Source organism: Ochotona princeps, chromosome 5 (genome assembly GCF_030435755.1).
Source record: "Ochotona princeps isolate mOchPri1 chromosome 5, mOchPri1.hap1, whole genome shotgun sequence".
NCBI lineage: Eukaryota > Metazoa > Chordata > Mammalia > Lagomorpha > Ochotonidae > Ochotona > Ochotona princeps.
The window spans coordinates 88,555,938-88,844,295 of NC_080836.1; positions in this window are offsets into that span (position 1 = coordinate 88,555,938).

Consider the following 288,358-nt stretch of genomic DNA (forward strand, 5'->3'; position numbering starts at 1 on the left):
ATAATGAAAAGGGGACAAAAGGTTTTGTGAAATTAATCATTCTTAAGAGTTTAGATTTGAAAACCAGTTTCTTTATTATTATTATTATTTCATTATATGACATAGTTCCATAGACTCTGGGATTACCCCTAACCCCTCCCCCCATATTGATTTCCTCCATATTACGGGACCATGCAGAGTCCAGCATCTTATTGTCAAGATAAATTCAGCAGTTTCATTGGGAGATCATCTTTGATTTGAAAGTAATGGCAGAATATCTTCTCAAATGAAAAGTCACAACAGAAACTCAACAACATGAAGAAAAATGGAAATTTACAACATCATGAAGTTAACATGCTGCTGAATGACCAATGTGTTAGAGAATACAAGTTTTTAACCACATCCTGTAACTACTTCATTGACATCTCAATTTTAGTTTATACATAACAGACTGCTGTAAACTTTAAATTGGTTGTAGGGTACTATTCAGCTGTCTCATGTATTTTTTTTCATATTTATATTTAGCAGTTTATAGTATTCAAGTGAGATTTTACTGAACTTTGTGAATTTTATGATAATCCAAACAGGCTTATAACTCTAACAAGCCATATATTAACAATTGAGGAGCAGAACAGTTTTAGGAGCGGTGTGCAGAGAAATGTTGACTAACTTAGTGAGGAGTAACTGACATTTGTGTCCTACCTAGTGAGGTATATGAGAGTCCAAGCTGACTTTTTCTTGTCTGGAAAATCAGTTTCTTAATTCTGACTTAATTCTTAATTCTGACTGATTTTACAATGCTTTGTGATATGTGGATGTGGCACTTGCCTCTTTCTGTCTCTCTCATTTCTATATGCATACCCTCTGTGTTCAATTTATTCTGTTATTTCTGTGTTTATCAAAAGTGTAACAAAAGGGAAGTATTTTCACCACTTACATTTTAAAAATGCTTTTTCCTGATAGCTCCAAAAGCATGTAGGTGGAGAATTTGGCTTCATCTTGAATGATTCACATCTCTAGAATCAACATCAGTGGGGAGTGAAGATGATTATGGGGCACCATTCTCATTTTTATGTGTTGAACTTGATATTCCAAAAGCTCTGGGCTGATTCCCAACTTACACTCTGAGTCATGTAACCCTATTTCCCCCACAGGATGTGAGGAAGTGGGATGTCTGAGGGCTGTGAATATTCCTAAGGCATTACTCCCAAACACAGAGAAAAGATTGGCTTTTGTATTTCTGCTGTTGTCCCCAGAGACAGAGACAAGAAATAGGAGAGAGAGGTATAATCTGTTTTCCACAAAGTTGTGTTGTCCACTGTGAACGAGTCTATATTCTGCTTGTACACAATCATTTATTGATTCTACGAGAAATGCACGAAGTGCATGTCTAAACTTTCTGTAAAAAAGAACTATTTATTTGTTTTGAAAATCAGCCTTACAGAGAGAGAGAAAGAAAGAAACCCTTTAAACAATAGTTTTCTCTTTTGTACACTAGGGATAATAATAGCAACACTTCCATGATTTCTTTAAGGTTAGATGAATCTATGTAAATAATATCTGGCCTAAGTAGGTACTCAAGAAATATTTGAATAAGATAGCTATCTGTTGAGGAGAAATATGAACATTTTTAAGGAACAATTTTCTCAATGAAGTTTTGTCACTAGGAGACATTGGCCATATTGCTCGTAATTTCCAACCCTCAGATACCACATGTAAAACACCTTGAATATATTACCTGTTCAGTACATGCTAGCTCTCCTTGGAGATTCCAGGTACAGTTATAGCACCAGTTCTTTTTGATTATCAAAGTCATTTATCAACGTTGCATTTGTTAGAGAAGCATGAGAGGTAGGGAGTCTAGCTGGAAGGAAGAGGTTGTATTGCAGTATTTATTTTGATCCCTTGTTCTCACTCCCCACACAATGAATAAAGGCAATGGCCTTCGAAAAGTGGAGCAACCAGAACGAGTCATAAAAGAACCTTCATCCCTGAGACCGACCTGGTGACAGGAAGCATCCTGTGCTAGAGTGGCTCTGTAAACTAACATGAGCACACTGTTGACTTCCAGATGCAGAGCTGAAATACATCAAAATTCATGAACATAGTTTAGATGTACGGCTTCCTCTCCAAAAAGGATAAAAATCATCAGTTATTATATCACTAAGCAGTGATATAATAGGCCAGTGTTGTGGCCTATTGGGGAGAGTCACTGGGTGGAATGCCAGGATATCATATGGACACCAATTCGTGTCCAGACTGCTCTGCTTCCATGGCTTGGAAAAAGCAGCAGAAGATGGCTCAGGTGTTTGGGTACCTGCTGCCACCATGGGAGGCCTGGACGAAGTTCCTGGTTCCTAGGTTTGATTTGGTCTATCACTGATCACTGATCATTGTCAATCTCTGGGGATTGAACCCGTAGATGGAAAACTTCTCCCTGTCTCTTCCTCTGAATTTCAAAGTAAAGAAATAACTTCAAAAATAATTGCCTTTAATTTAGCATAATGTGCCAATTACCTATTTTTTATGTTCATGTTTGTATTTATATGAATTTTTACGTATTTGGACACTGACGTTTCCCCTCTTGACAATACCTATTCTCATGTCATTAACTGCACCGGTGGAACTTGTTTTTTTTTTTTTTTTTTTTAACTCGAGTGTCAGAGAGACAGAACACAGGCATACTTTACATAGAGAGTACTCATACCCCACAGCTCATTGTGAATGTCTGTAAGGAATAGGACCAAACCAGACTAATGTGTAAAGCTAGGAATTTGTTCCTGTTTTCCCATAAGCATGGCAGGGCCCCCAAAGACTTGAGACATTACCACTGTGCCTCACAGATTCCATTAACAAAGAATTTGAGTAAAGGATTTGAACCTAGATACTGCAATGTGGATACTGCAATATACTAAATTAGTGATTACTCCTCAACATTATTTAAATGACTGAAAGATCCACTGTGATTGTTGTTAGACTGTACAATGGTTTTTAGAGCAATTCCTTTTGCTGGAGGTGGTATTTACAGCCCCCAAATTAGATTTTGGTCCCAGCACAGTAGCCTAATGGCTAAAGTCCTTGCCTTGTATGTGCTGGGATCCCATATGGGTGCCGATTCGTGTCCTGGCAGCCCCACTTCCCATCCAGCTCCCTGCTTGTGGCCTGGAAAAGCAGTTGAGGATGGCCCAAAGCCTTGGGACCCTGCACCTGCATGGGAGACCTGGAAGAAGCTCCTGGCTCCTGGCTTTGGATTGGCTCCGCTCCAACCATTGCGGCTACTTAAAGAATGAACCAGAGCATGGAAGATATTTTTCTCTGTCATTCTTTCTCTCTGTAAATCTAAATTTCCAATTAAATAAATAAATACAAATTAGATTTTGACATCATCAGATTGATGTCCTAGAGATGTGTAAAGCGATTTTAAATAAACTGTGTTCGTGAAAATGAGTGTCTGGGAGTCGGTGCAGATATGTCTGCTGTGGTTTTGAGTGTAATACAAATGTAAGTACACCTTAAATTTGCTTAAGATGTTTTTAAGGCCTAGTACAGTATTACTTATTGATGTAAGTGTTTCACTCAGAGTTACCGTGTTTTCTGCAAGAATGAAATATTATTATCTCAGACTGCAGTTCAGGAGAAATGGAGCGACATCTCAAGAGAAGCCCTCACAGCCTTGGCAGTTGGAGAGATGCTTTGTGTAAGACCCTTTATGGATGACGGTATGAAGTTCAAGTGTTAAAAAAAAAAGATTATGATTGTAAGATTTTGTTTTTGATTGGCATCATTTTCTTGAAGAGATCTAAATCTGAAATATAATAATAGTTATCATTCTGTTTATTGGCGATAAAATTTCATTCTCTCTTTTCACTGTCTCTGAGAAAACAAATGTATTTTTCCTGGAATCAACTGCCCACCTAGGAAAACGCGTCAAATTTACCAATTCAGCTTAAAAATATGAAAAAAGGTAAGGTCTGTTTAGCATCTCACAATTTTTTCCTTTTTCTTATTTCCAGATCTCTGAGTCATCCTTCTGTGTGGAAAATATTAGGAGTGAGAATTATTCCTTGGCAAGTCATGTTAGTACACTGGCTTTCCTATCGTCCACAGAGATGACCCTTATCTCAGCCTTTGCTGGGAGAATGTCTCGTAGCGGCTGTGCATCTAGTCCCGGATTCCTTGTGCTTGACACTGACTACACAGCTTTTAAGCGATTGTGCAAACATCAGTACCTCATTTCAAGGTAAAGGTGCTGGTGCCTTTTTTCCTTGCTGGTTGGTGTTGCTAAATCAACGAGTTTGATTTTATAAGGAGAAGCCTCACTATTTTAAAGGGTACTCATTTAATTGGATGATTCATGGAGAAAAATGCTTAGGTTAGAATATAATAAATAATGAAATGACTCAATAATATGTGATTTTGGCAAGATGTGTAGGCACAGAATATTACAATAATGTCTTTTCAACTCATAAAGGACATTCAGATGGCATTGTGTCATAGCAATGAGAACCTCTGCCTGTGACATCAGCATCCTGTATGGGTACCAGCTCATGTCCTGTCTGCTCCACTTCTGATTTGGCTCCCTGCTAATGTGCCTAGGAAAGCAGCAGCAAATGACCCAAGTCTTGGGGTTTCTGCCAGCCATTTGGGAGACCTGGAGGAAGCTCCAGGATCCTGGCTTTGGCCTCGCTTTGCATTGCCCATTGCCGACATCTGGGGATGTCTCTCCTTTTCTATGGAAATCTGCCTTTCCAATAAAAAAAATTTTAAACAACAACAACAAAGACTTCTGTCTCTCTTGTTTGTGTAACTCTAACTTTCAAACAGAAATTCATTTTTCTAAAAAGAGGCTTTTTCACATTTAGGGGTGAAAACACAATCAGTCTAAGCACTTCATAGTTTTTTTGACCATATTAAATGGGTTTTATAGGGACTGGTGTGGTGATCCTTGGGCCCCTGCACCTATGTGGGAGATCTGGAAGCTTCTGGCCCCCAGCTTTGGCATGAGCCCAGTGCTGGCCGTTGTGGTCATTTGGGCAATGAACCAGCAGATGATGAAAGATTTCTATTTGCCTCTCTTCCTCTCTAATATTTCAAGTAAAATAAGTAAATTTTTTTAAATTTTGTTTTTAGAAAAAGTATTTTAATGAATATGTCTTTTAAATATTCATTTACATCTCCCTTCCCTTTCCCTCTGGTAAGCTCATATGTCTCAACTTGCATCAGAGAAGAACAAAACATAGTGGCTATTTGACAGTAAAAATTATTCTCTCTCTTGCTGCATGATTTGTTGTTTTCATTCTCAGCATTAGCTTGGCAAGTGAGGAAATTTCCTCACATATCTGTGAATCTACTAATATCTGGAACATATAGAGAACTCTTAAACTCAACAGTAAGCAGAACAATTCATTTCAGAAATGGGATAAGAATTTGAGTGGGCATTTCTCCAAAGAAGATTGTATAAATGACAAGGTGCATACTAAAAGATGCTCAACATCACTAGTCATTAGAGAAATGCAAATCAAGACTGCAATGAGATGTCAGCTCACACTTATTAGGATAACTAAGAACAAAGAAAAGAAAGTAATAGATATTTGTGAGAATTGCAAGATGTTAGAACCCTTGTGTACTGTCGGTGGGAAGTTAAAACAGTACTGTCATTGTGGGAAAAAAAAAGGTAGTGCTCTTCAAAAAATTGAAAGCAAAGCTACTATTTGAACCCTAAATTTTGCTTGTGTGTGTGTACTTCAAAGACCCAACCAAAAACAGTGTCTCAAAGAGATCCTTGTACGTTATATATACAGCATCATTAGTGGACATGGCAAAATGATGGGTGTAACTTAGATTCCTCTAGGATGAACAGATAAGCAAAATGAGATCTATCCAAACCACAGGATATCATGGAGCCTTAAGAGGAATGGAGCTAGTGACCAATGCTGCAACACAGATGTACCTTGACCACATAACCTTAAATAAAATATGTCAAGTCGAAGGCTGTTTGAAACTACTTTATGCTATGTGCCTGTAGTAGTCAAAATCAGTAAGACAGAAGGTAGCTGTCTGGGGCTGGGAGGCAGAGGGGCAAGGGGAGAAGGAATGGCAATCATTTAATGCCAGTTTTGCAAGATGAAGAGTCTGGACCTGGATGTTGGTGATGGCTGTGTAACAGTATGATTGTACTTTATGTCCCTTTATTGTAAATGAATAGAAAACTAAAAAGGCTAAAATATTAAGCATTATGTTATGCCATTTTTACCTTAGGTTCAAAAGAGGGGGACTTTTTTATTTTTTCATGAATCGTTTTTCTTCCCATTCTTTTTAATATTTCTTTTTTCTTCTTCTGTTTTTATGAATATTTCTTAATGTTGGTGATCAGTGTTATTTCTGTTTGGCCTTGTTTATTTATCAGATATCATTCATAGTTGGTTTGCAGTGTGTAACATTTCAGTAACAATTCTCTGAAGGAAAAACCTTCCTTTTCATGATGCTTCTATATGCTGGAATGATAATCAAATAATCACATGCTCAAGGCATCTCTTCGTGCCTTTCATAGACATGTTTGGGCAAAGGAGACCTAAAATTCTCTTATTCACTGTAGTGGCTAGTTAACAAGCAGACAGGGCAGGGCAAAGAATTTTTATGTCCACATGCTTGCATGAGGAAGTGGCTAAAGGGTGGAGTGTATATTTTGGTCAAGAGAATGCTTTAGTGATGTTTTCTTTTCCATGTTGATTATAATTCAACCATTCTAGAAATCCAAATATATTAAAATTTTGTTGGCTTTGAAGCAACTGTTTTTTTTTCTTTTCCTTTTTTGCTCTTATATCTAACAAACAGTACACACAGTCCACAAACTGACTTTCCTAAAGGGGAAAACAGTCATGCTTTATACCTCAAGAGCCACATTCAGAATATTTTGCAGGTATTTAATTTTAGAAATTTTATTCATTTATTTAAGGTAGTAAAGTAATTTTGTGTTTCAAGAATCATTTTTAAGAATCCGAATTTTCAGGCTCAGAGTGGTAGCTATTGGGTGAAGTCCTCACTTTGCACGTCCAGGATCCCATGTGGGCACCAGCCTGGATCCCAGGCCTGTTTGTCACCTGGGAAAGCAGTCGAGCATGCCCTAAAAAGATGCTGCACCCATTTGGGAAACTCAGAAGCTCTAAGTTCTTGCCTTCAGATTGGCCCAGCTCCAGCCATCAGCAGATGGCAGATCCTTCTCTCTGTCTCTCCTTCTCTCTGTATATGTGCCTCTCTAATAAAAATAAATAAATCTTAAAAAAAAAATTCTAATTTTCTAAACATGTTGCCAAAAATACTAGTACTATGTTATTGAGATAGCTATTACTATGTTTCTATGTTTGATAAGTAGAAAGAAAACCAATCTATAGAAACTTCTAGTGAAACTTGAAATTTTAGAACAATCATTGTAATTAAATTCATTTCAAGCATAGCAATAGTAATAACTATGTCCCTCACTGAGTTCTATAGGATGACCTAATGTGAGCTGACTGACATTACTTGGTTGATGATCTTTTCCTCATGTCCACAGCAATTTTAGTATTTTCTGGTGTACAGGTGTCTCCACATGCCATAGAACAATTTGTAGAATTCTCAGATGTATGACTGAAAAAAAAACCCTCAATTTAGATGATGCATAAATAAATAGTGCCAATCTGGGTGCTGTAGAAGTGTTGGTGGCTGATCCAGTGTCAGGAGTGAAGATCAGATGGTTATTAGTTTGGGAACTGGATGTGTGAGTGTTTCCCATTGCTCTGGACTGAACTTTGCCTTTCTGAAATGCATGTGTTGAAGGCCCACCTCCAATGTCAATATATCTGCAGAAAGGGTCCTTAGAAGCCAATTCAAGTTAAAGGAGGTTGAAAGGGTGGATCCCTCATTAAGTAACGTTGTGGACTTACCACAAGAGGAAGAGGGAAAAACCAGGCTCATGCTCCCTCTGTCTCTTGTTCTTTCTTGCATGTGACAAAAACGAGGAAGCAGTCATTCAGCACACTTAGTAAGAATCCTCTTCGGAACTCAACCTCTGAGCACCCTGATCTCAGACATCTAGCCTCTAGTGCTATCAAAATAATTTTTTGTTCAAATCATCTAATTTACAGTATATTTCCACAATGGCCTGAAGTTATTAGGATACCCATGGACCAGAGATAGATAATTCATAGGAAAAAATCAGCCTAGACATATTTTAGATCCAGAAAATTATGTGTGAAGGTGGTCTGCGAGATGATTAAGGGGCTGCAAAAGAAAGAACTGATAACCCAGGGATGGGGAGTTTTCAGTAATAGGTCTCCTGTAGGATTCACAAAAGTGTTCAGGGAAGAGACCATTTCAAATATTCTCTAGGTCTGGGAAGTCACAAGGATGTGTTGCAATGGTACTGGCCCAAATTTTTAATCATGGTCAGGAAGACCTTCTTTCAGTGGATGTATTTTTAAAAAATTATTATTTTTTTATTTTTGATGATTTTTACATAGTTGATTAGAGTGATAAGCTACAAGAAGGTTGGTGAGATCACCATTTCCACATGCTCTTTTTTTCCTTCCTATATCTGGGGGAAGGAAGGATATAAGGGGAGAAGCCACATCCAGCCTCCCAACTAGCCCAGGATCCCTGAGGTGTACATGCTCTGAGGGTCCTGCCCAAGAGGTTTTGATAGTTCAACAGTTCTGAATTACTGCCAATCTCACTACTCCAATCAAGATGAAATCTCTCCAGACTCTACTGGTTGGCATAGCTACCTTAGAGTCTCCATTTGCCCAGGTATTCACTGCCAACACTTGGCTGGGATAGTAGATTGATTTGTTCTGTCTGCTCTCCTCTTTTGTGGTACCAGGTGTCCTCTGCAGAGTCCAACGTACTGCATATCCTCCGTGTGCACCTGGACATGCTATCCACTACTCCAACTAAGCTACTGAGGAGGCTCATCTCTCCATGATCAGCCCATGGAACCTGAAATTTTTTCCATGTTTGGGGTTCTAAATCCAGCAATTCAGAGGCAGAGATCCCCATAGAAACTTCATCTGAAGTAATCCCAGACCTGATTCTTGTGTGTGCTTGCCAATACAGGGTCTGGCACAGTCTATCACCCCAGTCAGCTTATGTATCTGCTGTTAGTTGCAATTACTGGGTCAGTTCTGCCTCAGGCCCTGTCTTCTCCACAGACTAATGGGTGTTGCAACCCAGCCCGATCATGCCCAACACATACTCGGTCTTCACGTACACCAGTGGGAGCTACAGCCTAGTCAGAGCGACCCACAATAACCCCGAACAGGCCCAACCCCTGCCTTGGTTCCCATACTTGCCGTATGTACAGCAGACTAGTCCAGTCCATCTCATATTGAATTTGGCTCTTATACATGTCAATGGGCTTTGAAACTTAGTTCAACCCAACTCCCGCTATCCAGTCCACACATGTGCCATCGGGTACCACTCTTTGTCTATCCATGCATGTGCCAGTCCTGGTTCTCATGGAAACCCAAGAGGGAGGTGCCCACTGTTTTCCTAATGGTTCACTTCTACTGCTGGATCTTGTACTCTCTAGGTGGTTCTGCAGTTTGGCTCAACAGAATTTGCATCCTGTGCCAACATCTGCCAGCAGTTGCTGCAGCAAAGCCTACCCAACCCAATCTCACTCTGGTTTGTGCATGCACCAGCATGAACAGTCAACTGAGCTTGGCTTGTCTCCAATTCAGCTCACTTGAGACCAATGGGTATTGTAGCCCAGCCTGGTCTATCCCCATCCCAGCTTTCATGCTCACCAGTGGGAGTGGTGACCCAGCAGGAGAGCCCCACTTGTTTTCATATGTGCTGGTTGGGCACTGTGGCCCAGTCTGGTATGGCCAGCCTCACCTCGGCATTTGTGAATAGGTGCTGTAGCCTGGCTGGGCCTGCCCCACCCTTAATTCCAGCTCACGCTTGTGGGGGCTTTAGCCTAGTCTAGCCCAGCCAGCCCCCAGTCCATACCCTCATGTGAACTGACATGTATTGTGATGCAAACTGGCCTGACCCACACTTCATTCTGGTACTCAGATTCACCAGCAGGTGATGTGAACTGGCCTGACCCCAATCTGAGCCAAATATGCACTGGTAGGTACCGTTCCCTGGCCTGGTTTGGGCTGATCCCTATTGTGGTTCTTGTGCTTACCAGCAGGGACTGTGTCCCAATAGAAGAGTTCCCCAAGCTCCTCCATCAGAACCTCTCCCAGTGCCAGATGTTGAGCCCATTGTTGAGTCCCTGGGCCAACCCTGCTTAGCCCATCTCCTGTCCGAGCAGGAACAATGGCCTTTCCTGACTGGCCTTCCACCCATTCCGGTTCTTACTATTGGGTGTTACAGCCCAACCAACCCTGGTCCATATCCAGACACAGCTCATGCGTAGCTCAGGAGGGGCATAGACCCAACCCAGGCCCATCCTACATCTACCCCTCTCTTCATGAGCACCTCAGACTCAGTCCACACTTGTGCCAGGGGAGACTGCAACCATGTCCAGACCAGGTAGAATTCTGCTCTCTCAACTTGGCACTCACCAGTGGGAACCATAACACAGCCAAGGCATCCTCTAAGCTCCCCTTTCAGGTCTGTTCCCAGCCACAGATTTTGCCTGTGCCAGTGGTTGCTCTAACCCAGCTTGACATAGTCCCTCACCTTTGCTTATGGTGCTGTAGCCTGGCCTGACCTGGTCTGCTCTTAGTCCCAACTCTCTTTGGCAGGTGCTGGAAACTGACCCTGCTCGGTCTGCTCCTATCCATGGCTTATGCAGATCGGTAGGTGTGACAGCCTAGCCCAGCATGACCTGTGCTCCAGTTTGGTTTCTGCATTTGCTGGTGAGCTAAGGTTTCCTTGACCCTGCCCAGTCCGCCCCCTGCTAAAACTAACCCACACATTTGCCAACGGTTGAAGCTACTTTGCTCTGCTTGCACAACCCCCAGGCCTGGACCATGTGCTCATCAGTGGGACCTATGACTCACTAGGTTGTTTCCCATATTCCCCCACTTGGCCCACTCCAAGACCTAGATTTCACACATGCCAGCAGGTCGTAGGCCCTTATCCGGTATATCCTGACCCTCCACGTTGGTCTTGTATGTGCTGGTAAATGTTCTGGCCCAGCCCACCTCACACTTAGGATGCACATGTGGATGCTTCAACCTGGACCTGCCCACTGCCCAGACTATTCTTAGTCTGTACCAGTGAGTGTGGCAGGTTCCATGGTAACACTAGTTCAGCCCATCATCACCCCAATTCCCAAGCTAACCAATGGGACATGTATTTTCACAGGGTTGGGCCAAATATCCCCCACAGAGTCTACCCCTGGACCTGGTTTTCTTGTGTGCTGGTTAGTGTCATTGCCCTGCCTAATGTGACCCATCCCCTGTTCCAACATTCAGTCAGGTACTGGGATCTAGCCCTGCTGTACAGGTCCTCAGCCCTACCTTTCATATGGACTGGCATGTGGTGGCCAGCAATGTTCCATGCTAACAAGCCCTACTCAAGACTCCTATGTGGGCTGGTACATCAGTTTAACCCATACAGATCTTACAGACTCTTACCTCCAAACCACCAGGTCTCAATCTCCTCACTTACCTGCAAGTACAGTAACCTTATTATTGGAAGTCCCTCGGGATTCATTCCTCACTTAAATGTACAGTGGACTTACGCATGGATGTTCCTAGGCAGTAATTCCAAACCCCCAAAACCCAGGGTTCAATGCCAGGTGGCCAGCATATAAAGCCCAGCATCATTGGTGCTCTGGCCACTCGCAAGCCTAGGATTCGCTCACCACATGGCAATGGTGCTTGGGATTAGGGCCTCAAGTATTGTGCCAACCTGACTCAGGTACCCCCAGCAGCCGCCACATTTCTGGGAGCTCCATCCACTCCAGTGAATGTATTTTGGAGGGACAATGTGAAAAAAAAACCATTTTAATTATATGTCATGAACCTAACATGTTGAGTGTCTTTCATAGGCGATTCTAGCCCAGACCTTTAAATTACTAGTCCATATGTTTTATTCCCAGTCTTCCTACCTGAAGTATCTTCTCTTGATCTAAGATGTGATTGAAACAGCCAATGTCCAACTTTCTTCATTCCCTCCATTAATAATGCCCCTATAAAAGATCAAAATAAAGGACATCGCTGCCTTCCTGTGACTCCTCAGAAAATCAGCTTCATTTTGAGCCCATGTTTCTGTCCTACACCGACAAGTCACATGTTAATGGAGCATCCCTATTGCTAGAATTATTTCCATTTTTAATACAATACAAGCTAGGAAATACCCATTTTCATTTAAGGTTCTGTGGAGAAATTGGGTCACTTCTGCTGAGATCATCAATTAACAATAGGCAGGAACATAAGAACTAGCACATAGGTTTGTATTTTATTTTTCAAATATATATGTATTATGTATTTAAAAGAGCATCAGAAAGAGAGACAGACAGAATGAGACAGACAGGCAAAAACAGGGAAGAGAGAGATCATCCATCCTAGTTCACTTCCCAAAAGGATACATAAGTGAGGTGTGGGACAGGCCAAAGCCCAGAGCTGAGAACGCCATACAGGTCTCCCAAGTGAGTGGCAGGGGATCAAGTACTTGGGCCAACATTTGCTTCTTTCCAAGGGCATTAGCAATGTACGAATTGAAAGTGCAGCACCTGGAACTGAAGCCAGCCCTCCCATGTGAAATACAGCAGCTTAAGCACTCTACCACAACCTGGGCTGTCAACATACAAATTTTAAAATCATCAACTTAAATGTTTCCTTGGCCACGTTTATTACTATGTTAAAGGTAACTTGCTCATTTCATGAATCCTTTCCATAGTGTGGTGATCTAACTTCATGTAAACAGAAAGAAAATATTAGCTTTTACATAGTGTAGACTCAGACTGTGCGTTACAATCGCTTCATTCCTTGCCCAAATATGGTGACATAACACTTTAGATGGAGGGAATTGGCTTCAATTTACAGTTTAAGATCCAGACTGCTTGAAATAAGACCCTGGTGAGTCCAGATGTGTGACTGTTCCAAAACTTTGGATGAATGCCAATCTTTCATAGCTTGGCATTGCCAATGAGATTTGAATGCATGAATAATTTTACAATTATCAGTAAATAACAGCAATCAAAATTTAAAACAGCAGCAAACTATAGCTGAATTATGATAAACATATATTCTAATTGAATTTAAAACGTCCTGCTTCTATCACTTACATCTACTATCTAAAGTCCTCATATTATAAAATCTGACAAGATAAACACTTTTTATTATTTCAGATTTTAATTATGAGCATTGATAATTATCATTTACATTTTTAAATAGAAGAAAATAAACATTTTAATGTACATTTCTTTTTACTGTATTTAGGTTCTGGTGTTTCTCCAAGATAAGCACTTTAAGCAAAATATTAATTGTTCTATATAGGATATAGAAGGCTAGTCAAAAAACTTGTCAATGCATTCAAAATTAGGAGAAACACTGTACATGTATGTAGTATGTATATACATAGTTTGTATGTGTGGAGTTAGCACTAATTTTGGATATGTTTTCAAGTTGCAGGCCAATGTTTATGGATCCTGAGGGGCTGAACTGAGTGGCAGCCAGAGCCATGTGGCCTGTGGCTACATCAGACAGTGTTTCCTGGATGGCTGCCACCACACTCCCTTGCTCCCAGCCAGCAGTATCCTTCCTACTGGCTTAAAGAGTGTGGCATTACCGTTGGGCTTCAAGACCTTTAGGTTCCTAAGAACCTGAGGATCCTCACTTCTGTGAAAATCCAGACACTTAGGAGAAAGGTCAGAACAAATGGCTTGTTCTCCATCATTGCTATTTATCTGGAAATAAAAGACTAGAGGGTACGTTATCGATACAACAATTCGTTCTTCCCTCCTCAAGTGAAATCTTCTGTTATTTAAAAGTAGACAGCCCTTGCTGCAGCCTAGTTTTGGGCAATATGGAATACAAAAGTCCTTCAGAAGTGACTTGCAGTTTGAAAAGCACTTGCACAAGAGAACGAAGGAATGTGCTGAGTGAGGAAACTGGCCCCCAAGGCGGGGTTTGCATATCCTTGTTGGCTTGAAAGAAGTCAAAGTGGTTTTGAAGGCCTACAGGAAGAATCCAAATCAAGGAAAAAGTGAAATGTTCAGCAACTGATTAAAAGGCCTGAACTGTATTTTTAAAATAAAATATTTTTTTCCTGGTTTGCATGTTTCAATTGATAAAAGTAATGTGCTCTCACATTCAATATACTCAGCTTTAGTCCTAAAGCCTTAGAACCTAACTTGCTTTTCAAGGATTTGTATCATTTCACAGAGTGTATAAAAATTTCACACCAAAGCACATATTAGATACTGGCCAGTTTAATCATCTCTCAGTTGGCTTACATTCCCCTTAGCAACAACTAATGGTATTTTCATTTTGAATTATTCTTGCAGAAAATAAAATACTGTAGCTTTATCTCACAGTAATTTAAAAAATTATAGCTGACAACCCTCTCAAGTTTCTGCTTTTAAACTTTCATGTAGTAGATCTGAAAAACCTTTTGCAATGATGTCATGGCATATGCCTGGCTGAGCAATGCACTGTCAGATGTGTTGCTGTGTTTGATAAGCCTCACCACATAGAGCCAGCTCATAGCATAGTGGATGTGAAGACATTCTCATCTTGAAGCTGACACCAGGATTCCTTAGTAAACTTGAGAAAATTTCATATGTGATAAAAAAAGAATCCTTAATGCAATGAACAATAGTTCAGGCTATGGAACTAAGAACATCAAGATTTATGCAGTGGGATGGATGCTAGGCACAGTGGTTAAGCGTCTGCTTGGGATTTTTGCCTTCCATATTGACAAAGCTGATTGGAATCCAGGCTGTACCACTTCTGGTGCAGCTTTTTCCTAGAGCTCACCCTGCGATGCAGGAGTCGATGGCTCTGGTCCTTGAGTCCCTGCTAGCCAAATGGGGGACCTGGCTGGAGTTCCTGGCTCCCAGTTTCAGCGTGCCCCAGTTCTGAATCTGGTGAACGTTTAGAGTAGTTAATCAACAGATGGAAAAGCTCCCTCTCTATGTCTCTTTGCCTTACAAATAAAATGAAAACAACCAAGAAAAATCCCAACATACTAATTAAAATTTATATGCATAACCCCAATTTTATTTAAATTTTCAAATATATAATAATTGACCAAGTGCTCATTTGTTTCAACTAATTTGATGGCAAATGTGATTTTCAGCCTTGTAATGCAACTTTTAAATGTGAGAAGAAAGAGTTAATAATGATTTACTGCAGTCATTTGTCAAGCGTTTTTGGTCAATATTATTTTTTTTTCTTTTTTTTTCAATCTCCACTTTGTTTACCCTGTATTTTCCCAAAAGCTCTCATTTTGTGGTTTGTAGACCAGGGTTTTTCTATTTTGAAAAATTTACAGTGTTTTTTTTTTATCATGAATGAATTCCAGAGTAAATGAACAGTATCACCTCTGGACAGGCATTTGATTTAGTAGTTACAATGCCAGTAAAGGACATCTGTGTCCTATTTTGTAGTATGTGGGTTTAATTCCATGGTCTGGTTTCTTATACCAGTCCTGCTAATACAGATCCTGGGTCACAGCAACTGATAGCTCAGGTGATTGGGTTCTTGCCACACATGTGGGAGACCTGCGTTGAAATCATGGCTCCTGGCTTCCGATCAGCTCAACCTTGCGCATTGTCGGTCATTTGAGGGCTGACTCATCAGATGGGATCACTCAAATAAACACATAGATAAATGAGCAATTGCTCATTTAAAAGTTCTGTCACATCACTGAATATACTTTGCTTCTTCCCTTTTGTACCCAGCACCATGTTTCTGTTATCTCTCCATGGTTTGTACAGAGCTGCAGTTCATGGCTATTGATGGTGCACAGCAGCCAGTAGCATTGGCTACATTTAACTTAGTGCTGAACAGCATATAGATTGCCTGTAATTCTCAGCCTGGGTGGATGACTGTGCCATTCTCTACACGGGAAGCCCACAATAAGAAGGAGCAGGTATCATGAAAAAGAATGGTTTTAATGCTGAGTTTCAGTTCCTGTGAAACATCTCAGCAAATATATAAAGCCAGTTGCTCTATGAGCCAGCTTCCAAACAAACAGCAATGCTCAGGGAGGACCGGATGGAGATTGAGTTTAAACTTATCACCGTAAAAATCATATTGAAAGAAGATGAATGGGTGCATGAGCAAATGACTAATGGCTCATAAGAGAACACCCAGGCCACACCAAGGGACAGGCAAGAGGTTTCAAGGCCAGTGGTTGCAGTGGTTGTGCATGGAAATAATTCCCAGAGCAGAACGACCAGCACCAGGATACTCCCAGGAACTGAATAAGCCCAGTATCTATTTGTTTTGTGTTCTTAAAGAAGTGTCTTTGAAATGTTTTCTTAGAACACAATTGTGCATTTTCATTTATGGAGAATCTGTGGCTGCCTTCATGGACTAACAACAGAGTGGTGTATATTAGTGGAGTTTGTACATTCTGCAAAGCAGAAAGTATTCACTGTTACCCTTTCTCCAGAATTTCCACAGAAAATGCTTCTAGCGAATGAAATTACAGAGTACAGAAGAATGCCTTTGGATTCTTAATATTTTGCTTTTCTATCACAAGCAAGTGATATAATCATAAGAATATCCTGTGTGCTCAGTAAATGTATGCTTTGCAATTCTACAAAAAAAAATGTTTTGTGATCCTTCATTCCTTTTGAATGTATCAGTTTCTTAATTTAAGCCCACTGGAGTCAGATTTACTTTTCTAAGGAAAACATGACTGCGTCTGTTCGCTTGTTCTTCCCTGTGTGGTATGAGCAAGGTTGAAGAATTTCTGCATTTCATATATTTGAGCTCCTCTGGGCATGATTATCCATGATTTTATGCAGTACAAATGCATTGGTAAGAACAAAGCTTATTTTTCATTATATATTTTTAAATGCATATGAAAAGGGAATGAAGCCTTAACAGAAGTGGTGGAAGTAGTTATCTGTGTATTCTTACATAAGCAGATGGTGTTTACTACTGCACGCTTAGTATTCTATCTGTACGTGGATTACCCCTGTTTTCCTTTACATTTTCTGCAGCAAGCTTTCTCATTGTGGCACTCAACTGTCTGAAATCTTTCTTTGAAGCTAATCTGTAGCAGAAACAGGTCAAATGACTGGGCCTGTGGTCCAGATGTCTACTTGGGACACATCTGTCCCATGCTGAACTACCTGGATTCAAGTCTTGGCACTGCTTCCAATGCCAGCTTTCTGTTCATGTTCACCCTGGGAGGCAGTGGATGGCTCAAATAACTGAATCCCAGCTGCAAATGTGGGAGACTCAGATTGAGTTCTGGGTTCCAGGCCTAGCTGGACCCTGTTTGTTACAGGCATTTGAGAAGGAGACCAGCAGATGGAAGATTTTTTTCCTCTCTTACTGAGTACACTATATGATATCAAAATGGAAGATAATGGATGCCAAAAGTGATTTAGTGGAATCTATGGAAATTGTGATGGAGGAAAGTTTAGAAATTATGATACAAACACCAATCCATGAATTTTTACTCAAAAGCGGCTGATGGAATATAAGTGGAGTGAAATCATCAGGGCTAGTTATAAAATACATGCACCTATGAAATTAGAAGAGCACATGTACTATATGAAAATCTTGTGGAGAAACAGAGAAGGAGACACAGGCAGATGTCTGCATTGCAAGCCTTATGATCCCCTTCATGGCTTGTGCTTCTCTCTTTCTGACCTGGGTGGTAAGCTCCTTCTATTGCTTCTTATGGAGTTAGAAAACCCTGAAGGTGAAGAAAGCAAATTGCAGTCAAGGTGAGACTGACCTGAATCAATATGAACATTGTGATTCTTAAACTTAGAGAACATCAGAATCACTTGAGCAGCTCATGGAAATATATGTTCAGCAGGCCTGGAGTGGAAACTGAAATCTGTGTAAGTCTTCTGAGTTTTCACTGGACAATGGTGCTGACACAGGCTTTGCTTCCTGAGAACTTGGTTTAGCAATGGAAGGCTTCAGTTGGAAACTAAGAGAGAATTTTGGGAAGTGAAGTGATAATTACATCTTTGGGGTTGTCCTATGGTGAAAGAGCTGCTTGACTTTGGGTCTGTGTATAGTTGGGAATGCAGTTTGAGTCCATTATCTTCTGTTTTTTTAATACCTGTCCTTACCTGTGAATATGAAGTCACAGGGAAAGGATACTAACTTATTTAAATATCCACATAGGCCTTTTCTATGTCATATTGCTAGCACAACTTTTAAATACTCTTCCCCTTGTTCTATGAGAAAACAGGGGGAAACTTGACTCAATCATTTCATTTCTCTCTAAGCTAGTTTAGCTATCTACCTGCAAAGGTTTCCTTGGATTTAGGCAGTGACTACTGCCTGGCACTTAGTAATCTCAACATATAGGTTTCCTTTAATTTAACCACGCTTGACACTATCTTTTAATTCAGTTGAAGCTTTGTTTGCCAGGTTTGACACCTGACTGGGAAGAAGAGATGTGGTAATATAATTCAAGTTATGTCCACACTTTCAGCAAAGTGTTAGTCAAGGTTGGCAGGTATTTTAGACAAGGAAAATTTCTCATTTCAAGTATTCATGGGGCTCAAAAACTAGGCAATTTCATTAAAACTGTGTCTCTTATAAGGAAAACTCTTGCTAGTATTTTCAGAATAGTTAATTCAGAAGAGACTTAGATATCATTTTTTTCTTTGCAGTAAAAATGATGGAATTGGAGAACATCAATTAGAGGCAAAAAAGCCCAACACAGAAAGACAAATATCACATCTTTTTCCCTTACTGTTATGAGCTAAAATTAAGAAAAATTTACTCAGTCTGAATACAATAAGTTGACAGAAGAGGATGAAAGGATTTTGTATTAAAAAAAACATACAGAACTGGGTGCAGTTCATTAATTGTGATATACTGATATGATATATTAATAGTGGAAATGGGTGCTTGTATTACTACCTGACAATTTTCTATTTATATATTCTGATATAAAATGTTCAGAAAAGTTCACTAGAGTAATGAAGACTTAGAAGATTCAAATGAGTCTAACGGAGTGCTGAGACATAGTTTAGAATTACACATTTTACTAAAGGTTACACTGGAGACTTCAGTATGGAGAATAACGTGGAGCAAACCCTAAGAGCAGCAGATTCTGGATGCATTTGACTTTAAAGATCTTTTTTTCCTTTTTAACCCCCTGCTTTTGAAATATAAAATACAGCATGTTGCTCTAAGATAAAGACTTCATTAAAATGTAAAGAATTCTTCCATGCACTGGGAATCAATTGTTTCATTTAAGATCTGAGAAAAAGGAACACAACTTGTTTTAGTTTTTCAATAAGGCAGAATCTGATGTAATGAAAACTTTTTTTCAAAGAATCAGACATGTTCTTGCAATATAGTAAACAGGAAAATGAAAATGGAAGGTTGCATTGGATTTACCTTCTATTAAGCCCTCTCTACTGGAAATTCACTGCTAGCAAGTGGGAACAAGGTGTTACTTGACTTGGTTTGGCTATTAATCAGCATTTCTGGGAGCAAAATTATAAGCAGCGTAGTTATTTTTCTTTTTCGAAACACCCCTACCTTTCATAATCCAAATTCAAGCAACAAAGCACTTCTCCTCCCTCTCCAGATGTCTAACAAAATGAGTCAACGTTTTCTCATTACAGCCACCGAATTATGAAGTGCCTAGTTCACAGTCTGACACAAATAAACAAATGCACCAAATTAGCAAAAGAAGCCCAGAGACAAAATTAGTAAGCCATTTATATAATGCCTATGTTCCTGGGAAACAGGTGAGAACAGCCCTTCAGTCATGCTTGCAGTGGTTCTGGAGAAAGTGCCCCAGCCGGGCACATGATGATTAATTAGAGGTGTGCTTTTCACATCAAACACACCACTTGGTTGGAAATAAACTGTCCTAGGTGCTGCCTGAATGACAGGAAGACTTGTATGTCTATCCCCAAAGACTGAGAATTCTAGAATCTCAAATTTTTCATTAGACCACATACAATCTTAATATAAAATAAAGGCATAAAACTAACCTGCTGTGAACCAAGTCCACAATGCAGCCCAACCATCCTTGAGTGAAGTCTTTCCTTTCTCTGATGTTATTTGCCTTTGATATGTAATCCCCCAGTCGCCCCAGTGATATTTTGGGCTCAAAGTACTGGTTTAAAATGGAAAACATTCCTTTGAAGTACACAATGCTACCAAATAAAAGAACTACCAGCAGTGGGTTTTCCAACTGCAGGGTGCTTAAGAATTCCCCTTGAATCTGTGCTGAAGGGTGGATGGCTAGCTGATCCTGATTCAGAGCCTGAGACTTTTCTTTTGAGAATCCCAAGTGATTTGTTTCTGTTTCTTTGGGACTGTGTTTGGAGCAAAGTTTAAAACTGTCTTACGTGCTTCTTCCAGGAAAGAGATCTTGTACACTTACAATGTAGAATGATTTATTTTTGCTTTCCTGATGGTTTTATTGACTTCTTAAGCCTTGTGCTAATCTACAAGCATAGCGTAGTGAACAAAACAGGCAGCTGGAGGTAATGACAGCCTAGAGTCTGACAACTGGCAGTCCTGGTGGGGGCATAGCCTTTCATCATGGTATCACACAAATAATTGGGAAATTATGAATGTAGAAGAATTGATATGATAGGATACATCTCATTGACTCTACAAGGGTAAACAGAACTGATTTAGAAGTTTAAATCCTACAGGATAGCATTTCATGTCTTGCTCTGATGTGAGTGTGCTATTTTATCAACATGTTGTTTTGTCAGCATGCTGTGCACGCCATGCTGTGCCGCACCATACTGGAAATACATGCCCTTAAAACTCTACATGTCCACACAGAGAGGACATGTTGTGCTCCAAATCACAGGCTGAAACCTTAACCCTTCTTCAAAATGAATCAAACACAGAAAGAAGAAAGAGCTAAGTGTTAGTATCCATAGGAGACGTCCAGCGAAGAAACGGGGAATCGACACAGAACTAATGTCTTCTAAAAAAAGATTTATTATTGTTATTATTATTATTATTGAAAAGCAGATCAGATTTACGGAGAGAGGAAGAGACAGAGAGAAAGGTCTTCCATCTGCTGATTCATGCTCCAAATGGTCGCAAAAGCAGGGGCTGAGCCAATCTGAAGCCAGGAACCAGGAAGCTTGAGTTTCCTCTGGGTCTCCTGTGTGGGTGCAGGGTCTCAAGGCTTTGGACCATTCTCTACTGCTTTCCCAGTGGGAGCTGGATGGGAAGTGGGGCAGCCAGTACATGAACAGGTATCCATATGGGATCCTGGCACATGCAAAATGAGATTTAGCTACTGAGCCATTGCACTGGACCCAAAGAGCTAGATTCTGAGGACTTCAAACATATATTGCTAAATTTTTCCATCTGCAAATGCCCCAGATTGCTGGATATGCCGAAGAAGCGCTATCACTGTGAGCTCCAGATAGTCATTGCCTCTGCTGTGAGATGCAAATTGCAAAAATAGAGAGATTGCAATTGAAAGGAATGTTCAATCTAAGCATAACTGTGTTAAAAATCTAAGAAATTACTGTTAAACAAGTCCATAAGAAAACTGCTGTCTTAGAGCTGGTACTGTGGCATAGTAGATTAAAACCACTGCCTGCAGTGTTAGCATCCCATACAGCCCCAGAAAAACCGCTTCTGATCTAGCTCCCTGCTAATGTGACTGGGAAAGCAGTAGCCCAAGAACTTTGGTCAGAGCACCCATATGAGAACCCTGAATGAAGTTTCTCACTCCTATCTTTGGATCTGCTCAGCTCTGGCCATTGCAGCCATCTGGGAGTGAACCAGTGCTTGGAAGACCTCTCTGCCTCTGTATCTCTAACTCTACCTTTCCAATAAATGAGTCTTGAATATGGACCATCACAAAATGATTGAAAGTGAAAATGTTAACTAAATCTTGGTCCTTGACCCTGGCACCGATTCAAAGTAATAAGGGTAAGATTTGGGGCCAAAGAAAAAAACAGTTTAATCTGTTCATAGATAAGGAGGCAATCACTTTCTGCCCTGCTAAACAGAACCATCTTACTGAGTATGAATGCTTTGGGGTTGGTTTTTGTTTTTGTTTTTTTAAGATTTATTCACTTATTTTATTTGAAAGATTCACAGATGAGAAACAGAACGCTTCCATCTCCTGACTCACTCCCCAGATGGCTACAATGGCCAAAGCTGAGCTAAATCAAAGTCAGGAACCAGGAACTTCTTCCAGGTCTCCCAGGTGGGTGCAGGGGTCCAAGCACTCGAATGATCCATTGCTTTTTCCCAGGCCATAAGCAGAGAGCTTGATCATAAGTGGAGAGACTAGCACAGGAACTGATGCCCACATAGGATGCCAGTGCAGCAGGCAGAACGTTAGACTGCCAGGCTACCATGCTGGCACCATGCATTCTGGTTTCTAAGGAGATTATTTTGTTCAATTATATGTTTAGTTTATATTCAAGTTGTTAGTAAGAATGCTATAATAGTGTGAAAAGGCAGGACAAGGACACTTTTAGCTGAAGGAGGGATGCTGGGGAAGGCTTGGTTTCCAATAGATCTTTTGAATTGGAAGCTGTTGATCTAACAGCTCATTGCTTCAACATTTCGCTTTGCATTTCCTCTGTGTTCAGTCCTGAAATAGGTGCTGGGAAGGTGGTAGAAACCAGAGGACTAGGAAGCTTGGCCTCAGGGCACTCCCAGTCTAACACATCCATAATCAGGGAATCTGTCACCAGTGACAAATACGTAACTCAACACTAGTTCTATGCTGGACATGATTAGGATTTGGGAGCAGAAGACAAATTAGTCTTAAGAAGTCCTTCACAAGGACAGTAATCTTTCAATGCTTAGGAAATAATCAGCAATGGGAACATGGATCATTGTTGAATTTAACAAGCATACCTTATTTTAGATACTAAATCTGGACCCAGCTCAGTAGCCTAGTGGGTAAAGTTCTCGGCTTGCAACATGCTGGGATCCCATAGGGGCGTCAGTTCTAATCCTGGCAGCCTCACTTCCCATCCAGCTCCCCGTTTGTAGCCTGGGAAAGCAGTTGAGGATGGCCCAAAGCTTTGGGACGCTGCACCTTCATGAGAGACCCAGAAGTTCCTGGTTTCCAGCTCCTGGCTTCACATCAGCTTAGCTCTAGCCGTTACAGCCACTTGGGGGTGAATCATCAGACGGAAGATTTTCCTCTCTGTATCTTCTCCTCTCTGTACATCTGACTTTCCAATAATACAGTTTTAAACAAACAAACAAAGAAACAAACAAACAAACCAAATAAAAAAACCCAGATACTAAATCTGCTATTTGACCAGTAGCAGAGGGAGTAACAGACCCTCCCTCTCTGATAACACATCAGTTTGTAGCTTCAGGGGTGTTGTCATGGAGATCATGCAGAGAAACCCCTCCGTGCATTATCTGTTTTGGCCCCGGGTGCCAACTCATGACTTCTCCATGCTCACTGTGAAGATCTTACTGTGACTGAGATGTTTCAGAATGGGAAATGAGTGGACAAGCTTCCATTGTACTCTACACTGCATTTTATGCCCAATCCGCCCTTTTCCAAAATCATCTTTCTAGTGTCTCATTTGCCAATATGACATATAAATCTCTGCAGTCTTTCACCATAGCTCTGTGCCCTCTCTTTAAAATTTTTTTTTTATTAATTATGTGCAGGAAAAAGAAAGAGAAAACTTCCAAATTTCCATAGTGACTCCAAGTTTGGAGCAGGCAGTTCAATTCATATCTCCCATAAGTGTTACCAGGATACGATTACTTGAACTGTCATCATTGCTCTCCAGGGTCTGCACTGGCAGGAAGCTGGAATCAGGCGCTAGGGCTGCTATCAAATCCAGGTACTCTGATATGAGATGCAGGTATCCAATCAGCATCCCAACCACCCAGCCAAAGGCCTATGCCTCCTTAATTTTAATGTATATTTATTTAATTTGGTCTGAATTCCTCTGAACTTGACCACCCACAATTTTCTACCGTATCCAAGAAACCTTAGAAATGATAAAAATTTAAGTATTAATGTGAATATGCAAACACATTAGGAAATATGCTACACATGCTACTGGAGCCCTGGAATGATGTTGAGTCAGTGGTCCAAAGACATGCCTGGGACACTGGTTGTGACCCTCCATGTTCTAAAATTCTATGAAATTAATTCAAAGTAAATTCAAAGCAATTGTAACTATCACTGTTTATGATGCGGAAGAGGGAACAGATACCACTGTTCTATGGGTGAAAAGATTGTGGCACAGAAATACCAAATGCTCCAAGTCTGGTCATCAGCCAGTCTTAGGATGAGGACTGGAACACAGATGTGGCTCTGAAGAGGGTCATGCATGAGGCAGGATGTGTTTCTAAATGAGAAATCCATGTTAATTTTCAAGGTATTTCATAGACATGATGCTAAGTATGCAGGTATTTGACTTCCTGAATTCATAGCCCAGCTCTTTAATTTAAACAGTTATTAAAGTGATTTAATAGTTTGAGTAGGCAATTATCTTCTTTGCACCTGAAAAACACATTTTAAATTGATTACTATACAGCATTCTATTTATAAAAGTTTCAACAGCATAATACTTATATCCAGTACATTTAACATCAAATCCACTTTGAAATACTCATTATAGCACAGTTTTCTGTAGAAACGATCTGTGATGAAGGCGAACAAACTGTTCAATCATTTTTTTTTATTTGATGTGTTTGAATGGCTCCAAATGCATATACTTGGTAACGAAAATGCTTAAAGAGAGAGAAAGGAAGAAGTTATTAAAGTTGAACTTTCAATCCTGTGAATGTTTTTAAAGTCGGCTGATTTGCAACAAACTCTGGAATATTATTTAATAAAAACAAGTCCTCTTTGATTTGATTCCTCCAGGGATAGACTTCAAAATAATAAATATGCAGAGTGTGGTTTCTCCAATTTTATGAATCAGGATCTTTCCCGAAAGGTTGGTGTTTTATTCAACAGCCTCAGCAGTAAATAGTCTCTCCATGGAAGTTCCTTGCAGTCACTGGCTACATGAAGTCTGTATTTGAAAAGTCTACTCTGCCCTAGAACCAGCAGATGGACGGTTTGAAGTCACATGCAAATAGAACTCAGGAGACGGTGGGCAGCTTCTAACAAACGTTGCTTCATTTCTTTATTTGTCTTGAATCTACCTTGTTTCAGCCAAGTCTGCAAGTGCCTGATCTCAAATGACACTCCACATAGTGTTTGTAACTTGGTTTTAATTTATTTATATCACTAGGAAGGTCAGGTGAACATATTAGCACATTATACACTGCATTAATCCATGAATTAATTTGCATTTATGGGAAGATAATTTGTAGTCTGTATCATTAATTTCATGCACATAGTAAGAGAATCACAAGATAGTAATCTTACCACTGATTCAAACTCTGGGAATTTTCTATCCATGACGAAGAATGTGGCTGATGAGCAAGCAGATGAGGTGACAACTGACAAAGAATTTTACTGGAAAGGGCAAAGAGATGAACTACTGAGGCCAGGAGGGGAAAGAGTTCTACTGAACTTAGTACGGAAGAGTGTGCGCGTGTGTGTGTGTGTGTGTGTGTAACAAGATTAGACAACTGATAGAGTACCTTACCTTAGGGCCTGTCAGGGGAGTGGATTATCTTCATCGGAGTCCCCAGACTGGTTCTAGACACATGGTCACCTGACCACTTTATTGCCAGAAATTTTCTCCTAATTGCTGCAATCCAAGGCTGTCAATGACAGGGACCTTTTGCCATTTCTGTCTACACCTGACTTCTTCATTCTCAGTTCGCTTTGTCAGTAGAGCTCAATTGTACACCATCCATCAGATTACTTACCTTAGTTTTGTTCATATACAGATGCACTTCAACTATGGATGGAATTGTGTTCCAATAAATCCATCACAAGTTGAAACACGCATTGCCTCAGTCCAAAACGCATTTCACACACCTCATTCAGTGCTATCATACTTAGTTATTTAGTGCATCAGAGGGTTGATGTTTAGCTCTGTGATCACATAGCCAACTAAGAACTGAGGTTTGTTTCTGCTGCCTGGTGTCATGAGAGAGTATTGACTTATTTTTCACTAGCCAGGCAAAGAAATTAGAATTTGAAATTCCAAGTATGGTCTGTTGAGTGTGTATTGCTGTCCTACTATCGTCAAATTATGCTAAGTTGTGGGTGGGAGGGTGCTTACCATACAGTAGGTAATACTCTAAGCACCCCCATATGCATTATCTCAGTCAATCTTCAGACCAACACAAAAGAATGTCGGTATTATTTCCATTTTCCAGGTGAAAAAATTCAGAAATAGAGAAGTTAGGTCAGCAAATTAGCAGCAGCACTCCCCGAGGTGGTTTACCTCCAAAGACCACAGTCTTGAACACAGGATATCACCTCCAGCCAGACTTGATGATTTGAAAGGAAACGATAACAGGCATTTGATAGTCTTTAGAAAAATTTTCAGAAGAATGAATCCTAATAGATGATTCAGGCTCGTTTTATGTTCCATTTTAAAATATTCAAGTTTTATAAATTTAGTTTCTTTGAAGGATAGAGAGACAGGGAAATAGAGAGATCTTTCATCAGCTGGTTCATTCCCCAAATGCCCACAACAGCCAGGGTTGGGTCAGGCCAAAACCAGGAGGTCCGAGGGGTGATATGATGTGAAAGGAGCATGGGGGTCTTTTTTTCCAGAAGATTTATTTTATTTATTTGAATGGAATATTAACAGAGAGGGCGAGACAGAGATGAAAAGGTCTTCCACCTACCTGGAACTCCCTTCAGGTCTCCCATGTGGCTGTAGGGATCCAAATAGTTGTGCCATCATCCACTGGATTTCTAGGCACTTAGCATGGAGTTGGGTTAGAAGCAGAGCAGCTAGGAACCAAAGCAGCATTTTAATATTCTATATTTTCAAATTCTATGAAGCTGTTAAATGATCAGGAGTACATGTTTCTCATTTTCTTCTTTGGTCTTTATAAACGCAGCTACCTTTGACAAATATCATCAAAGCAAATCTTTGTTCTTCAACTCTTGTCTGTTTTAATGAGGTGTCTGCTTTGTCTAGTGCAGAAGGGGTAAGAACTATGGTCAACTGTGATTCTATTTATAGGACCAGAACCACCAGCATGTAATCATTACCATACTGGAAACCTTTGTGGTCAACTTGATGGACTGCTGAATAAGAGATGAAGATTGCATCAAACATCTGGACAACAGTGTCCCCACTGATGAGGTGACTCAAAGATTTGCCTACAGATTTTTGTTAAGGATTGAATTAGCCTTCACTCAACCCAAATGCACAGGTTAAAGTTTTAGGATCCAGAATCTCAGAATGAGATAGGGTCTTTCAAACAAGTGATTTTTTTTCTTTTTCTCTTTCTTTTCTTTCCTCCTCCTCCTTCTTAGCATTGTCCTACTCTTTCTTCAAGAAAAATGGCTCTCTCAGAGGGAAAGTGAGAGCAGGAGAGAGAGAGAGAGAGAGAGAGAGAGAGAGAGAGAGAGAGAGAGAGAGAGAGAGAGTCTTCAATCAGTGGATTCACTCACCAGAAAACCAGAACATATGGGGCTAGGTCAGGCCAAAGCCAGGAACTATAACTTCAGTTTGGATTTCCACCATGGGTGGCAGGGGCCCAAATTCTTGAGCCACCACCAGCTGACTCACAAGGTTCTCTTTAACAGGAAGATAGAATCAGAAGCAGAGCCAGACTTGAACTCAGACTCTCAGACATGAAAGGCAGGTTTCCCAAGTGGTGTCTTACCTGTTCTACCAAATGTCATACAGAGATAGGCTCTTTGAAGCGGTAATTAGGGTTATATGAACACGTGGGTCATAATCCAGTATGACTGCTCTCCTTGTCCGAAGCAGAGATTAAGATGCACACATGCAATGAAAGAAGACCGTGTGAGACTATAGCAACCAGGTGGCCATCTGTGAACCCAGAAGAGGCCTCAGAAGAGACCGGATCATAGACTTCCTATCTCCAGAACTGTGAAGAAAGTACATTTTTGTTGTCTATGTCACCTAGCTAGGGTATTTTTATAATGGCAGCCTGAGTTGACCAATATAATGTCCAAATAATTGTCACAACTGAAAGTACATTAATCTTTTATGTCTCCATAGTATCTAGTGACACTATGAAGTAGAAATATTTTATTCCTGGTCTAATGTATTTAGAAACAAAATGTAAAATATTGGCAGTTAACAGGATTATTTTTCAATTGCATTGAGTTTTGGGGTGCCATGTGTCCTTTGATGCTTGGAAATGTTGATGGAAAAATTAGATAGGTGAAGTAGATATGCCTGTCATGGATATTGAAGGAATGTCACCTTGCTGATGTGTTACTGTGACAAACATCTGGTTGAATTAATTTGCTTTCTTCTCTGGTGAGTGTGAGGATTAGAAACAGACCCCTTTAATCAAGCCATCACAGGCTGGAGGGGGTCACACTCAGGCTTTGTTCCCCCAAAAGGAGCATGCTACCAAGGCAGAGACCAAGACCCGAGGAGGGACCATTCTCTTCTCCTGAATAGGTTCCTGAGAGCAGTTAGAGGGGACTGCATGTTGGCAACAGTGGTTCGCTAGAGATACAGGGGGCAAGCGGCTCTTGTATTCCTTGTGACTTACCCAGATTATGGCAGAGTATTGAAACTGCATGGGCAGTTGGATTTAAATTTCATTTAAAAATATTTTCATTGCTTACTTGAGAGATAGAGAGACACAAAGAGACATCCAAAGAAGTAGAACTCCCACCCGCTGGTTCTTTCTCCAAATGCCTGCAATGACTGATGCTGGGAACTGGGAAAACAACCCTGGCTTTCCCTGGATGTGGCCAGAAACCAAGTACTGAAGTCATCACTGAGACCTTAAGTTTTACATTGATGGGAAGTTGAAATTAGGAGTCAGAGCTAGCAAACAAAATCCAGCATCTGGTATGGGATGTGGGGATGTGGGCATCCTAACCTGGGTTCTCAATTGCTAGACCCAAAGCTCTACCCTAATGCAGATGTGAGTGTGGAAATATACAGAGAAGTATATTCTAGATGTCTTGAAATTCCCCTTAAATATGTTCTTAAGATAAACTTCTTCTTTATGAATAGCATGGACATTAGGAGACAGGAGATTCAGGGAATACACTTGTGAAACTCAGTCATGTGACAAAGTAAAATTAGAATTCAGAAATGGCTGCTCTAAAGCCTTTATTACAAGAGCTCACCAGTAATTCCCTCCCTTCCAGGGTGGCTAAATAATGATGCATTCCCATTAACTACATTCAAGCGTCTGGAGAATTAGGGCTACATCATTGCCCTGGAATACAAATGAATGTTCTTTCACCAAAGGACACCATAGACAGATGTTCCTCCTCCCTGTTCTTTAACTATAAAATACTTTTGTTGTTATTGTTGTTGCTAAAAAAGGACTCTGTAGTCATATTTTAAAGAAGCCATCATTCTCTTAAGGGCAAAGTGATTAATATTTATTATGTGGCTCTATTGGCCATGAACCTTGCATATGCGATCCCATTTAATTCTCAAAATACCCTTTGAGGAAGGAAAGAGTAAGTCAAACTCAAGATGAGAGAAGCTCAGGAGGAATTCCAAACTTCCCCAAGGCCACTCAGCGTGTACACATGCCGCTCCTTTCAACATTCTGGATTAACCACCTTGCACAATTCTTGCTCCTTCTGCCTCATTTCACTGCTTCCCAGAGTCCTATCTTGGTTCAGGCTACAGCAGAGTACTGCAGTCTGGGTGCCTGTAGACAATGGAAGTTGCATCCTCATAGTTCCGGAGACTGAAACCCAACACAAAGGTAGTGGCTGATTCAGAGTTTGGTGAGGACAATGCTTCCTGCTCACATACATTTGTCTTCTTGCCATGTCCTCGTATGTGGAAATCTCTAGAGTCTGTCTGAGAAGGGGATTAATTCCATCTATAAGGACTCCATTCTCATGACATCGTCATCTCTCAAAGATTCCACTTCCAAATACTGTCACATTATGGAGGAGGTTCCACCAAGGGAAGGTGGGAAAGCACATGAACATGCAACAGAGCAACCCAAAGACTGACTACTCACGTCCATGGAAAATAAACGACTTCCTGTTCATTTATCAGTGCATCATGAAGTATTAGGAGACTTTCAGCAAATGAATATTTCACAATGAATGCAACTGAGTGAATAAAATTAAACAATTACCTTCAGCAGTAACTTTTTTGTTTCTATTACAAAGCATAAGAAGGATATAGCAGAAATCACACAGTACTGCACTCTATTAAGGAGTTTGGAAGGCAGTCTTGCCTTTGTCCCAGCCGTGTGGGTGGCCTTGAGCAAACAGCCCAGCATCTGGTGCCTTCAGCTGTGTCATCTCTTAACAGAAGTTGTTCTACTATCTCCTTTAGCTGCTTTCATCAGCGGAATTTACTGAGGGATTGAAGTTGACTTGTGTGAGAGTAACTTGTGTTACGAGAAAAACATGTTGTTTTCCTCTCATTCATTGCACTCACAACACACAGGAGAGAATCAGAGTGCTAAAGTAAAATGTGTGAATCTGTCAGTAGTTAAGCACCTGCAGGCCCTCATATACCCAAGTCAACAACAGATCAGCCCCATGTCAGGGCAGTCTCTGTCCAAGAGAATCAAATTGTTTCCTTCCCTCACCTACCCTCTTGTGTCTAGCTGGAAAGCAGCCCCCTCTGGGATGTCCCCATAGTTGGGTGGAGCTTCCCAAGTTCTGAGATTCATTGCTCATGAGATGATTTATGATGCTTTTCACTCTCATGCTTTACTTATCCAATAGGAGCTTTTATATTAAGATGAGTGGTCATTTGTTTTTCACTTTTATGCCTTTGATTCTACCTAACTTATTGACATTTGAAACATCCTTTATTTTATGACTAAAATTGCAATATTGCATGTATTTTATTCAAAATACTTAGACTTGCAAGATAACACAAGAAGCAATCTTTTATAATCTTGCTACATAGAAATAAATATTTTCATCACTCTCATTACACTTTTTTCCCCAAGACGAACTTCCCATGGTATGTGTATGTGGGAATTCTGACTAGTCAACAGTTTTGTCTTGAGCAGTTGAACGTGGCTAAGTATTGTTGGGAAATGGTTTTGTACATGTAAATTAAAGTCGAATTAATTTCAAGTACAAGAGATTACTCTGGATTACATGGGTTGTCTGACTTGATTGGTTGGGAAGTCTTTAAAACAACAGTGAGGGGCCCGGCGGCGTGGCCTAGTAGCTAAAGTCCTCGCCTTGAACGCCCTGGGATCCCATATGGGCGCCGGTTCTAATCCTGGCCGACCTGCTTCCCATCCAGCTCCCTGCTTGTGGCCTGGGAAAGCAGTCGAGAACGGCCCAATGCATTGAGACCCTGCACCCGCGTGGGAGACCTGTAAGAGGTTCCTGGTTCCCGGCTTTGGATCGGCGCACACCGGCCCGTTGTGGCTCACTTGGGGAGTGAATCATTGGACGGAAGATATTCTTCTCTGTCTCTCCTCCTCTGTGTATATCTGACTGTAATAAAATGAATAAATCTTTAAAAAAAAAAAAAACAAGAGTGAGGTTCCTGGGAGAAAGAGAGGAAAAGAAACAGACGGAGAGAACCCCACCCCATCATCCTCTCCTCACACTCTATCCTGTGGATTTCAGGTTTATAAGTACGTAATCAAATTTTTGCAGTAAATTTCTCAATACATATACCTGCTTTTTTGGTTGGACTCTCGCTGATAAAATATACGATTTTATAATCCTTTCACTGAATGTCAAATTTTGTATATTTCTCAAGTCTCCAAATTTCTTTCCAGACTATATCAATATCTGCAAAAACAGCCTGCATATCATTAGAAAGAGGAAGCTATATCTTTATCATTTGTCAGGTAACTGACTCGGCAATATTTTTGTCTTACTGATAACACCAAGCAGCAGATACATGCACACAAATCATTGTGTGTAGCAGAAACTCTTAGGTATAAGAGCTTGCGATTTTGAGGCAAATGACTCTTCAGAAAGGCTGCATGAATTCCCATTGCAGTTATGTAAGATATCTCTCTAAGCACTCTCAGAAATATTGAACATTGTCATGATGTTTAAAGTTGCATATTAAACAAAAGGCATCTTTTGATCATTTTATGTAAAATTTATATATGTATGTATATACACATATATGGGTATATGCATATTTTCCTGATGAAGAAAAAAGTACCCAGAGACAACGCTAGCCTAAGTAGACATTGGCTTAGTGTGCTGGTGAGGACCAGATGATGTAATATTTGCACCACAAGAGGCATGTTATGAAGAAAACTGGTTACAAATAGGAGTGGGAGAGGCTGAAGTTTGAATTCAGCAGTGAAGGCAGCCTTCACACAACACCACCTTGATCGATTTTATCTCCCAGTTATCACGAGGTTCTGGGATTAACGCCTTAAGAGGATGACTGAAACAGCAAGCACTTGCCATTTGTGACAAAGATAGGATGTATTTGTGTTGATCAGCACATGAGCTTTGCTTACACGCCCCACAGTGGAAGAGCTAAGGGGCTGGTAGGAAATGAGAGAGTCTCCAAAAGTTCACGGAAGAAGTATATTATGAAAAAAAATATGCATGGATTTCAAAGCCTTTTTCACCAAAATTAATTTGCTTTTTAATTTCTCAAACTTCTCGAAAAAACCTTGTATACAGCTGCATATTATACACATAAATATAGACATCAATATGCATATATTCATGCAACCATTGCTTATCCTTTTAAATTTGGAGAGTGTAAATTTTCATAATGGTTGTCAGTTATGATATGAAAGATTTGTTGTAGATAATTGGCTTTATATAATTATGGACACTAGCCAATCGAGTTGAAACTTTAAGGGGCAGCCTGTGAGCGAGGTCAAGCAGGATGGCTTATGCCTGAGCTGCAGCTGAAGGACAACACGGGTGGAATTTCTTCCTTACGAAAGCCTCAGTTCTGCTTTCAGATCTTCCAACTGGTTGAATAAGGACTGAGTAGACTGATTGAACAGGAGAACCTCCCCCACTTCTCAGCTGGTTACGCATGCGAGTCACGTTTACAACACACCTCCAAGGCAATGAGAACACTAGGCTTTGATTGAATAGCAGATCCAGCTATAATTGATTAATCAGCTCATTGACATTAATTTGGCCAAGTTTATACATAAAGCCAACTATCAGAATGGCTAATGGTAAGAGAAGAATTCAGTTCACACAGCATTTTTTAATCTTTGTGGTAGTTTTCAGTTTGATTTACAGTTATAATAAAACTATTTTTTTTCCAAATGCCAGTAATCAAAAAGGAATTACCACATTAGGTAAGTTTAAAAACATTGCAGACACAGAACACTGCAATTGCTGTGGGCTTGACTTACAGTGTTTGTTCTACCAAGTTGGAAGAAGAATCTACCACGTAGAGTAGCCCCTAAGGGAACTGCCAGGCATAAGAGAGACACATGAGTATACTAAAGAGAAGAATGAGAAAAACATTTTCAGCGAGACCTCCAAAGAGGGATTGGACACTTTCAGACCTTGGGATGAAGTCAGCATTCATGAAAGAGTGTGCATTTGAAAACGAATACACTAAAAATATTTGGAGTTAGCACTGAGCTGGAGAAAATTCTAAAATTCAGAGCATGACACTGATTTTAAAAAAAGCATGCAAAGAGTTGGAACAGAAATTGTGAGAAAATACTAGAAAAGTTATGTAGAGGTCAGAGGACAGATTTCAGGTCTTAAGGAAGATTAAAGGATATAGATCTCTAAAGAATTTTGAGAATGGAAATCATGCTTAAGCGTCATAACAGTGACTTTCGTTGCAGCGTTCATGGTCAACGGATTCTGGCAGAGTTGGATTGGAGGCAACGATGTCTCAGAACTTCGACAGCATTTCAGGAAAAAAGCAATGGGATGCTGAGGTTGGGGTAGTGGGAACTGAGAAATCAATATAGTCAAAACATACTTTGGAGGAAGAACAGGATATCCTGGACTAGAAAAGAAATCAGAAACAAAGGAGAAACAAAAATGAACTGTAGACCAAATGTTCGAAGCCTGGTGACTGGTGGAGATCAGCCACCACTGAGTATTTCCTGGGACAGCATTTAGCTTTGCCCTTGACCTGTGATCTCAGATCTGCAACCTGCTCTTGAATCTATGAGGACTTGAAAGCATAGCCAATGTCCAAGAATCTACTGGAGGGTGGACACAAACTTGTCTCTTGGCCTTTTCTAGGGAAGAACCTCTGCTGAAGTCCAGGCTTCTGGAAAAGATCTGCCCAGAACTGCGGTTCTCTAACCTACCTCACAGGTTCTGTTCTTGGAAGTTGTGATGCACTAGGTTTGTGGTCACGCCTGATCAGTGCATGTACCATCAGCATGGAAAAGTACCACCCAGCATCAGTCTAGTCTTGCAGTGTAAACGTTCTGAAATAGACCAGAATAGGTTTCTGGGTTCTGGCCCACTGAAGGATGCAACCTTGAAATATCTTTAGTGACTCAGTGAAATCTCTGTGGAATTATAGGAGTCTGGAGTGAGGTCAAAGTATATTTAGTTTGGGGCTTTTGACATATACCTATCTGGGGAAAAAGGATAATGTAGACTTGTACTTGGACAGTCTGCATGTACTTAGAGTTCACATTCTTTTTTTTTTAATTTTTAACATCAACAGCAATTTGCAATATTATGGAATTGACATGGTTTTGAGTAACCAGTATGTTAAAAAAAACAAAAAAGCAAGTTCTTAACCACAACCTATGATTAGCTCATTGACATTTTAATTTTAGTTTATATACAGGACCGGCTGCTATATACCTTAAAATGGCTATAAGATACCATTCAGCTGTCTCGTGTCTATTTCATTTTAGTATTTAGCCATTTGTTGTGTTAAAGTATAATTTTGCTGATCTTGGCAGATTTTAGGATAATCTAGACTGGCTTGTAACTCAAACAAGACATCTGTCAAGAGTTCATATTCTTAATCTGTCTATTCTTCATATCTTGAATAAACCATTTTATGTTATTTGCTATATATTTTCCTGGATGCCAGAAATCCTGGACTCTAGAATGGTCTCTTTGAGCATAATAAAAATTCACTGTAAATGATTTAACAGTCTATTCACTAAACACAAAGGAACTGTTAGTGTTGGAAGAAAGGATTCAGAATCTTAAAACCCAGGGATTTACATAGACTATGAGTAAATAAGTATGTCAGCAACAGCAGCCAACGATGTGGCATTGTGGGTAAACTTACTGCCAGTGGTACTGGCCTACCATATGGTGCTGGTTCCTCGTCCAGCAACTCTATTTCTAATCCAACTCCTGGAGAAAGATCTAGAAGAAGCAAAAGAAACTATCCACATGGGAAACTCAAACGAAGCTTCCGGTTCCCAGCTTCAGCAAGGTTCAGCCCTGGCGTTGTGACCATCTGGGTATGAACTAGTGAATGCAAGATTTTCTTTTTCTTTCTTGCTCTCTCTGACTTTAAAATAAATAAATAAATAAATAAATAACACCTAAAAAAGCCATCTAGGTGACTACTATTTACTTATTTGCGGCATTATTACTTTTTAGAAGAGTTAAAGATGTATATTGCATTGTAAAAACTATTGTGACTACGTGAGCACAATAGAAACTGGGACATTCTGATTGCTCTTGTTCTAAGGAGAGTTTCTCAGTGACAGCAATATTGACCCTTGAGTCTGGAAAATTCTTTAATGGGAGACTTTCTGTGCACTGTAGGATATTGGGTAACATCCATCCCTTTTGCCCACAAAATGTCAGCACCACACCTGTGGCCTTATTGTGACATTGTCAAATGTCTCTTGATGGAAATAATTCACCCCCAGCTGAGCATCACTGCTGTGGACTGTGCCTTTCCAGGCCATGGCTATTTGTTTGACTAAACCATAAATCTGTTAAGCAGGAAGTTAAGGTAACCTGTCTTGTACATATTGCATATCACTCCATATAGAGATCGCCACTTTCGGTTCTTACAAAGAGTTAAGTTTCAGATGATCAAAAAAGCTAGGAGATGAACCAAAAGAGCTAGGAGAGTCTTGGGGGAATATGGGAAAGACAGAACTTAGAGGTGAAGTTCAAAATTCATAAAGATATTTTGCTTTCAAAAAATATACTTCATGTTGATGACCACTGAGTATGAAAAAAGAAGTACTGGCTAAAAAAAAACCATAAAATGTAAAAATTATTTTCATCTTGTGCAGAAAGACATTCTCTCTTTTACAAGTAGGATATAATAAAGCAACTTATTCAAATTTTTGTATAAAATGGAGCCAATATTGTGGCACAGCATGCTAAACCATCATTTGTGATGCTGGCATCCTCTGTCAGAGCACTGGTTTGATCCTGACTGCTGTTTCCCATCTTTTTTTCCTGACAACGTGTTTGGGAAAGTAGCGATGATGGTCCAAGCCTTTGGGTTCCTCCTACCCACATGGAAGACCTGATAGAGCTCCTGGTTTTGACCTGACCCAATTTCAGGCCACTGCGGCCATCTAGGGGGTGAGACAATGTGTAGATGACCTCTTTCTTTGACTAAACCCCACAACTTCAACCCATCACTCTGCTTTTCAAATAAATCAATATTTAACACCTTTTTGTTTATTTTATGTTGTCCTGTTACATAATTCAGTATTACTTAATGAAAGCCAACCCACTCTAGATACTTAAAGTGGAATTTAACAGGAAATGTATTACATAAGTGATGAGAGACTAGCAAAATAGTTTTGATGAAGCAGATCACAGATCAGCAATAGCAGAAAAGTGTTCTGTTTCTTGGAGCTGGTGGGACAATGAAAGAGAGTGGGTATTGCCAGAAGTAGCGGGTATCTGGTTAAATCCATGCTTGGAGCTAACAGGCATGATCTGGAAATTCCATCCAGGCCCCAATATTGGTAGCAAAAGCCCAAGGACTTAGCCATCTTCTGCTGCTTTCCCAGGTCATTAGCATGGAGCTGGCGTGAAAGTGGAGCAACTGACTTTCGTCAGGGTAAGTGCGCCATGAGGGAACTTGGGAACTGGGTTAACATTCCTAGCTCTGCCCAGCTACTACTATCTTGTGGCTGGGTGAGTTTGGGAGGGGTTCGGGCCTTGGGTTTGGGGGCAAGTGCCGCTCCTCACAGTGTGGCGGCTGTGGGGGTTGCCCCTGCCGGGTCGGACCCAATGCTGGGGGCTCACGCCAAAGACACTCCCGCAAGGCAGTGAACGAGTCCTTGGCCTTCGGGGCTACCACTCTCATTGGACAGCACGAACACCAGGACAGGGGCAGGGGTGGCTGTACAGAAGGGCACCTGCCAGTAGGTGTGTGGGCTGGATAGTAGGTTGGTTGGGTTGAGCTGGGCTTCAATGCCCATCGACACGTGCGAGAGCTAAACAGGATGTGGGACAGACTTGACAAGCCTGCAGTGGGTACTGGCAAGCATGGGAACCAGGGTAGGGGGCAGAACTGGTGGGGGTTAGGGGGAATCGCCCCAACTAGGCTGCATCTCCAACCGGTTTGCATGAGGACCAAGTATGAAGTGGGCAGGATCGAACTGGACTACAACACCCGTTGGTTCACGAGGAAGACAGGGCTGGAAACAGAACGAACCCAGCAATCCCGATGACCAGCATGAGCATAAGCTAATTGGTGTGACAGACGGTGTCGGACTCTGTACTAGCAAACTCGCACAAGAATCAGGCCTGGGATCATCTCAGATGAAGTTTCTTTGTAGATCCCTCCAATTGAACTGCTGATCTTAGAACCCCAACCATGAAGAGACTGTCAGCCAGTGGATTCTGAATAGGATTCATTGCGATTGGAACTGAGAGATTGGCAGCAATCCAGAACTGATGAACTATCAAAACTGTATGAGCAGGACCCTCAGAGCGCGCCTCCAGCTGGGGATCTGGGATGGGTGGGAGGTTGGGTGGGGCTTTTCCCTTTGTTTTTTTTCCCTGACCCCAGATACAGGGTAAAATGATATTGATATGGAAACAATGGTATTACCCACTTTCACCCTGTAGCCCTTGACACTTTGTCCCCTAATCAACTAAGTAAGATTATTAAAAAATAATTTAAAGAAAAAGTAAAAAAAAAAAAAAAAAAAAGTGGAGCAACTGAGACTCAACTCAGTGTTCGTATGGAATGCTGGGACAACAAGCAGCAGTGTAACCTGAAGTGCCACAATGCCAACCCCAAGCTGAACACAATATCTATAAAAGGCAGGCTAAAGGAGGCTCATTGAAATATAATTTCAGGCTTCTTAGAGATCGGTGAGAGGCTTGTTTCAAGGTCTTCCTGAAGAGCTGCTCTTTGAGATGGATCCGAAAGGATAGAGACTGTTGCAAAGCAGAGCTGAGGGTGGAGGGGGCAAGAGACAAGAACCACAATTTGCTGCTGAGCAAAGGGATACAGAGAGCAAATTTAGATTTTTTGCTCTTTGTTTTTGCTTTTTGTGGAACAAGAGGTTGACTAGATTAAAAAAAAAAACAAACAAACAAACTAATGAGGCTCTGTTGAAATAAATGATAAGAAGAAGGTCCTTGGGTAAGAAGTAAGTCTTAGATGTTGAATAAAAAATAAACTCTTTGGGTTCCATCGGCACTTTTTAGTCAACTATTATCTCCCTCTTCACTGATAGTGCTTGGGGTAGTCATGATCTGGAACACGTGTTGAACAATGAGAAGATAACAGTTGCTCCCAGAGCTCGCATTCCAGTGGGTTTGTTCAAGACATGTGAATACTTATGATAACACAGGTTTTAGGAATGATATTAGGGGAGGGTGATGGCAGGGGAGGAAGTCACGCTTGTCAGACAAAACTTACCATATGATTAACCATGTATTTAAAACCTACCCTGAAGTAATTACTAGCCCAAATCAGACTACAGTGTTTTAAATTTCAGATGTTGTCGCCTGTAATTTTCAAAGCCTCTTGTGAAAGAAATGATTCTGACAGGAGTCAGATAAAAGAGAAGACTAAAATCAAATGAAAAGTTGTTCAATCAAAATAAATTCAATTTTCTTTAATCAAAAATGCTGCTTGCCATTTTTGTCAGGATATCAAGGGTGGTAGCAACAGTGCCGGCTTCAACCAAAAAGGAAAAATTGCCAAGATTTCCCAATCACACTCCAGTTCCAAGACTTGTGACTTTGTCAGTGGGTAGTTCTGCATCCTCAAGGTCTTCAGGATCCTGAACTTCCAATTTATTTCAGAGGGGAAAAAAGCAAGCCTTTCTTTGTGCCTTGAGATGGGATTTTATGCCTCTAGCCCAACGCACAGCATCTCTTATTAAGACACCTACGGCAGCCACATCACTCTTTCACCATTTCTAATCAACTTCATTCTCCTCCAGAGCATTCTCCTACTGTGTGATCTTTAAATAAATAAGTATGTGTCATCATTCCTCCTCCTATCTCCCCTTAAGTCCCTTTCATATGGTCACAGAGCATCTGTTTCGGGAAGTAGTCTGCATTCTCTTTCTGTTCCCTTTAATTTAAACTTCAGCCTTCTAAGGAAAAGAGTCTTTTCCTTTTATTAAAAAAAAAAGATTTATTTTATTTTCATTACAAAGTCAGATATACAGAGAGGAGGAGAGACAGAGAGGAAGATCTTCGGTCCAATGATTCACTTCCCCAGTGAGCGCAACGGCTGGTGCTGTGCTGATCCAGAGCCAGCAGCCAGGAACTTCCTCCAGGTCTCCCATGCTGGTGCAGGGTCCCAGTACTCTGGGCCGTCCTCTACTGCTTTCCCAGGCCACAAGCAGGGAGCTGGATGGGAAGCAGGTCGGCCAGGATTAGAACCGGCAACCATATGGGATCCCGGCGCGTTCAAGGCGAGGACTTAAGCCATTAGGCCACGCTGCCGGGCCCAAAAAGAGTCTTTTCGTTAGGAAAGCTGTGGAAGGCATCCATTCTTACCAGTCCTTTAGTGGGTAGGTCTCCCGGCCCACTACACTTTCCCTTACTGCTCCCTGCATGTCTCCATCTTCACACATAACACACTAGCAGTTAATCGGTTATTCTGTGTCATTCCCCCACTAAACTCTCAACTATGACAGGTGTGAGTACATTTGTCTGATTCATATTTTTTTTGAATGCTTAGCAGAATTCATGGCATGTAAGTATCCAGCAAATATGGATTTAATTAATAATTTCTATTTACTAATTTAAAAATTGATCTTGATTTTGGAATGGGTTTGTGGGCTTCTTAATATCTTGTACAATTTTCCCAGGGAGAGGTCTTCCACTAGGTTAGAATACAAGCTGAGGCAATAAAGATAAGAACAGTAAACTATTAGAGAATTTAATGTCTCTGGGACCTTCTGAAACTGATTTAGGATTCCAATCTTTCCAAGGCAAGCATTTACTGTTTGGAAAAGCAAATGTGTGAGACACATTTGCAAATGGAAAGATCTTCTTTAAACCAGAGATTAATAAAGTTTTCTGCAGTTTTCTTTTTCCTTTTAAAAGACCGCATACATGCCAAATAAAAGATAATGTTTTATTATCAAGTCCATAATCCCAGCCTGTGATGGTTAGCAAGAGATTTCTGCTGTGTTATCATTACCAAAAAGGGTACAGCTGACTTCTAAGAGCTTTCAGGGTCTGAGAAGGTCTCCTACCTCCTTTGACGCATCTGGAAGGCACCAACAGAGGCACCATAACAGTAACAATCACTGCCCTGAGAGCTCAGCATTCTCACAACCTGCCTTCTCTAAGGAGGTCTAAATGGTACTCTATCTCATGAAAAACAAGCCAAATGCTTTAGCAAGCCAAGAGTAAAATAAGGTGATAATAAGCTTTCTTCTTTTGATCACATAGCCCTCGGGTACTGAAGTCAGAACAAAATCTTCTAGAACACATACATTAAAAATGCCTTTCTTCAGAGATGGAGTTGGGCAATGGGTCTAGGTGCTCAAAATTGCTACCAGGTCTCCTTTTCCCACATATTCCAAGGGTCCATCACGTCACAGAGGGACTTTTCAAGTCAAAATTAAGTCAAAGTACTTTTCTGAGTTTTGAAATCTTGCGACAGAGGAAATTTACAGGTTGAATGTGGTCAAGGGTAGACTTTGGGATTAAAACCCCAGGAATCTATTTGGTTTTTGATGCCTTTCCCTCTAAGGAGATCAGCTTTGGGGGAAAAAAATCTAACAAGAAGGCTAGTGTGGCAGCTCACTGTGGCTTTTTGAAGGATCCTCTTAAGTGGCATTTACAAAAGTGGCATTCATTTAAAGGTTTCATGCTTAAGTGAATAGATCTGCTACAGAGGCATTCTGTGATTTAATAGTCAACAAAAGTTTTAGACTTATGGTCAAATATGTCAGAGTTTGAGCTGATTAGAACAATCCCTGCTGATTGAACTGTATTATCTGTGATTTTCTATGGTTTTCACAGAGAGAAATTCACACTAAAAATACTTTAGAGGTTGAATTTCACAGCTATTATTGTTTTAATTATGGGTCATCTGCTCTCTACATTAAATCTTTTTGGAATTCACACCAAAAGGATATAAAAGTAGCGTATTGGAAATATTTTGGCTGAGTAGAGGATAAATTTGAAATTTAAGACTTAATTTATTTACTCTATTGTTTTATTCCCATTTATTACTTAAAGTATTCAACTAAAATTTTTGGTATGTTTAAATGTCTACCAAAAATTGATTTTTCACTCTTTGTTTATACTTTGAATACTTTTTTTATATCAAGATTTTTTCCTTCTCTATCTTTACATCATTGTCAGTTTATAATAATTTTAGTGTTAAGAAAATTTACTCTAAAGACATAATGACCTAATCTCTAAAATTGGATTTGATCTCACCATAGAAGCATTAATACCAGAGTGAAAGTAAGAACAAAATTTGTAATTGTATTACTTCATTTTAAGCTTTGTACATGATTTAAGATACATGTGTTAGAGCGAGGCAACATGCTCACTGACGTGGATAAAACCATGTTCACTGTGATGAAAACAAACCTACTATGATTATTATTATTAAGTTTTATGGATCCTTGATAATAAAATGCTGATTTAAAATATTGATTTAAATATCTATTTTAGTGTTACATAGCTGATATACTAAATTCAACTGAAATTTTAGAGCATATGAAGGGCCTCCAAATGGCTCACAGGAAATACGCATTGTCTTTAAATTCTAATTTCCTTGAACTTTTTGAAATGTTCTTATACATGGATGTGTGTGTTAATGTGTATTATTTTCTCAGCTTGGACAGCTAACTTCAAATTTCAAGAAAAGGAAAGAGATAATCTGATTGTTGCCAAAAGTACTTCTTTGTGCAGTTTCACGAAATTCTCCTCAAACCTGGAGAAGCACTTGATGTATTTATTGAGCATCAGCACAAACTCGACAGTAATGAGCTCATTTGCATAGAATGAAGCTTATTATAATTTCAGCTGTTGAAAGCCGCACAGCTGCATACTGACAACAACACAGACCTCTGATTTGTTCATAGGGGAAAAAAATCCCAGTTTACTTGTAACAAAAGTCTCTTTCTGCAGCTTTTACAAAACCATTTCCCACTGAAATAAGTGTGTGACTTGAAACAAAGTTAAAATATGACCACACCCTATTTTGATACACTTGCATCTGTTTATTTTAAGAAAATCAAGATAGAAGCAGCATGATAACACATCTTATTCTTATTGGGATGTAGGAACATCCAGAAGAAACTACTACTCAAAGCCAAATACTGAAGTTTGGTAAACCAGGTAAGAAGTATATTGGAGATTTATGCACCATGCTTTGGGGAGAGGCGATTTGGCAGCTACTTGAAGAACCCGAGGATATACAATGCTCAGAAAACTTGAGGCAGAGAAAGGAAGGTTCTTTGGCTCTTGATAAATAAAGACTTGTGGACTTTTATTCATTTGTTCATGCAGCGTTATGAGAGGCATAACCCTCCAACTGAGGTAAAATTAGAAATCAGCACAGAGCTCTCATTCATTCATTCATGTACTTTGTCACTCAATAGCTACCAATGAAAACAGTAAGTTTTTCATGCCACTTCCTGGTCTTCTTCACACAGTACCCAATACCAATGACATTTGGTCCCTTGTAAGGTCATGCTTGTCTCCTCTTTCTTTCTCACAGTACACATCTACTGCATTACCAGTTACTAACTGCTAGGTCCTTTTACAACTTCCAACAACACAGCATTCTCCAACCTATTGACTACCATGTGCCACCTGGATTATTGCAATATCCCTGCCCATCCTGCCTATAGTCAATTCCCTCAAAGCAGCAACAGTGATGCTTCTTAAAGTCACAATCCATTGACTGGAACCCGCAATGGCTTTTTAAAACAAGAGATGTTTGATGTCCAAGAGGCTAATATGGAAGCCTAGATGATCCTAAACACTATGTCCCTGGTTATCTCTCTGTTAGCTTCTCCTGACTACCCCTCTCCCAGTCCTCTTCATTCTCACTAGTACAATCACACAGCACGCTTTTGTGATCTCATACTATATTGATGTCCGAGCCCCAAAGCACTTGGCACTTGGTGTTCTTTTTGCCTGGAATGTTCTTTGTCCATATCCCTAAGGACACACTGTCATTTGTTCTGTTGTCTTTTGGCTAAACTCTGTTCATCCTTTTGTAATATCATTTTTCCCATCACAATGGCCTTTGTTATATCATCCAATCTATCCTCTCTTCGACAGTGATGTATCTAAAGCACAAATCTTACTGAGCTCTCTTCTGCTGTAGTATTTGCATGACTACCACTGTTTAACAATTGGAATTATAAACCTTTGGGTTTAATAATCTGAACCTAATGGTTTTTTTTGGCCTGTTTCTCCTTCATTTCTAAGCTGTCTCTTAATATTCTATCTATGAATCACTTGTTCTTCTGGTAATTGCAAAATCTTCCTATACACTAAGCTTTCCATGACTCAGGCTGTTTACCCTACCTGTTCTATGTTCACTTCTCTTTTAGAGAAATTTCTACAAAGGAAATTCATAGTAAGAAGTACAAAAAATCCCGATTAAAGAGGAAAGGCTTAAAGTGATGTTGGAGAAGAAATATACATTGAATAAATAACAGAAAGGAAAGCAAGTCTTACATATTCAGGGTGAGAAAACCCAGCAAGATGGAATGTAGATCTTTAAGGTATCATTTCTTTTTTTTTTTCAAGATTTATTCATTTTATTACAGCCAGATATACACAGAGGAGGAGAGACAGAGAGGAAGATCTTCCGTGCGATGATTCACTCCCCAAGTGAGCCGCAACGGCCGGTGCGCGCCGATCCAAAGCCAGGAACCAGGAACCTCTTCCAGGCCTCCCACGTGGGTGCAGGGTCTCAATGCATTGGGCTGTTCTCGACTGCTTTCCCAGGCCACAAGCAGGGACCTGGATGGGAAGCAGGTCGGCCAGGATTAGAACCAGCGCCCATATGGGATCCCGAGGCTTTCAAGGCGAGGACTTTAGTTGCTAGGCCACGCCACTGGGCCCAAAGGTATCATTTCTTGAAATTTGTTGGGGTGAGTTGGAAAATGGACAGTAAGAACTGAGGAAGGGCATAGATAAAGCTCAATAACAGAAGCAAGACAGAGACGAGACACAGGCTTGAACTCAACAGTGTTCTACAGAGTAAAAAATAAACATAAAGTGGTGAAGACAAAGTCCTGGTATAGCGTTGGTTACACAAGGATCCCTCAATTTGTAGGAGTTGTGACTAGCAATGAAGATCCAAAGTAAGACATGTCTATGGATTGGATAAAATTATTCTTAAAATCTTTTAAAAATGTATCTGGTCCCTATTTTAACTAACCTAATATAATTTTAGGAATCATCTTATGGATTTTCTTCTTTCTTGAGTAGTTTTAGGCTTGCAAATAAATCAGATAAAAGATGATTTAAGCATTATTTTATAATCTGAAATATGTTCATGACCTAATCAGTGAGTTGCTGCTTTGTGCTCTTTCAAAATAATTATTCCAAACTTACACCTTGTGATGGAAGAGTAAATACGTGTATTTAGCTCCAATCTATTGCACTATGAATGTCTGTAAGATTGAAAGGTAAGATGTGGTAATATTTCTTTGTCAGTAAAATCTGAACTGGAAAGAACTTAAGTCATGGCACGTGGCATGTCTTCATGGATTTAGGGAAGTTTTTTGTGAATGTAGGAAATATAATGAAAGTACAATACAGGTGCTGGCAATGTGGCTGGAATATGTGAATTGCCTTGAATACCGCCACAATTCACAGACTACAAGCACTTATAAATCCCTAGTTCTGGGGACTTTCCTATTTTAAAAGAAGCTGTCTTTCCAGTCCTTTGGAGTACTATGAGTTTTGCATTACACAGTGACCTACCAAGTAAATGTAGGATTTTTCAAGAATGTTTAATTGGGTTGGTGAATGCTTCTTGAGATGTGCAAAAATAAAAGGTATCTTGCTTAAGGAAGCACAGAAACTTTAACATTTTAATTGTAAACATAGGAGCTTGAAAGTCAATGGTAATAATGGGCCCGGCGGCGTGGCCTAGCGGCTAAAGTCCTCGCCTTGAAAGCCCCGGGATCCCATATGGGCGCTGGTTCTAATCCCGGAAGCTCCACTTCCCATCCAGCTCCCTGCTTGTGGCCTGGGAAAGCAGTCGAGGACGGCCCAATGCATTGGGATCCTGCACCCGCGCGGGAGACCTGGAAGAGGTTCCAGGTTCCCGGCTTTGGATCGGATTGGCGCGCACCGGCCCGTTGCGGCTCACTTGGGGAGTGAATCATCGGAGGGAAGATCTTCCTCTCTGTCTCTCCTCCTCTGTGTATATCTGGCTGTAATAAAATGAATAAATCTTTAAAAAAAAAAAAGAAAGTCAATGGTAATAGAGGCGGGGAGGGCAGCTCTGTCTTCTACTGGGTGCAGGGATGGTGTGGGTGGGGAAAGACAATGGAAATCTAAACCACACGCAGACTGATACTGTTTGGTTTTCTTTTATGCAGCTATTTGAATCATATAGACTTTTTTTGCTAGTATACATTGTATCATTGACCTGTCACACAACACTCTTCCTTGAACTACTTACAGAACACTCTTCTTTGGCTGAATCAACAATCGTGAAGATGTCAGCAGGACTAGGACAATACAGGAGTGCAAGACCTCTTGTTCATAAGCAAGGAATTCAAAATTGCGACTACGGAGCATCAGATAAACAGGGTCCTCCTAAGCAGAGAGGCGCCTGTACAAGAGCCCGTACATATCAGCTATTCCTAATCTACAAACAGCCTCTCCTTATTTCACACGGTGTCTGCCAAAGCATATGTAGAGGTTGTATTGAGCTACAAGATGTTCCTGAACCAACATCACTCTTACATTTCTTGAACTTCATTCCAATTTCTGCCAGTCGATAAAAACGGTTTCTTAGGAATTATAAAGCTTAATACAGTAACATTTGCAGCAAAGTAAATCACTTCATTATTTATTCTGTGCACAGAAATAATGCAATAAATGCTTTAGCTTTGTTTTTGCTCTATTAGGAAGAGTGAGAGAAATCTGCCAGTCACCGATGCACTTTCCAAATGTGCACAATGCAGCCAAGTCGGGCTACTCTGAATCAGGAGTCCAACTCAACCTGGGTGTCCCACGTGGACGGCAGAGACGTGAATACTTGACACACCACTGCTGCCTCCCAGGGCACACATAAGCAGGAGCCAGATTGGAATCAGAACCAAGCCATCTGATTTTGGATAGTGCATCCCAAGAGGTGTCTTAAAGGCTGTACCGAATGCCTACCCCACCTTTCTATTTACTGAGTACTTCTCTATATGTTAGTAATATAGCCGTAAACAAAATACTACCTTTGCTTTGTGAAGTCTATAAGCTAATGGCATGTCATACTTAAAGAACTCTGCAAGTTATTTTAGTTAATTTGAGAAGCAGAAAGAGAAAGAGAGAGACACAGAGAGAAAACTATTCACAGATTCATTCTTCAAATGTGCACAAAGACAAGGGCTGGCTTGCAGCCAAGCCAGGAGCCAGGAATCAAACAAGTTCTTCCACATGGCTTATAGGAACCCAATTACTAGACCCATTACTGCTGCGTTCAGGGTCTGTACTAGTGGAAACTTGCAGTTAGAAGACAGAGTCATGGGACTTAGTGTGGCAGCTTAGTGGCTAATGTTTCCACCTCGATTGTGCCAGGAAGCCATGTGGGTGCTGGTTCATATCCTGGCTGCTCCATTTCTCATCCAGCTCCCTGCTTGTGGCCGAGGGAAGCTGTTAAGGATGTCCCAAAGCCTTGGGACCCTGCACCCACATGGGAGACTGGGAATAAGCTCCTGGCTCCTAGCTTCAGATCTGCTTAGTTCAGACCATGAACCAGTGGATGGAAGGTCTTTGGCTCTCCTTCTCTCTGTAAATCTGACTTTCCAATGAAAGTTTTAAAAATCATAAGAAAAAAGACAGGGCCAGAAATTGAACCTTGGCACTCCAATGTGGGATGCAGAGAGCTGAATTGCTGGGCTACAAGCCTGCTCCAGCAACTTTTAAAAAGTTACGTGCCAGGAAGACCTTATTTTTAAAATAACTATTCCTGTAATTTTGTTGAAATTAATTTTTGTTGAACAAAAATAAAAAATCATTTTCTTTGGAAAAACATGATGATTTAAGGCATCGTGATTAATAAATACCCTTTATGTTACATCATTTAATGAACTTAATTATTGCAAAAGGAGAAAATTTTTGTTCAGAAAAATATATGAGGAGCAGGTCAATTCTTCATCTGTTCTATTTAAATATGTCAACAATTTCCTTTTCAATATTATTAACTGGTAGTTTACTTCTTATTATTTGTATCTAAATATTGGAAATGTTTTCCAAAGTCATTTCTTATCCGTTTCTGTATTAATGGACTCTACTCAAAGTGACAAAAGTCAGGCCACAAAGGGATAACAATACAACTTTTATGATATGATCAGATATTTCTCTTCACTCTCTCTTCATTGTTTTTTCCTTTTTACAGGAAACTGTCTCACTGTTTTCTGCTTAATTTGACAGCATGCCCACCTGTAATTTTACACAGAATTCTCTATGTGTGCAACATAGTTCCCTGAGTTCAAAGGCTTTGTGAGCTTAACCTACACAGAAAGCCTTTCGAGGTGGCAAGTGAGATTCCATGTCTGGTTCTGTATCTTCCGCTTGTGGAAACCTCTTTGATCTCCAGCCAGTAGAAACGTTAAGCTAACGATTTTTATTTCCGATATTATAGCCAAATGTAAATTTAACTCTTTGGGAAGTGTGGTATGTTTTTGTTTGTTTGTTTTGCTGAATACCAATCTTAATGAGTGTTGCTTTAATATGAGAATGTATAGAAATATCAGAATTTTACTTTATTTTTCAATGTGATTTGGAGTCTGAAAGCATGTAAAAGTCAAAGAAGTGCCTTCCTGAGCATGTTTATCCATAATTTAATTGTTAATATGCAGAAAATCTTATCAGGAGAATACATCCTCTATTTCTGTGACATTTTATTTCAGAAGTGACCTTGTTGCTTTTAGCCATCTTGCTTCCTGCAAGCATGGCCCAAGAATTCATTTTTAATAAAGAACCCACGTAACTTTCAGCTAAGGAATTGCAAGTAATTTCCAAAAAGTCTTCTGACCACAGCCTGAAAATATGAAATGTGCTTTAGAGGGTTTTGGGTGTGGATTGAGAGACACATTTTCAAAATATTTAGTATGTCATCATCAAGCAATGTTTACAAACCCCCAACACTCTGGGGATGTGTGCAGGGTTTAGCAAGCAGATGTTCGCAGTCAAGGAAAAATTATGACTGCTGCCTGAAAATATTCCCTCTTGCCTATCAGTTACATGCAAGATTGTCAGTATCCCATCTTCCTGGTGTGGGTAATGTGCCTGGTTTATAGGACAGCTAATCCAAAAACAAATTTGAAAATGGTAGAGAGAAATCCTCTATAAATGGTCATCCAAGAGCCTCATTTACTTTTATGAGTTTTTTTTTCTGTTAAAAATTACATCTAACTGTGAGCATACTGACAATACTGCTTAAAATGACTATCTTAAACTCAGCCTCCCAGAATGCTTTTGAAAAGTTCATACTCTTTTACCCTCTCTATCACCCTCCCCCAATCCCCGCCACTTTGCTTCTCTGAGTACAAAGTTATTGAAAACAGTACCATGGATCACTTAGCAACTCCGAAAAAATATTAACTTCAAATTTTTAAAACTGACAAATCTCTTTAGTGGAACCAGACAAAACAAAGTGAGTGCTGGCCTTGAAATATTGATTTTTTTTTTTTTAGAGAGTGAAACTTCCCCTCTAGATAAACATTTTTGAAGAGAGTTGAAACAGTTTTCCCTAGTTGAATTTCTTAGAACTATTGAACCGATTTTATGCAGTAAAGCAAAGTTCAAGAAAAAAAAAAACTTCAGTCTGAATAACAGGTCAGATTGATTAGAGAACTATGGAGATAATCAATGGTACTTTTACTTTTTGAAAAGATTTGTTATAAACATTTTTTACTGGATATTAATTTATTTTCATAGGCCCTTATGTATGAGCAAATCTCATTAGAAGCATAATTTAGTGATAATTTTAGCTTTTGATTGAGGATCATTTTCTGCTGAAAACTCACTCTTGCTTTCTGTGGGAAGATTTGTTTTGTTGCAGAAATTAACATGGGTGGATTATGGTCTCTTTTTCTATGTGTATTCTTCTCTCAAAATAATGTGAATCTTTAGCCACTACCCCAGAAAAGGAACTTGGGGAAGAAAGAAATTGTATTCAAGTTAGCCAGATCAAGCACTGAAACAGGATGGAGATACCTAGATTTATGCCTGAATGCGTTATTTGAAAAATTTTTATTACAATATTTAGTGCATAGAACTAAATGATAAGTGTGGCTTTTTAAGTAAAATGTTTATTAAGGCACCTGTCCTTACTATAGCTAAAATGTCTGCAATGAGCTACTTATGAAAGAGAAAGATCTGCTGTGGTTCACAGAGGCCCCAGGGATGTGGTGTCTGATGGGGGTAAAATGGTGGAACACATGAGGAAGGAGGACCACGTGCTAAGTCAGGAGGCAGCATGCCTGTCCTTTAGAGCATCTCCTTTTATTAAAACCACCATGATTGCATCATGGGCTGCACCCGAGCACCTCAATCCAGTCTGAAAATCTTTCACGGTCCCATCTTCAGATACCATAAATGGATTAGGTTTCATGGTTAATACATGAACATAGGATAATGGGAACCAAGGCCTTAACATGTGGGCCTTTAGGAGATACAAAAACTGGAATGCCAACCACAGGAAGAGTTTTCCAGAAGATAAAACTGGACTCATTCTTCACACCATACGTAAGAATAAATTTCAAATATGTAAAAAATGGTAAAATAAATAAAATCATACAGAATTCAAAAGAAGGCTTGGATGTTTAGTGATAGTTTAGTGACAGTTACATAAAAACACCAACAGTAAGAAATTACTGGTAAATTGGATTACCTGCAGATGTTGTGGCACAGCTACAGTTACCACTTCAGATGATCATTTCCTGCTGAGAGGGTCACTTGAAATGGTGGTTACTCTTACTCTTCTTTGCATCCAGATTCCTGTCATTCTGCACAAGAAGGCAGAGAAAAATGACCCAAGTACCTAGCTGTTGGCAGATGCATTTCCAGGCTTCAGGCTTTAGCTTGGCTCAGTCCCAATCATTACAGACATTTGGGAAATGAAGCAAGAAATTAAAACACTTCCTGTTGATCTGACTTTAAAATCAATAAACAATAAAAGGAATTCTTACTAAAAATAATAAAGAAAGCAAATTGCAAAAATTTATGCAGCATCTTTTACTTACTGAAGTTATACAAATTTTAAGATAAAAGAGGTTCAACTAGTTAATTGAAAAATGAATAGACTATATTAACAGATTTCACAGACCAGTAAATGCAAATGACACTTAAATGTCTAAAGGATGCTCAACTACGCTATGGCAAGAGAGATAAAACTAATACTATGCATCAATTCTCATCTAGCCAATTGAGTAAAAAGTCAATATTTGGGTCAAGTACTCTATATGACAGCAGGGTGCAGAACACCATATCGAGTATTCTGCAGGTTGTGCTAAAGTGAACTATTCCTCATAGTTGTGAAGGTAGAAAAATCAAAGATTAACTTTCTGGTAGATTTGATATCTTGTGAGGGCCCTTATAACAGATGGTGCTTTCTCCCCACATCCTCACAAGTTTGAAAGAGCAAACAATAGCTCCTGGGCAGGCCTATGTTGATGGACACAAATCACACTCATGAAGGAGTTCTTATGATGTCATTGGCCTCCAAAGGTCTCACGTCTGAATTCCATCACATTGGAGATTTGGTTTCAAATTATGAAATTTGAGGGGACACAAAGGTTCAGATCATAGCACTTAACAAAGTTTAAAAAGAGCATAAAAGAGGCCTGGGGCATAGTTGGTTAAAATATCACTGGGATGCCGTATTAGAATTCTTGGTCTCATGTCTCAACTTCATGTCTAATTCTGACTTTCTCCAAGGCAGCATGGGAACCCTGGGTTGAGCTCCAACTCTGCACTCTGGCCCGACTGCCTAGAGGCATTGGAAAGTAAACGTGTAGTTGAAAGATCTCTGTATGTCTTTTCCTGTTTACTCAAAAAATAAAAAAAGTAAATATATATGCTTTGCAAAAAGATGTACTTCAAAAATAAACCACAAACTAGTAAAATGATCATCAGAAAGGAAGAAATTGGGGCCTGGATATCTCCAAATGTGTAGTCTAGTCTAAGAGTAATTTGATGAAATACAAAATCTGATGGTTTTCATTTTGAAATTTGCATTTGGTGAAACTAAACAAAAAAAAAAGTGAATTTTTCTATAAAAACACAAAGAAAAGAGATACACTTAAGTTCATGTCAAGTTGGTGACATAACCATAAAGTAAAGAAATATTTCAAATGCGTTTGAAGTTGCAGCCTTTGGCCATTCCCCTTCTGGAGGATAGATGCAAGAAAAAGAGCTGTAACCGGTGGTGCTAGTATTAGTATTAACATTGCTATGTTGTTTTCAGTTACAACTGACACATACGTTAAAGCGTGTGAACAAACAAGTCAGCGTCATTTATCATCGGTGAAGGAGCGCATGAATAGAAAACAAAATTTTGTTGAAGGACAAATTTTGTGATGTCCATTTGAATCTGAAATACCTCTGCTAAATTACGTTTTGTCCCTACAAATATGTCTTTCCTTACTCCAGACAGTTGAAAGTTCTAGAAAGAGCAATAATACAGCAGCAATGGATGCCTCCTATATACTCTTTTTCACTTAAATGTTCAAGTTCCTTAGAGACATGGTTTAATCTAAATGTGAACTAGAAAAAAATATTCCCAACCTGGATCACGTGATAAGAGCTCAGACACCAGCTACCGGGTCAGTCAAAAACCAGAGAATTCTTCCCCAAACCAAAAAATATTTTATTTTATTTGAAAAAGATTTTACAGAGAGAGAGAGAGAGAGAAAGAGAGAGAGATAAGTGGAGGTTTTCTATCTGTTGGTTCACTCCTCAGATGATCTCAATGACTGGAACTGAGACAATCTGATGCCAGGAACCAGGGGTTTCTTTCTGGGTTTCCCACATGGATGTGTGGTCTAAACTCTTGAAACATCCTCCACTGTTTTACCAAGCACATTTTCAGGGATCTGTATCAGAAATGGAGCAGCTGGGACTTGAATTGGTGACCACATGAAATGCGGGCACTGCAGGTGGAGGATTAGCTTGCTGTGCCACAAAGCCAAATCCTAGAAGATCCACTTTGAAGGATGTCCACAGGCTAAAGTTGTGGCAATTTGAACTTCTTTGAGATAATCACAGAAATATTTCAAATAGTTTTAAACTCACCAAGTCTTTATTATACGAACAAAGCAAAAACCTTGTTCTGAAGGATTCTAAAACACAAATTCATCTTGAAAATTGCTGAAGTGGAAAAATTCAGACTTTGAACTACCAATCCTTCTTGTACACACTGTATTTCAAGATAACTAAGTAGTTGATGAGAAAAAATATATTTTTAGGGGCATTCCAGGCAACAAATGCAGAAAATAGGTAATCATTATTATTGCAATATCTAAGCCAATAATTCATTTAAATAATATTTATTCAGGATTCTTAGAAAGTTTATGGGATGTTGAGGGAAAATATTTTAGAGATAGTTTGGATTGACAGCTGGACTGATGGGTCTGCATCGTTAAGAGCAATGTTCTCAGACATTCTGTCCCTTCTGATGTAATATAATAGGAAATGAACAAATACCAACAAAATTGTATATACATCTGATTAAGTCACTGGAAGTAAAGGAGATATGAGAAATATTTAATGACACATTTAGATGGAATCTTCAAAATACTATAGAATATCCTACAGGAAATCTTATAGACTAATAGTCTTACTCTTTAAAAGGAAAAACAATGAATCATGTTGTTAAGGTGAATTAAAATAGAAACTAAGTTTGAAGAATCTCCAAGTAACAGAGCCAGTAATTAGACCTTATTAGTGACCTAATCTCACTTGATAGGCAGACATAAGCTAAATGTATCTTGAGCTACTTCTTCTAACTATCTGAAGGAAAATGACATTTAAACCTATGCAGCCACCAACAGTGTGTATCCAGGAATTGCAAATCCAGCAGAATAGATCAAATAAGGCAGCCATGTAACTACAACCAAACATCTTTGTTGCTTTGCTTCTGTGTTTGCCCTATGGAACTATCTCCAGTGTATCGTTTCCTGGGAATACCCAACCATACCTCGTTAGGAGATGTCCAATTCATTGTATTTGCTCAGCTCAACTCTTTTTTCATTTATCTATTAATAACATGGACAACACAAAGTAAAGGAAGATACAGCAATGAAATGAGTTCAAGCTGTTTGTGGCATGTGTGTGTGTGTTTGTTAGCATGATTACAAGTGAGGGAGGTGAGATGTGCTTTTAATTTTTTTTAAAAGATCCATTTATTATTGAAAGTCAGGGGTGGAGAGAAAGAGAGAGAGAGAGAGAATCTTCCATCTGCTGGTTTACTGCCCAGAGAGCCACAATGGCTGAAGCGGGGCCAAGTTGAAACCAGGAGCCAGGAACTTCATCTGGGTCTCCCCATGAAGTCTTACTTCTTTCTATACTAAAGTTTTAAGGATTCAACACCTTTGTTACAACTTAATCTAAGCCTAAAAATGTGTACTTTGTTTCTTTGATGTTGCAATTCCTACCAGGTGTTGTCTTGATGCATTGAGAGCTGTGAATCTAATTGAATGCAAAGTAGATAGATGGGCAGTGCCCATTAAATACATTCTTTGTGAGTAAAGAACCAGTGGCTAAATAAAATGTTTTACCTTTCAGGTGTTTGGGGGCAAAAACAAAACCAAAATGCTTGTGAATATGAATTGCATGGAGAAGGTTATAGAATCTGAAATATTTTTCAGAACTGAAATCAGTACAAAAGACAATTATTTTCTATTGGGTAATGCTAAGGGAAATGAGCCAATCACAAAAGGTTAAATACTACATGTTTGCCTTAATTTAAGATGATATGATGTTATGTATAACATGTTATGTTTTGAATGTTATATGTTGTGTATAAACTAAAATTGAAGTATAGGTGAGGTGGTCACAGAAGGTGGCTGGGAACTTGCATTTACTTTTAACATATTGGTTACTCATTACTATGTCAATTAATTCCATATTGATGTAAATTTTTTGCTGATGGTATGTTGGAGCTTTCAATTGACTGGGATGATACTCTGCTAGCTCTGTCTTCAGACCAGAGAGGGTATACCTAAGAAGCCGTTGAACTTGACTGGACAATAAGATGCTGGACTCTATGTTTGGTATACGCTTGCAATGGGGGAATCTCAACTGAACTTGAGCTGTGGTTATGCAACAAGGTGGAGGAATCCACCATGATGGGAGGGTTTGGGGAGGGGTGGGAGAACCCAAGTATCTATGTAACTGTGTCACATAATACAATGTAATTAATGAAGTTAAATAATAAATAATTTAAAAAAAAAGAAAAAAAATAACTGGATTTCAAAAGAAAAATGATTCTGATGAGCAAGGTGAATAGTTCCAGAAAGGCAGCATGTGCTCATCAACTTCACCCCGACACCGAGAGGTGTCAGCCACAAGACTGTGTCTGTGTGGTTGCCAAGGGGATCTGCATCTCCGAGGTCTGTGAGGAGCACCAAACCTCAGCAGCATGGTGGGCTGGCAGCAGGGCAAAGAGCACAATTACCTTTCTTTTCTTTTTTTTTTAAAGTTCACATTTTCATTGATTTTTTTTTACTTTCTTTTTTTTTATTCATTAATTACACTGTATTAGGTGACACAGTTTCATAGATACTGGGAATTCTCACCACACCCTCCCCGCACCCTCCCCCCATGTTGGATTACTCCCCCTTGTTGCATAACCACAGTTCAAGTTCAGTTGAGAGTCCCTCTTTGCAAGCATTTACTAAACATAGAGTCCAGCATCTTATAGTCCAGTCAAGTTCCTCGGCTTCTTAGGGAGATCCTGTCTGGTCTGAGGGCAGAACCAGCAGAGCATCATCTTGATCAATTAAAAGCTCCAACATACCATCAGCAACAATTAACTTCATTGTGGAATTAATTGATATAGTATTGAGTAACCAATACGTTAAAAACAAATGTGATTTCTTAACCACATTCTGTGGTCACCTCATTGACATTTCAATTTTAGTTTATATACAACATACAACATAAAATATATAAAATAACATGTTTTATATAACATCATATCCTCTTAAATTAAGGCAAACATGTGGTATCTAACCTTTTGGGATTGGCTCATTTCCCTTAGCATTATGGTTTCCAGTTTGGCCAATTTGGCCACAAAGAACTGCATTTTGTTTTTTTTTAATGGCTGAGTAATATTCCATGGAGTAGATGAACCATAGCTTTCTTATCCAATCTTCTGCTGATGGGCATTTTGTTGCTTCCATGTTTTTGCAATTACTGATTGTGCTACTATGAACATAGGGGTGCATGTTGGTTTCTCATAAAACAAGTGTTTTGGATATATTCCTAGGAGTGCTATTGCTGGATCATACAGTATGTCGATTTTCAGTTGTTCGAATGTTCTCCATACTGATTTCCATAGAGGCTGTACCAATCTGCAGCCCTACCAGCAGTGGAGTAGGGTTTCCTTTTCCCCACAGCCTCGCCAACAAGTGTTGTTGGTGCTTTTTTTCATGTGGGCCACTCTTACTGGCGTTAGATGGTACCTCATTGATGTTTTAATTTGGATTTCCCTTATTGCCAGGGAACTTGAGCATTTTTTCATATGTTTATTTGCCATCTGGGATTGTTCTTTTGTGAAATGTCTGCCCATTTCTCGTGCCCAGTTCTTGAGTGGCTTGTTTGTTTGGGCATTTTGGTTGTTTTGTAGTTCTTTGTATATTCTGGAGATTAGCCCTCTATCACCTACATAGTGCGCGAAGATCTTCTCCCATTCTGTGGGTTGCTTTTTTACTTTGTTGATTGTTTCCTTCGCTGTACAGAAGCTTCTTAGTTTGATGAGGTCCCAATTGTTTATTCTGGTCTTGATTGCTATTGCTTTTGGTGTCCTTTTTAGGAAGTCGGGACCTACCCCTAGATCTTGCAGAGTGTTTCCTACATTTTCTTCCAAAAGTTTGAAGGTTTCTGGGTGTAGGTTTAGACCTTTTATCCATTTAGATTTGATCTTAGTGTATGGTGAGAGATGTGGGTCTATCTTTTTGTTTCTGTAGGCTATTAATCAGTTGTCCCAACAGCATTTATTGAACAGACCTTCCCATTTGCCTGGGTTGTTGTTTGTCTTTTTTGTCAAAGATTACTTGGCTGTATCTGTGGGGTTCCCTTCTGGTGTTTCTATTCTGCTCCATTGATCTTCCTCTCTATCTTTGTGCCAGTACCACGCTGTTTTGAGAACCACTGCCCTATAGTATGTCCAGAGGTCCGGAACTGTGATTCCCCCTGCTGACTTTCTGTTCTTCAGGATGGTTCTAGCTATTCGTGGTTTTTTGTGTTTCCAGATGAACCTTTGAATCATTGTTTCCAGCTCCATGAAGAATGTTTTGGGCAATTTGATTGGGATTGCGTTGAATGTATATATTGCTTTTGGCAGTATAGACATTTTAATGATATTGATTTTACCTATCCAGGAGCATGAGATGTTACTCCATCTTTCAAGGTCTTGTTCAATTTCTTTTTTAAGTAGTTTGTAGTTTTCTTCAAATTGGTCTCCTACATTTTTGGTTAGGTTTATTCCCAGATACTTCATACTTTTCTCTGTTATTTTGAATGGTATCTTGCTGGTTAGATCTTTTTCCATCTGCACAATTACCTTTCAGCAGACCCTGGGATTCAGGTCCCTTTTGCTATGTTTTGTGACCAAGAAGTACATTCCAGGCCCTTGAAGATATGCAAAGCTGCTCTGTGAGCTGTGGTCACCGTCTTTACATTTGTTGATGTCCTTTGCCAAGAAGTGGATGAATAAATTATCCTGGCTGATATTTTCAGCTACCTGAATGTATGAAAGCTTAATTTTCATCAGAAAATAGGGGTGGGGACAGGGTTCAAGGCAAAATGCTGCTGAATGGGAACAAATCCTGCGATCTAGCATGCATGGTTGTCACATCAGTGTGAGTTCCAGATAGCCAGCAGAAGCTCATCCTGATGGTACCACACTGGGCACAGAAGTCTTAGATTCATTGCCCTTGTTTATAAGATTTTGGCTTTTTTTTTTCATCCTTTTGCTGTAACTGGGATGATATTTTTAACCTGTGCTAAGCTGCATTTCCCTCTGCTTGGCATGAAGATAGAAATCCAGTTCAAAATTAGTTTAATGGAACAAATGGCCTTATGGCTGAAAATGGAAAAGAACTATAAATGTAAGGGAAGCAGGCCTCTAGGGAGCCAGGTTGCCCTGCTTAAATGTACATTGGAAAATAGATTATCCAGATTGTTGCAGGAAAATCAGATCTTGGGTGAGAGGATTGATTTCTGATCAATCAGTTTAGAGGTTAGTCCCAGAAATTCCATGGAAAAGCTGAATATAATCTTCAAAAAGTAATTTAAGTGCCAGACTGCAGCAACAGGACTCTTGATGGCTAACCTCAATTTTCTCTTTCTTTGTGAGAAAAGATAATGCAGTTATCCTGGCCCTGGAGGAGCTAAGGAAGCCTCCAATCTCTGTCAATTCACTATGTATGATAACCTTGTTTTAAAAGTTACCATGTGACTCTTCAGTCTGAAAGTTCAACAAGACCAGCTTTAGCAATATACACAATCACTAATTAACAATGTCATCTGATTCTAAGATTTTTAACAAATATTTTATTTTATTTTTTTATGGGAAAGTCAGACATACAGAGAAGAGACCGAGAAGATCTTTCGTCTGATGATTCACTCCCGAAGCAGCCATGTTGCCAGAGCTGCACCAGTCTGAAGTCAGGAGCCAGGAGCTTCTTCCTGGTCTCCTATGCAGGTGCAGGGTCCCAAGGTTTTTTAGTCTGTCCTCAACTGCTTTCCCAGGCCACAGGCAGAGAGCTGGATAGAAAGCAGGGCCGCTAGGACTAGAATCAGTGCCCATATGGGAACCCGGCACATGCAAGGCGAGGACTTCAGTCACTAGGCTACCATGTGCCGGGCCTGAGCTTGCAACAGTTGAAATAATCAAAAAGCAGCAACACTTAAAGCATATCTGCTAGTGTTTGTCAAAGGCTCACAAATGGGGGCCAGTGTTACGGCATAGTAGGCTAGGCCTCTACCTGCATGGCCTGCATCCCATATGGATGTTGGTTCAAGTCCTGGCTACTCCATTTCTGAGCCAGTTTCCTGCTTGTGTCCTGGGAAAGCAGCAGAAGATGGCTCAAATCTCTAGGGTCCTACACCCTCTTTGGAGACCTGAAAGAATCTCCTGGCTCCTGGCTAAGGATCAGCTCAGCTGCAGCCATTGTGGTTGTTTGGAAAGTGAACCAGCAGGTGGCAGATCATTCTCTCTCTGTAACTCTGTCTCTCAAACAAAAATAAAACAATTTCTTAAAAAGGTTTATAGACCTATGGAAAATCTCATGTATACAAGAGAACCTCAAAAATTCCATGGAGAGACATAGGGTGAAAATTATGCATAAATATTTGAAGTACTTTTAAAAATTCTATTGCCATGAACTTTTTGATGTATCCTCATATTTTTCCTAAGTTTTGGATTTTTGCCTCTACAATACTGTAACATTTCTGTGAGTTACAAGTTAAAAATGTTGTTGCATTGGTCATTGGCAATTGTAAGCTTGTTGAGAAAAGAGTGAGAACTTTTGAAGAGGTTCTTCTGTGTTTCCAGTTTAGAAACACAGAACTCCTTGCCAGTGTAAATGATGGTCTCTTGGATGGTTTTGTCAGGAGGAATATGAAGGGAGAAAGAGAATGGGATAAAGAAGGCAAGGACAGTGAAGAAAATGGCCCTTCTTGGAGTGTGACCCACAGGATAGCTTGGTCAGAGAGACAAGGTTCTGTGGCTGCTGCTGACACCAACAACGCATGCAAAGCTGACCTAAGAATGAAATCAGGAATATAAGTAGTGCCCAGGGTGGGAATGGCGCTGGGAGTGGAGATGTCTTCGATGACTTGGAGTCTGATCCTAGGCTTGTCCTTCAGTGAGAGTGTTTCTCCTGGGACTTCTATATAGCCAATTGAATGGGCCATGGAGCCAAAAAATATGAAAAGAAATCATGAGAGGCTGTGTTGCTTGTCCAAGGTCACCTAAGGAAGGACAGTAACAGCAGAGTCAACCACACGGAGCTGCTCTGGCTTCTTCTTGCCAAGTGTGGCCTCAGATGCTTCATTGTCCCAAGTTCTGTCTCACGCATGTGCTCATGAGGCCAGCCCTAAAAGGAAAGGTTTCTTCCTTTAAGGGTTTTCCTGGTTGCCTTCTACTTGCTTGGGAAATTAGATTGCTCTTGTTTTGTTTAGCTCTCTTACTAAAGGTGGGTGTGTTCCTGTGGGGATGTCAGTGGACCTGAACGTGACGGGACTCACCCTTCCCCCGTCTCCTAACGGGAAGACCTGCCCTGCCCTGTGCCCTTCACTCCTGTCTGCAGAACATCTTTGTCTCTGTGTCAGGGATGCCTTTGCCCATCTAATGCAGTCCTTCTCTTCTCACAATGACGTTTTTGAAATAAGATACACAGGATGCATAAATCAGAGTGAACTAATATTAAAATAACAAAGTGAAACAGTGATAGATTCTTGTATATTGTTTTATTAGTATTGAAATAATAAAGCATAGTAACAAGTTTCTACCCTTTCTTATTAAAATTGAAATAATAAAGCATAGTAACAAGATTAATAACTCCTGTAGTTGAAAAACAGTGATGCAGACAGTTGATACTTGAGACATTTTCAACTACTGCCATGTGATATGAAAATGTCTATGATTTCTATTACTGAGAAATCATTGTGACATCCCAGTGGTTGCTGACTACATTTCTTATTGGAGAAAGTGATAATTTCAGTGTGAAATTAGTAGGAATAAAATGTCCTTTTGTAACCCAAGTTCACAGCCCCTCTGAATTTCATTCAAAAACTTAGATGGAGAACTCCAGGCATAAAAGATTTGATGCCACATTGGATCTGATAACATTTCTTACTGGCTGGTTCTAAGGCCAAATGCTTGTACAGAAGATTCAACTGCTCTTTCAAGCTCTTTCCCCTAATTTCCCCCTCAACTTAAGTTTTTTTACACACAAAGGTACAACTAAACAACCTTTGATATCATGCCAGGAAACTGGCAGGTTTGATTCCAGCCAAAACTTCCTTTCCTTCCATTTTCTTGGTGTGTTAAACATCAGAGAGGCTACAGTTGGTGGCGTGGCCTCAGCAACTGAAAGGCCTCTGTCTTGGGTCTGATTTCCCTGTTTCCTCTGGCAACTCTTTAAGCAGTGTGGTGAATATACCGTGCCACTCCACATATTTTTGTATGTTTTCATCAAGGGCTCCTAAAACAGATGTTGCTTTCCACAGAGATGCTTCTAAATGCTGCTTGTCTTCAGAGGGTAGAACATGGCACTGGTGATTGTGCATTTGAGAGAGCAAAGCCAGTTCTCTGACGTTTCTTTGTCTAATGGAATTGTTGGCCACAGCACATGTAGGTATAAATATGTGCCTATGTAATTCCATTTCCAGTCTTCCCAGCATATCTTTTTATTTTCTTTAAAGATTCTCCTTACGAAATTTTGAAAAGCAGTGCGAAAGAATGACAGAGAGAGAGAGAGAGAGAGAGAGGGGAGATTTTCCATCTGCTGGTTCACTCCCCGAATAATTACTACTGTTGGGGTTAGGCCAGGTTGAATTCAGGAGCCAGGAACTCCATATGGGTTTTCTATGCAGAAGATAGCGGCTCAAGTACTCTGGCCATTTTCCACTGCTTTCCTGAGAGTATTAGCAAGCAACTGGATGATAAGTAGAGCACCAGGACTAAAACCTGTGCTCAGATGAGGATGCCAGTGGCACAGGCAATGGCTTAACCAGCCACTGAATGCATTTCCTTTGTGTTTCTCTGTTAATGATTTCCATTAATACAGATATTTTTTCCCTTATTCATTCAGGATTTGTACTAAAAATTCTCTTATTAACTGGATGCTGTTCTTCCTGCCACTATGTGAGTCAGAAACTAGGGAAAAAACCCAAAGTATAAAATCGAATGAGTTTTTAAAAGTGATGCCATGCTAAGTAATTCCACAGGGAACAAAGAACTCAGAACATATCATAAATGCAATGGGGGCAGCAAAATACACACCTTGTATATAAACTGGCTGTTGCTAATGTTTAACTGAAAGTACTGGCACATTTTTATTCCTTTTTAAAAATATTTTTTCAAAAATATTATTTACATAGTTAGACGGAAGCGCACCCATGTGGGCCTCCAATTAGGGTGGGGAGGGTCAAGGTATAGAGGAAGGTGTGTGGGACAAAAGCTTTATTTTTTTTCTGTGTCTGCAAAGGGGTATGGAAGGGGCTGTCTCCTTGCTGTGAAATTACATCAGTACCCTTGGATGGAAGATGGTCACTTGATAATGCCTTAGAGACCCTGATGTGGGGAATAACAGTCCAAGCATATTACTTGAATGGTTTTGATAGTTTTGAGACATTGTTGGCTTGGTTGCACCAGGGTTGAGAAAATCTAAGATTTATTGGCTGACCAAGTCTACCTCAGTGCCTCTACAGGCCCAAAAATATGTTGCAAAGCTTGGTCATGAGTGTGGTCCAATTTATTCTGCTTTCCATCCTCTGACAACACACTCCACATCCTCTGCTGTCTTAGACGAGCTGGATATCCTGTTCCCCATGTGCATATGGGCATGTTGTCGACTGCACAGACATCAGCAACTGAGACCCAGTCCTGATACATGGATTCTAAGGTCAGATCACATATATTGTAATTTTTCCCTATTGTCAGGATTTGAGTCCAACAGTCTAGTTGGGGAGTCCCTGAAGAAACCTCAAACATGTTGACCTGTGTGTACCAGCCAGAGCAGGGTCAAGTTCAGTCTGTAACTAGCAAGTATTTGTGCATTAAAAAGTTAAACACTAATTCAGTGTTATTCTTTTAAAAATACATATTTATTTTTATTGGAAAGGCAGGTTTACAGAAACAGGAAGATACAGAAAATTGTCTTCCATCTGCTGGTTCACTCCCCAAGTGGCAACAACAGCTAGAGCTGAGCCAATGTGAAGTCAGGAACCGGGAGCTTTTTCCAGTTCTCCCACATAGGTGCAGGGTCCCAAGGCTTTGGGTCACCTTCTACTGTTTTCCCAGGCCACAAGCAGAGAGCTGAATGGGAAGTGGGGCCACTGGGACATGAATTGGTGCCCCTGCGGGATCACGGTGCATGCAATGCAAGGACTTAGCCACTAAGCCATCACACTGGGCCACAGTGTTACTCTTCATAAATGTGAGTTGCATATTGTTTACACTCAGAAATGACACATTATTTGTTGCTCCCTATTACCCCAAATGCCCAACCTTGACAGACTTGCCAGGGACCTGCTGGCAAATATTCAGGGGGAAATAAAGGCCACATTAGTAGCATTTGTCAATTTCCTTGATTAAATCTTCCCACTACGGATAATTTTAAGACATCAAAATGACTGCAATGAACACAAATTTGGAAAAAGTTGAGTACAAATGGCTCCTGCAGGACAAAGCAAGACAACCCAAACACCTTAGTGCTAGCCTCATTCTTTTCTATGACGCAGAACGATAGCTTTCTCCCCTTTTTCTCCCCTTCCACCAGGTTTGTGTTTGTCTTTTGTTCTCTTCTTTCCTTACTTTCTTCCTTTCTCTCTCTCTCTCTCTCTCTCTCTCTCTCTCTCTCTCTCTCACTCCACACCACAGTATTAATGAAAGGAGATAAGATGATAGGGACACATCCAGAAAAAAACATCTCTGAAACTTTCTTTTGGTCCTGTTTTAACATTATGCTTTTAACACCAGTTCACATTATTTGGCCTCATTGTGGGAAAATTTATATTCTGTGTTAGCACTGCCTACTACTACTGATGTTACTTGTTGAGTGACTTCAGAAGCTAAATGTGATGTCTCTTAGCAATTTAGGTCTCACAACTTTATCAGTTGAAGCCTGATACTAGCTTTTTGCATGCCACAAGTATCCTGGCTAACTAAATAAGGCAAAATATTTTCTCCTTATGAAATAGGATCTAGGACACCTTTTCAGTATTCATGAAAATATTATCTCATAATTGATATCCTTCAAGCAGAAAAATTTCATCTTTAAGATAGTTTTAGTACCTAGGATCCTATTAGTTGAAATCAAAATGCATTGTGTCTACATAACTTTCCCAATCTACCAAATTTAAAAAAAATAGGAAATAGTGTTGCTCTAACATGAACCCACAGTGACTGTCATGCTTTCACATCCTTTCCCAAAAGCTTGATAAATTTCCTGTATAATGCCAAAAAGGGAATGGACTGACCACTTCTAGAATCCAACTATTTTTTTAAGCCTTTCTTCCAAGAGTGGTGAAGTCTACCAATTATTCTCTATCTTTTCTGCATCGATGGAACACTGCCTCACAGCCTAAGACATAAATGGTTGCTGCATGTTGAGATACAGCGTAAGTATCATATAATTGACCTATTTAAAGCCTGTGGTTCAATGACTTTTGTTATATTCACAGAGTAGTGCCAGAATTCATATCAAAATGTTATTTACTTTTCAAAGTTGCTTATTTTTATTTATTAATTGTAATAATAATTATAAGAGAGAATGAGCTGGGGAGATTTTTCCATTCATTGGTTCATTCCCCCAAAGACTCACAACAATAAGGGCTGGACCATGAGAAACCCGTGAGCCTGGAACTTAATCCAGGTCTCTCATGAAAGCTGGATTAGAAACAAAGTCAAACTTCGAACCCAAGCATTTGGGTGGATACCCAAATGGCATCCTAAGTGGGGTGCCTAATATCTATCTCTCCACCATTATTTTAAAACATTTTATTACCATAAGGGAAATCCTGTTCCCATTAGTAGTAAATTCCTGTTCTCCCACTCCATGGATTCAAGAAATCACAAATCAACTTCTGTCTATATGAACCAACCTATTCTGAATTTCCTACAATCAAATTACACAGAATGTGTTTGCTTGTCACTAGATCATTTCACTTAGAATTATGTCACCAAAGCTTATCCCAGTAGCATCAAGTAAGGGTGCATGATTTGCAAACACTTTCCCCCGCATTCTCAGGGTTGTCTTTCACTTCCTTGTTTCATTGCAACACATTTTATGTAATGTTGAGGAGGTTAATTTTAAAAAGTTGCTTCACTGCTTGTTCCTGGTGTGAACAAGTTCATTGTCAAACTGAAGCCCATTTTTTCTTCTAAGACCTTTATAGATTTAGCTCTTATATTTAGAGTCTTTTTTCCCTTAAGGTTAAAATGAAGGCCAACTTCAGTTATTGAAGTACCATTACTTGAAAGATTTTTTTTTTCTCTAATGAATTGTATTGGCCCTACTTTTGAAAATCATTTGACCACTACAATAATTCTACATCTCAGTAAGTGAAAGGGCTAAGGACTATAGGCCAAAGAGTTAGCTAACTCAGCTGGAAGCTACCTTCTTGCTAGTTTCCCAGGTATCATTGCAGTTCACTGTAATCTGCACACCACAAAGCAACCAGTAGTGCATTTCCATCACCCTGAAGGAAAGCACCAACCCAGTGCTTCAGAGGATTGCCTGGACGTTGTTACAGTTAGCATTTTGTTACCTTGAGTGGGGTGCATGCTTATTAAACTTGATAGAATTCAAAATTTAAGAGAGGTGCATATAATAGAATTAAAATCATAGACTAGAAAACTAGATTGAAATAAACCAAATGAAGACAACCTGGAATAAATGAGAACATTTAGTTTGGAAAATTAATTACACAAGTATTGGGTTTTAGAGACTTGCCTAGGGGTACATCTAATAGAATTATAGTTCCTAGATTTTGTGATTGATAATCCCAGGGTATTTGGCATCAGTTCCTCCTTAAGTTCTGGGAGATTCTGGGAGGTTCTGGGAGGCCATTACAGAAGTCCAGAAATGCCCTTGATATCACCATGAAACAACTTGGCAAGAAACTTACATAGCTAATAAGATTTTGCTTGTTGTTTCTGGGCAAGATATTTCAAGGCCTAAATGTTCCTAATAAAAATACACACACACACACACACACACACACACACACACACACACTACATATATGTAATTATAGACGCATGAAGACAATTTGTGCAAAAATTTATTTGTCAAAGTTTATTTATGTATTTATTTGAAAGGCAGAGAGAGATCATCTGCTGGGTTTAGTACCCAAATACATGCCAAAGCTAGAGTTGAGACAATCCAACGTGCGAAGCTTGCAACTTCGTCTGGATCTTATGTAGGAGTACAACAGGAACTCATGCACCTGAGCCACCATTTGCTGAATCCTAGTATGTGCACTAGCAGGAATCTGTGTTGGTAGCAAAGAATGTGAAGCTATGAAACATGTTAGATAAACAATGCTTGGGAAAACTGCAAGATAGCTTACCCCGAAGAAAAGCATAAAGGAGATGTATATTGATATTTATAAACATTAGGGGAGCTGTCATCCTTTATAGAGGAATATATAAACTTTTGTTTTGTAGTTCCAGACATGAATACTAGGGATAGGGGATATGATTTACTTATTTATGTGAAAGAAGGCAGGGTTGATGGAGAGAAAGAAGGGGAGGTCTTCTTTATGTGGTTCACACCCCACATGGCCTCAATGGCCAGAGCTGAGCCAATTTAAAGCTAGAAACCAGGAGCTTCTTCTGAATCTCCATGTACGCAGGGGCCCATGAACCTGAACCATTCTCTACTGCTTTCCCAGACCATAAACAGAGAGCTGGAATGGAAGTAGAGCAGAAGGACACAAACTTGAGCCTATATGGCATTCCAGTGCCACAGGTGGAAGATTAGCATGCCACTGCAGTGGCCCTGAGACATACTATATTTCTACTAAAGCTAATGAGTAACATTCTAACAACTGCAACTGTTAAACCAAGCAAGGTCTGCCTTGTGATGAATGAACATGCTCTCTGATTTCTGCAAAAAAAAAATGGGGTGTCTCTATTGGGGTGCCATGTAAAAGATGAGGAAGACGTTAAGACAACAGCCCTGTCAAATCTATAATGTCTGTATTTATCTATACCACTTTTTCCATAAAGCTATCGGCTCCTGCCTTAACCCAGACTTTCTTCTTCCCAATACTTAAAGAGACACAGCAATATCATTACACCTTGCTCTATCCCAGGAGGTAAGTGGAGTGTCCCCTTTCCTTAAATGCAGTCATAACTCAAATTAAACTTGGCCTCTCTCTACACTCATATCAAACTTATCCAGTGTTGCTCAACTATGTTTTTAAAGTCAGCAGAATATCTCATCAGTTTTGCCTTGCCTTCACTGGACAAGCTCTTTCCACGGAGCAGTCATCAGTTGGATTTGCATTCATTGAAGCTTGTTTTCTTTTTTCCTTCTCTGTGCAAGGTCGTTTCCGGCAACCACTTCTTAGAAGTTGGTGGTCACGTAAAGCACTGGTTTTGTCCTTGAGCCCTGAGGATAGATTCTTCACCTGCCTCGTTTAGTGGTTCAGCTGAGTGCACACATGAGAAAATGTGCTCCTAAAAGGAACTGAATGCTGGTGGATGGATACAAGTTGGGTGAACGACATAAATGGTTTTATGAAACTGTATTAATGAATGAGAGCAAAATACTACAACAGACATTTATTTTTCTTTTAAAAGATTGATTTATTATTTTTATTGAAAAGGCAGATTTATAGAGAGAAGGAAAAACAGATCTTCCACCCATTGGTTCATTTCCCACGTGGTCGCAACAGTTGGTGCTGAGCTGATCTGAAGCCAGTAGCCAGGAGTTTCTGACAGGTCTCCGATGTGGGTGCAAGATCCCCAGGATTTGGACCATCCTTTACTGCCCTCCCAGGCCACAAGCAGGTAGCTGAATAGGAAATGGAACAGCCAGGACACAAACTGGCATCCATATGGGATCCTGGCTCATGCAAGGCGAAGATTTAGCCACTGAGCCATAGTGCCTTGCCCAGACATTTATGTTTTAATTATTTCTCAATTGGTCTAGACTAGCAATGCCACATCTGGTGATAATTAATATAATCTCCTAAATATCTTGATTTTAAGCAGAATATAAATGCTGCATCCTTAGATCCTATATTCCTGGCCCTCGGGCTTGCTTTAATTTTTTAAAATTCAAAACCTTTATTTTATTTAATACAGTGACTGCTTTATTTTATTAGAAGTTATTTCTAGTTTCAATTTTTTCTCTTTTTTAAATTATTATTTTCATTTTATGATACAGTTCACTAGGCCCTGGGATTTCCCTTATCCCCTCCCAAAAGTCCCTTCCCCCACCTCCCCACTGAGTTTCCCTATATTATTACTATAGTGTAGTCCTTCATAAATAATCATATGTCCATCAGTGTAGGCATGGACAATGGCAGAGAGTCCAGCATCCTATTGTCGAGACATAATTAACAGTTTCATTGGGAGTCCATCTTTGATCCAGAAGCAAAGATGCACACTGCACTGTATCCTCACATCTGATATGATAGTCTTCATTACACAGTTACTATACATTCCCATTAAATGAAAAGGCACAATACAAAATCAACAATAGGAAGAAAAATAGAAATTTACAATGCCATGAAGTTAAATAAAATGCTACTGGACATGATAATCTCCTTTACACAGTTACTGTACAGCCCCTTAAATGAAAAGCCACAAAACAAAATAAAAAACAACAAGAAGAAAAGAAATTAAAAACGCCATAAATTTAAACAACATGCTACTGAATGACTAATGTGTCACTGAAGAAATGAAAAAGCAGGACCTGGTGCAATAGCCTAGCTGCTGAAGTCCTCGCCTTGAATGCACCAGGATCCCATATGGACGTCTGTTCTAATTCGGCTCCCTGCTGTGGCCTGGGGATGCAGTAGAGACAGCCCTAAGTGTGTGTTGGGACACTAAACCCACATGGGAGACTTAGAAGAGGCTCTGGGCTCCTGGCTTCAGACTGGCTCAGCTCCAGCTGTTGTTGCTGCTTGGGGAGTAAACAATCAGATGGGAGATCTTCCTCTCTGTCTGTCCTCCTCTCTATATATCTGACTTCCCAAAAATAAATAAATAAATAAATAAATAAATAAATAAATAAATAAATAAATAAAATTTCAAAAGAATTTTTAATCCTTTTGTAAATTTAATTGTTTTTTAATCTTTGATGATTTTTAAATAGTTGTTCAGGGTGCAAAGGGACAAAGGCTACAGGAAGGTGCGTGAGACCATTATTTCCATATGCTCTTTTTACCTTGCTGCATCCGGGGGAAAGAGGGAGATAAGGGGAGAAGCCACATCCAGACTCCCAAACGCCTCTGTTCCCTGCAATGGAGGGCAGCCACCAGACACTGCCCCGGGTCCCCAATGTGGTGCGTGATCCAAGGGTCCTGCTCATGAGGTTTTGATAGTTCAACAGCTTTGAATTACTGCCAGTCTCTTCACTCCATGCATGACGAAATTTCTCCAGAATCCAATGGTTGATACAGTCCATCTTAGAGTCTCTGCCAAGAGATTCACTGCCAACATTTGGCTAGAATAGTTGATCATTTTGTTCTGTCCTCCATCTTCTGTCATGGTACCAGAGCTCTGCAGACTCCAATGTACTACCATATCCTGCACTTGGATATGCTGGCCACTGCTCTGTCTAAGCACCAACAAGTCCTAGCTCTGAAATATACACTCTATGGTCAGACCACGGAACCTGACATTTTCTCCACATTTGGGGTTCTGCATCCAGAGATTCAGTCTAGACCAATTGAGAAATAATTAAAACATAAATGTCTGGGCAAGGCACTATGGCTCAGTGGCTAAATCTTCGCCTTGCATGAGCCAGGATCCCATATGGATGCCAGTTTGTGCCCTGGCTGTCCATTTCCTATTCAGCTACCTGCTTGTGGCCTGGGAGGGCAGTAAAGGATGGCCCAAATCCTGGGGATCTTGCACCCACATAGCAGACCTGGCAGAAGTTCCTGGCTCCTGATTTCAGATCAGCTCAGCACCAACTGTTGCTTTGGGGATCCCCAAAGAAACTTCATTTGAGCTGATCTCAGACCTGATTCTTGTATTTGCTTGCCAATACAGGGTCCGGCACAGTCTGTTTCCCCAATCAGCATACACACATGCTGGTGGCTGCAATTTTTGGGTCGGTCTTTTACACAAATCAGTGGATGTTGCAGCCCAGCCCAATCCTGCCTACCACACCACCACACACTCGGCCTTCACGCAAACCAGTAGGAGCTGCAGTCTACTCAGTGTGACCCACAGTAGCCTCCACCAGGCCCTCCCCATGCCATGGTTCTCATGCTTGCCAGAATATACAGCAGATCAGTCCAGCCTGTTTCACATCCCATTCAGCTCTCATACATGTTAATGAAGCCCAGTTCAACCCAATCAAACCCACTCTCCGGCCCACACACATGGCAGCGAGTACCACTCTCTATGTAGCCATCCTGTTCCAGTCCTGGTTCTCATGCTCACCAGTGGGAGTGGCAACCCAAGAAGGAGGTGTCCATTGTTGCCCTAATGGGTCCACTCCCACTCCTGCATCCTTCACTCTCCAGGTGGTTCTGCAGTTTAGCTCGAAAGAATTTGTCCCCCTTGCCAGCATCTACCAATTTATGCTGTGGCAAAGCCCAACCAATCCACACCCACTTGGGCTTATGCATGCACTAGTAGGAACAGTCAGCAGAGCCTGGCTTTCGCCTGATCCAGCTTACATTAGGCAACAGGTATTGTAGCCCTGCCCAGCCCTGACTACCCCTCCACCCCAGCTCTCACTCTCACCAGTGGGAGTGGTAGTCCAGCAGGGGAGCCCCCTACAGCCCACCCACCAGGTTCATGCTCTCCCAACCTGGGTTCTGGTCGGGTGCTGCAGCCCAGTCTGACATGGCCTGCCTCACCTGGGCATTTGCCAGTGGGTGCTGTAGCTTGGCCAGGCCTGGCCCACCCCCAATTCCAACTCATGCTGGTAGGGACTATAACCTAGCCCAGCTCAGCCAGCCCCTAGTCCAAACCCTCATGTGAACTGGGATATGCTGCAGTCCAACCTGGCCTGACCCACACTCCATTCACATTTGCCAGTGGGTATGTGAACTGACCCAGCCTGGTTTGGCCCCCAACCTGAACCAAATGTGCATTGATGGATACCATTACATGGTCTGGTCTGGGCTGCTCCCTATTGTGGTTCTTGTGCTTACCTGCAGGGACTGTGTCCAACAGAAGAGTTTCTCAAGCTCCTCCATCAGAACCTCTCCCAAATGCCAGATATCATGCATATCGGAGGACCCATGAACCAGCCCTACTTACTTAGCCCATCTCCTGTCCTAGCAAGAATAGTGACCTTTCCTTACCAGCCTTCACCCATTTGGTTCTTACTGTTGGGTGTTACATCTTAGCCTAGCCTGGTCCACATTCAGACATAGCTCACATATGGCTCAGCAGGGGTGGAGACCTAGTCCAGCCCATTCTACATTTACCCTGGCTCTCACAAGCACCAATGGGTGTTGGAGTCTAGCCCAATCTGGTACACCCCAAATTCAGTCCATACCCATGTTGAGAGAGACTGCAGCAATGTCCAGATCAGATAGCAGCCCCCACTCCAGCTCTGGCACTCACCAGTGGGAACCACAACCCGACCAGTGTGTCCGTCAACCAAGCTTGTTCCATCACAGATCTCATGCATGCCAGTGGTTGCTCTGGCCCAGTTTGGCACAGTCCCTCACCTGTCTTGACCTTTTCCTTAGGGTGCTGTAGCCTGGCCTGCCCTGGCCTGTCCCAACTGCCACTGGCAGGTGCTGGAACCTGGCCCTGCTCAGTCTGCTCCCATCCCTGGCTCATGCAAACTGGTAGGTGCAATAGCCTAGCTCGGCATGACCTGAGCTCCAGCCTGGTTTTTGCACTTGCTGGTGGGCTGAGATTTGCTCAGCCCTTCCCAGTTTGCCCCTTCCAAAACCAACCCACACACTTGCCAATGGCTGGAACTACCTTGCCTAGCCTGCCGGACCCCAGACCCCAGACCTTGAACACAAAGGAGACCATGTGTTCACCAGAGGAAGCTATGAGCCAGTAGGGAAGTTTCACAAGTTCCCCCACTTGGCGAACTGCCAGACCCAGATTTCACTCGTGCCAGTTGTTGCCTGGTATAGCCAGCCCTTCCATCTTGACCTTGTATGAGCTAGTAAATGTTGTGGCCCAGCCTGCACCACACCCTATTTTAGGATGCACATGTAGATGCTGCAGCCTGAACCTGCCCAGACTATTCTCGGCTCCAGTACCCACGAGTGTGGCAGCTTCCATGGTCACACCTAGCTCAGCTCATCCCCACCCCAACTCTCAAGCAGCGGGACTTATATGTCCACAAGGTTGGGCTCACACATCCCCCTCTGGACCTGGTTCTTCTGCGTGCTGGGTAGTGTCACGCCCTGGCCTAATGTGTCCCATCCCCTATTCCTGAACTCAGTCAGATGCTAGGATCTATCCCTGCTAGACTGGCCCTTAGCCCTAGCTTTCATGTTGGCTGGCATGCTCCATGCTAACATTGGTGGTCAACAATGTTCCATGCTAACGAGCCCTACTCAGGACTCCCATGGGGGCTGGTGCATGGGATTGACCCATACATATCTTCCGGTCTCTTCCTCCAAAGCACCAGGTCTCAGTCTCCTTGCTTATCTGCAAGTGCAGTGGTCTTTTCATTGAGAATCCCTCAGGATTCATTCCTCACCTACATGTACAGTGGCCTTATCCATGGATGTCCCTAGGCAGTGATTCCTTACCCCCAAGTCTCCAGAGCTCACTGCTGGGTGGCCAGCGGGCAAAACCTGGCACCATTGTCCTGAGCCAAGATGGTGCTGGCTGCTTTTCAGCAGTCAGGCTAGGCTTCACCCACTTCCCCCACTAGGCAGAGGTGGCTGGTGGAGTGAGGGGTCCATTTGTGCACCCAGCCCTCCCAGGCCCTGTTTTAATCTTAAGTAAGAAAATTCGTGATCCTGTTTTTCCAGTGGCTGTCTTGTTGGCACATACAAGTTTGTAAATACCCAAATGTTTCTAGAAATTCAGTAATACCATACTTTTCTAAAAATGTAAGCATTTTATTGAAATACAGTATATTGAATATAGTATACCAATGAATGTATATAATTGAACAAAATTGTACATTTTTGCACTATGAACAAACTCACAATAAATACCTGAATTAAGACCCAAAGATTTTCAGAACTCCCAAGACTCCACACTACCCCTCACCTACCACTAGTTCGTTCGTTCGTTCTTTCTTTCTTTCTTTCTTTCTTTCTTTCTTTCTTTCTTTCTTTCTTCATGGACAAAGAAGGGCTATTGTCATTTACCTTATCTGATTCAGTGAGTTAATGTTTATAATTACCAAATGAGATGTCATCCACAATTTTTGTACCTCCCATAAACATCAATTTCTCTGGATAAGAAAAAAAACATGTGATACTTGTCTCTCTGAGTCTGGCTCATTTTGCGTGGCATAATGATTTCCAGTTGCATTCATTTTGTTGTAAATGTCATGATTTCATTCTCTTTTGTGGATGACTAGTATTTCATCATGTGTATACACCACAAATTCTTTATGCAACCATCAGTTGATTATCTAGTTTATTCTATCTTTGTTGTTGTGAGTTGAGATACTATCAACCTGTTGTGCTTATAACATTTGAGATGTCAGATTTCATACAGCGATAGATTGCAGAATAATTCCTCTAGTCTTTGTTCCTTCTAGCACATACTTCTCTGTGTAAACTGCTATACAATTAGTTGCAGGTCAGCAGTGAAAAATAGAAGTCTTTTTTTTTCCCATTACCTGTCCATATGAAACTACAATGAAATATGCTTTGTTTCTGACAACACATTAAAGCCACATATTGATACATTCCTGCCCGTGACTTGGTTGAAAGGGGAAATTTTAGTATGACAACTTTATCTATTTTGCACAAAAATAAATAAATAAAAACATTGAGTAAAAGATATATAATTTTTTGCAGCTTTTATCTGATTTGAGAAGGAACGCTGCTGTGTCATAGATAATTAAAATCAAGGGACTGCTGAAAGTTTAGATAAAAGACCCAGACAATTTCCTCTTCTGATCTAAAAGCAGCCTCTACAGAAATATTTGTGATTCACAAAGCATGAGACAGAGAAGAGGTAATGCTCTAAACTGTGGGAGTAGAGACGTGCATTATCAGTTTAATGATTCTCCTGAAGGAGGAAAGTATTGTTGTAACTCTTGAGGGAAGCAGCAGAGTGAGGCGGAAGAGCCCTGAGTTCTCATGCCGTCCTCACCCTGATTTGAAACAGGTGATATAAACACACTGTATCTTCACTTTTTTTCACCTATAGAAGAGACTGCCTATAGGTTCCCATACAGGATAATTGGGAAGATTTCACAGCTATCACCTTTAAAATGGGTGACATAGTTTATATTCTCTGTAGGTATTTCCACTTACCCAACAGAAGTAGAATCCTGTAAATACAATAAATTGGAATTCAATCATTACTTTTACATTTTAAATTATTTCAGTGTATCATTTTAAAAATAGCACATATATTTATAATTAAAGCTAAAATAATATTGTATGTTTTAGTGTATGTGTATATTTGTGCGTATGTTCATGTGTTCATACACATACAATTAATGTAATAAACAGAAAAGTAATGCCACTCAGAAATTATCAACAGCCTACCCACATATATCTTTCAATTTTCCCAGATTATCACAACACAAAAACTCAATGTGCTTGGACTATGAAGTGCATAATTTTCTTCCATCCCACTGGAAGTAGGCTCACATACTACTCCATAGGGTGGATAGCTTTCCCAGGCAGTTCACCCACAAAGGGGGCTGTCAGCACTTGAATGTTAGGAAGCTTTGTCTGGCTGATTGGAACCACATCTGGGTGTGTTTTACTGTACCCCCAAAGTATGCCATAGAATCTGTATAGTCTCACATAATCTGAAAAGCTGTGATTGGGTATTGATCTGTAGAAAGAATGCTATAATCATCAAGAGCTGTTTTAGGGACCTGGGGATTCTGGCTGGTTCTTCATTTTCTTCATACTTCCCATGGTTAACTTGAGGTGTTATCTTGACTGGTGAAGGGGTACCCAGAAAACCGGTAAAAAAAAAAAAAAACTCATTCTGAGAGTGTCTTGGAGGTTGTTTAAGGAAGAGGTGGACTTCTGGGTTAGTGAATTGGATAGGCAGTTCCACTCTCACTCCGAGTGGGTGAGCCGATTGGGTCAGGACCCAGGAAGAACATAAAGGCAGAGGAAAGATAGATGCACTTCCTCTCTGGGAATCTGGACACCCATCTTATGTCCTTGAAAAGTAAAAGTCAGATTTTCAATCTGCAGCCTCTGGGACTTGGAACAGCCATCCCCTAAGATTCTCTAGCCTGAGTCAGAACTATACTATCAGCTCTTCTGCTCTGTAATTTACCAATAGCCTTTTGTAGTACAGCTTAGTCTACTTATCATGCGAGCTAAATCCCAAAGAGAATTTCTTCCTACATATCTACCTAATTGGTTTTGTTTCTCTAGAGAACCCTAATATTTTAACCTATCAAGCAATTCCAGATTATTTGTAAAAAAAATAATAATCCTCCATTGCTTAACATATCTCTCTTTGCTATTGCTGAACAACTGCATAGGGTTTTTTTTCATGCCCATGATATTTTCCACCTCAGGATTTTTACACCAACTTATCATCAAACAAGGAGGCCTCTTCCCACTAGCTATGTTTCCTGAGTAGTTCCTTGCCTTTTGGATCAGCTAAAATGTACCTTGAAAGAGACCCATTCCTCCTCCCCTACTATTTCTCATACTTGTCATAATTTATGATTAAGTCATGGTTTGGTTTAAACATGATTTGTACACCTATCTCACTGATATATCTAACTCACTGAAATAAAACATCGTTATATACTGAATGTTCAGTGCAGTGCTGGATAAGGTTCTGAGGATGATGAATGTGGAAGCTCACATGTTCAGCATTGATGTGCAGTGGAAGTGAGATAATCTATGACAAACGTAAGTACTCAGTAAAGTAAATCGTTGTCAAGATTGTTTCTAGAGGGAGAAGTAGTAAAAGATGCATGTAATCCAATATGTCACAAAAGTTATGTGTGAGTTGATGCACATTTCCACCCCCATATTTCAAAAGTCATGTATCATAAAATGATAATAATAATAATAATAATAAAATAAAAAAAACCCCAAAAGTTCATTGAAACATGAAAGTAAAAGGTAAGGTTAGAGGTGGATATCAGTATAGTGGTTAAAGCACCACTTCGAAACTTTATATCCCATATCTGGCTTGAGTCCTGGCTCTTCTCTCAACTTCAGTTTCTTGCTGATGAAACACTCTGAGAAGCAGTAGGTGATGCTTTGAGTACTTTGAGTAGTTTCTTTCTTTTCTTTCTTTCTTTCTTTCTTTCTTTCTTTCTTTCTTTCTTTCTTTCTTTCTTTCTTTCTTTCTTTCTTTCTTTCTTTCATCTTTCTTTCTACCTTGGCCCTTGTGGCCATTTGGGGAATCAGTGGATAAAAAATCTCTCTCTCTCTCTCTCTCTCTCTCGCTCTCCTGTGTGTGTTTCAGTCTGCCTTTCACATCAAAATATATAAGTCTTAAAAAAAAAAAAGGAAAGGAGAGCAAGTTCATCACTTATAAGAAGTCAGAATTTTTCCTGGCTCTCTGACAGGCCAATTTATACCAAAAAATTCCTTCAAACAGGAAAAAAAAATGTCCAGCTGGATGATATCCCCAGAATTAGAAACACAATCATCCAATTTCCAAAGGTCTCATTCTCCGAAGATCAACCAGCATGAGGGTTAAGGACTCCAGCCCTTGCTAAAAGGTAATGTTTTCTCTGCTCTACTCAAGTTAGGCCAAAGTTGCAATTGCCAATCTGCTTGTGCTTCACTAACATCAATCTGTCTTCTCCTCCCATTTATTCTTAGAGCAAAAAATAGGCCTTGCCTGATTTTTAAGTAAAAACCATAGTTTTACACTCATTGGAAAAGGGAAGTTAAGCATTAAGAGATACTTCTACTGTATTTTTCCAGTTGATGACTCAGCTTTAGTTCTCTAGATGATTCTAAAAGAAAGGATAGTTCTACACTTGCCTTATTAAAAATGGAAAAAAGTCCAGTAAAAACCGATGATCTAACAACATAGAACTGCCAATTCTGTGTCACTGAGTCACCTTCAATGGGAAAGTGTTTGGATTTCATTAGGTTTTTAAGAACCGCAGACTGATTTAATTCCATTTTTATTTTTCTTAGTAGATTGTTCTGAAACTTCACATCATTAGCACAAAGAGTGAAGTACCAACTAAGCTTTAATTTCCTGGAAGAGTACTGTAATGGTGGTAATAATAATCACTGAAGGCTTTCACATTTATTTATAGCAACTGAACTCCAAGGTGGCACAAAAATCACCCTGCACAACATGCAGTCACCTTCCGTGCTTTGGGCTTTGCTTACAGCCTTTTCCCCCTTGTGATATTCAAACTCCATCTGACATCGAGGCTTGGCTTCTCTCCTGACATTGTTCGAATGCACTGTTTTTAGTTTCTGATAGGATTTACTGATCTTTTTTTTTTTTCTTGTACAATCTTTAAGGAAACCAATATAGAAATCACAAACAATTTCTGAGATTCAATTCAATAAAGATACATTGAGCAAATAAAGCACATTTGCTTTTTTTGAGAATACTGGGCCAGATGAAAACGTCTGAGTACACTTGGGTTTTTGTATATTTCCTTTTAATTAGGAAAGCCATCTTCTATACATCTCCAAATAGCATGTGGTACTGATTCCTCAAATAGCCATGCATTGATATTGGTACCTATCTGCTTTTGCGGTGATGAAAGATGCTAAATTAAACTTTTAGACAATTTTATGGAAATCTTCTGTCAAGCCCTTGCACCCAATGAATGGAAACCCCAGAGGGAAATCTGCTGTGATCATTAATCCAAAGCCTAAGTAATTATATCCTCTTGTCTCAGGAGTTGAATAACATATATGACTGTTTTATTTTCATTATACAACAGTATTATAAGAATTAGGCTACTACAGAGAGTTTTCAATATGTAAATTTAAAAAGGTTTTCAATTCATGAGCAGCAGTAGCAGTTCGACTCAGACAATTGTCCGGGCAAGTGTCTTCAAATATTTTAGAAAAACTATGACCCAAACTTAGAAGTATGTTTTATCTGACTCTAACTCACACAAGCATGTACACTGTAGCTGAAATTAGTAGGTCATGAAATAATACTTCCACTGGATGGCAGACAGGATGGTGCTTGTCATCTTCAAGGTGTCACAAGTGCGAATGTAGCTGAAACAGCGTGAAAGAAGATGACAGGAGGTAAAGTCAGAGGTATGAAATCCTAGGCTGGAAAAGGGCTTGAAGGTCGCTCTAATGCTCACAGCTTCTATTCTCCCGTATGTGGCAGAAAACTTCTGCGTCTTTGCTGAGGAGTGACAAGGTAAAACATGACGTCCATGGGATCTTCCTGGCATCTGTGTCATGAACAGATTTAGGGAGCCAATATGGAAGACATGGACTCTATTCAGAGTTATTCTAGCAAATAATTCAGGTAAAGTCATGCGGATGAATAGCAGTCAGTCTCTTGAAATATTGGGAAATCAGAGACCACTTGAGGGATTGGATATTTGATGTGAGAGAAATATTGGTGTCAATATTGTAGATCTTACCTGAGCAACTTAAAGGATGACATGCTATTTACTGAGGTTAGAAGGAAAATAAAGAAACACATTTACAGGGAGTGTATAGTTTAAGTTTGATTTACCTATTGGATGCACAGCAAAGACACTGGTCAAATTCATGAGCAGACCGGGCTGGGTGTATGTATCGTATCTGGGAGTTGTCCTAACACGGCATTCTTTAAAGACTTGGGACTAGAAATTCCAACTCATCAAAGGAATAAATAATTAACAAAAAGAAAAGTTTTGGCTTCCTTTTGATTCTCCTAAAACCAATTAATTCTAAGATAAGATTTGAGTAGATTTAATTATAAAGTGGCATCCCAGAAGGTACTGGTGAGGAAGGGTAGGAAGTTGATCAGGGAACGAAGATCAATCAATAAAAGCAATGAAAAGTACACTGATAAGCACTTACCACTAACAGGTGTCCAATTCTACTCTGACTCTCTGAGGAACTATGCAGAGCCACTTGGGAATTGTGGTGCCTAAAAATAAGAGTCTTCAGTGTTTATTCTCCAATACTTGGCTTCACTAGTGGAGCAATTCTTCTGAGAGAAAGTCCATGTCACATCTAGGCTCCTAAAAAGTTGGAAAAAATCTCTTAAAATGTGGTAAGAATACTGGAACAGTGTGGTGAATAGAATTTGGCAAGAGTAATCCCAGAGGACGATGGAGCTGACCCTGGGTCATTGAACTTCACATTGCAATTCTGAGAACCTTGCCTGCTGTGATGGCTCAACTGGGTAATCCTCCACTTGCAAGTACCAGCACCTCTTATTGGTGCTGGTTCACGTCCTGGCTGCTCCACTTTTAATCCAGGCCTCTGCTTGTGGCCTAGGAAAGCAGTGGAGGATGGACCAAGCACTTGGGACCCTGCACTCGTTTGGAAGACTCAATAGAATCTTCTGGCTCCTGGCTTCATATTGGCTTAGCTGTAGTCCTTGTGGCCATTTAGGGAGTGAACCAACAGAAGGAAGATCTTTTTCTTTTTCTCTCTTTCTCTCTAAAAATCTCCTCCTCAATAAAAACAAACAAAGCTTCATAAAAAAGAATTTGAAAACTGTTTCATTGCAGTGGACTACTGGTATGAAAATCTAGTAGGAGTGAGTATAAATGGAGACAAATCAGAAACCAAACTTGCTGGAAAAGAGTTGCTATGAGAAAGAATCACACAGTGGTGGGAGTGAAGGATGTTGTTAATGGGAAATGCATACCATGATGGAAAGAAAAAGGAAGATGTAGTAGATGTGTGGGAGTGTGAGTTGTGCATACATTTCACTAATTGCCCTGTGCTCGCCTAAATTCGGACATTCGTTCCTTCTAAACTTAGCCATTGAATAGGATCAAAACAAATTTCAACACTGGAATTAAGGATTACTTTTCCAAAACTCTGTTATGTTAACCTGTAGCCATTCAAGAGTTTGGATAACAGTATTTGGACTCATGAAATTCAGCAGATTTCCTTAAAATACTCTAAATGAACACAAAGCATTTCATATAGACTTAAGCATGAAGAGCGATGGTGCAAGCACATAGTTAAATTATGTGGACATGTGTACAAATAAAACAACTATGACAAACATAGCTACCTAAATCCTGGAAAGTATTTGATTTTAACATTATATATTCTCCACGCTATTCAATGCCTCTGTACTTTTCATGTCAATTCATCAATTTCACAAACTTACGCTCTCTGATGACTCTAAAGCTGCTTAATAGCAATTGACAGACCAGAAGGAAATTCTGTACAGATAGCGATGACCTACGCATGCTTATGTTGCAGGAAAATTCAAAACAGTGACATTACAATCTTGCAGATTTCGATAAAATTCATTATGAGTTTATGAAGAACATCAAAAGAGAAAAGTTATTTAGAATAAAAGTAAAGCAAGGTTACTCTAATCCAAAACCTGAACTCCATGTAGTTTTCCTTTAAAGTAGCACTTATCTTTAATGATGTATTTGAAACAGGACTTTTCCTGATAAGCCTTAGAAGCACTTACATTTTTATGAAAATATGTCAGTATTCATGATAATTTCAAATGTCATTCATGGAGGATTTTGGTGAATGTGCAGGGGTGATATTCAACACCCAGCATACTAGTGCCCTGAGAACATGATTCAAGTTCATCTTTGCAACATAAAGGTTAGTGAAAGAGCAGATTCACTTTTCAGTTACAAATCTAATGGAACTATATAAGCAGAAAAGATAGAAAACCAAATTTCATTTTTAGTTGTATTGCAAAAGAATGCCTTCTGGCATAATGGTTATATTAAAAATTAAACATTAGCCATTATCCAAATGCCAGACATCAGCACTTTGTGTGTGTATACACACGTGTGTCTTTGTAAAACCATTTGCAATCATATATAATAAATAATAGTCATTTCCAGAAAATCACTGCAAGAAGTTTTGTGAAATAGTATATTAATTTAAAATTGAATTCCATATTCTACTTCCCTTTAAAAATATTTGGAGAACATTGAAGCAATTTCTTCCCATTGGGAAGAGTCTGCCTGCCATTTATCATCTTGTGTAGCTGTGGCTGGCCCCAGGACCAAGCAAGCAATGCACCTGCATGAGACCCACAGATGCAAGTGTGTAAGCACACATTGGAGAAACACAGCTCCTTGCCTTGCATGAATGTCAGTGGCAGGCACTCTGTAGCTTTAGGTGATCCATACCTAAGTGAAAAAGGTATGAGTTTTCAAATTTTCCAACAGAAGCATCTCTCCTCTGGATTTGGGTTCTCAAATAAAGTGCCTTCATTTAAAATTTGGGGTTCAATATTTATTGAAAAGACATTTCACAGTCTACATGAGTTATAGGCCCTGAATAGATTTCACTGCAAGCAATATAAAAGCAATACTACCTTGGACCAGAGTTTGCATTTCCCAGTCCTTGTGAGCTACTACAAATGCTTAGGCTAGACAGCATTATTTTTTAGTAAGAAGGGGAAAAAGGACTAGAGGTTAATTATGCTATCTGTTAAAGCCTGGAAAAGGTCATAGGGGAGTCTCCTGGACTCCTAGATGTGTTCCATGTTGCTATGACCTGGACCATGACACTAATGAATCCATTTGTAAAGTCATTAAGCTGAGGCCTTAGGATTCATCTCCACACAGTTGGCTATATATAGGCTATGTACTTCAAACCACATACAATCAACAACCTACCTTAAATCATTAAAATAATTACTTGGCAACTCCAGCATAGGAGTGGTTAGTAAAATGGGGTGTCTAGATGAAATAAAGCATTTTAAAGTAATATCTGTGTTACATTCAGTTGAAAGGAAGACTTCATACTACCAAAACGTAAAAACTTACCCTACCTAGTTTCTCCCAGTGTATTCCTGGGCCTTTTATTGCTGGTCTGTTGCTTCTTCAGAGTGGAGGCTCACCCAAAGCACGTTCTTTTGACGGTTTCTTCCGAGTCAGGGTAGACTACAGATACAATTGAGTGAAAGGTGCACCCAAGGTCAACTCCTCGAATACAGTTAAAGGAGGTGTTTAACCCCAAGCATGTGATTCCCCAGCTCACAAGGGTTGGAAATCCCAGACCCGAGGATCCTTGGGCAGCACTTGTATTACTTCTCTGTTGAGGCTCTGCAGGTTGGGGAAGGGATGGATGGATTCTGTAATCACATATCTGGCACTTACTAAGAGTAAGTAACTGGTTTAAACTCTAGCATATTCTCAAATAAAAGTCTATGGTTGCAACTTCAATTTGCTCAACATTCAAAAGTCTTTGTAGAGCATACAGAAGTAAGTGAGCTGTACTGCTTGTTGTGTTGGTTTTCTAGGGTTACCATTACAAAGTACAGCAAACTGAGTGGCTTAGAACAATAGAAATATATTTCCTCAAAGTTTCAGATGCCAGAAGCCCCAAATCAGAATGTTCTTCTGAAGGTGACATGCAAAGATTTTTCCAGACTTCTCTCTTAGCTTCTTCTGATTCTCCTTTGCCAGTTTAATTCTAATGTTACGTATGTCCAAATTATACCCTCTTCCCTTAAGGATACTAGTCACTTTGGATTAGGTCTATTCCCGCATGACATTTGATTTTATTTTATATTTTATTTTTAAAAGATTCATTTATTTTATTGGAAAGGCAGATTTGCAGAGAGGAGAGACAGAAAGATCTCGCATCCACTGGTTCACTCCCTAAAGGGCCTCAATAACTGATCCAAAGCCAGGAGATAGGAGCTTCTTTTGAGTCTCCCGCATGGGTACACCATCCTGTGGTGTTTTCTCAGGCCACAAGCAGGGATCTGGATGGAAATGGAGCAGCTGGGACATGAAGTTGCACCTGTATGGCATACGGAAACTTGCAGGTAGAAAATAAACTAGTTGAAATATCGTGCCACTTCCCCAACCCCCATGGCATTTTTACCTCAACTAATTACATCTGCAAAGAGCCTATTTCCGTCTAAGTTGTATTCTAAAGTGCGGGAAATCAGGATGCTAATATATGGATTTGGGTGAATCACAATTCCACCCATAACAATTTCCCTCCAAAGGTTTACAATCCAGTTATAAAGACAGGTTTGCATATACATCACTGGAGTCTCTTCACAGTAACTAGAATGAAATCATACTAGAACTTCTATCCTTAGCAAGAATACTTTTTATGTTATTAATCTTCTAATTCTTAGTTTCACTTTTTGTCAGCATATTAGTGAATAAAACTGGTTATTAGACATTCCAGTAAAGTAAAATATTTCAGCTATGACAAAAGTTGAATAACTGTTGTAAAGAAATGTTATCTGATTTTTCATACAAGACAGGAATAAAAAGGTTTAATGATATATTTCATCCAGGTAAAGAAGAGGGAAATAAAAGTGATATTGATGAAAGCATTGCATTTCAATTTATCACAGTCAAGAAGGCAAAACATATAGCTACTTTACGTGAATGGTATTCCCATGACACAGTGGAGTAGAACTCCAGTGACTAATTCGATAAGCTCCAACCTCCATTCAGACAATGAAACACAAAAGAAATAAGGCAGTCTCATTTCTAAGAACTATACAGAACATTTAACAAAATATGGATTTAAAACAAACGGATCTAGGAATTACAGTGGTCAGTGAAATTTTCCTTATAAAGGTTTGTTGTTGTTGATGTTTTCAGGCTAATAATGATTATAAGAAAGCACAGATGCCAAGGGAAGATTTTAGGATAAAATATATGACATGCAAAATTTTTAAATCCAAGTGTGGCAGAAATTTTATATAGGGGTATTAATGGCAAGTGCCAAGCCTGCAGTTGCTAAGTTAGACACTGGGCATATTGCTCCTCTTTCTGATAGCTGTCTGCTAAGATGAATTTCAAGTCATGCAACACGTTAATATCATGGTTTTTTTGTTATATACACCAAGCATATTTGTTGTACATTTTCTTACCACAATGCTCAAGTAATTATAAAAGTATCTGCTTGGGAATGGGTTTTAAGATAGGAGTTAAGATGCTCCTTTTCCAAAGCAGAGTAGGTGGGCTTGATTCCCAGTTCTTCACTCTGCTTTCCTGCAAATGAAGATCCTGGGAGACTACCATGATAGTATAAGTAACTGGATTCCTACCACCCCAGTGGAAGGCCTGCCTTGTGTTCTAGCCCAACCTCAGCCGTGGTGCATTTGGGGGAAGTAGACCAGCTGATGAGAGCATTCATTTTTCTCTGTCAAATAAATAAATTTCCAAAAAAAAAGTCCTAAAAATTATACCACAGGAGGAGTGCACTCTCCGATTTTCCAATCCTACACAAAAATATCCAAGGAAAGATGTTTTTCAAAACTAATTATTTTTTCCACATGATTATTTCCTCTTAAATGTGATACTTTAAAGCACATGTCTTTTGGATGACAAGCTTTTGCTAAAAGCAACAGCTTCTGGTTACTCTTAAGGTCAAGTGCAAACTGACATATGACCTGCAGAGCACTTCAGTGCTTCTCCCCTGTTACCTTGTCTAGTCGTAAGGCATTTTTATCTTCAGTTCCTCTGAACGTTTGTTTCTACTGTTCTCGCCATTCCTGTACATGCTTGTCTGCACGTGGCTAGCCTCAATGACACCCTCCCATTCTCAGTCTGGATGTCACTTGCTCCAGAAGTGACCCCAAGTCCATGGTGTCCACCCTGTCCTCTTGACATCAGGCACTTCCTCATTGTGCAGCATTTACCATGCTGCACCACAAATGCCTGCTTGCATGTCCTTTAATGTTTCCTGAGGACAGACTTTGATTCTTGTTCAATAGCACACTCATAAGGTCTGGTGCTCAACACGGATGCAAGATAATGTTTTGCAGAGCTGAATAAATGAATGAGGGAAAATAAAAATAAAAGAAAAAATAAAAATAAAAATTCTCGCAGATGAATAATTACCAATATTTACATCAAACACTTCAGAAACTCTCTCCCGCTCAAAACTAAGTATAATAATGCTATCTAATGGAGGTCAGAATAGTAGTTATTTTTAGGGATTTCAACCAGCAGAAAGTACAAAGGAATCTCCAGGGAAACAAAAAACTTTGCTTGTCTTGATCTGGGCATTGGTTTTATGAATTTTTCATATCTAAAAGTTTACCGAGTTGTACATTTATAATCTGTACTCATCATTGTGCTAGTTAGCGCAAAAGAAAGGAAAAAAAAAGAAAAAACTAAAACCATTTAAATTCCCTTTGTCTCACTCTAATACCAAGGATGTAGCTTGCCATTTAGTAGCTCAAGAAAGTCTGGGTTCTGGTGTTAGATAATGTTGTTATTCTCTTCAGGAATTCCATCATTTAATAAGATTGTCCCAATCCTCATAGCACAGGTGAAGCTGACTCATGCATGTTCTTTCCTTGCGCTTGTGCAGCTTGGAATAGTACTAAATCAAAATGGAACTACAGTTGGTCTCATAAGGGTGTCCTATGGGAATTGGTTACCTTCCAGGCCTTCAGTAGCTTGAAATTCTCTCCACTTTGGACTCATAAGCACTAATAAGAACACATACACCTGCTCTCCTATAAGTCTTAGCAAACCCAAGAATCGTGCTGATTGGTCACCAACCCAAACTACAGCCAATAGCTGGGGGAGAGCTTCTTTGACCAAAGATGAAACTCCCCTGGTCTCAAACTGACCTCTTCAGGGGGACTTTCAATGAATTAATAATTCTTATGCAATTATGGCATCTATTTAGCATATTAGCATTGAAAAATTAAGAAATTGCTCCTCACTTGTAAGGAAATTATTAACTTTGTTATAGTAAAATGAATTTTTTTTGTGTGTACGCTCACAGAATGTTTTTTTTTCTAGGATTAGTTTCTTTTTTGTTGACTTGTTTTACTCAAAAGTCAGAGAGAGGTAAAGAAAGAGGTGTGACAGAGACAGAGGCTGACAAAAGACAGATGAGCAGAGGTCTTACAGCCACTGGTTCACTCCCCAAGTGCATGCTATAGCCAGGATTGAGTTAGGCAAAAACCAGGAGCTCAGGCTGTCTAAGTCTCCAAGTGGGAAGCAGGAATGCACCTCATTGAACCATCATCACAGCCTCCCAGGAAGTGAATTAGCAGAAAGCTAGAATAGGAAGCAGAGTTGGGAACTGAACCCAGCGATTTTAATATGGGATAAGAGCATCCCAAATGGCAAGTTCACTACGCACCAAACATCCATTCTGCTTACAGAATTCTTGAGATACCTTCAATTGTAGTTGCATTTGCCCTTCACAAAACTTAAAATTTCACCCCTGCTCATTCTCGTACCAGGCTTGACATCACTTGCAATATTTCTAATTTATCTTTCTTCTAAAATAACTTTACTATCAAATCTATTGTCTATTTGCTACACTTCAGCTTCGGAGTGCTCAAAATGCTGTCTTTGCAACCATATGGAGGGTTAAGTAGACTATTCAAATTGACTCCAAATTGTCTTTCAAATTGTCTTTGCATCATCATCCTGGTTTTGTTGTATCCTGTAGTTATTTAATATGGAATAATGGCCAAAATCAATTGCGCACTCGTAGTTGTCTTTGACCGGGGAATATTTATTGTAGTTATTAAATGACACAAGGGAGTGGTGCAGTATTTACGAAGGCAGAGACATGCTTCTGTCTACATTTTATCTTTAGAGGGATATGAAGCTTGACGTGCTTTTCAGCTTCATAAATACACATCTGGATGCATAGAGTTAACATGGTTCATTCATCCTAAGTTTATTCTGATTAAGGCACCAATAGAACTAACCCCCACATTACTTATATAAGTTTGTAAGCTTAAGTCAACTGTAATGGGCAAAACAAAAAGTAAATGGCTGATAACTCAGAATAAGAAAAAACAACCTCAATTTAGCAATATACTCAAAAAGTTACACATGCTCAAAAACATATGTTACAGATTTTTCAGCTCTACATATGTTAAATGTATTAAATGTTTGTAGCATGTTTCTTAAATCTAATTTAAGTCACATTAGTAAAGAACTTACTTCTAACCTTGGGAAATGAGATTGAACAAAATACTGCGCATTATTTTCATATTGTTCATTTTCATTTATTTTTTTAATTGAAAGGCAGTGTAACTGGAGAGGAGGTGACAGAGGATGGGTATCTTCCCATCACTGATCACTCAGCAAATGGCCACAAAATCTAGAGCTGGAAGAGAAAGAAGCCAGCCACCCAGAATGCCATTCATTTCTGCCACAGTGAAGGCAGGGACTCACATACTGAAACCCATTTTTTGTTGCTTCCCAAGTGCATTAGTAGGAAGTTAGTTCTAAGTGGAGGTGCCACGACTAGAACTAGCACTGTAATATGCAAATATGGACATTTCAAGTGATGGCTTAACTCAGTGTGTCATATTGCCTAATCTTGAACATTATGTATTTTTAAAAATATACATTCAAGAATTAAGATGGCAGAATAGGGTAAGGATATATTTAAACAGATAGATGCCCATTAGCCAGGGTGAAGCAGAGAAGACACATTCCAGGAAATAGGAGAGGACAAATTGACAGCAGAGGAGCACTTGGAGACTGATGGACACGGGAAAGAAGTGGAGACATTGGTGTGGTGTTGCAGTGACCAGATACCTCAGCAGCAGTCAGCAAGCAGCAATCTGTTTGCAGTGGCCAGAGCTCCATGAGTAAGCCAGGTGGGGAGGCTTCACCGGGAACTTGGGAGGTAAACCCAGACAAAGAATTGCTCATCCTACTGATTTGTTTGATTTGACCAGGAGCAGAGATAGAGCATAAATCCCAAACATGCAGAGTTGGAACAGGGTGGATTTCATAGCCCAGATCCCCACCAGAACCAAACTGGACACCATTTTGTACAAGGAGGCTAAGGGATGGGATTGCATATGCACTGATCTGCGAGTAAACTTATTTATGGCTCAGTGCATTGTAACAATGTAGCATCTTACAGGTTCCACCAAAAATAGGTACAGGTAACACCTAGACCTAATGGCCTGAAGATCCAGAACTCTACAAGTAGCACACTAGGTGCCATTTTGTACAGGATGGCAAAGGCTTTCAGACAACATGGACAACAGTGAGCTGTGTATATACTGAGCTGGGAACAAACTCATTGAGCTAAGAGCATTGCACTGGTCCTGCATCAAAAATAATACTGACTTTGGCAGCTTAAAACTGAAGATAGGTTCGTGTGGCCCTCAGACTTAACAGCCAGTAGGTTCCAGCTAGATCAGCACCACCAACAACCTTGCTATTTAGGGCATCTGGCATCTCCATAATCCTGGGAACTGCTCCAATTGGAAGTGCAAGAAGGTTTGCACAGAAAATGGTGCAACAACAGCATAGAGGTAGAGTGCAACACAGGAGGTAGAGTGCTGAGCCAGGAGCTGGGGCTACGGAGACCATGGTGGAAGTTTAACACAAGAGCCCAGATCTAAAACTCACTGGAGGGAGTGGCAAAAGTGGCTGCAATCAAAGAGCCATGTACAAACTACAATAAGTAAAATCAAATTGCAGACCTATGGGTGACACAGTTTAGAAAATTGCACTAAGGAAAAGAATCTGCTAACCAGAAGTACAATGACCAAGATCAAAAGAAGAGACAGAGGCACAACCAATATTACCGATGACTCTCCTGCAAAGGAGCAAAAAAGCCCCCGACAAACTCAGAGTTAACTGAGGAATACATTGAGAAAATCAGGGGTATGGAATTCAGGAAGCTCGTTATAAAACTTCTTATCAACAATGAGAAGCAAATAATGCAGGAGTTCAAGGATTTTAAGGAGTATTTAAGGGAATCCCATTTAAGGGAATAGCACCACTGAAACAAAATCAAGCTGAATTATTGGGAATGAAGGGTGCAATAGAACAAATTAAAAATTCAGTGGAAATTTTCAATAATAGAATGAAGAAGGCAGAAGAAAGAATCTCAGAATTGGAAGATATTTCCTGTCACCAGGGGGAAACAAACAAAAAGCTGGAAGCAGAACTAGGTCAAGCTAAAAAAAAGTATTCAGGAATTAAGAGACACTATTAAAAGGCAAAATATAAGAGTTATGGGAGTCCCAGAAAGCACAGAAAAACTGTGTTTAAAAACGTGTATATTTGTAGATGAAACATGCTTATGCTTTATTGCACAAGAAGTCTTACGTTTTTAAAGCAAAAAACAAACAAACAAACAAACAAAAAACCGTGTATAATGAAATAATAAAAGAAAATGTCCCTAATCTAGAGAAAGGATTGGAAAACAACATCCAGGTGGGGCACAGAACTCCCAACAGGCCTGATCAAAAGTAATCTTCACCATGATATATGATAATCAAGCTCTCTTCAATTGAACATAAGGAAATGATTCTTAAATGTGCACGTGAAAAAGTCAATTGACATGTAAAGCAATGGCAATCAGACTCACAGGAGACCTCTGACAGGAAACTCTACAGGCAAGAAGAGAATGGAGTGACATATTCTAGATTCTAAAAGCAAAATATTGTCAGCCCAGAATAAAACACCAGGCAAAGCTGTCCTTTGTCTTTGGAAATGAAATAAAATTATTCCACAGTAAAGAAAAGCTCAAAGAATACACCTCTTCCAAACCTGCCCTACAAATGATACTTAAAAGCGATCTTTTGACAAAGGAAAGGAATAACACCCACAAAATCAAACGCAAATGTGAAGAACATCCCAGTAAAATAACTAAATCAATGAACAACCCATTGCTAAAATGACAAGACCAAATTACCACCCATTCATATTAACCCTGAATGTAAATGACTTAAATCCATCAGTCAAACATAATAGATTCGTAGACTGGATCAAAAAACAACCCATCTATTTGTTGTGTACAGGAGACACATCCAGAAAATAACAATTGAAACTGTATCTCATGGATTTTAATGTTTTTGCTTTTGTTCTTATTTCTTCTAAAGTGTTTTTTTCCTCATTAAACTCTTCACTGGCTTGTGGAGCATACAGTAGCATCACTTTCTTTAACATAATTCTTGATTTTCATTTTTTCAGCATGTTGTTTGACTTCATAGCATTGTAAATTTCTATTATTTTTCTTGCTGTTGATTTTGTTTTGTGGCTTTTCATTTAAGGGAATGTATAATGGCTATGTAGTGGAGACTATCAGATCCAGATGTGAGGATCCCATGCAGTTTCCATTTGTACTTCCAGATCAAAGATGGACTCACAATGAAACTGTTGGATATTTCTTGACAATGGGATGCTGGACTCTGCCATTGTCTATGTTCACAATGACAGACTAATAACTCTTTATGAAGAACTATACTACTGTAGTAGTGTTGGGGAAGTCAGTGCGGGGGGTAGTGGAAGTTCAAGGGCCTATGGAACTTTACAATAAAATGATAGCAATAATAAAAATGAAAGAGTTATATATATATATATATTCAGCATATATATATATATATATATATATATATATACTGAAACACACTCTTACAAATGCACAGTACATAGTGAATATTGGACAATGTAAACATACAGCAAACATCTTTACAATGTGATGGGCTGGTGGGCGAAGTCCAGGTAAGTATGAGCAGTGACGTGGGTGTCTGGATCTCCCAGCCATATGGCTGTGACTGGGGGGCGGGGGGGGCTTGTGCTGGCCCAGGCTTCCTGCTGGGGATTCTAGCCCCCATCTACTGCTGCTAAGTGTTGGGAGAGTCCTGGGCTTGTGGGTGGCCAGAGCACCAATAAGCACCGGGCTCCACCTGCTGCCTGCCTGGCTGCAAGCTCTGGGGTCTTGGAGTTATGGAATTACTGCCTAGGAACATCTGTGGATAAGGCTACTGTACATGTAGGCAAGGAATGAATTCTGAGGGACACCCAACAACAAGGCTTTTGTACTTGCAGCTTAGTGAGGAGACTGAGATCTGGTGGTTTCAAAGGGAGAGACCTGAAGATCTGTATTGGTCAGACTGATGTACCGGCTCATGTGAAAGTCCTAGATTAGGCTTGTTAGTATGGAACATGGCTGAATACCACATGCCAGCACACACACAAGCTATGGCTGGGGGCCAGTCTGGTAGGGCTAGATCCCAGCATCTGACAGTGTCGGATTAGCAGTTGGGTCACATTAGACTGGGCCATGACATCAACCAGCACACAACAGAACCAGGTCTAGAGGGTGGATTCTGTGGGGGAATATGTGAGCCCAAACCTATGGAACTACAAGTCCTACTGTTTAGCTTGAGAGTTGGGATGGTAATGGGCCGAGCTAGGTCTGACCATGGAACATTCCCCTAATGAGTTATACATCCCACTGATGAGCACGTGTTCAGGCCTGGGTGGTGGGCAGGCTGAGAAGGGTAGCTCCATTCCTCAGCAAGTGTGTGAGTTGAATTTAGAAGGGGGCAGGCTGGGCAGGGCCAAGCAAATCACAGCCCACTGGCAAGTGCAGAAACCAGGATTAAGTACAGGTCATGCTGGTCTAGGCTGTCACACCTATTGGTTTAAATGAGCCAGATTTGAAAGCAAACTAAGCAGTGCCAGATTCCAGCACTCGCCAGCGAGAGTTGGGACTGGGGGCTGACCGACCAGGCCAAGCTGCAGCATCCAAAGGCAAAAGTCAAGACAGGGGCAGGGCTACAGCACATACAGGACTGCAGGTAAGCTAGATAGGAGACAAGCCAGGCTGGGCAGACTGTTCCTACTGATACATGCACAAGCCAGAGGGAGTGAGGGTTGTTTGGGTTTGCCACAGCATCAGCTAGCAGATGTTGGGACAGCAGCAAAACTGTCAAGCCAAACTGCAGTACCACCTGGAGAGTGCAAGATTCAGGAGTGGGACTGTGCCAGTAGGGAAACAGTGGGCACCTCTCTCTTGGGTTACCACTCCCACTGGTGAGCATGAGCATGAGAACTAGGTCTGGGGAAGGCATGGCTAGATAGAGAGTAGCACCCACCAGCACATATGGGGCTGAATAGAGGGGCTGGTTGTATTGAACTAGGCACTGATGCCCATTGACATGAATAAGAGCTGAATGAGATGTGGAATAGACTGAACCAGTCTGCTGTACATACTGGCAAGCACAGGAACCAGGGCAGGAGGCAGGCCTGGTGGGGGTTATTGTGGGTCGCTCCGACTAGGCTACAGCTCCCATTGGTTTGTGTAGGGTCCAAGTGCGTGGTTGGCAGAATCGGGTTGGACTGCAACATCCATTAGTTTGCATAGAAGACAGGGCTGGAGACAACAGACCTAGCAATTGCAATTAACAGTGTGCACATAGACCAATTTGGGTAATGAGCTATACCAGACCCTGTACTGGCAAGCACACACAAGAATCAGATCTGGAATCACCTCAGATGAAGTTTTGGGAACCCCTCCAACTGAACTGCTGGACTCAGACTCCAACCATGGAGGAAATTGCAGGTTCTGTGGTCTGACCACGGATTGCATGTATCAGAGCTGGGTGTCCTCAGTGTCTTAGACAGAGCAGTTCATGCCATATCCAGATGCACATGGAGGCTATGGCAGTATACTGGAGCATGCAGAGAACATCTAGTACCATAACAGAGGATGGAGGACAGAACAAACAGATCAACTACCCCAGCCCAGAGTTGGCAGTGAATACCTGGACAGATAGAAACTCTAAGGTGAACTATGTCAGCCAGTGGAGTCTGGAGAGATTTCATCATGATTGGATTGGAAAAATCAGCAGCAATACAAAACTGTTGAATTATCAATCCCACTTGAGTAGGACCCTCAGAGCGTGCCCCACATCAGGCACCCTTGGATAGTTGGGAGGCTGGATGTGTCTTCTCCCCTTATCTCTTCCTTCTCCCTAGATACAGGAAGGAAAAAAGAGAATGTCAAAAGAGAATGTCTCACCCACTTTCCTCTAGCACTTGGCCCTTCACACCCTAATCAAATACGTAAAAATATTCACAACCTTTTTGCAATTAAAAAATGTAATGGCTTAAAACAACATTATTTATGTTGTTCATGAGTTGGCAATTTGAGCAAGACTCAGCAGAAAAGAGGAATAGAGGATGCTTGTGGAAACAGAGAAGTACTATTCATATAAATTACACAGCACTTTTGCAATAATAATGGTTTCACAGTACTTTTCCCCACCTATTTTTCCCTCCATGATTGTCTGCTCTCTCTTACCCATACATGTAGCTCAGTTCTTTGCTGATAATGCCAGGGGAAGAGTAAGTGCATGACCTAGCAGGAAAGACAGATGTTCTGGGAGTCTCTGGCTTTTGGAGTTCCAACTGCTTGAACCCTTTAAAGAGCTGTGCCAGTTGCCTGGATTACAAACCTCGCCAAGACAGGATTCCTTTCAGGGGATAGCATCAAGGTTAAGAGAAAATGAATCCCTGCCCCAGGTACCATGCAGGCTTCATGAGGGAAAGACAAATCTCACTGCCATTCCAGCAGCGTGTTTAAGCTTGGAAATAGTCTCTCCAGGGTCTGGGGGCTGAAACAGTAGAAGGGCACTATGAGGGACTGGAGACAGTAACAGGGACCTCCCAGATGGTTTGCTCATGGGAAGCAAGACAGAGGCAAAAACCAGAGTTAGCAGAAGCTAGAAGTTGCAGGGAAGTGTTTCAGGGAAGAGTTGCTGAGACATTTTGGATAGCCTAGCTAGTGCTGTCTCTTCTGAGGGATTCAGATGAGAGGCTTCGGAGAGTACTGAAAAATGCTGGGCAGAGCCCTGATGACAATGGCTCCCGGTAGCACACAGGCTGGACCACGCTGGTGGGATTGACCCTAAGCAGGAAAGAAGCCATTCACCTTTGCACCTGCGTTGCATCCTCTGCTTCTTCCATTAAAAGGGACAAGCCGAAATTTCAGCCTTGAAACCGAGTTGCTTAACAGTCCCTTGGCTGCAGACACTACATACCATCGGGTCCTGGTCTCCTACATTCTGTCCCTTAGCTTAAAGTAGCCTTGACATGTCTTAAAAAAATAAACAAAATAACTTTCACCTGAAAGGCAGAGTTACAGAGAGAAGAGGCAGAAAGAGACATCTTCTATCCACTGGTTCACTCCTCAAGCAGCCACAATAGAGCCAAGCTGATTTGAAGCTAGGAGCTTCTTCCAGATTTGCCGCTGAGGTGCAGGGCCAGAATCACCCTACCTATGATTGTCAAGACAAAAACAACCCTCATCTCTGGGTTACTGTCAGGGAGATGGTGCCTGAGATTTCAGCTGCTCAGGATGCGAGGAGCAAGTCACTAATCACGTCTTTATGATGTCCATTCTGTCCTGAGCAAAGAGCCAGCCACTGCTGCCCAAGGTGAATGAATTCCTCCCTACACCCCCAATTTTTTTGTCTTTCTTTTCTGCCCTCTGATGATTCATTTTGTTGCGCCTCCCCCAGATGGTGCATAAAAGATACCACTTCCACCATTTCCTCGGGTTTTTCCTCCCTTGGCACCCCCTCTTGTCACTACAGCAGAGACATCTTTCACTCTTAAATAAATTGTGCTTTGCACACTGAAATTGTCTTCATGAAAATTCTTTCCTGTGAGACAAAGACATTTCTTGCAGTAAATTCCCCACAGCAGTAGCATCACAGGTTAAGCCATCAGCTGGAGCGCTAACATTCTGCATGGGTGCTGGTTCAAGTCCTGGCTGCTATACTTCTGATGCAGCTACCTAGTAATGTGCCTGAGAAAGTATCTGAAGATGAGCCCTGTACCCACATGGGAACTCCTGGCTTCTGCCTGGCCTAACTCTGGCTGTTTTGGACCTTCTAGGAATGAACCAGCAAATAAACAACTTCTTTGTCTCTTTTTTTTTTGTATCTATAACTCTGTCTTGCAGGAAAAAAATACATAATTCTTTTTAAAAGGAAAAAAATAGCTCAGTGAACTGAGGGAGTGGTTCATCCAGGCCTCCATGGTTCTGATCACCACACCATGAGGTCATCTGGTACTCTAATACATTGTATCTTGTTGGTCATTCTTGTCTCAAAGGGTTGCTTTTCCAGGAACTCCATTTTCCAACCAGAAAATAGCTACTACATGGCAAAATCAAAGAGATGGTACCTGGTTTTTCAGTCTCTTGCAAGAAAGGGAGGAGAGGCTGCCTGTTGAACCTTGCTGACAAGGAACTAGATAGGATTATTGCCCCCTGGGAATCGTTTCTCTCTCCAGCCTTCGGTTTATTTGTCCCTATCCCTGAGATGGTGCTTACAAAACACACTTCCACCATTCTCTCAGGTCTTTCCTTCCTTGGAGTCTCCTTCTGTCACTATGGCAAGGGACCTCTCTCTCTCTCTTAAATAAATCTCACTTTGCACCCTGATAGTTTCCTGGTGAAAATTCTCCTTGTATGTGAGACAAGATTTGAAGTGACTGTGACCTTCTATGTCAAATTCCCCATACTAGTCAGACTAAGGGACACTTTGAGTATTGGTCTATTCACCTTCATGCTCTAGGTCTAAAAAAGCAAGTGCAAGAATCCCAAGTCAAACTTCTTGAAAATAATATCAGTCCTTTCCTCTTCTTCTTCTTCCTTTTTTTTTTTTATGAAAAAGGTTTTTCTACTTTATGGTGTAAAGGGTATGTGGGCTATGAGGCACCTGACCCTTTCTTCCCCCTTTCTTTCCTTTAATCGTCTTCTCTTCCAGGCTTCATTTCGTGTGAAAGATCCTAATGTCAAGATGAAATCAGACTCAATCTCAGGGGGATCTGGGAGGTCAGATGGGAGGGGATTTCCTGCTTGGAGATAAAGGCTCTCCGCAGGCTTTTGGGCAGGTAGACCTGTTGATAAAACCGTAACAAGAGCTATTATAAGAACAAAAACTTCCCCTCCTTCTTGATTTCAGCACAAAGACAAAGCTGGGATTGAAAACTTTATTTAGGTTTTTTGCCTTGAAAACTACTGTAAATATCCTTTGCTTTCTGTCCAAGAGATATCCAGAGAAAGCAAGATGGTTGGAATTCCAGAAGGAAGAAGTCACAGCCAAAGGTGCATTCCAGTGGCGTCTGTGAACAGGCCAGTGCCTGAAAGCTTAGGAAGACATCAAAGCCACAGGTGAGCAGGAACCAGTGCCAGTCTGCGACCATGATTACAAGCAGACATCAGCATTTTGCATTCCATGAGGTGATTCTCATTCTCCAAGGGGAGTGAAAGCTGGACCTCTCTTGCTGACTTTTGCAATGTCAGGCTTGGCCGTGATCCGGGTGTGAATGAAGCTGTCTGTCTGTTTCACTACTTCACTCCTCCTGACCTGAAACTTACATCAGCTTGGGTTCTGTACAGCATGCTGAATCAAGTGGCTCCAGAGATACTTCATCGACATGTAACTCGAGCAAAAACTAATGCTGTGACTTTGAAAATAATTCACTTTGTTAAATAATTTGATTAATTTATTGGTTCACTTTCCAAATGCCCAAGAGTGGGAGCAAATTCAGATCTTGGATGTGAATGCCAGAGACCCAAGTACTTGAGCCATCACCTGCTGGCTCCTAGGTGTACTATAGCAGGAAGGTGGATGGAATGTGGAGCCAGAACTGAAACACAAACTCTGATTTGGGAGGTGGTATCCCAATGCTCATGCCAGTATTTGTGGTTTAAATCACTAAGATTTCAAAGATGGTGCTATTGTGACATAACATATCCCATCCAGATGCTACTGTCACAGGGAAATCAACAGAAAGGATGGAAACAACCTCACTTCTTATCTTGCATGAAAGAATTTTCACGTGGACAGTTTCAGTGAGCAAAACAAGATTTATTACAGATAGAAACCTCCTGCTGCAGCCTCAAGAGGGGGGCCTGATGAGAGTAAAAACTTGAGAAAATTATTCAAATGCTGTCTTGAAGGTACAATTAGGTTGAGAACAGGAACTAACAATCAACAAGAGGGTGGGGACGAACACCATCCGAAAGCCAGAACTGTAATCCTTTCTAGCTTGTTACACAACAAAGCAAAAAGCTACCAGAGGGTGTGACTGGTAACTTCTTTCCATTCTCAGCTAAAAAGTCAGGAGGGTGGGATCTCTGCTTTTTTATTTATTTTTTTTTTCTTTGCTATTCTTGTAATAAAACCTGAACCTCAGAAGTGGGATTGCATGCTGGCTTGTTAAATGCAGCTTTTGGAAGAAGCAAGCATTTGGCACACTTTTAAAAGAGACTCTCAGTTTTCTCATTTCTACAGGAAGTTGACTCTAATTATTAGCCCATCTAACTCACATTACAATATGATCATCAAAACATGTTAAAATGTACACCTTCAGTGTTCTTTACCAAGTGAGAAAAAATGAATACACAGTATCATTTCAGTGATTTAAGCAGAGAGCTGGCCATCTTGACATCTTTTTCTACAAAAAATACACACTATTATATTATGTCTTCTTTTAGTAAAAATACTTGAGCTGTGCCAAGCTTTTTTTTTAAAAAAAAAAACTTTCACATTTCATGTTCTTATATTTGCAAGAACTCACTCTCAAATTATTTTTAAAAATAGTTTTGATGTATGCACAATGTTCATGAATAGAAATGATACTTCTAAATTTTCAATGATTACATTGTAAAATTTAGGTGTCTCTGTCTGTGTTATAAATCCAAGCACATTTTCTTATTTTGATGCTTAGATGCTTTATCTGGCAACCAGACAATAAAATTACACTCTTCTTCCCTTTAATAAATCCCACAATGAACAGAACCAGTAACAGGAAATTAGTGTCTGAGAAACCAGCTCTTGTGTGGCTGTGAAAAGAAAGCTCTCTAAGGATTGAACTATTGTGACTGTGAACTAATGAAAAAATATGCAACTATTTTGTTTAAGTCAATCTTTCCTCCAAATCTTGTAACACATTCATTCCAGCTGCTAATCACCAGCTTTATTCAAACTTGATAGGCAGACTTCTTAAAAAATCATTTCATCTTTCCAGGTGCTCCCTTAGTAGGTTGAATTAGAATTGTTCTTCCTGGGTGTGGAACTTTCTGAGAGACCTGGCAAAGCAGGCATCTTTGAAGCTGCTGTTTTTTCACCTGCTGGGAGCGTTAACCTAATCCCTCCGCCCTGACTGGGTTGACCCATGTGAACACAGCCCTTCTCTAGCACAGGATAAGATGCGATAAGATCAAGGGAAGAGATGGTTTGCTTTCCCCCAGATGAGAAAAGGGGACAGTGGGCAAGATAAGAACTGAGGTTTCAAATATCCTTAATGGGAATTTGCCACAGTCATTTTTCATCAGGGCTGGGTGCTGTCAGGACTTTGATTACGGCCTCTTCCTATTCCTAGGAAACCTTTTGTTTGGTCTCCCTGATGCTTAGACTCTGACCAGGCTTTTATGTGTACGTGTGTGTATTCTCCAGGTATCTCGAGGTCTCAGTACAACTCTGGGGTGACTCATAGATCTGATACGCACAGACCAATGTCTGATTTTTGCCATCCAAGTTTTCCTTGTATGTCCAAGTCCCAAGAGACAATAGTGACAGTTCTTTTTCTTCTTTTTTTTTTTTTTTTCTGCTTTCCTAGCTGCTATCTTGTTGGCTTAGAAAGTATACAATAAATATAAGAGGTGGCATCAGGTATTTTCCTTAGGATATTTATTAGCTGGCTTTTTTTTTCTGCAGATTTTTTGGGTATGTACACTGAAAGTCAACCAACATGTTAAAAAAAGAAGCAATCAGAAAGAAGGGCACTGTTAGTAGATTCTGATGTATGACTCTGAAGGACCCGTTATATTAAGTTTCAGAATGATTTTTAATTAGCTGCATGACTGAAATACCTTGTCGGTGTGGCACATTAAAAACAGCCCCTGACGAGGGAGCAGGCAGAAAGGACACAGGCTGCGGATGCGGGGAGGGGCCCGCTGCACGTGAGAGCCGCACTGCATCTCCACACTCCCCACCAGAGGGATTCCCGGAGGCACATTTTCCAGCCCCTGGTTTATAAAGCCTGCAGAGAATACAGATGCTCCTTGATTACCATGGGGTTATATCTAATAAGCCAATACGATTGAAACTACAGTAAGTAGAAAATGTATTCATTGCATCTGACCTATACAACACCACTATTGTTTCCCATTACGAGTGGGATCACAGGGCTGAGTGGAAGCGGGGCTTCTTGCTACTGCCCTGCATCGTGAGGAAACATCACACCACAGTCTGCCATCCAGGGGAAAGATCCAGGGACCAAATTCAAAATACCGAACATGCAGCACTTTACAGCATCGTAAAAGTGAAAATCTTAAATTGCACCTTGTTAATTGAATGACCTCTAAGTATGTTTTCCACTAACTTTTTGGCTGTTATTAATCTGGTGTGTGAAGATGAGAAATAATAAAATGAACCATTTTTACAGTCAACAAAGAAGATCATTTTAGGAATCTGAAATCATATGCTAGGGACTCTATAATAGTAGGGTCTTAACACCCATGCATAGTATTCATTCCACTCCTGGTAGCTTGGCTTAGTGGTCTTCAGTGAGCTGGGTATCAGTGCCAGGAGAAGTGATTGAAACTGTCATGGGATGCTGGAATCAGAACCTACATGGGGCTGAGTGCTGACTCCATTTCTTCAGTGACTACCAGCTCTGTTGGAGACTCTAGCAGGACCTTGTACTGTCACCAAAATGGCTAAACTGTTATCAGGCAGGCTACTGCAAACATGACCATGAAGCAGCTAATCCTGTTCCAAATTGAGAGGTCACTCCCCAGGACTGTCTGTTTCCTGAGAATGCAGTCACTTCAGAAATGGGCTGGAAGTGGCAGATGCCCTGGGAATCAATTCAGAAGACCAGAACATTTCAAACAGAGATGAGAACTGAGACAAGCCATGCTGCACAACCCTAAGGGACACCATCTACCACACATGCAAGAAGATGATGACACTGCACTAGCAAGTGCCAGCCGATTTCCAATACCCAAGCAGCCCTCAATTCATCAGAGCTGCCATCTGCTTTTGCCTTTTCTGCATGCTATGCTCACACTGCTATTCCACCCCCTCCTTATTTTTATGTCTATTCTCTGCCTGCAACGCTAACTTCTCACTTGCCAGAAAAGGCCCAGTCCTGTTATCACAGCCAAAAGTAGAATTCCCAGAGCCTCCAGGGTCTGCCTACTGCTTTGACAATCATTGACAGTCAAGAGGTATCCTCAGAGTTGGTGCAGTGGAGTAACAGGCTGATCCACTTCTTGGCAGTGCCAGCATCCCATATGGACGTCAGTTCATATCCTGGTTGCTTCTCTTCTGATCCAGCTCTCTGCTTAATGGCCTGGGAAAGCAGTGCAGGATGGCCAAAGTTCTTGGGCCCCTGCACACACATGGGAGACCTGAAAGAAGATCCTGACTCCTAGCTTTGGATCAGCCCAGCTGTGGCCATTGCAGCCACATTGAGGGTGAACCAGGAGACAGAAGACCTTTTCTCTGTCACTTCCTCTTTCTCTGTATCTCTGACTTTCCAAGGAAATGAACACATCTTTTAAAAATTAAAAGGTGATATTTCTTACTTCACTGCTTTATCTTATTTTTTTTTAAAAGATTTTATTGTTATTAGAAAGCCGGATATACAGAGAGGAGGAGAGACAGAGAGGAAGATCTTCCATCCGATGTTTCACTCCCCAAGTGAGCCGCAATGGGCTGGTGCGCGCCGATCCGAAGCTGGGAACCAGGAACCTCTTCCAGGTCTCCCACGCGGGTGCAGGGTCCCAAAGCTTTGGGCCGTCCTCAACTGCTTTCCCAGGCCACAAGCAGGGAGCTGGATGGGAAGTGGAGCTGCCGGGATTAGAACCGGCGCCCATATGGGATCCCGGGGCATTAGAGGCGAGGACTTTAGCCGCTAGGCCACGCCGCCGGGCCCACTGCTTTAATTTATTATCTGAACATGTATGGATATGCATTTGTAAGTAATAATTTCACAGCTACAATATCACCCAGATATAAGACATTCAAAACAATGGCTGGGAATATGGATTACATGAGTACAGGGATTTCGTGGAGCTAAAAGCTCAAGACAACAGTGGCTTAAACTAGATCATTTTGTCTCTTATGCAACAGCCATTTGGAGGCAGGAAGGGAATATGGGTTGAGTTGAGGGCTCCACTGTCATCATTGATAGACTCCTGTCTTTCTGTTCCACCCTCCTAATGCAGAGATTCTGTCATGAAGGTGACTTAATAAGTGGCAAAAAGACTGCCCATATTTCTGCCACTGTGTCTGCAACCTTGAGAAACAGGAAGAGTAAGTGGCCTCCCACTGGAGTTAGGAATCTGTTAAAATTCCTTCTGGAGGAACAAATAGATCCTTTCCATGTTTATATCTGATTGGTTGACAAATTGTTGCCTTGGCAATAATGGAGGCTCTTATTCTTAGTTGGAGTCAGTGGCACCAAATGAAATACTGTTTCTGATACAATGGGAGAAAGGAAGATAAGGTAATAAGATAAGCTAATAATTTTGGATGATTCCAGGATACATCTAAGTAGGAAGGATATCAAAACACTGGGGATTGCAGGATGTTTAGTGAATTAGGGAGAGCTAATGAACTGGTGGTTAACAGATCCAGTTTTACCTGTAGACACATTTCATCCAGCTTAAAATTTTCTAAAGGCAACATATGAAGTTGGGAAAATTTGTGAAAATTCCAATGTGAAAGAAATATATTAAATGGTTCTTCAAAGTGACTATGATTTTTCTTTAAAATCTCCCAAATCATTGCATTAATTTTTTCCCCATTATCTAGTACCCATTTCCACAGTTCCAGTCCTCAGTGATCATTTAGGAATTTACCGGGAAGCCCCAGTGTAGCAGGGTCAGTCAGTTTTCAGGGTGCTGTATAGGTTCTGAGTGTTTTCCCTCCACATGGAGAGAATTGTGGCCTCTACGCTTCTGCCCGCTGCTTCATCACAGTTATCCTTCAGTAGCACTGCTCACAGTATCTGGAAGTCCTACCTGTTGTTGTGACTCCACCCAGCCCCAGACTTACAAACTGCTAAATTCAGTGAATCCACTTTTGATTTCCATGTACCCCAACATGTCCAAACTCAGTAGAAGATGGCAAAAAAGAAAAATAAAGTGGGAGAGGACTAAGATGATGTGCCCTTTTCCCATTCTTTGCTTCACTATCTCATCAGAGACTAAGTCCTCCCTGCTTCAGGTAAAAAGAACCCAGGCCTATGAAGTTTATGGAAACACACATGACCTGGGAGAGCCACCTTAGCTCAGAAGTCAAACATATGCAACCAATGGAGTCAAGTGTGGGACACAAGATTTCTTTCACAAAAGCTCATGTAGGCCCAGAGGGCTATGTAACTTAATAACATAGAAAAGATATGCAAACTTTTGCTGCCTTGGCTTCTTCCATTCATTTGATAAGCCAGAGCTCACATTCATGTTCAGCTTTGAGAGACCAAGCAGCAGCTCATGGTTGCCATGGGATACCTTCTTAATATGTGGTCTGATGAGATTTCTCCAAATTGTTATGCAATGAAAATGTCATGGATCCTAAGTACAGAGTTTTTCAATTACATATCAGAGAAACATGATATTTCCCCCTAGAATTGTATTATATTGGGCTTGGCTACGTGTCAATGGATTTTAGTAAAAGAGAATTAAAGTCTTTATGGCTACAGGGCTTCAACAACTAGAGAGTGATTAATTTGGGGTTAAGAAGTTGAATGATGCCAGCTTATTTTTCTCAAGAAGTTGAATTCATTTTAAGAAGTGGTCTGCCTAGAAGATGCTTCCGCATAGCAGATGTGTTCGTAACACTTTATGCAGCCATGGAAGGTTTAACCTTCCACATCAGTGGCCATTTGTTGTCTGCTTTTCCTAAACATGAACTCGCTGGGATCGTAGAATGTGTTGTTCATCTTTATATCCTTAATGTCAAGTGTGGTGACTAATGACTTGGAGGTCTGCTAAAAGGAGTGTTTAATGAATTAATGTATGAAGTGATCTACAAAGATCAGTGGTAAATTTATGAAAGATGCCTTGAAGGAAGACAGTGTCCAGAAATACAATTTCTTCTGAATAAGTCTTTCCCTTACCCATAATTTTTGCTCTAGGAAGAGAGTAAGAAAGATGTCACTGAAACTTCATTTCCACACAAACCCAGAAAATAATCATAGGATTTGGAACATGTGGAAATACCCTAATAATTTATAGAAGTGACTGGGCTGTCTTCTTACCTGAAGGTAACTATATTTGCAGTTTATAAATTATGTTTGCCACATTACATTTCTTTGCTATTTCTTTGCATCCACACCTTCCCTCAGCCAGTCTCCTGCATCATCCAGGGCCATTCCAATGACTGTGACTTTTGTGATCATGCTAGTATGAAGGAGAAACTGATTTTTAATACAGGACAATAAGGACTATCTATGTGAAATTTTATGTATATACTTAAAAATATGTTCATCATTTCTCATCTCATTTTTTCCCTTCTACAGCGTGTTTCCTTTGAATCCTTCTTGGTCTAGCAATAGTAGAAAGTCCCTTGCATATGAGTCTCTTTCCCTTGCCTTCTTCTCTATACTCAAATATTCATTTCCATCTAGAGGAAAGCATAGATTCCGAAGCCTGCTGGTTTGCTACAGTTTCAATAGGAAAATCCCATACAGAGTTCAGGTTTGCTTACTGCAGGCAGAGAGGTTGGGGATGGTCTACAAGTGAAGTCTGGGTAGAGAACTCATTCATCATTGATGCTATCTGATCTTCCCAGGTACTTTATGGGCCTGGTCTTGCGAGCTGCGATTGCCACAGCTTCTAACCTCAACCTTCACAAAGTTGCTGCCTGCTTACTGTGTGCCTGTGATTAGGAACTATAGCCATAGCCACAATTCTTAGCTCATCCAACTCCAGCTACATGCAAAATATCTCAACCTGATGCCAACAGAGAATAAGCTAATGAACTCTAACCAATTAGCCAGAGCTGGGCTCAAATACTGACCACACCTCAGTGGCATTGACCAAGTTACTCCCTTGGCCCTTTTGGTATCCCTCCCTGAAAAATGAGGCTATTATTACTTACTTTGATACATTGTCGTGGAAGTAAGCAGCATGTCATAGGAAGAGCTAGGTGCTCTATCAACACTGTGTCTGAATTCTGCTTTTGTTAGTGTCTCTCCTCTCCTGGGAGTTATAGAAGCTAGAAGGTGAAAAGGAAGTGGAAGCGATGTTTTTATGGGAATACCTCGTTTGCTCTTTCTGTTTCACTTCTTCTATTTATTAATCCATAAATTTTACTGTGTAGATTTGAGATTTACATGATGTTATGGGATAAAAAGTTAGCAAATTGGTTACTATAGTGGAGTAGATCTTTTTTCTTATGTCAAGAGCAGATAAAAATCTACTTATTTAACACAAATTCATGATACATTTCCCATGTCTACAATGTCTTCATATAAGAGGCTTGAAAATCTCAAGATGAATGAAAGAAAATTAAAATGAAAATAAACTTCTAAGTGAAAACTTATAGGAGTACTAACAATACATGGCCCAGAAAGTTCTCTTTAAATAAGAATTTTAAATTAACAGGGGCAGGTGATATTGCAAAGCAGGCTAAGCCACTATTTGGGATGCCAGGATCCCATATAAGTGCCTGGGCTGAAGTCCCGGTATGATTCCAATCCAATCTCCTACTAATGCATGCACTAGAGATGTGAGCTGATGGCTCAAGTCCTTGGGTTTCTGCCACCTCCACGGGAGTCCTGGATAGAGTTCCTCGATCCTGAATTCAGCCTGGCATAGCCCCAGCTATTGTAAGCATTTGCAGTATGCCCCATGGATGGAAGATCACTTCCTCTCTGCCTTTGAAATAAATAAACATTAAAAATAAGATTATAAATAAACTTTGCAAATTTTATTGATGCCGAAAAGCAACCTAGATAAAACTTTGAAATTGAGTTCCTATGGACATACACTCTAAGGAAAACAGTAGTGTTTGGAGGTTTGGGGGAGGGAGAAGCTTAGGTCCATTTTCATCCTCATGTTGTTAACACTTGCTTTCTGTGTCACACAATTTACTCTATTTAACCAGCTGCTTGTTTGAGTTCATAGCTTTGCATGGAGAGTGAGAGGATTTGTATAGACATAACACATCCTTCACCTAAGGAGAGCCATTGTCTAGTGAAAGAGAAACACAAGTGAAGTAGCTGTAAAAGCCCTTCAATTAGCAAATATCCGAAGTTGTGTGGAGTGGGAAGGTATCTCAGAATCTCAAGTTCAGCTTTACACAAGTGAATACAATGTGCAGAGAAACTGTCTTTAGCTGCAGCATCAGTTCAGTCATACACATTTTCTGGATCCAGCTGCAGCTCTTAATGCTGAACTCATCATCCGGCTGTTTAAATTCTTGGCACCCAGTGCTGCTATGCATTCCCCAGCACCTAGAGCATGAACAAGGGCAGTAGCTTTCCCTAAAAGGCCTGTAAAACCACGAATAGTTTATATTCCTACAGATCCAAGGTACTTGTTAAAGTACAGATCTGTTGCAACTGACATGGTTCTCAGTTCAATGTGTCACAATACATTCTTAGGAAAGGCAGAGTTCCTTGATTTACTGCCTCCATACTTGTCAAAAACTACTGTGGGCTAAAGGTTAGCAGCAGTGCCTGGTAGCTAGAACAAAGCAAAAACAAGTGATAGGATAGGCCAATGAGCACAGCTTTTGCTACTGGACCTTCTCTCTGCCATTCCTGGGTGAACATTACTCCGGTGTCAAAGTGGGTGGATTACACCAAACGCATAAAAACAAAGTGGGAATGTGGGTGATTCTTTCACTCCAGGATGGGACGGTCCAAGCCTGTTTTCTAACAGTTCTCAGAGAACGTTGTAGAATTTTTTATTTTTAAAGAAAAGTATTTATTTCTGTTTTCTATATTTTTAAGATATAAGACATATACCTAGCTCGGTATAAGATATCCAACATTTTAAGCCTAAAAGCTAGCTATGTACCGAGCTAGGCTCCAGTGCCTATTGATGTGTATGAGAGCCGAATGGGATATGGGGCAGACTGGACCAAGCTGCTGCACATACCAGCATGCACAGGAACCAGGACTGGGGGCGGTTCTGGGAGAGGTTATTGAGGGTTGCTCTGACCAGGTTGCAGTTCCTACTGTTGTGCATGAGGGCCAAGTGTGTGGTGAGAAGATTAGGTTCAGCTGTAGCATCCATTGGTTTGCATATGAGGTAAAGTTGGGGACAGAATCAACCAGCTGACTACAACCACTAACATGTGTGTAGGATTATATAGGTGATAGATTGGGCTGGATACCACACTGACTAGCACACACAGGGGTCAGGTTAGAGTCACCTGTGGTGAAGTTTTTTTGGGGACCCACCTAACTGAAACACTGGACTCAGAGCTTCAACCATAGTGAAAAATCTCAGGATTGTGGAGTACATATTTCAAAACTGGGTCTCCATAGTTTCTGAGGCCTGTGCAGTGGATGGCATGTCTAGCTGTTCATGTGGGACATGACAACCAGTTCACTGAGGCCTGCAGAGAACATCTAGTACCAATGAGGGCAGAACAAAATGGACCACTCTCCCGGTCAAACTTTGACAGCAAGTATGTGGGCAAAATGAGATTCTAAGATTGACTATGCCGGTGAATGGACCTTGAAAGGATTTCTTCAACCTTGGAGCAATGAAATCAACAGCATCTCAGAACTATCCAAACACTTAGCAGTACCTTTGAAACATGTTGCACACTGGGGATTCTAAGATGGCATCAAGTGGCCATCCGCCATCCCCAGGCACTGATGCAGTTAGGCTGCTGGGAGTGGCCCTCTCCCTTTCTCTCACTCACTTTCCCCAGATACAGGGAGGAAAAAAGGAGATTGGAGACAGTTGTCTCATCTATTTTCCCCCATTTCTCATCCCTTTCCATCCAAATCAGTGGTTCACATGGGCATGCATCCCTCTCAACTATGTAAATATCATCAAAAGTAAAATGAATTTATTATTTAAAAAAGAAAAAATATACAATAAATCTGTTTTTATCCCCCCCTCCCCCAAAAGAAATAGAGAGAATCTGGGCCTGTGGTGAAGAAGTTCGTGTCTGATAATGAGTGTTTGGGTTCAATACCTAGCTCTAGCTCCTGTCCCCATGTTCCTGTTCATGAAAACCCTGGGAGGCAGTGGTAATGCCTCAAGTAGTTGGCTTTCTGATATGCTTATGTGAGACCTGGATTGAGTGCTCATTTTCTAGCTTCAGTGAGGTCTAGTCCCAAGTATTGTGAATAGTCACGGCATAGACCAGCAGATAAGAACTTTTTCTCTCTGATCTTCTTTGCGTGTGTCTTCCTACTCCTCAGATAAATAAATGAAACTGTTTCATAAGGACATTCAAAATTTCACAGAAAATCAATAGTAAAAAACTAAGTCTAAGATTGATTATCACAGGAATGCAATGGAGACACTATCTGATAAGAGAGGAAGAAAGGGCCTTGTGGCACACAGAGGTTTTCATGCAGTCCAGAAGCCCAAATCATTCCATAATCTTAGTAACTTAACATCACCCACATGCCTTCTCAATATCTTCATTTTCAGGGACCTCTGTGGTGGCATGGTGGGTTAAGTGGCAACTGGGGAGATTGACATTCCAGTTCAGGGTTCTTTGGATCAAGTCCCACTTTTATTTTTGATTCAAATTTGCTATGTCATCAACAGGTGATTATTCAAGTATGTGGATCCCAGTTACCCAAGTAGGAGAGTCAGATGGAATTTCTGGTATCAGGGTTTGTTGTGGCTCAACCCTGGCTGTTGTAGGCATTTAGGCGAGTGAGCCAATGGATGGAAGCCCTCTATCTCTCTCTCTCTCACTCTGCTTTCACCTAAATAAATAAATAAATAAATAATATCTTAATTTAAATTATTATTTCATTATTATATAGAGAAGCCAAAATATTGGAAAAATAACTTAAGATGAAAATATGTCTTTAAAAACGGACTAACTAGCAGTTTTCCTCGAATACCTGAGGCTTAAATTAAGGTTTAGAATGCAAGCTGAAACACGTGGAAGGATGTCAATCTTATGAAGGCTGGAATGCAGCTTTGATGTGGAGTGGAAGGTTTCTGAGTGTTTGAGTCACATGAGCTATCAAAGCATATAACAGGGCTGAGTGCACCTGTGGCATCCCTCCGACCCTGAACTAACAAGGTAAGGAAATGCTTTATAAACCAACCATGGCACATCAAGGCAAGGCACATTTACCCTTAGTACCTTTGGACATAGCATTTTGATTTAAAGACATTTATTCTAAGTAAGTAGTTGAGAGAGTGCTTACCAAAAAGACTACCCATTTTTATTTTGTTTTGTTTTTAGAAGGCAAAAAAAGCTAGAATCCAGCTATTTGTCCAGCCATAGCATATTGCATGATGCATTCATACAATGAAATACTTTATAGCACTAAACAATGATTGTATAGAAGTATATGGGAAGATGTTCGTAATGTATTGCTCTGTGAAAACTAGAACATTAAAACAGCAATGCTGCAGCTGACACGTCAGTATAATACGATAAGCTGCCTCGTGCAGGTACTGGTTGATGACTTGGCTACTGCTGTGCCAGTCCAGCTCCTTGATAATGTACTTGAGAATGAAGGAGAAGATGACCCAAATGCATGGATCCTTGCATTCGCATGGAGACCTGATTGGGGCTCATGGTTACGGTCCAGCTCTGACTGTTGTGGCAATTTGGGGAGTGAATTAGAAGATGGATGATACCTCCCCGTGCTTCATTCTCTTTCTCTCTAAGTAACTCTGCCTTTCAAATAAATTAAGATAACAGGGTACAAAAACAAAACACTTGGGAATCACATACTGGATAAAAGAACTTGTATCTGAAATATACAGAAAAACTCATAAAACTCAGTAAGAATAAAGCAGATAAAAACAAACAAAAACAACACAAAAGAAAACACACAGAAAATAAGCTTATGAAAAGATGGTAGCCTGCACATTGGCTAATCCTCCACTTCTAAGTGACAGCATCCACATGGGCAGCTGTTCATGTGCTGGCTGCTCCACTTCCAATCCAGTTCCCCATTTGTGGTTTGAAAAAGCAGTAGAGGATAGCCCAAGACCATAGGACCATTCATATGAAACCTGGAGGAGGCTTCTGCCCCCTGGTTTCAGATAGGCTCAGTTCCGGCTGTTGCAGCCACTTGGGGAATGAACCAGTGAATGAAGATCTTTCTCTGTCTCTCCTCTCTGTAAATATGCCTTTCCAATAAAGGTAAATAAACCTTATAATAAAAGAGAGAAAAAAATGTACAACATGACTTGTTGCCAGGAAAACACAAGTTCAAACAAGATGCAATCATGTATCTGTTAGAATAGCTAGTATCCAAGAAATTAGTGATAGAAATTGCTGATAAATATGCTGAATGACAGAAATTCTCATTCATTGCTATTAGAGATGCAAGATAATTTAGCTTACTAGTTGTCACAGTGCTAAATATAGGTGAATTCTATGGTTTCATAATCGGGTTCCTAAGGATTTGCTCAGCTGATCTGGAAATATATATGCACACAAAACCTACATGTGTATATTTGTAGCAGCTTTATTTATAATAACCCCAAACTGAAAGTAATCAATATTCCTTTTTGTAAGTGAATAAATCAATAAATCATGGCATATCCATTCAGTGGAATATTATGTAACAATTAAAAGAAACAAGCTCTCCAGCCATGCAAGCACATGAATAAACCTTAACAGCATTTTTCTAAGTAAAATAAGGCAGTCTGAGACATCTTAATACTATATGATGCCGCTTTTATGAAGTTCTACAAGAAACCAGGCATTAGAGATATCAAACAGATCAACAGTTGTTAGGGACTTGAAGAATGAGGAGGATGTCAAATAGGTGAAGCATAAGGGGGTAGTTTTTAGGGTGAGAAAGCTATTCTGATGGTTCCGTCATAGTGGTTATATGATACCATTCATTTGTCAAAGCTTGCTGTTTTTTATTGGTACAAAGTGTGAAACTTAATGTAAGCAAATTCCGAAACCTATCAAGATCATCTGTCCCTATCACGAAATTCAGATAGTGGCAAAGATAGTGGCATTGAAAACGATGAAGAAAATAACTTTGGAAATGAGTGGACACTAAAACTATCCATAAGCACTGTGTTCTAACTGGTAAGGTTGTTTCCCATGAGGATTGGAGTTAACCATTCTGAAACCACAGCCGAATTGAGCAATCAAATAAATGGATGACAGATGGTGGAAGCTAAGTCTCTCAGTATTGGAGTGGGAGTTTATAGACAAACTAGGAAGAAGTCGAGGATGATTCATGTAGTACTTTCTGGATCAGAGTTGGAGACACCAGCATGAACTCATTTTTAGTTAATATAGATATGAATGAATATACAGGAAGACATCATCATAGTAACATGCGCACATACCAGTTATTACCCACACATAATTCCTGACAGGACCTAACAGCAACAGCATTGCAGCACCAATGAGCACCCCCTCACTCGGATCTTGATTTCTAATTCCATTCCCTAATTAACTTTAGGGCTGGGCTAGGGAAAATGCAAGTTCACTCTGGAGTTTCTCATAGTGCCAAAAAGTAAAGAACTGCACAAAAAAACCACAAAGAGAAATGTATTATTGCCAAATGGACATTTTTCAGCCAGTTGAAGAGATCCCCATAACCAAAACTGGAACAATTTGAATAACAGGTCAATAACATAGTATTAAACATAGTATTAAATAACATTAAATATTTATGAATCCACACTGATACCAATAAATGATTAAGTGAGCTAGACACACACACACAGAATAAGGAAATTACTCATGAAGAATATCTAAACAATGTATGCAGATTCTGTTGCCTTGGAGCAGTGCTGCAGTTCCTCAGCCCTTGCTTGTGGGCCCCTATGGGGTACATTTCGAAGAGCAGAGAGCAAAGAGGGCCAGGAGAGTAACTTCACTACAGAAGAAATGGGTAAACACTCAGCCCGGTGATGAAGGATGATGTGAGAGCTGGCAAGTTGTGTTGACAGTAGCTGTCCTTGTAATGAGATGTTAGGATGGCACTTAATGTCTGTGGCTCTCCTTGTCCAACTGCATAACACTAGAATAACCATGGCATAAACATGTCTAATCTCAGGCAAAGGAGACTCCACAGAACATCCAAGCAATACTTGAAAATACCAAGGTTGTCAAGAATGGAAAGTCTGGAAAATTGCAATGGTCTGAGGAACCTGATACATGTCAACTGTATGTAACATGTTCACTCAGATGGGATCCTAAACATTTAAAGAATATTAGGGAAAAAAAGCCAATCTGATTAAAGCATTTCTTTAATCGTTAGTGTGTATCAACACTGGTTCCTTAGATAGATGCAAGCATAGGAAAAAGAGGAAAGGTTACAAAACGTGATTATTGACAGTGAAAACACTAGAAAACATCATTTTCTTATTTTGATCATCTGCATACATAACTTTATAATACAAAAAAACATAAAGTTATAAACTTCAATTTTGACCAAAATAATACCCTGGCTTAAAATCTGTAAGAATTTTATGTAATAGTTAAAGTTTCTATAGATACTGTTAGGCCCACAATATGAAACAATTGTTTCAAAATAAAAATAGAAAAAAAATATTTCTCATTCACAATTTTCCTCCAGGATTTATTTGGACAGCAGTTAAGCATAAAGGTAAAGAATAAATATTTCTTGAACTAAGCTTGACCCCAAAAAAGTGAACAAAAAGTCTCAAATTAACCATCAAGGGAACTTCCAATCCCCCATTTTAATCCATTTGCTTTCTTAATTTCAGTCTTTCATGTCATTTCAGATGTTTTAAACTCCTAAAGGGAGTTGTCTGAGGAACCGAGAAGGTACTTTCAGATGTCCCTTGAGTTCAGTTCTCAGCACACCTGCTAGAACAACTTCTTACAGTCTGGAAGTTGATGGTCACAGACAATGTCAGAGTACTGATGATGTCACTGCCATATTCTCCAGTGAGAAGCAGTTAGCTCCTTGAAACAGAAATGCGTTCTTTCTCTCGCACAACAGCTTGTGCAGTCTAGTCTACATTGTTAGGTCATTCTTTATGTAGGCTTCTTTGGGGCACATTACTTTTTTTTGCATGCGTTAGTTCATTTACTCATTTTTATTCTATAAATATTCAGCAGACCTTATCATTTGTCAAATACCAAGTAAACAGTCAGGAAATATTAAAGTCTGATAATCATAAATAGCTCCGAATTTTAAGTAGACCCTGGGAAAGAGGAAAGAATTATTATTTCTTCCTTCCCTTACATTTGTTAAAAATTAAAGCTTGGGGTGTATGTTTTTAGAAGCATACTAATGATAGCATGTCAAGATAAGGAAGGATGTACAAATGAGCTAATAGTTGGCAGAAAGTCTCCGCCAGTTTTTGGAGCAGTCATACTTGAAAGCACTTCCATTTTGTGGGGATGGAGAAGTTGATGGTATCATTCAAGAAACAGGGAACTGTCAAGGCAAGAAAATGACGAATTTGCTTATGACCTTGCCAAGTCTGAAGTGGAGATGGAATCAAATAGGTGGAGATTGATGACACAACAGTACGAAATGCAGCTTTCTGCGATAAAAATTCTAGTGCCTGTCCTCCAAAATGTATGGTCTGTTTGTGACTTGTTTCCATCATATGCTGCATGGTTTATCAGAAACTTTTTTTTTCAACATGTTGGTGCTTTTAGCAAAAGAAATATACGCAAACTCTGGGAAATAGGGGGATTTGTAACACAAGAGGTTGTTTGTCCAGCCTTCCATCTGTGAGTAAAGATTCAAGGCCAAAGGCAGTAGTCCTAAGTTGCTGTCCAAAGGTCATCTATTTTGTTCTCCAGACGAGCATCCTGACTTCTGGATACTTATTGGTCAATACTCAACTTACCACCTATTCTTCCTGCTCTACATTTCTGCATGTTGTGGGCTCTGATTCTGTCACTTTGAACCCAGGAAAGTGGCAAGATTCAGTGCCAAACAAGAAGTGAGTTGCTCCGGTTTATACTCCATCTCTCCTCATCTCATCCCCGTGGAATTTATCCAGATGAAAATATCTTTTATATGTGGCTAATAGCACTGGAGTAGCTTGCCTCCTTCTGTCTTGTTGATTTTTATTCCTTAACACTTCTAACTACACAAGATTCAGTTCCACTCTGAACCAAAGTGTGAAACATACGAAGATTTTTCTGTTCTGTCCTGTGCCCCGTTTTCCAACACTTTCACATATTTTTTAATTTATCATCCAGGTGACCAGGACCATTGCACTGCCCGCTCACTTACCAGTGTCCTCTCTGTTGCCCTCAAGATTTTCCAGTGTCCTTCCTTCTGCCTCTTTTATCTGCTTATTTTTCAAACTCTGTGTTTCTTAGTATTTGTAACCTCAGGAATGAGTTGGTGGAAAGGTAGCCTGGTGAACCTCATTCCAATGTGAGTGTGATTATTGAGCTGGGCCTTGGAGAGAACTTTAAAAGCAAAATACAAAAAAAAAAAAAAAAAAACCCAACAACAACAACAACAAACAAAAACAACTTCATGATGCTTCACTAAGTATCTAGCCCTGGAGAAAGGAAAAGGGAAAATTCCAGCCTATATGTTAGTACTACGGCATGACAAAGAAAATAATAATACTAATTTAAAATTTTTACAAAACCTTATGTATAGCGTACAGATACATATACTTAGACATTTCTTACTTTTTGCTAATTTCTTTCCATTTTAATTCCCCATATAAGGAAAAACATTTGTCTTTCTGAGTATGATTATTTAATTCAAATTATGTCCCTCTAATTATGTTCATTTTTCTGCAAGTGATAGAATTTAATTCTTTTCATAGCTGTGTAATATTCCGTTGTTTATGCACACCAAAATTTCTTTATTCAGTCATCGGATGATGGACACCTTGGTTGATTCCAAAATTTGGCTATTGTGAACAGTGTTGATATAAACATGGTGATTCAGGTACCTCTTTGTCCCCTCCCGCCATTTAAGTGAAGGTGCAAAAAGTTCACCCCACTCCTCCTTCTGCACCATTCAGAACAACGGACAGCACGGTATTGACTCAGGAGGTTCTGCGCACCTGGCCCCTCTGGCTGCTATTGTATTGGATTAAGTGAACTATAGGAAAACTGTAGACTCTGGTAACTCCCTGTCTGCCTAAAACTCTATTTGTATTGCGTGGCTCTCAATCTGACTGAAGGATGAGAGCTTTAAAAACCCCTGCCTCTAGCTGCTCGATGTAGTAGCTCCTGGAGTGTAATGGGAGCAGCTGTCACCAAGCTTGGGAAATAGACTCTTCCTAACATCCTACACGTTGGTCCAGTGTGGTTGCTCTCGCACTCCTCAACATGATCAATAGAGTGAAGAGACATCCAGAACATAAAAATAAAACATGCCAAACCACATAGCTGACAAAGGATTGATAGATTAAACATACCAGCCAGCGACATTAAAAACTCAACCAAAAAATAAGCAATCCACTTGAGAAATGAACAAAGGACTTCAATAGATAGTTTTTAAAAGAAGCAAATACAATTGACCAAGGAATATATGTCAGGTAAATGCAATCAAGGTCACGCCTGTCAGAATGCATAAAATGCACAACACGGAGAGCAACAAATACTGGAAACGACATGGAGAAGAGGAACGCTTGATAATCTGTTGATAGGAGTATAAATTAGTGCAGCCACTGTGGAAAACAGAGTGGAGATCCCTTAAAAAACAGCTAGAAATACAGCTGCCACTTTATCTTTTTTAAAGGTTTATTTGTGTTTTTAATTGAAACATTGGTAGAGGGAGACAAAAAGAGGGAGAGATCTTCTGTCTATTGCCTCACTGCCCAAAAAGCTAAAACAACTAGGCCAGGGGCTAGGCCAGGAGCGAGGCAGGAACTCCAGTGAGCAGCTAGGGTTCATGCTTTGAATCTAGCATCTGTGGCTTCCCCAGGCACAGCCAGTAGGGAGATGCCAATATCCCCTTTCTGATCTTTCACAGAGCTTCTTGTCAATATCGCAGTTTATACTGTGCATTCAAGCATGCTCAACTTGCTCTGCATGTGTAAATATTGCTTCTCCAATGAGATCATGAGTTCTCAGAACACTATCTTGTAAATCATAACACATCATGTGGCTGCAAAGCACAGAGTAAACACCGAGAGGCCTGCAGGACTGAATTCCTTTCCTTATCAGTAAGATCCCATGGAGTGCTGAATGCTTCTAGAGTATATTACAGGCTCCCCTTTCTGCTTCCAATTTCCCACACAGTTTTATAAAAAGAAAATTGTAGATATCCACTGAATGGATACAATATTTATATTGCCAAGCCTCAGGGTGGAAAGGATGCCCACATCACATGTATTGGAGTTACTGGGTTCCAGTCCTGGTCACACTCCGTATTCCAGCATTGTGCTATTGTGCACCGCTGGGTTCCCACCTGTGAAACCAGACCAAGTACCAGAATTCTGGCTTTAGCCTGGCCTAGTCCTGGCTGCTGCAGTTATTTGAGTTATTTGCAGTAGACAGGAGCTGTTAGATGGCTTCTCTGTCCTGTTCTAGTCCCCCTCACCTATGATTTCTCCCACTCTGACTCTACCTCTGGCTGCACACCTCGTCTGAAGAATTCTGCATTCTTTCTGTTTCCTTTCTTTCTTGTACTCATGCACCCTGGGCTGGGAGGAAAAGTTCACAGAATATGTGATTTCTGAGATCCAAGAGTGCAAATAAAACACTCAAAGTACAGCACCAAGGGATGACTGGACTCAACTCTTTCAGGAATGAAGCAAACAGTAAATAATAGAAAAAGAACACTGAAAAGGATCTACCTGTTTTATCTTCATCACAATCATCAGTTCATGTTTAATTTGGTGGCTAAAGTATGCAGAAACATTGATATACCACAGTGACTTTAAATATACATAACAGAACTTAGAAAGCACAAACTGTTGTGTGCTTCAACAAAACAAATGAGAATTTAAATTATTAAACACTGAATAGCTGAATGGCACTGATGGATAAGAAAGTGAAGAGTACTGATTTGCAATATCATTTAAGCATCAGTATGACATGTTGAGAGGAAAAGAAATTGCTTTCAGCCCAGACAGATTTCATGTCTGAAAAACGTATTAAGCTGTCCTTATCTTTGAGCGGATTTACTCTATGTGTTTCTGTAAAACAGAGTCCTAACAGGCCACTGGAAACAAAATGAAGCCCGGTGTGTTCTGTTGCTTCTTCTCCCTCGGGAATAAGCTCAGCTTTAAACCTGTGGAGGAAAGCTGTCTGCCCTCACTCCTGTTGAGAACCAGGCAAACAAGTTGACAGATTCTGTAGCATCTGATCCTGAGCTGAGCTTAAAGGTGAAGTTAGGTGACAGCTATCACAGAATTCTAGGTGGAGACCCAAGACTGGCAATACAAATGTCTGCCTATCCCCTCATTTTAGTATGTTTCATTTAATGCATATTTGGGGAGAGGAGAAAAGCTGAGATGTGCTGAAGTTTCAAGACTGCATGATAAGAACATACACGGGGCTACAATGTTCCTTTCCCCCTGGAGGATGGTCCTCTCCCTAATCTATCAGCTCACACACTTCAATCTAGTTTCCTCTCAATGTCCTCTCTTCCAAGTGGAATTCCCATATGACTCTATCCACAATGCCCCATTCTTGCCACTCCTGACTCCTCACTGCGCTTTTACTCAGAAGAACCTGTAGCATGCTGCTCTAATAACACATCCCCAGATCACAGTTGCTTCAGGTGAATTTGTCATTATGACAGTTTCACTGACAGTCTGGATAACTCTCTGTGGCAGTCTTTCTCCATTTGTTCCTTCTTCCTAGAACTCAGTGCTTGTCACAGGAGCAAAAGCGAAGTGAATTGTCAAGGCCAGGAGATAAAAGTTCCCATTCTAGGCAACACAGATCATTGCTTCAGATGTCTCACTAACCAAAGCCACACTGACCTCCAAGTGGCCAAGGAAGTAACTCCCTCCAATGTATCCACGTAGACAGAGAAGACTATCTGACACGCCCTGTTTTATTTTTCCTTATAGCACTTTTACCTAATGTCACATACTTTGCTATTATTTGTCTGTTTCACTACAATATTGCTATCACTTGTTCCTTTTCATCGGGAGAACAATCTATTTGCTGTTCAATGATCAAGTCCTAGAGATTCCTGATGATGTGTTAAATGAACAGTAAGAATGCAATGAGTGTTCTGCTTTGCACAAGGATCTCAGGAGCAAATGTCTAAAGGGCCCAGGCACTAGTGGAAGGAGAAAAGCAAGCCTGGTTCTGACTGTGAGTGAGTGGAAAGCGTTTGCCACCACCTGTAGCTGCCAGCTGTTGCCCTGGTAAACTATGGACACCAGGAGGCCAAACCTTCTGATTTTCACAAAAGTTAAAAATCTGGAATTTTAAAGTTTCGCTTATTTTTGTTCAAGTCCAAAGTTGTCAAAATTACGCAGCTGATATCTCACAAGCATAATCTCTCTGTGCCTTCTGCTTTAGGTGGAAAGATTGAAAGTATCTGAGATTTACAAAACTCACAGGAAGTGGATAAAGAGAAAAGAGAAACCAGCACCTGTCCATCTCCTATTTCATCATGCCCTCCCTTCCCTCTCCTGTCCTCAGAATTGAAGACATTCTCTGTTCTTACAGGATTGTTTTCATTTCTTTATTTTCAGTCTCTGGGAAAAGCAGGGACCGATTCTGTCTTCGTGGATGCCATCATGAAACTTACAAAGCCATATCTATTATGAGTTAGGAACCTATAGTTCCTTTGCCAGATAAGACCTAAAAAAATGACTTAGTATAGTCTTGGCAGGACAGCCACAGGAGGGACTCAGAATTCAAGAAACCAATAACAGGCTGATTTTTAAGTTGATAATTTTGTATGGCCCATACATGCCATATCCAAATGGCCTTTGGCAGGAGAGAGGCTCCCCACTTCTGAATGAGAAACCATGAGAGGAAATTTCTGAAGAAAAAAATACTTACACTGAAGAATTTCTGTGAATAAAATGGCACTGGCAGTACAAAAGTTGGAATATCTATTTAATATAACAGAAGAAATCCAAGCCAGGAACTCTTCTCTATAACCAATAATTTGATCTGATTACATAATGAATGTTTCTTTTTGTTTGCCCTGAAGTTGAACTTTGCATAGAGAGGGGATGCCAAACACGTTTTCATTGTAAAGAAATGTTGTTTTCCAGTTGTATCACCCAAGAGACTTTAATTCAGATGAAAACGCTCAAAAATCAAATTAATGTATTTCTTTGGATTTAGCTTTGGGTGGTTTAGCAAGCTGTGTTCAGTCTAGCTTGGGTCTCCAGAGGGATTATCACCAAGCAAGCCAAAGAAACTTGAAGCTCAGTTGTTCATCCCAGTGGTGGCAAACTCCCGGTCTTTGGGAGTTTCCCAGCTGTGGAATGAATGAAGAGCTCCTCAGGCTCCCTAGTCAGGCACACAGCCCTGGCCTGCATGCAAACTGCTCTTCTAAGGCAGCACTTGAATTTTAAAAAAAGCCACCTCTCCTCTCTTGCCAAGAATTCTACCACCAAGTGCCAGGTACCCAACCAGCCTCACACAATGCTCTGCTCACAGATTGCTTCTGGGGATGTCTGTGGCACAGGGATGTTAATCCTAGAATTCTGGGGAAATAAGGATTGCTCAGCAGCCCTTTGCCTGGCCAGTCTCAACCTCTGGGCAAAATCTCTACATCAGATACAGATCTGGGGGACCTCAGGGACCTGTGCTATTGCTGTCTCACGGCACAAGCCTGAAAATCACTGGAAACCAGGAGGTTTGTTTGTTTGTTTATAAATAAGGCAGATAACCCACGAGTTTTAAGACAGAATAGCCAAAACTGAAATTGGAAATCTTTGTTCCTTGAAACATCTATGAAAATCTCTGGAGCTACCTCATGAGCAGAATAAAATTGCTTTCATAGAATTTTTAAAACTACGTATTTCAAAAATTCTAACATTGAATTGATTTTGAAAATAATCACACCATTATCTCTTCAAAATAGTTCTTTTCAGAGTGATGGATTACTTCACAAAAAGTCTATTTTAATCAATATGATATTTTTAGGTCATTTCTGATATTTAAGGTTATGGTCTGTTATTTCCTTTTGCCCGTGCACACACACACACACACACAAACACACACACACAAATACAGCCTCAGTGGGAAGCCACCCTTTTAGCTGGGTAACTGAATCTTCAATAGTGTCTAAACTGTTTCAGGATAACCATATGAGAAGGAAGCATTAGACTCTTAAAAAGGGAGAAGTTGTAGGATATGAGATGAGAAGAGAGAGAGCTTACAATATGAACAAAAGCCCCAAATCAAAGTTCTCAAATACATGAAGAAATAGAACAATTATTTACTTATTTTCAGCCTTGGGAAACTGAATCAATCCAAGTAAGTTAAAATAGTAGTGGAAAGGGGCAAGTGTTGTGACACAGTGAGTTAAGCCAGTGCTTCAGACACCTGATTCCCATAATGGAATATTGGTTCAAGTTCCAGGATTACTCCACTTCCAATCTGGCTTTCTGTTTTGTGACACCTGTGAGCCAGCGGATGAATTCCCAAATGCTATACTTCCCTCCAAACGGAGTTCTCGGTTCCTGGAGTCAGCCCGACCCATCGGCTGTTGGAAGCATTTGAAAAGTGAACCAACAGAAGGAAGGTGTCTTTTAATCTCTATTTGTCTCTCTCTCTCTATCACCTTATCTTTCAGAAAAATAAATGCATAAACAAATCTTTTGAGAATAATGGTCAAATGATAAAATGGTCTGAAAATGTGTGTTCTTAAGACACTTCAAGTGACAAATTACGGATACATTTCAAAAGTAACAAGAAACAATGAAGTTAAAGATGAGAAATAAAAAACGTTAGGTGGTTAGAAAAAAATCCAATTAAAAATCTTAGAAATAGAAAACATGGATTTTAATATTTAAAAGCAATTCAATAGACTGGAAAAATCAGTCCATGCACAAAAGATGTTGTGCGGTGGCTGGTTATTCTGATGAAATTACCAGGAACAAAACACAGGAAGAAACAAGCCAATTGAAGTCATAAAAGAGAAGTTAACCTCCTGGAAAGTCAACATGATGAACCTCAAAATAGTCATGTTGAATGAAATTAACAAGACAAAAAGAAAACAAGTTTCATGATCCCATTTATGTAATATTCTAATATAATGGAAAGCAGACTAGTGTGCATGGGATGGTGGCAGAGCGTGGGACAGGAAGGAAAGATTACAAAAGAATATGCAACAACTTTTGAGATGGATACATTCATTATGTTGATTATGGGGACAGCCTCACAGATTCACAAATGTAGTAAATGATGCACTTTAAATTGCATAGTTTACTACCACAATAAAACCACCTTAGCAAGTTTCTCCAGAAACAGCAAGAAATGCTAAAAGAAATCTAGACTATATAAACTGAGTCTTGGAGGAGTTAATTGTGTACACTTATGACAAAAACAATAAAAATTAAGAGCAAATAAACTCAAATGTTTGGATTCCAGATTATTTTAGAAGTCACTACTATAAGTTAATCATAACATAAGTGAGAACTCATTTTCAGAAAAATATAAACGATCAAATTGAGTAAAGACAAAGTACAAAGTCAGAAGAAAAATAGTATCCATTTTTTAACGGATTGAATTGTGTTCCCCCAAAAAGATATATTAAAAATCTTAACCCCTCAATATCTGAACATGAAAATGGGGCCTCTATAGAGAAAAAAAATCAAGTTGAAACAAAATTATTAGAATTGTCCCTAATTCTATGCTACTGTCCTTATAAAAAAGAAGAAATTCGTTTTCCAAGGGCAGATGTGCTAAGAGTGAAGACGACGTGAAGATCAGGACAGTGGAGGACAGGCCAAGTGGCTGGCGGGACACGGCTGCACACCACGGAACCCAGGAAAGTGGAAGATGGGCCAAGTGGCTGGCGGGACACGGCTGCACACCCAGCAACAGCCAAGATGGCAGACAGGAACCCCCAGAGTTGGCAGGAACCCGCTGACACCTAGGGATCAGATCCGGGATCTTTGGAACTCTGAGACAATAGACCTGTGTTGTGTTCAGGCGCCGGATTTGCAGTGTTCCGTTTCAACAGTCCTAAGACCCTAATACACCATGAAATGCAATTTGATCAGTCATCAAAACCCTCTTCCTTGGAAGCAAGTTTTACAAAACCTTTAATTAAGAAACAGATAATTTCTACTTTATCAGGAAATAAAAGATGGAGAAATCATTTTATGTACATGTAATCTGCATGGAAAGGCTGGTCAGGGAGGCCAGTGTCAGACGAAGCTACCGTTTACCGTTCTGGCATCATCACATATCAAAGTGCTGGTCTGAGTTCAAGCTGCCCTGCTTCTGACTCACCTCCCTGCTAAGGCACCTGGGAAGGCGATCAAAGATGGCGCAAGTACTTAGGTTGCTGCCATCTGTGTGGGAAACACAGATCTAGTTCCTGACTCCTGATTTTGGCCTGGCCCAGACCTGGCTATTGTAGCTATTTGGGAAGCAAACCAATCAGTGTAAGATTTTTCTTGGCATACTTTTGCTCTTTCTCTGTTATTCTGTCTTTCAAATAAATAATCTAAAAAAAATAGTCACAGTAGCACACACACACAAGATATATTAGTTTCATGTATGGAGCCCAGCACGGTAGCCTAGTGGCTGGGGTCCTCGCCTTGAACACGCCAGGATCCCATATGGGTGCCAGTTCTGAACCCAACAGCCCTGCTTTGCATCCAGCTGCTTGCCTGTGGCCTCGGAAAGCAGTCAAGGATGGCCCAAATCCTTGGGACCCTGCACTCACGTGGGAGACCTGGGAGAAGCTCCTGGCTCCTGACTTCGGATCAGCTCAGCTCTGGCCGTTGCCGCCACTTAGGAAGTGAATCAGTGGATGGAAGATCTTCCTGTCTGTTTCTCCTTCTGTCTGTATATGTGCCTTTCCAATTAAAAAAAAAAAAAACCTTTAAAATAATTTCAAGTATGAATATAGAGTTTTAAGAGCTGTAACTATCATTTCTGCAAAATACTTACAGTAAAATATAAAGTATCCTGATGACAATAGGAACTTAGCTCAACCGGAAAAAGAACACAATATTAGAAAATTCTAGGTATAAACGGACCGCCTTAACAGATCAAAGACAAAAAAATTTTGAATTGAGTTTTTGGATCTCTTACATTACCATGAGAGCTTTTTTAAAAACAAAATGATTTAAGGAGTTTATCATTGTAATTGGATTTGCCCATCTTCTTTAACTAAATTTTCATTGTATCATTTATAGAGATAATTTTTTTTTAAATCTAATGTTCTCAAAATGTATATTAATTTAATTGAAAGGCAGAGTGAGAATGACAAAGAGAGGAAGAGAGAGATTGAAAGAGAGAGAGAGAGAAATTAGCTAAAGTCAATGTCCAGAAGCCCTTCAGGAATTGAAGCTCACCTGCTGCCTCCCAGGGTACCTTCACAGATAGATCAGAGGCAGAGTAGCCAGGACTCCAACCACCACTCCAACATGGGAGGAGCTGCCGTGCGTGCCACAGATATCTAGTTTTATTATAATGAATACACAGATTTCAATTTTGCTTTCATCAAAATTGAATTTTCTGGGTAATATGTGTTATTAACTTGAAAGATAGCCTCTGTATTTAATCAATCCTTCAAAAGAAAAATATTAAGATGAACACTTGGGAGACCAGACAATCACTGGAGGCCACACCTTGAGCAATTCATGATTTTTTTTGTGTGTGTGCAACTAGATTTTGTTTTCTTCTTCAAATTTAGGCATCCTGGAAAAAAAAAAGAACTATTTATATAACATTTAGATTTTTTTTTATCTTTCAGTCCTTTGCTGATAAAAAATTAAGAAATCAAGATCTTCCTTTCTTTGGGATATTTTCCTTCTCTTCCTGCATGAGTTTATTCTACCCTACTATAATGAAGCAGCTGAGGTGGACGGATTTTGTCAGGAAAGGGACTTACCCAGCTTGCTGTCTTGGAGGGGGGTGCGGTTTAGTGACAGCATTGGCTTGGTCCTGGGGAGGACCTTTTCATGGATGGGAGAAGTCCAAGGCTGATGATCAAGCAGAGACCCACGTAACCATTTAGGGGTCAGGTTCAGGATATTTTAACATATTTCTCCCAAGACAAGGATCTCAAGGTCTTGTGAGAACTGTCTCAGTCTAGTCCAAAGACAGGGATCCTTGTGTTCTAAGGACCTTCTGCAATCACATCTAAGTTCCCATCTCCTCCGGTGACACAAACCTGAGGACCCAGCTTTCAGCATATGAACCACTGAGGGCCAGACCACAGTCCAACCAGAGGACCTTACAATCTGTTGGTGACCTTAAGAATAATCTTCCCAAAGTGATGGGCTAACAGGAAACTCTTACCATCCTACCTACTAAAGGGTGAGATTTGGGGTTCACCTTTCTAATGGCTTTCACATTATTGCATTTCCAAAGTTCATCACATTCAGTGATCTGAACAATAAGCAATAAAAATTTTTAAAAATTAATCATCAATTTTAATCCTGTGCTTGTTCATCAAGACCAAGAAAGCAAATCATTTGGATATCAGCCAATTTAGAAATAATGCTTCCCAATTTTCTCCTTTCATCTCAAGATTTGCCAATCTTAAAATTCTCTCTCTCAGTATGCATATCATTTCAGGCTCTCAACTTCCTATGTTTTGGCTATGTCTTCCTCTTAGTTCTTTTTCCTTTAGTAGGAGGTGAGAACCCAGATCAACTTCAGAACTTGCATTGATCTCACTTTATTTCCTTCATTTGTTCTCCCACTATCCTGTAGATAAAATCTTCTTTGCCATTGGCTCTTGGGTTTAAATGTCTCTGTAGCAACCTGATTAAATTCTTTGCTATCCTGGCCATCATTTTAGATCAAGGCATGCCATCATGAATCAACATCAAATCCCTTCTGTATCCCACATGTGGTGTCTTCTCCTCCCCCGGGCACAGTACGCTGCACAGCCTTCACTTAGTTCTAATGGACTCAATCGAGTAAGAACTCTTGGAAAAATCAACAAATGAACCAGACAATTATCTGAGTCCTTCCCCTAACACAAATCAGTTTTCTGTTATAAATTCAAAACACAAAGTCAGAAATCTTACATTTGTATGTATGGAATTCTTAAACACAAAGATATTTTATACATATGAAGTCTAGAAAATTTAAAATACCAGAAAACCAGGGGTCTTCCAAAAGTTCAATGAACTTAAATCTTACAAAAAATGGATTTAGATTTTTGCACCAGTAGACATGCTTTAAATCAATTTGCATAAACTTTTTGAAGTGCCCTCATATAGATATGTAAGAACCATAAAAGCAGCTGTTGTTCCCAAAGGCACCAATTTGCAGCCTGAATTGATGTTCATAAACAAGCTGACTGCCTCACATGTTTATCATCTAAAACCATACTAAGGAAATATTGAATAGTATCATGGGGCCAAGGAATGTGTCTCAGAGTGTCAGCTCACACAATTTGACCATAATTCACATCAATTTTCCTTGAATCTGCTCTAGGCTTTCATGCTGCCTAGGCTATGAGTGAGAATTGCCACCTGCATGCCTCATGTGATCTGCCTGTTGTGTTATCTGGTAAGTGCCTTTGAAACTGTAAGTATTCCGTAATATGAACAAGGGGATGCAGCTGACCTGTCCTGAGTTCTGTGTAGGCTCCACTTGACAATCCATGGCAATGATGTCATCAAAGGCAGCTCATTAATTTCATCCTAAGTCTTCAATTCCAAGTCACAGTAAATCAGATTTAAATGAACAAAGTTAGAAAGCTATTTTTTTGAATGATGTAGAGGACATTTTACTAACTTAAATTTGTTGCAGTGAGCTACAATAAACTCACCCTGCATAAAAAATTAATTGCATAAGCTCTTGCGTGCTCTGCCACAGATCACTTCCGAGTTTCAAACTTAGTTAGAAGGAACTGGAATTTCCTCAAATGCAGGCACAGACTGCTGTTAGTTAAGGTATTCAAAAAATCCCTTAAGTCCCTTAAGTCCATCCCTTAAGCCTTTAGACCAATGCCGTTTAGTAGAATATTCTGCAGTCTCAGGATTGTTCTAATATCTGTGCTCCCCGACACAATGGCTGCTGGATGAATGTAGCTACTTATCTTGAAATGTATCTAACATAACCAGGGAACTTCATTTATTTTGTTTCGTTTCTTTTATTTTGTTATAATTTTACTTGGAATAGATACCTTGGTCGGTGAGTACCCTATGGGACAGAGCAACTTGGGATCATATGTTATTTAACAAGTAAATTATTTATAAGTTATTATTTTATTATTGATACTAGTAATAAGGCAGAGAATGTAAATGACATCATAGCATTTAGAGACAATTTCACTATTACCATTGGCTTCTCTGGGCTGCACTCTGAAGTCATTATTGTCTTGATTACATGGACAGAAATTGATGTTTTAGGACGTTTGAAACGATTTTAAATGACCTATGATCCAAACCACTTGTTCTTTCCACAAATCGCAAGAGATGCCTTCAACAAATCTCATGGAAGTTACCAGTAGAAATAGACTGTGCTTAGATGAACTTACAAGGGAGCTGAGAGAGAGAGAGAGAGAGAGAGAGAGAGAGAAGAAGGCCGAGAGAGAGAGAGTTATAAAACTATAAGCTGACACTGGACATTGTAAACTGAGAGCTAGGCCCAATTTTGAAACAAGATGTTCTTCTGCTGCCAAAACCAAGTCAATGAGTTTCTGACATGGGCAGAGCCCAACATAATGTTCGTGCATTTGTTGCTTTCTTCAGTGTTCTATAAGTTACAGATTTTTGGGTTTTTTTTCTGATTTTTATTTCTTTTATGACCTCTACTTTCCATAGATTTTATACCTTTCTTTCCCATTGATGCATGATCACAAGTCAGAAAATTTCCAGTATTCAAATACCAATTCTTATGCAACAGTCTAATAACGCATTGGTAACAGCTACAGGTTTTCTTTGTGTCTGGAAATTACACTGGAACTCATAATAAGAAAAAAATCATCTTCTATTTAAAATTAGCATAATGAAATATATTAAATTGAATATGGATGTGGGTAGTAGCCTAGAGAAAAATGAATTGCACATCCTCATGTCTGGTCAGCTTGCAGACATATTAACAAAACCCCCCTAACCCTACTTTTATAATATGCTTACACAACAGAAACTCCGCTATAGAGATGGGACCTGTGTCACTGGGAGAGACCCCAGCACTGCTGAGCAGCTTATATTTTATACATTTACATTGGAAAGGCAAACGTTTAAATTGGCCAGTCTAAAACCCACGTCTGTGGTTTTGTGGATTCTAGATAATTGAAAACAGAATTTCATTGCACTAAATCCACCTCTTCCGGGCTCATTGCCATTATATGCTCCGATCTGAAAACACTTGCATGAAAAGAAGGCTCTTACACAAAGGCAGAAGAAAAAGCCAGAGAGGAAGAAAAATGCTCTTCAATATATTATGGCCAACATTCTTGTCACTTGCCAAAACACAGTTTGAGTCAGGTTGCTGTTCTGCTAAGAACATTACAGCTATCCAAATCATGACTGAGGACCATAATCTACCCAGCCTGCCTTTGCAAACAGTAGAGGATTCCTGAAGTGGAAGGACTTGGGCTCATAATTGCCAATTCCCTGAAGTGAGCATAAGTTCATGGTATTGGGGAGCTTGGCTGAAGGAACTTTCCATCGCAGTCACGCCATAAAGATCAGCAAGCATTATTTCTAACACAGAAGCTGGTGCACACCACTACTATAAAGGTTGACAAATCTGGGAAAGTTGTACAGAAAGTAGCGGTAGGCGGAAAGATTTTGTAAAAGAATACTTACAGGTATAAGGACAGAAAGATATGACACTTCTCACCTACCATCAGGGTCATGATCTGACACATAACGAAACACTGGTGAACAAGGGAAAAGAATAACAATGGCGGGAATCAATACACTAGATGACACAGAAGCCTAGCAAGGAAGGCCCCAAGACTCAGGGTAGATTAGTTTTATGTTTAGCTTCAACAAAGGATGGCCAATCATGCGGAAATATGATCAGATGCAAGAGTACAATCTGGTGGTCATAGACTGAGTAGGGGAGTCCACTGGAGCCTGGCTATTTAAATCATTCTTGATCTTTCCATGGGTCAGTCTTAAACAGAACAGAAATGTCTGAAACAAGGGAAAGGAGGAGAGAGTGACCGGTCTAGGTCTTGTGGCTTGCCTTGGGAAAAGGCAGTTCCACCGTCTGTGACTCCTTATAGGGGAAGGATGCTGGTACCGATGACTCACTGGAGGCCAGTGAAATGGTGAAATAAGAGGAAGGGACCTTGCTTCGAGGCCTTTACTGAGAACTCAGGATATCAAAGCATTACGCCTCACACTCTGAGCCACAAATTTGTGGTATCTACAGTTTGATTGGAAATGGCAGTAAACAAAAATGATACGGAATATGTAAATATTATGCCTGCTGTTTTGGAGATGAAGATAAAAACTGACTTAGAAATTACTGAAGTAGTTATATCTTTTCAGTGAAAAATATTATAGCTTCTGAAATGCTGCTATTTTGCAAAGCTTGATTTGGCTCTTTTTGAGTGAAAGAGAGAGACACATTGCAAATATAGCAAGAGTGATTTTTATATCTTTTTCCAACCCCTTTTCCTTCTTTCTACAGATATAACTGCTGTTACTGTTGTTATGAAGTGAGAGATACTCAGTTTATTTTTTTTTTAAGATTTATTTTTATTGGAAAGTCAGACATACATGAAAGAGGAGAGAGAGAGAGGAAGATCTTCCATCTGTTGATTCACTCCCCAAGGACCACAACAGCCGGAGCTGTGCCCATCTGAAACCAGGAACCCAGAGCCCCTTACGGGTCTCCCATGCAGGTACAGGGTCCCAAGGCTTTGGGCCGTCCTATACTGCCTTCCCAGGCCACAAGCCTGGGAAATGGAGCTGCTGGAATTAGAAGCAGCACCCATAGGGATTCTGGGACTTTTAGCCACTAGGCTACAATGCCAGGCCTCTCATTTTAGTTTTTTTTTAAACTAAGTAAGTACATAACCGTAAAATAAATCATATTATTGTGCTGTTATAAATTGACATTGGATTGTAAATATTCTGCAACTTGATTTTTATTGCTACATTTTTATGTTTGAGAAATTTATTCACCTAGATAATATAGCTTTAATTTCTTCCTTTTAATTGCTGGATGGTGTTTCATGGTATGAGTGAGCCATAAATTATTAATTTATTCTCTCACTGCTAGATATTTAAGCTATTTTGATTTCTGTTGGTGCCAAATCAGAAGTACCACAATAAGTATGCCTGCAGATGTACCCGGTGCACAATGAAGTGGTGCTAAGAATTGCAGCATTCTAGGACTTACACATCTTCACCTTTGCACAACTAGATACTCCTGATGCTGTCCAAAATGGCTGACTTACTCTTTATTTGTCCCCTTATAGTCTGATCTCAATACAGCCGACATACTGACCCTGTACGAACATGTCACAGCATACCACACATCACTCAGAACCCTGCAGTGCCTCCCCATAACCCTGCAAACAGCCTAAGCCTTCAACTTACTCCAGCCCACTTCGATCCTTTCCATCTTTATGGTTCTTTTCTCCCTTTCTGCTTTTCCTTCCTCCTCTAACACCAGGAATATCCCCCCGAATAGCCACCATTCCCTGTCTGCTCTGCTCAGTAAGCATCCTTCTTCAAGTCTTTGGGGGAAATCAACAATGAGATTTCCCATCACTCCTCTACTCACTCACCGTTTATCTAGTCTATTACATTTATTGCCTATGTATCTTATCCTCCTTAAAATATCATCTCCTGCTGAACTGTCCGACATTGTCTATACCAGCAATGTCGGGGCACACTTAAATAAGGGACTGGTGGAATTATGACACCTTATGAAGGACTATACTATTGTAGCAACATGGGGGAAATCTGTGGGGGGGGGTGGGAATTTGGGGGGGAATCCCAGTCTATACAAAATTGTACCACAAAATTCAAAAATTCAAAATAAAAATATAACAAAAAATTATCTCCATGAGGGTAGTGGTATCAGATGTGTTGACTGATGTTTCTTAAGCCCCTACAAGAGAATTTAATGCATGGTAGACATTCAACTAATACCTGGAAAGATGAAAGATGTGCATTGTGGGGCCGACTTGGTGATTCACAAGCTAAGCCTCAAGCTTGTAAGCACCAGCATTCCATATGGGTACCTGTTTAAGTCTCAGCTGCTCCACTTCCAATCCAGGTCACTGCTCATGGACTAGGAAAGCAACAGAGAATGACTTAGGTCCCAATGCCCCTGAACCCATGTGGGAGACCTGGCTCTTTGCTTCCGATTGACGCAGCTCAGCCATTCTGACCATTTGGGAGTGGACCAGTGGATGGAAAAATCTTTGTCTCTCCCCCCTCCCTTTCTCTGTCACTCTTTCAAGTAAAATAATAAATATTTTTTCTAATATATGTACATTTCCTATAATGCGTTATGCACTACAAAATAGTATATGAGTATATGATATTTTTTCATTTGTGATATATGACTATAACTTGAAAAGAGACTAATGTTCTATGTTTTACTCAGAATATAAATTCCCATATGGACAAAGGGTAGGTCTGTCTTTTCACTTCTTTATTCTTAGTGCCAGAACACTGGTGTCTGGAATATCCAAACACTGAGTAAATATTTGTTGAACAAATGAATGAGGATGAGTGAATGAATGGAGATTTACTTAATTTAATTACTAACTTAAAATCTAAGTACATTGGGAACTACGCTGGTTCCGAGATTTGTGACTCAGACATGCTCATCAGACAGACAGGCAATTGGTACTTCCCACTTCTAAATTTACCCCCTTAGACCATAAATTGTCCTGTGGAAATATTTCCCTCTTTGCAGCTTCCTATGAAATCTTATTGGGCGTGAAATGGATGGAAATGTGCTCAACCAAACCTACTCTAGTGCAGTGTGCCTCCCACCCACCTAGGTAAGAATCTCTCAGGGAATCTGGTAACAGCACGTATCTGTGGACCTGCTGGATCTCTTCCCCTCTGTCCGATTCTCTTGGAGACAACCTTGGACAAACATCAGCAGTGTTTATAATCAGATGAGTTAGGGGAACGAAGCCTTACTGTATGGAATGCCTTCACAGAGCAAAGAACATCAAAGCACTGAAATGTGAACAGGAGGAAGAAGCAGTACCTGTTGTAAACTGTTTAATGTCAGAATCACTCCCTGTGAGATGATGGTCTTACAATCACTTCTCTGTGCCTGCTTGACATGGCCATCTGATGTTCCAGGAATCTGTAGGTGACTCATAACACCGTTTGTGCATTAGTCACAGCACAACCAGAGGGAGACTGCCTCCAGACCTGTCCTCGGCCCTTCCTAAGATGCCGCTTGTTTTCATCTCAAGGGTTGATGGAGCAAAGTACAGGTTTGGGCCATCCACTTGAAGAAAAGGAAACAAGATACAGAAAAAAAAAAAATATGGCAGTTTGGGTCTGTGAAGTAGATTATTTTCTCGTTCTTCCAACCCACAAGACTATCTTTGTGTGGGAGTTACCTGATAAAAGTGACTCATTCACTAAATGTATTTTAGAACACAGTGACAGGTGAAGCCCTAGGTGAGGAATACAGGTCAGCTTTCCAATGTAATCTGGGCAAAGGGAACCCCTACTTTACCCTACTGAAGTAACTGGTAAAGATGAGTGACTGCAAATTTTGCACTTCAGCTTATAAATGTTTGCAATCCAAGTCATCTTTTCAGATCTTTCTAGCAGAACGCATTTAATTAAAACTTAGAGTAAAGCACAAAAAAAAAAAAAGAAGGAATTTGGTGGGAAGAGACCTATAATTTGATCAAATAAAAACTCCATTTTTAAAATTGGCATACGTTTTAGACATGCACGGGTTTTGGGGTCATTTTGAGTTGTTTCATATTTTTCCCCATGTTGGCAACTGGGTTGACTTTGGTTTACTGGAATGAGAGGGGAAAGGGTACATTAGAGCCCCTGTGGGATTTCACAACTCTCTACTGAAATCAGCACATATTTATTAAGGGGTGGGCATAAAGCTTCCCATCTGTTAGTTTTCTTAAAGTGCTGACAAGAACATTCTGATCTCCAGCTTAAAGACTTTCTTAAAATTTTTTTCTCCATTTACTCTGACCAAAGGGCTGTCTGAGTGTTCAAAGACAGATGGAGAGTGATACTTGGATTTCCTAATTTGGCGTTGTGATGGAACCACCCAAAACTTTAGGCTTATACATACTCTCACAAGCTTGCAAAATATTTGTAAGAACTACACAATATCATCTCCTTCTAGCACTGGTATTGACCTTTTGTTATTCTCATACCCCCTCTGTGGGAAAAAAATTTGAGATACTTCTATAAACATCTAGGGACTGACTTTTCTAGTAAAGGAGATGGCAAGGGGGCCTTTGCAAGTGCTGCCTGCTACCTTTCATTTGGAAAATGCTCACCTGCACTTTTAGATGACAGATCCATCAAGAAAGCAGGTTGGTTCTGAGAGTGATTTCATTTTGGGAAAACATTAGTTGGCCTTTGGTGGGTTTACTCAATCTTACTCTGCCCCTTTGCTTTCTCCACACTCACTGATATTCCCAAATACGTGGCATCCAAACCTTGTTGGCTTTGTTAATGCAAACTCACCTGGCTGGTCTCAAATCTCCCCAGCCTCTCAGAGCGGTACAACCTCTCTCGTACATGCTAAGGCAGCCTGTAATTCTTCACAGAGTTTTGGACAATTCCTAATTTTATAATTTTTCTGGAATAATTCATTTACCATTTGTGGTAAACAGAATTCTATAATATTCTCTAGGATTTTCTCAGCCTGGTATATAAATCCTCTATAACCCTCTTCCTGTAGGCACAGGCATGATGTGGAAGCATGATGGGACATCACTTCTGTGTGTGTGCGCAGTGATACAGTCATGGTAGAAGCATTTTGTAGATGTTCAAGAAGGTTTGCTAATTGCTTCCTGCTGAGTGAATAAAGAAGGCATCATCTCATCTGGGCTGAAGTTAATCAAATGAGGCCTTTGAAACAAGGTGTGGCTGGTCTCTGAAGCCTCAGCCACTCTCCTGCCAGCCTGGAAGAAGCACGCTGACATTCATTTTAGAGCTGTAAAGAAAGAACTTCTCTGCCAACAATCAGGGAGCCTGAAGGAGGATCGAGAGCCCCCAGTGACACAGCAGTACTGGCCAGTGCTTTAATTGCATCCCCTTGAGATCTGGTTAGAGGACCGTGCTAAGCCCTGCCTAGACTTCTCATCCACAGAGCTGTAAGATATTAAATGGGTGTTGGCTTAAGCTACTAAATTAGCGGTAATTTGTGATGCAGCAATCGAAAACAAAAACAGCAGGATCTGTGTCTTTTACTCGCTGTGTGTCCAAGACCTACCACATCATCTGACATTGAAAAAACACACTGAATATTAACCAAAGAGCAAACCACCTGACTAGAATTAATGGAAAGGCTGGGTGGATTGTGAGGTGCCAGGTGTACATCAAATTTTAAAGAGAAATTTCGTGAGCATTATACATAACTCAACCAGCCTGAATCAGCCCAGCTGGTCACTAAGTCACTCCTCAGGGGTCTCCTGGCTTGATATCTGATGAAAGGGACCAGGTACACACAGAAAAAAGTGGCCTTCAATAATAAGTCTCCCTCGATTTTTATCTGCTGTTACAGTCAGATGGATTTTTAATTAGACCTCAAAACCAAATGGAGTCTTTTGGATAGATTACTACCACTCCCCACCACTCTCACCACTACCACCCACCATCTCCCATGGGAGACCACCTGTTCTGTCTTACTGGACTGAGCTGCCTGTTGGGGAAGGCCTGGACCACAAATGCTGGGCGAGTCATCCAAGCAAAGCTCAGCAGAGTTCCAGGATGGGCTCGTGACTCAATGAGAAGCAGTGTTTCTCCCTGAATCAGCCCCAGTCTGGCCACATCTGAGAGGAAGGCAAGGCCAACAGGCTCAGCCACCAGCCGGCTGCCTGTGGACATACGGATCCTTCACTGTCTCAGAGGAGAGACACTGTCTACTGATTCACTTGCACCTGGGCTTTCCTGGCTGCGCATCTGCAACCTGGACCTCTCTTGCTCACTCAGCTTTTATTTACCTAAAGTGAGCTTTTAAAACATCAACTTGCATTTCTTCAACATGTCTGGACATGGCTGGAATGTGGTTTACTTTGTCCACATTGCCACAGACTGTGCATTGTAAATTCCTGAGAGTTGGGTCAGCAAGGGCATTTAGATCGACACCAGCTTCTACTGAGTAGCAAGGTAGTGCTGGGGGCGAGGGGGGAAATGGGAGCCAGACAAAGCTCGCACTTCTTTTTTTTTAATTTATTTTATGTTTATTGGAAAGTCAAATATACAGAGAGAGGTGAGACAGAGAGGAAGATCTTCTGTCCATTGATTCATTCCCCAAGTGGCCACAATGGCCAGAGCTGAGCTAATCCGAAGCCAGGAGCCAGCAGCCTGGTGGGTGCAGGGTGCCAAGGCTTTGGGCTATCCTCAACTACTTTCCCAGGCCACAAGCAGGGAGCTGGATGGGAAGTGGAGCAGCTAGGATTAGACCCAGCACCCAAATGGGATCCCAGCATATGCCAGGCCAGGACCCCAGCTGCTAGGCTACCACACTGGGCCGAAGCTCCCACTTCTTTATGTACGTACCTGGAGCTATAAAAGTCAATATATGAAGGAACAACTGGAGATCCTAGTCACCATTAAACAGATGGTGAAATTTGATTTGAGGTGACCAGAAGCAAATCTGTGTGCTATACTTCAGAGTTCATGAAGTTTCCAACACACACACACTCTCTCTTTCACACACACACACTCTCACACACACTCACACACACCAGTGAGATAGGAAAGACACAGAATCACAGCCAGGTTTATAAATGAAACAGTTGAGATGCCCCTGCATGTAGAAGAGAATGACCTGTACCAAGGTTTGGATGCCATGTATTTGGGAATATCAGCTGTAATGAGCTACTACATACTGACCTGTTTCATGCAACTCACAGCTCCTTCCTGACAATGTCTCTGGGAGGACAGGCAGACTGCACAAGGAAGCGGTAGGATTTCTGACCTGTGATAACTTACTAGAAGGCTCAGAGATTTTAGGAATTGATCTAGAGTACGCAGTTTTTTAGGAATGAGCTGAGACTTGAACCAGATCTTTGGTTCTGTGTTCTTGACATATGAAAGGCTTTAAAAAAAACATTGTCTATGTGCATTTTCATTGCCCTGAAGACCTTAAAGAAGTCTTTGTTTTCCTATTTGTCATTAACTTTCATCAGTCTCTTTGATAATTCAGCTAATACTCTGTCCCTTTCTCCAGGTATCTCTTTCCAAATGTTCAGGATAAGTTATTAAATGAAAGAAACACCTTCAGAAAGCATGGTTAATAGAAATGATGCCATTACTATTAATTATACACTAAAAGATATGCGATATATCTGAACATGTTAATAGAAGTCATGTTTGACTGGTTGGATTAGAAGAAAATACAATTTTTTTAAAGATTTATTTTATTTTTATTGGAAAGTCAGATATACAGAGAGAAAGAGAGACAGAGAGGGAGATCTCCCATCCATTGATCCACCCTGCAAGCAGCCACAATGACTGGAGCTGCACTTATCTGAAGCCAGGAGCCCCAAGCCTCTTGTGGGTCTCCCAGGTGGGTGCAGGGTAGCAAGGACTTGAGCCGTCCTTCACTGCTTTCCCAGGGCACAAGCAGGGAGTTGTATCAGCAGTCGAGCAGCTGGGAGCTGAACTGGAGCCCATATGAAATGCTGGCACTCACAGGGGAAGAGTGAACCACTGAACCATTGTGCTGGTCTCATTTATTCTGTTTTTATTTTCTGAGTTTCCAAGCTTTGTACAGTAAATATTAATGAGTATACATTGCTTTAGAAATAAGAGAAAAAAATCAGGCTTTATAAAAGCCTCTAAATGCTTCTTTAAACAAAATCAGCTCCTCCATCTCCAGGTTGGTTTAAGTTAACTGTACCCTTAACAACTGTATCCTCTCCTCCTCATATACCCTGCTTCCATTTTATTCATCTATATGAATGCGTTGGCTAGATGAACCTAAAGCTTTCAAAGGAGTTCATGCTATGGAAACAGTTGTCAGTCCTCTCACTAAATATGCCAACACCATCCCGCAGCTGAAGTACTAATTCCTGCTCTCACCTCTGAATGTAAAAGCTACAACAAGTGGGGTGCCATTCCTAACCAGTCCCTCAGTATTGGCCAACTATCTTTCACAAATGGCCCACTAAAATTATGCATCATGGTTCTTTCTCCTGTTAGACTGAAAACTTGCTGAAGAAAGGAGTAGTCCCATCTTCCATAAATTTCCTTCTAAGCACTTAAATGTGTTTATGATCTGTGAATGTATTTTGCCAAATTAAAAGATTGAAGGGTTGAATTTTCACATGCCCAAACTTGTGAATTTAGCCACTATCAACTTTTAATAAATGTTTTAAAGTTGTTTTTTTTTTCCTTTTTCAAAACTGGGGGTAGTATTCCTCACTGAAGACTTCTTTGAGCCAAATTTAACATTTACAGCTTCAACTGTTTTGGAAGTCAGACAGCCAGACAGTTAGAACACATTAGAAAGAAGGGTTTTCCAGATTTTTTTTCTTTCCCTTCCATGTCACACATATTCCCCTCAACAACAGTTTAAAGATGTTTGTAAGATTTTGAAAGATGGTCTACCCTGCATGGCACAACTTTGAACTCTAGAAAGAATCTACATTAAAGGAGGAAGAGCCAAAGTTTAGCATGACTGTTTCACCCTAAATCTATCACTTTAGCTGCTGGTGCCGATGTCTTCACTGTGAAACAATGCAGAGGAAGCGTAAGGCAGCTGAGCCAGGATGAGGGGAAAACCAGATGCCGTAAGTGTCTGTGAACGTCACAGTCAGCAACAGCCTCTTGCTGGGGTCGGCCTAGAGTCATGCTCTTTGGAAAATCTCCAGAGTTCTCTATCACAGAGAATCAGTGCGCAAGCAACTCACCTGCCCTAAAACACAATCTAAATCTCCTACTAGAGATCCATGGCAACTAAGTGACCGGAGAGGGTGGCCTATTTGAGACACAGTGGATCAGCCAGATTTAAGGCAGCCAAATCCCATCCACCAGCAGATCTTTGCTATGGCCTTGTCTAATGCAATTTTCGCCACTTAACATGAATCCCTTTGATTAAAAAAAAAATGAGTTTAACTAGCTTGTTAAACTAGGAGCCTCAAAAACACACAGGGACATAACTGTCTTTTGAAATCTCAGACTTATTTATCAAATGTATCCGTTACTCCATTCCTTTGCAAGAATTTGAGACAATGCAGCTGATCAATAACCTTGGCTGGAAGTCAGAAGAATATGGCAGTGGCCAAGGTGAAAATGTCAGTCTGGGTCCTCTGGACCAGAAAGACCAGCTAAGCAGTGAGTAATACTTCACACTTGAGAGAGAGCAGGAAATTACCTACTTGTTTATTATTGGAAGGAGACACTGAAGAATTGTGACAAATTACCACGAAATACTTAAGTCCCAGGAAATGTTGCCTACCCATTTTACCTACATGTTAATGTTAAATTTGGATGTACCTCTGTTCCTAATTGGAGATTGAATATTGCGATTATACTGCACACAAAATTAATTGATGTAACCCCATGGTCACAAGTTATTGGATAAAGGAAACGAGGCCTGAATTTCATTTTGACTTACTTTTTTTTTTCTGTTATAAGTCTAGCCAAATAGTCAAATAACAGGGTTTCCTTTAATTATAGGTAAGTCTTCCCCTGGGGGAAGAAAAGGACAGTGATGTTTTTCAATTTGAATGTATTTCACTGAAATATTTAATGAATGAAGAGTTTGTACTTCTAACAGGGTTATGAGTTATGACACAAAGAGTGTTCTAGACTTTCTTGCATTCTACAGAATACCCATGGTCACTGCTGTCTATAGCACAGTGTCTCCATCACTTCTAACAAAACAAGCAAGTAAACAGAGCTTTCTAGGGTATAGCTTCTCCCTTAACTCCAGATTTTTAAGCAGCTTGTCATGTCCAGGAGTAATGTTGGTTGTCTATTCACTAATGTCAAACTGCCATCCCTTCAATTATCCTTGCTCTTAGAGAAAAAGAAATCACGGTTACATTAAATTTACTTTCTATCCCACATCGCACTTTCGCTGAAATTTTTAGCATTTTTTTTCTCACCAGCTATGACAACCTATGAAAATGTGTTTCTTTTTCATTTTTTCCCTCTCCTTCTTTCAGATCTGCTGTAAACAGTGAAATTGGGAGGAGGGAAGTATTTAGGTTTGATCATCAAATAATGGCAGATACCATCACATGTGGGTTATGTCATTAGCATAATTCTATTAAACAATAACTAATGGCGACAGTTGCTTTGGGTGGCTGCTTACAGCTGCTTACATGCCATGCGGTTTTCTCTCTTCCCAGCAGGGATTCTCTCCAGCATTGCTTTCAGTTCTGAACAGGAAATCCAGTTTGGATTTTTACGTTTACAAACAAATACAGTGGGGAGGACGCATACACAATTCATTGCATAATGAGTCAAAGTGGTCCCTTCTGTCGAACCAGTTTAGCAAAATGAAATTATTTTTGTCTGTTTACTCCTTATTTTAGCTTCCATATAGATAGGAAGTTATTTAAAATGTCCACCCAGAAATTCACTGATGAATTAACACAATGGCAAGAACGGAGTGTTAGCAAAAACTTGAGCAAGCAATAATCTTTCACATACTCTTCCTTCTTTTTTCTCCTCCCAAGTTTCATGCTTAATCTTTCCCATCTTTCCAGAATAACAATCAGCAAAGTGAGCCTGTTGTAAACTAAACCCTGAGCATTCTTCAAAGTTGACCTCTCCTTCATCCCATTTTTCTAGAATTGTGTTAACTAAGTGATACAATCTGACTCCCTACCGTTTCTGAGGGTCCATTGGTATAATATATTACTCTTCTTAGATGTAATGTATTCTGACAGAAGTTTCATTACCTTTAACCAACACTTTTCAAGTCGAATTTTTAAAGAACAAGGAAAACATTATGAAATGTTAATTAAGCAGACTCTGAGGCAGCAACAGGCTGGTAATGGAAATGTGACAAGGTTAGAAGAGTCTTGACAAAATGGACAAAGATGTTGAACTATTTTCCTTTTACTTAAATAAGATGGAAAAGGTCACTCAGTGAGCTGGGGCACATAATCGGATATAATGCAAGACATTTCCTATTTTTGTTCTTATTGAGCTTTACTTCTCTTTAATGTTATAATTGGTCTTTGCTTGAAGTTACTTCTACCACCTCTTCCTTCTGAATGCCTTCTTGATTCAATTAACGGTTAGTTTCCAGAAGAAAACAAAACACTGGGAACCAAACTCTAACTTTTGAATGGTGAAGAAGAGGATAACTGATTGTCCCTATTGATTTTGAAGACACTGTAATTTCCAAGAAAATGACTATATATTTCAATTGAAGTAGTCACACAAAGTAAGATAAACAAAACAGAACAATTGACAAAGGTTATAAGAGAGGAGAGCTTCTCAAGACTTCTAAAGGCTAATTTTTAAAAAGTTCTCAATTTCACAGTTCATAAGGGCAGTCTGACCTCCTATAAGTGGAAAAGTGCTTGTCTCATAAGACCTAAATGATCATCAGACAAAAGCTTTAGTGAGCCTGTGGAGTGGTGCTGGTGATACTTGCACATGGTCCATTTGCCAGTGACTCCAGATCTGTCAATGCCACAGGGAGCCGTCCTTCATTAGGCTCAATGGTCCAGCATTCACAGGTGATTGTAATGTTGAATCTCTAACAGGAAACAGCAGGGCATTTAGTACCACAGTCAGGGTCCCCATTCACCCACAAGTGACATGATTGTAGAAGCCAAAGGTAAAACTGAGCAATCCTACAATGCACAGGAAACCCCTGCCAGTTTCAGTGGCCTGTTACAGAGAAACACATTAAAAGAGTGCTTCAAATGTGCTGCTCTTCATGGAAGCATTCCTGTCACAGATGTAATGCTAATGTCAGGTTATTTCTACATTTTCCTTTAAAATCACATATGGTAACTGAATCTTTGGAAATATGTAAATCTCTCTCTGAGAAGTAACTTTACAAGTTACAATATTAAAGGGAAATTGGGAAAAAGCGATTCTAGGGAACACTCTGCTTCCCTTGCCCGAAAGGTGCTCTTGCTTTAGTATTTTCTCCTCACAGAATGGCTGCTAAGCATCAGATACACAGGGGTGTAAGGGAAGATCAATTCATGCTGAATAACTTAAGGAGAAATGTACTATTTGCTGTGCAAGCTATTTTCCTTATGGTCACAACCCAGGGGAGGAAAGTGAGTTCAACACTGTTTGGGGGCACTGTGTGGGCACTTGATATAGTCCAGTGCACACCCACAGTGAGGTAGCTCAATCTACTGCCTTCAGCGTTCTCTGCCCGGCGTATAAATCATCCCTAGCAGAGGAAAATCAGTTGTTTCTGTACCCCACTGAAGCCCCAGGGAGGCTTTGACTTCAGAAGAGAAAGCTGGAGAGGAGTCCACTATGTCCACTAAAGATCCCCAACTTTCCCAGAGGGTTCTGCTCCTTTTATTTAGCAATAATAAAATCTGGTCTCTGTACAGTTTTCCCTTTGCAACCAGCTGATGCCATAAGCTGTTTCTGACATTGACAAAACACACACTTACACACAGTTGTGGGGGAAGATCCACTGAAGACAATGTCTTTTCTTTTAGATTTCTGTGCAAGCAATGGCAGTTGCTAACCTAAGCAGGTGACATTTTAGATTAATGCCTTAACAGGGAAGCAAAATTTGACAGAGAATTTGTCAGAAAACGTAGAAGGGCCTGAAACAAGTTATTTATTTCTCCAGAACCCAGTCCTAGTCAACCACAAAGGAATAATAGGGTTCAGCCAGGAAGATGGCAGGAGTGAAAAATTAGGAAGAATATTCTCCCCATAACTCTCCAGTTTCTGTTTAACATGAGAGATGAAATGATCAACCTCATTTTCTAGGGTAGAATTATACACAAGGTCAAGGCAGAGGCATAGACTGGCACATTATTGGTAATTCTTGGTTTAGGCTTGGATGTCTCTCTTGGTTCATCTGCTGCTCTTCTTGCTGGGGGGTGGGAAGGAGATGTTTTACAAAGCAAGGAACATTCAGTCTGAGGATAAAACACTTGTTCAAGCTTTACACACACACACACACACACAAGGGATAGGAGTCAGAGAGACAGGTAAGTGGGATATTTGACACAAAAGGGAGTCTATTGTGGATTTCCCACGTATGTTAGTCTTTTTGTTACTATAACTGAGGAACTTCTTAGTAAGGAAGAAATAGGCATATTTCATTTTATGGTTTTTAATATTCACAGTCTAAAAGCAGCCTCATGATGTATGTCACATGATGAGAGTAGAATGTGTGCAGGGGAAAGATCACAGAGTGACCCAAGAAACAGATAAAGACAGGGAATATTATTCTCCTGTTATTGTTACCTTTCTTTACATTGCTATCATGATCCAATCATGGATTTCTTCCTAATGACCAGACCCAATCCAACCACTTCCAACACCCCAACCTCAGATACTATGGTTGGAATAAGACCCATTCCTAATCTACTAATCATTAGCAATCTATTTATTATTAACCTAAGACTTTGGTATAAAGTTCTCAAACATGGGTCTGTAGGGAACACACAAAATATTACGTAAATCATAAAATCGTTTGAATATAATCAGAATGTGATGGTCCCAGACTGACCTCATTAGGATGGTACCTCATTTCTAAACCCTGGTCATTATCATCAAGATGTAGAATTCACATCCCTGTCATCATTTTTGAATCTTTTACTTAAATCTTCCTCTCTCATTTCTGACCTTTTGTTCCACTTAGGGGTTTTGGAGACAGGAAACCAATCTGGCTCCCTAGCAGGGTAAAGGGTTTCTCTAGGTCTGAACATTGCTTACCTGTATCAATCTATGCAGTAGCTATGGCCTGGAATGAATGGAGTTCACCTCCCAAGTTAAGCAGCTCATGTGCCTGGGTTTCCATGGAGACGTTTCATGGGATACCCAATTATTTATCCTCGGGCAGGTGCATTGGCTCAACTGGGTAATCCTATTATTTATCCTTTTAGTTTTTAGAGAAAAAGACCACTCTACAAAAGTCGCAAGGCTCGTCAGTCATCTTCCCCAAACTTTTCTCTCCTGGTCCTTTGCCATCTCCTATTACAAGATGAGCTGTCTCATTTCTGACACACAGGATGGTAACTGGAGCACCATTTAAATAGCTTCAGAGAGGGTTGGCTTCAAGATGTTTAAAACCCCTCTGTTTTAGTTTTTTCACTTTCAAATCATTATGCTTACAATATCACAGCAAGCCATGAAGAGTAAACCACATGGAAATGCTTTCCAGAGCAAAATAAATGGAGCTATTAAAATAAGATAAATGAGGCTACCTTCTACAGCAATTTTAGCTTTGTGGACTCTGCTATCTCCAACTTAACACTACCCCTCACTACCAAAGCTCAAATCCTGGACTTAATTATTGTATAAACATGACTACACCCGAGCTCCATGGTGAAAGCCTGGTCTGCCTGTTGGTCCGGTGAAGGAATGACAAATCGCTCCAAAGTCATTCTAAGATTTCTGTAGGGACTTGGGATTGATTAACAACTGCATTTTCAATTTTGCTGTGAGGTAGTTTCTGCAAACAGTAAAACTTTGGTTTCCAGAAAACAGGCACTTCTGAAAGTGCTGAATGCATAAGGGGTGTTTTTAAAGACTCACCTCCCTGAGGACTCACCTCCTCTGAACAAGTCATCTGTCTCTGCAACCATCATTTGTTCCATCATTGTTTCTGAGAGTTTGGTGACAGGGGAGATACTACCAGATGAATACAGCAGTATTTTACTACCTAACCCCTTGAATTATTAGCATTGGTGATGAACTACTCACAGTACAAACTGTCCTAGGCTCCACTACCAATTCCTGAAATGACTAGAGTCTGATGGGTCCTGACCCTAACCTCTGTCACTAATATAGCACCTTAGATCATTTCAGAGATTTTTACTAGTCATTAATCAGAGGCAGAAAAATCACTCTATTTTCTTACTCTACAAGAGAAATGTAGAACTGATAATGCATATCTTTATGTAGCTCCCTAAAATAATCTATGCACAAAGATGTTCTTTTACCCTTCTGCCCACACCTCTGTCACCAATGAAGAATTCATGTTTTACCCTTTCGTTGAATTTTCAATGTTCAACACAACACAGCCATTCATTGCAGCTTGAGAGTTGCCTAATCTGAACCCTCTCCTCTTTGTGTTGACATCAACTTTGCCCAATTCTGCTTGCTAATCCTACCTCCTCCTGACTAATCTCTCAACTACTCAAAAGAACTTAACACATGAGTCACCTGACAGCTTTTCCTCTTTAGTTCAAGGTGATTTTACCCATCTGGGTTTCTGATTCACAGGCACAGGAAGTGAGCCTGAGAATTTCCATCTCTGAAATCCTACCAGGCTACTTGTTCATTTTGAATAGCACTGATCCAAATCAAGAATCGTCTACTACTCACAAAACTACTCGGGAAGTGGACGATTGAGAGAAATAGAGATAATTATAAGCAAGCAGTAAATATTCAGAGCCAGGAACTAAAAAGAAAAAAGAGGAAGTAAATTTTTCTGCTCTGTGGGCTCACAGTGATGGTGAGCTAAACTGGTGTTCTTTGATTTTCCTAGTGTGGGAATACAGATTGGCATGCATATCTAAGTGTATAATTTGGGAACTACACAGCAATCTCAATCATGATTCTGTCTCTATTGCACATTACTGACTCCAGAATGTCCAAGAATGTTACAACTGAATGCTTTTTTTCCAAACACTACCTGCCTAAAACAGAGGTATATCAGAGAAGTAGAGATTCCAAAATAAAAGTTTTGTCTTAAATGTCATCAAATTCATGATTTAGAAATAGATGGTTTAAAGCAAAGCTCTGAGTGGCTTTAAATACTTCAGAAAGTCAAAGTGAGCACTCAGGGGATGCCTGGAAAAATATAAGTTCACAGCACAAAAGCAGAAACTCTACCAAAGACACTAGTGAACATTTTTGCAATAAATACTCCAAAATCTGTGAAATAAGAATTCACTGTACAGGCTCAAGAGGATAATGGAGTGGTTAGTCATGTAACAGATAAATCTATATACATAATCCAGTTTACCCAAGTTATTTAAGAACACAGATCATCGAGAAAATATCTAACATTCAAGTCACTAGAATATTAGTCAGAAAAGAGAAAGATTGGATGTGAAAAAAAAATTCTATAAATCATGCCCCCAAACTTCCCAGATGCAGTGAAAGACACATATTCATAGATTCTGGAAGCCCAACAAACTCCAAACAGGATGAATTAACAGAAAACTAGCACAGATACAGCGATTCCAAACTTTACAAAATGAAAGATAAAGCAAAATCTGAAGGCAGCCATAGGGGCAGAAAAAGCCACATTCCTATGAGTGAAGAAACAGTGAGAAAGGCAAGGGATAGCTCCATAGATTCCCTGGAAGGCAGAACAGTGCAACTGTGGCTTTAAAGTGCTGAAAGAGAAACATCAATCCTGAAAACATCCTCCAGGAAACAAGGCAATACAGAGCTGTTTCAAATGCAAGAATAACACTTTATAGCTAAAAACAAACAACAAATAAACAAAAACGAAAAAAAGCTGCTAAAGGAAGTTTTTAGGATGGAAGGAATTGACCACAGAGGGAAACTCCTACTTCAGGAGTAATTTAAAGCAGCAAAAAATGGTACGTACATATCTTAGGAAATTATTACAATAGACTAACTTTTTCTGCCCCAAGTTTCTGAAATGTGTGATCATTAGGAGTAAAAATCAGAACATTAATTGATGGAGTTTCTAGTGCATGTAACAGTAATACAAATTTTAAAAACTGTAACACAGAGAGAGGAGCTTAAAGTATGTTATGTGGTTTCAAGTTTGCTACCTTTTGCAGAAAAGGGGAAATATTAATTTTAATTAGATTTTGAGTATACCTGTTGTAATATTTTTGAACAATCACTAAGTTGTAACACAAAGTGATAGAGTCAAATGCCATTAAGCAGGGGTAGACATTTATTTGAGTTAACAGGGGTATCAGTCCCAGCTCTGTTTCTGATCTGGCTTCCTGTTGATTCACAATGGCAGATAGCAGATGATGGTTAAAACAATGGAACTCCTGCCCCACCCTGCCACCAAAACCTTGCAGCAGGACGATCCTGGGAGGGGTCTGGGCCTTGGGGGTTGCAGGCGGCTTGCAGCTCCCTGCAGTGTGGCGGCTGTGGGGGGTACCCCTGCTGGGCCGGATCCAAGGCTGGGGACTCAGGCCAAAGCCACTACTGAAAGGCAGTGACTGAGTCCTTGGTTTTGGGCCCGCTGGCCATCCAGTGGCAAACTCTGGGGTTTTTAGGATATGAAATTGCTGCTTAGGGACATTCATGAATATGGCCAGCTTTAGTGTAGGTGAGAGAAGAATTCTGGGTGATTCCCAGTAACAGGGTCATGAAACATTCAGGCAAGCATGGGGACTGAGACCTGATGGTTTGGAGGGGAGTGTCTATAAGATCTATTTGGGCCAGACTGATTGACCAGCCAAATTAGGAATCCTGAGATGGGCTGTTAGCATAGAGCATCACTGACTTCCATGCACCAGTCCACATGAAAACTATGGATGGGGACCTGTCTCTGGTAGGGCTAGGTACCTGACTTGACTGGGAGGTGGAATAGTGGACTGGTCGCATTTGGCAGGGTCAAGACACTACCCAGCATGCGAGAGAACTTGACCTGGGGGTAAACTCTGTGGGGGAAGTGTGGGCCCAACCATGTGGAAATACAAGTCCCACAGGTTAGCTCGCGAGCTGGGGTGGCGATGAACTAAGCTAGGAGTGACCATGCACCTGCCATCACTTATGGGTAAACAAACCAATGGCAATCTGGGCAGGTCAAGGCAGTACCACCTGAAGGTGCATCCTAAATTACGAAGTGGGGTGGGCCGAGCTGCAACTAGAAGGGGGCAGACTGGGCAGGGCCAAGCAAACTTCAACTCACAGAAAAGAATAGAAATCAGGATGATGCACATGTCATTCCAATCTCGGCTCTTACCCCAACTGGTCTGCGTGAGACAGGGATACTATGTCACAGCATCTAAGGCAAAGGCTGAGACAGGTGAGGGGCTAAGCCAACCGGGTCAGAGGACCCACTGGCATGTGCGCAATCTAGGGATGGGAATAGACTCACTTGGGGAGCTGTTAGAGTACACCCTTGCTGGGTTGAGATTCCCATGGGAGGGCGCGGGGACTGGAGTGGGCGCTGCGTTCTGGTCTGGATATGGCTGCAATCTCCTTAGGCACAATTATGGACTGGGGCTGGGCACACCAAGCTGGGCTAGACACCTTCCCCATCTGGTGCTCTGGAGAACCTGGGTAGATATAGGACAGACTAGGCTGAGTCTCTGCTCCTACTGAGTCATGTGTGAGCAGTGTCTGGGTATGAACAAGCCTTGGCTGGAGTGAAACAGCCAACACCAAGAACTGGAATGGATTGAAGGCCAGCAAGGAGGGCTGGTCCATGGAACCACCAGTAAGCGCAAGACCTGGCATAGGGAGAGGTTCTGAAGGAGGAGCTTGAGAAGCTCCTCTGTCAGAACATAGCCCCTACAGGTGAGCGCAAGTGTCACGATATGGAACAACCCAGACCAGACTGGAGGAAGATACCCATTATCATACATATGGCATAGGTGGGGGGCAGACCAGGCTGAACCCATTCACATCAACCGCTGGCGAATCTGAGCACCAGAACAGAGTGTGGGTCGGGCCAGGTTTGGTTGTGACAAATATCAGTACACATTAAGAAATGCCAAGGTGAGGTGAGCTGTCCCAGATGTGGTTGCAGCGCACGTAAGAACCGGGGGGTGGGGGGGCGGAGGCAAAACCAGCAGGGGAATATGGGCTCCCTTGCTGGACAACCACTCCCACTGGAAAGCATGAGTTGGGATAGGGGCAGACCAGATCAGGCAGGGCTACAACACCTGTGGGCCTCATGTGAGCTAGACTGGGAAAAGGCCAGATTGGGCTGACTGTTCCGACTGGTGCAAGCAGTGGGTGAGGGTTGGCTGGGCTTTGCCATATCATCCACTGGCAGAGGCTGGCACTGGGGGCCAATTCTGTTAAGTTAAACACCAGAACCACCTGGAGAGTGCACAATCCAGAAGTTGGAGTGGCCTAGTAGGGAGATAGTGGGCACTTCCCTCGTGGGTAACCATTCCCACTGGAGAGCTCGAAAACCAAGGTAGGAGCAGGAGAGACTAGACAGAAAGGCACCTACCAGTATGTGTGTGGATAGTAGATTGGTTGGGCTGAACTAGGCTTCAATGCCCATTGACAAGTACCAGAGCTAAATGGGTTATGGGGCAGACTGAACAAGCCTGTGGTACATACTGGCATGCATGGGAAGCAGGGTAGGGAGCAGACCTGGTGGGGGTTGTGGGTAGTTGCCCCAACTAGGCTGCAGCTCCCACTGGTTTGCGTGAGAACCGAGTATGAAGTGGATAGGATTGAGCTGGACTACAACACCCATTGGTTCAAGTGGCTATCCGGGCTGGAAACAGAACTGACACAGCAATTGCAACCACCAGCATGTGCATAAGCTGACTGGGGCAATGGACTGTGCCAGACCCTGTACTGGAAAATTCACACAAAAATCAGGTTTGGGATCATCTCAGATGAAGTTTCTTTGGAGATCCCTCCAACTGAATTGCTGATCTCATAACCCCAACCATGAAGAGACTATGTCAGTCAGTGGATTCTGAATAGGTTTCATCGCGATTGGAATGGCGAGACTGGCAGCAATTCAGACTTGTTGAACTATCAAAACTACTTGAGCGGAACCCTCAGAGTGTGCTTCACATTGGGGACCTGGGATTGGTGGGAGGCTGGGTGGGGCTTTTCCCTTTTATTCTCCCCTGACTCTAGATACAGGGAAAAAATGATTTTAGTGTGGAAACAGTGGTATTACCCACTTTCCTCTAGCCCTTGACCCTTTGTACCCTAATCAACTAAGTAAGATCATTAATAATTAATTAATTAATTAAAAACAAAATAAAAAAGAAGCAAACAAAAAAACAAAACAAAACAAAACAAAAAGCAATGGAGCTCCTGCCACTTACATACAAGACCAGGGTGGAGTTCCTGAATCCTGGAACCGCCCCGGCTGTTGTGGGTGCTTGGTGAGTAAACCAGTGGATGGAAGAGCTCACTGCCTCTTCTACCTTTAAAATAAATGAATAACTAGAAATTAAAAGACATAGATTGTTTCACTGGATCAAAAACAAAAACAAGAAAAGATGGAAAAAAATGCTCCCTATCGGAAGGTGACAATCCATATAAGCTAACAATTAGAGCATGTTTTATATGAGTGATAATCAAAACTGACCGTATTAACATCAAAGTAGATTGTGTATTAAAGGACATTTTCATGGATAAATAGGAACTTGAAACAATGACAAAATGGTCAGTTCCTCAGCAAGATGTAACTACCCTACATATGTAATTGACTAAATGAGATTCAAAACACATCAAGCAAGCAATGACAGAACTGCTACAGGAACAGGTATACCCACAACTGTACCTAGAGACTGCATACTCTGGTTTATGTTCAGACCATACGAATCTTTTGCCTTTTACTTGGAAACTTCAACATTTATCACTCAACAATATACAATCAACAATAATGGGAATATAGTAGACTCATCACTATGTACCAATTTAACCTAAATCAAAGTTAGCAGGCACTCATACCCACAAAAAGATATTCATATTTATACCTGATTATTTATTAAGATAAGCTATATCCTAAGTCTTAAAAATCTGAATATTTAATTTATACTGTGTTCTCTGACCACAACCAAAGCAAGCTAGAAATAACACAGATTTCATTAAAAAAAACTCCCTAAATACTTGGAGTCTAAAGCCCATGAGTTAAAATGGAAGTCTCAGCAGAAATTTGTAAATATTTTAAGCTAACTGAAGTAATAGAGTGTAAAACTAACATGATTAAAAGAAAATATAGGAGATGTTAATTTAGGTAAAAGTTTGTTATCTTTAACCCCAAAAGCACAATTCATCCTGCTTCCCCAGGAATAATTCCTTTTAAACTTTAGTACATTAATCTAAGCTGGTTGCTCCCTCAACTCAGTGTTAAAGGTATTTTGGAGCAGACCATTCTTACTTACAAGAGATTATCCTCTGTGTGGTGGACTATTAGGAAAAGCTTAGCCCTCAGTCCATAATATAGCCTTCTTTGCACCACCAAGTCATGACACCCAAAAATATCTCATAGTTTACCAGCTGTCTTTGGGAGGAGCCAAAATCATTTCTTTCATATTCATGAATTTTTTAAAAATTGCATTAATCATTTCTTTTAATTTACTTTTCTGTGACTTTCATTGTCTCCTTTTTCTTTTTCTTCTTGCTCTTCTCCTCCTCCTCCTTCAGAATTATTTATTTGAAAAGCAGATAGAGAAAAATCCTCCATCCTCTGGTTCACTCCCCAGTTGGCCACTACAGTTGAAGCTGATCCCATCCAGGTCCAGGAAGCAGAAGTCTTCAAGGTCAGCCTCCATATTTTTACCTTTTAGGGGAATCCCCTTACTGGTTTTCACAGTGACCATACTTTATAATTCCACCAACCTTGTATAAGAGTCCTCTTTCTCCCATTTCTCTCAGTAGCAGTAGACATTTCTTGATTTGTTGATAATAGCCATTCTAAAAAGTCAGACGGTATTGATGGCTTTTTGTTGTGGTATTAATTTACATTTCCCTGAGGATTAGTGGCATTGTGGTTTTTATCATATATTTATATTTGTTGATTTAAGAAATGGCAATTCATCATTTGCCAAGTTTTAAATCAGATGATTTATTTTTGTTTGCTCTTAAGTTATTTGTGTTTTGTATTTATTTTTTATGTTAATCCTTTGCTAAATGAAGACTTTGTAAATATTTTCTTCTGTTTTTCAGTTGCTGCTTCCTCTTTTTGCCTCATTGTGCAGGATCTTCTTAACTTGATACAGCCCATTTGTCTATTTTTACTTTTGTTGTCCATGCTTTTGGGATATTATCCCAAAAAACTTTGCCTATAATGATTTCTTGAATTGTCTTCCTTATTTTCTCCTAGTAGATTCAGTTTCAGGCTCTACATTTAAGACTTTGATCCACTTTGAGTTGATTTTTGCATGTGGTGAGTCACTTATTCTCCTGCACATATATATCCAAATCAAATCGTGAAAGCATAGTATTTAAAATTTGACACTTACTATTGACACAAATAACCAGAAAAATTTTAGAAACAGTAATATTTGGGCTTGAATTATGTCAATAAGCCTACAGAACTACATTTTAAAATGAAAAGATTTGTTCATTTATTTGAAAGAATGATGGAAAGAAATACCTTTCGTCTGCTAGTTCATTGCCCAATTGCTTGTAACAGCATATATGTGCTATATATAAGACGTATATATAGCACATATATGTTATATATGCGATAACATGTTATATATATAACATGCATATACTAATATATATTATTCTAATATGTATTTTATTCTAATATACATATATATATATTAGAATAAAATTCTGTTTGGCCTTGCAAAATAAACTTATGTCAAAATGCATAAACTTGGAGGACTAAAAGAAATAGGAAAGGCATACAAAGATAAACGTTGGATGATTTTACATATATATGGATTCTAAAAAAGTGGACTATACAGATGTAGAGACCAGAACATAATAGGGAGTGAGGAGCTGGGTGGAGGGAAAATGAGGAGACATTGGTTAAATCAGATCAACAAGAGGAACTTTCTGCAGATCTGTTGCACAGTAATAACGATGGTTGATAACAAGTTGTATTCTCTGCTTGCAAGTTTTTCAGAGTAGATCTTCAATGTTATTACCACAAACATGATTTGTATGCAACATGATAAATATTACGTTAGTTTTAGATTTACTCATTCTACAATGTAAAATACAACATCAAAACATCATGTAGTACACTCTAAATATATGCAATTTTTTGGTCAATTAAATCATTTAAAAATAAGAAAATGTCTCTTTCCAATTGTTTTCCTAAAATCAGTTTTAAAAAATTAGAAAACCTTTTTATACAGGTATGGCAAAAAAATTTTGAAATTGTATCAACTGAGCTCTAAGTCTGATTCCTTTTATCTTACCAAAGCCCAAAGAAGTCCGTTAATCTTTCCAGAATCAGAGACTCCCACCTTCAACAAGTCATTATCGTGCTAGCTCTCCCACTTGCTCTCGGTCTCTTCCTCTCTCTACAGCATTATGTACTTAAAAATTGTTCTTTAAAAAAATTGCATAAGGGAAATATTAATGCTGTCCTCAGTTGTCACAATGCAGGTAATTGGATTCTTTTTATCACCAACAGCAACTAAATTACAGCAATCTAAATTTCTGGTTCACTTGTATAAAATATGTCAAAACCATTATATACCTAGAATTATAGCATCTGAGAAAATGAAAATAATGTAGTTACTACAAAATCGCTAGTAGAAATTCAGGTACTTTAAATTTGATGGGTTGTAAATATTCAGAAAAAAAACTAGAAATTAGTATTTCTGAAAGAAGTGATGTGCGAAATATTTTTAAAAAACATTTTAACATACTTAAGTACCGTGTTAAGTCAATCAAAGAATTCTATAGAAAATAGTCCAGTGCTCAAAGTGAATACACATCTGAATTGAGTCTAGGCAAATGTTAGTCTTTCCAACAAGAACAGATCGTAAGGAAAGCATAATAAGTACATCAAATCGTTTAAGTGCATTCCTCTTTCATGGTTTACTCACTGAAATACTGTTCATGGATTTCTTACCCAGTTTTAGAGTCTACATATTTCTTTTTAATTCTTTCTTTTTATGTTTCCCAAGTTCATAATTCACATAAACTCTTCATTGAAGCAGACAGAAAAGTGAAACACATTTTTCAGAGCTCTTTGGGGACTGAAGTAGGTTTTTACACTTAAACTTTGATTACTGCAAGAACACAGGCATCCTCAAAGCCTAACAGCAAGAATGCAGAATAAGCTGGTTCAAACGGGGTCGAAGGAGGCTGAATCTTGCAGAATCAACGCAGTAAATCTTTACTCCTGCAACCCAGGCTGAACACTATGCCAGGGAGGGGCACAATATGACAGGACATGGCTAGAGCAGCCAGAAAAGAAAGAACAGGGGAAAAAAGCAGTATATATATATATATATATTAAAAAAAAAAAAAAAGATGTGTAAGATTGTGATCTCCTGATAAGATGGCCTAGGCAGTAGTACCACAGGGCTTGCTTCATTCTGTTATTGTGAAATTTGAAATTCAAGAAGGAGGCCAACCCACAAGTTAAAATGTTTTTAAGTGGTTTGATAATCAGCTTGAAAGGGGAAGAAGACATCTTTTTGGTCAGCACAACTGGAACTTTGGTCATCCAACAATGGAAAGACCCAACTACTCCGGTGTGTTAGGGCACTGCTCCCAAGAAAGACCTTTTCCTTCTTTAGTGATACAATGTTTTTCCGTGAATCTGCAGGGATTTTGCCCCCAGCAAAGGATTTTTTAAAGTTATAGAAGATATGGCAAAACATTTGGTTTCTTTAGAAAAAAATCAAATTTACTAAGTTTTTCCCTATTTTCCCCTTAACATTTCTTCGTTTAGGAATCAGCTGCCAAGAAAACATCAAATTTCACCTGGGCATCCAGCCAGTTAAAATTGATTCTTCTTCTTGATTTCCATCTTGTGGATTTCTTGATGCCCTCATGTCATATCAGTGTATACTCCAGGGACCAAGGTGATTGGCTACAAATTAGTATCTCTCGGAGAAGGGGGTAAGTGACCAAAAGAAGACAGGAAGGGAAAGAGGAAGAGGAGCAGAGAAACCGCAAACCAATTTGTCTTTTCCAAATAGTGAATCTCCAGTGTTTAACAACATGTTCTTGTGTTGTCTGTACATTTTGTTCAGATATAAGCTTACCCTATAGTTTTTCTCTGGACCATTCCATGGACACTTTCATATAGAGTCCAGGCCACACTTGAGAGAGCCATGCTATAATGTCACATCACTTCAGGTGGTTCCTCTAGGTGCACCTGCTATGCTAGGTAACATCTTTAATTTTGAGTTTCCAATTCATTTCTTCAGTAATTATTGCTTCTATCACTTTTCTAACTATTATTCATGCATCTATCATACAGCCAAATTATAAATTTCTTTAGTGCCTGCCGGATTTAAGGCTTTCTTTCGCCACTAACAATATAGTATTGAAAAAGCAAAGACCACTGATTTCTGGTGTTTATGTTGCAAGAGAGGCTATTTTATTTAATAGAAAGACATCTCATAAAGTTGTCACATAGTGAGTGAAAGTGTTTCTCACCCAAAACTATAGCCCACATCCATGAAAATTCTAAGAAATGTACCACAAGGAGCTATTATAAAAAGTAATTTATTTGCAGTGAATAAGGAGATCACTGGGAATTGTTTCCAAAGCTGTGATACCCCAAGTAGAACAAATGGGTATATTTTGATTTAGGAGAACATCAAGAGACAAAAGGGGAATTTGTTGACATCACACAAGTCTGTACCAAAGAAGTTTAGACATACATGCCAATGTATGTGCCATGTCACTGTAAAAAGGCTTAAGTTTCTATTGGGAGTAGAGATTCCAGTATTACATGTAGGTGAAGGGTTACTGCATATCTTTTAATCCATCTGTTTAAGCATTACCCTTGCAGTGGGAGAATAAGTGTAAGGCATCTGGCTACAAGCTTGATAAACAACTTTGGAGAGCATCAGTTGTTTGGGAATTTTAGGTTCCATAATAGATCATGATTAAAAACTATTGAGCTTTACTATTAATTTCTCTGGGTAATAATTGGTGACAAAACTGTCCGTTGATGCTGAAAACACAGAGCCAACCATGACTTCCTCATATTGTGGAGAATTAACATTTATTGAGCACTTAACTCTGTGAGGCATTGTGAAGGGTAGTATGCATTCGCTTGCTGGCTTGATTGAAAGTGGAGCAAAAGACATTCTGAAGTGTTGATGAAGTCCTACATTGTTTGATTGGCCATCTGAACATGTGGAAGGCTTCCTGCTGATTTTTTTTTTTTTTTTTTGCCTAAATATCACCTTATCTATGACAAAGAAAGGCTGCAGACTCAAAGGTGCTCTTGAAATAACTCAGGGGGGATGGGATTTCTAGTAAGTCATATTACACAGCAAGAAGACCTTGCCCTGGATCCAATCCCAGTTCTTCCACTAAACTTTGTGAACTTTCTTACTAAGGTAGATTAAGTCTTACTGTTATTGTAAGGATCGGATTTATTGTATTTGACCAATGGTTCTGATGGGTTTGCTGTGTAGTAGACACTACTCTGTTGCTAACAGGAGGATCTAATAGTCAACAAGATATTTATGGCCCATGAGGTGACCTGGCTACTGGCTTTTGCTTTATCTTCTGTCTTTGGAGAGGAGGGATGTCACTTGGAAAAAGATTGATTCATTTATGGCTGCAAAATTAGAATCTTGTGTGAAACACTCTTTGCTTCTTTAGGAACCTCCTGACAGTCTCAGAACCGATGAAATGGACCCAGATGTGACCAGACCCTATGTGGCCTGGCAAGAGGGGAGCGTGGGGGACTGCTCAGGGGAGCGTGGGGGACTGCTCAGGGGAGCATGGGGGACTGATCAGGGGAGCATGGGGGACTGCTCAGAATGCAGTCAGTCTCCTTCGTGCATCAGCAAACATGCAAAGTTCCCAGGACCTGACTGGCCAAGGCATCACATTCTAAGGACTGTCTGAAAAATACATTCCAACTCTAGTTACAAACCTTGAACAATGTGCCTTTAGGGCAAAAGTCCTAAATATTTTAAACTCAGTAGTTAACCTCTCGTCCTCCCTTTTCCCACTACAGTCACAATAGTGTTGTAACTACTCAATGTTGTTCAGTATTGTAACTACCTTTAAAAGAAGTTGAAGCACAGGGAAAATATGCAAGGGTGAGTTAATAAGAAAAACTTAGGGTACATATAAATCTTGAAAATATTAATGTAAAGGGGCCAGCACAATGGCTCAACTGGCTAATCTTCCACTTGCAAGCTCAGCATCCACGTGGGCACCGGTTCATATCTCAGCTGCTCTACTTCCCATCTGTCTCACTGCTTGTGGTGTGAGAAAGCAAGCAGCAGAGGAAGGCTCATGTCCTTGGGCTCCTGTACCCATGTGGGAGACCCAGAAGAGGCTCTTGGCTTCTAGCTTCAGTTCAGCTCAGCTCTGGCCATTGTGGCCATTTTGGAGTGAATCAGCAGCTTGAGAGTCTTTTTCTTTGTCTCTCTATCTCTCTTCCTCCCTGTAAATCTGCCTCTCCAAAAAAAGGAATATTTTTTTAAAAAAGAAAATATTAATGAATAAAACACAGATACAATTCAGTAGCTTTTATATGAGAAATTTATTCATGCAGTAATCTCTGACACCTGTAGGCAATAATTAATATTATTCAACAGCTTCTTAAATTAGTGAATATCAGAAAATTTTAATGTGTGTGTGTGTGTACATGATTCTCCTCAAATTCCTTACTCACCACTCCACATTTTCCATGTTAGTTGAGTTTGGTGCTGTGAAACTGAATCATCCACAATATTTTAATATGTCCAGAAATATGAATATGTTAACAATTATGGGGGGAGAGAGAGAGAGAGACTAGACTGCATTAAATCCTTTATAATCCATCCAGAAGTTAAACTAGAGTTAATCATCCCTGAGAAAGTCGATTATGTTCATCCTGCAGTCAGGCAAATGGAAACATCTTTCTTGTTCCTTTTAAGGGACTTGCAGCAGGGCAGGGGTCTGGCAATGGATAACAGACAATGTGACTGCATTGTGAATTCTCTACTTTGAATATAAAGAAGTTAAATGGCAGCAGATAATTCCCTAGTTTGGGTTTTTATTGGTTTTTACAGCCATGTTGAAGGTAGGTGTGATTTAGAAATATGATGAAGTTTGAATCCCATTTTTCACCTTTCATTTTAAGAATCTAATACGACAGTACTGAGTTGGCGAGAGCATGAGTTGGGAATTGGCTTTTTTTCCCTCTTAATATAACAGAGAAAGTAAATCAACTGCATTTTTGTATCTGTTCAATTTTCAAAATGCTGATTCAGGAAGAAGGGTCTTTATTTTACATCAAATTCTATGTGTTTGCACCAGAAATGAGTCACAGGGAATCAGAGAAATGGGAGTGGGACTTTTTCAAAGGAGACACATGAGAATGTGGTATCAGATGTTTTTGTCTGGAGTCCCATAAGGATAACTGATGCTACTCTCAGGAAGGGATTGCAACCAAATGTGTGTCATGGTATTCACATCCCAAATCACTTGCTCACAGTTCATCCATTCTTCCAACTTCCCCATCTCTATGGATGTGGTTATGTGCCTCTCCACATCACAGCCACTAAGTACCAACACACAGAGAAAACATGGACCTAACTCCAACGTCACGTCATCACAGCAATATTTCTGAAGGCAGTCTATCCTATTCCTCATACTGAATGCAGATCACATGCTGAGCCAGAACCAATGGCTTGCTGTTCTCAGTGTGGGACCTTGATCTGTGAACTAAGCTGCCCACACCACTGCTGAGTGATAATTTTGATGGGCTCTGAAGGAGATAGGATAAAAACAAGGAACTGTCCTTCCAAGATCTGGGTCTTTTCTTTTCCCCATAGATCTTAGAGTTAATAAGATCAATATGAAAGGTAAGTTCATCCTCGGGGCTTGGACGGATGGACCTCCCAGCAACCTGGCAGCTGCTGGGGACATCTGAGCCAGGTTGGACTCAATGCTTGGGGCCCTAGCTACAGCAACTACTTGACAGCAGTTGGCACATCTGGGGCTTGCCTGGGCCTAACAGCTTACTCCCTTCACAGAAAAATCACTGTGAGGGGATCTCGGCAGATGGGATCCCTGGTTCTGCCCACCTCCGCTACCTATGTGGGAGGGGCCAAGGTGAGTTCAGCCTAGGGGCTGGGTGGTTGGAGTTCCCAGAAGCTTGGCTGCTGTGGTGGGGGAGAGGCACCTGAACCAGGTTGGACTCAATGCTTGGGACCCTGGCTCCAGCCACTGCTACCAAGTGGTGAGTGAATCCTGGGTTTGCCAATGATGCTGAGTTTTGCCCACTGGCCACCTGGTGACAAGCTGGGATCTTGGGGATAAGGAATGACTGCCTAGGGACCTCCATGGATAAGTACACTGTACATGTAGGTGAGGAATGAATCTTGAGACTTCCAATGACAGGGCTACTGTACTTGCAGGTAAGTGAGGAGACTGAGACCTGGTGGTTTGGAGGGGAGAGAATTGGAGATCTGTATGGGTCAGACTGACATACCAGCCCACATGGGAGTCCTGAGCAGGGCTTGTTAGCATGGAACATTGTTGACCACCACACCCCAGTCCACATGAAAGCTAGGACTGGCAACCTGTCTAGCAGGGCTAGATCTTAGTACCTGAATGTTGGAACAGGTGATGGGTCACATTAGGCAGGGTCATGTCACCAACCAGCACATAAGAGAACAGGGTCCAGGGGTAGATTCTGTGGGGGATGTATGGGCCAAACCCTATGGAAATACAAGTGCCACTAGTTAGCTTGAGAGTTAGGGTAACGATGGGCTGAGCTATGTATGACCATGGAACCCGCCACACTCACAGCTACAGGGACCAAGTATAGTCTGAGCAGCTCCAGGTTGAAGCACCCACATGTGCATCCTTAAATAAATTGTGGGGCGGGCTGAGCCACGCATTCACCAGCTGATACAAGGCCAAGATGGAGGGTCAGGATATGCTGGGCAGGGAGTAACACTTGCTGGCATGGGGGAGATCAGGGTCTTGGAGTAGTCCAAGTAGGGGCATGTGGAAAACTCCCCTAATGGGTCATAGTTCCCGCTGGAGAGCACATGATTAAGGACTGGGGTTAGGACAAGCTCGACAAGGTAGCTCCAACTGAGGGCAAATGTGTGGGTTGGTTTGGAAGGGGGCAGACTGGGCAGGGCTGAGCAAATTTTAGCTCATCAGCAAGTGTAGAAACCAAGTTAGAGCACTGGTCATGATGGGCTAGGCTGTCACACCTACCAGTTCGCATGAGCGAGGGATGGAGGCAGATTGAGCAGAGCCAGGTTCTAGCACCCACCAGTGAGAGTTGGGACTGGGGGCAGGCTGGGTCAGGTCAGACTACAGCATCCAAAAGCAAAGGCCAAGATAGGTGAGAGACTATGCCATGCTGGGTCAGAGCCACCACTGACATGCACAAGATCTGTGGCTGGGAATAGGTGGTTGGGAAGCAAAGGAGATGCCCTGGCTGACTTGTTGGTCCCACTGTTGAGTGCGAAGACCAGAGTAGGGGGTTATTGTCTGGTCTGGACATGGCTGCACTGTCCCTCAGCATAGGTGTGGACTGGGTCTGGAATGTATCAAATTAGGCTAGACTCCAGCACCCATTGGTGCTCGTGGCAACCTGGGTAGGTATAGGATGGGCTAGGCTAGGTCTCTGACCTGCTGAGCCATATGTGAGCTACGTCTGACTGTGGACCAGGTTTGGCTGGGTTGTAACATCCAACAGTAAAAACCAGAACAGGTTAGGACCAGTCAGGAAAGGCTACTGTTCCTTCTAGGACAAGAGGTAGTCTAAGTAGGGATAGCTCATGGACCCACTGATGGGTGTGATTTCTGGCATTGGGAGAAGTTCTGTTGTAGGAGCTTGGGAAATTCCTCTTGTCAGGAGACAGTCCTTGCAGGTGAGCACAAGAACCACAATAGGGAGCAGCCCAGACCAAGCCAGAGAATGGTAATCACCAGCATACATTTGGCCCAGGTGGGGGGCAGACCAGGCTGAGGCAGTTTATATCACCCACTGGCAAATTTGAATGCTAGAATGGAGTATGGGTCTGGACAGGTTGGGTCGTAACACAAGCCAGTTTACATGAGGGCCAAGACTGGGGACCAGTTGGGCTAGGCTACGCTGTAGCCCCCAACAGTGTCAGCTGGAATTGGGGGTGGGCCAGGCCCAGCCAGGCTACAGTACACACTCACAAATGCCAAAGTGAAGCTGGCCATGCCAGAGGGGCGAAAGCACCCTACCAGCATATGTGAGACCCAGGGAGCAGGGGGCAAAGCTGGTAGGGGGGCTGCATGGTGCTCCTCTGCTGGACCACTCTCATTTGTGTGATTTGGGATGAAGGCATACCAGGCCAGACAGGGCTACAAAACCTGTTGGACTGCATCTGAGATGGATTAGAGAAATGCCAGGTTGGGTTAATTGTTCCTTCTGGTGCATGCATAAATCAGGTAAGGCTTTGCCACAGTATTGGCCGGCAGATGCTGGCACAGGGGCAAATTCTGTCAAGATAAACTGCAGAATTACCTGGAGAGTAATTCTGCAGAATTACCTGGAGAGTAAAATCCAGAAGTTGGAGTGGGACCAGTAAGGAAACAGTAGGTACCTCCTTTTGGGTTGCCACTCCGACTGGTGAACATGAGAACCAGGACTTGGACAGGCATGGCTAGACAGAGTGGCACCTGCCAGCACGTATGCGGGCTGAAGAGTGGGCTTGACTGGGTTGAACCAATGCACATTGGTGTGAGAGATCACCCCTGGAATCTCTACCTGCCTAGCCCATATGGGAGGCCATAGGCACATGGCATATTGTGCCCTTGGCTAACTGAGACCGCAACATGGCCTATTCACTTGGCATGCAGCAATAGCTCTGGGTTACACCCCAGTCTCTCTTCTCTGCCCTTGAATGAACTGTTACGACTTCCTTTGTAAACAGCTCTAGGAAGTCAGATGCTACATTCATCCTTTTTTCAGCAGGTAAAGTGTCTGCCCTGCAGGGGTGGCTGTATAGAATGGCAACCATCCGCATGTGCGTGGGCTGGATAGTGGGACTGGTTGGGTTGAACTAGGCTTCAATGCCCATTGACATGTATGAGAGTTGAATGGGATGTGGGAAAGACTGGACCAGTCTGCTGCACATACTGGCAAGTACCAAAACCAGGACAGCGGGTGGGCCTGGTAGCAGTTATTGTGGTTTGCTCCAACTGGGCAGCAGCTCCCACTGGTTCATGTGAGGGCCAAGTGTGTGGTGGGCAGTATCAGGCTGGGGTGCCACACCCATTGGTTTGTGTAGAAGACAGGGCTGGAGACAGAACTGATCCAGCAATCGCAACTACCAGCATGTGCATAAGCTGATAGGGGCAACGGACTGTGCCGGACCCCAGTTTTGGCAGGCACATACAAAAATCAGGTCTGATATTTCCTCAAATGACATTTCTTTGGGGATACCCCCCAAATGAATCGCTTGTCTCAGAACCTCAACCAGGGAAAGAAGCGCAGGTTCCATGCTCTGACCGTGGAGTGCATGTGTCAGACTTGGGCCTCTTCAGTGGCCTAGACGGAGCAATAGACAGCATATCCTCGTGCACATGGAGGATATGGCCATACATTGGAGTCTGCATAGGACACCTGATACCACAACAAAGGAGAGAGGACAGAACAAATTGATCACCTACCCAACCCAAATGTTGGTAGAAGAACTGTGAGCTTAGAATGAACAGAATATATAGCTCTGAATACTCTCACAAAGTACAATGTTTCAAAAGAAAGGAGGAAGGAAGAGAGGAAGAAAAGAAGAGTGGAAAAAAGAAGGAAGGAAGAGAGAAAAGAAAGAAGAAAGAAAGCAAGGAAGGGAGGAAGGAAGGAGGGAAAGGAGTAGGGAAGGAAAGAGGGAAGGAAGCGAGGAAGACAGGAGGGAACAGAGGAGGAAAGGAAGCACGACGGGAGGGAAAAAAGAAGGGTAGGGGCAGAATAATATATTTACTTGCTTATTTTATTTATTTATTTTTTCTTATTGGGAAGGCAAGTTTGTAGGAAAGATATGGAGAGAAAGGTCTTAGTTTGCTGGTTTACTCCCCAAGTGGCTGCAATGTCTGGAGCTGAGGTGATCCAAAGCCAGAAGCCAGGGACCTCGTCTGGGTCGCTCATGCAGGTGCAGGTTCCTAAGGCTTTGGGCCGTCCTCTACTACCTTCCCAGGCCACAAGCTGGGAGCTGGAAGGAAGTGGAGCAGTGGAGACATGAACCAGCACCCGTTTGGGATCCTGGCACACACAAAGCAAGAATTTAGCCACTGAGCCATTGTGCCAGGCCCACAACCGAATAACTTAAACTAACCTCATTAGTACTCAGATTAATGTCAAGGAAGTAACCCAGCAGTTTGACTTTTGGAGATTGATGAGGCTGAAGAAGAGTTCAAATTTAATTCCAACCATCAAAATAGAACTGATCCCAAAATACCACCAGTAAGCTCATGAGGCAAGTATGGAAAATCTGTATATGTAGAAATGAATAAAATGGTGTGGTCCAAATCAAGTGCCTAACATTCAAGAGAAACTGAAAGCAACATAAATTTTTCCTTCACTTTTATTGAAAATGCCTGAAGAAATACACTATTCACTGTGTTTACTACAAACGAGCAGCCTCTTTTGCCCAGTTACCCTCTCATGGACTCACTGTCCCCTCTACTTCTGTTTTTTCCCTCAAATTCCCCTAGCTCTGCCTCCAATTCAACTGTGTGTCTTCTATTTTTTCTTTCTCTCCATGTTCAAGTGTATCTATTTTCTTCGAGATGGGATTGATAGCTAATGCCCACTCCTCAGGTTAATTAACAGCCCATAGTATAGAAATGAAGTTTCCACACCCCTTCCCTTCCTATTTCTCCTAGTGCCACCAATTTAATTGACATCTCGGAAATAACTCCAAGGCTTCACTTGCCTGTCCCTCCCTGCCTCCTATCGTGCTCAGTTAGGTTAGTTAACTACAGGAAAATTTGGGCTCTTAGCCGCTCCGTTCTTGCCTCCTATACTTAGTAACTGAATGCACGAAAATTTTGTTCCCTCTGGCTCTCAAGCTGATTGGAGGATGAGAGCTTAAAAACCCCTTGTCTTCTGCAATAAAGTGCAGTGGCTCCTGGAGTATAGCGGAAGCTGCAGTCACCAAGCTTGGGCAGTACTCTTCCAAACATCGACACTTGGATCCAGTGTGATCTCTCTGGAGTCCCACAACATCTTCTCTTAGCAGTTCTCAGTCCTCTTAATGTCCCTTCACAATGATTCGCAGATTACAACCTTGTAGGAAAGATTCCAGAGTCCAGCAATTTGGAAGCTATGAAATCTCCTGTACATGAACACATGTGTAGAAGTGATTGTGTATTTGCAACCCACTCTGTCTCCAAATTGTGAGCGTTTATAGAGGAATGAAATATAGAACAGTTCCAGTGATGACCCAAGTAGCTGGATCCCTGTCACTCATGCGGGAAATGCAGATTCAATTCTTGACTGTTGGCTTTAACCCGATTCATCCCATGTTGCTGTAGGCATTTGGAAAATGAACTGGAAGATTCTCTTTTTCCTTCTTTTTCTCTTTCTTATGTCTCATTCTATCTTATTCAGATAAAAATTATTTTTTAAAATAACAAGAAATAAAAGGAGAGTAATTGCTGAATATTAGTTAACAATGTTTGCCTACTACCCTTGAGAGGAAGTAAATGCGACCTTATTCACAGATTCACCTGGCCTTAGGTAGTGGCTTAAAAGTTCAACATTTGGGCCCAGCGTGATGGCCTAGTGTCTACAGTCCTCGCCTTGAACGTGCCACGATCCCATATGGGCACTGGTTCTGATCACTGCGGCTCCACTTTCCATCCAGCTCCCTGCTTGTGGCCTGGGAAGGCAGTAGAGGATGATCCAAAGCTTTGGGACCCTGCATCCATGTGGGAAACTGGAGGAAGTTCCTGGCTCCTGGCTTCAGATCGACGCAGCAATAGCTGTTGTGGTCACATAGGGAGTGAATCAGTGGATGGAAGATCTTCCTCTCTGCCTCTCCTCCTCTCTGTATATCTGACTTTGCAATTAAAAAAAAAGAGTTCCATATTTTTGGGTGGAGTGAAGAATCAGCATCAATGCAACCCATCTACACACACAAAGGACTGGATATTCACTGAACTGAATGTTGAGGGAAACTGCACTGATACCTTCCATAGACCCACCCGCATCATCAAACAACTGGAGGCCTCAAACAGTTATTGATCACAACGACAAATAGGAAGAGGGAATAAGCTAACCTCTTTACTCAACAGAAACCTTAGACCTCTGTTTCTGCAGTTGTGAAAGATAGTCTTTAATAACCAAGATGATAAAATATGAACTCAACTTTCTAATAAAGCATGGGAATATTGGTTTATCTAGCAACACTAATATCTCAAAAATTCAAAAAGAATGAGGTGACATATATATATATATAAATTTTTAAGAAATCATCATAGCATAGCTAAAAATAAAGCAAAGCAGTATAAAATATCCAGAAGAGGTAAATCCATACACTCAAAAGAGAGATTAGATGTTTCAATGACGGGACAAAGGATATTGGGATAGAATTAATTCAGAGGTGTGGTATGTCTTTTTAGTGTGAAGAAAACATTTTAAATCTGGATCCAGGTAATATTATACAATATTGTGAATGTACCAAATGACATCAATTGTACACACTTTAATATACTAAATTTTACGCTATGTGAATTTTTAATTTTTCTTTGGTTTTTGTTTTTTTTTTTTTTTTTGAAATGCAAAGAGACAGACACAAAGAGAAACAAAAGAGATTTTCAGCCTATTTATTCGCTTCCTTAATGTGTACAACAACCAAGGCTGTGTTATACCAAAGCCAGGAGCATAAAATTCAGTGTGGGTTCCCCACCTGGGAGAGAAGAACCCAAGTACTTGAACCATCACCTACTGCCTCCCAAGGTGTGCATAATCAGAAAGCTGGACTCTAAGGAGGAACCCAAGCAGTCCAATACAGCACATTGCATGTTAAGTGCTATCTTAACTAACGCACTGAACACCTGCCCATCTTATATAAATTTACTCTCCAGGGTCATTCATGGTAGCCTAGTGGCTAAAGTCCTCGCCTTGCACATGCTGGGATCCCATATGGACGCCAGTTCTAATCCTAGCAGCCCCACTTCCATCCAGCTCTCTGCTTGTGGCCTGGGAAAGCAATTAAGGATGGCTCAAAACCTTGGGACCCTGAACCCATATGGGAGACTTAGAAGAGACCCCAGGCTACTAGCTTTGGTTTGGCTGTATCTTCTCCTCTCTGTATATGAGTTTTCAATAAAAATGAAAAAAAATTAGATTTAATCTCCACTAAAAAAATATAATAGTGGACACATGCTTAGTGCAGTAGTGGCGCTTATCCTGGAATACCAGCATCTCGCATTAGAGTGTGTGGGTGGAAGTTCTGTCTGTATGTTGAATTCCAGCTTCCTGCAAGTGTGTACCCTGAGAAGCTTTAGGTGAGGGCTCATATCCCTGGGTTCCTCAACCCATTTAGCAGATCCAGACTGACTTTTGCACTCCCAGCTTTGGGCTGGCTCCACCAAGGCTATTGCTAGCATTTGAAGAGGCAACGATCTTTGTCCTGTCTCTGTTTTTCTGCTTTTCAAACATGAACAAAAACCAATTACTTAAAAAAAATCAGCTAAGACAACATGTACCTATTGAATTTTATAGTGCCCTTTATATTAAATGTTTGACATAAATACACAAATAAAGAAAGGTAGATACCAATGGGCCATCTATCAAAACCCACATATTAACCAGTATGTCCATCTGCCATAGTTGAACATGGTGCCTTAAAATTTAGAACAAGTCTGTACATGTACCTGCAGTGTGATGGAGGTGCTCTCAGACTCCAGAGCTCAACTATTAGTGAGAATTAAATCGGTACAATATGACCCAGAGAAGGGTAATGAAGCTGAAAAAACAAAACAATTATTTTAAATATCAGGAGATGTTGCCTAAGGGTGAATTCTGAAAAGAGCAGCCAAAAGAAGTTATCCAAATCCCATAATGGGAGTCATTAAATATGAATTTGGAAAAAAAAGAGAGAAAGAATCTGGAGTTAGGGATGGAAAATACTCTCCATACACTTGCTTTCCCCTGGGGCATGGGGATGTAATATTAAAGCATGGGTTTCGTTTCTGGGTTCAGTCGCCAGTGGCTCTGGCTTTCTTGTGGCTTGTACATGAAACTTCATATTTGTTTAAAGTCATTTCTGCAGAGGAATTTGTTTGGGAGAGGATTTGAAATATGGAAAATAGAAGACACTTTAGAAAAGAAGAATTTCCTTGAACTCAACTGGGAAAACAAATCAAATTTATGTAGCTGTCACATAGTTGTGTTTTATTTTTAGTCTTTGGTCTCACCATAAATAGATTCTATGCTGTGCCTTGTTCCTCTGTTCATTTTTTAGCAAAAGAAAGAAAGAAAGAAAAATAAAAGAAAGAAAGAAAGAAAGAAAAATAAAAGAAAGAAAGAAAGAAAGAAAGAAAGAAAGAAAGAAAGAAAGAAAGAAAGAAAGAAAGAAAGAAAGAAAGAAAGAAACTAATGAAACATGCTGTATGGTTTGAATGACATTCCAGGTCTCATATACGCATGATGTCACCAGCTATGTCCCTGAGAGAGGAGCAGGGGATAACTCCCAGGTAAACCCACTGTAGTCAAAGGAAGCAAGAATCCTCTAAGAATGAGTTCCCTCACCCACCTCCCTCCAGCCCTCAGAAAACTTAGGAATGAAGAATGGAAAAGGAATTTACCTTGCTTCTTCATGTACATACTTCTTCGTTGGTTTTTACAAGTAGCCATCAATCTGGAACTGGAAAGCCCCTCTGAATTCATCTCAGGGAATCCTAGCACAGCAGGTGAGTTTTTGCATTGACCCTGGAGAGAAGGGCTGTTGGTGATAGCAGCAGTAGTCACTAACACTTGTTAAACACATTTGAAGGCAGAAAAACAGTAGATGAGGAACTCACCCAAACTCCTTCAACTCCTGAAACATAATAAACATGGTACCCAGCCAAACCTAGAGTATCAGAGAAGGCTTCCTGAAAGAGGCGATGCTTCCTCCACATGTTGAAGGATAAGATCATAGCTGATTGAATGAATGACAAAAAGTGGAAGTCTGACTCACAGCAGGTAACAACAGGAGCAAATAATTCCAAGCAATGAAGCACTGTGGTGAGTCAAGATCATCACAAGATGCTCTATATCACTAGATAGAAAAGCGCACACATTTGCATAGATGAAAGAGTCACATCACAAACGATTTTCATGTCATGCAGCAAGTCGCGTATTTCCACCCTAAAAGAAGTCAACCAAAGATAGTGAAGTAGAGAACATTTTAAAGTTTTTAGGTGTTTGAATGATATTCAAACATCCCTTTGATGACAATGTGGAGGATGGAAAGTTGCAAAGAGGCAAGGCCGGAAGCATGGCCCCCTGCAGGAAACTACTGTGATGGCACACGTGAAAGAAAACAGGATGTAAATTATGGCACCAGAGAGTTAGGAACACATTCAAGAAAGATTTGGGAGATGAATCATTGTGACTCAGAGATAGAGTGGATAAGCAATTGGAAACAATGGTTGTCAAGTTTCTGGTGGGGCTGTGGATAATAGGGCAAGGAAAGAAAAATAACTAGGGCTGAGATGAGTTCAGTTCAGGTAGCATACATGTGAAGGCTCCATAAAATATTCAGCTGCAGCTGTTCAGCAAGTTCTGAATAAGCTTAAACCTCACAGAAAAGTTTAGGCTTAGAAACACAGATTTGTGAGTCACCTATTTACTCTTTGAACAGATATGCATTGAAAGAAAAAAAAATACCTTAGTACTTTAAGAGCAAAGAGGATGTTATAAGTCATGATGTGATATTTCTGCTTTTCCTGAGGTTAGCCAGACATGCACAATGGCATTAAACAGTCCAGAAATAATTCACATATACATTTCAATGTCACTTTTGGGTGATGCAATGCATTTACGTGCCTGTTGGAGCACCCAGCAACTATGAGATTCCCATCCACCTTCCTGCTAATGCACCTGGGAAACAGAAAGTGAAAGACCAAGCACCCAGGTTTCTGCCATCCATATAAGAGACCTGTATAGAGTTGCTGACTCTTGGCTTTGACCTTGCACTTACACATGAACCAGCAGGTGGAAGATCTCTCCCCACTGGCTTTTGTCTCTCTAGCACTCTGCCTTTCAAGTAAGTATATAAATCTTTTTTGTGAACATAACTTTGACAAATATATGAAACTAGGCAGCCCAAGTATGGGAAAAATAGAGCAGGGAAAAGACTTAAAATTATATGAGCCATGACTCAGTGAGGAAACTTGAAAAATTGTACACACCAGTTTAAGGGGTAGAAAAAGAAAAAGTCCACAGAGGAGACCCAGCCAGAAAGTCCACAGAGGAGACACAGCCAGAAAGACCAGGAGCATTAAATAAGTAGCCAGAGAAAGCAGTGGGAGATGTCCTGAGTGCTGGCTCCCTGCACACATGTGGGAGACCCAGGTAAGGCAAACTCATAGCTCCTGGCTGCTGGCTGCTGGCTCCTGGCTCCTGGCTGCTGGCTGCTGGCTCCTGGCTCCGGGCTCCTTACTCCTTACTCCTGGCTCCTGGCTCCTGGCTCCTTCTGTCGGCCCAGCCCTGCCCTTGCTTTTGTGGCCATTTAGGGAATGAAGCACCAGGCAAAAGATTTCTCTCTCTCTCTCTCTCTCTCTCTCTCTCTCTGTCTTTCCTTTTCTCTGTAACTTTCATCATCAAATAGACAAATATTATTTTATAAGAATTAGTACTAAGAAAGATAATGTAGTTAACAAATTAAAGAAATGAAGTTAGGGGGCCCGACAAGAAATTCTGAGTTGTGTTTCTGATGCCTAATGATAACTATTTCCCTGGTCATTTACCTAAGCTACAATGGATCAAGAGAGATGACAAATGTTGGTAAAGATATGAATAAAATGGAATTCATATACATTGTTGGGAAAGTAAATCAGTATAGCAATTACAGAAAAAATATAGAGGATAAGGGTACTCAAAACTACAAATAGATTGAGGAATCTGTTGATCCAGCAATCCTACTTCTGGTTATATATCCAAAGGAATTAAAATTAGTATGCTGAAGAGAAAACATTTTTCTCATATTCACTCTAGCACTATTCAAAATTGCCGAGAAATGGAATCAACTTACGTATCCATTATTAGACCAATTAAAAAGTAAAATAACATACACAAACACACACATATATACACAGCAAAAATACTATCCACCTTTTAAAATGCAGGAAATTTCATGGTTTGGAATAAAATATGTAAACCCAATGGGCATTCTATTAAGTAAAATGAGTCAGACACAGAAGAAGAAATACTGCATGATCTCACTTTTGTGCGGTGTTTTAAAAAGTTGAGATCATGGAAATTTAGAGTCAAATCCAAGAGGCTGCAGTTAGGGAGTTGAATGAGAAGTTATTGATCAAAGACTGAAAAATTCTAGCAAGACAGGAGGAATAAGTTTTAAGATCTATTGCACACTCTGGCAACCAGAGTCAACAGTCATATATACATTTCAAAATAAGTAAAAGAGTACATTTCAAATGTCTCACCACAAAAAAGTATGCACTATAAATAATGCATTAATTGGCTTGAGTTAATCATTTCACAGTGTGTATAAATATCCATATCTCCAAAGATGACACTGTATTCCACTAATGCATATGAAAGGTCAATAAAATGCTTGTTAGAAGTAAAAAGAAAGAAAATGAATAGGAAGTATTCTTTAAAGAAGCTTAGTTTTCACAAAAAGAGAGAACTCAAGATGGAGTTCTCTTGAACTAAGAATGGGAGACATTCGATCATTTTAATAGACTCAGAAGGATGAATGAGACAACCATTAGAGATAAAGGAGAGAAGAGTGAGAGGCTGTGGAAAGGATTGGCATTCATCACGTTGACTTCTTGTCTCACTGTACCTTTTCTAACCTGAATTGTGCATTATGATTTAGTGCGGCTCTTTAGAAGTCTATGTGAGCTAAATGAGTTTAGAATGGATATGTCCATATGAATGTGTCCCAGACTAGTCCTTATTTTTGACTTTCAATTTCAGATATTCCTATTCATAGCTCACCTCTGCTCTTGCTGAGTGGTTTTGGGGTGCATCTAGAAGGGAGCATCTGTGGGTTGGGTGGTGTACCACTTATCCTCTGTCTCCACATCACCCCAAATCCCAGACCCTTTTCCCTGATATTACTTGATTCCCGTGGATTGAAACATGGTTGTTATACATTGGTTTTTGCCTGTGATTACCCATTTATGACCAATACGAATGCAGGCTAGACCTTGCTACAAGGATTGTGGAAGAATTTATTATAAGAAAAGCAGCAAAAAGGGAGGACTATATTTCCCCACATGCCACTCTGAGCAGTCTCCTGTAAGATCCGTGTATCTGGGTGCAAGGATGGCAGAGAGTGGAAATGGAAATTTGGGCAGCCACTCTGACCAATCAAGTAGAGACTCATTTTACTCATGAACAAGAGCAGAAAAGTTCAAATGCAGTAAGATGTGAAAGAAGAGAAATGTAGAGAAGTCAAAGGAGCTTTTGAAGAAAGGTCATTATAGCGTGTGAGTAAACCCTTAGTGCTCTTGAAGAGATGTAAATTATACTGACATTATTTTTATTTTTGCTTGCCTGACAATATTAGGTACTAATTTATTAAGGAGACAAACTCACAGGGAACCCCTAGACTGTTGACTTACTTCCAAAATGCTTGCAGTGGCCAGAGGTGGGCCGTGACTAAAACCAGGAACTAGATACACGGCAGGTCTTGCACATGGCAGGTCAGAACACAATTACTTGAATGATCACGAATACCTCCCAGGGACTGCATAAACAAAAATCTGGAGGCAGAAGTCATATCCAGGAATCACACACTAGATATTTCAATATTGGCTTTGGAGAGCTTAACCACTGGGCTAAATATTTGCCTCATCATTCTTTTAATGATTGTGTTAATCTATATCTTAACCAGGAGGGACCTTGAGATTATATTAGTTTTACCATATAAAATTAAATTTTGTTCTCATTAAAAAAATATTCTGAGAGTAACTTAAGCTGTAAAATGTGATAGAGTCTCAACAATGACCATCATGAAAGTTGAAACAATAGGAAAGGTGTCTCCCTTCCAAGCATGGTGATCACCTCCCTATGGTGTCCTGGAAAACACGGAGCACTTACACAACACCTGAGTTTTCCAGTGTGGTTCCATGAAGTCAGCTAGACTGGTGATAAACCTCAGCCAGTGAATGGAGAAGAAGCAAAAATTCATAGCTCCAGAGTCTTGGTAAGAACACAGAAGGGAAATGATAACCAAAAAATAAAAATGGTTTAGGGAAGAAGGGGTCTCCACAGGAAGGGATGTGCAGGTGTTCAGGAGAAAGCCTCACATTCAGGCATTCTGTCTCTTTTTTAGACACAAGCTAGAATACTTACATATTTCCAGACCTAGTTCAGGTTGGCTTAGCAAATAAGTAAGGGTATATAAACACCAAATGCTCAAAGATAGTGTTTCCCTCCTGCTCGCTATACCCTCTTGTCCAAGAGTCTTGTATCCTTGTTACCATTGAGTGTCCTAGTTTGTAAACTGCTCTGTAGTTTGGCAACCACGCGTGCTCTGGGCCTGTCATTTGTCCCAATCAAAACATACTCTTTTACTCCCCATTACATTCTCTCAAGATCACGCCACGAGGCCTGGCTAGGAAAAAAAGGAAACTGGAGTTTGGAAAGTATTATCCCCATGAGTTAGTCCTCCCAGATAGCACTGACATTTTAATGAATGCTTTGGGTGCTAGAGAAGGAATATGGTGGGAAAGTTTTGAGGCACTAGCACTCTAACTAGCACAGCTAGGAACATTGTTTGCTGGGTATTCACTCTTCTCAAATGCAGTCATGTACATTTTCACCTGGTAGACTTTTTGTTTTAAAGATTTTTTAAATTTTTATCAGAAAGTCAGATTTTATAGAGAGAAGGAGATTCAGAGAGGAAGATCTTCCATCCACTGGTGCACTCCCCAAGTGGCTGCAATGGCCAGAGCTGAGCCAATCTGAAACCAGGAGTCAGGAACCAGAAGCTTCCTCTGGGTCTCCCACACAGGTGCAGGGTTCCAAAACCTTGGGCAGTCCTCAACTGTTTTCTCAGGCTACAAGTATGGAGCTGGAAGGGAAGTGAAACAGCTGTGACATGAACTGGTGCCCATGTGGAATCCCGGTGCAAGCAAGGTGAGGATTCAGCCACTAGGCTATCACACTGGGGCCCTACACGTAGATTTGTTATTGGTTCCTCGGTTCTCACTGTGTGTTCCTGGCTCTCCCATCCTCCCTCCATTTCCCTTTCTGTTTCTTTCTCTCTGCTTCTCTTTCTAATTTTTTTTCCTGTGAGATACACTCCTTCCTAACTATACAGAAGTACTGAATTACTGCAGGTTCTTTATAGAGAGAATATAATAAAATCCTTTGAAATGTCTACTCATTCTCAATTCTCAAGGAAGATTTATCTTTCCTTCTTTGGGTGCTACCAAAGATTACCTTTTAAAAAATATCTTTCACTTTTCCTTTAAGATTTAGTTTTATTTGAATTTCAGATTTTCAGAGAGAAAGATCTTATATATGTTGGTTCACGTCTCAGATGACCACAAAGGACAGTGATGAGCCAATCAGAAGCCAGCAGCCAAGAGCTTTCCCTGGGTCTCTCACATTGCTGCAGGAGCCCAAGGCCTTGACCCATCTTCCACTTCTTTCCCAGGCCATAATCAAGAAACTGGACCAGAACTGGAGTAGCATGAATATGGACCATATGGATACCAGCATTTAAAGGTGGTGGATTAGCCTGTTGAGCCACTGTGCAGGCCCCAATCTAAGATGATTTTAAAACTGGAGGTTTTAGAATCATGTGTATATTGTGAAAGCAAGTAAAGTGAGGACTGACTATTGATTCGAATCAGAAGAGACTTTCTTTTTTCTCTGTTATTGGCACAAATTTGATTTGTTTATCTAGCCTGTGCTTTTCTGTTAATTATTATTCTTTTGTGCTTATTTACCTTTAACTAAAGGTGCCATTTGGCTGTGAGTGGTCATATATTCTCATTAGGAGTTCAGTCTGACTTCTCTATTAATATCAGTTTTGGTACACTTTCTATAACTTCCCTCTCCCCAAGAAAAACTGACTCATTAAGACCTGCAGAATGCAAGAGATTGTCATTCCTTGCTGGTTGAGACTCACAACTTTTCCTTTTAAATTCTGAGAATTTCTGTACTTTCCCATTAGCTTAGTTGTATGCTTAAACCAGCTTTTAAAAAATAACTAGGGAGAATTCAACATGCTTTGGGAATAAAATTAACATTGAAGTTACAATACATAGATGGTGGAAGAAACTTGCAGGCTGAAGCTAAACAAGTCGATTCATTGTTTAAAAATAATTGGGCCTTTAAAGGATTTAGATAAAACTCAGAACCTAATAACTAAATATTGTAGGTGCACATAATTCAGTTCAAAATTTTAGGGTCCATGAAAAAAACTGTAAATCTGAATTCATATTGAAAAAAGACACTCAACTGACACTAATTCCAAGATGATATTATTACTAAAATTATCTGAAAGAGGCGCTGTCATTACAAACTCCAATAAGTAATGGAAAATATCGTGGAAACAAAAGGAAATGTAAGAGATATAAGCAAACAAATATAGTTTTAAAGAAAATACAATTGGAGATTCAAAAGCTGAAGCAGGTATTAATTTAAAATTTAAACTCATGGGGCTGGTAAGGTAATGATGCCAGTTAAGCCACCACTCAAAATGCTAGCATCCCCTTTGGGTGCTGATTCAAGTACTGGCTGCTTCACGTCTTGCTACTGCACTTGGGAAAGTAACCAGTGGATGACCCCAATGCTTGGACCTTGCAGCCATGTGGGAAACTGAAACGGAGTTCCTAGCTTCTGGCTTTGGCTTCGCCTAGCCCAAGGCATTTGGGAAATGAATTAACAGGTGTAAGATCTCTATCACTGTTTCTCTCTGTAACTTTTCTCTGTTTATTTTTCTCCCTGTAACTCTGCCTTTCAAACAAAATAAATCTTTAAAAACATAAGATTCATGAGGCTGAATGTACAGCAAGCTTGCTAATGCTAACAAACCTTAGACATTTTGAATATAAAATATTTTTAAAGATACCAAATTGTCTCATTACTGGAAATGTTAGAATTTACTTATAAATTATATAAAACGATCACTTTTTGGCTAAATGGCTTATTCTGTGCATATAGCTCCAACATATCTGGAGTTCTAAAACTTCTATACATAAAAGAAGTACATTCTCAAATTTTTTCCCAATTTCTTCAGCTATAACATAAGAGTGAAAAGAGTATCCAGGCCCAACATCATTGCACAACAGCTTGAGCCACTAAGTATGATGCTGACGTCCCATAATGCATCATCTGCTTGAGTTCCAGGTAATCCATTTCTGGTCCAGGTTCCTGCTAAGGCACCTGAGAAAGCAATGAAAGATTGCCCAACTGCTTAGACCTCTGCCACCTACTAAGGGAAATAGGATTAATTCCTAACTCTGATTTCAGCTTGGTATATACCTGGTGACTGCAGTCATTTGAAGATTGAGTCAGTGGACAGAACTCTCTCTCTCTCTTTAAAAAAATAAATAAATTTTTGTTTTAAAAACCTTCCTCCCATGGTTGTTGTAAAATTAAACAGAGCAATGCCTACCTTAAGATGCAAACACAATTGGTGATAACTGATGCTATGTAATGCTTATTATTTTGTATTGAAATTGGCTTTATATATATCTATCTTGCCAATTAGACTGTTTTCCTTGTCTGTCTGGTACCCAGCATAATACTACACCAACAGAAAATATTCAATAACAATAGATTGAATTGAACTGGCAAGTGGAACAAAGAATTAAGTCTCATAATGCTTTAATGACTGAAAAACGTTGCTGCCCAGGATAAAACAAGATCTAACAATAGAGCATTGCAAATGGAATGGGCGTAGAAATGAAACTCCAATAATGGCTTCCAAAAGCTCATTTAATGTTTCATTTTCATCTGGTTTTGGCAGGGAAAATCCTTTGTGCAAATCAAATCTTCCTCAGAAGCTTAAACAAGTAAAAATCGATTTTAAAAAAACCCACATACACACACTTGTCTGGCTGGAGAGACATCTGGGGCCCACCCTCTGCCACCGGAGTGGCAGTTACAGGAATCTCGCGGATTCAGTTTGAAAAATCCAGGACAAGACTTCCTTCAAGTCCTTTTCCAGTTGCAAAGCTCCATGAACTGTCTCACTCCTAAGAGTGCATGGAGCCATGCACTGGCGGCATGACAGAAAGCAAAGGCGTTCCTGGAATAGAAGGAAGTGACCCTCCATTTGACACATCAATATTATAAAATAGACTGTGTACCACAGAAGGAAACAAGACAACAGCAGTTGGCATCTGCATCGGGATACTTCTTACGAAGGAATCAGGAGATTGAACTAGATGTAGCTAGAGAACATAAAAAAAAAAAAAAAAAACCTGGCAATCCATTAGTTAATAAAATAAGAAGACCAAAGACAGGTCCATGCCAAGATGAATCAGCAGCTAACTGACTTTGTCAAGGACCCAAGTTCTTTCTTGCTCTGCCTTCCTCATCAGGCTGGCTTGGTCTTACAGTGCTGTTGCAAAAATGAATCAGTCATTCCACATGCAAAAATGATTACCTCCTGGGAAGAAGGGGGATGCTGCTTCCCATGAGGCCTTTCTGGATAAGGGGAATTTCATGGAATGAAAAAGCAGATCCGTGACTTCTACCTTCACTCATAAAAATACAGAGCCAGAGTCCAACTAAGCTCCGTGAAACCAACTAAACAGGGAAGTGTGAGTAGTGAGAGCACTGTGATTTCTGTCTTTTAAGGTCTTGGTTTTGCAAAGGTTATCCATCAGGGCCTTAGCAGCAAGCAGATATTCTAGAATGAACTGGAAACAATTTATTTAGTAAAGGGGCTAGTTTAAAGACATATAGGTACAGTGTTGTAAATACGGTTCAATACCACAGGGCTTCCCCGGTTCTCACATACACAAATACACTCCCACACACATTGAACAGAACAGGGAGGAAAGGTGTTAATATTATCAGAATCTGAAAAGACAGGATCATGTAGACAAAGAGTCAGCAGCCTTTCCATTAAAGGCCAGATAGTGATTATTATAGTGTTTGCAGGCTTCACCTCTTTCCCTCTGAACAGCTCAATTTTGTCATTGTTGCACAAAAGCAGTCATAGATTATTTGGAAATTAGTGGGTGAGGCTGATTTCCAATAATACTTGATTTAAAGGCTCTGAAATCTGAATTTTATATAATTTCCCTGCACTGTGAAATAATATTTATTTGAAAAGCTTCCAACTATTTCAAAACATTTGGCTCACAAGCCATAGCAAAGGTGGTACGCTGGATTTGGTTCATGGACCATGGTTTGTCCATCCCTCATGTCATGAAATGTTCTGGGTTCTAGCCAAGGAAAAGACCTTAGTGACACCATAGGGAAAAAGCCACAGGAATAGATTTCCTGTCATCAATTCTCTGTTACTCACCCTGAATTCATTACAAAATCCAACCCAAAGCCAAAGGCAAGCCAGCGCATCAGTGTGATCCATAAATGTCGTCCTCCAAAGGCACAGAGTTGGGTAGAGGAAGCTGGAGAATCCATCTGGAGGGATGAAGAGGAGATATCTGGCACAGAAACTCTCCCACGTTGTCCGTTTACTATTCTTTTTGGCAGTTAACTTAAACTCACAGAAGAAAACTTAGGAAACAAAACTGTTTACTATGCTTTCCCTGTGTGGACAAGTAAGGCAGAGAGCTAAGACTAATACTGTGCCTTATTCTAAATCCAGGCATGCAAACTCCAAAGAACAGAGATGTCAGCTCTAAAATATAAGTGGAAAAAAATAGAATACTTTGCAGCTTGACCAAAAGTAGAGAGAAACAGGGAACTGGGTGAAGCCTGCTAGATGCTGTGGGTTTGAATAGAGGAAAAACCAGCACTGGCCTCCGAAAGACATGTTTCCTCGGCAATCCTTGGTATCCAGGAGCCATCTTCCTTTGTTGTGGAACTCCTTAGAGCTATGGATTTAATAGCACACCTCCTTATGGTTATCTCAGTACATCATATTATTTCACTATCTTTCTAAGGAGGCTCTTGTTACACCATAAAATCCACTGACTGCTGTGATTTGGCACCTGACCTCTTGTGACATTTTGATTCCAAAGCCCTAAGATACTAAGTAGGTGGCAGTTTAATTCAGTTACGGTGTTTGGGAGGTAGACACGTTTGGAAGGCCTCAGGTCTCCTTGGCTATGCTTTCAGCAGGCAAGCCTTGCATGAATTGGATCCAGGTTTTCTATGTACTTCTGACTCCCATGCAAACCTTCTTCCACAAGCCACTTGCTGTACTCATTGAAGGCCAGTTAATGGGATCGGCCCAATCTTGGACTGACAACCTCCAAAATTACCAGCCAAAATGAAACTACTTTCTTCGTCAGCAACTTCTCTCAGATATTTTGTTGAAGAGCAAACATGTATATATATTTGTCCGTGATTCTCTCCAGGTTTAAAACCTGGATCATAAGGTTTATTGGTCTTTTTTTTAAGATGGCCATAATGGTTGAAGCTGAGCCAATCTGAAGCCAGGAGCCAAGAGCTTCTTTGGGTTTCCCACGTGGGTGCAGGGTCCCTCGATTGCTTTCCCAGGCCTTAAGCAGGGAGCTGGTTGGGAAGTGGGGCTGCTAAGATTAGAACCGGCACCCTTATGGGGCCCAGATGCCTGTGAGGCAAGGACTCCAGCAGCTAGGCTACCACACTGGGCCCTGGATCACAAATTTTTTTATCATAGAGCCAAAATACTCAAGGAAAGGGAGCATTGTTTTAATTTGGATCAAATGACTATTTCTAGACCAAGAAATTTTGGCTGGATGTTATTCCTATTAAAGCATTCCTTCTCTTTAAATCATAGAAGACACAATGGGGTTCCATATCTCATAGGTATCTATCTGTTCCTTTTTTTTTTTATGGCCAGAAGCCATTGCTTGACATAGTTCATGTTAGAGTCTCTGTTTGTCCAGATATTCACTTCCAACACTTGGCTGGGGTAGTTACTTGATTTGTTCAGTTCTCCATCCTCTGTTGTAGTACCAGGTGTCCTCTGCAAGCTCTAATGGACTGCCATATCCTCCATGTGCACAGGGATATGCTGTCCACTGCTCCATCTAAGCCACTGAGGAGGCACAGGTCTGAAACATGCACTCCACGGTAAGAACATAGAACCTGCAATTCTCTCCAAGATTGAGGTTGTTAGTTTAGTGATTCAGTTGAGGGGGGGATCCCCACAAAAATTTCATCTGAGGTGTTCCCAGACCTGATTCTTGTGTGTGTTTGCCAATACTGGGGCTGCCTGGGCTGTAGCCCCCAACAGCATGAGTTGGAATTGAGGCTGGGCAGAGCCTGGCCAAGCTACAGCACCCACTGGCAAATGCCAAGGTGAGGTGCACCATGCTAGACTGGGCCACAGAACCCAATCAACACACATGAGACCTGGGAGTGAGTGGGTGAACCTGACAGGGAGGTTGCGCGGGGTTCCTGGCTGAACCACCACACCCACTGGAGGGTGTGAGAGCTGGGATGTGGGCAGACCAGAAGGGGAAGGGATACAACATCTGTTGACCTGCATGTGAGCTGGACCAAGTGAAAACCGGGCTAGGCTGATTATTCCTACTGGTACATGCACAAGCCAGAGTGGGTGGGTGAGGGTTGGTTGGGCTTTGCTGGCAGATGCTGGCACAGGTTGCAAATTCTGACAAGTTAAACTGCAGAATCACCTGGAGAGTGCAAGATGCAGGTGTGGGAGTGGACCCAGTAGGGAAAGAGTGGGCACCTCCCTCTTGTGTTGCCACTCCCATTGGTAAGCATGAGAACCAGAACTGGGACAGTCATGGGTAGATAGAGGGACACCCATCGGCACATATGTGGGCTGGATAGTGGGGCTGGATGGGTTGAACCAGGCTTTAGTGCCTATTGACATGTATGAGAGCTGAACAGGATGTGGGACAGACTGGACTAGTCTGCTGTACATACTGACAGGCACAGGAATCAGGTCAGGGGGCAAGTCTGGTGGGCGATATTGAGGGTTGCTCTGACTAGGCTGCAGCTCCCACTGGTTTGTGTGAGGGCTGAGTGTGCAGTGGGCAGGATCAGGCTGGACTCCAACACTCATTGGTTTGCATAGAAGATAGGGCTGGAGACAACTGACCCAGAAATTGTAAGTAACAGTGTGTGCAACAGACTGCCCGAACAAGTATTCTCAAAGGACTTTGTACAGTGTCTTGCACACGGCACTTCCACAAGCACCTTTGGAATGAATGGATGAATTTTGGTTGTGGTACTGTCCCCAGATCACTTGAAATTTATATGCTCTGAACCACATTTCAGAAATTCATCTTAGTGAAGATGATCTCATAATTCTTGTTTATAAAACTTCTACAAGCTTTGTTTTCTGAATTCAGCTGAATATAATCACTGAAGCAATAGTTTTTAAAATATAGCAAATCTTGGTAATAAATTCTGGAGAGAGTCAAGGGGCATAATATATATGCACACCTACACACACAGAAAAGCTCCTCCTTCACTTCCTTTCCCTTTTTCCACCCTTTCGTGATTACTAATGGATTTGTCCCAAAGACAAACTTTCTATTGTTATTTCTTTTTGTTCACAAGTATTGCAGGGCATTGGATGCCCTGCTCTCAGGTAAGAACCAATGAAATTTTACCAGCTAGAGGAGAGAATCAAGATGGCGGAATAGGGTAAGGACACATTTAAATGGACAGAAAAACATTTAATCAGGATGAAGCAGAGAGGACATATTTCAGGAAACAGCAAAGGACAGAACAACAGCAGAGGGGTACCTGGAGACTGACAGACACAGGAAAGCAGCAGACACACTGGTGTGGTGTTGCAGTGACTGATACTCCAGTGGCATTCAGCTAATGGTGATCTGAACTCCACCAGCAGCCGGAACTCCACCAGCAACCAAGTGGGAAGGAACTTTCACTGGGAGCTTGGGAGGCAAACCCAAAGAACTGTCCGTCCTGCTGGTCCGTATGATTTGACCAGGAGCAGAGACAGAGCAGCAGATCCCAGGTGGGCAGTGCGAGAACAGGGTGGATTTCACAGCCCAGTCAGTACCCTAGAGCTGAATTGGGCGCCATTTTGCGTAAGGAGGCAAAGGCAAGGGAAAGCACTGAGCAAACACTGAGCTGGGAGTGAGCTCATTTCTGACTCAGTGAACTGCAGCAACGTGGCCTCCTACAGGTTACACCAAAGACAGGTCTGGATGGCCCTAAGACCTGACAGCCAGTAGATCAAGAACTTTAGTGGTGGCATGTCAGGCGCCATTTTGCACACTGTGGCAACAGCTTTAGGACTGCAGGGACAACAATGAACTGTGCATGTGCTGAGCTCGCGAGAACTCACTGAGGTCCCTGGATTGCACTGGTCCCGCAGGAAAATAATACCAACTGTGGCATCGTACCAGTCAAAATAGGTCCTTGTGGCACCCAGACCTAATGTCCAACAGGTTCCCACAAGATCAGTGCCACCAACAACCTAATTATATAGGACACCTGGTGTCTCTCTCTCTAATCCTGGGACCTGCTGCAACCGGAAGTGGGAGAAAGGTTGCAGAGACAAAGGTGCAGCCTCAGCACTGTATCACAGGAGGTGGAGAGTGGTGAGCCAGGAGCTGGGGCTGTGGAGACCATGGTGGAAATCTAACATAAGAACCCAGACCTGGAACTCGCTGGAGGTTGTGGCACAAGTGGCTGCAAGCAAAGAGTTGTGCACCAACGGCAATAAGTAAAATCGCATTGTAGACCTGTGGATGACACAGCTTAGAAACCTGCCCCAAGGAGAACACTCTGCTAACCAGAAGTACAATGATCAAGAGCAAAACAAGAGACAAAGGCACAATGAATATTACTGAAAACTCCCCTGCAAAGGAGCAAAACCCTATGCCAACCTCAGAGTTCACTGAGGAAGACATCAAAAAAATGGGGCACACAGAATTCATAAGACTCATTTTAAAGCTTCTGATCAACAATGAGAAACTCATGCAAGGGTTCAAAGAATTTAAGGAAACAATAAAGCAAATCAAGGCTGGCATATCAGAAATTAAGAATACAGTAGAGTAAATTAAAAGTGCAATGGAGAGTCTCCAAAATAGAATGAAGCAAGCAAAAGAAAGAATCTCAGAATTGGAAGATATTTCCTGTCATCAGGGGGAAGCAAACAAAAAGCTGGAAGCAGAGCTGGATCAGGCCAAAAGAAGTATTCAATAATTGAAAGACACTAGTAAGAGACCAAATATAAGAGTTATGGGAGTCCCAGAAGGTGCAGAAAGAGAAGCTGAATTTACAAATGTATTTAATGAAATAATAAAGGAAAATTTCCCTAATCTGGAGAAAGAATTGGGAAACAAGATCCAGGAGGGGCACAGAACTCCAAACAGGCTTGATCAAAAGCAATCTTCACCACGACATATGATCATCAAGCTCTCTTCAATTGAACATAAGGAAAAGATCCTTAAATGTGCATGTGAAAAGAATCAACTGACATATAAAGGAATGCCAATTAAACTCACAGGAGATCTCTCACAGGAAACTCTACAGGCAAGAAGAGAATGGAGTGACATACTCCAGATTCTAAAAGCAAGAAATTGTCGGCCTAGGATAACATATTCAGCAAAGCTTTTTTTGTCTTTGAAAATGAAATAAAATTCTTCCACAGTCAAGATAAGTTAAAAGAATATTCCTCTTCCAAACCTGCCCTACAAATGATACTTCAAGATGTTCTCTTGACAGAGAAGAGGAATAGCACCTACCAAAAACAAAGACAAACAGGAAGAACAGCCCAGTAAAATGACAACAGAAGACTAAACCAAATGAACAACCCATTCCTAAAATGACAGGACCAAAGTACCACCCATACATATTAAACTCTGAATGTAAATGGCTTAAGCTCAATCAAACATCATAGATTAGTACACTGGATTAAAAACAAAACCCATTTATTTATTGTCTAGAAGAGACACACTTCAACAACAAAAATCAGCAGAAACTATATCACATGGGTTATGTTGTTTTCTGTTGGTTTCATCTCTTGAAAACACTTTCTCCTGATTAAATCATTCAATGACTCATAGATCATGCAGTGGCATCATTTTGTTCAAGAAGGTTCTTGATTTTCATTTCTTCAGCTACACGTTAGTCATTTAATAGCATGTTGTTTAACTTCTTAGTGTTGTTAATTTCTTTTTTCTCCCTGATGTTGATTTTGTTTTGTGGCTCTTCATTTAAGGGGATGTATAGTAGCTGTGTAATGGAGACTGTCATATCTAGTAACATTGTCATTTAACTTCATGGCATTGTAAATTTCTATTTTTCTTTCTATTTTTGATTTTGTATCATGACTTTTCATTTAAGGGAATGTACAGTAGCTGTCAAATGGAGACTAGCATCCAGATGTGAGGATGTAGTGTGGTATGCATTTCTGCTTCCAGACAAAGATAGACTTACAATGAAACTGTTCACTATATCTTGACAATAGGATGCTGGACTCTCTGTCATTGTCCATGTCCACAATGATGGACATATGACTGAGTATGAAGAACTATATGTTAGTAATGATATAGAGGAACTAGGAGGGGGGAGGAGATTGGGGAGGGGATTATTTGAATATGGAACTGTATCATAAAATGATAGCAATAATAATAAAATGAAAAAAAAAAGAAATTTTAACAGCTAAACCATCTTTTTTCCAACCACTTAAATGTCAGTCATGATTCCTTCAGATTTTTATGTTCTTTATCCTTCTTTATTCTTTTACTTTGATTGTTCTTCATAATGGAACAAGAATTTTTGAAATTGTTAAAATCTACTTGGAATGTAAGAAAGAAGGAAAGTGAATGTGAGGTGGTAAAGTTTGGGGTACTACTATGCTAAATGCTGGCAACAGGAGTAAAGATCTTCATGGTGGAATGACCAGAAGGTGTTTAGAGCTGGAATGACCAAGGTGTTTGAAATTTGTTTCAAGCTGATTACATTCCTGAAATGACTGTATCTTTGCAAACTTTAGTTAAGACTCTTGCATCTTAGAGTTCAGTTTGAACATAAATCTAGAAAAGGGACTGAATATCATGAGTGCATGATTGCACGATGAAGCAACACACTCAGCATGATGGGTTGATTTCCTAAGTAGAGAACAGGTGAAAGAAGCAGAACGTTGGGAAAAGGTAAACATGAATGCATTAGACCTTGACAGATTCCTAGAAAATGGTGTGAGCATCACGGTGTAGGAGGTTAAGCCCCGTTGGGGATGCCTGCATCCTGGATCAGATGGCCATATAAGGCTCTGCATCTTCTGTTTCCAGTCCACTTTCATCTGTGCATATCCTGGGAAGCAGCAGATCATGGCACACATTCTTGGCTCCCTGTTTCCCATGTGTGCGACCTGGATGGAGTTCCTGGCTCCTGGCTTCAGCCTGGCCCAGCATTGGCTGTCGCATGCATCTGGGGAGTGAAGTACCAGATGAAGCATTCTCTGTTGCTCTACCTTTCAAATAGGTGAGAACAAATAAACAAAATCTTGAAGAAGGGGTTGGGCATTTTCAAACTTTAATATAAAATTCCTATTTTACAAAACCAAAATATAGAGATGAATGCAATGCATACCTGTGGACACACCAGTCAACCCAACAAACAGCTCTGTAGATCTGAAGACCTCTAGACACCTTCTGTAGCATCCCCTCCTACTCGCCTCGAGATAACACCTCACTCTTCAGCCTGGTGTCTGTTATCCCCAGACACCTTGCGTTTTCCACTAATAACAAAATGAAGTTCAGTTCAATTTTTATCTAAAGATGAAAAAAAATTCTAACCTGTAAGTCATAAACATAGAAGCTCCTCATGCACCTCCAGGGTAAACAGATAGTTGCAGACAGAAAAAACACACACAGAAATACACACCACACAGACATTTGTACATCTGCATAAAATATTTATACATAAAACACTACAGTTGGAAATATAGTGCGCACATATATCATGGATATTTGTTCCTCTATTGCTGGTTTATTTAACTTTATTTCATTTTAACAAATAACCACACATCAATGTATTCATGAAAACAGTCTTCTTGTGGTTGAAAAATACTAACTATGTAATATGTCCTGCAATTTCCCTGAGAGCCATCAAACCAATTTTCTTTTTTGGCACTGGGGCACCCCATTACAGCATTTAAAATGAAAAGTTCAAATTGTCCTGGATTTTCTGCTCAGTTGCAATTAATTTTGAAACTCATACTCACAAGGACATGTTTATCTCAAATATTGCAAAAATGAATTTTAAGTGTATAATAACCCTTAATTATTGTTTTGGGTCAGTATTTTTCTTTCTGGAAGCTGAATATATTTGTTAGCAGATATCAGATTTAGAATACTGAACTTAAGAACAGGAAATACAAACATGTGTTTTCAATGTTTTCAGGTGTTTTTGAGGAAAAAAAACTTATTTTCCTTTCTTTCAAAAAAGGATACAAGCAACCCACAAAATATAGCTTTAAACACCTGACATAGCAAATAAGCAAAATCTTATCTACAGAATTGTATTGCCTCAATATTGATAAACCCAGGGCAGTTTCTGAAGGTGATTTTCAAAGTCAGAGCCATGCATCCATAAGATATCTATGCATCAAGCTGAGGCAGAGGAGCCAAGATTCCAAAAAAAAAAAAAAAAAAGGTAGGGGAGGAGGGGAGCTTCATTCTGGCTGTCTTAGCTGCAGCCTGGTGGGCTCAGAACTTTACCTGCTGAGTAGACTACTGCACGCTTAGGACACAGTGAGGTATGCTGAGTTGATGAGTCCTTAGAAACAAAGATGTAGCGGGCAGACAGTTGCTTGCCCTCAGACATATGCAGTCTCTGAAAGAAACAAAACACCCGAAGGGGAGTCATCTCTTAGCGCTGGAATGGGCTAATGAAGCGTGGGTATTAGTTCTGAGTCCTTTCTTTTTGCTATAACAACACATCTTAGGTGAAGTAATTTTTTAAAAACACAACAGAAATTTGGGGCTGGCATCGAGGTGTAAGAGCCCAAGTCTCTACCTGCAGTAGTTTAGGTCCTGCCTCCTCCTCCACTTTTGATCCAGCTCCCAGCTTTTCGCCTTGGAAAGCAGACTCAGTAGAAATTCCTGGCTCCTGGCATCAGATCAGCCCATCTCTGGCCTTTGGGGCCATTTGGAGATTGAGCCAGCAGAGGGAAGATCTCTCTCTATCTCTCCTTGTCTCTGAAACTCTGCCTGTAAACAACAAATTTATTCCCTGAAGTTTCAGACTAGAAGACCCAAGGTCACACTACCAGCAGATCTGGTATCTGGTGAGGGCTTGTGTCCTCATGTGGCAGGAGGGTGAACAGGCTTGATTTGTTAAATTTCTGTTGAAAATGCAGATTTACTGAGAGAAAGACAGAGAGAAAGACCTTCAATCAGCTGATTTATTCCCAAAGTGGCCCCCAATGGCCAGAGATGAGCTGAGCTGAGCTGATTCAAACCCAGGAGCTTGTTCCAGGTCTCCCATGTGGATGCAGGCTTCCATGGCATTGGGCCATCCTCTACTGCTCTTTCAGGCCATATGCAGACAGCTGAAAGGGAAGTGGAGCAGCCAGGACACGAGCCAGTGCTTGTAAGGTGAGGATTTAGCCACTAGACCATTGCGTCAGGCACCTCCCTCAGCATTTTTCACAAGGGCATTAATCCCATTCATAACCAATGTTAGTCTAATAAATGAGTTTTCATACACAGCAACTTCCAGGCCACAGCAATGTATCAGGTACCAAAGGACAAAAGAGGACTAATCTAGACTTCAGGATGGGTGTCTTCTGGGTGGAGAGAAGAATCACTAAATACAAAAGGCTAAAGTTTATGCCAGGTGGAGGGTAAATAAACTGGCCTGGCTGGAATTTTTACAGTGTTGTAGAGAAAATAGGAAGGATAGGAAAGGAGGTTGAAGTCAAAGCACGGGGCCTTAAATAGCAGGACATCCTTTTTGCCAACATCTTTCTTCATTTTGGTGATGAGATCATGATTAAAAATGAAGGCATTGTGTACAGTACAGCTATAGCGGAATAAGCATTTTTCGTGTTTCTTTTCTTCTTATATTTTAACAAATATTACTGTTGATTTAAAAGGCATAGAAACAGAGAGAAAGCATCCATCCATTATCCTGTTAGAAAACAAACACTTAAAGCACATGAGTTCTTATAGGAGGAAAAGAAACAGATTATTTAACAGTACATTTTTTTCTTTTAACAAAATATATAACCCATGTTTCTAGCCTCACTTCTTTTTTATTTTATGACTTTGAAGAAGAGATTTTTTTTTTTAAGTTTATTTATCGTCATGCTTTTGAAAGGGAGAGAGAGACAGAAATTTTCTATTGTCCTATCTTTTGCACTCCCCAAAGGCCTGCAAGAGCCAGGCTGGGCCAGGCCTACACCTAGAACCTAGAGCTTCATTTGGTCTCCCAAGCCATTGAGTCATCATCTGTTTTCTCTTAAGCTGCCTTCACAGGAAGCTGGGTAAGAATTGAAGTATCCAGAACTCAAACCAGCACTTGCATAGATGGTCCAGATGTCCCAAGTGGCAGATTAACCTGTTGCACCACAATGCCTACCCTCACCTTCATTTCTTAGTACTTTGTGCCTCCTGATACACCAATACCATTAGTGTCTTCCTTTATTACTTTTAAAATTTTATCATTACTTGTCATGACCATTTAATAAGGTGAAACACAATAATTGTTTATAGGAGTCCCTAACACATGCTAAGCTCCCAGTAAGTATAAATTGTTGCTATTATCATTAGTGTCCCTGGAAATGTTTCTACTTATTTGGTCTCAGGTTTGCCAATCACTTACCACCTCAACTCATTCTGAAAAAATTTCCCTTCTTCAGTAAGGCCTCATTTCGATGTTGCCCTCAAAAGCTAAGGTTATTTTCCTAAATTCCTAGTTAGATTCTCTCCTTATCACAACTCTACCTGGCTCTATTAATTTAGATGCACTGAAAAGATTCTACTAAATGATGGCTAGATGAATAGATCCTTGCCCCACACAAACACCTGTCTGCATACAAACCACCTATGGGGCAAGATTGAGGGTTGAATATGTGTCTAGAGGACATGAGGGTCAAATAAATAATGGGTTCATCCTTATTTTGGAAGTGAATGTCTACGTGGGTACATGTGCTGCACTGGAATGCCACAAACTAAGTGTCCTTCTAGGCTCTGTCCTCTGGGAGCCTTCCCTGGAAAAGGAAGCAGGAAAGGACCAGTGGGACTGAAAGCTCTGTCTTCAGTCTGTACATTTGTGCAGATTGTGGATCTTGGTGTCTCCATCACCCAATGTCCTTTGAGGTTAGCTGACTCTCAAGAGGCTTGCTAGGAGATCATGAGCAGTACTGAGGTGAGATTAGCAGAACTGGAGCTTATTATGCACAGACTCCTGGGCATGTCCATGTAAGGTGAACCCACGCCATGCCAGTATGATGAATCAGCCTTTGCTTGTAAAAGCATAGCTTTGAGCATTGCCATGGGATCATTTCAACCATCCATCTCATCTCGTAACTCCAGAAGGAAAAGGAACGGTGAATGTGGGTTTCCTGCTCGATGAATTACAATGCCACATTCCTTCGGAATTGCCTCACTCCCTGGACATAGAAGGAATGGGAAATTCATCTAATGCAGCAGAAACACATCTCCTAAAACTATCATCAGGAAATTCTGAATCCCCTTAGAATTCACTTCCAGAGCTTCCCCCATACAGTGGCCAAGGGCATGTGTGAAATGAAACCAGACGCAGGAAGTTATCCCAGGTCCTTTTTTTTTTTTTTTTTAAATCAGATTACCCTTCCTTGAAAACAGGATCCATGTTTCTGCCTAAACCTGGGAAACTGTGTACTTAGCAAATGCTTGACTAGTTGGTTGGTGCTGCTAAGATTTTTAGGATTCTTGTCAAGCAGGAATAGCCTTTCATGTAATCAGATACTTCTTTTTGTGATCTGATTTCCCAAGATTCTAAATACATACATCTATATGTGCACAGAGAGAGAAACATAAACAGGATACACACATATCATTCAATCACTCTCAGTTGATTCAGGAGGAAACCTTGTAGCCCCCAATTTATCCTCTCCTTGATTCAGCTACAAGACTTACAATAGAAGCTTTGTGAAATCTTTCCATAACTGTTCAATGTAAAAATGTTGGCCCTAAAAAGCTGAGACCCCCTTAAATCCCACGGGGGAATAATTCTAATCCATTTTGTTAAGAACCACTTTTCCTTCTGTTTGCAAGGTTTTGGGGCAAAGGGTCAGCTCCAGCACTTGAATTTATAACCTGGAAGCATAAGTGGCACAGATCCCAGCTCAGCCACTGCTAAACTGTGTGAGTCTATGTAGGCTAGGGAGCCCGAATCTATCTCCTCAACTTGGGACTTGATGACAGGAAAAACAAACAAACGAAAACGAAACAACAACAAAAACTCCACTAGCAGAAGTGCTATGAGGGTTCATGAGACCCTTTCTGTGTACCCTTGACACAGAATGCCAAAGCCAGGCCTTGATAAGTGACACTATTATTGCCACTTCTATTCTTCTATGACTTTTTCTTATTTGTTCCTGAGAATGCAATGAGTATTGGAAAAGGGTCTCTGAGACATCAGCAGTGTCTTTAGCAGAAGGACTGCAATGTTATTCAGAACTATGAAGGTCAAGAAGAATGCTTGGTACTATGGTGTAAACTTGGGAGTATGAGGAAGACTCTGGAGTGTTTGGGTGAAGTGTTCACATCTAGAAAGTGCTAATGACCATGAAGAGAGGACCTGTCAATTGTGTCCCTTCATTTGAATTCAGCAAAGAATCACTGTTGACCCAGTATTGCCATCCACAGTCACATTCCCTCCTTAACTGAGCTCTGAAGGCTTGGGGAGAGTGGCAAGAGTGGTTTTGTGTCATTGCTACCACTGTCTCCTTCCTTTCCCATACTTACAGAAAATCCTGTAGGAGTGCAATTTGAGGTCAGAACACATAAGCATTTAAGACATTGCTTTTTTTCAAATCCTTGAACAAATATTAACTTATTCATCATCTTATTACCCCTGAGAGTTGGGAAAGAAAAACCCAAATAGAGGTTGGAATGTTATAATCCCATCTATAAATTACAGTGCTTGCCATATTTATTCACTGAAGGGTTTAAGATTTTGGGAAGTTTTTCTAAATGTGATCTCTCAATTCCTGTAGCAGGATTTGCTCAAAACGCATTTGCTAAGAGGAAAAAAAGATTTAATGGCACACTGCTATTATAAGCCAACAGTCCATCTCCCAGATCAAAGGAGAAAAGCAAGGGTGCATGGATGGGGAGGGAAGGAGAGAGAGCAGAGGCCTGGGAAGGAAAAGGACACAAGGAGAATCAGGAGGACAAGCTCTTTCTTGCTTCAAAATCATACCAAACGATTAATTTGCCATGTTTCCAGTGGGAAAACATCCATTGAAGAGGTCCTTGTCAAGCACACACAGTTGAAAGTAAAGCAATCCTAAGATTCTCACTGTGTGCTCTAATTACAGTTGATGCAGAAAACAATGCAACTGAAAGTTGAAGCAACAACAGTGAATGAGATGGGTCAGTTAGGACAGGATGGAAGCAGAGGTTTAGAAGGCCAACTAATCATTGTGTATGTAAGTTCCCTGGGGTGGATTTGTACAAAGGCAGTGCTCTGCATATTTAGAAAGAAGAAGGCAAACTTGGGGACACCACCATGAGCCCTCTGGTAGGAAGACCTTAAGCAGATTCTTTGTCCCCAAAAGGGACTGCTTCCCTTCCTTCCATACGACAGTCGGGCTTTGACAGCCTTCTGTGTGCTGATTGGACTTGTGTCCTTTCTTCACTGTTATAGATGGCTTAGAAATGGGGTAGGCATCCAGGTTTCCTATTTTCCTCGCTCATTCTCAAGCTTTGTTCCTTTTTCAGGATTTTACTAATAATTACATAAAAACAGGCTTACAGTGACAAGGATAGTTATGTGGTTAAAACAAACTTTCTCAGAAATAAACTTTCTCAGTGCTGCTTAGCCATGGTCCTGAGTATGCAGAGAACTCTACTGTGCCTCCAGCCTTTGCTGGAAACCACTCACGTACCTGTCCTCACTCTCTCCTGGGTAGGACCAGGTATGTGAGTAGTAACAGAATGGGTAATGGTAACCTCTAATGTTTCCAAGCATGTCAGGGTTTCTCAGGAGCATAACTTGCAAACCAAGGGAACTCCAGAGACTTGATGTGTTTCTTGGCTCTTGGTGAAGCCAACTTAGTGTGGAGACAATAGTGACACAGCTATGATGATGATAATGATGATGAAACCTAAACAGGTCCTTTCTCTCTACCCCCTCTTTAGCTATTGGTGTATGTCTTGTTTATTCAAGTGAGAAAGTTTACACAAACTGAGACTCAAGGCTCTTGATGACCCACAGTGATGGTGATTGCCGAAGTCCATTGGATGACCAAGGAATAGGTTTCCCCACCACTACTTCTACCGCTTTCATATCTGCCATGAAAGGATAGGCCACCAGAGTCTGGTGAAGTTTCAAGCAATCAGAGTATTGTGCCAAAGTTACCCAGGAATACAAATGCCACTTGTGCCCTCCTTGTAACAATGGAAGAGGTCTCTAGGAGGGATCACACAGTTCCCCCTGGTATCCTAACAATCCCCTTCCTCTCTCACCACAGCCTCTTCACCATTAGAGCCCTGCTCATTTAGTGTTTCCATCTGGATGCTCATCCCCATGGGTGCCCTATCTACTCTAGCACGGGGCTGAATGAGATTCAAGAGTAAAAAGAAAGGTGAGCTATGGCTCTCTGACAGTGAAAGACAACACTGGGCAAGACCCCAGGACAGAATTGAATTTCTTCCCCTAGATCTGGAACTATTCATAATTCACTACCATAAAGGATCACTTCCTTCAGAATATTGCCAATAATTCCACACTCCTCTTCTCCACATGACTTTGGCTTTGTCTGGCAGAAATGATTGTTTGCCTTTTCATGCAGAATCTGAAATGAACCCCTCTGTGACCTGTGCTTGCTAATAAAGTTTCCTAGCATTCATAAGAAGCCAATGATGTAATTCCGACCTACGTCACTCTAATGCAAAGCTTTGTCACCTGATACTAGTTACCTTACACTGGTCCTAATTATAAATACTGGCATGACAGCAACTATCTTGCTTCATCCTCACAAATACTCTACAAGGGTAGGACCCCAATTGCCGGGGAAGGATACTAAACTCGGAGAAGTTAAATTACTTGCTCAGTCACACTTAGCTTTGCATGAGAGGATCTGATTAGAAGCCACTTTGCTCTGATCACATTGCCTCTGTAACATTCCGCAATGACTACAGCATGACATGAGGCCATACCTGGAACAGGCATCACAAATTGCTTATCACATTGCTTATGGAGCAAGTCTGGGTTCACCTGCTGAATCTTTCAACAATTCCCAGCTGCAACTACAGGTTTTATTACAACTACTATGTTGTTATAAAATATTGTCAAGAAGTTTGACTTCCCTACCCTCAGTCATTTCTTCACTAGATTATTTCAGCATCGACATCCCTTTTGATCTGCCAATCCAAAGTACCCATCATGTGTACCTTCCTAGGGAACCTGAGCTGTCCCTCTCCCAAACTTAGCAGCAGAAAGTTTTTGATGAAGACAAAGAGGCAAAATGTTCAGCAGCTCAACTGCCCTTGGCCACCTTTAGCTACAACCCCCCTCCCAGACACAGAGTCACACCAGCACCTTTAGCTACATACGTCCCCACACACACAGAGTCACACCAGCACCTTTAGCTACATACCCCCCGACACACACAGAGTCACACCAGCACCTTTAGCTGCAAACCGCCCCCCACACAGAGTCACACCAGCACCTTTAGCTACATATCCCCCCACACACAGAGAGTCACACCAGCACTCATGCACAAACACACTGTATTACTTGCACTTCTGCTCACACTTTGCACATGACATTTAGGGTGGGAAAACTGCATTCTCCTTTGTGAAAATCCACTCGTGCCTATCAGATTTTATTACACCTCAAGGAAGGCAGTAAATGTCAACCTCCATTATGCTCTCCTTACTTCCCTTGTACTGAAAGATTAACTCCACAGAGTAGAATTCAATGTCACAACATCAAATACAGACCACAGCAACACGTGTGGCTCCTGTTACTGGACCTGCTCCATCTGTCATTAAAACACATAACCCTGGACAACCAAGAGAAATAATATATCTTTTTTCTTCCAGAAAACACAAAACAACACCATCCTCTTCTGCTTTCCCAGGCCATAAGCATATAGCTGGGTTGGAAGTAGAGCAGCCAAGACATGAACTGGCACCCATATGGGATGCCAGCACTTGAAGGAGGAAGATTAGCTTGTTGAGCCACCACACCAGACCCTGATTCCTTGAATTTTAAAGGTATGAGTCACCCTAGAAAAAATAATTCTATATAATTCTGATTCATATGTTTATTTAAAAAAAAAAAAAAAGACGTGACAGACACAGAGAAAGAGATTTGCCATTTCCTGCGTTATTCCCCAGATACTCACAACAGTATACACAGGCCCAAGCCCAAGCCAGGAGCCTGAAACTCTACCAGCGTCTCCTGCTTGGGTAACAGGGAGTCCTCTGCTTGTGCTGTCACTTACTGCTCCCCATTATGAGTTATTAGAAAACTGGAACCATAAGTAGAACTGGGACTCAAGCCTAAGCATTCCACAGCCGTTCCAGTACCTTACACACTGCACAAACACCTGCCTCCCTTCACATGTTTTATAGCCTCACTTATGGGTTGTTTAACTATTACTTTATGCCCAAAGAAAATTCTACCTCTTTTTACAGTTAATTTCTAAAACAATTTCCTCTTAAAAATGGGAAGACAGGAGTTGGGTTGTGGTGTAGCAAGTCAAGGTGCTTTTTGTGATGCAAGCATGTCCGCATGAGCGCTGGGTGAGTCCTGGATGTTCTACTTCTGATCTAGCTCCTGGCTGATGCCCTAGGGAATGCAGCAGAAGATGGCCCAATTGCCTGGGCCCCTGCCACTCATATGGGAGACTCAGAAGAAGCTTCTGGCTTCAGTCTGGTTCAACTCCAGCCATTGTGACCATTTGGGAAGTGAAACTGAAAGATATTCTCTATCTCTTTCTCTCTTTCTGTGTGTGTGTGGGGGGGGGGGGTATAGTTGTGGGCACGGATGTCTCCCCCTCTCTCTGTAACTCTTTCAAATAAATAGATAAAATCTTAAAAAGGAAAAATAGAGGAACATAAGTATGGCCAGGACTAAATGCCCTTGAGTACCAAGCATTTGACCAGCCTCACCCACAGATGGCAAGTCGGGTTTCAGCAGAGCCAAGATGACTGTTCCTGCTTGCATTCCGGCTGTCACGCCACACCACCTCACCTCTGTTCATCCACCCCCAGCTCTAGATTGGTACAAGAGCTGGGAAGAAGCTGATCTCATGTGTCTACCAGGGACGTTACTCATGAACACCATCATCATTCCCAGCTGTTTTCAGACTTTCTGAGGACTACTACACCCCATGTCTCTTTTGAGCCAACATGCTCAAATGGTATCAATTGGTATAGGGGCAAAACACCCCACAAAATGCCCTCTTGAGACCAAGATGTCAGACCCAGGGAGAGCAAATCAGCCCTTCCAACCAGACACTCAAAGCATCTCACACTCAGGAGTCTTTTCTTAGAGAGCTCTTGTCTGATTCAAATGAACACTCCCCTTTGTTTAAAAAAAAAAGTGAATAAACATGAAATCTGCAAAAATGCTTGTTAATATGGTGTTCTTCAAGATCATTATCAGATGAATGAGACAAGAACTGGCCTATGGTTGCCAAATCCATTATAAAACCTGGATTCCTTTCAGGTTGCATTGGAAGAAAACTTGGCTCCTTGAAAGGAGCAGTTTTATGATGCTTTTCCTGTAAGTCTAGACTAGCACATGAACCTGTTCTTTGAAAAGTCTTTCCTGAGAGATTTTCATCTACATTGGATCTTTGGAATAAGGAAAGTAGTTTCCTTTTTTTACAGTTTGGCATCATTATTATTTTGAAAAATACTCATGTTCTCACATCACCAGGTAACTACTGAGTTATGCTCTCTCTCCATATATATATTTTTAGAGATTTTACTTTGAGAAGAAGGCTACGAGGGGTTGGGAATGGCCAGCTTAATTCAAATTCTCTCACCCACCCTCTTCTTGGCTGTGAGAAAATCGTACAGCAAGCTTAGTTTGCTTTCTGTAATTCCAACTAACTTTAAAATCAAAAGAAATGTGTTTCTGGAAAACAGACTACACTGTGAGAGGGAGAGTAACTGAATGGGTGAGGGTATGAAAGCAGGAGAGCTCCAGCAGCTGAGGATTCCAGGGCTGTGTGTTTTCTCTTTCCAGGGGCCCTTTTATTGCCTGCTTCTCGGAAGGGCAGGAGACATTTGTCACTGGCAGCTCTTTGGAGTTTTCAGCGTTCCTTCCTCGCAGGGTCCAAAAGGGGACTTCAGGCGCGTCAGAGTCAGATTTTGCAAACCAGTAGAATTTGTGTGCAGTTGTTTATCAGGCAGGCAGGAGAGGCTGTGGAGACAGACTTTGGGAAACAGTTGAAACAGTTCATAAATCAGACGTAATTGAAAAGGATGGGATCGCCTTTCTAAAAGCCCCTGACACCCTTTCTTCTAGCATCTCTTTGCTGTGGCAAAATCATTATGTGTGTAAGGACCAGAGGCCTGAAGAAGTCAGGTCGCCTCGGGTCGCTCGATGTCATTTGTTTTTTCTGGTTAGATCATGAAACCACATCACATTCTACTCTCTCTTACATTTATATGCTATCATTCTTTTTGATATTGTCAAGTGTGCTGTGCCAGGCTGCATAGCATTACTGACAGCAGAATTCTTTGGGAAAAAACTTTGTGTGTGTGTGTGTGTGTACTCTAAACAACAGCAGCTGAAATCAGCTGGAATCATGGATGGCCAGAAAGTAAAAAGTTGTCTTAATGACTTTCTAAGAAGCCCTAAAAACATGATGGTAAGTAGTTTCGTGTCCTTTGCTTTTAAACTGGTAAGAGTTTATTTGACTTTCATAAATTATATTTGGCATGCTGATCAAAACAGTGTCCTGCTGAAGACCCTAAAGGGTTGCCTAAGAGTTTCCTTTGAACTTGATATATTATCAGTTGTCAGAGTAAAATGATTTGGGAGATTGATCATGTCCCTAACTGCAGGGAGAAACTGAGACGCCAGGAACTCAAAGGAACAGAGCACAGTGTCAAGAGTTAAGATCAGGCAAATACCAACGAGGAGATCAGAGCCAAGTTCTAAAAAGCAGCCATTTCCCAAATGCCAACCAGGAGAGAAACCAAGAGAATTGTTATTTCTTGGCTGCAAAATCACAGGAAAAGCTGATCAAAGCTGGCACACAAGTGAAAACGCTGTAAGCTTACATTCTCAGCCCCGTTCTTGAGCTCAGTCAGCTGACCATCGTCAGTAATTTTAATGCCAACATTTATTTTCCACCACCTCTCCTCCTGGACGCAGCACACTTAGCTGACTGGCCCACTACGTGATGAACTCTTTTCTGCAGAGTAAATGGAGGCTGTATGCTGTCTGACTCCTGCAGATCATAGTTGCATCCCAAATGCACACGTGGCTGGGACCAATGGAGACTCACATCCTGGTGCATTTCAGGATGCGACAAGGCCACTGCTTATATATTCGGGGTTCTTCAACAGTGGTTGCTTTGGGTTGGTCTGGATTGGGAAATACGCGAGCCCACACTTAGGCCTTCTTTGTATCAACTTTGCTTCTTAGTAAGGTTCAGCTGGGGAATAGTTCCTATATTTTTAATGACTTGCAAAATGGTTATTTCAAATTTTACTGTTCCAAAAACCCATCTTCATCTTAGCTATGGCTACTTCCCAGTGAACTTGGCCTCTGGTATGACAAAGCAGAATAGTCTGCTCAGGTTATGCATCAAGCCAAATTCAGTGTCTCACAGCCTTATGATATGATTGATTTGGCCCTTGGGGGCTCCTACTGAAAGTGTTGAAATGCCATACTGACATTTCACTTCAGACTTAAACCACCTACACTACAAAGCAGGATTTATTTCTGACCAGAGGGCTTGTTCTATTAAAAACTCAAACCACGTGCAACACCTTCACCTGCTGAATGATCTATGTCCTAACAGGGACAAGGGGGGCAGCAGAGCAGTGAGTGCAGGGGAGAATCAAACCCACATTCACAGCCCTGGGGAGAAAGAGATGGCCCCAGACAAGTTCAGTGAGAGCTTTCTAATGAATCTGTCAACCCCAGTGTAAGCATATACCCAGAGTCCTAGAAGAGTGACTGAAATAGGAAAACCACACAAAGGGTTTAACTGTGACTTCTCTGAGACAGCAGCTGGGGCACTTTGTAAGGATTCTTGGACTACACCCACAGATGAAGCCACATAAACTCTTGTTTCCAATGGCCATTATCAAATGCCAAGTGATTCCTATTTCCAACTGCTTGCAAGCTGCATGGAAGACCAAAAACACCATTGACCTCCAAGATTAACATCTGTTTTATCCACAAATTTGGTGAGAGGGGAAAGTTTACATTCCTGTCATTGCAGGATTAGGAGTTTTTCACTGTGAATACACCAGTGTTAGCATGATATGAATATATGTATCCACCAAAAAGACTGGCACACATCTCAATACCCTACCGGTCTCCAGGTTGTAGTGTAGTTGCTTTGGATGATAACACAGAGTTGATGAATGTCTTTCCCTCTCCTCTTTCTGTCTGTCTCTACTTTACATCCTGAATACAAGGTTTCTAAAGACAGATGCTGTGACATCACATCAAGGACCAACAAAGCAAGGCAGAAAATCAGAAGACAGAATAAGGAAGACGCTTTCTTCCTCTTCAAGACATTTTTTTCTCAAGGTTTGGAAGACATTAACAAAGAGGCAATAGAGTCAGTTTTCATTGAAGGCATATTTCTGCTGTTTTGCTTCTATTCTAGTTACAACCACTTAAATTATAATAAGAAAGTAATAGCTACTTTCTTTGATAGTTCATATCTATGCATACAAAACTTCACACTGTAATGGCATAAGAATGAAACCGACATGTTAAGAGTTGATTGTCATTTATCACCCGTGTCTGTATTCCTCTGGGACAGTGGTCTTCCTGCTTTTTATTTGTTGAGCATTTTGGTTAGCCTAAGATTACAAAGTAAATTGAAAGTATGTTATTAAAAATATTAAAAAGGAAAAAAGAGAAGCACAGAAAGCAAAAGGTATTGTGGGAAGAAATTATGGCAATCATCTTAGAATCATATTGTGAAACCCATAAAATCTGTTCACTTTACATGAACATACTTTTTTTAAAAAAATGAAATCATTTTAAGCTTTCATAGCAAACATTCTCCATTTGCAATTTTTATTACTAATTAAATGATTTAACATTTCAAAAACCAAGTAAATTAGATATTAGTCTATAGTGTAAGATAAGTGATTGCTATGAACAAAGAACTGCTAGTATTTTAAGCAAGTAAATTAACACTTACTGTACGGATACTAAGCCTTTAATCAGTTTCTTAAAATCTGTAATATTTAAATGAGATTTTTTTTTCCTAAATGAAACTTTCTTGGTTGATAATAATCCAGTCTCCTATCATACTTTAAAAGGAAAGCCTTGGCAAAACTCTCATGGAATTCTCTTTGCACCTTACATGGCATGGTGAGTCAGAGTTGTTGCTGTCCTCCACAAGCTTTAAGGAACTGTCTGGAACTTCTCAAGGCCACTGTGTCAGCCTCTGCCAAGTGCTAGGCTGCCAGCTGGCAAGGCCTGATCCCACTCAGTCCAGTAAAGAATCATGTAGGTGTCACTGAAGATAGACACAAGTTCCCCCATTTACTCCTGAATCATCTGTAGGAATTAAAAATAGAGTAATAACCCTTGGGATGGTGGCTGGTAGAACAAGCTACAAGGCAGAGCACAAGAAATGGTTTCCATGTTGCCAAACCTCCAAACACATGTCGTCTAGGGCTGCACCCAAAGCTTGTCCGTCTTCTCACTAACTTTGATCTGCTCTTCTTGAACAACAACCCATGTTTCCAACCAACAATTCAAAGAGTTGATTCAGTTTATTTTGGACTCCACCATTTGTATCCATAACATATCTACTATCACTTCCCAGAATCTTTCTACCACATTATAATTAAGATTCCAATATAAGGTTTTATCAGTAGAAAGGAGTCATACAAGTAAACCTAATAAAATACACTACAATTTAACTAGATCCTATTATTTCTAAAGCTCTGAACCTAAAGTCCATTTTGTCTTGTTTTGTCTTTGTTAAAAGGGAGATTAATATTCGCTAGAAAACTGTTAAAGATGCACTAACCTATACTGAGCCTCCTGTTGATATGTTCAGAAGGACTAAGAAAGGATGGTTAAGGAAAATCTCTCACCGTCTATGAGTCTATCTTATTTCAAGTCACATCGATTCTATTTAGCCTGCTGGAACATAATCTTGGATGCCAATTAGAATCACCTTGTAAATCCAACCCTGTGGGAAACAGGATAGAGCAGAGTTTCTCAAAGCATGCTTCTCACACTGGTTGGATGAGATAACTTAGACCGTATCAGCAGGCATGTTCCATGGCTCCCTCCATAAAGTCTGTTGGGATTGATCTTAGGAATCTGCACTTCTCACAAGCCCCACAGGTGATGTACACAAATGCTGTGCTTGGAAATTTTGTTTGAAATTAGTTTTCAATGTTTATTAACCAAAGGATCTTTTTTCCCCAGTAAAATTCTTCATAGCAAATAAAATACACAAGCATATAAGAATAGAGTCCTTGAGTTCAATCAGGAGAGTGGAGCAAAGAGCAGTGTTCCAAGCTGACCTCCTCCTGTCCCACAGTGGCCCTGGGAGCAGAACAAAGGGCAAAAACGTATGTTCTCAGTACTGCCTTTCAGTTTTTCTTCTTTCAACTTCTACTTTGCACAATCAAAAGTAGCTGAGGCCAATTTGTTTTCAAATTAAGAAATCTTCCATGTCTTTCTTGTTATCTAGCAAAGATGCATGCAAGATAAATATAAATGCATTGAATTTAACTGAGTTGAATCTAACTCATTACATTAGTGAATAAAAATACAAATGGCTCTAGTAACTAAATCAATGAGAAGCATACAGATTAAATAAAATAGGTAATTAACATGCTAGAAAATGCTCAACTCTGTAACAAATGAATGCATACAAAATGAAATTGTTTTTACCTGTGAATTAGCAATGACATTTTGAATGATACTCCATATTTTGAATGATACCGTGAGAATGTTAGGACCAATACTGTACATTGCAAAGCTATAAGCACAATCATTCTGGATGTACTTCATAGTATTTTTCCTCCTGTAATGCAGTATTTTACCTTCTATAACTCCATCATACAGAAGCAACCTGAAACTGAGGCAACAGTGAAGCCCAGTTTTGGAGCTAGCTAGATATTAGTGATATTTGCACAAACATGGTTACTTAACATTTTTATAGCTTCAAGGGTAAACTTTATGCTGTGTGTTTATCAAAGCACAATAAAATATACATGCAAAAAATACTCATTTTACTATTACTTATAACAATGAGTACAAAATTTCTGACTGCTCAATAGTAGGGTGATTGTCACATTGTGGTATCTCTGGAAAACACTTGTGATATTTAAGTTAAAGTAATCCAGTTACCCCTAATATCCATATATGCAACATCTGCAGTTCAATCAATCATTATACTTAGACCTATGATATCCACATCTGTACTAAACATGCAGAAAATTATTTTCCTTGTCATTATTCCCTTAATACAGCAATATAGCCACATAGCCATTTTATTATATTAAGTATTTTAAATAATCTAGAGATGACTTAAAGTGTATAGGAACATTGCAATGGTCATATGCAAACACTACTCCATTTTTTAAAATAAGGAGTTTGAGCATCTATGAGGATTTTGATGCTAATCATCAAAGACACTGAAGGATGACTATATGCCATATTACTACAGGCTTTCTTCAAACACAGAATAACTTAGACAGAAATGTGTGTGGATGTTACCAGTAGTGGAGTCCAGATGAATGATAGAGTCATTAGCACCTTCTCCTTTCTTTTGCACTTTAGACAACTATCATAAATCCTAGAAAATTAACAGGTAATGTGCTAATAAACAAAAAAATTACATAAATCATTTGAAGGGAAAATAAATAGCCCCTACACTCCTCTCCATTAAGGTGCCATGAATTGCCTAGCTGTAGGCAACTGCCTAGTTTGCTTTGTACCTAGGCAAGTGTTACACTGCTGGGAAAAAATCAGCCAAGAGCTGGTGGGCATGTAGGACCTGGTTAATGCCAACTCTGTGTTAACTATAGCTGTGTGCTAGCATAGTAGCCAATTCTATCCTATTTTTCTTTTCTTTAAAGATATGCGGGGAAGGTGTGGGATGTGGGGCAAGATGGTGGCCATCCTGGCCTGTAGGTTTGGGTCTGCAAATTGCCAAAGGAAGGTGACCTGGAGACATAGTCTGGTGGGAGAAGCTGAATGTGAAATGGCAGAAGAGCAATGACTTCCAGGGGGCAAGATATTCATCCATGTGGGAGATCCACTCTGGGCTTAATAGCATCACCTGCCATCAACTGGCACACACCAAAGCTGAGGCAGAGGGGCATGCCTAGCTGGGCTCGGCCGTCATACCCGCCCAAGAGTGTCAGGGCAGGAGGAAGGTCAGGGCAGGAGGAAGGTCATGTCAGGCACAGCACCCACCAGAACATGAAAGAATTGGATCTGGGGAAAGATTCTGTAGGGCACTTGTGGACTCACCTCTGCAGAACTACAGCACTAGGCAGTTTATGGGCTGCAGGCAGGTACAGCCTCTATGGAAATCAGTATGGAGAACATTCAAGCAACTCAAAATCGACATACCGTATGATCCAGCAATAGCACTCTTAGGAATATACCCCAAACACCTGTTTTATGAGAAGCCAACATGCACCCCTATGCTCATAGCAGCACAATCAGTAATTGTAAAAATATGGAAGCAATCGAAATGCCCATCAGCAGAAGACTGGATAAGAAAGCTATGGTTCATCTACTCCATGGAATACTACTCAGCTATTAAAAAAAAACAAAATGCAGTTCTTTGTGGCCAAATGGGCCAAACTGGAAACCATAATGCTAAGGGAAATGAGCCAATCCCAAAAGGTCGGATACCACATGTTTGCGGTAATTTAAGAGGATATGATGTTATGTAAAACATATTGTTTTATATATGTTATGTTATATGTTGTGTATAAACTAAAACTGAATTGACAATGAGGTGATCACAGAAGATGGTTAAGAAATCGCAATTGTTTTTAACATATTGGTTACTCAATACTATAACTATTAATTACACAACGAAGTTAATTGTTGCTGAGGGTATGTTGGAGCCTTTAATTGATCGGGTTGATAATCTGATGGTTCTGCCCTCGGGCCGGACAGGGTCTCCCCAAGAAGCTGAGAAACTAGACTGGACTATAAGATGTTGGACTCTGTTTAGTTTATGCTTGCCAAGAGGGAATTTCAACAGTACTTGATCAGTGGATATGCAACAAGGTGGAATATTCCACATGGGGGGAAGGCGGGGGAAGGGGTGGGGTGATTCCCAGTTCCAACGAAACTGTATCACATAATACAATATAATCAATGTTAGTTATTTAAAAAGATTGTAGAGTTCTAGTTCATACGATATTACAATATTATTACGTGCAGTTAATTCCCACAACCTGGTTCTTTACCGTGAGCTGAAACACACAGACGCAACGAGGTATCTTAGGAGGTTTATTCCAACGGGGCAGGAACAGCAAGAAAGAGGGGGAGAGAGAGAAGGGTAAGAGAGGGGTAAGAGCGGGGTAAGAGAGAGAGCCGCACCTGGGGGGGCCTTTTTGTCTGCCAGGTGTAGGTGGTGGGGATTGGGAGGGATTGAGGCCAGGCCCCCAGGGGATTGGCTCCTGCAGGTGAATGCCTAGGGATGATAGGCGAATGGGCGGGGTTGGGGAGGGGGCTGGAAGATTGGGAGGTGGGATTCAGGTGGAAAGCCAGGTTACATCCGATTGGTGGATAGTTAGGCCAGCGCGAACTTCATGAGCTGTGAGGAAGAAGGAATGGCACCGGGTCCAGGGAAGGATATCGGAATAACTCCTTACAATCAATGAATAAAATAAAATAAAATAAAACCTATTGACATATCAAAAAAAAAAAAAAGCTGGGGGAGGTGACAGACCAAGCCAGTTGGACCATGGAAGAGGGGAAGGCTCCTGCCATGGTGGCAAAAGGGGACTCCATGTGTCCTGAAAAAAAAAAAAAAAAAAAACACCAGAACTCCTGTCATAGTGTGGCAGAAGGTCTGGATCCGAAGGAGGAAAGAAAAGAAAAACCCGAGGTAATAGTGGAAATGATGTTTTTTATGCACCATCTCAAGGGAGTTACTCAAAGGACAAAATTGTTCACAATAGCATCCGGTTTCAAAGCAAACCTCAGAAAGGTGGGACTGGTTAACTTCCTCTTCCCATTCTAGTGATAAGCTGATCACTCATTGATGGTGTCCAGAGATGAGATTAGGTGGGTCACTTCTCCTTGCTTTTGTTACAACTGTAAGATGGTGAATTGGTATGTTAATTCTGCCCCTTTGTCCTCCCTCAAGGGGAGAAGGTCTGCTTGAAAGAAACATGCTCTTGGAAAATAAAAAATAGGGGGAAAATATAATTTTATATTTTAAAAAATAACTGTTACCAGAAATACCCAGTGGGTTCTTTCCTCAGCTTAGCATAGAAATAAAAAGCCGGGAATCTGTTGCAGACAGATAAGTTTACTTGCGAAGGGACCAGGTGAGCAGGGAAGGGAGAGGAAGGGGAAAGCACCTCTGGAAAGGAAGCTGGAAGGTGCAGTGCCTTTCGAAAGAGGAGGGAGAGAGAGAGACACTGAAGGTTTGAGGAAGGGTCTTGGAATTTTAAGCCTTCCCTGACCCCTGCTTGTTGGGCAGAGAACCTGCAGGTAAGATGTTCCCCATTGGTGATCTCTTAATCAGTTAGGAAATGCGTGGGCAATGCTGGTGCCGCCCACCTGAAGGTGTGGCCAAGACTTCAGCAGGCCTGTATGGTCTCAACTTCACCAGAGACCAGAAGTCCTGACTGCCTACTATCCTGTCTGACTCCTCACACAAAATGGGTGCGGGCCAGTCAACTAGAGTGCAGTATCCACCGGTGGGTGCCAGGACTAAGGGTTGGCCATGTCAAGCTGGCCACAGTACCTGCTGGTACATGCAAAACCCAGAGCTGGGAGTGGGCATTGTAGGAGAACTTGGGAAACTCCCCTGCTTGGCTGCAGTTGTTGCTGATGAATGCAAGAGCCAGGGCCAGACCAGGCTGGCCTGCAGCACTTGTTAGCATATGTGTGTGTCTTGTCTGGGGGCAGGGTGAGCTGGGAGCGTCCACAGCACACACTGGCACAACCAACAGCCAGGATGGGGTGCAGACCACCTGGCAGTTCACATGAGGGTGGGGGCAGGGAAGACTAGGCTAGGCTGCTGCACCCTCTGGTGCACACAAAAGCCAGAGGGGCTATAGGTCTGCCTGGCTAGCCCACAATACCTGCTTGCAAGTGCCGAGACTGGTTGTGAGTCATGTCAGGCAGGACCACAGGACCCCCTGGCAGATGCAAGCTCCAGGGCTAGGAATGTCCTGGTTGGGGAATTGTGGGTACTCCCCTCCTGGGCTGCAGCTCTTGCTGGTGATCTTGAGAGCCAGGACTGAGGGCAGGCCAGGTTGGTCATAGCAGCAGCATCTGTTGATATACATACGGGCTGAGCTTGGGGGCAGGTTGGGCTGAGCTAAGCTACAGAACCCACAGATGTTTACAACAGTCAGATGGGATGCAGGACTAAGTGGACTAAGCTTCAGCACATACCAGCACAGGCAAACCACAGGGCCTGGGGCAGGTCTGGAAGGGGGTTATTGGGAGTTGCTCCAACTAGGCCACGGCACCTGCTAGTATGCTTGAAGACTGGGCCTGTGGCAGGCTAGGCTTAGAGAAATGGGGCTGAAGGAGGAACTGTAGGCAGATACAGCCACCAGCATGTGCTAATATAGTTGATAGCAAAAGGGGGCCTCCTGCCCTACTCCTCCTGTGGACACAGGAAAAATAGCTGAAACATTAGTTCCACTCACCTTCCTCCCTATCTTGACCTTCCCCACTCAAAATCCGAGACCCATATAGGTGTGAACCCTCTCAACTGCATAAACAATATTAAAAAAATAAGTTTTTTAAAAGTGCCACGTATTAATGAGAGAGAATCCACCTTAAATTAGAAACTAATTTTAATTATTGAGGCTGGCACTTGTGAAAATACAAAGCAATAATGTAGATGTATATACATGGTGTAGGCATTGTTTAAAGCAGTCAGCGTGTGTTACATGACCATCCTCTGAGGTGAGGCTTGCTGTTATTTCCATTTACAGCAGACTTAAGGAAGGCACCGAGTAGGTGACCTACTACCCAAAATAAGACAGCAGTCTGGATTTTATAATCTTAATCACTATACATTATTACTCTTTAAAATACAGAGAGAAAAATACAGAGAGAAAAAAGGGAACGAAAGTAAAAATATGTATTTCCTCCCTATTACTGCTTTAACAAGTTATCAGACATGTCATGGCTTAAAACAATGTAAATTTATTGTCTTTCAGAGCCTAAGGCCAGAGTCTTGTAAAGAATTCTCAAAGAATTTTCAAAAATCCATCAGAAATTCATATCATGAAAATACTATGCATTGATTTAAACATTTTTTTGGCACTCAGGTAAGTTTCTCTTTCACTTTCATATTCCATGGCCTTTTTAAAGTACTTCCCAGAGCCTCCCATTTGCCTTTGCTCTGAAGAGTCCAAAGAGCCGTGTTTGAAGAAACTGCGGTATATCTACTCCATGGAATTACCACTCAGCCATTAAAAAATAATAAAATTACACAAAATCTGCAACCAATTGATCCCAATTATAGACCATTATGCTCTGAGAAATAAATCAATCCCAAAAGGACAAATATCATATGTTCTCTCTGATATAAGGCAACCTTAGCGCAAATCATAAGATCAATAATCCTTCCAATAGTATTTTTGCTGCAACCCATGTGTTTTGACATTATGTTTTATTTTATTTCTTCAAAATAGTTTCTTTTCTCTTATCAAATTTTTTACTGACTCATAGATCACATAATATTATTTTCTCCAAGAAGCTTTTGTGTTTTCTTTTTCATTTCTTCACCGAAATACTGTTTATTCAGCAGCATACTGCTTTCCATGGCGCTGTAAATTTTTTGTTTTAACTTTATTCCTGTTGTTGATTTTGTTTTATGGCTTCTCATTTAAGGGAATGTATAGTAATGGTGTAATAGAGAGTATCATATCCAGATGTGAAGACACAATGCAATATGCATCTCTGCCTCCGAATCAAAGATGGACTCCCAATGAAACCGTTGGATATATCTTGACGATAGGATGCTAGACTGTCTGCCATTGTCCATACTAGCAAGTTTAGAACATACTTAAATAACAGAATGATGGACTTATGACAGCTTATGAAGGACTGTACTATTGTACTAATATGGAAGAAATCAGTTGGGGAGAGGGAATTTGGGGAGGGAGTAGGGGAAAATCCCAGAGCCTATGAAATTTTACCATAAAATTAAAAATAAAATAGAAAAAAAATTTTACATGAGCTATGCCTAAACCAAACATAACTGTTTGGAATGACAATGCTTGTGGCTTATCACACAATAGTTTTTAAGACCAAGATCTTACCATGCAAGTAATACAATCATTCAAAATAAGGATAATAAAAATATAAAACTAATAAAAATTTTGCACCCAAATAAGCTTCGTTTTCTTATTCCATGGCCTTTTTAAAGCACTTCCCAGAGCCTGACCATTTGCCTTTAACTCCTGGCCCCTCCCTCTGTTTTCAAAACCAGTTGTAGAACATCTTCTTTCCTCTTTGACCTCAGCTGATTTTCTTACTTCTTTTCCCTATCTAACGTCGCCCCTGTCTGCTCTTGAAGAACTCTGTGATTATCTCAGATCTGTTGCATTATCCAGAATAATCTCCCCATCTTAAGGTCTTCAATATAATTGCATCTGCTAAATTCCCTTTATCCTGTACTGTAACACATTCAAAGGTTCCAGACATTAGGGCATGAATGTGTTCAGGACCATTTATTCATCTCAGCAAAGGACAGGAGTAAGGAAATAGAAGGGAAGATGGCTCTCTGTTCCTGTAGCTGTTCATGCATCACCGTTGATTTCACCTCTCAAACGGAGAAATGAGCAAAAAGGCTACCTTTAATCTGTCCTGGAAGTACATAATGAGAGGGGCATGGTGAAAGTCATCTAAACTTGAAACCCAGGGAAGAGTATATGTTCACACCTATCCAACACCCAGGGATTATTCTGACATGTTTATATTAGACTGGTAACTACTTTGAAAACTTTCTGCTTTTAATCATTATGAAATTTTCTTAGATATATATTCTTGTAGGATTTTCCTATCATTTTTCAATGTCAAATTCTATGGAAATGACCATTCAGATAAAGGCTAATCAAACTCAATAAGGTTTTAAGTTTTCATATGTTCTACATACTAAGTTTTGTCCTAGGATTCATACAAATTATATTCAGGGATACTCAGAAAGAATAAAGACATACACTCCCACCTTACATTGAGAAACAATGAGGTTAAACTCAATTATGGTTTTATTCATCACAAAGTCTAACATATAACCTTGAACTTCTTTTTCCTCAATTGATGTAAATGTAGAATATCCAGATTTTTGTTTTCCAGCACCATATTTTCTTTAATGTGGTAAGTGATACATAAGAATCAATATTGTTTGGCATTCTGGTACCAAATGTCTTTCTTCTCAAGCCCTTCATATTATTAATGAATTGTCCCTTTGCCTCAAAACAAGAGAAATCCATCTTTTTAAAGTATTGTAGGATCTCTCAAATCTAAGTATTATAAGTGTGAAACATCTGGCAATCTTTAAATGGAAAAGAAAAATAAGAGATAAACTGAGTTCCACAATGTGCATTTTTAAAAAAGATTTTTTAAAAGATTTATTTATTTTTATTGGAAAGGCAGATTGAACTTACAGAGAGAAAGAGAGAAAAAGATCTTCTACCTGCTGGTTCATTTCCCAGATGATCACAGTGGCTGGAACTGAACCAATCCGAAGCCAGAAACTTCCTCCAGATCTCCGACACGAGTGTTGGATACCAAGGCTTGGGCCATCATTTACTGATTTCCTAGACTATAAACAGGTAGCTGTATGGGAAGTGGAGCAGCCAGGATATCAACAAGTGCCATATGGAATCCCAGCACTCGCAAAGTGAGGATTTAGCCATTGAGCTATTGCTCTGGGCCCTGCAGGTAATTCTAACCCCTTGATGAAGCTGTGTATTAGCCATCCTGAAAAAATCATTAAAGCAATTTTTAGGACTTATTTTATTTTATTTTTTTATTGGAAAATCAGTATACAGAGAGGAGAAGAGACAGAGAGAATAATCTCCTGTCCGATGATTCACTCCCCAAGCAGCCAAAATGGTTGGACCTGAGCCAATCCAAAGCCAGGAGCCCAGAGCCTCTTCCGGGTCTCCCACGTAGGTGCAGGGTCCCAAGGCTTTGGGCTGTCCTCAACTGCTTTCCCAAGCGACAAGCAGGGAGCTGGATGGGAAGTGGGACTGCTGGGATTAGAACTGGCGCCCATATGGGATCCTGGTGCTTGGAAGGCAAGGACTACCACTAGACTACTGCGCTGGACCCCAAAAGTGATTTTCTTTTAGACGTGCAGAGGATTCAGTTCCTGGGAAGATAAACTAAGTTGATTACAGATACTGAATGGTTGCTCTGCACAAAGTTTGCATGGAGTTTTGAGCCAGTGACTCCCCTCCTCCCAAACATCTCAAATATATATTTGATGGGGAGATAAACTTCACAATGGGTTGAAGAAAGGATTACAGAGGCCCCATAATGGAATGATTAATTCTGGTGTGTGAAATCCAGGAAGGTTCCAGGGGGAAGGTAATGTTTGCTTTGGCCTCGGGAGAGCAGCAAGACTTCAGCAGGCAAAGAAACAGGGAGGGGGCACTCCAGACAGGAAGAACACCCTGAGTCAAGCCACAGTACCCTGAAGTCAGGGTGCAGACGTTTAAACATTCACGGAACTGCCAAGCATAGAGCCATTTACCCAACTGACCAGAGCAACTGCCAAAATACTTTTGCAAAACATTCAGATTGCACTTGAGTTTTCATAATGGCAAAGTGATTCATTAGTTCCTATGATACAATGCAATTTCAAAACAATAAAACATGGAGAATCCTTTCTTAATCATCAAAGTTCATATGAAGGGGAACTTAAACCAAATGCACTCTTTATATTTAGCAAATATTTGACCGCAAGAGGTACTTAACCACCCTGATGTAAATCCCATTTAATCCAGCTTATACATGTGCAATAAGATATTACCATCTCTGCATTTTATTTACAGGGACTGCTGATATGTAACACCACGATTTATTACATAGATTTACATAGCCCTGAAGGCAAATTACACCTGACAAAGTGTCAACAAATAGTATTCCTAAAAGTACAGGTGACATTCACATGAAGACAATGAGAAAATAACTGACTCCCAAAATGAGTGTACTCAGACAGTTATTTCACATTGGTTTCACTCACAGTGAGTTTTAAAAATAGGGCTTAACTTACCACACGTATTTTCATACAGGATTATGCTTGGAATGTAGAGCACCCCAACAGTTGCTTTGTGGCCAGAAATTGAGAGTTGAAAAAGAAATTCCTATAAGCATATTGTGCAGATCAACAAAATGAAAGAAAAAAATTGAACTAAAGCTGAAAAACTTCACCTTGCAGCTCCAGAAAGACAATTCAATTCCTGGATACCAAGAAGTGGTACCTACAAGCTCTGCTGATCATTCATCTCATCTGTCTCTCATCTCAGGATTCACAGTTCCATGGTGTGAAGACATCTGGGAAAGTTACCCAGAAAAACCAAGCACCTTCAAATACAGATTCGTAGAAGGATCACAGAATCATCTCTTATCAAGCAGGTAGAGTAGGTGTTGAGTGACTAGGAGCACTCACCAGACTCCTGGTGGGCCTTTCAGACTCACATCTATTGGTTAGTTGGTGTTTCCATGTGATGCACTGACACACTCAGCTCCATTTATACCTTACAATGTATGCCATATTTGAGTATGAAAAATAAACAAAATGGAAGTTTTTATAACCAGATTCTCCCTACAGTTAATCAAAAGTCATGTTATACTAGTTAGACAATTTAGATATGTTCATAGAACACAGAATTTTTAAACTTATTAAAAGCCTAAAATAGAAAAGGTTAGTAAGAACACTTTTCTGGCTTTGATGAGGGAATCCCATATAGATGCTGGTTCAAATCCTGGCTGTTCCACTTCCTAAGTCTTTTGGTTCCTGCACACTAATTAGAGACTCAAAAGAACCTCCTGGCTCCAGTCTTTGGATCAGCTCAGAATGGCTCACTGAGGCCATTTTGGGATGGAAGATCTCTCTGTATATATCTGTCTCCATCTCTGTGTAAATCTCTAATAAAAATAACATAATTCATTTTAAAAAAAAGTCTTTTGGTCTTTGGTGAAAACATTTCACGTAACAGTTACCTTTTATTATTATCATTATCATAAATTGTTCAACTATATAGTTCTGTGAAAATACATCTCAACCTCTCCTGTGATTTTTTTAAACATCTTTATAAGGAACCTACAGTACACACAATATTGTCTTTTTCCAGAAAAAATAAATGAACTGTTTCAGCACATCTAAGTGAGCATGTGCTATTTTTAAAAGAACAAAATAGAAATTAGTAAATAAACCAACAAAAATACCTAAAAATATAAATGATTAGTGAAACAGCAGGCTGGACTCTAATAAAGAGATTAACTAACTGGGAGAGAAATTTAGGCTGTTCCTCTGGATGTAGTCTCTGGAATTGAAAAAAAATCGCATGAATCTTCACATTGGGGAAGGTGCACAAAGAGTCTAGAAGACGACAAATACAAATATACTGACACTTGCATCACAAAAGAAACTGTGAAATATTAAAATGAGAAAAATTTTAAAGCCCATGAAAAAAAAAGAAACATTTCCCGAAGATGAACAATTGGACTTGTACCAGAATTCCCAAGAGCAACAAAAAAACAGAAGAAATGACGCATTTTCCAAAAGAAGATAAATAACTTTCAAACCAGAATTCTTCACTATGCCAAACTGTCATTCAAGAATGACGGTACAATAAAACTCAATGTTCATACTAACAAAGAATGAGAAATGCCACACACAGGCCCCGGCACAAGGAAAGGAAATTAAATTGACGTGAGAAGGCAACACGAGGCCTGTTAAGCCAGAAACTGGGGGAAATGAGTATAAATCTAAATCAACATTGAGTATGAAAAAGCTCCATTCCATTTCGAGGGCTTAAAAACAAGGTAAAGCGAAAATGTTAGATATGAAAAACATGGTTATTTGCATTCAGAAAGTACTAACATCTTTTTCTTGCTCTTGGGGATTAGTTTTGCATAGTATAAGTCAAGTGTGAATGTTGAAAGTGCACTGGCAATCCTAAAATAGGAGAAAATAGAAACAGAATGCAAAAGAATGTGAAACTCCTAAATCAGCATTAAAAATTGATAAGTTCATTCAGATGGGAAACAATAAAAACATAAGATCTACTTTTAACTTGAATGTGTAATACATCTTAAGTGATAGTCACATCCACAGATTAGAATGTGCATTCCAAGAAAAAAATGAAGATATTATAAAGCATGTTATGAAAATGATTATTTAAAAGGCAATGCAACTAACCTGCTATTAAGACATAGACTGTCTCTAGTTTTGCTAAAATAATAATAATAATAAAAAATGGGGGGCCAGAACGGTGGCATAGTAGGCTATGCCCCCTCCTATGGTGCTGGCTTCCCATATAGGCACCAGTTCAAGTCACAGCTGATTTGCTTTCAATCCAGCTCTCTATCACTGTGCCTGGGAAAGCAGCAGAGGATGGCCCAAGACCTTAGCCCTTGCACCCAGTGGGAAACCCAGATGAAGCTTCTGGCTCTTGGCTTTCAACTGGCCCAGCACCAGTCATTGTGACTGATTAAGCAGCAAGCCAGTACGTGGAAGGTCCCTCTGTCTCCCCTTCTCTCTGTAACTCTACTTAAAAAAAAATTAAATAGTGAACAGATTCAATAATCAGGCTGAATATTTCTGACAGGAGACAGAATGGAACAAAATAACAACAGAAGGCAGAAAATGAAGGACAATGGATTCCAGGTGAATTCTGCACAATATAAAGCTAGAATATTGGCATACACAGCAGACAGAACATACTTTAGGTGCTTTGAAGACTAACAAAGTCTATCTGAATATGAAACAGAATAATTGTCTTGTAACAACCCTATGCTTATTTTTGCCCAAAGCACATACAACAAAAACTAAAATACAAGAATAAAGCAATAATAACTAATGCAATGGAATATTTTAACAATTTTCAAAAATCAGTATATAAAAAGAAAAACATTGCTGAGGAGTGGGCATTGTAGTCCAGTGGGTTAAGGGACCACTTGGGATGCCATATTCCACACTGGAGTGCCTGGCTTCAGTCCGGTCTCCATTTCTGCTCCAGCTTCCTGCTGACTCTCACTCTAGCAGGCAGAAGATGATGGCTCAATAACTATGTCCCTGCCACCCATGTCAGAGACCAGAGTTCAGCTCTTGGTTCCTGGCCCTAACTCTGCTGCTGTTGGACCACTGAATGAAAGATTGTAGATGCATTGATCTATCACTGCATTAGCAGTTTGTAAAGCTATATGTTAGACACCTCCTGGGGAAGTTTAGCCAATGGAAAGCACTTACTGGAGAGTTAGAAGAAAGAAGTGAGTGTGCTTGTCCCCTCTTTTTCCAGGTTCTAGTCTAGCAGGTGGTTCCAGCTCAGTAATACCAACTCCTGCTGGTGGCATCCACTGTGGATACTCATTGTGTCTGGTTTCCTGCTTCAGTTAACACTACCTCCTGCTTTAATTCTTCTGTGTAGTGGTTTGCTGCTTCTACTAACACCTGCACTGAAACTCCATCCAGAAGATTCTTCAAATTTTCTTTTTACTACTCAGTCACACTAAATCCTGTTTATTAAACCATCTTACTCAAGTTTCCTTTTTCTGACTACTATGGTTAGGGGGGGGTCACACATATTGCTTGGGAATTAGAAATTATTGGACGGTACTCTGAATTCTTGATTGTCCAAGTATGTTGATGTCAATTATTGTATTAACTTCACTCTTTATATATATATATATATGTATGTGTTTCTGTGTATAGACACATATATGTGTATATGTATATATATATGCATATATAGGTTTCAAAGTTCTTAGGGTAAACTAAAAGGAAGCATTCCCCCTAAAATATATGCTATTTGTTTATAGAGAAACCATTTCTCCTCACTCTAAACCCTGTGGTTGCACACATCATCAAAAAGGAGTGAAAAGGACAAAGTATATACCACAAAGGGGAAGCACCAACATGATGAATAATTTCTGTCTGCAGACTCCAATTTGAGGAGAGTGGCCAAATAATCCCAGATATCTCATCCCCCGCCAAAGACAAAAGCAACCAATAATTTAAAAGAGAAATCCAGACACTCGCTTCCTTTGTAAAATGATGAACCAATTGGAGTATTCAATCCCTTTTTCCTTCCTAGAATTCCCCTAACATCATGTGATTCATCAGCATGTTCTTTTACTGATTATGCCTCCCAGACAGAAAGAGGAATAATTTTGAAATAGACAGTGTTCAAGAAATCATGATGAGGTGGATTTCTGAGAGAAGGACCAGTATTTCTCCTTTTCTTTCTTTCTTTTTTTTTCATTAATTACATTGCATTAAGTGACACAGTTTTATAGGTACTGGGATTTCCCCCCCAACCCTACCCAAACCCTCCCCCCATGGTGGATTCCTGCACCTTGTTGCATTACCACAGTTCAAGTTCACATGAGATTCTTTCATTGCAAGCATATACCAAGCATAGAGTCCAGCAACTCATTGTCCAGATAAGTTCAACGGCTTGTTGGGGAGACCATCTCTGGTCTGAAAGTAGAGCCGGCAGAATATCATCCCAATCAATTAAAAGCCCCAACATAACATCCGTAGCAATTTATAACATTATGGAATTAATTGAAATAGTATTGAATAACCAACATGTTAAAAAAAATGCAAGTTCTTTACCACATCCTGCGATCCCTTCATTGACATTTCAATTTTAGTTTACATACAACTGGGTTTTATACCCTTAAAATGGCTATAGATTACTATTCAGCTGTCTCTTGTCTATTTTCATTTTAATATTTAGCATTTTATTGCATTGAAGCATAATTTTGCTGAACTTGGCTTTTTTTGGGTAGTCTAGACTGGCTTCTAACTCTAACAAGACATGCCAACAGTTTAGGTGCAGAATAGGTTTAGGAGGGGTGTGCAGAGAAATCTTCAATACCCTAGTGAGGAGTAACTAATTTTGTGTCCCACCTAGTAAGGCATACATGAATCCACGCTGACTGCTTCCTGTCTGATTCTAAGCTTTCCTTGTTGTTCTCTATGCTAGAGTTTTTGTTTGTTTGTTTGTTTTGAGGGGTTTCCGGAGCAATCCTGATGGTCATTGCCAGAGAGGGTGGGGACCCAAAGTTGGAACCAAGCGAGGACCAGAGAAAGTTCTCCTCCCTAGTCCTGAAGGAAGTTTACTGTTCTGTTTCTGCAGACTGCTCAGGGCTCCTGGCTGTTGTTCTGATGCCCTTGGATCCTGTGAGGAAGGATTTGGACTTCTTTCATCCCATGTGGTAGATCCAAGCAGGAGTGGATGACCTCAGAGTTCTTGGCCTCCGGAGGCACTCCAATCCCCTGTGGTCTCCTTGGCAGTTGGGAGGTAGTCCTTGGTGCTCGTACTGATAGTCCTTGGTGAGAATCTGGGAGTCTTCAGGGTTGGGATACAAACCTCCTCTTGTCCCCCTGCTCCGCTCTATGGTACCCCCCTGCTCTGTGCATATGACCTCCTGTTAAGAGGTTGTCAGGATCACTCTTACTTCCCCCATATGTCTTTGTAGTTTAACTATTGTCTAATGCTGATTCGAGTCTGTTGTCTATGAGTTACCAGTTATGATCCTTGTAGGTTATATTTCACGTCTTCCTTACACATTCTAGGGAGATGGAAGTATTTCTCCTTTTCAAGGGTAAGGTTCTTGCTTTCTCAAGGATAGCTTTAAAGTTACGTAAGCATCAGCACCTATTTTTATCAGTTTCAACTCAAGGGGTTAGGAGAGCAATGTGGTCTCCAAAGAGACCGAAAGGGAACTGGGTTATTTAATGTTTGATGCTTGCCGTGGAAATGAACAATTACAGGGAATTCCCTGATAACCATCAAACCCACAACAAATGGAAGATGTCAGTTTCATGGAGGGCACTTCTTAAAAACTGCTGCTGCCAAGTTCCACGTAACAATTAAAACAGAATCAAAGTGGGACTTTCTGGGATGAGTGTCAGGCACTAGTGCTTTTAAGAGTTCTTATTCTGACAAGGGTCAAAAACCGAAAGCTATTGGCCTCAGCCAAGGACTAGGTTCAATTATGCGTGACCAGCTTATCTCTGAAAATAAGTCTCTACTTGTTTCTTTGATACCAGGAAAATCAACTATGGATTTACTGATGTCTGATTTGTTAGGTCCAGTTGTTTTCCCAGTACCTCTTTCTTTTGAGTGGTATTGAGATAAGTGATACCAGGCCTTTAATGAACTTAAGCTATTGTTTCGCTTGCCGTTTGATGCAAGATCTTTTACCAGCAGAAGGCGTACTGACTGTGATGACATTTGCCAGAATTCCTGAATGTCTGGCCTGTGTAACTTTCACCTCAAATGTGACTTTCAAGAGATCGTGTGTCAAATCCACTGCCCATTGGCCATTCATTCTGGCACTCCCCTTTCTCAGTATCTCCAGACTTCTCAAGTGATATTAAACATAACTTGTGTCTCCTTGTCACATTAGGATTAGCCTGCTGTTCATTCCCCAGAGCTCAAGGCTTTTATAAGCCTGAAATCTTATCACACAAGATAGCACATTACATGGTCTATACGTATTTTCCCAAGATGTGTCTGTTTTTTCCCGTACAGAGGATGAACAATGGTGGTCTTCTAAACATTCTTGACAGAACACCTAATAAAACTTTAAGTAGGAGTTTAATATTTTCTCCATGACCCAATGGATCATCTTGCACCCCCTGGAAAGGCTTAAAACACCTAAGAACACTGACCTCATCCACAGTATAACAAGCCTGGAAAAGAGCTATTGCTCTTATGATGTGCATTGCCCCTGAATATAAGCACTGTATACAAAATTCTTATTGAGGGTTATTCAACCCAGTGCACAAATGTGTAGCCATTTCTCCACTATCATCCTGGAGTTAATTTATGAAAGATTCTAATAAAATTTGAACTAGAACCAAATATATTCCGGTCGTCAGGGCAACACCTCTGGATCTTCCAGCTTCAGTCTGATAATTTTGTCAAGTTTTTTTTTTTTATCTGTTCACAAGTAATTCCATGATTATTTCAGTGACCACTCTGAATCAAAACACGGACAGGCTGTCTTACTCAGGTGATCCATTCTTGAGAAGAAAGCTCAAGGATAACTCTGGCCATAATTTCAAGGCAAAATTTATCTCCTTGGTAAGTATATAGAAGGTGTTAAATATTTTTCAGTGAGGTATAATTTATAGAACAGAATGCAGTACAATAAGGTCTTTGGCAGGTGCACTGATTCTGACCAAAGAGACACCGAAAGATTGCATCAGGGTCATTAACAGGAAGAATTGAGCCAAAATGAGCAAGTGCAGGGATTGGAATCCTCACAGTTGAACATCATCTGGCTCAATTCTGGCTTTTCAGCAGCAGAAGTCAACTAGCCAAGGCCGTGTGCCAGTTTAACAGCAGAGCTTAAAACAGATCTAGCAGATTTCCAGCTGTTTAGTCTATAATGTAATTACTTCCTTCACTGCTTACCTCTTTGCTACTATCTGTCCAGTAGTACTGGTCTTAGACAAGAGGCCAAGACACTTGTTGAGTTCCCTTTGGGAAGCATTCTTACCTCACAAAAACCAATGCTTCCCCATGGGGTGTCTCTTTCTCTTCCTGCTTTCTTCCCAAAGGAGCAGGCTCTGTATTCCCAACTAGAGGGTTCCCTTCTGTCTCCCTGGAGGGTTCTATCCTTGCAATGTGCAGGATGTCTGTCTCTAAAAACAAGATTCCATTAATTTTGGGGGACAGGGAGAATCATTTATGACACAGTTCTCACTGTGGAGATTTCATCAGAAAACGTTTTACCTGATCCCAAAGTTTTATTTTAAAAGTCTCTTAACCATCGAAATGCAGAACTGTGCAGACTGAGTGGTCTGCTGAGCTCATCCAATGTGCCGCTTCATCATTTCACGGTCCTGAAACTCCTTGACAATTCAACGACAGCTATCAAACTTCCCCTAGGAAAAAAAAAGTGTGCATACCAGAACATACTTGCAAAATCCATACCCCCCAAATCTACATGTAATGTTGTTTACTGACCAGGAGGGGAGTCCCTGGATCTCTGGGTTTGTCACCCCTTTGATTATGAAAACAAAGCAAAACAAAAAAACTAAATCCCTAAGGGAAATTAATTTTTCTGAGCACAGAGCCTTTTAGTAAAGGAAATAATACTGGAACACAGATCTTGTTTTCACAGGCTAAGGTACACAGTTTCATGAGGAAGATGACCATAACATCTATCAGCCAACCCAGTACTTAACTGGAAGTGAACATGTAAGGCTCTTATATTTACACTAAGACAACAGGTATCACTGGAAACCCTTTGAGGTAAGCCAGAAACATGCAGTTACTCCAGTCACACCACCAACAAAAGACTCTTAAGTCTCATACTTCCTTATGCCAGATAGTCAAAATCTCCCCAGGGGGAAAAATGTGAAATTGTTAGATTGGACATTTGGCACAGGGGGTTGAAGCACTGTCTGGAAAATCCAAATCCCACATCAGAGTGCTTAAGTTCAAGTTTGAGCTCTACTTTGAATCCCAGCTTGCTGCTCATATGCACCCAAGGTGACAGCAGCTTGGAAATCAGAAGACAGTATCTCTGATACCTTATAAATAATTAAAATAAATAATTCTTTAAAAATGAACTTACAATAGAATTTGTTTTATTCTGTAGCATTTAAGAGACCAAGTTTTTAACCCCTTTACCTGAGAAACTCATTGAATGAATATCACATATCTCAAAAATATGACACACCAAGAGAATTTTTGAAACACTTTTTAGCAACACGATTCAATCAATTGTAGGTTTTATCAGCAGCACAGAAGCAGACGTTAGAACTTTCTCTTTGTGCTTTTTGTAAAGTCAGCTTTACTCTGGAGGTTTGAGCACTTTAGCTTAACTATGCAGAGAAAGGATAAAGAAAATTGATTCCCTTGCAAACAGCCTCTCTAATGGTCTAAATTATTCATCCTAGCCTCAGTCGTTGGGTATTATCTCCAGCAGTAAGCACATTCTAAAAGACTCCAAGATTTCAGTACTTCTCTGGTCAAGCCATGCTCACTGGCTGGTCTTTTCCTGGTGTTCCAAGCACCTGTGTCCACTTGTCCTCTTGGCCTTGGAATGTTAACGTCCAGATTTTAGTAGTCTGTTTCTCAGCTGAGTAACATTTTAGTTTCCATGGAAGAGCATCCAGTTCTGAATCACATTGCATCAGTCTACTTTGGGGTCCCAGACCTGTGGCTATAGGGTGAACTTGCACAGAGAATTTTCAAAAAGCTTTCATCCTGGAGTTCCTTCCCCAGAGATTCTGATTCATTGATTAAGGGTAGGAATTGGATATGATTATTGTGAGGAGTGACTCGAATATCGCCCTTGAAGACCCCCACCATTTTGGACGTGATACCATTTTATTACTATTTTTTAAAGATGTATTTATATTTATTGGAAAGTCAGATATACAGAGAGGAAGAGAGACAGAGAGGAAGATCTTCTGCCCATTGATTCACTCCCCAAGTGAACGCAATGGCCGATGCTGTGCCGATCCAAAGCCAGGAGCCAGAAACTTCCTCCAGGTCTCTCATGCAGGTGCAGGGTCCCAAGGCTTTGGACTGTCCTTGACTGCTTTCCCAGGCCACAAGCAGGAAGCTGGATGGGAAGCGGGACCACTGAGATACGAACCAACACCCATATCGCACATGCAAGGCAAGGACTCTAGCCACTAGGCCACTGCCCTGGACCCAGGCATGTGAACCTTAAAGACGTCAAGACCTAGGGAAAGCAGATATTTAAAATGGTATTGATGGGGACCAGTGGCATGGCCTAGCAGCTTAAAGTCCTCGCCTTGAATGCGCTGGGATCCCACATGGGCGCCAGTTCTAATCCCGACAGCTCCACTTCCCATCCAGCTCCCTGCTTGTGGCCTGGGAAAACAGTTAAGGATGGCCCAATGCCTTGGGACCCTGCATTCATGTGGGAGACCCGGAAGAAGCTCCTGGCTCCTGGCTTTGCATTGGCTCAGCTTTGGCTGTTGCGGCCACTTGGGGAGTGAATCAGTGGATGGAAGATCTCCCTCTCTGTATATCTGACTTTCCAATGAAAACAAATAAGTCTTTAAAAAAAAAAAAGATCCACTTGCCCTTCAGGTCCAAATTTTGTTGTCTGCCAATCTGCTGTAACTTGTAACCCTGTTCCCACCAATCCACTGTAACGACGTGGCACCTTACCTGACAGCCCTCTCCATGAACCCCTCATGACCCCTCCCCCTAGTGCTCACCCACTGCCACTTTTACCAATCCCCTGAGGTTCCAACAGTCCCATCCGCCAATCCCTTGTGGCCCACCCATGGCCCTATCCACCAATCCCTCATGGCCCTGGGACACCCAGCCTTGGCCATAAAGGCATGGGCCTGCATGTATGTGACCCCTCAAGTGTTGCCTTCCTGCTGCTCCCCATTGTCTTGCTGTCTGCCTCTCTCCCCCTTCCCTTGGAGCCCCCTCCTGCCACTATGGCAGGAGATGTCTCCACCTCTCCCTCTCTCCCTCTCTCTGCCTCCATTCCTGTCCCCATGGCCTTCATCCCTGTTGGAATAAAAGATCTCCGTGTGGCTTGCTGCCTCTGCCGTTTTGACTTGTGGCAGCAAACTTATCCTGAAAAAAGCTTATCTGAAACGAGCTAACAGTTATTTTTTCCCAGATCTTTCCAGGTGATTCATTTGTGCAATCAGGATTGCGAATTACTGTTTTGGAGAGAAAATAGTGGACACTTCAAAGGCAGTGTTTAACTGCTTCCTCCCTTTCTCTTGAAACTAGGGGAGTAGATTGGTACATAACGCTGGCTTAAGGAAGAAATGAGCTGGTAGAAGAGGAAAGATGGCTTAAAAAGTTAACACGCAGCCCTAGTAGCTTACTCATCTAGGAGATGGGCACATCTGTGCATATATCTCCTGGGTCACCACTTGAGTCTTGGGCACTGACAGCCAACACACTCAGGTAAGTTTCTCCTTGGCACTAAGACACAAAAAGCATCACATTCTTCAGTTCCTAAATCGATACGCAGATGACCTATCCCACATTTTCAACAGTTGTTGGAGAATCCAACTTCAATCATTTTTATACATTTCTCCACCTCTCTCTGCCTATACTCCAACAACATTCATACATCATAAGCTTCAAGATTATGTAGTCCAAGAAAACAGGAATGCTCTCCCCTCGCCCTGTGCTCATTCACAGTGGTAGGTGCTGTTCCGCCCTGCTGCACGAGCCTGGCTGCTGCAGTACAATGGCAGTCCTGTCCTTGCTGGCCATCTTCCTGATGTCTTCCATACCAAGATGGAGTTGTCATTCCCTCTGCTGAGAGCCTGAAAATTCTTGGGTCCTTAGAAAAGGATCTTTGTGGGCCCGGTGGCGTGGCCTAGCGGCTAAAGTCCTCACCTTGAAAGCGCCGGGATCCCATATGGGCACCAGTTCTAATCCCGACCACTCCACTTCCCATCCAGCTCCCTGCTTGTGGCCTGGGAAAGCAGTAGAGGATGGCCCAATGCTTTGGGACCCTGCACCCGTGTGGGAGACCTGGAAGAGGTTCCTGGTTCCCGGCATCGGATTGGCGTGCACCAGCCTGTTGTGGCTCACTTGGGGAGTGAAACATCGGATGGAAAATCTTCCTCTCTGTCTCTCCTCCTCTCTGTATATCCAGCTTTCCAATAATAACAAATCTTTTTTTTTAAAAAAAGAAAAGGATCTTTGTTTCTACTTCATAACAACAAAAACCCATTCTTACTTCCTTTTTCTGACAATGAGTACTTCACTAAACACTGCACCTTTTCTTGTTCCTTTCCCTACCTAGGCCAGAAATCTGGTATGATTCAGCTTGACTCCTTCCCTTAGGAACCACCTGAAGTTCACTTGATTGAATCATTACAAGCAGAGAATAGACACCACTATTGATAATTCACCATAAGAGGGTGTTGACAGAAGGGCAAGTGTAACATAGTAGGCCTGGGTGCTATCAAGCACACTTAGCAACATGTGTCTAGCTGTGCCCAGGGAGCAGACAGTGGTTCTAAATCAAGGACTTGAGGTGTGTTCGTCCCAGAAACATCAGTGCTTCTCACAGTCTAGCTAAACTCTTACTCAACTAACTTCATTACCAACAAAACTTATGTTTGTTCAACCAGCTTTCCCATGTGGAGAAAATGCTAGCGGTGCTGATCTAGGGGCTAAGATGTGAATATTCTTATCTCTTACAATGTATTTTCCCCTGTGAACTAATAAACCAGTGTTCTAATTTGTCATTAGCCATATTCTACAATTTGAATAAGGTTTGGTTTACAAATTTATGTAAGATTTTAAGCCCCTAAATGTAAAGTTGATGGCACTAACAGGGTAGGAACTTACATCCATTTGTGGTATTTAAGAGGTGTGGCCTAGCGCAAGATCCTTAGGTCATTGCAGGAAGGCCTTTGGAAGGTAGTTCCGTGACAGTGATACTCACAAACGTTGGAATTTGGACCCAGCCTTTTTGTGTCTCATCACAGAATCCTTCCTTACAGGTTCCTTGCCAAAGCCTAAGCCTGCATCATGCAATTTGGACTTTCAACTCCAAAAACTGTGAACTAAATAAATCCTTGCTTTTTATAAGTTAGCTGCCTCAGGCATTTCAATATAGTAATGAAAATACTGATCAATATATCGCATGCAAATGTAATTACACAAATCCATCTGAAATTTGATTTTTTTAATGTTTTGTTTCTATATATGCAAGAATCAAGTTGAACAAAGTTTTAAGGAATTTTCATAGCATTGATCTTCCCCTGGAGGTACTTGCTACTGTCTTCAGTGTCTGCAGGTTTGAGATTAAGGCGAAGCACTCCAGGCTCTGACCACTCCTTGAAACTTTTCAGCAGGTGAAGAGGACATTTTGTATGCCAACAACTACCAGGAAGTGTAGTGCATAGAAAACAACAAATCTAGTTTCTATAACAGAATGACTCAAAAGTCAGGTCCTATAGTGTGCAGGAACTATAAAATTCACAGGTGACTTGTCTTGCAGCCCAAGGACATCTCAAACTCCTGTGCCTACAGATGGTAGATGCCTCACACTGTTGGATATTATGCATGTCCTTTCCCTAAATGGACAGCCCAGTAATTCAGATTTAGAAATAGCTCATCAGCATCAAGGCGCAATTGTAATACCAAAGGACATGTGGGTCACAATGAAATGTTCATCCACATGAAGATTCCCAGGCTTCCTGGCCTTTGAGCTATACTTAATTGGGCTTGCACCTGCTGGCAAAGGAAATTTGCCTACAATTCAATATTTGACACATCTGGTAGGGAATATCCGAATCTTAAAGAATTGCCTAAGACTGTGGCCACAAGTTTAGCTAAGCTCCCTGACTCCCTGAACCACTGTTCTCTATCATATTGACTTCTTTTTTTCATTTATTATTGTTATCATTTTATTCATGTCTGGTTCTTAATCTTTGACTTCAGTATCACAAACAATGAAATCTTCTCAACCACAAAGACATAGAATAAGCCATTGACTTCAACTATTGGCTTTAAAATATTTGTTTATTTATTTATTTATTTATTTATTTATTTGAAAGAGTTACAGAGAGACAAAGAGAGATCTTTAATCTGCTGGCTCACCCCCCAAATGGCTTTAATGGCCAGAGTTGGGCCAGTCCAAAGCCGGGAACCAGGAGCTTCTTCTCTGTCTCCCGAAAGAATGCAGGGCCCCAGAAGCTTGGACCAGCCTTCACTCCATTCCAGACCATGAACAGAGGGCTCCATTCCAGACCATAAGTAGAGGCTGGATTAGAAGTGGAACATAAGGGACATGAATCAGTTCCATATGGGATGCTGGTGTACCAGGCTGAGGCTTCACTTGCTATACTATTTTAATGGTCCCTGGATATTAGCCCTTACAAGCAAATTTTTTCAGATTTTAAAATCTTTACTTATGGACCTGAAGGATGTGATAGACATACCATCTGTTAATATGCTGTAGAGAAAAGCAATTCTATACTCAGGAGATGAGGAAACTTCTAAAGCTGCTTAATTGAGGCTTAAAATTTGTCTGTATTTGTGGGGTAACATGTGATGCTTTGATGGAGACTGTGAATGAGAAACACAAAAGGGAATAGTGCAAATGGAACCCTTCCCATTGAGATCTGGAACAAGACAGGGATGTCCACTTTCTCCACTACTATTCAACATAGTCCTAGAGGTACTCGCTGAGGCCATAAGACAAGAAAAAGAAATCAGAGGAATCCAAATGGGAAACGAAGAAGTTAAACTCTCACTATACGCAGATGATATGATTTTTTATGTAGAAGAGCCAAGAGACTCAATACAGAGACTGCTAGAACTTGTACGAGAGTTTGGTAGAGTGGCAGGGTACAAAATTAATGAACAAAAATCAACAGCCATAGTGTATGCGAACAGCCCCAAGATGGAAAAAGACTTAACCAGCAAGATACCATTCAAAATAACAGAGAAAAGTATGAAATATCTGGGAATAAATCTAACCAAAAATGTAGGAGACTTATTTGAAGAAAACTACAAACTACTTAAAAAAGAAATTGAACAAGACCTCAAAAGATGGAGTAACATCCCATGCTCCTGGATAGGTAAAATCAATATCATTAAAATGTCTATACTGCCAAAAGCAATATATACATTCAACGCAATCCCAATCAAATTGCCCAAAACATTCTTCATGGAACTGGAAACAATGATCCAAAGGTTCATCTGGAAGCACAAAACACCACGGATAGCTAGAACCATCCTGAAGAACAGGAAGTTAGCAGGGGGAATCACAGTTCCGGACCTCTGGACATACTATAGGGCAGTGGTTATCAAAACAGCTTGGTACTGGCACAAAGATAGAGAGGAAGATCAATGGAGCAGAATAGAAACACCAGAAGGAAACCCACACAGATACAGCCAAATAATCTTTGACAAAAAGACAAACGACAATCCAGGCAAATGGGAAGGTCTGTTCAATAAATGCTGTTGGGACAACTGGTTGATAGCCTGCAGAAACAAAAAAATAGATCCACATCTCTCACCATACACTAAGATCAGATCTAAATGGATAACAGATCTAAACCTACATCCAGAAACCTTCAAACTTTTGGAAGAAAATGTTGGAAACACACTGGAACACTTAGGGGTAGGCCCTCACTTCCTAAAAAAGACTCCAAATGCAGTAGAAATCGAGACCAAAATAAACAACTGGGACCTCATCAAACTAAGAAGCTTCTGTACAGCTAGAGAAACAATCAACAAAGTAAAAAGGCAACCCACAGAATGGGAGAAGATCTTCGCACATGACATAGGTGATAGAGGGCTGATCTCCAGAATATACAAAGAGCTACAAAACAACCAAAATGTCAAAACAAACAAGCCACTCAAGAAATGGGCACGGGAAATGGGCAAACACTTCACAAAGGAACAAACCCAAATGGCAAATAAACATATGAAAAAATGCTCAAGTTCCCTGGCAATAAGGGAAATCCAAATTAAAACATCAATGAGGTACCACCTAACGCCAGTAAGACTGGCCCACATGAATAAAAGCACCAACAACACTTGTTGGCAAGGTTGCGGGGAAAAGGGATCCCTACTCCACTGCTGGTGGGGCTGCAGGCTGGTACAGCCTCTATGGAAATCAGTATGGAGAATATTCAAACAACTCAAATTCAACATACCGTATGATCCAGCAATAGCACTCCTAGGAATATATCCAGAACACTTGTTTTATGAGAAACCAACATGCACTCCTATGCTCATAGCAGCACAATCAGTAATTGCAAAAACATGGAAGCAACCAAAATGCCCATCAACAGAGGATTGGATAAGAAAGTTATGGTTCATCTACTCCATGGAATACTACTCAGCTATTAAAAAAAACAAAATGCAGTTCTTTGTGGCCAAATGGGCCAAACTGGAAACCATAATGCTAAGGGAAATGAGCCAATCCCAAAAGGTTAAATACCACATGTTTGCCTTAATTTAAGATGATGTGATGTTATGTATAACATGTTATGTTTTGAATGTTATATGTTGTGTATAAACTAAAATTGAAGTATAGGTGAGGTGGTCACAGAAGGTGACTGGGAACTCGCATTTACTTTTAACATATTGGTTACTCATTACTATGTCAATTAATTCCAAAATGATGTAAATTTTTGCTGATGGTATGTTGGAGCTTTCAATTGACTGGGATGATACTCTGCTGGCTCTGTCTTCAGACCAGAGAGGGTATACCTAAGAAGCCGTTGAAATTGACTGGACAATAAGATGCTGGACCCTTATGTTTGGTATACGCTTGCAATGGGGGAATCTCAACTGAACTTGAGCTGTGGTTATGCAACAAGGTGGAGGAATCCACCATGGTGGGAGGGTTTGGGGAGGGGTGGGAGAACCCAAGTATCTATGTAACTGTGTCACATAATACAATGTAATTAATGAAGTTAAATAATAAATAATAATAATAATAAAAAAGAAAGTAAAAAAAAAAAAAAATGGCAGTTACAGGTCCCGGTGAGGTATCTTAGTGACTAAAGTCCTTGCCTTGCATGTGCCAAGGTCCCATATGAGCACTGGATCATTTCCCTGCCACTGCACTTCCCATCCAGCTCCCTGCTTGTAGCCTGGGAAAGCAGATGAGGACGCCCCAAAGCCTTGGGACCCTGTGGGAGATCTGGAAGGGGCTCCGGGCTTCAGACTGGCTTAGCTCTGGTCGTTGCGGCCATTTGGAGAATGAATCAGTGGACAGATCTTCTTTGTCTCTCCTCCTCTCTGTATATCTGACTTTTCAATAACAATAAATAAATAAATAAATAAATCTTTTTTTTAAAAATGGAAGATACAAAACATGCAGAAAAGCCATGCATGTTTTCTGAACTTGCCCCATTCTTTTTTTTGTAAGCATTCTTTCTTGAACTATGACATCTAAATGCCACAGGGAGAATTGATTCAGATGCATAGATACCTCATCCAGGAAAAGGAGATGGCGTTTAGAATCTTTGTCTCAGTCCTGTCCTAAAGAGAGAAGGTAGATGAAATCAGAAAAGTCCATTATCCTGAGGTTCTATCTGTGAGATTATCTAAAGTCATTAGATGGAGTGTGCCATTTCTCTATGGTTGAGGGAAAAAAATCGCAAAACAAAATGCTCCATTATAACATTGATTGTGGCATAGTTCATATAGCCAGGAATCCAGATACAGTTTTTCTAGGTTTCTGCATCCATGTCTCCCATAGCTTCCAGATAAGGTGTTGTCCAGTGCTGTGTCATCTCAAGGCACTACGGATATGTAAGGACACTCTCCTGTCAAACAGTAAGACGAAGCTCTTCACAGGCTGTGGCTGGCTGGCCATTGCAGGGGTCCCTTACCTTGTGGGACTCTCCATCAGGAATCGTGCTTCACATCAGAAACCAAGCAAGCAAAAACCAGGTAGAGGGAAATAGAGACCAACACAGGAGTCACAGAAGCCCACAGGAACCTTGATGTGTATTTTTGAAGGTCATCTTACTAGGGCACAGGGCATCCAGACATATGTTCAAATGTTTTCCTGGTGTTTCCATGAGATGGACATCTTAATTGGAAGAAAGGGTAAATTAGGGGCTTTCTACATGTGAGCGGGCCTAGTCTAATCTTCTGAAAGCCTGAATGGACCAAAATGGCCACCTCTCTTGTAAGCCAGGCTGGACCTCTCCAGCTTGACTGCCTGCAACTGAGACATTGGCCTTTTCTTTCCTTTGGCATCAAACTTTAGCAATGGCTCTTCTTGCCTCTCAGGAGTGCCAGCATCTCAATGGGAGTTACACTCTCACCTCTTCTGGGTTTCAGCTTGCCAGTTCAGCCTGCGAATCTAGGACTTCCCACCTCTAGCATTACATAAGTCAGATACATATAATAAACCTTTTTTACACACAGACACACAGAGTGCATTACCAGGAAGGTGTGTGTGTGTGTGTGTGTGTGATTTCTTTGTGTATATTCTTTGGAAGACAAATTTATTTTGCTACAAAGATCTTTGAAATCTATGCATAATTTTTAAATACATGTACCATGAACTTTAAAAAGATGTATTACTTTATTTTAAGGACAGAGTGACAAAGTAAAGAGAGAGAGAGAACTGTGGGAAGTGGGTGGGAAGAGAGAGAGAGAGAAGAGAGGAGAGAAAGATCTTCTATACACTGGTTCACTTCCCAAATGCCCACAACAGCTACTGTTGGATTGGATTGAAGTCAGCATCCAGGAACTCCATCTGGGTCTTCCAAGTGGGTAGCAGGGATTCAATTACTTGGCCCTCCTCTATTGCCTCATAGGTGCATTACTGGAACCTGAACTGTAAGTAGAGGAATAGGGACTCAAATGAGGCACTTTAACATGGAGTGAAGGCATCCCAAACAGTGGCTTAATCTACTGTGCCACAGTACCCAGCTGTTTGAAAAAGAAGAAAGGAATGAAGGAAGGCAGGCAGGCAGGCAGGCAGGAAGAAGGAAGGCAGGAAGGAGAAAGAAAGGAAGGAAGGAAGAAAAGAAAAGAGAGAGAAAGAAAGAAACAAAGAAAGAAACAAAGAAAGAAAGAAAACTTGTAGATAAGCCTATTCTGTAGATAAATGTAAACTTACCATGTAGTCCTCTGCTGGAAAAAATTATTGAGGTCATCAAAGCAGACTATATTCTTGTAGAAAGGGAACGTCACACCTGGAACGAAAAGTTAGTCTTGGATGACTCATTCATGACAGAGTCAGCAAAATGGCATTTTAGAAGCAGACATGAGTCAAGTGGGTAAGAGAATTCCAAGCCTTGCTTGGGATGTCACTTTGCACTCCAAGGAGGTTTAGTGAGTTTAGAAGCAATCCTGACCTAATGCTGATGGACGGATTGCGACACACACTCCAGCCCTGAGGAAGACAAGAAGGCATCTAGCAGGACAGTTCAAACTGAAGCACCAGCCTCAATTTCTAAAGTAAGAGTTATAGCTTTGTGTTCATCTTTCACTGGGTGCTTTGGCTAAAGAAATCTAGCCTTCAGTAACAGCATTTGAGAACCTTCTTACTGTGTTGGAGGGAGCCACGTGTTAGGCTGGCGTGGGAGAAGAGGCATGTCACATGAGGCCAGAATGACCACATCTGTAAGAGGCTTGAGATAAACATTCCCAGGACCAACTCCATCCACTAAGCTTCATCTCAGTGGTCATGTCTTTACGTGACGATGCAAACTAGAACTGAGTGCCTTAGAGGTAAATGCCGAGATGAAGTCAAGTAAATCAGATTGCCTCCACTGGCAGTACAGAGATTGAAGCAACCTCTGAGGGTTATGATGCTGAGTCACAGAATGTCCTAAGAAAAAAGACCAGATAGTTTTGCAAGTAAAGTTCTTAGAGATTTCATACTTATTGCTCTCCTGGGACTTGGTTTGAAGATAAAACACCTTCCTGGGGTGGACGGTCAGCACAGAGGTTAAGACATTCCTTGGCAAGACTGCATCCCACATGCAAGTGCTTTGGTCCAAGCCTGAGCTCTGCTGCTGATTCCAGCTCCCTGTTCGTGCTACACCCAGGCAGGCAGCAGACGGAGACTCAGGAACTTGTGTCCTTGCCACCCATGTGGGAGACCTGGATTGTGTTGCAGACTCCGGGCTTCAGGTGTGCCCTGCCTCAGCTGTTGCCAGTAAAAAAGAAGTGAATAAGCAGATGAAAGCTGGTTTTTTCAGTCAGTGAATTTGTCTACCTCTGCCTTTCTTTCAATTAAAGTGAAAATACACACAATTTTTTTGAACGAAATAAAATTACAATCTCTCCACAACCTTAAAATAAGGTGTCAACACTCATCCCCCTTTGAGAGATTTCTCAAGATCAAAGTAAATAATGGCATGTAAGAATTAGAGCCAGTAGGCTTGAAGGCCTTCCCTGTGCTTAGCTGGAACACACAGGAAGCAAACTGGGGTGTGCTTACCAAGCAATCAGGGAAGATCTCACAAAATCAGAGTGCAAGTTAGCCTCAGGGGCAAAAATCCATGGGGTACCACCAGATGAGTGCCAGCAGGAAAGCAAAACACACTGGGTTAAACAAGGGGAAATCTGACAACTATGAACAGTGTACCCAAGGAGTTAAAGTTGAGAGGAATGACCTCAGGCTTAGACAAACTGAACCCCTGGGCAGGGACACAAGTCCAGAATGATCAGATAATGACTCAGTTTGGTTGTTCCAGAATTGGAACACACAATGAGAACAGGGACTTACACTGTTGGGTTCCTTAATTTCATGACACAGGACAAGCTGGTTCCCAGAGTCTGGGGGCAGGCCTGAGGTTACAAGCAGGCTTCAAGGACAAGCACACAGGAATTTGAGGACAGGGCATCTGGTGCTCAGGCTGCAGTCTCCCAGCCTTCTTCTACCCAATGATACAGCCCTAGAGACTTTGTTCTGGCTGTGGTGTGCCATAGAAGGGTGCTGGAAGGGGGAGGAGGCTACTGTCATCAACGCAAAGTATTCATCTTAATGAAGTTCCATGCCAGAGTGGAGAGGAAGGAGAGTTGCATTTGTTTGTTTGTTTCTCATGGCAACTCACAAACTTAGCCAAATACAGAAAAGAAAAAAAAAACTACGAAAACTTTCCCAACTTGTTGACTCATTAATGTACTGGATTTGTAGGGCAGATGTAGGTGGATGTAGGCAGAGTTCCCAAGTCCCACCTAACAGTTCTCAAACACTAGTTCCTCTGTATTCTTCCAGAGGAAGAGTTCCCAAACATTAGCTGCATGTGCTCTTTGCTCAGTATTTTCTACAGTGGCCTCATGGGTAACCCAATAATCACCCTTTTTATGTCTACTAAGTTCAAAAGGACTAAGTACACCTGAGGTGTCTGGTCAAGATTTATGTTAGATCAATGAGTTATCCCACTTCTGTCCTCTGCTAAGTTCTCTCTTCCAACCCTCTCCTTACTGACCCCTATGACAAGCATATCTAGGCTTCTCCAGAACTGAGGATTAGTTAACACATATCACAAAAGAACCAAAAAACTTAAAAACTTCTGTCCTTTATCTGAAAAATAAGTATTTAAGGACCAATGTTGTAATGCAGTGAGTTAAGCCTATTGCAACTCCTCATCCCATATCAGAGTGCCAAATCCATCACTGTCAGCTCTGCTTCCGATCCAGCTCCTTGCTAATGCACTTGGGAAATCAACAGAAGACAGCCTCTGTCATCAAAGCACAAGTTCACAACGCAGTTCCTGGCTCCTGGCTCCTGGCTCCTGGCTCCTGGCTCCTGGCTCCTGGCTCCTGGCTCCTGGCTTTGGTCTGGCCCAGATCTGACTGCTTTGGCCATTGTGGAAATGAACCTTCAGGTGGAAGATCTCTCTCTCTCGCTCTCTCTCTCTGTCTCTGTCTCTGTATTTCTTACCCTAATTTTAAACTGAATAAATTTTTTTCCTTAGAATTTCAATGTATTCATTTTGAGAGAACGAGAGAGAAAGAGAGAGAGAGCTGTCTTCCATTTCGATTTTCTAAAGGCCCACAATCATCAGGACTGACGATTGAGAACCAAGAAGTCACTCCAGGTCTCCAAGTCTCCTTTTCTTTCCTTTCTTTTCTTAATCAAACATTACTGAATGTGGACTTCGTAAGTTTATTTTTAAAAATAAAATCTGTGTGTATAAACTTGTTAGTGGTCAGATGTAGCAGGAAGAAAAAGTTCCTCCATTCTCTCTCTCTCTGCCTAGTTGCATTTTTATACTGAGGGAAGGGTGGGGCTGCAGACACTAACCTGCCAGGACTTGAGCTGCAGAATTTCTGGAAGAGCATGTGTATGGCTTCCAGCTAAGCATCCTCATAGGAAGTGCCTAGCCCACAGCAAGTGCTAAAAAAAAAATTGCTATTAGCAGTAGAATTTTTCTTTGTATTTGAATTTCTTAATTTTTTGTATTATTTTAAAGAGAAAGATTTATTTTAGTTATTTGAAAGTCAGAATTATGTGGGTCAGGGGACAGTTCAGGACAGAAACAGAGGTCTTCCATCCGTTGCCTCACTTCCCAAACAGCTGAATACCTAGAGTTGGGCTAGACAAAAGCCAAGAAGCTTCTTCTGTGTGTCCTATGTGAGTGCAAGAGCCCAAGACTTAGGCCAATCTCCACTGCTCTCCCAGGTGCATTACCTGGGAGTGGAGCAACTAGCAATTAAACAGTCATATAGGATGCTGGTGTTTCAGGAAATAACTTAACCCACTGTGCCACAGCACAGGTCCTGGACCTTTGGTCTCATCACTATCCAGAAACATGGCGACCACAGAAATTTATTCTGAAGATTTTTTTGAAAATCATTGCTGTTAGAATCAAAAGAGCTAAGAATCTTCCTCTGGGTAGCTGTTAGAGAGAGTACTGGAAGATTAAACTCCTCTCAATTATTAAAGTCAAGAAAAATAAAAATGTACAAGCAATCCTCACTGCTGTCCCCTTCTAAATTTCATCCATCTACTGCTGTGATGGTGTTGACAAACCCCTATATTTCACTTTTCACTTCATAGAGTCGCTCATTCAAGAGCTTGCCTGGTGATTCATTGGTCTCAAAGTCAACTTGTCACCATTCTGTCTCACAGACTCAGAAACACTGTTGAGTAGGAGAAAAAAACCGAAGTGTTCACTATCTTATAGCAGGAGATAAAGAAATGATTCATTCCCTACTCTCTTTGTGAATTCAAGGACATTCCCAGGAATGCCATGTAGCAAGAGCTGAGGCAGCCTACGTGCAGCAGAGCCATGTCTTGTGCTATGTTGATTCATGAGACCACAGGACTATACCAGCAGGGCTCCACATAGCATAGGATTGTCTGTTCTCAATAATCAGGCAACTGTGAAAATCAACCGCTAGCACTGAAGCAAACACAAAGCCAAGTGCAGGGGCATTCAACAATGGATTTTGCTCCTGAACTATCAAAGTTGATTCATTTCCTGTAAGTCCAGGTGTCCCTGGACTGTGAACATAAATAAGGAAGGTCACTTTCCTATTATTTACAACAACTTTAAGACTGCATTTATCAAATGAACTCAGCTTCAGTCCCCTTCCAAGGAATCTTCAAAAGTGGTGGTGTTTTATGTGCTTTCCTGAGTCAGTTGATCTCTGCTTTCATGAGTTCAGCCCATCAATCTCTATCCTGTCCACATGCCACTTAGGCCAACTGTCAGTTGCTGTTTTCTCTGCTAGAACTACTAACCTGCCTTGGGCAAATGCTGCCATTTACAAGCCACTCTTGGTTGGGGAGAGGAAGAAGGAGAGGAACAGGCTCCCTCCCTGTTCCTTGCATGTCTGGTGTACAAGAGATGTGTCCTTTATACAATTATGCAAGTGGCAACTTCTGACAAGACTTAGTTTAACATCCTGCAATAACAGACAGGAATCACAACCTTGCTACTCTAGGTATGACCCCTATGTCAGCAATTTCAGCATCACCTGGGAGCTTGAAGGCAATTTAGACTCTCATGTCCCACTCCAGGCTGTCCTAAAATGTGTGTCTTATGTCTGTGTCATAACAAGATCCTCCGATCCACTATATTGATATGAAGGTTCCTGCTATGTGGATTTGTGCATGAACCCTTTTCCACCTCACCCCGAGCCCAGAGCACTGACCTTTAGTTAACGCTTCCATCAGAGGATGGCAATGGGGAAAATGGGGCTACATGGGCCTCAGCCTGACCATGACCCTATTGTTTACCATCTCGAGGAAGCACACTCATTTCCTTGGTCTAAAACTTGTTTTGGGAGTCCTATTTCCTTTCCCAGGAACTACCTCCTTTTATGTATGATCAGTAGCTTGAATGTATACTATTTTCATCCACTTTTATGGTTTCCTTTCTAGAACAGAGCTGCAATGATGAAACATTAGTCCTACAGTGACACATTTCCCAACATCCCTATAAAATATCCAACGTCCTATCCGGACTGATCAACAAAAACCATTATCTTCTCCCTTTGAGTGGTCTTTCTTCCAGGCAAGGGTTGGGTGTTCAAATCCTTCTAGCCAACATATGTATCTTGGCTTAAATATCATGAGTGAGAGACAGCTCAAATGGCAATAGCCACTTCTCCCTTTAAATATGCCATAATTTTTAATGTTCTGAGAGGACCTCTACTTTAGCCCACTTACAGTCCATCTGTTCCCCAATGAGAGCCAGTATGTTCTTTTTAATCTATATCAGATCTTGTCCCTCTTTATATAAAAGATTCACATGAACTCAATTTGTACTTGAAACCAGTCATGATATTTCCTCAATTTTCCCAGCTAGCAGACCCTGAGCTAGAGGCTAGTATACATGAAGTATAGTGGAATGTCATTTTATTTCTTCTTTAAAAAAAAAAGGATTCATCCATTTTTATTGGAAAGGGAGATTTATACAGAGAATAAGAGACAGATAAAAGATCTTCAATCTGCTGGCGCAAATGTTGCAATGGTCGAAGTTCAGCCAATGTAAAGCCAGGACCCAGGAGCTTCTGGATCTCCCACATGGGTGCCAGACCCCAAGGCTTTGGACTGTCCTCCATCACTTTCCCAGGCCACAAGCAGACAGCTGGGTCAGAAATGAGCAGCTGGGGCATGAATCATCGCCCATATGGTATCGTGGTACTTGCATGCAAAGGATTAGCCAGTTGAACTATCACACCAGCCCCTGTGGAGTGTATCCTTCTTGATTAACCCCTATCGAAAACATGAAGGAGACAAGATGGTCCAGAGAGAAATTGGGCTACAATACAGTCACAACAAAAGCTGCTGCTAATCTGCTAATCCCATGAAGCTCTGAAGCTGGCCTGACCATGCTGAGTCATCCCTACATGCAGCAGAGTGTGAGATTTTTGTATCTCAACACAGCCAGTCATGTCCTGTGGGATGGCAGCATGGCTTTGGACATCTGGCTATCTCCAGCTAACAGGGATTTCAGCTTCTAGTTGGTGTTGCCACTCACTGTCCTGCAGCCCACTGGCCTCCTTCCTGATTCCGCGGGGACTTTACACTTTGTTCCCCTGCCCATTCCTCTTGGATCTTTATGGGGCCAACTGCCTTTCCTTCAGGTCTTTGCTCAGAGATGATTGCTATAGAAACACCTTCTTTGACCTTCATTTTGAATTAACTCCCATACCTCACTTGCCCTTGGCCATCATGAGTTATTTGTTTCATAGAACTTACCACAGAGTATCATTATTTAGTTTTTTTACTTGTTCAACCACTCCAAATATCTCTTAAGGGCAGACTTAACTCCTCCTCCTCTTCCTTCCTTCTCCATGCCTAGAACAGTGACTTAAAAATACTAGATGCTCTGAACAGATGAGTAAACAGTACATTCTAAAGTGCAGCTTCCTTTATATTCTCATCCTTTCAGAGTCATGGCTTCCTATATCTAGAGTGCACTATCATCCCTCTGAGCTTAAAGAGACTGCCTAAAAAGACTATTTCTATATCATTGTCATCTAAAACCCTCTTCCTAGTCTCACCCTGTCACCAAGTGTACTTTGGCAGCCACAGTATAAACATTTATTTAATGCCATCTATGTGCAGGGTACCCACTGTGAACAGAACAGATCCTCAGGAAGTATATACTCTCTAGTTGTGCAAAACAGACACCAAGATAAATAATTAACATCAAGATACAAAAGCCAGGAAAAGGAGGTAGAAACATGAGGTGACACTAAAAAACTAAGAATAATGAAGAAGAGCACACCAAAACCTGAGAAAGAGGACTCCATAAATATCTGGGGGAGAAGTGCTCTAAGCAGAGGTCAGAAAGAATAGGCCTGTCCTGATGGCTCAGTGGTTAAATCTTCGCCTTGCATGCACCAGCATCCCATATGGATACCAGTTCATGTCCCAGCTGCTCCACTTCCCATCCAGCTTCTTACTTGTGGCCTGGGAAAGCAATAGAGAATGGCTCAAAGCCTTGGGAGCCTGCACACATGTGGGAGACCCAGAAGTTCCTGGTTCCTGGCTTTAGATCGGCTCAGCTTCAGCCATTGAGGTCATTTGGCGAATGAACAATTGGATGAAAAAGCTTTTGCTCTCCTTCTCTCTATAAATCTGCCATTCCAATAAAAAAAATACAATAAATCTTAAAAAAAAAAAAGAGAGAATAGAAATCCTGGGTTTGGGACAGCTGTGCTTGTTTAAGGGCAGCAAAAGAACCCAAGGAACTTGAACAAAGTTGGTAAGGGAAAGAGTAGAACACTTGGCAAATTACAGGGGCCAGTTCTTTGGGGATCTTACAGCTCATTTTTACCAAGGAGGGTGGGGGAGTGACACAATCTGGCTTAGATTTTGAGAACAGATTATATGTAGGCAAATGCAGAAAGAGACCTCCTGGGGCCTCCACTGTGAGTCAGATGAGAGAGAACGCTATCTGGGTCCTAGATGGTGGCGGCAAATGTGATGAGAAATGGTCAGTTTGGGAATTATTTTACAGAAAAAGCTGTCAAAACATGTTCATGGATATGCAAGATGGGAAAGACTACAGAACTACTTGAGGCCTTTTTATCTAAGCACAGAGTTGTCACTCACTGAGATGGGTATGATGACGGGACAAGCTGATTGATGAAGTGGCCAATGGAAATCAGGAATCTGTTATGACATGTTTGAGATGACTAAATAGAAATCTGAATGGAATGTTGAGTTACTTGTAAAGTAGAAAGGAAACTTCCTGCGGAAAAGATATCCTTAATCATGAGTAGTTATAGGACCCAGCACGATGGCTCAGTGGCTAAATTCTCACCTTGCACACACCAGCATCCCATATGGGTGTCTTCATATCCTGGCTGCTCTACTTCTCATCTAGCAATACTGGGAAAGCGGTAGAGAATGGCCCAAAGCCTTGGGACCCTGCACCCACATGGGAGACCTGGAGGGTGTTCTTGTTCCTGGCTTTGGATTAGCTCAGCCCTGATCATTGTGGCCACTTGGGGAGTGGACCAGTGGTTGGAAGATTTTACTGTCTCTCCTTCTCTCTGTAGACCTACCTTTCCAATAAAAATAAAATAAAGCATAAAAAAGAATGTGTACACATAGCAGATAATGTGAAAAATCAGTAAGAGGCTTTACAAAAAGTAACAAAAGCAAAAAGGATTCAACTTCAACATTGCAAACATGGATTTCATACCAACAAATTCTCATGAGACACATTCCAAATCATGCAAAGGATTTTTCAAAATGTTCACGGAAAATTAAAAGGTGTTTATTTTGGTTCAAAAAATTAGAAATCCATGCATAATGCTTTTATAACATGCATTTTCATGAACTTTTGGAAATCCCTCAGAGATATGGATTTCAAAATGTATGCATCAAAATAAACAGTTTTAGTTTTCTATAAATTTAGGGAAGAAATTTTTATTTCATAAGCAGGAAGACAGCTTTCATTTACTGATTTATTCTCTGAATATTGGATGTCCAGGGCTGGGGGCTAGGCCAGCACTGAAGCAGAGACCTCAATCCATGTCTCCCATATGAATGGCAGGAACCCATGGCATAAACCATCATGGCAGTCTCCTGGAGTCCACGCTGGAAGGACACAGAAGTCAGGAACAGGAAATAGTCATCGAAGTAGCCACTCCTATACAACGGAATGTTAACTTGTAGGCTAAACGCTCAACTCCTCTATGAACTTTTAAAAAAAACCTGCCTATGTTACATGACAGAAGTATCTCTGTGTTGGAAAAATAAGCCAACTTTTAGCAAGTCTTATTTTATCATTCTTATTCTCTCTTTTGCTGCTTTCCTCTCTATTCTTTTCTCACTTCCTCTTTGTTTTCATTATTTTGTATCTCTTGCCAATTCCACAATCTTTCCCATGGCCACTCAAGACATTATTTGGCAATGCAATATTAATCCATTTGTGACTGCTGACCTCTGATAACGTAACTTTAAAAACACAGAAAGTATCCCATACATTTTTCTTCTCCCAAATTATTTATTAAATTTAGTTCCTAAAGAGTAAGAGTATTTTTGTATTTATTATAACTCCCATTATGGGACACCTTCCATTTACTCTGGGAAAGACAGGAAATTAAGGAAAGTTGAATGTACAAATTATGTACATAATTATGAATCTTTGAAAGACCAGAAATGAATATGCCTTTCTTCCGGCTTTTTTAAAAAAATTATTTACTATCCATTTGAAATGCAGAGTTACCAGTCAAGAAGGCGATACAGAGACAGAGAGCTCTTCCATCCACTGGTTGCGTCCCCAAGTGGCCACAATGGCTATAGCCTAGACCAAGCTGAAATTAGGAGCCAGGAGCTTTAACTGGGTCTCCCACAAGGTGGCAGGGACCCAAATACTTGGGGTAACCTTTCGTTGTTCTCCCAGCACATAGACAAGGAACTGGATCAAAGATGAAGCACCTGGGAACAAATACATTCTACTACAAGATGCTAGCCTCTCAGACAGTACCTGTGTCAGGGTGCTGCCCGAAGGCTAAGGTTTTAACATAAATATGAAAATGGAGATATCTGAGAAAGTAGTTGTGTTATTCTTGACAATGTTAACTGAGAAGGTAAAAATGCTTTATAACTTTTCTGAAACTCAACTTCAATAAAGCCATTTTATTTTTTTCATTTTATTATTATTGCAATCATTTTATGATACAGTTCCATATTCAAATAATCCCCTCCCCAATTCCCTCCCCCCCCCCACTTAGTACCTCTATATCATTACTAACATAGAGTTCTTCATACTCAGTCATATGTCCATCATTGTGGGCATGGACAATGGCAGAGAGTCCAGCATCCTATTGTCAAGATAGAGTAAACAGTTTCATTGTAAGTCCATTTTTGTCTGGAAGCAGAAATGCATACCACACTACATCCTCACAATCTGGATGCTAGTCTCCATTTGACAGCTACTGTACATTCCCTTAAATGAAAAGTCATGATACAAAATCAACAATAGAAAGAAAAATAGAAATTTACAATTCCATGAAGTTAAATGACATGTTACTAGATATGACAGTCTCCATTACACAACTACTGTACATGCGCTGAACTGGGAGTGAGCTCATTTCTGACTCAGTGAACTTTAACGATGTGGCATTCTACAGGTTCCACCCAGGGCAGGTCTGGATAGCTCTTGGATCTGACGGCCAGCAGATCAAGAACTGTAGTGGTGGTATGTCAGGAACCATTTTGCACACTGTGGCAATAGCTTTGGGACTGCAGGGGACAACAATGAACTATGCATGTGCTGAGCTCGCGAGAACTCACTGAGCTCACTGGATTGCCCTGGTCCCGCAGGAAAATAATACCGACTGTGGCATCGTACGGGTCAAAATAGGTCCTTGTGGCACCCAGACCTAACGTCCAACAGGTTCCCTCAAGATCAGTGCCACCAACAACCTAATTATATAGGACACCTGGTGTCTCTCTAATCCTGGGACCTGCTCCAACCGGAAGTGGGAGAGAGGTTGCAGAGACAACGGTGCAGCCTCAACATGGTATCACAGGAGGTGGAGAGTGGTGAACCAAGAGCTGGGGCTGTGGAGACCACGGTGGAAATCTAACATAAGAACCCAGACCTGGAACTCGCTGGAGGTTGTGGCACAAGTGGCTGCAAGCAAAAAGTTGTGCACCAACCGCAATAAGTAAAATCGCATTGTAGACCTGTGTATGACACAGCTTAGAAACCTGCCCCAAGGAGAACACTCTGCTAACCAGAAGTACAATGATCAAGAGCAAAGCAAGAGACAAAGGCACAATGAATATTAGTGATCCCCTGCAAAGGAGCAGAACCCTATGCCAACCTCAGAGTTCACTGAGGAAGACATCGAGAAAATCGGGCATATAGAATTCATAAGACTCATTTTAAAGCTTCTGATAAAAAATGAGAAGCTCATGCAAGAGTTCAAAGAATTTAAGGAAGCAATAAAGCAAATCAAGGCTGATATATCAGAAATTAAGAGCACAAAAGAGCAAATTAAAAGTACAATGGAGAGTCTCCAAAATAGAATGAAGCAAGCAAAAGAAAGAATCTCAGAATTGGAAGATATTCCCTGTCATCAGGGGGAAGCAAACAAAAAGCTGGAAGCAGAGCTGGATCAGGCCAAAAGAAGTATTCAATAATTGAAAGACACTAGTAAGAGACCAAATATAAGAGTTATGGGAGTCCCAGAAGGTGCAGAAAGAGAAGCTGAATTTACAAATGTATTTAATGAAATAATAAAGGAAAATTTCCCTAATCTGGAGAAAGAATTGGGAAACAAGATCCAGGAGGGGCACAGAACTCCAAACAGGCTTGATTAAAAGCAATCTTCACCACGACATATGATCATCAAGCTCTCTTCAATTGAACATAAGGAAAAGATCCTTAAATGTGAAAAGAATCAACTGACATATAAAGGAATGCCAATTAAACTCACAGGAGATCTCTCTCTCACAGGAAACTCTACAGGCAAGAAGAGAATGGAGTGACATACTCCAGATTCTAAAAGCAAGAAATTGTCGGCCTAGGATAACATATCCAGCAAAGCTTTTTTTGTCTTTGAAAATGAAATAAAATTCTTCCACAGTCAAGAAAAGTTAAAAGAATTTGCCTCTTTCAAACCTGCCCTACAAATGATGCTTCAAGATGTTCTCTTGGCAGAGAAGAGGAATAGCACCTACCAAAACCAAAGGCAAACAGGAAGAACATCCCAGTAAAATGACAACAGAAGACTAAACCAATGAACAACCCATTCCTAAAATGACAGGACCAAAGTACCACCCATACATGTTAAACTCTGAATGTAAATGGTTTAAGCTCAATCAAACATCATAGATTAGTAGACTGGATTAAAAAACAAAACACATCTGTTTATTGTCCTGAGGAGAAACACTTCAACAAAGATCAGCAGAAACTATATCACATGGGTTTTGTTGTTTTCTGTTGGTTTCATGTCTTCAAAGCACTTTCTTCTGATTAAATCATTCAATGACTCATAGATCATACAGTGGCATCATTTTCTTCAAGAAGGTTCTTGATTTTCATTTCTTCAGCTACACGTTAGTCTTTTAATAGCATGTTATTTAACTTCTTAGTGTTGTTAATTTTTTTTTCTCCCTGATGTTGATTTTGTTTTGTGGCTCTTCATTTAAGGGGATATATGGTAGCTGTGTAATGGAGACTGTCATATCTAGTAACATGTCATTTAACTTCATGGCATTGTAAATTTCTATTTTTCTTTCTATTGTTGATTTTATATCATGACAATAAAGCCATTTTAAAATCTTTCTTTAATGTTAGTGGGTACATAAAAAATAAAATTTAGAATATCTTGTGGCAGGGTGAGTTTGGGAGGGGTTCGGGCCTTTGGGATTCGGGGGCAAGTGCTGCTCCTCACAGTGTGGCGGCTGTGGGGGGTGCCCCTGCCGGGTCGGACCCAATGCTGGGGGCTCAAGCCAAAGACACTGCCGCAAGGCAGTGAACGAGTCCTCGGCCTCCCCCAGGGCAGCCAATGCACCATGTGGTGCCAGGCTTTGCTTGCTGGCCGCCCGGCCAGGGAGCTCTTGGGTATTGGTTGTCTGAATCGCTGCTTAGGTAGCTAGTTGAGTCAAGGACGCTAAGTCACACTGTCTAAGGCAGAGGCCAGGACAAGTGAGGGACTGAGATAAGCTGAGTCAGAGCAACCACTGGCAGGCCCATGATCTACGGCTAGGAACAGGCCCAGTTGGGGAGGCTTGGGGACACCTTAACTGGGTTGAGGTTTCCACCAAGGGGTGTGTGTGCTGGAATGGGGGCTGCATTCTATCTAGGAAACAGTTGTAATCACCCGAGGCACTAGTGTGGGCTGGGATTGGATGCACCAGGCCAGTTCAGATCCCAACACCATCTGGTGTCATGAAGAACCAGAGGGTAGATGTGGGACTGATTAGGCTGGGTCTCACTCCCCTCTTGAGCCATGCGTGAGCTGTATGTGGGTATGGACGAGCCATGGCCAGGCTGAAACATCCAACAACAAGAACCAGAATGGGGTGAAAGCCAGCCAGGAAAAGCCACTGTTCCTGCTAGGACAGGAGGTGAACTGGGTAGGGTTGGCTCAAGGACCCCCTGGCATGCGCAAAATCTGGCATTGGGAGGGGTTCTGATGGAGGAGCCTGGGCAACTCCTCTGGCAGGACACAGTCCTTGCAGGTTAGCGCAAGGAGCATGATAGGAAACAGCCCAGAATAGGCCATGGAAAGTTTCCCACTGGCACACATTCAGCATGGGTCAGGAGCAGACCAGGCTGAATCAGTTCATGTCACCCACTGGCAAATCCGATCACCAGAACAGAGTGTGGGATGAGCCGGGTTTGGTCACGACAAAACCAGTACACAATATGGAATGCCAGGGCGTGGTTGCCTGTATTGGATATGAATGCAGCATCCAACCAGCACACGTGAGATCCAGGAAGGGAGGGGCAGAACCGGCAGGGGGATTAAGGGGCTGGTCCCCTCGCCGGACAGCTACTCCCACTGGAGAGCGTGGGCTGGGATAGAGACAGACCAGACTAGGCAAGGCTACATCACCTGTGCGTCTCATGTGGATTAGACCAGGGAAAAGCCAGGCTGGGCTGATTATTCCTGCTGGTGCAAGCATAAACTAGAGTGGGTGAGGGATGTATGGGCATAGCCGCAGAAGCTGGCACTGGGGACTAATTCTGTCAAGTCAAATCACAGAACCACATAAAGAGTGCATAAACCGGGACAGAGAGACCTGAGAGGGAAAAGTGGGTTCCTCCTTCTTGGGTCACTATTCCCGTGGGAGGGCATGAAAACTAGGATGGGAGCTGGGATGGCTAGATAGAGAGGCACTCAACAACACCCGTGAGGGCTGGATGGTTGAGTTGGTTAGATGGAACTAAGCTTTAATACCCATTGACAAGTACAAGAGCCAAATGGGATGGGGGACAGACTGGTCTTCTGCTACACATACTGGCAAACCAGGGTAGGGGGCGGGCCTGGTGGGGGTTATTGTGGGTCGCCCCGACTAGGCTGCAGCTCCCACTGGTTGATGCAAGAGCCGAACCAGACTGGACTGCAACACCCATTGGTTTCAGTGCAACTCGGGACCGAAAACAGAACCAACCCAGCAATTGAAACCACCAGCTGATTGGGGTGATGGACTGTGCCGGGCCCTGTGCTTGCTAGAACATACAAGAAACTAGTCTGGGAATACCTCAAAGTATCTTTGGAGATCTCCCCACTCGAACTGCTGGACTCGGAACTCTAATCAAGAAAAGACAGAAGACAGAGCAGATCAATCATTCATCTCAGCTATATGTTGGCAGCGAAATATGGGACAAACGGAGAGTTTATAATGGACCATATCAATCAGTGGACGACCTCATCGAGTGAAACTGGCAGCGATTCATAACCAGAGAACTATTAACACCACTCAAGCACATATCTCAGAGCATGCCCCACATCCGGGACTCGGAGTGGGCGGGAAACCGGGTGGGGCTTCTCCCTCAATATCCCCCTTTAACTCAGATACATGATGGAAACAATATGGACATAATAGTATTACCTTACCCACTTCCCTATCCCCCTGAACCTTTTTTTTCTTTTTCTTTCTTTAACTGTAATTAACTATGTATTAACAATACAATAAAATAGATTAAAAAAATAATAAATAAATAAAATTTATATGGGCTTGGAATTCTGCAGTTACCCATCACTTATCAGCATCAACATTAAGTTTTTTATATACTTTTTTATTATTATCATCATTTTATGATACAGTCCCATAGGCTCTGGGATTTCTCTTACCACGTCCCAGGCTTCCTCCCCACCACCACTGAATTCCCTATATTATTACTATAGTACAGTTCTTTATAAATAGTCATAAGTCCATTATTGTGGGCATGGACAATGGCAAACAGTTCAGATTAAGTTTTAATCATGTGCATTTGTACCATTCCCTAATTTAACTGAAAGCATTGTTCTCAATAAATTGTAATTTGAGTTATTATCATTCATGAGACTTTACACACACACACACACACATAATTGGAAAGCTTTGGGTCAATCTGCAGTTGGCAGGATTCTTTTTTTAGTGCTCAGAAGAAAATAGAATGTATACAATTGATGCCATCTTAAATTTGATGAGTTACAGTATTATTTTAGGTGTGTATAACACCACACTTCCACAAGGCTATTTGTATGTGTGCCTATAAAGATGTAAACATAATGCCTTTTAGATTAGTTCCACCAAGTCTTAACAACTCAATACTAAGAACTGCAGATATATTTGTAAGTGGAGCTTACATATAAATTTGTCTCTTCAATAAGTGTTTTTTCAAAATTTACTCATTGACTGTGTGTTAATTGTGTGAAGTGCTAAGAATACACATGAAGTTTGCCTAGAGATACAATTTGCCTAAAGATACAGTTAATAAAAATAAATAGAAGTAATAAAATAAGAAGTAAAAAAATAAAAAGTAATTCAAACAAAGTATTATGAATACTATAAAACAAGAAACTCATAATGCAATAGGTATATAGAATAGAGAGAGTTGGACCAATGAGACCCTGTGGGAGGGAGTGATACTTTAAACTTAATGTAAAGGATCAATAAAGTTAACCAGTAAATGTATAATGTACATGCTTGTGCATAGGTGTATATTGATATTGACATCATTTTTTTAGAACTTTTTTAAGTCTTTTTTTCCTTGAAAGGAAGAGCAACAGAGAAAGAGAGAGGGAGACAAAGAAAGCACTATCCGCTGGTTCACTCCCCAATTGCCCGTAACAAAAGCCAAAGCCCGGAGACCAGAGCTCCATCTGGGTCTCCTGTTGGGATGACGGGGGCCAAGCACTTCAACCACCATCTACTGTCTCCAGGGATGCATCAGCAGGAAGCCGGATTGAAAGTCAAAGTTCAAGAATGTTGAAATCAGGCATTCTGACATATGATGCAGACATTCTAAGTAACAGCCTAGCCTGCTAGAAGCCACAGCATCTACCTCCCACCTGCCCCACAACAGATGGTTCTTGGTACCATATTTACTTTGATATTCACCATGCTCCTTTTGGAAAACATACATTGTCATCTATTGTTGGAAAGACAGACTCCGTTCTGGAAGACCGACATTCCTCCTAGAGATGTTAATTGAAACAATAACAAAAATGAACAGCTACAAAATTGGACAAGGTGCTGCCTGATCCATATCAAAGACAATATCCTGAGATACAAATTTAGTATACTCTGCAACTTGAGAAAAACTTGGATGACCAGTTTCATTTAGAATTATTTGATCCAGCAAATGTTAGTGAAAGGAAACACTTTAGAGCATTAGAAGATGCACAGTACCTCTTCAACAGTAAGTTGGCCCACCCATGTAGCCTGCTGGCCTCAGCTATCCCCATTTAGCCATGTAATGACACAAAGGATCCAAAGAGGTCAACTCAGTTGAGCTCAGAGCAAGTGGACAGAGAAGCGCTAGTGTGTCCTTCCCCAGCACAGGGTGTGCCATTGGCTCCAACACGTCCATTGGGCTTTCCCATATCGGGACCACCTGCTGTGCTGCTAGATTTCATCACTTTATCCTAATTTGCAGAGTTGCCTTGTAAAGTTCTTGGGAAACTCTCAAAAGTGAATGAAAAGGAAAGGAATAAAAGAGTCATAGAATGTGTTCAGTGTAATTGTGGACTAGATCCAGCTTTTTTTTTTTTTTTATCATTTCTTAGGAATCCTTTCCATCAAAGAAAACATAATTAGCATCAACACTAAAATAGGCAAATTGAAAAAGAAAGTAATCTTTTGAGAGATCTAGATACACACGCATAATACGTTTAACAAAAACCTGAGACTTACTTAAACAATTTAATGATAATAAAACTAGTAATCCAAAAAGGCCAAAAATCTAAGTTAACCCAAAAAAGTAACTTACTAGCTATAAATTACAAGATACATGTAACTAGATGTATAAGTGGACATATTTAAATATGGAAATAAAATTCAAAAAGTACTAATTAAATATAGTTCCTTGGGTGTAACTTTCTAAATAAAGAGAAGATAATGGTAGACATGAACCCTGTGTGTGACATGAAGTCTTATAAAAGTTAAGAAACATTTATAGTGAGTGACTTAAGTTGAGTGATAGAAATGTGAGCTATAAAGCCAAGTGAAATGCAACAGACAAGCTGCAATAAAGCAGGGACAAATAAGATAGTATTTAAACCCTCATGGGCTCAGTGAAATAATGAAGATGATTTAACCATGTAGAAGTAAAGGCAAAAGTGACCACAGAGAAAGAAAGCCAAAGAAAATCACTGTGCACGGTAAGAGACTTATTGGGAAAAAAACATATTGGTCAGTAATTAGCATCAAATGGCAATGTTCTAAGACACACGAAACAAACAAACAAAGCATGTTTAGGAGGTATGAGGGACAGTCTTCAAATGTAAAGCAATGAGGTTTGTCCATTGTTCACATGTGTGGGTTTACACTGAGCTAGCAATTTATATCAACAGTGGCAAATGGCAAACTGTAGGCCGAATACACTCTGCTAATATATTTCTTGCTTGTCCCCATAGTGATTTCATATTAATTTCCTCAGTTTGGTTTACTTTATTGTTTTTATGCCTATATTGTTGTGACTGGCCTTTTTTAAAATAACAGATTTCTGGACTCTTAAAAAAAAATCAGAAGACATGGCAACACTGGGATCATTTTTCTAAGGTGTTCCAGTCACATTGCCTTCATTTGTGTGGCCTGGTCCTGTAGACTTCCCAGTAGGTGACAGTCTAATCTGTACTCATCAACAGCAGCGGGCAATTTTAAGACAGCTGATTAAGACAGAGAAGGAAGTGATACACACAGGTCTGAGCCCAAGCCTTCATTCCCACTAGCACTGAGTAACTGTAACAATGTATTTTCCCACTTTTAAAATATATTTATTTGAGAGGCAGAGAGACAGAGGACAACCATCTGCTGGTTCACTCACCAAATGCTTACAATGTCCATGGCAGGGGAAGGGGATAGCAAATCTGGGATACAGGAACTCAATCCAGGTCACCCATATGGATGGCAGGAACCAAATTCCCAGGGCATCACAATTAGCTCTCATGGTGAGCACTGGTGGGAAGTTGGAGTCAAGACCCAGAGCTAGGTATGGAACCCCCGGCATTGTGAAAAGCCTTAACTATTAGGCCAAACATCTGCTTCCTTATAATCTAAAACTTGTTTCAAGCTTGTTTCCTACTAAATTCAACATTCAACTAAGGAAAAAAAATAAAGAAGTCTCTGCCAAGGTTTTGTCTCATTCCTTTCCCAGTGCCTGATGTAACAGTAAGTGGTTGAATGACTCCTGTAAGCCACAACAACCCCACAGTAACCAAGTACTGGGCCATTGGCTGAAATCACAATCTGGACCAACACCCATGGAAACTGTTGAGTCACTGGAACACAGTCCATCTGCTCTGTGGAAACCACTGATTCCGTTCCTTCCCACCTGCTGCATAGTTTGACAACTAAGAAAGAAAACATGGGTCTGTCCATGTGACAATATACTTCTAAACCAATATGAAAACTCCCAGAGAAAGGTAAAAGTGAACTATAACACAGCAGAGTCAAATTTCAGTATCACACAACTGTTTGGAGGCAGTGCAGAAATTTAAGGTAGAAAAAAGACAACTTTCTTTCATTTCTATCCTGATCTGTTGCTTTCAAGTCCCCAATAGTGTTGATTTCATGTAAGGTAACCGATCTGTTCAGGTCCTGGGTATTCAGCAATACCTGAATCCTATGCCATGGCTAAGGTGACAATTCGTTTTGGTGATCATTGTGGGCTACAATTTAATTCTGCTGTTAACTGGAGTCAGTATCAGAATTCACACAGTGAAACACAGTTCCCAGGAAAAAGTTTCTCACTTTAGATACCAGGGGAAGCTTGGGGCTTCTCAGACCGCTGGCTCTTCTGATCAACTGGCTTCAAATCAAGGGAGTTCCCACAACTCCCTTTTAAGCCAATAATGTTCTAGAATGATTTTGAAAACTTGGGAAAGCATTACACTTATAATTAGAGTTTCATTCTCAAAGACCTGAAATAGTGATCAGTCAAATGACATGAGAGGAAAGGAGAGCTCTGGGAGGGTCCTAAGCATGGAACCCTGTGCTCACTCTCGCCATTGGGAGCAAAATGTGTCACCTTGAAAAATCAGTGCATTCACCAACCAGGAAACTGCCCTGAGCTCAGGTGTGTAAAGTTTCTACTGGGATGTGATTAATAAAATCATGGTTCCATGATTTAAATCTCCTCCTTCATCCCAAAATAATGAAAAAGGGGCTTAAAGCTCCAACCCTGTAAATACATGGTTTTTTTCATCTCTTTTCCCATCCTGATCATCTCATGGCCAAAACAAAAAACAAAACAAAACTTGTCAGGACCTACTGTGAATATCAAAGATACTCCCATCATTTAAGAAATTGTAAGGGTTCAGAGACTCACTCCCAGGAGCAAGACACAAAGGTCAAGCAAATTCTTCATGATAAAGCAGATTGACAACCACTACTAAAGTCTAGGTCCTTGCTGTAGCCTTGTCTTTCGAGGTCTCTGAATTCTGCTGCCTTCTGGTTGAGCCCTGAGGCCTCCTCCAGCCCACCTCTCTCCTGACCCACTGGCCTGGGGATACATGCAGCTGGCAGTTGCTGCTCAACACAAATCCTGCCACACATGGGACTCCCTGAGGCTACCTGCAGCCACCTCCCTTAACCTGGACCAGCAAGAAAACAAAGACCACTGGAAATATTTGCATGAACTAAAAATACTAACTACTTTAGCTTCTTCAAAATATGAGTATTTAAAGCCGGGGGGAGGGGGAAGGAGGATGGAGAGGAGGACTGTCATTTTCATATGTATAAAACAAACATGTTTGGAAACATACAGAATAAAGTGAAACTATAGTTGTGTAAGTGCTTTGTAGAAAGTGGTATCATATTCCTTTAAAATAGGTCTTGCGAAGTTAAAGCTACATGCTGGAAAATCATACAGAGGTTAGCTACATGCTTCCAGGCAATGTTTTCCAAAAGAGGATGCATGTCTTAGTGCACAAAATGCCACTAAGCAAAAACCATAAATAATAGAAATTTATTTTTCATAGATCTGGAGGCTATATGCTTCATGAAGGTGCTGACATGTTCCTTTTTTTCTAATATTTAATTAATTTGATTGGAAAGGTAGATTTACAGAGAGAAGAGGATACAGAAAAAAAGATCTTCCATCCACCAGTTCACTCCCCAAGCAGCCACAACAGCCGGAGCTAAGCCGATCCACAGCCAAGAGCTGGGAGGTTCTTCCAGGTCTCCCATGCAGGGATAGAGTACCAAGGCTTTGGGCCATCTTTTACTGTTTTCCAAGACCACAAGCAGGGAGCTGGATAGGAAGTGGAGCAGCCAGAACACAAATTGACATGTATAAGTGATGCTACTGTGTGCAAGGCAAGGATTTAGCCATTGAGCCATCATGCGAAGCCCAACAAGGTCAGTTTTGCAAGGGTCCTCATCCAGGTCACGGACTTCAGAATTCTCATATGCTGCCATGGTGGAAAGAGCGAGAGAGCTCTCCACAGTTCCTTTTATGAAGTTCTGATCATGAGATCTCTATTTTTAAATCTAATAACTTCCCAAAGGACCCACCTCTTCATAGGATCACTTTGGGGAATGGGATTATAACATAGGACATTAAGAAGGACACAAACATTCAGCTCATCCCAAGGACACACTTGTGGTAATGGCAGATAAAACTTTTCAAACTACACACATCTTAAGATTCAGCTTCCCGGCCCATTCCCACTACACACCTCTACCCCTTCAGACTGCAGTAACACTGGGTTGGAAAAGAAAACGGCTCTCAACTGTGTAGCCATTTTCACTTTCTAAATGGTGTAATTTTGAGGAAACTAGAAAAAGCAACTCATTTCCTTAGTGTGAATTACATTTTATAAAATGAGCCATTGAATATACCAGAGTGACTTCCTTTGTTGAGGGAATGGGACTGGGGAGGGCACAGAGGGGAAAGTGGGACTTGTCCCTTTTGTACTCAATATAAGCTATTCACCACATTTCCTAAAATGCTCTGAAAAAATAGAAAAAAGTATTCTTGGTTAAGACATAACCTTCCTCTTGTTTTCAAGTAAGATGAAGTTTTAAGAGGGCTGTACTTGGAGTAACGGGAGAAAGACAAGGTCACTATCCAGTCAGCCCCTGCCAGATCAGTTGTCCTGGGACATAGAACCAGGTCATTCCCCTATTTTACAGTAAAGCATGCAACAAGTCAGATAAAGGTGCTGTAAAGAGACGGAAGGGTTGACACAGTTGGATATTATGTTATCTATTCTTCTCCAAACCCACAGAACTCTCCTTTCTCACAGTCCTTCAAAATTTTACAGCAGAACTTAACAGCCAGTTGTACTCACATAACCCCAGCTTATGTTTCCAGAGTTTGCCTATTGGTTTGAGTGTTTGATTTCTCAGCACACATTTTCTCATAGACACTGTATTATAAATTATGCAAAAATCCTCGAAACTGTCCACAAAAGGCTCTTTAAAGTTAATGTATTTGAAATATATACTATAAATATAGTTCCTTATTAACTGTGCCTAACCAACATTTAAGATTCTATTTATATGGGGACTGGTATTCCATTATGCAAGTAGAGATGCCACACTGCCTGGGAGAAAGGACCCTTGGCGGGTTTTGGATAGCAGGGACCCTGGAGACTTCCCAAGCCGGTAGGTGCCAGAAGCAGCACCTGTAGCGGACATCTGTTGCTAATATCCACTCACTCTTAATTTGGAAAAGATATTTGGCTGTCATGTTGGAGAATTATCCTCCCTATCTTCATGTTTGTGGTCAGAATGGACTTCCACTCCCATCCACCAACACACACTTAGGACTCCAGGGTACATGCATGACTCAAGCAGTTTTAGTCACAGTGATGAGTTCAGAAATGGCTGTGTTCTGTGATATTATAGGCAACGAGAGGGCAAATAACCCATCCTGAAACTCCAGAGAAGTCAACACAGTGCTGGGCAGTAACAGCACAGTCATGCCCTGGTAAGGAAAAGAATGGGTGTGCAGCAAGCAACAAATGTTTCCTGGAACATTTACAAGGCTTTAAGTGTTCAATAGCTATCTCCAATATTGCACTTTCCGGAGATATGGATTATATGCTGCTAAAGTCTTACTTTATTGCTTTAAAAATGTGTTTTGATGGGGCCAGTGCTGTGGCATAGTAGGCTAAAATTCTGTCTGTGGCACTGGCATCCCATATGCGCAAGAGTTAGAGTCCTGACTGCTCCACTTCTGATCCAACTCCCTGCTAAGGTGCCTGGGAAAGCAGCAAAAGTGAGCCCAAGTGACTGGGTCCCTACATTCACATGGGAGGCCTCGATGAAACTCCTGGTTCAGCTCCCAACCATGATGGCTATTCGGAGAGTGAACCAATTGATGCAATTTCTCTCTCTCTCCCTCTCTCTCTCTCTCTCCATAACTTAGCCTTTCCAATATCTTTTTTAAAATATGTTTTGGGTTTTTGAGATTTCAAATGAGGCAGTGATGAGAAAAATATTTAATTTTCATAAATTGTCTTGTGAGAGTTATTTCTCCTAAGAAATAACAATAATCTTAGTGCTTATCCTATCAGAATGAAACCCTCTTTAAGAGTTTTAAGGATTGAGCCTGACACACTAGCTCAATTGGCTAATCTTACAAGCACCAGAATCCCATCTACAAACTGCTGCACTTCCCATCTAGCTCCTGCTTACAGCCTGGGCAAGTAGTCGAGGATGGCCCATAGTCTTGGGACCTGGAACCCACATGAGAGATCGGGAAGAACCTGGCTCCTGGCTTTGGATTGGCTCAGCTCTGGCCATTGTGGCCATTTGTGGAGTGAATCTGTGAATGAAAGATCTTTCTGTCTCTCCTTCTGTCTGTAAATCTGCCTTTCCAATAAAAATAAATAAATCTTTTAAAAAGTTCTAAGAATTAAAAAAGATAATTATTTGGATGAATTTTGTAAAGCACTACAAAAATATTTCATCACTGTGAAAATCTCTGTAATGTTCATGCCACATCTTCTTTTAGATTTATTTGCTTGTTTGAAAAGAAGAGTTAAGAGAGGAAGGAACAGAGAGGGTGTATGGGTTCTGTCCACTGCTTACCTCCTCAAATGCCCAAAAATACCTTCTGCCTCAGGATTGTAAGAGTCTGCAAAGGTGGCACCCACTGTGTTGCAAACCAGGTCCTTGGGCCATCACCTGCTGTCTCCCAGGGAACGCATTAGCAGGAAGCTGAGTAGCCTGGACTCAGAGAAGCTCTTCCATATGGGATGTTGGCATTCTAAGCATCAGCTTAATCTATTGTGCCACAGCCCCACTCAACTATCTCCTCTCTTGTTCTATCAAAAAAGTAATAATAAAACATTTGAAAAACAGATTAGAACAGACTGAAACCGTATTCCAACTTCAGCTTTCTCTATAATCTGAGATGAAAGGATAAATTAAGCCATATTATACACATGCATGCATATGCCTACATATATAGTGACCACCTGCAAAGGAATCTTAAATATAATTATTTTTAGTATAAATAACTGTTAATTTTCTCTCGAGGCAGGTCATGAATTTCCCATAACTTGGCAACAGAATCCTACAGTAGGAAATTGCGTTGTTGTTATTGGTTAATAGCATTGCCTTAACCTACTCAGTCATCTCTACTTCAAACATTGCTTTTTTTTGTTAAAATAATCTTTCTATTCTTTTCAACTGTTCCCTGAGTATTCTTTTTTAAAATGGCTGTGATTAGCTCAGCCTGGAGTTTGTTGGGCAGGCGCCTTAGAGGCAAGCCATGAAAAGAAAACAAAAAACAAACAAACAAACAAAACCTCACTTCCCTAGCAGATGGCTGTTTCTCATTATCTCTACCTAGACACCACAGCTATTGTTTCAGATAGTCTTCACTCTGGTGCAACAGAAGGAACGTTGCCCATCTCAATGCACAGTAAGAACTAGCAGCAGAAAGGGAAAACATTTGGATGGTTCCTTGCCCCTAACTAATGCCTCAGGCCATTCTATCTCATTATCTGGGAAAGAAGGTTAGGAACCATTTTTCACATGGTGTTCACAGTAGAAACCTGGTGGCCTGAGCCTGGCTTTGAGGGAAAAAGTTTCTCCGAGTTGTACGTGTGCCATTTGGGTATCTGCAAAATGAGAACAGTTGAAAGCATGATGAATGCTCTCAAAACGAACATCTTGCTCCTATTTCCATTTTCCTAACAAATAAACTAATGAATAAATAGCGAACACCTCTAAGTTCAGTACTCTGAGAAGGCATTTTCCAAATTAGCTTAAAAAAAATCTGGATATCATTTATCACACTGGGAAAACCCATTAGAATGCAGGACTAGGGCTATGCCCAGGAAAAGGTTATGAAGCTAGTGCAAAAATTCAGGAGGGAAAGTCAGAAAGAAATAAATTGCATTATTAAATTCAGCAGTAAATCTGAGTAACAGATCTTAGCTTAGTTCTCACCTCTGGGAAAAGGAGTATCTTGTGAACTCTCTTCATCTGGAGCCAACACACCAATTTGAGTTCCAGACACACCCCCAATGACTCAAAAGATATTGTGCAGAAAACTTCACCAAGGGCTGAAGGCACTATCTGGGCCCCAGTGGACAGCTGACAAGCACTAAGTTTACACCCACCTGTCTGTCCCTCAGCACTGTCTAATTAATGGAATAAAAAAAACTGTCCATGATTGCCATGCCTATTATGACAGCAAGCTTCATGGTTTAGAACTATTTTCATATGTGTTCTTTCGTAGCATATCCTCAAGAGTTCTCGCACAGGATGGAACAAGTATTGTTATGTTACGATGAGGTAAACCAGGCATCCAGTGTGTTACATAACCGTTTAATTCCTCATAAGAATTGTTACATAACTTACAGGAGAACGTATTTAAAATTTCCTGGCACAAACTCATAAATAGCAGTTATATGATGAGGCAATAGAGTGTAATAACTAAATTATGGGGTTTGAGTTTTGTATCCAGGTTCTGTCCCTAATTTTAGGTGTCAAGTTGACTGGGTCACAATGTGAGTATATATCTCATATAAGTTATTTCTGGGTATATCTATAAAGACATTACCAGTTGAATTCACCTTTGTTGTTGTTGTTTAAGAAAAGCAGCTATTTATTTATTTACTTAAAAGGCAAAGTGACAGAAAAGGTGGGCATGATAGAGAGGGAGAGAACTTTTATTCACTGGTACAATTCCCCAAAGGCCCCAACATTCCGTGTTGGGCCAAGCTGAAACCAAAAGCCCAGAATTCCTTGTGAGTCCCCCCACACGGGTGACAGGCACATAAACACTTAGGCTGCCTTCCCAGGTGCATTAGTAGGTAGCTGGATGAAAAGCAGGGTAACCAGGATGCAAACCAGCACTCTGATGATATTGGATGCTGGCCTTAACCTGCTGTGCCACAATGCCAGCTCTGAGATTAATATTTAAATCAACAGGCTGAGTAAGCAATACTGCCCTCCCTACTGTGGATAAATAAAATTTAAAAGCTCAAAAATCTCCATCGTTGAGCAGAACAAATTCTGCTAGGCCTCTCAGGCTATATAATCTCTTGAGCCAAATCTCTCTCTCTCTCTCTCTCACACACACACACACACACACAACTACACACACTAGATTGTTTATATGCTATTGGATATTTTCCCAGAAAACTGGGAAAGTTAAAAGAATCATGCTAGATAAAAACCAGCTTGACAGGATCAATGCAAGGAACTCTGGGAAGGACACAGAAAAGAAAGATGAGGGCTACAGGGGAATGCATTTTGTATTAAAGACTGTGTAAGTAATCAGGAATAGTACAACGATATGACTATAAATGGGAAAGGCCATTCTAGTGAGATCTCAATCAGAAATGAGGACATACTATTTAACAATGAAGAAAAGGCTACAGTTGCTGAAATTATGTCATCAGAAAATTTTTTTTTAATTAAAAAAATAAAGAATTGAAGTAGGAAGAGTTTGGGTGGGAAGCACCGCTCTGCTGCCAAGTCTGCACTGGGAAATACATGGAGTTTGTTTACTTTTATATAAATAAAATAATTAAAAATTAAAAAAAGGAAAAGGCTACAGTTGCCATAAAATAATAAAGAATTTGGCTGAATTGATTTTTGGCATTTTGAACTTGAAAGTGAAGAAATTACATATTTAATTGAAGGTATTTCTATGTTAAGTGTTGAAGGATCATCTTGCTTCCTGCCAACTGTTTATAATAAAGTGGAAGAAGAGGAAGATCAATTAAAGATGAAATTGTTAAGCAAAAGAGAAGACAGAGCTTAAAAATGTCAACAATTCCTAGGTGATTCTATTTTTTAAACATTACTTACTTATTAGAAAGGGTCAGAGAAGGAGAGAGAAAGAGATTTATATATAGAGAGAGAGCTTCCAACTACTGATTCACTCATTAAATGGCCACAACCACTGGTGGGGCCAAGCTCACACCAGGAGTCAGAGCTCCTTCCCTGTGGGGTATAGGAACTCAAACTCTTGCATCATGTTCCTCTACTTTTAAAAGTGCATCATTAGGGAACTGGATGGGAAGTAGAGCAGCCAGCACACAAACCAGCACCCATAGGGGTTCCCAGCATCACAATCCATGGCTTACTCCACTATGCCACAGGGCCAGCTCCCTCTTACCCTATTCTTGTTGCAAAAATAAGAAAGTTTGTTCTAGAAAGAAAACTAAGGATATAGTTGCACTACTACTTGAGAAGAAGATTAATGTGGGTGTGAACTATGATCTTTATCAGACATGGAAGCAGTAAACTGCCAGTGTGAAAGGAAGGGAATGAATACAGGACAAAATGAAGACGTCTTCAGAATTCTTAGATCCTATAGGATGACAGTGTTGCTATTTGGCTTTGAACATGCAGTATTCTTCAAGACAAGAGATGGATAATCCTGAGGTGATTCAAACATCATCAGAACTGCCTCCTGAATTTCAAAGGGGCAAAAGGCCGTCACCTATGTTTTAACAGACCAAATGGATGGCCACCTGGTGGGTCAGAAGCAGGACCAGCTTCAGTCACAGGGGCACAAGCACCGCATTACAGAACTTCTGGAGGCAAAACTTCCATTCAGCCTTGAATGTGGAACTGCTATTTCCTTGTGTCCAGAAGACAGAGCATCAAAGCAGAGAATTCTTGAAACCTGATAGAATCTTGCTACGTTTTGTACTTTCAAGGGAATCATGACCCCATTCTTCCTTCCCATTTCTTTCTTTTGTTATGAAAATGCCTATCATTTGCCTATATTTCTTCCAAAATTTTTATTGGAAAGGCCAATTTACAGAGAGAAGGAGACACAGAGAGAAAGATCTTCCATCCATCGATTCACTCCCCAAATGGATGCCACAGCTGGAGCTGAGCCGATCCAAAACAGGATTCCAGAGCCTCTTCCAGGTCTCCCACAGGGGTTCCAGGTCCCAAGACTGGGCCATTTACTACTCTTTTCCCAGCTCACAAACTAGGAGCTGAATGGGAAGTGGAGCAGCCAAGACATGAACTGTTGCGGACATGGGATCCCAGTGCTTGCAAGGCAGAGAATTAGCCAATCAAGCCATCATGCAAGGTCCTCACATGCCTACCTTACCATGTTTTGAAGCACCCAACCTACCTGATTTTACTGGCACACAACTGGAGAGAAACTCTGTACCATGATAAATCACACCTGAATTCTCAGCTATATTGTATTTATGGTGTGCAGGTAATCCTTTGGACTTGAGAATTCAAGGTTCATGTTATAATGAGTTAATACTTTTGGGCTATTGGGAGGAAATGAATAACGAATGTATGTGGCACCAGAGAAGGATTTGAGTTTTAGAGGGCCAATGGTAAAATACTATGGATTAAATGCTTGTATTTCCAAAATCCACATATTGAAATCTTAACACTCAAAGTGATGGCATTTGAAAATAGGACCATTGGGAAGTAATTGGATAAAAATGGCATTATCAGGATGTGGACCTCATGATGGAATTACTCTCCTTAGAGAAGAAAAGACAGTAGTCTTCTTGTGCTCACTTGCTCACTCTCCTGCATTTCAAATAAATAAAAACAGATTTGAAAATTAAAAGTAAACAAACACAATGAGGGAAACAACTGCGTTAGATGTGAGTGGGGAGGAAAGAGTCGAAGCCATACACACATGAAAAACAACTTTTGCTTCATAAAATCCCTCAGTCTTAGAATTTTTGCCAAAGTAATCAGAACAGATACTAGGAAATTTAGTAGGAGCCCAAGACAGTGCCAGAGAATATCACAAAAACACAGATAAATAAATAATTGTGGAGTTTAGACCACCATCTCCTCTTACTCTCTTGCTCACTTTCTTGTTTCAAAAGCAGCTTCTTATTGGTCCCATTGTTCCACTGAGCCTTTCCTCCCAGCAGACCCTCCTCAGGGAAAACCTCCTTTCTCTCCACCTACCAGAAGCTGTGCTATGCCTCAACTCTGGGCTCAAAGCTCCTCCCCCCCCCCAGCAGTCTCCACCTCCCTCCGAAGTTAACTTCAAAGCAGCGGCTGATGAATCTTAAGGACTCTGCTACTTTGAGGTAAGATGCTTTTGAGTGGTTATGGCTCTTTTTAAAGAACTCATGGTTTTCTTAGTAGTATTATAAAGCCTGAATCTCCTAAGGCATTCCTGACATTTTCAGAGAATATGTCGTATTACTTTGATCATGATCTATTATTTGGGAGAGAAACAATAGGCCTCCATTTTTGCATTGTTCAAGGAATGCAAGACGGATTTCCCGTACTTGCATGCCAATTAAATCAATCATTTTATATTAAGTTTATTTAAAAGTGGCATAAATACATGTGTATTTGTCTTATGCAATTTTGGGGTAAAAAAAAGCTTGAAACACAAATATGAAAATAAAGACAAAATTAATTAATAGTTTCTCCCTGATGCAAATGTGGATGACACAGCTATGTGTGTTACAACATATCTCACGTTGTTAGACTGTCCGACCTCAGGCGTATTACAAGGCTGCTTGCTACAACCTCCTCAGGAAGGAAGTTACCTTTAAAGCTGCTGATTTATAAATTTCTCATCAAAAAATTTTTTACAGATATATTTGTTTGAAAGGCAAAGAAAGAGACAGAGATCTCTCGTCTTCTGGCTCACTCATCAAATGTCCACATCAACCAGAGCTAAGCCAAACTCAGAAACCCAGAACACAATCTGGCCCTCCCAGGTGGGTGACAGCCAGCTAACTGCTCGAGCCTCCAAGGGTGCACATTAGCAGGAAGCTGGAATTTGGAGCAGGTTGGAATTCAGATCCAGGAACCCCAATAGGAGCTGTGAGTGTACTAGGCAACATGTTGATCACTAAGCTCAAAAATCACCAGTGACAGCAATTTCTACGCTCGTGTACTGTGAGGCTACCCACTTGACCCAATCTACTTGCCAGTCTCTGAAACTACGAGAATGTAAACTGCAGGCACAACAGGCATTCAGCAGATCAGCCAAAAGGCTAACACAGCAAGAATGAGACACCCACAGGCCCAGTGCCATGGCCTAACGGCTAAAGTCCTCGCTTTAAAAGAGCCAGGATCCCATATGGGCGCCGGTTCTAATCCTGGAGGCCCTGCTGTCCATCCAGCTTCCTGCTCATGACCTGGGAAAGCAGTGAAAGCAGTGAAGGATGACCCAGGTGGGACCCTGCACCCAGGTGGGAGACCGGGAAGAAGTTCCTGGCTCCTGGCTCTGGATCGGCGCAGCATTGGCTGTTGTGGTCACTTGGGGAGTGAATCATTGGACAGAAAATCTTCCTCTCTATCTCTCCTCCTCTCTGCATATCTGACATTACAATAAAAATAAATAAATCTTTAAAAAAAAGAATGTGTCAGCTTAAGGAGGAACCCTGGAACCATCATAAAACATTGCTGCTGGCAGGTGCATGGCAGCCATCCTTTGAAATTCCTGTCCCCGGGGCTTCCAAGCTTCCCATTCGGCCTTGGTGTTTATGTTCTTCTGCCTACAATGGCTAAGAACCATTATTTCTATGTATCCCCTCTAACTTCCTAGGCCTAATATCCCCATAAGAAAAGATTGGTTAGGGCAGGGAATCCCCTCTACTAGTTTCTTCTGAGATATATATATATATATATATATATATGAAAAAAATTATATCTACATGAAAAAAATTTATATATATATATATATAAATTTTTTTCATCAGAAAGGCTTAACCCTCTGGCACTGAGTATCTCTGCCATTCCTATAAATGTTTACCATCAAATAATGCCAACAGTCCAGTGTTTCATCTGCCTACATCTCACATCTCAAATCAAAGGTAAGCTTTTAGAAGAGAAAGAACTCTGTGATGTCTTCAAGAAAGTTGGGTCGAAACTCACAGCTCACCTGCCCTTCCTCTATGGGCGTACAAACTCTCTTCCTCCAGAGATAAAATACCCAAGCCTGCTACTGTTTGTTCTTGCTTACATCCGTCTCTCAAAATCCTGTGTTCAGAAACCATTTGTACAATCTTTGCATGTTCAACATTTTCAGAGACTCACAAAGCTTTCTAATTCACCTCAGGGTGTGTTGAGCCAGGCCTGCTATCCCATGCCTCTTCGTTGTATCTTATTATGTTATCGAAGATCTATATTATCATATAGCTCTTAAATCATAAAAACCCATTGGAGTTTCAGCACTTGGGAATCTTGCTCCAATCATTGTTTTCCCAAGCTCTGTGCAAATCCCATCTCACATCCCTAGGACTATGAGAAATCTCTCTGTTCCCCAGGAAAGCAGAATAAATAAAAGGAGAAAGATAGATGTAATTCCAAGCCATATCACACCTTTTTGATCTGTTTTCCATATTGGCTACAGTAAAATTTATTCTATAGCCTTAAGTAAAAACGCAATCTCGCTTATAGAGTACAACTTGAAAAATCTGATTCAGCCTCCTGGCCAGAGATAATTTCTCCACCTTGAGATGCCTCCCCCTCTTTGGTATGAGGGTTCGTGTCTAGAATTATAAAAAGCTGGTACTCTGACATCAGCTCTGAAATGGTGTCTGTAAGAACTTACTTATCAGACTCAGGGAGATTTGCCTGTAGGAGACGTGTGTGAAAGGAAAGATTGATGCTGGGAGAAGAGGTAGATAAAGACCCTGAAAGTGTGCCATTCTAAGAATGTCGGACCAGCCCTGCCCACTACGACAGTCAAGAGCCAGTCTAAGGCACAAGGTAAAAGAAGGAATGCAGCAAGGTGCAGTGGGATGGGCTTCGTGTAGTTGTCCCTAGCAGTGGAGACCATACAATGACTGCACAAACCCAGGCCTTAGCAGAATGCAGTATTTACAAGATTACAGAGCAGCTCTTATTTTGACTTTCACAGGGAAATATCACTATTGCAGATTAATTACTTGTTCATAATACTTCTTCATTCCATAACTAGTCTTTTTCAGGTTCTTTGTAATAACAGCATATTTTCATGAAAAATATTCAGCAGATACAGGACATTCAAATCATAAGACAGGGGTCGGCATGATGGTTTAATAAACGAATCCTCCACCGGTAGTGCCGGCATCCCATCTGGACCCTGGTTTGAGTTCCAGCTGCTCCACTTCTGATACAGCTCCCTGCCTAGGAAAGCAGCAGAGGGTGGATTGAGTTGTCAGGCCTATGGGAGACCTGGAAGAGACTCTTGGCTCCTAGCTTTCTATCAGCTTGGCTATGGCTGTTGCAGCGATCTGGGGAAGGAGGAGCGGGGTGGGAACCAGAAGACAGAAGGTATCTCCCTCTCTTCTCTCTAAAAAGCTGCCTCACTGATAAAAATAAATCTTTTAAAAAACCATTTAACAATATATTAACAAAATAAGTTGTGGTAAAGAATAATCCAGAAGTGAAATAGCAGCTACTTTTTGCTTAGAAGCCACTCTAGCTATTATACTAAATGTCCTGTTAATACTCCATAATGTAAAGTGACTGATCATTCAGAAAACAGATTCCTGCTTAAAGGAGATATAGGCATTGTAGATAGCTACTTTCTTATGTTGATTAGGGGGCACAAGTGTATATTGGCTATGAATCTAGAGGTTATGATTTGGAGGTGGGGCAATGCGCTAGAGGCCACCGCATACTTTCTCCATGCAATATTACCCAGTTTCTTACTCCTGGTAAGCACAGTGTTTGATTAGCATCTTCACTGACTTGAAAAATCTGCGACAGGCAAAAGTGTTCCTCGAGCCATTCTTACCCTTTGGCATGACCGTTAGTGTTTTCCAAGAACATACTGACCTTCTATGGTCCTAAATTCCTTTGTGATGATCCTCACTGCTTTCTTACATTCATCTTTCTTTCCTATCCTCACACTCAAACTTCCAACTCTATCATTCCAATCAGCAAATATAATCTGACTTACATCTATAGCATAAGCATCGTGTGTTTCTCTTAAAATTTTATTCTTCTAATGTTCAAAAGGTCAAGAGAAGTTGACCTCCTCACAAACGAAAGCCATATGTCAACATGGCTTAACGTAGTGTCAAGCCTGACCTGAGTTTAGCTTTAGCTCCATAAACTTACCCTCAATATTAAATGTCACACTAGATGTAGAACCAATTACTGTGTTGTTTAGAAGTTCCTGACACCATCTAAATTAATTACTTCATTGAGATATTTTGTTCAACGTCTTCTTCCTTCTATGGGTGAATCAACTGTGCCCAACACTGATCACTCTGTCTGTGAGCCAACTGTGATGACCCAGAGAGCAATTCCAAGTCTGAGTCCTCCTTTCTCCTGATTTATAGTGGGAAATTCCGGAATCTGCACCAACCAAGTAACAAAGATGCATTAACGGGAAAGAAGACCTCAGCATATTTTGCTCATCTCTTACATTAGATAGAACCATATGAGGCTGCTTTTGTAAGTCCAGTATCAGCAATTTTTTGTGATTCAGCCTAATACATGAAACAATGAAACATGAAACAAACTCCCTCACACAATGTTTATGAAAATAAAATACATCTTAAAAGATGGGCCCTGCTATTAGAAAGAAGTGCTCGTTGAGGGTTTATGCCCTTCAAGCTTATCCCTTCATGCCTTGTATTTTGAATTATTGAACAAGAGTGACAGAGTTCTTCCTCATCATCAGAGGAAATGAGAACGCCACACCCAGAGAAGCAAGACCCATGGAAAAACATGTGAATGAGGGCCACTCTTCTTATTTTGCCCCATGTACCAGAGAACTGATTCAAGAGAGTGCTTCATTGCGGTTGATAATTCATCCAACATGAACCTCAGAGAGGGCACCACCCTCCCATGGGGTAGGAGATGAGGTACTGGTGCAGAGAGACATGACTAATGCAAGGTCATCCCAGGGTCCACAGGCTGAGCAAGTCATGAACCTCAACTCTACCGAGACTTGCCCTTTGCTTCACCAGGAGCTACAGAGACAACACCAAGGCACACAAAACCAAAGGCCTTCCTTATCCCAGCCAAGCCACCTTCAGAACACAGAGCGTCCTTTCAACACATCCAACTTTCCTCTAGAAATTCGGGAATTTGGCAGGTAATGTTAAGCCTCTCCATTTCTTTTCCTCTTAAGACCATCTTCTCTTTTGCATCCCCTCAGTTCTCTAAAAAGAGGTGTCCCCATAAAACAACATATACACGAAAAGCATGCACATGTGACTATTGGGCTTCAGCTCAAGAATGAAAATCAAGTATAACTTCAGGTCCAAATGTCTGCAGTAAATTAAGAGTATGGTGAAAAAGTTATTCCAATAAATTGAACTTTATTTAGCACACCCAGGGAAAAACACCACACGATGGCTGTAATTTTATGGCACTATATCATTTTGGTCTCATTATTGCTAGACTTTTTCCCCGAAAATATGGTTTGTAAATCAATACAATATTCAAGTTCTTTTAAAAAGAAATCCATCTTGAAAGTGTGTGTAAGTTATATAAACAGACACTCCACATGCGTATCTGAAATATACATGCTCAAGCTTGCCTGCATATCCAGGCTTCCCATATTCAAAAAAATTTGAAACCCTTTTCAAAAATGCCTCCCAAAGCCACATTAAAAGGAAAACAAATGGGAGCAGGTGGGTATAATCTAACAAAAACTCCCACCTCTAAACAAGTGGAACAAAAGGACAACATCCTTACCTCAAACCCACAGATTCCCAAACTTTAGTGTAGGCACTGCTTTGAATGCCCATCTTTACCTTGATTTGATTAAAGTCTCCAGTGCTAAGGCTCCATGTAAAACAACTCCATCTCTCTCCACATCCCAAAGTTCATCTCACATAACCAGTATCTGTTCAGCACCAGAAGAGGCAGGGCAAAGGGCTAGATGCCGATGGAAACAAAAATAGAAGACAATTATCAACTTGTAGGAAATGAACATCTCATTCAAGTAAGTCCACCCTGTACTCCTTGATCAAGAACTTCTTTTAATATGCATCATCTTCCACCAAGCACACTAAGAAAAACATGAGGGAGAGTAATAGCTTACTGTCTATTTTACTGACTTGGGCAGGGCAGAAGGTAGAGATGGGAGGATGTGAGAAGCACCTCCAGAGATCAATGAATGTAAACCGTCTCCTGGGCTGAACTCTTAGACAAAAACAGAATTTGAACAAGCACACAAAGGAAAAAAATAAAGAAAGAAATTTCTTATGTGAAAAGATATATGCATATCACAACTAGCAGTTATAAATGATCATGACACTTTAAGAAGTCAGTGAGGGCAACAGTTTAAGTAGAGAAAAGGATTCTTTTGGAGAAATGGCAACTCAAAGGTGGGAAGTAGTATACTGCATTTTTTAAAATTCTTTTAACAATTCTGAAAGATAGGCATTACTGAGACCTGCAGAAATTAATAATCTTACCCAAAACATCATAAACTCAAAACAGCCAAGTTGGGATGTGAACCCAAGGTTGTACAATTACAATGCTATTCATGATAAGGAGTCTCCTACAAGAGCAAACAAAAAAACGTTCTTATAGATAAAAACTAGCCCGATTTTTACAGAAGAATGGAAATGAGTTATGTAAGATTTAAGAAAGCAAACCTGAGTTTTTGTTTTGTTTTAAATATTAGCAAAAGTAGAGATTTCTCGGAAGGAGATGGGCTGGTGTTTTAGGAAGATAAGTTTAGCAATGGTTCTCAGGAAGGATTAAAGGAGGAAGGAAGTGGAACTTGAGATGCCATCTGGAGGTCATTTCAGTAATTCCAGCATGAAGAGCTGACAAGCAGGAAGGCTGTGAAAGCAGAATGGCAGGAACCCATGCCATGAGAACAGAGCCGGTTCTCAAAGGGAGGATTAGTGGTACTTGCTGACTGATTGAAGATAGGTGTTAAAGGAGAAGGAAAAGTCCACTGTAATTTTCTGCTGCTTTCTTGTTCCAACCTCCACCCAAAACAAACACCCAGTGGAGGTGCAAACAATGAACTATTGAAAGGGCGGCTGAACATGCGACAAGCTGATCCCAGCATTTAACAGAGTCCGCGGTGTGCCACAGAGCTGAATGACCACAAGGAAGCCACATACATGATGTATTTGAGTGCTTGCTCAAGCGTTATCTTTCAGAGGCTAAACACTGGGTCTTCATGTCACAAGCAGGTCCTTATTCTCATACACAGTTGAGATTCACTTCTGTAAGAGTCAAGGAGATGGTGTCTAGAGCTGTAGTCTTTAGCTAAATGATTTTGAACAAATTTCGTCAACTTTCTGAGTTCCAGTCTCTCAACTTTAAAATGGAAAAAATGACTTCAGCAGTTCATCCAAGGCAGTAAATTCTAGGATTCTTGTAATCAGCACCCAATGACAGATCTTTGGCTAAAGTTAAGAGCCTTTGGAATTAGTTGTTTTCGGGCCCTTCCCATGTTATGGAGTGCAGCCAGTTATCTTCAACCACTCCCCCCACATCCTAATTTAGCCAGGATATTGGATGCAGATAATTCCAATTAGTCTAGGTGTTTTTAGCTACAAGCCCAGTTCCCGTTCCTGCCATCCCAAGGAGCACTAATCAACTCCTTAGTCCACAACACTAAGGTATTCTCTTCTGCCCACCTGTGACTCACCTATCAACTGAGAGGGGATGGTATTGCATTTTTGTGTAACCACTCCCCTCACATGCCCTTTAAAAGGCCCGTGAAGCAGGTGTGCGCTCTCTCTCTCTCTCTCTCTCTCTCTCTCTCTCTCTCTCTCTCTCTTTCTGGTCAGGTGTTTCCATTACTCTGGCACCTCGACTCTTGGGTGACCCAGGACAGGTAATCCCCTGAGCATGGTCCCTTTGTACTGCTTAGATGGGACAATGGATATAATAATGTTTCTGGTTTGTGTGCTATCAGGAGTTCCAGGAGAGGTGAGGCCTAGCAGTAGTGGAATGTGGGCAGAGAAGCCAAAGAAAGGTGAATGTCTGCAGCTTTGTAAGTCTGTCCAGGTTATTCATTGCATGTCTCTTAGGATAATTTATATTGTTGGGGAAGCTGTGACATACATCTTCAGCTTAATGGATGGACTTAAGAATAATGACCACTTGTTGCTCTTTGGATTATGTTTGTATTACGATTGGTTGGATTGCCATATGGACTTGTGATCACCAAGCTTGGTTAATGAAAACTCCTTAATAAAACTTTAGACATGTCTGGTATGATCTCGCTCGCACCCTGCAACTCCCACCTTCCTTTTTGAGCAAAGCAAAGTTACACATACTGAAAAGCCCCTAGTCTTTAGGCAAAAATCTGATCTTTATTCCAGGTTCTAGGCCTCTAGCCAGGTCTCAGCAGTCGGGCCCTGCAGGGTTACAGGGGACAGTCTGCCTATGACCAATAGCTACACTTCTCCCAACATAAAAGGAGTTTTGCAAGATTTGCCAGACATTTTCTAGATGAACTAATCTTTGCAGAAAAGTTGTAGCATATTATTCTCGTGTGAATGGATGAATGAATTGAGATCCATCTCAATTATGCCTCTCACCCTATTGTTTATTGGTAGAATCTGTCCATGCACATTGCAATAATAGTACAGGGACATAAATTTGCTTGGGATGGTCAAACAAACATGGCATCGCTTTAGTCCAATCATTTTGATTTGTTTTGCCGAACTCCCCTTTTCTTTGCAGTAAGAGTCACAGACCATGCTTTTTTGGTTGGCTGTACGCAGAACTCTCAGAGAATCCCAATGTGGAGTTAATTTCTGTGTTCAGAATCTTGCCAGCATTTTCAGGCTTCCTCACCAATTTATGCTGTCAAAAGCCCATCAAATCAAAGGTGAAATGTCTGTGATCAAGGAAATTATAAAACGACTACAGAAGGGCAGAGTCTTTGGCTGGGAACTGCAGTGCGTACCTGGAGTGAGTATCACCAGACCACGGATCTAGACATATTGCTCGTGTTTCCTCACACCAGCCCCGCAAGGTGCTGTTTCGCGTCAACTGCATGAGCCAACTCCCATGGGAGTCTGCACAAATGAAAAACAGACAGTGCATGGGCCCCCAGTCAGCTCTGCAACACATTTTTCCCTCCCTGGAAATGAGAGTGGGAATAGGGCCAGGCCAGAGAATGAAAGAGAGCCAGCTGATCCTGAAATACTCAATAAGATGGAGCTTCATCTGTCAAAATGGAATTCATCCCTGCACTAAGTGATTCATTACCACCAAATGATGCCCCCTCTTTTCTTTCTTTCTTCTTCTTCTTGTGAAACTGGAATAAGGAAGATTAAAGAAGGATCCCAAAATCTACAATTGGTTTTACCAAGATACAGATTTTAAGACTTGACTTTCAATGTAAGTAGTTAAGTGAAAAGAGATCCTAGGAAGTACCAGAAGGAACATAGGTAAGCAAGCAAGGCACAAAACCACTGCAAAATACACAGTACTTCCAGTGTGATGGTGTCCAGAGGCTAAAGGAAAACAAGCACTATGAGAAATTATGCATGAGTTTCAAATATTCTTTAACCAAAATAAATATAACTTTTAACTACTTTTTTTCATGAAAGACTCCTCCTACATATAGAGCAGATACTGTGGGTATCTAAGACTCTGTTGGTTCCATCTGAGATTTAGAATGGGTCATGCACCTGAGAGCCTCAGACACGTCCCACTGAAAGGTGAGGAAATCCTTTTTATCATCGGTGATGGCTTCTCCAGGTATATTTACTTACCAGCAATTCCCATTTGCCCACATGCAGGCAGTAGGGACACTGCTACAAGAGCCAAGGAAATGAGTGGGGCTCCCACAGCATCTGCTGAAGTCTGCTGAAGGAACTGAGAGTGTAATTGGAAATCAATAATAATAGGATGCTTGTAGTTTGCACAAACGTGGCCCTAGTTCAGCTAATAACATCTAGCCAAGAGGAAGTCTGTTTAAAGCCTTAGGGTCAGGAGCAGGACTCAGCAGTTTCTACTCTTGTAGATTATATTCCATTCCCACCACACTACCACACCACACTACCACACCACACCACACTACCACACTGGTGTTGCCATTGACAGGGCTTCCCTGCTTCTTGTCAGCCTGCCTTTCACCTCCTCAACACACATACACCTACCAGCCTGATTTGCAGGATATTTTGTTAATACAGACCACTACCACATCCAATTAACTATTTCATGAAATACATTAAACCTTCTCTAACCTTGAATCTACTGACCAGAAAGATTCTGTTGTTACACCCTTCATCATAACTGTGATCTAAGAATGCATGATCAACAATTAGAAACAACATCCAGAATGCACTGATGAAGTTAGGAATAATAAGATGCAAACAGATGTGCTATGTAAGGTATTAATTGTATATGAAACAGGTTAGATGTCAAAAAAATGAAGGATGGACAGGAAAAATGGGCAAGTGAATACATAGAAATACACAGGACAGAGACATAAACCTGCCTAGGCATAATCTCTGGAAGGAGACTTTAGATTCAGTGATTGCCTTTGGGGAAGAACAGTGAAAAACTAAGGTTGGATAGAGACTTTTCATGACTTAGCATTGTACATTACTTGACATCATGAACGTACTTCACATTTTCCTAAAATTGTATGAGATAGTCAAAACAGAAAGCAAAAGAAAAACACGTATGGCTCCATTTCCTGGTCTGCCCTGTTTGCTTCAGCCAGATGTTCTACCTTCATCCAAATACACAGTTATTCCCAAAGTGTTCAGCTGCTCTTCTGAATAATGCTTTCCTCACCGCTGCATTCACTTTATGTCCTGTCACCTTAAGTCCTACTTCCTCCAGGAAATTTCCTTCAGTTAATTGCAGGCCAAGATGACCATCCACTATGGCCCCCAAATTCTATAACCTGCCTTTATCACATGTCAAGGACATTAGGCCTGAACATTGCAACCAAGGTTAAGTATTTGTGTTCTGTACACCACATGCCTCAAGTATGAAGCTGAAGCAAGACTCATTGTGACAATGCCCAGTGGATTATGCCAGGAAACTACTTTTGTGGGGTACAAGCTGTCTGGAAAGCAGTCAGCAAGGTATCTTCAATAAATCAAAAGCTAACTTTGGAGGGTGTGCATTGCGAAGAGGGGGTTGACTTAGGCAAAGAGAGGCATGAAATCTGGAAGATCTCTAGTCTCTGCAGGAAACAATAACTCAGAGCAATGACTCGCAAGTTCCACTACATTTAGCTTCAAAAACAAAAAGGGGGAATGTTTTCAACAATTTGAAGGTCTTTTATCTTCTTTACATAGTAAAAAAAAGTGCACATGCCCATTTGGAAGGCAAAACTGGAAAAATATTCAGTGGCTCTAGAAGAAAATGCAGGAAGGCAGCTAAGGCATGCATCCGGGAGACTCTAAGTGGAAAGCAAAAGATTTCATCATGGCAAAAGGGGAAAAGAAACATTTTCTTGAGCAGCATTGCAGGAAAAATGTAACCTTTGGAAAATAAGTAGGGAAAATAAAAATTTGTAATCCATTTTCTTTGTGTATGTGAGCTGGCAAAGTCTCCAGGGAGATGAGTATTACTAACCAGCATCTCCTAAGACCTGGCTCAACTGACCCTCTCCATTTAAGCCTTTTCTCATCTCTTGCACATTTCAGAGATGATTAGATTCTACTGCATTAAAGGCTTGGCTCTGAGGGATCTCAACTATTCCCTCCCTTATTTCACTATCAGTGAAAACATTTGCTTCATTCTCTGCAAGTATTTCCCTCTTCAATTAGGAAATGTCCTTTTCCCAGATTTATTATTTTTTTACAGAATAAAACTGAATCAAACTTGATAGGGCATCCAACTGACAAAAATTTATTTCCTTCAAGTTTGAAACTATTGAAGCATAGCTAGTTTTTGTCTTTGCTTTTAGTTTATTTGATCAAAATGGAAGTAGTTGGTGGCTCTGAAGCTATTTCATGCTCAACATAAAGATTATTTTTGTCAAAGTCTTTAATTTTCTGGTCTTGGTGCTCCATTCATAGTTCCCTTAGAAAGAAAGCTATCCAACTGTTTTTGGGAGAACAATGCATTCTGGTAATCTTACCAGAATAATTGCATGTTGAAGTTGTTGCAGCTTCTCTGATATCCAACTCCTTGCCCATGATCAATTAGAGCTGAAAGTGAAGTAGAAATGTTTTTGGCATGACAAACACATTTAGTACACTGTCTCTGTTGTAGAAATAAGACACTTTGTTGAACACATGTCACCCACCAATTCAGTAAAACTGAAATTCTTCTTGATTTTTCAGTCATTGTCTGTCATTTCGGAACAATACCTATTGTGTTTTAAATTAAACCTTGAGGCATGATTAAAACAAGTAACTTTTTTGGAATCTGAACAAAGAAATTTTCTAGAATAAAATAAAAATAAAATTTTCTAGGATAAAATAAAAATAAAATTAGTAATTTTATTCTTCAGTCTCTCAGCAGTATTCCATATGATGTGTTCCTTTGCTTGGTTAATTGAATAACTAGAGATCTGGAGCAGCTTCACATGTAATAAAAATATAAGAATCACAACTTAGAGAAATGGGATATAATTGTACATGAAATCACAGTATTTGGCCCAGAGTAAATCATCAATGGTGCATACTGAATCTAGCAAAACAGCAAAAAAGGTTGAAAAGAGCATTATGAGAAATTGAGTTGGAAAATTAAGAAATAACCACTTCCGAATAAGAACCTAACCAAGCATGAAAGGGCACTGCCTTCCTGTTATTGCGATTTCAATGTCTGCCAGCAAGCTTCAATGTCTGCAAGCTTCCCAGTCCTATCCTGGTGCTACCTGAACTGACACTCGTGTTATCTGTCTGCCTGTCTGCTGTCCAATGTCAGGAGCTGGGTGCAAGGCAGAGGAAAACAAAATGGCCGGGGCAGGCACTGGAGTAGTTGCGAATGACCAAGACAAAACAGGACATGAAGAAACTCAGGAAAAGACAACTCTCAGGTAATCCCCAAGGGCCGAAGCACCAGTGCAACTAGTCCCATTTCAGATAACTGGAATCAGGCTTCAAGCTTAACCAACAGACCCCTTTAATTCAATGCATTTTTCTCTGGCTCCTGAGATCTCTTCTCCTACAATCTTTTATCCCTTAAGGCTAAGTTATCAATCGTGTCCTAGGATGCTATGTGGAGGGCTTATTGTCCTACCAACCTGCAATCAGTCACAGCCCTTCTTCTGACCAACCTAGGTATGTGAAGGGCTTAGTATTTACAAACATACTACCTCCCCTTCTAGAAGACAAAGGGAAAATCTTTCATCCAAAGGGGAGGGAGGAGCTCCAAAGCAGGAAGGCCATAAACAAAGAAATATTCTGTTAAAACCACAATCACTGGCTATCTCACCTAGGGGATGTACTTCATTAAACTGATAACAAGCAAAATGAAAGCAAAATACCATATACCAAAGTCTGTGTGCATTTCTGTGCTGCCACAGCCTACCTGGCTTCCTCCTTCATGATTTTTTATGAGCCTGCACAGCTACAGAAGCAAAGCAGACACTCAGGAAATGCTGTGAAGTAGATGAATCAGTGTGCAAATTCACAAAATAACACAGTGGAAGAGCAACAAAATCCCACTTAAACGTATGACCTATTGCATGGAGTCATTGGTTTAATTGCCACACTGCACTTTAGTGTGTGTCTGTGCCTTCCATATGAACATTTAATCATCCCTCTACCCATCATTCATTCACACCAAATGAATTTCTTAATGACCTACTCCACGCAAGACACGGTGTTAGGCATCAGAAAACCAAGGGCAAGAAAAGAAGGCGACAAGCTAAGGATCCAATAGCAAGCTTCCTCCTCTATTACTCACAAAGAGAAAAGGAGAGCAAAACACAGGAAGCAGTCAAACAAGGAATAGTAACGGTCAAGGGTGGACTAGCAGGATGTTCAAGCGAGGAAGGAATGTCTTTCAAAGGTAACTAGAAAAGAAGGGCATTGCCAGTGGGGGAGGGGGAGAAGGCCCAAGGAAAGATATTCTGGAAGGCAAGTAGTTATAAAGTAGACAAATAGATCGTTATTAATGAGAAAAAAACAGTCAGTCAACTCATTATTACACTGCTGAGGGCGAAGTTAACAGGGTGCCTGCCTAGCCGGCATCCTCTGAGGCAGTCCAGCTGTTTTCTGGAAAGTAGGGTGTCTGCCTCTGGAGCAGACCCAATCCTTGCAGCCTGATTGAAAGAAACCGGTACAGTCGGAAAGTAAACACAGAGCTCAAGCCTGGCTTGTGGTGTGCTTCATGGTCCTCAGCGCTCTGTTGCTTTCTCAACAAAATACCATTATCTGTTGTGGCTGACTCACATTCCTAAACTCCACAAATGTCTTCCATTTTGTAACACTCTTGCAGCAGGCTCTCCATCCCTCTTACAGGTATCAGAGCTGGGTTTTGAGAAGGGCAGGGGAACTCCGGGATAAGAATCTCAAGCACAAAGTCTGGAGGGTAAGTGTTCCTAGAAAACCAACCACAGTGACATCTTACATCATAACCTTGAAACACAGGGCCACTTCTGCTAGACTGTCCTGGCTGAGGTTGAGGGATGGGTACAGAAGCCCCACTTATCAGTGGGTTTTTCAACTGAATGTGAGGTCATGTGTTGAAACCAGCATAAGCATCAGTTTTTACTTTGAGAGGGGATCTGACACCTGAAGTTGCAGCAGGAAAAGTTATGAGAATCATACAGACACCAATTCTGACAATACTAGCTAATAGACCAATCAGAAAATTATTATCTCTGGACTTTTAATAATGTCAGAAAAATTGGCTCTTATTTGCTTTATTTATTTGCATTGTTAGATTCTTTTGTGATGCTAAGAAAAGTGTACTTAGCCAATTCACTGTCTCCAGAGATAGGTTGGATAGACTTGGAATGTTATTTATACACCTGAATCTGTAGCAAGCATAGAAAAGTAGAACTAAGAATGTTACAGGATGGTATTTTTGTCTTTTTATTCTTGCCTTTGAATTTCCATATCCCTGCTAAGCCTCAGAAAATTTGACAATGCAGCATATTTATAACTAATGGACATAAATTTGGGGTATAAAACTGATATGAAAAATGCATTATCCTTAACAATTGGTGGAGTGCTTCACTACTATAAAGCATGTTCTGGTCTTGGGTTTCATGACTGCAATAAATAATTTACACTCTCATTACCATTCTGGATTGACCCTCAATAGTAGATGCAATGAAGATACGCATCTCTTCAAAAAGTCAGACTCTTAGAAATAAAGTATGGTGGAGATAGATCAGGGATTCTAGAACAATGTTGAAAATTCAGTAGCTGGCACCATGACATGGCAGGTAAATCTACTACTGGGGGCACCGGTATCCCAGATAATCATCAGTTTGAGTTCTGGCTGCTCTACTTCCTTGCTGGTTTGCCAGGGAAAACAGGAAAGGAGCCCAAACACTTGGACAGCTGCACCCATGTGGGAGACCAGGAGGATGCTCTTCACTCCTTGCTTCTGACTGACCCTGCTCTAGCCTTTGTGGCTATTTGGGCAGTGAACCAGTAGATGAAAGATCACTCTCTGAAACACTCTCTCTGAAACTCTGCCCTTCAAATAAATAGAACAAAACTTTTTTTAAAAAAGAAGGAAAAGTCAAGGACTTCTCCAAATGCAGACTTGAGAAAAGCTCAAAGACAGTAAATCTAGACTCTGCAGAAGGACTCCTCTGTGCTGTGTGGGTAAGCAAACTGAGCGATGAGGAGCCTGACTCCTGCCCAGTCTATTCCAGGAGTCTTTTCCTGGGTTCACCAATCACAGATGACCGCACCTATTTAACTCAGGTGGCTGAGCATGCTGCCTGTTCCAACAGGTGCTCATTTTCACATGGAAATTGGGGAAATAAATGAGTGCGCCTTCCAGGGACAGTTATCCAGGGTCAGTGCTTTCCATGCTTTCTGAACCTAAGAGACCTTACTTCAAGGCAGGCCATCTGCCTCTAGACATAGAGAAGATTTTGAATGTGTTAGTCACAACCAAAGAAAATGCAGGGATTGTTCTCAGGAAAGCTGCTGCTCCCCATCAGACAAGGTGATTCATTACATCCACAGCCATTTCACCACGTCTTGCGATCTCACACCACAGGACCCTGCTGTGGAGGGAGTTTGCAATATTGACTTAGAGAGGCCCGCAATTTGGATTGTGCCAGATCCAGGGCGAGACACAGCTCGAGGCATCTGGACTCCATCCCAGCAGCTCTTGCTTCCAACATGTAGCTCTCCAGGCACCCTGCACCTGGGAGACCTCCAGCATTGATCTGAAGGAAACCCTACTCTCCAGACCTCAGGAGGAGAAACTCCAGCCTCTCATCATTGTCAGCTCAAAGGTTATCAGCCAGGACTCTGCATTTCTGACTCTCTGCAGGTATTCAAAGGCATTGAAACTCTGTGACTCAAGCTCTTTATCCCCTTCCTGTACTCGGCAAAGCTTTGAACTACACTGGAGGCTGTTAGTCCAAGGACTGGTGTCCTGAGTCTTCTAAGATAAACATAGTGATTTTAATATAAAGCAAAGTCTTGTTTCTCAAATACATAGGACAACACAATTGTAGTTTTTTCTGAAGCATCCAATTTTCTCAAATTTTCCATTTGGATGATATGTGCTGAGCCCATCCTTAGTGACCCCAGGAGTCATTATCATTACTAACAACAAAATACAGCAGATGTTTATTTGGATAATGTTGCTGACTCAGTATTCTAGAGGGAATACTCTTATGTGGAGAAGAGCTGCAGTCAACATTGTGCATGCCAGCATCTACTAGCCCAGTGGGAGGCAGACTGAGAATCACTAGAAAAATTGTACCAGCTTGAGGCTAGCCTCGTGCCATAGCAAGTGAAGCCACAATCCGCGACCCTGACATCCCTCATCACAGCTGCTTCACTCCGGAACCAACTCCCTGCTAACAGCCTGGGAAATGCACCAAAAGATGACCTGAGTTTGGACTCCTTTCGCCCGTGTCATAGACCCAAATACAGTGCTTGACTCTTGCCATAGCTTGATGCAGCAAATGTGTAGAGTGAGCCAGTGGGTGGGAGATCTCTCTCTCTCTGTCTCCCTCTCATTCTCTCTGTGCGCAACTCTGGCTTTCAAACAAATAAATAATTCCCCCAAAAAGAAACCGCACCAGGGCTACTGTAAGATGATGATAGCTGGAGCTTGGCAGTGTGGCCTAGTGGCTAAGGTCCTTGCCTTGATCCCATATGACCGCTGGTTCTAATCCCGGCAGCTCCACTTCCTCTCTATCTCTCCTCCTCTCAGTATATCTGACTTTGTAATAAAAATAAAATAAATCTTTAAAAAAAAGATGATGATAGCTGTACACGGACAAGTTCATGTGCAGGTGCATGTCTGTAATTTGTTTCTTTCGGAGAAATAGAATCTCTCATTTTGTAAGTTATTCTCTTTGGTTGCTTTTTTCCCCCCAGCACAATATATAAACCTGTCTCATTCCAAGCAGGCCAAAGCGTCTCACAGACATTACCTCAACAGGTCAGTCAAGAGTCTGCCTGCTCAGGCGTTATTGTTTCCAGAATCAATGTCTCGCTGCAATAGCTAACAGAACCCTTGAAGGCTAACCAAATGAGTTCCACCACTTGATAGCCTACAGGTACTATGATTAGACTCAGAGGTGAAAGTTGAAGCAAGGGGTTTCTTCCTTTCTCATTCCTGCCATCTGGTCTGAATTTGACTCCAGGGAGAAGCAAGCCTGCAGGTGAAGGCTTAGGTCTTTGTAGTTGCCTCCTGTCCCTTTCTAGACAATGGAACCTGGATTTACATGCATTTGCATATACTATGCAACCATCAGAATCCTCTCAGTGTCCACTTAGAGTTAAAATAACTTGGCTGTTTTTAAAATGTCAATTCTAAGCACCTTTTTCTCCCTCATTTTCCTATGTGGTGTCTTACCATTGCTTTTTTCAGATACCACAATGGCATTTGCTTTGTGAGAGATGAAAGTATTCACTTTTTGAATATGTGTTGAGTTAGAGAGAAGTCCCCTCTGGGAAAAGGTGATCCTCAAAGTTGCATGAAATGGGAATGGAGTGGATTCCAGGTCTCTAATCCCTCCCGGGTTTGAAAGCCCTTCTGGGGTGGAAAGTAGAGCTCAGAAGCCCTAACAACTCAAGAGCTTCAATGGAAAGGGACCTTGGCACAGCAAGTTGTGAATTACTGCAAAGCCAAGCCCTGGGACAAGATCTCTCCCCTGTTTTCCAACACATCTGTATCATCCTTTTTTACTTCTATAAAATTAATATCAATATTTTTTTAGGAAATAGGAAAGAGGTACAACCAGAGTAGGGATAAGGAGAAACATGTGTCTGTTTTTAAATTACTGGCATCTGGGGTTGGGTGGAAAATAAGATTCTTAGGACAAAGCATGGTTTTATCAGGCTTTGTTTCTACAGAATCTGACATTAGAAACAATTAGATCTTGTTAAAGGATTAAGTGCTTTTTAATTGGTTTTAATTTTTTTTTTTAAGTAACATATAGTCTTCTTCAGGGTTCCCATTTTGTCCTGGTCTCTCAGCTCAGATTTCCTATAAAGTCAGAGGTGTTTTTCTGGAATAGGAAATGGAGATTCCTTGGTCTTCAACTTCCACTGAATCCAAATTCTAACTTCTTCACCTTTCTCAGGGCTCTTCAGATGACGTTCTGTCAGGGGTCACAGATTCTGGGCCCAAAAACCATATGGGATTGATTTCTGGCAGACAATTTTATACTCCTCACCTTTGGCACCTTCTGGAACCCTGAGGCCGTACTGCATTTCCCAATGAAACAGTACTAGAGCCTTTTCCTGAGACTCTTCATAAGTTCCCCAAATGCAAGAAATTGTTAGACTGCAAGACTGCAATGGTTTACAGTCTCCCCATGATCTCCCTTAACTCTTTTGTATTTCCCAAACTGAACCTATACTAAAGGTATAGTTCCAAGGTCTATGCTGAACGGGAAAGATGCATCCAACCTCTCAGTAGCTAGTGAATCAGATTATCGCACACTAACACACCCGATGCGTGCACTGTACAAACCCTTTTGAATGTCCATGCAATAGAGGGCCTTTCATGTGCTTCCCAATCTGCTTCCAAAAAGAATATATCCTGAACCCTGTTTTTGTGGCTGATCCTATGCATATGTTACTACAGTTTATCCTCACAAAAATAGCATAAAGGAGATGTCATCATTCTTTTATGAATGAAACATGTCCCCATTTCCCTCATGAAGCAGCAGTGCCAGGATTTGAGCTCAAGTCTGTCCATCTCCCACCCATATGCTCTTTTTCACTAACTGTCCAACCTCCCTCTAAAAAAGCAAGCAGAAAGTTGGGCAAATCCAGACATACCCACAATCCCCTACTCCAGCAACAGTCTGTCCTAGCCTGTTATTCGAGAACAGAAGTTGAGTACTGCCTGTACAGATTCTTCGTCCCCAAAATGGAGCAAAACCAGACTGCATTTTACTGACTCTATGCAGACATCCTGGGTTGCCCCAGAGCCAGAGGTGGCTTTGCTGAAGTGGCTTAAAGAATGCTCCTTAGCGAAAGTCTGCTGTTGCAAGTTTCCAAAGCTAAGTCTTTGTCTATGGCTCTCCTGCAGCAGATACATTTAAAGAATTCAATTTTGCAAATCACAGGAACTGGGAGCAGATCTGCCTCCTGAGGAGGCTGAGCCTGCTTTTGTTGTTCTGTTGTTATTTCCCTGATTCTGAGAAATGAAATCACATTGAGAAAACTCATTGTATTCCAAATAATGATTTCAGCCTGCTTGGAAATATCTTACTATAATCAATTAATCCAAAGCCTTAAATGTCAGAAAAGATATCTTTTAACTTTCTGTAGAGGGATTTGTACTTATTACCAGCCTTTATTTTTTAATTGACTTTTCTTCTTTGAAAAAAATTTGCTTCGTTATTATTTCAAAGGCAGAATTACAGAGAAGAGAAAGAGACAGAGAGCGCGATCTTTCATCACTTATTCACCCCCCAAAAGATGTAGCCACCAGAGCAGAGCTGGTCTAAAGCCAGGAATCAGGAGCTTCATCTGGGTCTCCCACATGGATGTAGGGGCCCAAGAACAAGGTTTATCCTCTGCTTTCCTAGGCCATAAGCAAAAAGCAAGATCAGAAGTGGAACAGTTAGGACACAAACTGGTATCACATGGAAGCAGGGGTCCAGTCTACTATACCACATGCTAACTCTCTAATCTTTCTTCTAACTAGTTCAGAACTTAACATTCCAGCAGAGAGCCCAAGGTGGAGGAAGAGGTGCTTCACAAGTGTGCTGAATGAACAGGTGCAATCATTTGAGTCTTGGGGTCCTAGGTTGAAATTAGGACTGACAGTTCACATGTAAGTGCCTTGTTGGTTTGCAGTGTTCAAGGCCCTCCTTCAGTTAATGGATGACACAGTGTTCTCAAAGGAATCTTGATGATTTGTAAGTGGGCTTCAGCCAGCCTAGGGGCTACATGTCCGTGGTAGTTACTTACTAGTCACCCAGAACCTGAGGTTTCTGGTAAAGAAGCCCCACAAAACATGATGAACATCAAGATGTCATCTACAGGGGAGCTAAATGGTGTCATGAGTTTTATGTTCAGGGACCCTGCGGAGCTGGCAATATTGCTACCTACATTGAATGAGGTGATTTTAGTAAGTGATTGATTTGTAATTATAAAAGCAGGATAAGGAATCTTTAAGGTAAGGGAGGAAGGTGGAGAGACTGTAGAAGATTGATTTGATGATGTCTAGCAACTGTATCCACAATACTGTGTTGGGGGTTGGTTTAAGAAAAATTGGAGAGGAGAGGAGTGAAGAGGAGGGCAAGAGAGGGAGGGAGGATGGGAATGGAGAAAAGAAGGAGGAAAGGAGAAAGAGAAGGGAGGGAGCAAGGGAGGGAGGGAGGAAGGAAGGAAGGAAGGAAGGAGAAAAGAGAAAAGGAAGGTGGGAAAGAGGGAGAAGAGATGGATCTCAGCCTCCAAATCACACCCAAATGCTTGTAACAATAATGACTAAGCCAGGCTGAAGCCAGGAGTCCGGAATTCCATCTGGGTTTCCTAAATAAGTGGCAGGGATTCAAGTAATTGAGTCATCCTCTGCTGTCTCCCAGTGTGCATATCAACAGGATGTTGGAATCAGAAACAGAGCTGGGACTCAAACCCAGGCACTCTAATGTGGGATACAGATGTCCCAAGGAGTGACTTACCCATTGTATCAAACAGCTAGTCCCACAACATCTTTTTAATGAAGGCAGGTGTTTTGACCATTCTAGACACTGTCTGGGTGATTCGTCCTAGACTGAATTGCTGTGCTCACAAGTTTAGATGCACCTGTTCATTTAACCTTTATAGCAATCCTATAACATTATTTTTGTTGCAAATGAGGAAGTTGCTGATGAATAAGGTTAAGTCACACATCCATTTTCCAGCTAGAAAGAGGTGTAGTCAAACCCATGGAGTCATTCAAGGTGTATATATATAATATCTCCCAATGGCAGTTTAGGGACAGGGAGAAACTGAAACTGTGTGAATGGAATTTTGTTTTCTGACTCATGATCAAATTAGCTGCTTTACAGACCCAGGAAGAAGGTCTCAGGGAAAAGAGAGATAACCTTTATATCCTGGTGACCTCAGGGGTTTTTGAGAGCGGAACTCTGAGGTCAGCAACAGAAAACCCTCAGCTGCCCCACACTCCACCACAGCAACTCTTATAGAAGCCAGGGGTGGTGCTAATTGGCTCGCAAGCCTTCCTGCTTCTTTGGTGTTCCTTCCCATCTGCAGCTACTCTACCTTTCAGTTAACTCTACTTTCCTGAAGACCAAAATTGGGGAATTAAGCTGACACTGCAACAGCCTTTGCTTTTCTCACACTCCAAAGCAAGACTTCATAGTTGTGCTGCTTCTTCTGGTTTATTGAAATAGATGCTAAGACAGAGCAAAATGTGAGACTAAGGCTTATTAGAGCAATGAAGTCCCAAGAGAATACCATAAACCCTTCATGAAAATGTAACCAAGGGGCCCAGTGCAGTAGGCTAGTGGCTAAAATCCTCACCTTGCACGTGCCAGGATCCCATATGGGTGCTGATTCTAATCCCGGCAGCTCCACTTCCCATCCAGCTCCCTGCCTATGGCCTGGGAAAGCAATCAAGGACAGCCCAACACCTTGGGACCCTGCACCTGCATGGGAGAATGAGAAGAAGCTTTGGGCTCCTGGCTTCAGTTTGGATCGGCTCCTGCCATTGCAGACACTTGGGGAATGAATCAGCAGATAGAAGATCTTCCTCTTGTCTCTCCTCCTCTCTGTGTATCTGATTTTCCAATAAAAATAAACAGAATCTTGACAACAAATGTAAGCAAAATATCAGAGCTGGAATTGTGGTGCAGCATGGTCAGCACCTGCATCGGAGTACTGGTTTCAGTCCTGGCTGCGCTGCTTCTAATCCAGCACCTGCTATTTCACCTGGGAGGCAGTAAGTGATGACCCAGTACTTGGAGTTCCTGGCTCCTTGCTCCAGACAGGCCCATCCCTGGCTGCTTCAGGGACTAAGGGAGTAAACCAATGTGTGGAATATAAATTCTCTCTTTCTCTCTCACCATTTAAATGAACTGGTTTTTTTTAATGTTAAGATTGCTACATTTCTACAAGGAAAAACCCACCTTAAACTCCATTCATCTTCATAGAGAAAATATTTCCTTGTAAAAGCCCTGGGAGAGTTGTGGGGTGAAAGGATACAGTTTAGTATCCTTGCGGTTTATGAGTGCTATTTTTATAATTAAATTCAAACATTCAGAAATTGAGATGGTTCCTTGTGGCAATCTTAATTTCAAGTCTCCCGGAATCTACCTTCTGCCGTACTACCTGTCTGGTCCTTTTGAAAACAGACCATTATTTCTAGCCTAAAACTCTTCAGTCAAGCAGAAATCAGTATTATACAGAACACACACACTATTATACTGAATATCAATATTTATAGAGCATAAAATATCTCAATGGCTAGTACATCTTACTGAAAGGCCATTTAGAACCTTATATTTAAATGTCTTCATTAATATGTAATACTTGTACACTTTTATGGGGTACAGTGTATCATATCAACAAATTCACAGCATCGACTAAGCCAGGCAACTAGTTCATTTCTTCACCTTTTGTTAGGTTAGTGACTCCCAGCTTGACTCCCAGCTCTTTATGCACCATGTTAATACATGACCATCGACTGCAGTCACCCATAGGCTCTAGCTACTTCTCGCGCACTGTATTTCGGTCTTTGATACCTCATCTGCCTTAACTCACCTCCCTCAACCCTTGTAACCCATAGACTCTCCCATCTCAATCACTAGAACTTTTTTCTTATCTTTCAATTCGTTCATCCCCAAATGGATGGAAGTGGACTTGATGATGTTCTTTTCAGTTCTGATAATTTATGAATCTCTGATGTCTATAATACTTCTCTAAAATTGCAATCTTATATAATACTTTCAAAGGCGGGAGAAATACTTCCATCACACCCATATAATAATAGCAAAATTAGTTTACTTTTCTTTTTGCTGAAGGAGTGAGTCGAGTGATATTAAAGATTTCCTATGTTAAAATTTATAGTGCTGTTGAACATCTTTTCCTTTGATAGTTGTTTATAGCACTTGTCTACTTTCCCGCTGCACTATAGCATTTTTTGTTTGTATTTATTGAACTTTTCACTTATTAGAACCATTAAACCTTTGATTTTAGTGTATATAAAATCAGTTATCTTAGAATAAGAAATAAAATAATGAATTAAGTCTGTTGAAATTCACTTATTTTGTAGAAGGAAAAATCCTATATTGGTCTCATCTATTACAAAATTCATGGTTGACAACCCTGAAAGAAAATATAGATTCATATGAGAAAAGCATTACACATTTATTCTAACCAGAGTTTCAAATACAGAAACGAAAATCTCAAAAGCCAGAGAAGGAATTAATAGTGTAGTGCAGTGCATTAAATAGCTGTATGCAGAGTTGGCATCCTACATGGGCACCTATTTGAGTCCCATCTCCTCCACTTCCAATCTAGCTCTCTGTTAATGCATCAGAGAAAGCAGCAGAAGATGGCCTAAATATTTGGACCCCTGACATCCAAGTGGGAGACCCGAATAGAGTTCCAAGCTCCCGACTGCAGCCTGGCCTTATTCTGGCTGCCGCAGCCATTTGGATCAGAAGATGGAAGATCTCTCGCTCCCCTGCTCCCTTCTCTCCCTTCATAAAATAAATGAATGAATCTTTTAAAATGCCAGAGAAAACTTCTTCATGATTACATTAGCTGAAGAATAAACAGAAGTAAAGGAAGTATGATTGGACAAAATCCAAATGTGGCCCAATCATAATAAATAGGGGGGATTTAGCAGCTTGTTTTTTCAGGTTGTCTGAGACCCCAAATATAGGTTGGAACCGCACGAAACAAGAATCTCAGGACCCACATTCAGGCAAATTTCTTTATAACCACATTTCAGACGAAAAGGATAGATGGTAGAATTAAAGTTTTCTCAGTGGCGATGGTACCTTAGCTTGGGGTAATAGGTCAGGGCCATGATAATTTCATCCTTCTCATTCTTTCTTCCTTTATTTTCCTGCAAATATTTCCACTTACCTGCAAAGTCAAATATACTAATGAAAATTACTTTGTCAATACAGACACTACTATTTAAGTTATTTTCTTTATGAGTGTTATGGATTTGGAAAGATGACTAAGGGAAAACCGACCCGTGTGTGTGTGTGTGTGTGTGTGTGTGTGTGTACAGTCATCTTTTGGTGTCCACTGAGAACTGGTTCTGGGAAACCCACCAGAGAAATCAAAATCAGTCCCTTCTATAAAATGACATGGTGTTTACCAATCACCCCCCACACATCCTCCAGCATATTTTAAATTATCTCTAGGTTACCTATAATATCCAATGCAAGGTAAATGTTATGTCAGTGTCATTATCTTGTGCTGTTTAGGGAATAACAACAATAGAAGTCTTTACAAATCTAATTGTGTTTTTATTTTTTTTTTTATTTTATTTTTTTTTTTAAATATTCATTTATTCATTAATTACATTGCATTACATGACACAATTTCATAGGTACTGGGATTCCCCCCCCTTCACCCCAAACCCTTCCCCCATCATGAATTCCTTCACCTTGATGCATAACCACAGCTCAAGTTCCGTTGAGATTCCCTAATTAAAAGTTTACACTATACAGAGTCCAGCATCCCACTTGTCCAGTTCAAGTTCAACCGCCTCTTAGGGAGGCCCTCTCAGGTTTGTAGGCAGAGCCAGCAGAGCGTCACCTCGATCAATTAGAAGCACCAACATATCATCAGCAACAGTCCAGGTATGATGAGGCTGGTGCAGAGTCCACTGATTGACATAGTCCGTCTTAGGGTTTCCCCTTGTCCAGTTTTCCGCTGCAAGCATAAAGCTGAGGTGGTTGATTCATCTACTCCATTCAAGAACCATACTCGGGGCTAGAATGTGTCAGGTATGCGTGGACCAATGCCCTGACACTCTGACCCCATTGGACGGTTTAGAAGGGCCGGTGGAGTCTATGCAGGAGGCATGACAGTCTATAGGACGCTCTGGGCTGACCAGAGCAACCTCTGGCATAGTTAACACTGGCTGGCAACAGGCCTGGTTGGAGAGCGTGGTGGAGGCCTTGGCTGCGTGGAGCCTACCACTAAGGGGCACAGGAACTGGAGGGAGGCTGAGTTCTGGTCGGGTCACAGTTGTAATCCCTTGGCACAAATATCAATTCGGCTTTGACGCACCATGCCGGATTAGACCACAGCACAGTTTGGTGCTCTGGAGGACCAGGATAGACGTTGGACGGGCTCGGCTAGGCCTCAACCCCATCTGAGCCATATATGAGATATGCGTGGGTATGGACGAGCCGTGGCTGGGCTGAAACTCTCAACAGCAGGAACCAGAATGGATTGAAGAGCGGAGCTGGCCGAAGGACCTGCTGGAATGCGTGAAGCCCGACACCATGAAGGAGTCGGAGGGAGGAAACTGAACAGATCCTCTGACAGGACACTGACTCTACAAATAAACGCAAGAAGCATGGAGGTAAATAACCCAGAAGAGGCTTTGGAATGTGACCCACTGGAATACACTTGGCTCGGGTTGGGGCAGACCAGGCTGAGTCAGTTCACGTCATCCACTGGCAAGCCCAAGTGCTGAAACTGTGTGGGGGCCTGGCCGTGTTTGGTTGCGAAAACAAAAAACAAAAAACAAAAAACAGTACAAAACACAAAATGCCAAGGTGAAATGGCCTGTGCTAGCAGGGAATGCAACACCCGACCAGCACTCCTCCCACTGGTTTAGGTGAGGGAGGAGAGTGTGATGGGCAGAGCCGGGGAGAGATGCGATACTCATTGGTTCCAATAGAGGTCGGGGCTCAGAAGAGAACCAACCTAGGGGTTAAAACCATCAGCTGATCGGAGTGATGGACTGTGGCGGGCACTGTGCTTACTAGTAGTACATGTAGGAGCCTGGAATGGGAATGCCTCAAAGTTTTTTTTAGGGGGATTCCCCTGAACAAAATGGAGGAATCAAATGGAGTAATTGTGTTTTTAAAAGATTATTAATGAGATTACAGTCTTTTCATAGTGTGGTCTAAATACAATTTGTACTCTGTACTTTTTTTAAGATTTACTTATTATTATTGGAAAGGCAGCTCAGATTTACAGAGAAGGAGGACAGAGATAAAGATCTTCCATCTGCTAGTTTCCCCAGTGGCCACAATGGCCAGAGCTAATCCGATCTGAAGCCTGTAGCCTGCAGCTTTTTCCAGCTCTCCCACATGGGTGCAGGGTCCCAAGGCTTTGGTTCATCCTCCACTGTCTTTCTAGCCCACAAGCAGAGAACTGGATGGGAAGTGGAGTAGTTGGAACATGAACCAGTGCCCATTTGGAATCTTGGTGCTTGCAAGGTAAGGATTTAGCCATTGAGCTATCATATAGGACCCACATACAATTGTTTTTGCCCATGGATGCAGAAGCCTAGATTTGGAGGACCAGCCATGTATGATTATCAGCTCCTGCTGAAACCAAGACTTCTCTGATGAGTACAGATTCTCACTTGGGTTATAATTATTGAGCAGCCAGTGAGTTCAAGGATGAAAATCTCCCTTTACAGTCATGATTTGACTTCATCATCCCGTACCAGAGTGCATGCTTGCAAGAAAATCTAGAGGTTACTCTCTGTGTCACCAAACAAGATTTTCTGCAGATTCTGCTCTATCTCTTAGAAGCCTAGAGTAAATATTGTTTTGATATCACACAATACATACCACGGAACCCTGCAGCTTGTAATATAATAGTGCACTTCCAAGCAAAGCAAAGAGCACGCAAGGGAAACTGAGCTGGTTAAAGCTACAAATCCCAGTAAATAAATTAGCTTGCTTACCCTACAGGAAATGAGTTTATTTTTTCTCAATGATTCCTTTCTTTTAATAAAGACTATTTACTCTTGTATATTGAGGACTGCTTAGTCATGCACATAAGCATGGGACTGCGAAATCTGAGTTGAGCTTGGCTAGTGAACATCACAGATGGCTTACAACACAGCTTCTCTCTGTAACTGAACTTGAAGCAACCTCCTCCAAGCTCTCTATGTAACCTTGTCTGACGAGCCCGGTTTCAGCAAGAATTTTACCACATCACTGTAGTGGGAGTCCTCCATTCCTGGTAACTGTTTACTCTGACCTGCCTTCAGCAAGAATTCTGGTAAATTCTTCTTTGCAAGAATGTTCCTGCCTTAATGTCTCCTCTTAGTAATTTTCCACATCCTGATCACCTCAGTTTGCTTATAAATCCACAGCTGTCTTGATCTATCACAGTTAACACTGATCTTTTTCCTCTGTTGCAATAATCTTGATACCCATTACAATAGTCCAAAATGAACTCTTCCTTATTTTCTTAACAAGTATCAAAATAATTTTTTAAATTGTGGTCAGGTTATGTTATTAGAAGAAAGTATTCACTATTCTAACTCATACCAGTTGTTGGCCTGGTTTCATGGCTTCTCAATTATGGAAATGTATAGTGATGGAGTACTGGGGTCCATCATGTATAGATGTGGGGGAATAATGGAACATGCATCCCTGCTTCCAGACGAAAGATGGATTCCCAATGAAACTGTTGGAGAAGTGTAGACAATGGAATGATGGACTGTCTGACATTGTACCAACAATGTTGGGGTACACTTAAATAAGAGACTAATAGAATTATGATTCTTTGTGGAGGACCACATGATTGTAGTAAACTGGGGAAAATCTGTCAGGGGGTAGGAGTTTGGGGGGCGGAATCCAAGCCTATACGAAATTGTACCACATGATTCAGAATTCAAAATAAAAATATATTTAAAAAGAAAGTACTCACAACTTTTTTCAAGTTTTATACTTTGGCTTCAGACATAAGTAGTAAAATATGATCTGCTGTCTGGGATCCCAAGTCTCTGAAACCCTTATTGTAGTTGTACTTAATGTACCCCCTGCTCTTTCCTTACTCTCACTTCTTTGGGGGCGGGGGAAGCTGTGTCTTACTTAAAACTACTGTTGGCATGAGAACATTCCAGAGGAGTAAAGCTGGAGATATGGAGATATGAAGCACAGCTCTAGTTTGGGCTTTAGCAAGACAAGCAATGTCCCCTTTGTCAGGATAAAAGGAGGAGATTCCTGCACCAAGTGGTATCCCCAGACACCAAGGAGAAGGCGACATGGGTGCTTTGGAATGAGAAGAGTTAACAGAAAACTTTTGAGGCTTCGGAGGCAGAGACTAGAATAAAGCTGAGGGGAAGTAAAGAGAAAAAAAAAATACTTGAGGAAACAAAAGCTAGACATAACAAGGAGGGGAAGTGACAGCATGGAACCTCAGGATAACATCTAGCAGACCTCCAGCAAAGACAAGCTCAAGATTACATTTATGTCCTCGTTCTACATCCTTTCCTAAAGCCAAGGGGTTGTTCTCCAAGCTGATGGAAGAAGGAATCTTAGGCCTGCTTATTCACTAGCTTATACACATACATTATGTTGAGTTAGCTATTCCGCAGCCATTTGTGTATAACCAGTGGTGGGATATCAGGCAGTTTACTGCAGAATAGTATTCTATTATGAATCAATGTAAAAAAAAATGGGGGCAATTTTTTTTCTTTTCTTTGCCATCTAAGAGTATAAAATTACTAACCTACATATTTGACAGTTGACATGATCCTAAAACAAAAACCTTTTTTCTCTGTTCATTCTATAGCTTAACAGAGAGCTGCATCCCCACCAGCATCCCACACTTCCATAAACCTTGCTTATATCCTTGCTTCCACTTTGCTAGTTTGAAATGACATTAAAAGTTGTCTTTGGCCTTCTCAGTGCACTGAAGATGTCTCTCCAAACAACATGAAGGTAAAACCATAGACTGATGAAGATGCATGGTGGGAGATGTGAGAATAGGAGTGGATCAACGTCACTCAGCCAATCTCTTCTCACTGCTCTCTGAGAGGATCTACGAATCAAAGCACTGAAGGTTGCAGCATTGCCACACCTGTGCAGGGAGGTACTCTGTAGAAATTGTTCTGTACAAATTCTCTCCATTTTGCCACATTGTTTCTCCAGAGAGAGCTTTTGTTTGAGGACCACGTTACTCCAGCTCATTCACTTACTGCTTTCCATGAGGTTGAGTCAACGGAAGGTGTTTTGCTCAAGGAGAGAGGCCATCTATACAAACAGAGCCATTCAAACTCTGTCTCTAACCTGGTTAAATTGTAAACACATGGAGAACTTCAAAACTAAGCTATTCTGAAAACAACAGGTTGGTAGCAAATGATTTGAAGGAGACTGGGAACTCTATGGGAACAGCAAGCTTCATCACAGGCCAGCTAGTTTAACAAAGGTGACCAGGGAAACAGATGGCTAAAGGCATCCTTGGAGTCAAGGAAAGCTTCAAAAACAAGCCTCACAGGTGAGCATTTAGCTGGTATCTCAGATGCTGTTGCTGCTCATGCCACCAATGTATCACTCAAGAGTAGCTGAGTTCTGACTCCAGCTTCCTGTTAATGCAGACTTTGAAAGGCAGTAGTGATTACTCAACTAGTTGGATTTTGACCATCCTTAGGGGAGACTTGGATTGAGCTGAAAGCTCCTGGCTCCAGCCTAGCCCAATCCTGGCAATTGCAGACAGTGGAGGGGTGAAGAGAACCAACAAACAGAAACCCTATCTCTTTCTATTTCCATCTCTGCTGTGTATCTCTCTCTCTCCCTCATGAACAAAGAAATACATCAAAAGAATGCTTTCAAAAGACATATCTACTTGAAAGGCAGAGTTAAAAGGAGAGGGGCACACACCACATACAGAGAGATAACTTCCTTTTACCAGTTCACTCTCCAAATGGCTGCAATAGCTGGGGATGGGTCATGTTTAAGCCAGGCACCAGGAGCTTCTTCTGGGTCTCCCACATGGAAACAGAGGCTCTAGAATCTGGGCCATCCTCCCCTGCTTTTCGTAGGCCATTAACTGGCAGTTTGATTGGAAGTGGAGCAACAGGGTCTAAGACTAGTGCCCACCTGGAATGTTGACATTGTAGAGTGCTGTGTTCCTGGCTACACTGCAATGCTGGACCCTGAAAAAAATATTTTTTTTAACTAGGCGTCAAAAACTCAGTCCTATCTAGATTTAATTGAATCAGATTATGCAACAATTTATGCCCCAAGCATGAGTAAAACAGTAGATTCAGCAGCTAGAAATGGATGAAAGTTAACAACTTAAAAGAAAAAAAGAAATTTAACAAGTTAGAGCAAAACCAAACAAGGTAGGCAATTTAAAAGAGAATGCAAGGAAAAAGAAAATTAAATTCAAATGCAGACACGAATTAAGCCATACAGATCATCACAGTTAGTATGAATGTACTAAATGATCACATTAATAGGTGGATATTGTTAAATTATATGTGATGGCTCACATAGTTGGGACTTATTTTCATGTAAGAGAACTACATTGAATTCCCAGCTGCTGGTTTTGGCCTGATCTAACCCTGGCTATTGGACCTGTACTTCATATTACATTTTTTAAGAAAATTGCTGAAAATGAATCTAATACCTAATTAAAAGCTAGAATGTGAATAAAGCTCTTGGAACAAAAATGGGTGTAAATCTTAGCAATAGTTGCTCAGATCTGAAAACACATAAGCAAAAAAAAAAAGGGAAAAAAATTAGAAATAATAAAATTTAAAGTTTCTCCCACTGGAAAGACCAACATTTAGAACATTTAAAACCCAAAATATAGAATGAAAGAAATTATTTTGAAGCATGTGTGTGAGGGATAATTGTCCTAGAATAGATGCAGAATGATCTCAACTTAGTAATTAGAAGAAAAATAAATCAATTGAAAAATCAGCAAAGGATCTGAACAGTTGTCCAAAGTACATACACAAATGGCCAGTAAGCATATTAACTAATAATGTTATCCACACTCAGGGAAATGCAAATCTACATAATTTGATACATGCTAGGTTGACTACCACATATTTGTGTGTGTGCATGTGCATAAATGCATGTGTGTATATATACATACATATATATTTAAAAGACATGGATAATAAGCATTGAAGAATACATGCAGAAATTAGAATTCTTATCCATTTCTGATCAGATTGTAAAATGATGCTACTATAGAAAACAATCTAGTTTCTCTCAGTTACAGTTGACTCAATATATACCTAACAGAAATGGAAATATATATTCACAAAAACAATTGACAAATAAATATTCATGGTAGCATTAATCACAATAGTCATAAAGTAGAAACAACATCAGTTGTTGAGCACATAAATGAAATGTGTTATATGCAAACAATGCCATATTAGGCCATACTAAGGAGTAAGGTACTGATGATGCATGCATGAAAACACTATACTAAGCAAACCAAACAAGTCAAGAAAGATCACATATTGCAAATGTCATTCCTCTTACATGAAATGTCCAGAACAGGCAAATTTCTTTCCGTAAACAGTGGTTGACATAGGTAAGAGACAATGAGAAGTGTTTGCTAAGGGTTTCTTCAAAAGGGGATGAAAATGTTGTAAAACTAATTTCGGGGGGGGGGTGGTTATACATCCCTTCAACCATTTTTTTTTAATTACATTGCATTATGTGACACAGTTTTATAGGTACTGGGATTCCCCCACCCCTTCCCAAACCCTCACCCCATGGTGGATTCCTCCACCTTGCTGCATTGCCACAGTTCAAGTTCAGTTGAGATTCTTTCATTGCAAGCATATACCAAGCATAGATACCAGCATCTTATTGTCCAAATAAGTTCACCGGCTGCTTGGGGAGACCATCTCTGGTCAACCCTTCAACCATATTAAAACCTACTGAATTGTACACTTTAAGGGAGTAAATTGTGTGGTAAGTGAAGTATTTCTCAGTAAAGCTGCTTTTTAAAATTGTTTTTCCTGATTTAGGAAAGTAACCCGACATTAATACAGAGCAGCCTTTCTCACCACTCAACCTCACACTCCTCAGTTCACTCAGAATTTCTGCTCCACTGGATGCTCAGACAATACAGATTAATGGCTAGGAGCCAGTTGCCTGTGTGAGAATTCTGGTTTACTCACCAGATGTGGGGTCTTGGGAAAGTTCCTTAACCTCTCTGTGCTTCAGTCCCCTTAACAGTAAAGTGAAGATAATAAAAATGTACACCTCTAAAGATTTTATGGGTAATTAAAAATATGTAGCACATTCTAAAGACAGTGTCCAGCACATAATAAAGTACTATATAAATATCATTTAGTTATTCATTCACTTTCTTTTCTTGGCACTAACCTGAATTCCCCTAACATGAGGACATGTCCATCTTTATGTCCTATCTCTTGTCCACAGTGATGGATTCAAAGACTGACCCATGAGTCAGGCCTGTGAAAGCTAATGATGCAATTTTCGGACTTGGGTCTAGCTGTTGCTGATGGGATAGAGTACTTCCTCATTCCAGAGAAAGTATTAGCCTCCAGAGGTTCTGACAGTCACAAGGAGGCTTGATGATGTAGTCGCTCCAGCAGAAATCCAAGAATCATTTCCTCCTGCAAATCTTTCCGCACCATCACTAAACAAGTACTCGATTAACCCCTGTTGATACACAATCCCAAAACAACCTCTAGATCTCATAACCCTGAAGTTGACACATCCTAGTTTGTCCAGGACAATCTAGACTGATACAAGTTGACCAGCATATAGCGTGAGTATTGCCTATTGAGTCTTACTTCTCAATTACACCCTGTATGTTATTTGTTTAATTATCTGATTTCTCTGTTGTACAAAGTAAGTCCTTTAGAAATTGGAGACCATAACTACATTAACTACTATTTGTTCCCAGCAATCTAGCACTGTGCTGCCATAAAACAGTTGTTTATCAAGAATCTGCCTAATAAATGAATAAATAAAATAATTTATGGATGTTGTGAGACAGTGGGTTAATCTGCTTTTTTGAACACCCATATACCATAAGGGAGTCCATGAAATCAAGTACTACCTCTGATTTCAAAGTAACTTCCTGCTAACATACATGGGAAGCAACAGATAATGATTCCAAGTGCTGGAGTCCCTGAAGCCTGCATGGAAGACACAGAATTTCTGGTTCCTGGTTTGGGCTTGCTCCAGTCCTGGCAGTTTTGGGCATTTGGGCTGTGAACCAGCATTGAAAAATCTCACTGCCTTTCCATCTCTGTCACTCTGCCTTCCAGAGAAATATGTGAACTTTTGAAAATTGA